The sequence below is a fragment of the Pygocentrus nattereri genome, chromosome 20 (assembly GCF_015220715.1).
Source record: "Pygocentrus nattereri isolate fPygNat1 chromosome 20, fPygNat1.pri, whole genome shotgun sequence".
Lineage (NCBI taxonomy): Eukaryota > Metazoa > Chordata > Actinopteri > Characiformes > Serrasalmidae > Pygocentrus > Pygocentrus nattereri.
In genome coordinates, this window is record NC_051230.1 from 11,907,839 (window position 1) to 12,196,196 (window position 288,358).

At 38.6% G+C, this 288,358-nt stretch overlaps 16 protein-coding genes and 1 long non-coding RNA gene across 35 annotated transcripts in view; 10 read left to right on the forward strand and 7 right to left on the reverse strand.

Moving 5' to 3' along the window:
- Window positions 1–269: 269 nt before the first annotated feature.
- gpsm1a (G protein signaling modulator 1a) lies at window positions 270–6,305 on the reverse strand. The gene is made up of 3 exons (XM_017690994.2): window positions 6,145–6,305; window positions 4,372–4,750; window positions 270–2,930 (listed from the first exon to the last, which is right to left on the reverse strand). The coding sequence occupies exons 2-3, from the start codon at window positions 4,681–4,683 to the stop codon at window positions 2,742–2,744; spliced, it is 501 nt and encodes a 166-aa protein (XP_017546483.1). The 5' UTR covers window positions 4,684–4,750; window positions 6,145–6,305; the 3' UTR covers window positions 270–2,741.
- Window positions 6,306–10,339: 4,034 nt separating this feature from the next.
- On the forward strand, window positions 10,340–21,940 carry LOC108423561. Its single transcript, XM_017690955.2, has 8 exons — window positions 10,340–10,440; window positions 14,420–14,499; window positions 14,598–14,974; window positions 15,142–15,267; window positions 15,429–15,542; window positions 17,582–18,027; window positions 19,813–19,916; window positions 21,582–21,940. Exons 2-8 carry the CDS (start codon window positions 14,474–14,476, stop codon window positions 21,934–21,936), a joined length of 1,548 nt encoding a protein of 515 aa, XP_017546444.2. The 5' UTR covers window positions 10,340–10,440; window positions 14,420–14,473; the 3' UTR covers window positions 21,937–21,940.
- A 6,917-nt stretch (window positions 21,941–28,857) lies between these two features.
- On the forward strand, window positions 28,858–42,230 carry LOC108423594 (centrosome-associated protein 350). Its single transcript, XM_037531424.1, has 11 exons — window positions 28,858–29,086; window positions 30,515–30,596; window positions 31,137–31,316; window positions 31,539–31,618; window positions 32,718–32,992; window positions 35,019–36,766; window positions 38,010–38,189; window positions 38,290–38,535; window positions 38,642–38,782; window positions 41,211–41,336; window positions 41,452–42,230. Exons 6-11 carry the CDS (start codon window positions 35,432–35,434, stop codon window positions 41,602–41,604), a joined length of 2,181 nt encoding a protein of 726 aa, XP_037387321.1. The 5' UTR covers window positions 28,858–29,086; window positions 30,515–30,596; window positions 31,137–31,316; window positions 31,539–31,618; window positions 32,718–32,992; window positions 35,019–35,431; the 3' UTR covers window positions 41,605–42,230.
- Window positions 42,231–43,171: 941 nt separating this feature from the next.
- qsox2 (quiescin Q6 sulfhydryl oxidase 2) lies at window positions 43,172–57,487 on the forward strand. The gene is made up of 12 exons (XM_017691169.2): window positions 43,172–43,454; window positions 48,790–48,890; window positions 49,613–49,661; window positions 49,769–49,874; window positions 50,089–50,179; window positions 50,363–50,508; window positions 51,371–51,514; window positions 51,992–52,121; window positions 52,215–52,337; window positions 53,514–53,664; window positions 54,021–54,209; window positions 54,720–57,487. Exons 1-12 carry the CDS (start codon window positions 43,172–43,174, stop codon window positions 55,220–55,222), a joined length of 2,016 nt encoding a protein of 671 aa, XP_017546658.1. The 3' UTR covers window positions 55,223–57,487.
- Window positions 57,488–58,641: 1,154 nt separating this feature from the next.
- LOC108423593 (nucleus accumbens-associated protein 2) lies at window positions 58,642–62,942 on the forward strand. Of its 3 annotated transcripts, none has more exons than XM_017690987.2 (6): window positions 58,642–58,752; window positions 59,710–60,569; window positions 60,675–60,851; window positions 60,992–61,097; window positions 61,319–61,416; window positions 61,621–62,942. In XM_017690987.2, exons 1-6 carry the CDS (start codon window positions 58,748–58,750, stop codon window positions 62,163–62,165), a joined length of 1,791 nt encoding a protein of 596 aa, XP_017546476.1. In that variant the 5' UTR covers window positions 58,642–58,747; the 3' UTR covers window positions 62,166–62,942. The 3 variants fall into 3 exon arrangements, with proteins under 3 accessions (XP_017546476.1, XP_017546479.1, XP_037387269.1); XM_017690990.2 differs by lacking the exon at window positions 58,642–58,752 and adding an exon at window positions 59,133–59,358 and having other exon boundaries at window positions 61,621–62,940; XM_037531372.1 differs by lacking the exon at window positions 58,642–58,752 and adding an exon at window positions 59,452–59,537 and having other exon boundaries at window positions 61,621–62,941.
- LOC119261866 (xenotropic and polytropic retrovirus receptor 1 homolog) lies at window positions 62,824–66,501 on the reverse strand. Its single transcript, XM_037531879.1, has 4 exons — window positions 66,358–66,501; window positions 63,953–64,089; window positions 63,514–63,732; window positions 62,824–63,174 (listed from the first exon to the last, which is right to left on the reverse strand). The coding sequence occupies exons 1-4, from the start codon at window positions 66,499–66,501 to the stop codon at window positions 63,108–63,110; spliced, it is 567 nt and encodes a 188-aa protein (XP_037387776.1). The 3' UTR covers window positions 62,824–63,107.
- Window positions 66,502–67,790: 1,289 nt separating this feature from the next.
- Window positions 67,791–70,425, reverse strand: LOC108423560 (xenotropic and polytropic retrovirus receptor 1-like). Its single transcript, XM_037531880.1, has 7 exons — window positions 70,411–70,425; window positions 70,232–70,312; window positions 69,855–69,936; window positions 69,530–69,714; window positions 69,242–69,421; window positions 68,396–68,546; window positions 67,791–68,002 (listed from the first exon to the last, which is right to left on the reverse strand). The coding sequence occupies exons 1-7, from the start codon at window positions 70,423–70,425 to the stop codon at window positions 67,791–67,793; spliced, it is 906 nt and encodes a 301-aa protein (XP_037387777.1).
- A 5,348-nt stretch (window positions 70,426–75,773) lies between these two features.
- On the reverse strand, window positions 75,774–79,920 carry fam78aa (family with sequence similarity 78 member Aa). The gene is made up of 2 exons (XM_017690986.2): window positions 78,862–79,920; window positions 75,774–77,785 (listed from the first exon to the last, which is right to left on the reverse strand). Exons 1-2 carry the CDS (start codon window positions 79,119–79,121, stop codon window positions 77,257–77,259), a joined length of 789 nt encoding a protein of 262 aa, XP_017546475.1. The 5' UTR covers window positions 79,122–79,920; the 3' UTR covers window positions 75,774–77,256.
- Window positions 79,921–82,844: 2,924 nt separating this feature from the next.
- On the forward strand, window positions 82,845–87,332 carry plpp7a (phospholipid phosphatase 7a (inactive)). Its single transcript, XM_017691168.2, has 2 exons — window positions 82,845–83,470; window positions 86,175–87,332. Exons 1-2 carry the CDS (start codon window positions 82,987–82,989, stop codon window positions 86,561–86,563), a joined length of 873 nt encoding a protein of 290 aa, XP_017546657.1. The 5' UTR covers window positions 82,845–82,986; the 3' UTR covers window positions 86,564–87,332.
- Window positions 87,333–90,719: 3,387 nt separating this feature from the next.
- On the forward strand, window positions 90,720–93,021 carry edf1 (endothelial differentiation-related factor 1). Its single transcript, XM_017690985.2, has 5 exons — window positions 90,720–90,975; window positions 91,261–91,312; window positions 91,425–91,585; window positions 92,612–92,705; window positions 92,833–93,021. Exons 1-5 carry the CDS (start codon window positions 90,901–90,903, stop codon window positions 92,892–92,894), a joined length of 444 nt encoding a protein of 147 aa, XP_017546474.1. The 5' UTR covers window positions 90,720–90,900; the 3' UTR covers window positions 92,895–93,021.
- A 791-nt stretch (window positions 93,022–93,812) lies between these two features.
- Window positions 93,813–95,882, forward strand: LOC119261765 (putative uncharacterized protein BRD3OS). The gene has a single exon (XM_037531425.1). The coding sequence runs from the start codon at window positions 94,580–94,582 to the stop codon at window positions 94,826–94,828; it is 249 nt and encodes an 82-aa protein (XP_037387322.1). The 5' UTR covers window positions 93,813–94,579; the 3' UTR covers window positions 94,829–95,882.
- Window positions 95,883–97,169: 1,287 nt separating this feature from the next.
- brd3b (bromodomain containing 3b) lies at window positions 97,170–111,781 on the reverse strand. 9 transcript variants are annotated; one of them, XM_037531743.1, is made up of 13 exons: window positions 111,648–111,781; window positions 109,615–109,949; window positions 109,356–109,493; window positions 109,062–109,206; window positions 107,373–107,551; window positions 106,462–106,830; window positions 106,173–106,301; window positions 104,536–104,724; window positions 104,015–104,083; window positions 101,993–102,225; window positions 100,941–101,230; window positions 100,232–100,356; window positions 97,170–99,667 (listed from the first exon to the last, which is right to left on the reverse strand). In XM_037531743.1, exons 2-13 carry the CDS (start codon window positions 109,813–109,815, stop codon window positions 99,494–99,496), a joined length of 2,241 nt encoding a protein of 746 aa, XP_037387640.1. In that variant the 5' UTR covers window positions 109,816–109,949; window positions 111,648–111,781; the 3' UTR covers window positions 97,170–99,493. The 9 variants fall into 9 exon arrangements, with proteins under 9 accessions (XP_037387640.1, XP_017546643.1, XP_017546641.1 ...); XM_017691154.2 differs by having other exon boundaries at window positions 97,170–99,662; window positions 100,231–100,356; window positions 106,462–106,833; XM_017691152.2 differs by having other exon boundaries at window positions 97,170–99,665; window positions 100,231–100,356; window positions 106,462–106,833.
- On the forward strand, window positions 110,965–120,667 carry LOC108423687 (WD repeat-containing protein 5-like). Of its 6 annotated transcripts, none has more exons than XM_017691164.2 (15): window positions 110,966–111,152; window positions 113,463–113,529; window positions 114,355–114,447; window positions 114,549–114,657; window positions 114,750–114,823; window positions 115,920–116,009; window positions 116,234–116,323; window positions 116,411–116,494; window positions 116,582–116,637; window positions 116,732–116,778; window positions 118,161–118,236; window positions 118,381–118,414; window positions 118,519–118,593; window positions 118,697–118,784; window positions 119,593–120,667. In XM_017691164.2, the coding sequence occupies exons 3-15, from the start codon at window positions 114,376–114,378 to the stop codon at window positions 119,691–119,693; spliced, it is 996 nt and encodes a 331-aa protein (XP_017546653.1). In that variant the 5' UTR covers window positions 110,966–111,152; window positions 113,463–113,529; window positions 114,355–114,375; the 3' UTR covers window positions 119,694–120,667. The 6 variants fall into 6 exon arrangements, with proteins under 6 accessions (XP_037387646.1, XP_017546653.1, XP_017546654.1 ...); XM_017691165.2 differs by lacking the exon at window positions 110,966–111,152 and adding an exon at window positions 111,609–111,627; XM_017691163.2 differs by lacking the exon at window positions 110,966–111,152 and adding an exon at window positions 113,075–113,212.
- rxrab (retinoid x receptor, alpha b) lies at window positions 120,394–192,651 on the reverse strand. 3 transcript variants are annotated; one of them, XM_017691160.2, is made up of 11 exons: window positions 192,443–192,651; window positions 167,634–167,747; window positions 148,677–148,921; window positions 138,726–138,876; window positions 135,940–136,119; window positions 132,710–132,879; window positions 128,660–128,789; window positions 126,276–126,408; window positions 124,148–124,239; window positions 123,448–123,553; window positions 120,394–123,095 (listed from the first exon to the last, which is right to left on the reverse strand). In XM_017691160.2, exons 1-11 carry the CDS (start codon window positions 192,468–192,470, stop codon window positions 122,948–122,950), a joined length of 1,497 nt encoding a protein of 498 aa, XP_017546649.2. In that variant the 5' UTR covers window positions 192,471–192,651; the 3' UTR covers window positions 120,394–122,947. The 3 variants fall into 3 exon arrangements, with proteins under 3 accessions (XP_017546649.2, XP_037387644.1, XP_037387645.1); XM_037531747.1 differs by lacking the exon at window positions 167,634–167,747; XM_037531748.1 differs by lacking the exons at window positions 167,634–167,747; window positions 192,443–192,651 and having other exon boundaries at window positions 138,726–138,847; window positions 148,677–148,810.
- Window positions 191,724–195,511, forward strand: LOC108423688. Its single transcript, XR_001857576.2, has 3 exons — window positions 191,724–191,946; window positions 193,078–193,282; window positions 195,154–195,511. It is a non-coding gene; the product is annotated as an uncharacterized LOC108423688 (long non-coding RNA).
- A 32,298-nt stretch (window positions 195,512–227,809) lies between these two features.
- LOC119261886 lies at window positions 227,810–236,283 on the reverse strand. The gene is made up of 3 exons (XM_037531918.1): window positions 236,131–236,283; window positions 234,087–234,227; window positions 227,810–229,309 (listed from the first exon to the last, which is right to left on the reverse strand). Exons 1-3 carry the CDS (start codon window positions 236,207–236,209, stop codon window positions 229,119–229,121), a joined length of 411 nt encoding a protein of 136 aa, XP_037387815.1. The 5' UTR covers window positions 236,210–236,283; the 3' UTR covers window positions 227,810–229,118.
- A 39,408-nt stretch (window positions 236,284–275,691) lies between these two features.
- olfm1a (olfactomedin 1a) overlaps window positions 275,692–288,358 on the forward strand; it is a 20,630-nt gene continuing 7,963 nt past the window's right edge. The window contains exons 1-4 of one of the 2 annotated variants that reach the window (XM_017691151.2): window positions 275,692–276,162; window positions 282,052–282,201; window positions 282,909–283,064; window positions 284,615–284,834. In XM_017691151.2, coding sequence (XP_017546640.1) covers window positions 276,097–276,162; window positions 282,052–282,201; window positions 282,909–283,064; window positions 284,615–284,834 — 592 coding nt within the window. In that variant the 5' untranslated portion in view covers window positions 275,692–276,096. Of the gene's footprint in view, window positions 276,163–279,116; window positions 279,520–282,051; window positions 282,202–282,908; window positions 283,065–284,614; window positions 284,835–288,358 lie in introns of those variants that run through there. The other variant, XM_017691150.2, reaches the window with a different exon arrangement.

Consider the following 288,358-nt stretch of genomic DNA (forward strand, 5'->3'; position numbering starts at 1 on the left):
TGTGTGTATGTATATATATATACATATATATATATATATATATATATATATATATATATATATATATAGCTGTGACAGCTGGGATAGGCTCTAGCCCCTCCCCTCCGTGACCCTGAGGTTTGGTTTGTACTCCTGTCTTTGTTGCTATATATATATATATATATATATATATATATATATATATATAGCAACAAAGACAGGAGTACAAACCAAACTGTGTGTGTGTGTGTGTGTGTGTGTGTTTGCATGATGACTCTGATAACCTGAGGGTGATGCCTATAATCAACACTTGCTGTTTGCACTCATGCTGATGGAAAAGAGAGTCATGAACCTGGCTCAGTCTACTATGAGTAAGCGTGTGAAAACCATACCAGCTGCTCTGGCCAAATGTGATAAGTTATTGAACATTTATGAGTTAGGCTGTGATTATGCAATCTTGTGTCTTTTTTTAGAGAAAATAATGAACAGCCATACTAAAAACACTCATTTTATTCATTGAAACTTAAAAAAGGTTATATAGTGATTTAAAAGAATAATCTATTGATATGTTTTACTAAGCAAAAATGTATGCAAAAACTTTATTTAAACTTTACTGAAAATCACTGTTCCAGCCTGTGCTAATCAGGTCAGCTGGGAGTATACCTTCTTTAGTTGTTTTTATTAGTTTGTTTTATTTTTCTTACTTATCTAAAGAATCAGCCTATTGAAACCAGAGGTGTCCCATGCCATATATCAAATACAACACATCCCATCTGCCAGGAATCAACAGCTTCATATTCAGTGCGTTTTGTAACATTTTTTTTCCACTTAAACGTAAACATATCTGCTTGCAAATTATGAGCGACAGCTGTTGTGACACTGATCTAGGTTGTTTTGTGTGACAGCAGTTAGTTCCATTACCCTTAAAAAAATCATCAATATGTTAATAATTTTCCATAGTGCTGTTGACTTGGAATTTGAACAAACACGTTCACAGTGCAACTGTTGGCAGAAGAACAGATGAATTGCTCTGTTCCCTCAGACATTAAAGTCTCCCTCAACTCCGTCTTTTGTCCTAACATATCAGTCTAGGCCAGTTTTCCTGCTGTGGTCCTCAAGTGCCCCTGCTATATATTGGAGTGTTTAACTTGCTCGAATGCACCTGTATTAACCTCAAGAAGATGAATGCTTTAGAACATGAGGGTGGAGTTGGGCAATATTAATTTTTAATAATTGGCGGAATTTTATTTTAATATCCTGGTACACAAAACTATCATTCGTGTTAGAGAACATGCTCAGTGTGAAAAATCTGTAGTCTATAAGGATGAGATCTCTAGTACTCAGTTAATCTTTTGAGGTGCCAATATATATGAAAAAATCAGAAAAAATATATAGAAATATACAGGCCAGCGATTCAAAGCGCCACTAAGTTCTAACTGATGGGATAGTTTTACTCATCTTTTTCATTCAAGTATGTAAGTTAAATTACGTCATACTTTACTTCTATAAAACACGAGTATACTATATAAAGCTGACCTGAAATTAAAATGGACTTTTTGTACCTTGTAAATTCATGTCCTTGGTCGCATTGATTCATGTCCTTGAATTGTGATCCATTATATATTTTAAAAGACAAATTATTGCTTTCCTGTAATCTGAAATGTCACTGCGCAAGAAAGCATAATATTCATCAATAATAGCTTTCATCTCCCTTTCCCACCCCTCCCCAACATCACCTGAAAGTGCTCAGCTAGCTCAGCAAGCCTCACTGATACCCTGTTTGTGATGTCTGATTCCCCTTGACAGTAAAGGTGTGATGGATAAGTCAGTACCTAGGCTAACTACTCCAGCTAGCATTAACAGAAGAGACAAATACATTTCTCTGTTCTCAGTGTACCTCAACAAACTAATATGCTGGCACATCATTCACTGAGAAGAAAAGTGTCTTGTGTAGGAGCTCACAAGTCTAAGGCTGTGCTGGTTAGCTCCAGGGTTGGCATTGGCTCGTTAGTTTATCTGAAGCATTATTCAAGACTTGTCTTACATGAAAATATTAGCATTTTGACCCACAGTGACCAAAAGATCTCCCTTAGCTATGTTTGTTTTCTGCTGTTTTCTGCTAAGTATTCCTTCATGTTACCAAATGCTTTAGCCTGCTACCTCCAATGCACCGACCCTGTTTGTGTATTATAAGTAAGATCTATGACATATTAATGTGCTATAATTCCTTTTTCTTCTTCTTCCTTGTGGTTAATGAAATATCCGGTCACTACCTCTTGGGGATAGTCAAATATCAAAATTAATCTGAATGCACATCCCTAGTCATCTACATTGCTAATTTGGCGGTGCAAAACAACTGTGCAAAAACTAGCTACTTGTGTCTCTTTTATGCATTCTATTAATCTCAGACTCATTTGTTGTGCACTTCGGCGCTTTTAGCAAAAATTCCAAGATTTGATATTTGTATCTTTTGAGTCTGACTTGTGATTTGTTTCAAACCACCACAGAATAATTCTGCTGTGGTATTGTGATGATATCATCAAATCATCCCAAGCATACATGAGGTGGAGTCAAAATATGCAGTGCGGGAGCACCAGAGGACCACAGTTGGGAAAGAATGGTCTAGACTTTATGCAGCAAAGCTGAGGCAAGTAGCCAAGAGGTCTACCAATTCCAGCAACAACTGCAATGTTTCTCTCTCAGAAATGTGCTCCAGGATGTTGTCAGTGCTTAATGAGGGCAGTGAAGTGCAGCAGCAGTCTCTAACTGGAGTCTTCTTCAGAAGGCTTGGACTTGGGCTCAGAGTCTGTGTCATCCTTCTCATCCAGATGAAATGAGACTCGCTGTTCATCCATACGTTTAGCCTGCACTCTCTGAATGAGACTGAAAAAGTCTTCATCCGGATCTGGAGCTGGAGGCAGGGAGCACCTCTGGTCATTAATCCTGGTGGACTGGAGGAAGAAGTACAGTGGAATAAATTGAAGAAGAGATTCAATTCCTCATTCCATTTTTAGGTAAGACATTTTTCACTCAATTGCTTTCCTTTCCCACCCAGAAGACCTTCTAAACTAAGTTATGAGGAAAATGAGTGTTGTGAGTAGGGCTGCATGATATGGGTGAAAGATTAGCATTGCAAATATATTAGATTGCTGTCATATTGTGCAGCTTTAGTTATGAAAACAGACCACAATGGGTTCAATAAAAAATTATGTAAAAAGACTACATGGGTATAATGTACAATACTGTCAGAGACCACCCTTATTTGATTTCCAGTCAAAATGGCCATTAAGTACAAGTTATTATTATTTTTTGAGTGCCAGGAAAAAACAGAATATTACACAGAAGCCTCTGCAACTTTGAAGAAATCAGCAAGAATATTTCCCCATGTTTCTTGTAAAGACCTCCAAAGCTTAGTCTTAGTAGTTGCTTGTATTTTCTGGCTCTCGTGATCCAATTTAGACTCATCAGTCAATAAAACCTTATTCCACATTGCTGATGCCCACTTGTCTTCCCACAGTGGAAGGGTGGAGTCTGAAGCAAGAGTGGAGCTTAATTTTCTACTCTCTCCCTTAATTCTTTAAGTACTGTATATCTAATGGCAACAGATTTAGTGGCCTACATGGTCTTGTTATACAGTTGTTAGGAGTTAGATTTTATCTATATCTTTGAACTTTAGTTTTGGAAATTTTGACTTTCCTCTTCCTTTTGCAAGTGGCTTATCTTTTTATTATCTTATCTTTTTTTTAGTAATATCTATGTATAAACAGCATGTACGTAATAGCTATTTTGACTGGAAATTGAATAGGTTGGCCTCTGAACTGTGCATTGTACTGTATGATCTGTTGATTATAATACAAGATGATTCAACAAGATTCATCTGATTTCAATGCGCCATATTTTTACAATGGTGAGGCGTCTAGGAACCAATCACTTGCAAATTGAAAGAGGTGGTAATAGAGTTGTTGACTGTTACCAGAAAATGGCTCCCTTCAGTCTGCAAGGAGATGGCGACCACTGAGCAGAAAGCGTTTTGCGTTCTCCACTTCAATAAAAGTGAATCAGTCATAACTGTGCCGTGTGATTTTCATCAGCAATGAACCTCCAACAGGTCAGAGCATTCATTATTTGTTCCACAACACTGGATGATCTACAAAATCGCTCTGAAAGAGGCATGAGTACAGTGACATCTGACATGCTCAACTGAGTATGGGATGAATTTGACTATCACGTTGATGTTGTCCGATCAGCTGGAGGAGGTTCATATTGAGCAGTTGTAAAATTACATAATAAATTTTATGCTCACTTAAACCGGTAACGTCATTATTTTGTAATGATTTATAAGTGAAATCTTTTTGAATCACCCTGTATAATACTCAGGCCATTTGACATTACCTGATATTTTATGAGCATATTGAAGAATTCATCACTAGGCTCCTGTGGATTGCAGGCTTCACAAAGATGGCCAACATTGTTCTGGGTTATCGTGATGCCCAGTCGATCTCCTATACTGGCCCGCTGGTCGTCCAGCCTGCGGCTCTGTGAGCTGGCTATCAGGTCAAATAGCTCTTCTGTCTGTGTGAGGGAGATGAGGGAGGTGGCTCCAGAGAGCAGTGGAGACTGACGCCCAGGTGACTGGGCTCCAGGCAAGGCCTCTCGCGGTTGGCCGTTGTGCTGTGGAGTGTGCTGACCACGCCGGTCCGCCATACGGCCTCTTGTAGACTCGCAGAGGCCCGCAATGAGGCAGTCCTCATTAGAAGAGCCCTGGCTCTGGCTTTAGAGAGAAAGAATATGGTAAGTAAAGTGAGAACTAGAAAGGACTGTGGGTCTTAGTGGAACTAATTGGGCTGGGGTTTTCTACAGTATAAGGAAAAACACTGTATCCTAGCAAATCAAAAGAAAAGTAAGAGATGTACTGTTCACACATTGGGCCAGATTCCTAGACCAGACAAAACCTAAACTAAATCATATTGTAATGATGAAACACCATTGGCATTGCAGTTTAGTTCCAGATAAGATTTAGACACTGCCTGATGAATCGTTCCACTGCCTCAGTGTGCAGTATGCACCTGCTGAAGTTTCTAAAGACATTGGTTCTGATCCCTAGACCCAGATTAAGCCAGCATATAGACAAAATTGGTGGTGAACCACCATTGGCATTGCCGTTTAGTCGCAAAATGGCTATAGAGAACGAGTCCATTGCTTCAGTGTGCAGTACGCACCTGCTAAAATTTCCATATACTGGCCTAGTGAATCAAGGAGAGTATCTATTACCTCTAATGGAACCTTGTGTTACAGTAGCTCCTGTATTAAACTACAGCATGTTTTCAGGTTAACATTTGTGTCAAAGGCCTTATTTCTCAGTTGATGAGCTACCAAATGGCCAAATACTACATTCAATGGATTGGAATAACGGAATGATACATAAACATGAACATGTAATGAAGTTTTATTGGATGAATTTGACATTCACACAATAGGTTCAGATTAAAACATAAAAACCATCTACTGACATGCTGATGTTGACAAAGTTTTATTTTCTTTAAATACCCTGGAAATATACTTCTCTAAAGGAGAGAATATTTGTTAGTAAAGCTGTGCCAGTGTCATTAGTAAGACTGTACAAGCACTTTATTATACTAAATCATACCTACATTCAGGATAATGTTATAGTATCTTTCAACAGAGCTAGTACAAAGATTCGTACATAGACAATGAGATTCCTCTTAGTTATTCAGTCAAAGGCCTGAAAAGTTGTTCACACCGCTAACACCAAAACTAGGTCAGAGAGAATAACCTAGTTAGAGTTGGCAAGATGCACGAAAAAAAGTCTGACAAACTTTGAACAAGTGAAACAATTAAAAATGAAAGCAGATTTTATACCAGCTTGCATTTACTTACAAAACAGCACACTTAATTTTGTTAATGTGACCAGAATAATTAATAAAGTTTCAAAAACAAAGGTCAAACACAAAAATATAAGACTAATAATGTTTCCACTTACAGAATATATACAAACTTCCTTTTTATGAAAATATAAACTTTAGAGGTTTGCAGAAGCAAGGGCTGCACTGGGCTGCGTTCAGCCCAGAATAGCCTCAGAAGCTGCAGCCCAATCAGTGAACTGAACTGAATTCCTAGGTAGACATTGCGCACACACACACACACCTTTCTTGCCCGTGTTTTGTTATTGACCAGAGGTTTCCAGCTTGCTAATCTTCTTCCGCAGTGCGAGAAAGGAAAAACGAATAAATGCTTTATAATCCAGCAAAACGTGGTGCACTTCCCATTCTACCTCACCCAGCCTTTCCTGTGAGTGGGCTTGTGTCTCTTTTAGAGGGGGAGAGAGGAAGAGAAAGGGAGAGAAAAGGGGGGAGGGGGTAGAGGGGGAGAGGCGGGGGGCGACGGGGTGCAGTTGCCCCTCTCGGCTTACATCACGGTTGCTATAGGAACTGGAAATCGGCTCCCAAATCTCGCTCCTGTGCAGTCACACACACACACAAATAGGCACAACCAGAAGTGCACACACACACACAGGTGCACACAGATATGGACCACTCTGACTGGAATTCCTGCATTGCCACGTTCTATTCATCACTTCTCAGAGGATCAGCTGGTTTTCCTATTCTGACCACAATCATAACAGATGCATCTCAATTGTGCTAAGGCCGAGACTTCCATTTCATCTTCTTCCACTGCTGTGATCAATGAAAACATGAGTCGTTGCTGCAAGAATGGGGCAGGGGGTGGGCTAGGGGGGTGATGTGGTGGGGGGGGGTGGCTTGCAATAACGATTGAATCCAGGGAAACCAAAGCAGCACAGTGTAGCCTGGGGCCCTGCCTGCTCTGAATGGATGAATGCCAGTGCGATCAGAATGCCCGAGGGAGGAATAGAGCACTTTCTCTCTCTCTCTCTCTCTCTCTCTCTCTCTCTCTCTCTCTCTCTCTCTCTCTCTCTCTCTCTCTCTCTCTCTTTCTGTCTCTCTCTCTCTCTCTCTCTCTCCTGCCCCCACTCTCTTGCGGGATTCCCCCCAGTCCAGCTCTCTGCATGCCAGCCAGCAGCCAGCTGCCACTGCAAGATTCAATACTCAATTTGTGCTTGTCTCAGACCCACCACTGTCCGTCCAGCTCTGCTGCACTTACTCCTACAGCTGTTTCTCACCTCTCCATCTCTGCAGCCATCATATACCACTGCACTGTGGACCAGATGCACTTGTGTCTATGTGCATGTGACCGGACTTAATGGCCACAGTGCAATTGATGCATGGACATGCACCACTGTCTGCTTAATGGAGCAGAAGAGGACTATCTTCTTGTTTGATTGTTTTGTTTGACTACGCTAAGAAAAACAGATTTGGATTTACAAACCAGAAAAAATGGGACAGATTGCGAATTGAAGATAAAAGCCAAAAGCAGTGACAATATATGTAATGTTTTACTTTATCAACTTAAATGTTTTTTTTTATAAGCACATCCTCATTTTAAAAAGGCTGGGACAGGGCTAATTTAAGACTAAAAGCATCTAAAGTGATTGTTCTTAGGTATAAAGGATGCACAGGAAGGGCCTAGTTATTTATGAGCAAGGATGGGTCTGTAACATGGAGCAATGAGGCGGACGCATATGCGGAGATAGGCGAGTTTTATTTTGGGCAAATCCAGGGTCATAGTAATAACAGTCCAGGTTCATACAGCCAACACGGTGAGATTGTGGGACAGACATGACGAACAGAACACAGGATGCAATCAAAGACTAGAAAGTCAAACATCAAATAAACAAAACATCCAGCAAACAAAGACCAACAAACACAAGGGGCAAATACAGGGCTTAAATACAAAACAAGGATAACGAGGGACAGGCGGATAACAGGTGGCAATGATCAGCGGTGGAGTCAAACAACAAGGGGGCAGGACTTAGACTCAAAACAAAGAAGCACGTGGATGATAAAAAGTAAACAAAAAGCACATGGAGGAGACAGAGAAGCCAACCGTAACAGGGTCAAGGTGCCAGTTTAGGATCCGTTTTCTCCAGCAAGTGATTGCAAGGCTATTAGGTATTTCATCCTGTACAGTGCTTACTATCATCAAAAGATCTAAAGCCATGTACAATTGTTAATCTCTTACAAAGCCAAGTTTAATACACTATTAGCTATAACCTAAGAAAAGCTCCATTAGTTTGCACTGAAGTCCCAGTAGTTACTGAATAATAGGCCTTGGTATGTAATAAGCCTGGAATGTTAAGGGTTAAGTGATGTTAAAAGGAAAGGTGATGTAACACAGTTAAATAAATAAATACTATGTATTTTCCATTTTTTGTCACTCAGTTTTACAGTCCTTAATAGCTGTTGTAACTCAGCTACAGCAAATCAATATGTTGTCGGAGATACATATATAAATATGAAACTGGATGCTCCCTTTTCTCTTTTTTTTCTTTTTTCTTTCCTGCCTGATCTCCTGCAATGAAGCACTGTTCTAAACAAGTGTCTGAATCTGTACTCTCACTGATCCCCTCTGAGCTTTCCGGTGCCTTCAGATGATTCATCAAAGCGAGCGAAGCCTTCACTCTTACCCCTTATCAACAAGCACAGCAAAGCTCTGTTCAGCACTCCACTTAGTAAGTGATCTGACTGCAAGGAAAAGCATCTGCCGTTGTTAACTTTACATGGCCATGTTTTTATTCAGGTGTCACTCAGCTTATGAAACTGTAAAGGATCTGGCCAAATGGGCTGCACTGTCATCTTGTATCGGAGGAGGTAGCATTTATGGGTGGGCGAGTGTCTTCACAGTACACAATATTTAAAAATTGTGAGGATGGTTATTACTACAACTACTTTTAATACCAGAGGAATTTTCTATAGGATGTCAGACTTTTATATTGGAGCACTTGCTATATTATCACACAGTTCCATTTAGTTCCAACAATACATAGACAGAAACCACAGTAGTGAGCGGGAAAGATTCAGAGTTGTTTCAAAATGTCTGCATAATTTAGTAGTTGAGATATAAAAAAAGTCATTCATAGTGGTTTGATGTGAAATGGCACATTGACAAGAAGCTGTAATGCAAAACTAAAGCCAATTTTTGACATCAAACGTGTCTGAACCTATTGAATATTTAGGATGAGGGAAAACTGTGGATGTGATTGTTTTTACAGAACTGTTGCTTTAAAGGATATGCATCTGTACTTCTTATAGTACATTAACAAAGGGTAAACTAAGCGTATACATAGTGATGTGGTGGGTAATGAATGAAGCTCTCTTTACTGCTGTACACTGCTAGATTCTGTGCTCTCTCACTCTCTCAATGGGCGGTCTGTGAAACGGGAGGAAACCCTGCTGCTGCCAGAACACAGCCACACTTGTTGAAGCACATGGCCTGGTAGCAAACAGGGCGTCTGCACCTGGGTGCACTTGCAGGCTTTCCAGAAATCCGATGGCCTTGACTTCTAGACCTCATATGCCTGTACACTTATGTCATTTGTTTATTTAAAAGATGCTTCATGTAGGCATGTCAATTTGATGTTGTTTTTATGAACAAGGTTAAAGCACACAGTGGAGGCCTAGGCTCAAACTAGCTTTGGGATTGTGAATGGGGGTGAAATCAGCATGACAGCATGTTATTTTTAGACCATTCTACTCTTCACTATGGAATGCTTAGGAGAAGTACTTGGAACATAACTCCTGTTTTCTTGTTAGGATTACTCATTTTAACAGAAGTAAAAAGTAAGATCACACATTTAAATATGAAAACGCTTTCCATTTTTTGACATGAGGTAAACATAAAAACATCCCAGTCATGTTTGGAACAAGACAAAATGTAGTAAAAAAAAAAATATATATATATATATATATATATATATATATATATATATACACACAGTACTGCGTGAAAGTCTTAGACACCCAAGATGCATTTTCAAAATGGTTTTGTGTAGTGTGTTTATTTGCTGAGAAAAGTGTTAATATTTGAATAAACAAAATTAATAGAATATGAATTAATAATGGTTTATATATAATATATATATATATATATATATATATATATATATATATATATATATATATATATATATATATATAAATATACTGTAGTTAAAAATCAACTCCTGGTATGATCAATCAGTGCTTCATTATATTGTGTTTTTATGTTTATTTGAATTATTATTAATGATCTTTATTCTAATGTATATGGTGATAAACTCACTGCTGAGATAAGAGTCTGAATCTATAGTGTGCTAGCCTGAACTGAACTGACCTGAGCTACAGTCTGTTTGTTAGACAGTTGGACTTGTTGAGCCCTCAGTGTTACTAGGAGATTGAGCACGTCAACAAAACCAGTGCTGGTGAGTTGTGAATTTTCACCAGATCACCATTTACTGAAGCAACGTAGGCAGCAAGGTCAACACTGTTTTTGAGGTTTATATATTTGTTCACTTTTTAAAACATCAACGCTTTGGTTGCCTGAAAGGTATGTTTCTATCTATCTATCTATCTATCTATCTATCTATCTATCTATCTATCTATCTATCTATCTATCTATCTATCTATCTATCTATTTATCTATCTATCTATTTATCTATCTATCTGCCTAGTCTATCTATCTACTTACCTACCTACTAGTTTGAAGTCATTGTTTTCAATTATATAAAACAAACTGTTAGTATAAAATTATCCTAGTGAGCAAGTCAGACAGTTATTAGGGCACTGGTGTAAATAAAGATTAAGAGAGGTTAGATTTGTCTAGAAAGTTGAACAGAGCTGTAGAAGATTATAAAGTGACTGAGGAAGCTGTATAATGAAGGTATAATAAAATAAATGTTCACATTTTATCATACAGTTGTGATAAAATTTATTCAACCCCCACTGAAATAAAGTGTTTTGGCCAGTTTGACATTGATTTTGATCATTTCAGTCATCTTATTTACATTTATATCAAAGAGGCACTTATAAATTAGACAAATATAACATAACATTTATGATGAAATAACCACAAATGTCTTTTCTGTGCTCACATCATTATCAGTTTTATTCAACCCCCTAGTGACATTATTTTTTAGTACTTAGTACAACATCCTTTTCCAGTTATGACATCTTTCAAGCATGAAACACAGCTTGACACAAGTGTCTTGCAGCGACCTATGGGTATCTTAGCCCATTCTTCATGGGCAAAAGCCTCCAGTTCAGTCACATTCTTAGGCTTGCACGCTGCAACTGCCTTCTTTAGGTCCCACCAGAGGTTCTCAATTGGATTTAAGTCTGGTGACTGCGATGGCCACTCTAGAATGTTCCAGCCTTTGATCTTCAACCATGTTCTAGTGGACTTGGATGTGTGCTTCGGATCATTGTCCTGTTAGAAGGTCCAACGTCTCCCAAGCCGCAGGTTTGTGACTGACGCCATCACATTTTCCTCCAAGATCTCCTGGTACTGAAGGGAATTCATGGTACCCTGCACACGTTGAAGCTTTCCTGTACCATTAGAAGCAAAACAGCCCCAAAGCATAATTGACCCCCCATGCTTCACAGTAGGCAAGGTGTTCTTTTGTTCATAAGCCTGGTTCTTCCTCCTCCAAACATAGCGCTGGTCCATTGGCCCAAACAGTTCTAATTTAGTTTCATCTGACCACAGTACACTGTCCCAAAACTTTTGTGGCTTGTCCACATGACTTTTGGCATACTGCAGTCGACTTTTCTTATTCTTATTCAGCAAGGGGGTGCGCCTGGGAGTTCTGACATGGAGGTCTTCGTTATGCAGTGCGCGCCTTATTGTCTGAGCTGAAACTTTGGTGCCCACGTCTGACAGGTCTTTTTTCAGTTCCTTAGCAGTCATGCGGGGATTTTTCACTCCACATTACGCTTCAGGTAGCGCACAGCAGTCGCGGTCAGGATCTTCTTTCTGCCTCGACCAGGTAGCGTTTCCACTGTGCCCTTTAAATTGAACTTGCGAATGATACTTCCGATAGTGTCTCTTGGAATATTTAACAACATCTTATATCCATTGGCATTCTTGTGATGAGAAATAACCTCTTCTCGTGTGTTCTGGGACCATTCTCTTGCCTTCACCATGCTTGTAAACACACCAGTAGATGTCTAGAAGGAGCTGAGTATCACAGTCCTTTTAAATTTGCCTAATTGGTGCTTATTATGCTTGATTGCTGCTCGTTGACATCCACAGGTGGTTTTAATACACTGGAATGAACCTCTGTTCTTAAGAGTGGTAGTCGTAAAGGGGTTGAATAATTGTGTCAATGAAGAAATCACAAAAAGGCCATTTAATACTTTATGACAAAAACAATTGATGCTATTTTAGTTGCATTTAGTTCTTTAACAAGTCCTTGTAAGATTTAATTATGAACGCAATTACAAATGTGCACTGAATACCATAAAACCCTTCACAGCATTGGGGGTTGAATAAATTTGATCACAACTGTATTTCAAAAGTGTAGATGAAATCTCAAAGCAGATAACTTGGATCGAAAAAAAAATAATCTAAAAATATATTTTGATAAATTGTTTGTAAAATTTGAGCCTCATACAGTTTTTTGCAAAGGTTTGAACACCCCATTCAAATGATATATTTTGTTGATGTTCTAACTGAAAATACATTAACTCATCTTCTACACAGAGGAAACATAAATATGGCACTTGTCAGCAAATTGTAGCACACAACTTCTATTTATCTGCTGAGTTTAACATGTTGGGGAAACAAATAAAAGATAACAGGTGCCACAACTTTTGCACAGGTTACATTTTACATTTCATTTTTTCTCAGTACATTAAATTCAGCAAATAAAGAGTAACTATGCCTTAAAATAGGCAGAAGCTTGTTCTAGGATGTCTTCATATTTTCACTTAGAAAATCAACTAAACATAGGTTTAGTTCATCAACCAGGTGCACCCAAACTTTTGTACATGACTGTGAGGTATAATTGCATATTAAATAAGAAAGTTGTTCATATGGCAGGTAATTGCAAACTTTTGAATGGCAGTAGATATCCAAAAGTATCCAGACACCTCTATCTGTCTATTCAAATAAATGCTGTCTGGTTTTCCTGGGAAATAAAGTGAACTCATTGCTGACACAATTGTATATCTTGTATAATCTCCATAGAAAAACATTGCCAATAAAATGGGACATTCTGGAGCCTATGCCTGATGGCAAGCATCAGTTAGAGGGGTATAAAGCCCAAGCATTGGCCTGTGGAACAGTGGGACTGTGTCCTCTATATCAACAGAGCTCTGTCCAATACCTATGGGATGAGATATAGCTGTATTTATGATCCAGAACTAATCATCCAACATCAGTATATGCCCTCACTAATGCTCTTGTGGCTGGATGCAATCAAATCCTCACAGCAGTGTTCCAACATCTAGTTTAAAGTCTTCTCAGAACAGTAACTCCCTATTAATACCCTTAATTTCAGAAGAGCAAGTGTCTGCATACTTGAAGTCAGAAAGCAGTAAAGATGGCAAAACTGAAAACTCTTAGAAGCAGAAAAACTGGTCTGCCCATAGGAGTTACAAATAATGAGCCATCTGTGACTCTGCTGATAGGCAAATGAATGGGAACTGGGAAAACTGGCATAACTTGTCAACTGGAAAAATGCACAACCGAACACCAAACCCATTTTATAGGTTTAGACCAAAGCCATGTATCAGGCTACACAGCTGAGGGATTTAGAGGGATTTATTTTTTCTTTTTCGATTTATGATGTGTCACAGCTCATGAGCATAAGCTTGTATATATACAGCTTTAATCCACCTTTCCCTTTGCTGTTATTTCATATAATCTCAGTTTCAGAGACTGCAGAGGAAACTTGGGGTTGACTTACTTGAATTGAAGCCATATTTATATAATGCCTCGTGCGCATGTATAACTTGGTGTAAACACTTATTACAGGTCATGTTGTGGCCTAGAACACCTTTTGAAGTAATATGTTTAATTTATGTGATTCAAATGCATTTAAATTACTTGAAAAATTAAAAATACATTTTAAAACAACACATTTATTGCAAAAGTAAGTAAATTGAAAGGCAAATTAATTGTGTTGTGTGTAAAATATTAAATTTATGTGTGAACAATGTACACATTGGACTCTGTGGGAGCACTGTGGGTGGGGTTGGGGGAGGTTATTTAAATATATGGACATTATATATGAACTCACCATAACAAGCGTTTACTTATTTGCATATTCAAATAAGCCATCAAATAAGTGAATGTTACACGTTCCCAGGCTTTTATTTTTATATGTTAAGCACCTCATGGACCAGTGAAGATTTAGGACATGGAAATGAACACAGGGATGACACTTTATGTCCTTGTTTGTTCATAACAATATTAAATGTTTTCTCTTTGTTAAACTCTGATTAAATATACTTCTCTGGCTGAACAAGTATCGTCCAATATGTGGGAAACACAGGAAAGCTCAATTGTTTCCAAATGTTTTCAGGTCATCAATGAGGACAGCATCAAATTAACTTACATAGTGACTCAAAGTACTAACATGGATGATTCAAGGGTCTGTTCCAGGTAAGCTTTTAGTTTATTTCTTCTAACACATCCTGAAAGATCACGAGTTCTGTCAGTATTTGGATATTTGACCAATTAACCATTGTTTTTAAACACAGGAATATGTTGTTCGTGAGGAAACCTGTTAAAACCCATTCATCCAGCACTTTCCTAGTAGATACCACACTTTTAAAAAATCCTACAGAACTTAAACCCGAACATGAACCTCCACCAAAAGGCTTGAGACGAGATGTATCAGAAGCCACTTCTCTCCACTTTCCAGTTTCTCCACTAGGTGGGGATTTGTCCCCCAGCTCACCTACAATGGTCCACCGTATGGAGCTTCTGAAAAAGGGTTCCCCAAAGTCTAAGGCCTTAGAAAGTTTAAGAGCAAAGATTCAGCAGCAGAAGCTTGAGAGGATATCTGGAAGACCTGTCACTGAGTTGATGCATCAATGCCATGTCGTCAGGAAAGTCTGCAGGGTGACCAGCAAAGGTCTGTACTGTCTCTGTGCATTATTCCAAATGAGCAATGACATTAGCCAGGCCTGTATAAAATAGATATAGAAGCACTGGGATGACACAAAAAGGAGATTGAACCGTGTGAGACTCTGTTAAATTAAGTTATACTGTAATATAGTGTAATAAAATTTCTTTGGCCAGGGGCAAGAATAGTACCAGGTACAGCTGGAGTAATGGGATTGTGTGTAAGGAAAGCCTATCTAAGCCCTTCCGCAAGCACAGCCAGCCACTTGAAACCAGACTCCAAAGGTGCTGCTCTCAGGAACAGTAAGAAATGACTTAATGGGATGTTTCCTGCCTCAAAATTGAATAAAAGGTTTATCTTACTGGCTTATCACCAGCATATCCTGCTTGGCATCTTGTGCAAGAAATGTATAACTAACTTTTTGACAAAACTTTCTATTTTCATCCCAATGAAAACACAAAAGAAGAAGCACATTCTACTTACATATCCGCTTGGAGAGAAGCGCAGAAGCTTGTGAAGGAAGTTTTGGACCCCCAGACCATTAGTGCCTCAGAGACTCAGAAGGACAATACCAAGGGTACAGTGCTCTTACAGTGAAATCATATGAACAGATCATGGACCAAAGCAATGGTGGGCAACGTGGAAGATAATCATGATTCTCTTAAATAAACAATTTCTATCACAATATTTAGGACTGTGAAGAAATTGAAACAGAAAAAAATGCTCCAACCTTTGAAAAAAATATCCAAGACAGAACAAGAGGAGCGAGGCCACAGGCATCTGTGTCTTGGCAGTGGTGGACAGTAACTAAGTAAATGTAATTCGTTACTGTACTTAAGTAGTTTTTTCATGTATCTGTACTTTACTTAAGTATTTCCATTTTGGGTGACTTTTTACTTTCACTTCACTACATTTCAAAGTCAAATATCTTACTTTTTACTCCACTACATTTTAAGAAATCTGTCGTTCCTTTTGGTTCTTGTGTGTATAAAAATGTAACATGTCAAAACAAAATAACCACAAAGCATCATACAGACCCAGTGCAGCACAAGGTTCAACATCAGTGTAGCAGTGCAAAAATTTGGGAGCACAAATGTCTACCTAAATGATGAACTAACCTAACTTTGCGTAAATAGACCACAATATAGAATTATGTACAAATATGCAGTCGTGACTGACATGTTTCTTTTTTTCTGAATTCATACAAACACTTTCATTTTATAGTAAATTAGTTTCGGTTAGTTTATGTTTATGAACAGAGACCAACAGATCAATATAGTAATATTCAATATAGTATTCAAGGAAAAATTTATTGTTTGTGATCCTGAGTTTAAAGCAAGTTTTTATTCAACTTGTAACTAAATTACAAAGTAATCTTAAACTGAAACTTTGCTTGTGTGTAAAAAGTGATTTCAGAGCCATTCGGTTCTCCCTGATGGAAACTGTTCGCCTTCAGTGTTTTGTGCTTATGATCATTTTAATAGACGTCAGCATCACTAATTAATGACGTTCTATTAAAAGACTGGTTTATCAAGAGAGACACTGGAGGATTTTCACCTAAACTGAGTTCATGAAACGAGTCTTGTTACAAAAATGATAACAGGACACCAGAGCCATAATTAATCTTTTAGTACTTTTACTTTCGATACTTAAGTACATTTGAAGGCAAATACTTTTGTACTTTTACTCAAGTTGAGGTCTAGAGTAAGGACTTCTACTTTTACTGGAGTAATATTTTACCTTGGGTATCTCTACTTTAACTCAAGTACATGATTTGTGTACTTCGTCCACCTCTTGTTTCTGGGAATCTAAAACAACATAATTGGGTTTTCTCTCTCTAGGTCAGTAGGATGGGGATGGTCCTTCTTCTCCCCCATTATCCATCATGGTAGCCAAAGTGGGCGTCTCTTAGCTAACAACAGACTTGGCAGTTATTGTCCTCCTCCAGGCATGTTGAGCTATCCAATGATTTTGCAATTGGAGCGCTTCAAATGTCTTTGAGGAAACACATAAGAGCCTTAATTTATTCAGCTTAGTAGCATCGTGTGACATAGCTAACAGGTAGAATTAGACATGACTAAATTTGGGAGAAAATTGGGTAAACATCCACCACTCCCCCCAAACAAATTTATTTACTGACATAATTGACTGACATCCAGTTACTATGCTTATTTAGTGAGTTGTCCTAAATCTGTCTTTGTATCATACTTGCAAATGTTCAGTGTTTTATACATACTGAAGATACCAAAGATACAGGCATATGCAACGATTTGGGTGCCCTTGGACAAATGACATGTTCAGCAGATTTTCAATAAATAAATAGATGAGATTGCTGAATTTAACATGCTGAGGAAAAGATAAACTAAACACAACACAAATGCACAAATAGTACACTACAGTTTGCAGAAAAATGCCAGATTTGAGTTTGTTCTCTGTGCAAGATGTGTAAGTTGACTTGCGTGTTCAAATTTTGCATTTGACTGTATACTCTGAAATGTGTATTTATTATGAGACTGATATCGTGTTGCCCACCCCTACACCAAACACACAGTCAATGGCTTTTAACTTGCTGAATTGATTTACAGTGTGTCCTCAAGCTGTGCATTTACTTCACAGGTCATAAGAAGACTCAACAGAAGGAACAACTGAAAGTTCGGAATCAATCAAAACAAAGTTCTGATCATTCCACTGAAAAGAATCTTTTAAGCCACTGTAGGAAATCCTCTCCTGCCAGTAAACCTTTCACACTGGCCAACAGAAACTGTCAGGCCTCAACAGACTCCTCTGGTAGCCATGTTAAACACATCACAACTCAGCCATCGTCTCTACAAAGAAAAGAGAACATAAGCCCTACTGAACAAAGTACAAGACAGAAACAAAATGCACAGGAGCTGCATGAATACATGCATCGTCAGGCCCTCGAGAGGAGAAGGAAGGAACGACAGATGAAGAGAAAAGCAGAACTCGAGAAGGAGAAGAGGAGAATGAGTGTGCATGAAGTGTTGAAGAAGCAGAAAGAAGCCCTCCAGAGGGTCAGAAAACAGCAGATACAAGAGCCTGTGGTGAGTGGTCAGATGTGTCTGGAATTAATGTTCTGGCAGCTGATTTAACCTATTGTACATTTGAGTGGATGAAATTTTACTCAAGCCTGCAGATTAAGGCTGCATGTTGTAAACAAAACAGCATATCATGACTACATTGCTACATAATATGATTACTCTTTTTATTATATAGTGCTTCATAAAATTCAATATCACATAATTTTCCAAATATGTCATAATATCAAATGATATTTAAGCTATTAAACCAAAGCTATGGAAAAAGAATGTCTGACATTTTAACTGTTCTTTTAAAACAATCTGAGTGAAGCAATCTGAATCAAAATTTCTGCATAATTCTGTCACTGAGATGTAAACAGAGTCATTCAGACTGGTTTGATGTGAAGTGGTGCATCGTAGAGAAACTTACAAACTGTTTTCTTTGCAGTGGCAGTGATAGGAACCTGGCATCATGATCTCTAACAGTGCAAATACAGCCATTTTGATTACTATGCAAAATCATAGTGAACATGTGTTTTTAGATGTAATGTTTATAATGGTAAAGTTTTCTTTGGGGACTATTTTGCCTTGCATGTACCTCTCCGCCCTGAATTTCTTTTAAAATTGCATTTGAAACTATTTGAAAAGTGTTATAAAACATCTAACTCCTCAAACATGCAGACAATTCTGAGAATGTTTCTATAGAACATAACATGACGTGATAATGGGTGGGCGGGCAGGCGGCAAGCAGGCAGGCAGGCAAGCATACAAAAATGTAGTTGTGCATACCACTAACCACCAATATTTATGGATGTGTAAACAAAGTGGCAGTGCAATATGCAATATGTATTGATGTACAAACCATGAATGTCTTAACTGTTGAATTATGCACAATTAAAACAAAAAAAGTAGAATTTAGCTTGAACTGAGCTCTTGTATAATTACATGAATTATTGTATTAATATAGCTGAAATTAAAAATCACTACTGTTGCATGATATCAGTACTGGCATTCTGGTATAGACAATAGATATTGCTCAGCTGTACATTAAAAACACATTAGTGTGCTCATTTGCAGCCTTCTGCAATATCCGTCTTTGAAAGGCCTACACGGCCATAATAATTTACACATTATGTATTGTGTAGCCCTCCTGTCTCGGAAGTCATAGCCATCAGTTCGCACAACTCAATCAGCTGTCAGAGTGATCAGGATAAAATAACCACTCATCTGCCGCAAAGTTTGAACTTCAAAGCGTGACCCAAACATGTCAAATTCTCAGCATGACCCAAACATCCCAAAGATGTGGATGTTTTCCAATGGATAGATAGAACAAAGTGCTGAGTTGTGAACTGCACACTGATCCAACAAATACCAGAACATCTAATTATTCACAATTCCAAGAGGAATAGTGTATAGAATTTACACATACGATAAATTGATAATGAATGCATCTGTATGTAATGACATATGCATTTATGTGAGGCCAGTTAAAATAGTGTCTGAATAAAAATATTGTACATTCTTGAACGGTAAACTTATGATTCAGGTATTGATGTTGGGATTATTTGTTTACTATAAAGTTTTCAGTAACTACTATATAATTTCCAGTAACTACTGTGAAACTCATATGTAATTTTTGTAGTTATGAGAGTGAGGACTTGATGTGTGGGTCCACGTGTAGACCTTTGCAGTTTAAGAGGTCAATAAATGTGCGATATGTGCAATAGGCTTGTTTTCTGTTTGAAAAAATGGGTTTGATTGCTGTAAATAACACAACATGCATATTTTTCATGACTTTTTATTTTTTAGAAAAGCACAACTGCTGAAAGGAAGAGTGGAAATGTTCTCCTGGAGAGTAAGCCAACTGCTACCAACAGCAGCATGGCTCTTAGATGGGCCCAGTGTGATGCAGGGTGAGCTGAATGTACAACATGCTCTTATAACCAGGGGAGGGCAGCATTCACCAGCATTAGATTTAAGCACAGCTTATTCGTTTTTCCCGTCTGTCTATTTACTCACATAATCATAGACTGTTATATAGACTGGTATAGAGGAAAATTATAACTATTAATCATGCTGGATTGAACATACACTGACTTTACATTTCACCTACCTTGTACCTACAATCACTTGTCATTTTATTAGGTACATCATATGCACTTTGAAGGTTTACAGTTACTGGCCACGCTCTGTCCCATCCATTAATGGAAAGGGGCTGTTATAGGACCACTGACCAAATTTTATGTGTGTAATGGATCGTTCTCAGCTAAGCACTGATAACGTTTGAGGGCGTCTGACAAACCGGCGATTTGCAAATTTATGTCTCTATATGTTACTTTCTCAGTCAAGAGAGCGAGCAACTTCAACAAAACTCCAGTAAATTAGTTTGAATTATTAGACTAAGAAATGGTGGGAATGTATATTGCCTGACATGCTATCCTGACCATCTAGAGGTTGGTGTGGTGTTAGTTTCATTCCTGAATTTGAAACATTTTGGGATTAATCTATGTGAAAGACCAAACTCACAGCTCAATAGAAAAACTATTAACTATTAACTGAACAAGCAGCTCTGAGGTGCCTGCTGAAAAAAAAAGCCTGAATGAGCATGCATTCCATGCTGGTCTAGTCTGCTTCTGGTTTATCTGGTGACCCAACATGACAATGCTGGTTGACAAGCGTACCTGTATCCAAAACACAACATATACTGATTTTGCTGCTAATTAGCCTAATAATGTCCATTTCTGCTGACCAGTATCTAAAGCATAACATTTGCTGGTTTAGCTGGTGGCCAGCCATGCTGATTAACAAACACTTTAATAAGACAGTTTAAAAAAACAATGTGTCTCATTAAATATTTTCATAAACTTGTTGTTGAGAATGAGTTTGTCAGGTTCAAGACTTCAGACTGTTAAATTGAAGAAGTTCACATCTTTGTGCTCTTGAGCATGCACAGATTCTCTTCTTACCTAAGAACTAATCTCATATAAGGAAACATTGGTGAATGTCAGAATCTTTGTGAAAACTGCGTAAGTGGGCTAGTAGGTATATTGTATAAAATTGGGTCCACTGTGTAAAGATAAACAACGCACTTGTCCATCTTCCATCCATTTGTATTGTTTCATGAAAGTTTGCTAAAAAACCTTGTGTAAAAGATGACCTGTCATCTAACAGAGCTCTTATTAGCTTGTTAGCTCACCTGAGGTAGCTTCTGTTGCTAAAACTAAACTAAATATCCACTCTGTTGCTAAAATTAAACACAAAAAGCTACCACTTTCACATCATTTTGAATGAAAACTGTTTCAAAAGTACTCCTCCGCCCCTAAATTTTCTTTTGTCCCACTGAACATTTTAGTTAATTTGTCTATCAGTATAGTGTTTTACAGATACTACCAGGGAGCCTGTACTGAAAATATGACAGATTTTGGGCTACAGAAATTGGGCTACAGGCAGTAACTGTATACCTAGTTTGGAGGTGTTTCTGACAAAATGATCAATAACTGTAGGTATAAGGTACCTAACAAACTGACAGCTCACAAGTGCACATCTGAGACTGTTGGTTTGATTGTGTGCTGCAACAGAACTGGGCAGACAGAGTGTTTCTCTGAGGCCAGCAACCCTGCTGATTTGAACAGATCCCAGATCAGCCTGGCAGAGACTCAAAAACACAGAGTGGAGGTTATCAGAAAGATGATGGTCTCTCTGGATGCACGTGTGGAGAATGAGGCTGCCCAGCTGGTGATCATGGGTCTGAAAGGAACCCTGGCGGTAAACGCTGGTAAACAGAATGAAGCTGCAGACAGAAACAAGGAGAAAGAGTCTGTATCCACTGATGGAAATGCACCCAAGAAGAAAGAGATCAAAATCAGCATGGGTATGTGGATAACTAGCTGCTCAGACGGTAGGATGCTGTCACCACGTAGACTGGCCCACTGAAAAAAACAATAATGCTTTGAGTTCACTTGATTCAAATGTGTACCTCATTTCCACATGAACAAAATATATTAAAGCTATTGGCAAAAGTAAGTAAACTGCAAGACAACATCATGTTGATGCAATAGATTTTATTCATGTGGAAATAATCACGTTATTTCAGTGCATCTATTTTTTCAACTGAATTGACTTAAATCAAATGTGTACATAATTACCACCTCTCCTTGGATCACCACCTTATCGTGGTGGAGGGGTTTGCGTGCTTGAGTGATCTTAGGAGCTATGTTGTCTGGAGCAAAAGCTCCTGGTAGGGTCTCCCATGGCAAACTGGTCCTAGGTGACAGGTCAGACAAAGTGTGATCCATAATAACCCCTATGAAGACAGAAAAACAGGACTTGTGTACCCTGCCCGGAACAGGGTTACCGGGGCCCCACCCTGGAGCTAGGCCTGGGGGAGGGGCTCGCCAGCGAGCGTCTGGTGGCCGGGCATTTACTCATGGTGCCCGGCCGGGCCCAGCCCAAAGGAGTTACATGAGTCCCCCCTCCCATCGACCCACCACCAATGGGAGGGGCAGTAGTAGGGGTTCGGTGCGTTGTGGATCGGGCAGTGTCCGAAGGCGTGGGCCTTGGCGTTCTGATCCTCGGTTGCTGAAACTGGCTTTTGGAACTTGGAACGTTACCTCACTGGCGGGGAAGGAGCCTGAGTTGGTGCGCGAGGTTGAGAGATACCGGCTAGATATAGTCGGGCTCACCTCAACACACAGCTTGGGCTCTGGGTCCAATCTCCTTGAGAGGGGCTGGACTTTATTCTTTTCTGGAGTTGCCCATGGTGAGAGGCGGCGGGCAGGTGTGGGCTTTCTCATAGCCCCTCGACTCGGTGCCTGTATGTTGGGGTTTTCTCCGGTGGACGAGAGGGTAGCTTCCCTACGCCTTCGGGTTGGGGAACGGGTCCTGACTGTTGTCTGTGCTTATGCACCGAACAGCAGTTCAGAGTACCCAGCCTTCTTAGAGTCCTTGGGAAGGGTGCTTGAAAGTGCTCCTCCTGGAGACTCTATTGTCCTACTGGGGGACTTCAACGCTCACGTGGGCAATGACAGTGAGACCTGGAGTGGTGTGATTGGGAGGAATGGCCTCTCTGATCTGAACCCGAGTGGTGTTCAGTTTTTGGACTTCTGTGCAAACCACAGTTTGTCCATCACGAACACCATGTTTGAACACAAGGATGTCCATAAGTGCACATGGCACCAGGACACCCTAGGCCGCAGTTCAATGATTGACTTTGTAGTTGTGTCATCGGACTTGCGGCCATGTGTTTTGGACACTCGGGTAAAGAGAGGAGCTGAGCTGTCAACTGATCACCACCTGGTGGTGAGTTGGATCAGGTGGTGGGGGAAGATGCCGGTCAGACCAGGCAAGCCCAAACGCATAGTGAGGGTTTGCTGGGAACGTCTAGCAGAAGAACCTGTCAGATTGATCTTCAACTCACACCTCCGTCAGAACTTTGACCAGATATCGGGGGAGGTGGGGGACATTGACTCAGAATGGGCCATGTTCCGTTCCTCCATTGCTGAAGCGGCTGACTGTAGCTGTGGCCGTAAGGTAGTTGGTGCCTGTCGGGGCGGTAATCCTCGAACCCGGTGGTGGACACCCCAGGTGAGAGATGCCGTCAAGCTGAAGAAGGAGTCCTACCGGGCATGGTTGGCCTGTGGGACACCAGAGGCAGCTGGCAGGTATCGACAGGCCAAGCGATCTGCGGCTTCAGTTGTTGCCAAGGCAAAAACCCGTGTATGGGAGGAGTTTGGTGAGGCCTTGGAAACTGACTTTAAGTCGGCTCCGAAAAGATTCTGGCAAACTGTCAGGCGACTCAGAAGGGGAAAGCAGTGTGCCACTAGCACTGTATATAGTGGAGATGGTGTGCTGCTGACTTCAACTGAAGACGTCATTGGGCGGTGGAAGGAATACTTTGAGGACCTTCTCAATCCCACCGACACGTTCTCCAGTGAGGAGGCTGAGTCTGGGGACATGGGAATAGGCTTGTCCATTACTGAGGCCGAAGTCGCTAAGGTAGTTAAGAAGCTCCTTGGTGGCAAGGCTCCAGGGGTGGATGAGATCCGCCCTGAGTTCCTCAAGGCTCTGGATGTTGTGGGGCTGTCTTGGCTGACATGTCTTTTCAACATTGCGTGGACATCGGGGGTGGTGCCACTGGCTTGGCAGACTGGGGTGGTGGTGCCTCTTTTTAAAAAAGGGGACCGGAGGGTGTGTTCCAACTACAGGGGAATCACACTCCTCAGCCTCCCTGGCAAGGTCTATGCAGGGGTACTGGAGAAGAGAGTCCGGCTTATAGTCGAACCTCGGATCCAGGAGGAACAGTGCGGGTTCCGCCCTGGTCGTGGAACACTGGACCAACTCTTCACCCTCTCCAGGATTCTGGAGGGTTCATGGGAGTTTGCCCAACCAGTCCACATGTGCTTTGTGGATCTGGAGAAGGCATTCGACTGTGTTCCCCGGGGTATTCTGTGGGAGGTGCTTCGGGAGTACGGGGTACATGGCTCTTTGCTACGAGCCATTCAGGCCCTGTACAAACAAAGCTGGAGTTTGGTTCGCATAGCCGGCAGTAAGTCAGACTCGTTCCCAGTGAGAGTTGGACTCCGTCAGGGCTGCCCTTTGTCACCGATTCTATTCATAATTTTTATGGATAGAATTTCTAGGCGCAGTCAAGGGATGGAGGGTGTCCGGTTTGGTGACCTCAGGGTCACATCACTGCTGTTTGCAGATGATGTGGTCCTATTGGGGACATCAGGCCGCGAACTTCAGCTTTCGCTGGATCGGTTTGCAGCCGAGTGTGAAGCGGCTGGGATGAGAATCAGTACCTCTAAATCCGAGACCATGGTTCTCAGGCGGAAAAGGGTGGAGAGCCCTCTCTGGGTCGGGGATAGGCTCTTGCCTCAAGTGGAGGAGTTCAAGTATCTCGGGGTCTTGTTCACGAGTGATGGTACAAGGGAGCGGGAGATTGACAGGCGGATTGGTGCTGGGTCAGCAGTGATGCGGGCTCTTTACCGGTCTGTTGTGGTAAAGAAAGAGCTGAGCCATAAGGCAAGGCTCTCGATTTACCGGTCGATCTACGTTCCCACCCTCACCTATGGTCATGAGCTTTGGGTAATGACCGAAAGAATAAGATCGCGAATACAAGCGGCCGAAATGAGTTTCCTCCGCAGGGTGTCTGGACTCTCCCTTAGAGATAGGGTGAGAAGTTCAGTCATCCGGGAAGGACTCGGAGTAGAGCCGCTGCTTCTTCACGTCGAGAGGAGCCAGCTGAGGTGGTTCGGGCATCTGGTTAGGATGCCTCCTGGACGCCTCCCTCGGGAGGTGTCACAGGCGAGTCCACCTGGGAGGAGACCCCGGGGAAGACCCAGGACACGCTGGCGCGACTATATCGCCCAGCTGGCCTGGGAGCGCCTCGGAATCCCCCTTGGAGAGCTGGTGGAAGTGGCTGGGGAAAGGGAGGTCTGGGCTAGATAATGGATGGATGGACATAATTACCATATTAATGAAATATACTGTAGTACATCAACACAATTATTGTTGAAAAGTAGGTAGACTGTGGAAAACAGATCTTTTAAATCACTGTAAAGGGCCCATATTCTACATTTTTTGTACATGGTCTTTTGTTTTACAACTTTTCTCTGAGATACATTATTACTTTCATGTTCTTTTCTAATAATTCATTTGGATGTGATCATTTTTCAACCTCTCTTTATTCCTTAGAATTAAACAGACTGTTACTGTACATTTAAGTAGGATATATGTATATAAACAGTGGGTTGATGCCCTGTATTGTGCCTTTGGCTGAGAGATTAATCATTTTATTGAAACTACAATTTGAAAGAGTGCAATTTTAAAATTGCAAATGCCACTATTTTAATTATAGCCAACATTTTCAACAATACTGCCTTAACACTTTTAAGCTTGGGACATTTAACCTAATAACCTAGACCTTGGAAACCACCTGTGGATGAATTAGATCAGTCAGATATAAATCTGACACAGTACATTGCATATTCAGTCCTCAAGCCAGAAGAAGTAGAAATGCTAGAGCTCTGGACCTTAATTTATAGAAAATGTTCATTTTGATATTGGTCAGACTGTAATTACATATTTTACCCGAACCATTCAGCCCTAATTCTGCCTCATTCAAAAGCAGTCCAAGCAGCAGTCTTTATGTCTTCAGACTGAATTGGCAGGCCAAACTGCTGCAGATTGAATAGCCAGATATGTGTAAATGTGTTCATTTTTGTGACTTCACAAAAGAAAGAATAAAAACGCTATTTTTGCAACTTAGTTGCCTCAAGTGGAGGAGTTCAAGTATCTCGGGGTCTTGTTCACGAGTGATGGTACAAGGGAGCGGGAGATTGACAGGCGGATTGGTGCTGGGTCAGCAGTGATGCGGGCTCTTTACCGGTCTGTTGTGGTAAAGAAAGAGCTGAGCCACAAGGCAAGGCAAGCTCTCGATTTTCCGGTCGATCTACGTTCCCACCCTCACCTATGGTCATGAGCTTTGGGTAATGACCGAAAGAATAAGATTGCGAATACAAGCGGCCGAAATAAGTGTCCTCCGCAGGGTGTCTGGACTCTCCCTTAGAGATAGGGTGAGAAGTTCGGTCATCCGGGAGGGACTCCGAGTAGAGCCGCTGCTTCTTCACGTCGAGAGGAGCCAGCTGAGGTGGTTCAGGCATCTGGTTAGGATGCCTCCTGGACGCCTCCCTCGGGAGGTGTCACATGCAAGTCCACCTGGGAGGAGACCCCGGGGAAGACCCAGGACACGCTGGCGTGACTATATTGCCCAGCTGGCCTGGGAGCGCCTTGGAATCCCCCTTGGAGTGCTAGTGGAAGTGGCTGGGGAAAGGGAGGTCTGGGCCTCATTGCTTGATGCTGCCCCTGTAACCCGAACCCCGGAGAAGCAGAAGATAATGGATGGATGGGTGGAGTTGCCAATAGTTGCCAATTTTCTATCTTTACATTTTATTTTTGGCGGTCTATTGGTGATCATTAAAAAAACACAATTTGAAATGACAAAAAGATAATAAATGAAGACAGTATGAAACTGTAAATGTATTGTAGATCAGTGGGCATGTCCAGCTGCGGAGACGTGTACTATACAGCGTGAACAGGCCACAATTCAGGGCACATCAGCGAAGAGTGACTACAGTGAAAGCACTGACTCAACCAGTAAGGTAACACTATCATTACACTGTAATGGAGGATGCCAGACCTATTTATTACATTATATATGTTGCTCTGCAATAACAGGTATACCATACGGTCTTAAAGTAGTCAGCTCTATAATTATTGGCCCCCTTGGTAGAACAAACATGTTTGTTAGACAAATTCTGAATAGGAACTTGATTAACGGGTTCTTTATAAACACTGAACTTCCTGCTAAAGCCTGAGTAGCCTGAAAAATCAATGTGATGATCAGTTATTAATCTCAGTGTTACACAGCGCTGCTAAAGCCTGAGTAGACTGATAAATCACTGTGATGATCAATAATTAATCTTAGCATTACTGAGCTCTGCTAAAGCTTGAGTTGACTGATAAATCAATGCGATGAGGCAAATATTTACCTCAGCACTACTGAGATCTTTATGAGAATGATCAAACTGACAATCTCCTCAGTAGTTGACATATTTACGAGTGCTTGGGAGATTATGCGAATCGCAGTGGACTGAAGCAGGCAGTGAGAATAAAGTTGAGAATTTTGTAATCATTTAAAATGCAATAAGTAACTTTTCAGAAGAAAATATTAACAGAATAATTGCACGAGAAGAATGGTCATACAGAAAATAACTTCATCCCCATTTCATTCCCAAAGATTGAGGAGGGATTTGTGATGGTTTGGGGCTGTTATTCCTCCAAAGGCCAAAGGAGAAACCTAGAATATACCACAGTCTCCAAGAAGTACCAGGACATTTGAAAATAATTGGCTGTGTCTGCCGGGAAGTTAAAACTGGGTCATGATTGGATCCTCCAGCCGGACAATATACCCCCAGATCTGCACAACAATGGTTCCATGACCATAGAATCAAGCTTTGGCCATCCCATTCCCCTCAGCTAAACTCCATTAAAAACCTATGTGATGGTATTTTTTAGTCTCATTAAGTGCTATAGGATGAAAGTCATTGCTGCTGTGCTGTCAAAGGGAGGTAGCAGAAAGTAATATAAAATTAACAAAGCTGTCACGATTGGCCCTCCCATTCCTGTCCATGTGTTCGTGTTTGTGTTTTGGTCTAGTCCACGTGTTTTCTGTTTTGATCCCCAGTCCGGCCCCTTGTTTTGTGACTGCGCTCCTGATTGTTCCCACCTGTGTTTCCGCCTGTCCCTCATTAACCCTGTTTGTATTTAAGCCCTGTGTTTGCCCCTTGTGTTGGCTGGTCTTTGTTTGATGTATGTGCTGTTTGATTTGTTTGAATGTTCTGTTGGAAGTGTTTGGATTTGTGTTCCGTGGTTGTATTCTGTCATGTCTGTCCCCCATTCGGCCCGTGTTGGCCGTGTTCTGACTACTCGCTTTACTCAGCACATGCGTCCACCTCCTCACTCCTCGTTACAAAAGCCATGTGCCAATAATCATGAGATGGGTTTTTTTTTCACTGCTTACCCATCTTTACCAAGGGTCCCAAAAATAATGGAGCTGACTCTATATAAATCAAATCTCTTTCCAACATCATTATGCTTAATGTCTTATAAAATATGTATGCACACTAAAAACAGCAGGGTGTGGGGTACAACGGTCATCACAATGAATACAAATTTTACCTTAAATAAGAGAGTTTGTAAGGTAGTTCATAGTCTGTTTATAGTATGAGTGGATAGAAATTGCAGATGAGCATCAGAGCTTGTGAGAGTCAAGTGCATTTGAGTGTGTGTGACGCACCTTGCTGTCTCTTTCGTGCATTACTGGCCGTGTGCAGTGGAGTGAGCTGAGTGAGGCGTACAGTCAGAGTCAGCTCCAGCGCCACCTCTCACTGGCCCAGAGCCAGCAGTTCCTCCGGGAAGAGGAGCTGAGAGCCCGCCAGCATAGCGCTCTCTTCAGGCTTCGAGAGAAAGCACTGTGGGAGAGGACACAGGCTGAGCTGGCATGGCTGGAGCACTGCAAGAAGTGAGTATGTTACAATAACATGCATTAAAAGGCCTATTAATACAGTAGAGAGCAAAGAATGCATTAGAATAAGAATGAAAGTAGAATAAAAGAGTTCAGTCCATTAGAAAATTGACCAAATCCTTTCATTTAATAGCTTAAACTCTAAGGAACCTGTATGTAGGTCACAGTCCAATTCTTCACTTTCATAACTCATATAACTCATCTTTTAATATTAGATTCATAGCAGCTGCCAAAAAAATCTAATACACATAGTCCTTTATTATTATTCACCAATCTTAACACATTCATTTACTACTACAGATTATTCTGTAGCTACAACTAACATAAACTTCAGCCATCATATTAAAACCATCTCGTTGTTTTTACACTCAGTGTCTATTTTATCAGCTCCACTTACCATATAAGTGCACTTTATAGTTCTACTGATGTGATGGTGGCAAGTCAGTGTGTGTTGCACTGGTATGTGTGGATTAGACACCACCCAATAGTACCTGCTCTGTGTTGGTCCTGTGAGGGTCCATCATATGTAACATATTTCATATTTATCTTTTTATATGAATTTTGTGACAAATACACCTACAGTATATTTAACATATATAGGGGCCTTTGATTAAATTGAGGGCAAGTTTGTTTCACTTAATGTTAGAAAATGGACAGAATTCTTTCCTTTAACCTTTAAAGAATCCATATGTGTGTTAATACAGTTCATCAGCCCCTCACTCTAATAACTATATAACTTATGTAATAGTTTTATTGCAGTGAAAAAATATTCATAGTTGTTACTGAATAAGTAGTAAGTATTTGTAAGTATAAATTCTAACATTACTGAATAAAGAGGTTAAGTGTACAATCCTAAATATGTGGAAATCACATGTACAGTCTTATGTGAACGTTTCGGTACTCCTGGCCAAATTATATATTTTGTTGATTTTTGAAGTGCAAAGACGTGAACACAACAATTTGCAGTACACTATTTAAAACAATATTTAGTAGAATAATAACAAGTGGAACAATTTGGACAATCTTAAATCAATAAAAGTCTCAAAACTTTTTGAGAACCTGTTAGGATTGTTATTAATAATTGACAGCTAATGGCAATTCACAGTGTAATAAATTAGACTCTTAGACTTCATAATAATAAGTTTAAGACTAATAACTGAATAAAAAGCCTGGGGTTTAAGGGATTAAATATATAATGTTAAGCATGTGTGCATTTTACATGTTAAGCTGACAAAACTTGCCCCATGCCAGTATGTCTCAAGCATTGTTAACTAATTCAACCAACTTAGAGGACAATTCAAACGCAATCTATGCAGAAGGAAACTCCTACAAGCCATAATGTGTAATGCTTTAAGTGCAACTGACCAACTACTTCAGGTTTGCAATAATATTATTACATAATATGGTCTATTGCTTCTCTATCAGGCAGGTTTCATCAGAGGACAACTCACTTGCTGAAATCAAGCGGAAGCAGGAGGAAGTAGTGAGCAGGCTGAGACAGGAGCAGGTGAAAGCAACATGCTTGGCAGCATTAAGAGTTATGCATTGTTGATGATTTCATAAGTTTTGTTTATTTTATATTCCACTGACATAAGTCAAATAGCAACATGCCTTTTAAAGCATTAACTTTATAGGTGAAAGAAAAGCTCTGTTAATGTAATTTTTGAACAATATATCGCTGTTGTCGGAACAAAACCTTGTATCTCCAAAATGTAAATTTACAGGAGAAGGAAAAAAACATACTTTACTTTTAATGTAAGTCAATGGAACTAGACGTCTTTCCAAGTTATTCTAGATCATTTATTTTGGTCGATTCATCATGACATTTATAAACAGTGTAAAAGGCAACGTACATTTTCAAATTATGTCAAAAACTGAAAAAGGAGGTAACTGAGATACGAGGTTTTGTTCTGACAGCAGCAATATATTGGTCCATTGTACATGAAATGATTGAACTATGGTGTACATGGGTGTAAAAAAAAAAATAAAAGCATTTTTTATGACAGCAGTGATACACAACAGTTATCACCATCTCTGTAATTACCAGGCAGAAATCCACCACTGGCGTAATGTATATAAATGTGGACGGCAGCAGCGCCGGCTGCTGCTTTGCCATCAGAGGGACATCCTGAACATCAAGAAGTCGGCTACTCACTTTAGAGAAGTGCTGCAGAAGCAGGCTGAGGCAGAGACTGACACTAGGCCCGTGGACGCAGCTCCGGCTCTGGTAACTACTCTCCAGCAACTGCCATCACTCTGCCTTCCACTGACATCCTGCCCCGCAGCTAGTGCCTGTCTTAATGAAGGTCACCACACAACTGGCCTTAAGTGCTGTCACTGTACTGGGGTGAAGGACTGGGGCAGGACAGCTGGATTGTCCAGGTGCTGCGCTGAGATGTACTTACATCTTACAGAACCATGTTGTGTTATTGCTTCTTATTTTCCACAGGAGGCAAAGAGTTTTATCACCAAGCCTGGGATTATACATGCTGCCGGAAGCAGAGATAAGTCGCCTGGAAAGCAGGGGAGGCAAGTCTGCGACAATTCACTTCTATTGTCATGCTTTAAACACTTGAGAGTTATTTACCATTTATCGCTGATATACAGGACCCATTGATGCCAGCTCTGGTGTATTTTTATGTGCACCAGCTTAGGGATTTAGGAAATACTGCAGTGCAGCATTTAGCATATGCCAAGGCTGCAGAGTATGACACACAGCATGTTTTCTTTTTTTCTGAGCCATGAGGTTGCAGTACAGTACAGGATGCGAATATCATAGGCTTGTTGTCTGTCTTTGGCGTGCACTGTACTCTATCATTGTTACAATGCAGCACTCAGAGTAATTACCCTGAAAGATAGATAGAGAGAGAGAGAGAGAGAGAGAGAGAGAGAGAGACAGAGGGGGGGGGAGTGAGATATGGAGGGAAGCTTAGAGAGAGAGAGGACGGAGGGGGGCTGTATGGGAAAGGGAGGCAGAGCGATTGGACACAGGGAGAGAGACAGAGAGCGAGCAAGAGAGAGACCCAGAGAGAAAGAGGGGGGAGCGAGCCAGAGGAGAGGATATTGAAAGGGAAAAGAGGGCACAGCTGTAGAGAGGGATGCAGGCTGTTTCGCTTGCTCTCTCTCTGCTCACACATCACTCAGATGGGACTGCGAGTGAAGATTTAGTGGGGAGTGGCTGCAAGGACCTGAAGGAGGACAGTCTACTGTACCTCCGCCTGTTTGCTTCTTCTGTGGCTCTGCTGGCACTGTGATGCCACTATGCCAGCCATGAACAGGCCAGGGTAGGTGGAAGACATTTCTCTCTCTTTCTGTCTGTACACATCTCTCTCTCTCTTCCTGTCTACCTCACACTCTCTACTTCACATGCATGGCCTTCTTTCTGAGAGTGTGTCTACATTACATAATGAGGACTTAGCAGGGGGAAAAAGACCCCAGGGATTCCACCAGAGCACAGGGCATTTCTCGAGATCAATGCCGTCTTTCATGTGGGATGATGAAGCCGTTCTAAGTAGCACTCGTCTCGATAATCTGATCCCATCCCGCCACAACGTGAAGCCGCTGGGATAAGGCCCGGGCTGATCCTGATTCAGCAGAGCAAGCACTAACTTTTGTTTTGTTTCTGCAGATTTTTGACTAAAGCAGGTCTGAGGAGGCTCCTGACGTCAGATGAAGTATGGAGCTTTGGAAGGAAGAGAAGTTCAGGAGAACAAATCCAAACAGAGCAAGAAACTCTACAACAGACAGCAGGTTCCAAAGAGTCATGTGACCCCAAGCGCTTCTTAGCATACAGTCATCGAAGTCAGCCTCTTCATCATGCTGAGAGAAAAGTGAAAAGTGAAGATGGAAAGCCTTCACATCAGCATGAACCATCGAAGGAAGATTCTAAAGCTCATGCTTATGGTGAGTGAAGTATTTAAAGGGGAATCTAACATGTTTTTTTTCACAAATTTCTATAAAATTAAATGGTCAAATGTCAGTCAGAGTGGTTTGATGTGAAGCTCTCCAATCGAGAGAAACTTACCAAGTCAGAATTGTTCAGAGAGGTGGCAACAGGAACCAGGCACAGAATTTAATGCTACCTCGCATAAATACTTATGGCATGAAGTGGAAGTAACAAATATGCTGCCTAATGCCTAATACATTGGGCCTCATTTGCCAGTTGTTCTTACGAAAGAAATTTCTTCTTAAAACCCACTTAATCAGTTCACTGTTTGCTTTCAATGTTTTACCATTAACAACATTATATATAATATTATATATAATGACATGAAATAACTAGAAGGTATGGAAGTCACTGTTTTCCGATTTGAATAGCAAATACAATGACTATACGGCAAATACAACAAGTAGTCTGTAAATTTCCCTGCAGTGCACCTTTTAACATCAAACTTGATGTGGAATGTGGAAGTGGAAAGTCCTACACCAATTAAACAGCTGTCACTACTATGGTTAAATGGATGTTTCACAGTGGTTAATATTATATCAAAAAAAGTAACAATGTCTTTTTTTCTATTTTAACTGAGGAGTAGCCACACTGCACTGTTGATTTCCATTTGAAAATTTGACAACCTTTCCCAAGTTATTGTTGACAGGGCCATAGTTCATTGTGAGTGCTGATTTACTGCCTACATCCAGCATTTTTGCTGACTCATACTATGAGTTGAATGATTCAGTCCTCTCACTGTACTAGGCTGACTTGCTTTATCTACACAAAGAACAGCAACACAACCTGTAATGTAGCCAAATTTGACCACGATATTTAAGAAATCTTCCTCTTCAAATGACCCCTCATTTACTTAATTCCCAGCCAACACAGCCAAGTACAAGTTTCAGGATGTTTTCAAGATATTTTTCGGATAACCCCATCTAAGGAAGAAAAAAGTCATATAAATATACCTGAAAAAAACAGACGTTTCTAAATCTGCAGTCCAAAAAATTATTGTAAGATAAAGAGAAAGTGGAACAAATGTGACCTGTGTAAACCACCAAAACTGTCACCATGAGATAAACAGCACTCAGAGCTTTCATCTTTGTGCGGAAATCAAGCTCCACTCTTACTTCAGATGTGAAAAAATCCACAGATCCATCCTTCCACTATGAGAAGACAACAACTCAAGACTATCAGCCTGAACGTGGAGATGTCAAGGAGCCCTTACTGATAAAATGGAATAGGCAAAAAAGAATCTGTAACACTTTATTAGGAGTGGTCCTTTGTAGATGATTAATAAACTCTTAACAGACTATCAGTAACACATCAACAACATACCAGTGAAGTAGCAATAATGAAGCATCTGAATACATATAAATAAATATCTTGTAGATGTTTTGTTGATACATTACTTACATTAAGTAGATGTACTGTTATTATGTTACTTCCATTACTCAAAACCTAACCTTACCAAACCTAACCCTCACCCTGGCCCTAATCCTAACCTTAACCTCAACCCAAAACCTAATCCTAACTCTCATATGTTTTCACATATTACTGATAGTACGTTGAGCGTTTGTTTAATCTAAAAGGGCCACTCAAAATATAGTGCCACAAAAAATCAAACAAAGAAGCCAGTGGTGTTTTCAGAACAATGGACTGGCCAACCCAGAGTCCAGACCTCAACATCACTGAATGTGCTTGAGATTATTTGGAATGTGAGAAACAGAAAATGCAACCAACTTCTAAGGCTGAACTTTGGAGGTGTGGAAAATATCCCTGCAGATTTCTTTGAAAAATTGAAAGCAGAAAAATTGAAAGAATGGAAAAACACTAAATACTTTTTTTTTCCTGGCACTGAGAAATACAGAAGTGTTTGACTGGAAATTATGTAAATGAAAGGTGGTCTCTGACTTTTCTACAGTACTGTATATTTGAATTTTCCATTTTAATGATGACACACTTGTAATTTTTACTTATTAAAGTTTGTCCTTCCAGAGCATGAGCCTGAGAAGAGCATCCAAAGCCCTTTGCATAAAGGGCAACATCATGAGAAAGTGACCCCACCCAAAAGCAGTGAAGTATACTCAGGGGAAAGAATACAATACCCAACTGAAGTCACTTGGAAGCCTATCAAGAATGTGCAGCATTTCACCTCAGGACAACACAACCAAACTAGTTGTGGACTCACTGATAGGGCTCCTATTGTGTCCAGTTTGTCATCTGACATAGAGGAAGACCTACCCTATGATTATGAAGATAGCCATCAAAAACCCAGAGAACAGAGAGAAATTAAGCTTCAAGAGGCTTTGAAGACATATTCCGCCTCAGATGATACAGACTGTGGTCAAGTAATAACCGATAATTCGACTGTCAATGTGGAGAACAACCAACGGTCACAAACTGTATTGATGTTCAACAATAACCAAGAGATTTGCAGTGAGACAAAGAAGCGTGAATCAAATACAGCTTACACACCAATATGGCACAATACAAAAGAGTCATTCACAGATAAACCACTCATTGCTAATTTGGTCCAGGCTCTAAGCAGCAATATGAAAAGAGGTGAGGAGAGCCCATCTTGTGATGATAGCCTTTCTGAGGCAGAAGATAGATCAGAACCCTTTTCACTCCAGAGTGAAGCACTGGCCTGGTCTGAAGAAGAGAGAGATGGTTTTAATGATGAGAAAACTGAAGCAAGCACATGCTCCTTGGTCTTCGCTGAAAAGTTCATTGTGGTCTCAGAACCATCATTTTACCATCAGTCCAGCAATGAGGTGGGTTGCCATGATATCCCTTATTATGAGAGGGAAATGACCACAGAGTGCACCCTCTCAGAGATTCTTTCTCCAGTAGATGAGGTTTTGTCATATGGAAGTGCTGAGCTCCCTCCTTTGGTTAAAGGAGGTGGTGGTTCAGGACCAAATAGTAACAGTTTACAACCTCCTCCACCCGCCTTTGAGATCATCACATGGACTAGTGAGGAAGAGCTTCCAGCTCCTCCTGACTTTATTGAAGATGCTTCCATCAACAGTGAAAACTTGCCTAACCTTCCTGTGGACTTGTCTTTAAGTAGAAGAGAGACTAGAAGTCTAGGCTCAAGGAGTCTGGGGGAAAGTGAGGTAAATAATGATGCTATGATTGGAGATGGATGTAAAATCCTTTCTCCTAAACTGGCCACAGGGCAGGATGAACAGGACGAGTGCTCAGAGTACACCAGCTCTCTTCCTGTGGATGACAGTAATGAAACTGAAGATCCTTTATCCTCCTTTCACATTGGAGACAGGGTTCTTGTCTGCAACTCAAGACCAGGCATGCTGAAGTATAAGGGATCCACTGCATTTGCCGGGGGTTTCTGGGCTGGCGTGGCACTGGATACCCCCAGTGGAAACCACAATGGCACTTTCAGGGGTGTGAAGTACTTTACATGTGAAAAGAACCATGGGGTCCTGGTCAGAGCAGAAGATGTTACTCATTTGCATAGAGATCAATCCAGTGGTTTGAATACTCATGTGGATGAAGATACCTTCTCAGATGAGGACCCCCCAAAAGGCCAAGATAGGAAAAGCGGGAATAGACCATCTGAGAATGGAAAAGGGAGGCACAAGGACAGCAAAAGCTGTGGATGTGATCTGTCAGTTCCAAAACAGACAGTCCAGCAGGAACCGTGTGAAAATGATCCCACCAGAGACACATCCAATGAGTTATCAAGTGGTTCAAGATCCAGTGAAAAATCTCCATTAAAGGTGAGCGACTCTTATTGTGAAACAAATATGCATAACCTGTCAAAGGTTTGGGGACAACTTGCCTAGTTTTGTATTATGAATTTTCACATTGTTACTTCTACTAATGATGAGGATGAAAATAAGATGGGAATGAGATGGGGAATATTCTGACCACAATTTAGTAAGACATGAGAATGAGATAATTAAGCTCTGATAGTTAAGTCGTAGCCACAGTTTAGTAAGGCATGAGAATAAGATAATTAAGCGCTGATAGTTAAGTTGTTGTCACAATTTAGTAAGGCATGCGAATATGATAATTAAGTTCTGATAGTTAAGTCGTAGCCACAATTTAGTAAGGCATGAGAATGAGATCATTAAGCTCTGATAGTTAAGTCGTAGCCACAATTTAGTAAGGCATGAGAATATGATAATTAATTTCTGATAGTTAAATCGTAGCCACAATTTAGTAAGGCATGAGAATGAGATCATTAAGCTCTGATAGTTAAGTCGTAGCCACAATTTAGTAAGGCATGCGAATATGATAATTAAGTTCTGATAGTTAAGTCGTAGCCACAATTTAGTAAGGCATGAGAATGGGATCATTAAGTTCTGATGTCATGGTCACTACTTAGTTCTGAGAGTCATAGCCATGACTTAGAAAGGCATACAAGATAATTTATTAATTCCCACACCTTGCTAAGCGTGATCACAATTTAACAATCTTGTTTCCACGCCTTACTAACTTGTGGCCTCACATTGGGGTCCTGGGTTTAGTGAGTTGTGGCCATGCATTATTTTTATTAAGAAGGGATGTCACTAGCAAGGCTCTATAAATTCTATAAAATCTATAACATTTCAACATTAATTGGGTAAAATTAAAACAGATGATTGGCAGATTGCTGATTGTGTATTTTGAGGAAAAACTGACTGATCCTGATCCTGGCAGGTTACGATTTAGAACCTCTAGTTTGAGAAGTGATATCACAACAAGGGAATCAAATATTTTGGCTTTGCCATTATTGCCTATGTTGCACTATCACAAATATTCTCATAAATACGTATGTGTGATATAATTTTCTTCACAATAGACATAGCCATTAATATGTTTACTTATTACAAAGCAACCAGGAAAACATATTTACATCTTTTGCAGTTATAAAAATTGAATGGACTGTGTATATCTGCAAAACTGTTGAAGTACCTAATGTTGTGAATGCGCACAATGTATTTTACATTTTATAAAACTGAATTCATTCTACTTTAGGTCAATCATAAGCTTGTCTGTTACAATGAGGAGAGAAAGCATCATGTTGAGGAGACTGATGTTCTGATAGAGAGATTAACCGAGGAGATTTTTGCGGATGCTTTGAAGAGTGTACAGGAGACCTGGAAGAGACATAGACAGATAATCAAATCTAAGCATGACAGTAAATCTATTGATTCTGTAAGTAACCCAATTCATGGCTTCATAGAATATTAAATTAGCTGTGCATTTTGTCAGAATTACATTTATTTTCTCACAGATCTGAACATTTTTTCCTCAGGGTTTTAGGAAAAGGGAAAACAGCAACTTTGCAACTAACAAGCCATGTCTCATGGATCAGTGGCATCAGGTGCCTCCAGAAACATCCCCACAAATACGGGTCCAGCCTCACGAGCACAGCATTGTGTACAGACTGGTAGATGCCATGGTTGAGACTCTCTGCGGCCAAGCAGATGAAGCTGCACTTGATGCTTGTGAAACACCAAGCTACTTAGTTGATGATAAAAGCCGCAAAGGCTACAGGCAGGTTAGTACTTTCTACTTTCTAGGGATGGGAATTGTTATTAATGTATGGCTTGCATGTGTATATCACTATTTATTCAGAGGTAAATGACACCCTGCTCTCATTTCAGGTCCTGTTCCACTTAGCATCTGATATACTACATGAGGTTTGTGCCAATATATTGGAAACAAGTAATTCTGCCCAGAAAACAAAGGCAACGTCAGTGATGTCAGCTCTGCAGAAAGGGAAAATTTCAGTGGCCTATTTAAAGGTAAGGTCAGACAAGAAATCAAGTACATACTATTTAGAAATCCTTGAAATATTATAATAGTATTAGTGGCAATCAGAAAGAACCACACCATTCTTTAACTTTCATGATTACTTCACATTGCTTATAAGTGAAGTAATTGTTCATGTATGTTATTTAGACCCAGTTTTGCAGACCCATATTAGACCTAAGCCTAAACTAAAAAGGATTTCCAGTAGCAGATCACCACTGGCTTTGCAGTTTGTCCCAAGAATAGGCTTAGTCTGAGAAAGAGGCTCCTAGTGTCAGCTTGCCAAGTTAACCTAAAATGAATTTTAAAAGGGAATTCAACCAATTTTTCAAATTTCTGTATAATAAAATGTAATAACCCTTCACTCTATAGAAACTTTCCAAGTCAGAATATTCACAGTAGTGGTGATAGGACCCAGGTGACTGAGGAGTTTAATGACTGTACAATCTCCCTCACAGAAAGATGTTACATGAAATGATTGAGTACGCTAGGTGATGGCCATTGTTTTAAAATTAGTTTTGAGATGTTTTTTGGGCTAAAATATATATTTTTAAATGCACTTGAGTCAGAGAGGTACATAGAGGGAATTCTAAGGCAAAATAGTCCATAACAAAAACGTATTTTTTAAGATTGCATACATAGTGCAAGCTTAAGGCAGTCGTGGGCTGGAGGTTGGGGAACTGACCCTGTGACCGGAAGGTTGCCGGTTCAATTCCTAGCCCAGACAGTCCATGACTGATGTGTCCTTGAGCAAGACACCTAACCCCCAATTGCTCCTCGGGCGCCATGGATAGGGCTGCCCACCGCTCCGGGCAAGTGTGCTCACTGCCCCGTAGTGTGTCTGTGTGCTCACTAGTGTGTGTATGTGGTGTTTCACTTCACGGATGGGTTAAATACGGAGGTGAAATTTCCCTGTTTGTGGAATTAAAAAGTGTCACTTAATCTTAATACGATTACATCAGAAGACATGTAGGTTCATTGGTACTTTTGAATAGGAAATAAAATGGCTATTTTTGTTGTAGACATTTATTTCTCTACTATAAACCCTTTCACATCTAACCACTCTGAATGAGTTTGTTTACATCTAAGCAGTCTGTCGAGCTCTCCTTTAAAACCAGTAGTGAATCAGCTTTTGCTTCCACATCACTGTGAAAGCTCCTCATGCAGCACAGCCACTGAAGCCACTGATAGATAATAAGACTAACCTGCCATGCTCTTATAAAGATTATAAATATATCTCCACATGTTTTCCAACATAGCTCCCAGCTCTCAGTGACATTTTGATCTAGTCGTCCCAGCCATATCATCAGTTGAATTTCCTCCACTCCAAACCACTTAAATCACTTGATGAGTGGTGTGGCGTCTTGCATTGTCTCAAAATATCCAGTTATCTTAAATGGTTTTCCTCCTTTAATTGAGCAGTTGCTGTACATCAGTGTATTCCATAAGGGCACATGAGCAGTTGTTTTTACTGGGAGTGTTTATTATCGCAAACACTTGGTGGAGCTGAAGTCATATAGAAGTTGTTAGCAAAATTAAAGGAAAGGAAATGAAGTGAAATGTAAATAAAGTACAGTGCAAAAGTCAGAGACCACCATTTATGTATTTGGCTAATTTGAAAATTAAAATGTCCATTAAGTTCAGGTTAGTAGTTATCCATCATCAGGAAAAAAGCAGAAATCATTTTATAACAGACAATAACACAGAAGCCACAACAACTCTATAGTAAAAAATTATGTTAATAACATTACTAAAATGCACAGTATTTAGTTTCCAATCCTTGGTGCAGCTCCCCTTCTTTTTGTTAGGCTTGTTTTCATTTCTGAAAGAAATCTGTTGGAACATTTTTCACACCTCCAAAGTTCAGTCTTAGAAGTTGGTTGCATTTTCTGCTTCTCATAATCCAAGTAATTCCCTACATTCAGTACATTAAATAATTTTGAGGTCTTATCTTTGGAGAGGCCAGTCCATTTTTCAGTATGGCTCCTTGATGCCTACATAACCTTTCGGACCCATAGCGTTGAGTTGTCTTCTCACAATGGAGGTATGAACAGAAACACTATTTATTCAGATCTGAAGCAAAAACTTGATTTTCTCCTCTCTATAAGATAAAAGCTTTTACTAATTATCTGATGGTGGTCTACCAGGTTATGCATGGTTGTCCCATTTTCTCTATATATTTGTAATGATATTTTAATAAAACCTAGTTTTAGAGAGTCTTGTTTTTAACTTATTTTCTTCGACTTCCTCTTTCCTTATGTAAGTGGATTATCTTGTATCTAATCTCCTCAGAAATGTCTCCTGTGAGACATGAATAACTTTTACTTAATGGCTATTTTGAATAGATATTAAATAAACAAAGGGTTATTTCTGACTTTTGCACAGTACTATATATATGTGCAAATATTTATTTTAATCCAGGCTGCAGTGAAAAGGGAAATGCAGAAAGTGCTTAATCTGGAGCGCACTGATCAACAAATGGCAGAGATGCTGCAAACACTGTGCAAATACTGGTATGCAAAGAGGGACAGAGTTGACTACATCTTGGTTTGTACAAAGATTTTTATGTTAAAACTTTTAAATGAATAACAGTTAGTAGTATTGATATAGTTACAAGTATCTATACTGTAATTATTCATGTTTTCATTTGATCCCTTTGTAGATTCAGGAGCTTCACAGCGAGGAGAGGCAGTGGGTGGATTACAGCGCTGACCAGACCACTGTGAAAATACGATTGGCTGAGGAAATCTTCAAGCTACTTCTGGATGACACTATATCAGTTCTTAACCACATTTATATATCAGACAACAAGTGATACAAAATTTAGCACTTTTGCATTATTTTTCTCTGTGCAATTTTAGCTAGAATCTAAATTAAATAAACGTGTGTTTGTAGACTGTGTGTTGTAATTCAGTTTTAACATTGAAAACTTGGGTTTTAGTATGGCCCAGCAGGTCAAATGGCACTGCACAATGACATGGTTTCTCAACTGTCCCAAATCTGGACCTAAGTGGTTGCTAAAATGTGATTTTTCTCCTCATAGAGTAAAAAAGTTACATGTTTGAGACTTTCAAATGGTCTTAATCGCCTTCTTCGGCCTCACAGTAATTTTTGACATTTGGCAAATTTTAAAAAGGCCTTAAAGTTAACTTTAAAGTTAACCTATGCACAAGATTTTAGAAGCTAATGTAAGTAAGGCCTCTCATAATTATGGCATAATAACTTGATCACAATTGTTTAAGCAGACCACAATTATTTTTCACAGTTAAAGGAAAAAAGACTATTAAATTGTTAATTGCAATTATTTGTATGGCATTTAATCATCAGCTACAATTTCACGATCCTGACAGGCCTAAGTGTAAGCTAGCAATTGTGTGTGCTGGAAACTGAGGTATAAATACTGGAAGTGAACACAGGGCAATCCTAAAGAGGCCTGTAACATGGGGGTTGTAACATGTAACATTATTAAAAATAATTGAATAATATATTTCAACCATTAGTCTAGGCTTGGTTGAGATACACAGCAAGTAAACATTCAAATCGTATGTACTTTTTTTTCTTTATTAATAATTAATTCAAGGAAATTACCATATCAGCGAGGAGGGTTTACATGGGAAACCATATAATCATAGTTACCATTGATAGACACTTTTTTCTCTTTGGTCTCTTTTGTAAAAAAGCTGAAGCTAGATAGTGAGAGGTGTGGCCAACTGCAACAGAACAAACAGAACAGATGATGCCACCAACATAATATTTAGAAAGTATTATATATCATACATTAAAAAGGAATTTGAAACTGAATGTTAATGATTAAAATGTAACAAAAAAGTAAACTCCTTTGCATTCAAATAGAATTGTTAGAAGTAAAGGTCGTTTAAGTTTATTTAAAGACACATAACTGAGTAAATATCACCAGTTATAAACTACATCTGATCATACTGAGTATATAAAAATCTGTTTTTTTTCTGTCACCCACAGTTGAAAACTTTAAAAATTACAATTTCAATACAAGGCATCATAATATTATCCAAAAACTTACTCTGGTTGATTTTCTGCTGTAATTTTATAAGTGTATAAACTTGTTGCTTGTTGTTTTATTGTTAATAAATAAAATAAATCACACATTGCTGTATCGCCAGACAAATCTGTGGGTGATACAGCAGTAATGACTGCACATTTGAATTCGGTATGTAAAAATATGAATGAAATTCATATCAAAAAGGCATCTTTACCAGCGTTACTGACAGGGCTCACAAAGATGCACCAATCAGACGCAGGCAAGAGGCGGGTCCCATGCGCCGAATCAGCGCCGCTATGATGTCCTCGAAGGCATCTTTGGTCACAAGCGTAGCCCACAGATCCAGAGCGAAGAGACGCAGCTAATGGAGCTGGCAGTGTGTTGCTCAGGCTGTATTACCTTTAATTCATTCCGAATGGCAGTCCCGTTTTACTTCAAAATAATTATTTTAGCGGCCGTATTTCAGTATGGCCAGACTGCTCGGTTATACACTGAGGAGGACCCGGTGGTTATCCTAACCAGTGACACTCTGAAGCAGACCTTGTTCAACTCTTCCTCAGCCTGGCTGCTTCAGTTCTACTCTTCGTGGTGTGGACACTGTATCCAGTACTCACCCACATGGAAAGCCCTGGCAGGCGACGTGAAAGGTAGGAACGGATGAATAGGATCGAGATCGGGTCGTTTTCCTCCTTCTTTAACCTACATGTATAGCTAGTTAGCCATCGCTGAATTTCCCCCTGCACGTAGCAGTAGGTTTGCTAGTTTCGATGCTGAAGTTAGCTTCTTATTCGAATTATGAATTCCACCTTAAATGGAGCAGCAGTTACGTTATGTTTCGGCACCTTGACGGCCGACGGACACCAGAATGGAATTGATGCATCATTTAAGGTGGAATGGGAAAAAAGAGGCTTTGCGCAGTAGTTTGGGAAGCTATATAAGCTAACAAGCTAGCTGTGTGTTTTGAAAAAAAAATGGGACAAAAGGGGCGAGTCTAACATTAATAACACTTCAAAATTCAGTGATTTAATATGTTTAGCTTCGTGTTTCTCCGGGTTTAGACTAAACATCCTGTCTGCGTCCTAAACCTCACGCTACCACGCAGAATAATGGTTACACTACCATTAGTGTTGTCATGGTACAGTATATATGTAGAAGTAGCGTTATGTGGTGTTGGACGTAGCCAGTGTCTTGTCGATCACGTGTTGGTGAATTTCGTTGTAGTTGCCCTTCGTGGTGGAAACACGTCGACGTGTTTAATCTTTTCAGCACCTGTAAGCACGTACGCGAATCCTGGTGATAAGACCTGGATTGTTTACCCAGCTGCTGCGTTTTTCCAAGATTGACCATGTACTGTACCCCGGAGTAACAGTCTCGGATTATTCAAATATATTATCAGCCTCTATTTTCCAAGAAATAGCCAGTTTTGTCTGGCAATGTCTCGTCTAAGTCGAATCTGATCTCTGATGTGAAGCAGCTGGACGGAGCACTTCAAAAATGACATTTTGATAACAACTTAAACATAGTGCCTGCATGTGAAGTGTCAGCTGTTTTATTAGGGTAATGGTGACATTCATTCACATCTTCTTATATTTAGTTAATACATATTGATTTATTACATTTATAAAAACTTATTTCCATTATGGGTCGTGTGCTGATACCATATTTAATAGCCTTGGGCTTTTAATGGATATTAATAGGATATTAATAAGGACATATGTTATGATTACAATGCTTTTTTTAATCATTCTTATTGCCCAGTCATGCACTTATAAAGTTAGTTCAAACACACAATAGAATAGATTGTATTGAAGTATATGCTACAAAGAGAACATCAGCAACTAAATAACTACTTAGGTACTTTGAATCACCCTTGAAAAGGTTATAATATAGATATTCAGTCTGGCAAAGAATGCAAATAACATGAGACCAAAACAGGAGATCTACTTTCAGAGAGTGAAGAGGACAAACTTGTAATTACATGGTAAATATATTACTATATGTCAATAGAAGGTAGGGTAATGTACACGTGTGGTACTTTGTAACTGAGTTGGTATAACAAGGATTTCATTTATTGTGATATTACTGCAGATGATAATCATTTTTCCAACATTATATTGTCCAACAGTCTGTTTTTCTTTAACCTTTGTTTTTCACTAAGTGGCTGATTTTGTCCAGCAGTATGTTTTCTGAATCCTATAATTGCACTGAACCATAGTCTGATCCCTGGACTATATAATCACCTTTGTGAGATACTGTGGAAATATTGGTTTATCAACTGATGGCTGCTGAGTTTCAGAGTTTCCCAGGAACCCAGAGTGAAGCTTGTGGATGTGGCTTGCCCTCCAGGCACGAATGTGTGGAAACCTTAGTGCTCCCTTTGTTTGCGGGTTTACCCAATGATTACTGAGATGATTGCCTGAAGAAGAGTGGCTTCAATAAGTAGCTTGGAGACAGCAGAGGAAGGAGAAAGCCCACCTTTGGACATGCTGAGGTCTGCTGAATGTCCTCCCCTGGATGAGTAATTGGATTAACAGCCTGACCCCCTCTGTGCTCATCAGACTGCCTTACAGGCCTGGGACTGTACTGATTAATGCAGAGTTGGATTGTGCCATGTGTTAGTGTAGTACTGTGTGAACAGGCCAGGCTGATTTGCCCTGGGAAAGCATCTTATGTTGGGTGCAGCCGAGGGTAATGATGCTGAAAAGGTCTCCAGTTTAACACGTTTGGCCTAAAAGTGGATGAATCTATTAGCGACATGTCTTGCCGTTGCTAAAAGTAAGCTACACGCTGAATATAAAATCTATCTGCTTCCTTGCAGATATTTTCTGCCTCGTGGGAGATTACCTCAACAGTGAATGCTTTCAGGAAGTTGTCTGATTAGAAGCCAGAGTGCATTTGACTCACAAACACATGCCTGGGTGAGAGCAGGAAATAATGCTATATTTTACGGGACAGTTTTTGCCCTGGCTCTGATTCAGGGACATTTTATACATACACAAATATATAGGGCACATTTTTCCAGTCCCAGATTAAGCTTAAATCTAGACTAAAAACACTTTCCAACAGTAATTCTCTGCTGACACTGAAATGTACTCCAACATTTGGCTTAATGAGTACATTTCATTTGGCTCATTTGGATGGTTTCCATGTTTAGGAGACCAGTACTTAAAGTAACATGTAATAACATTTAGGGATGCAATTTTTGCAGATTCTTTTCATCATCATTAGTCTTCCAGATTTAAAGGGGACTGGCTGAACCATTTTCAGAGTCCCTGTAAAATACTTAATGTACTTATATATGCACACTTATGCGCAGACACCTCAACTAAATTCAGTATTCTATGTAGGGAACATAGTACTGTTATTGGGCACAAGCATAATTGTGTATATGATATAAGGACCCCAAAACCATATTAAACATACTGCACATAAGACCTCAGTATTGTTGAACTGAGTGGCTGAGAACTACACTATATGGACAAAGGCATTGGGACACACTTCTTAATTACTGAATTCAGGTATTTCATTCAGCCCTGTTGCTATGGGTGTATAAAATCAAGTATGTAGCCATGCAGTCTGCCTTTACAAGCATTTGTGGAAAAATGGGTCGTTTTAAGAGCTCACTGAATTTGAGCGTGGTACTGTAATAAGTATCATTGCAACAAGTCAGTTTGCAAAATTTCTTCCCTCCTAGATATCACACGATCAACTGTGAATTTTATTACTGATAAGAGGAAGTGATTAGAAACCACAGCAACTCAAAGTTTGAAGTTACAGAGTGGGTCGCCGAGTTTTGAAGCGGATGGTGCATAGAAGCACTCTGTCAGCACTCTGCTGATTTAGAGTTCCAAACCCTCTCTGTATAACATCAGTAACATCAGCCAAAAACTGCACCAGGAGCTTCACAGCATGGGTTTCCATGGCCGAGCAGCTGCATGCAAGCTTTACATCCCCAACCACCAGGCGTTGGATGGAGTGGCGCATAGCACAATGCCACTGGACTCTGGAACAGTGGAAATGTATTCTGTGGAGTGACAAATCACACTTCTCTGTCTGGCAGTCTGATGGGCGGGTCTAGGTTTGCCAAATGCCAGGGGAGCGTTACCTGCCTGACTGCTTTGTGCCAACTGTAAAGTTTGATGGAGGAGGGATAATGTTATGGGGTTGTTTTTCAGGGGTTGTCCTAGGCCTCTTAGTTCCAGTGAAGGAAAATCTCAATGCTTTAGCAAACCAAGACATTTTGGGCAATTTTGTGCTTCTAACTTTGTGGGAACAGTTTAGGGAAACCTGACTGTGACCCAGTGCACAAAGCCAGGTCCATAAAGGCATGGCTGGGTGAGTTTGGTGTGGAAGAACTTGCCTGGATTGCACAGAGCCCTTCACAAATGCTCTTCTGGATGAATGGGAGAAAATTCCCACAGATACACTCCAAAATCTTGCAGAAAGCTTCCCAGAAGAGTGGAAGATGTTAGAGCTGCAAAGGTGGGATCAACTCCATATTAATGCTTGTGGATTTAGAAAGGGATGTCATAAAAGCTTCTGTAGGTGTAATGTGTAATTGTCCCAATACTTTTGTCTATACAGTATATGTTCATAATTATATCACCAGAAGTTAAAACATTATGAAATAAAGATGGACTGCTGAAAGCTCAAAGTTCTACAGTTATATTTACCACTCATTATTAGCCCAAATTAAAATGAAAACAATGCCATGACAGGGGCTGCTTTAGCTCAGTATATGTCAGTGTAACTCTTGAATGCAGTCACTACCCACCACTTTTTTCCATAGTGTTATGCATCCATGAACATGGAGAAATGTCTTATTGCTTATGGGTGTTCACTTTTAATATTATTGTCTGTGCTATCATCTTCTTGAAAAGTGATCCTGAATTATTTTTTTTTTCCGTGAATTCCACTTAATTTCTTAGTAGACATATCAGGCAGAAGCAATTGCCTTCATATATACAATTCAAAACCGTTCCTCAACTTGAATGATAAACCCATCTGTTCAAAAAGGAACAGCTGTTTATTGGAAACGAAAGAAAATTAAATTAAGATTTTAACTGATAGCACTGGTCAAACAGTTTTAAGTTAATCAGCTAATCATTTACAGGCAATAACTTTAGATATGAGCGCAGTTTTGCTCTTTGGACATCTTTTTTCTGATGCTGGTTTGTGTTATATTTAAGGAATAATGAGTGTTGGAATGTAGACTTAGCACAATTCTTCAAGAACAAGAAACAGAAGACAGGCTGGATGTGGCCATTTGGGCGATGCAGCCATGTGTGCTGCTGAATACGTTAAGTCTAGCTTTGTTGGCACAAGCTGTCGGCTGGGTGGCTCGTGAGTGGCCGCCTACCAGCTGTTACCCTCACAATAGGGGTCGCATGGTCTCATTGTCCCAGCCGACCCTGGTGTGCATTCCCTCACAAGACCAGAAACACACTGAGACCCCTTCAGCAGGTGAAGAATAAACCCTAGGGGATAGGGAGGGGTGGGTGGATCCTAGATACTGATGATGCCCTCTGGCTAGCCCCCCCCCCAGCCCCCTTTTCTTCAAAAGCCAGGATTTCACACAAACCACCCACTGCCACTGTTCTTTCCCAAGGATTCGTCTCTCCACAGCCCATCTGCTCATTTTAACTTTTTTATTGCATATTTTTCTGTGTGTTTTAAGCCACATGTTAGTTCAGCGCTACGTTCTGTGTTTAACAATGACACAGAAGTTGGAACATATAGATGGAACCTGTTATTATGACTGGGTTTATGCTCAGCAGATGCACTGTGATTAAACACTATGATTAGCTTCAGTTTCTGCTGAGGCCTGTTCTTAAGAGGCAAAGATGTAGCCTATACTTTGTCATGCAAAAATGCATTTAAGTGAACTTGGGAAATGTCTGTGCAATGATGCCTTTAGGAGGGCAAGATAAGAAGGATTTTGAACGGTCTAGCTAGTCAATCCTGTATTCTCTTGTACCACAGACTGGTCCCAGGCCATCCGCATCGGAGTTCTGGACTGTGCACACGAGAAGAACTTTGACATATGTAAAGAGTTTAGCATCCACTTCTACCCCACATTTCGGGTATGTTATAGTGCACGTTTAATTAGACCTCTTTAATAATTCACTGTGTCAGATTAAAATTGCTGTGTTAAATTCTCTGTTGTATTAGAAAAAATGAAACCATAAAACTGGGGCATGTTTGCCAAAAGCCATGTAACAGAAAGCCTGTTGTGAACTACCCTACTAGTTTATAACCAGGACTAATATTAACTACCCTTCCATTTTATAACCGGAACTAATTTTGGCTTTCTGTTAAGATAAACTTACAGTACATTTTCAAAACTTGATTAAACTAGGTATTGATATTGCTCTTTACATTTCATAGTGCCTACTGCCATTTACATTGTTTTAACATTTCATGGTGAATAGACCAATAGAATTGATCTAAACTTATATATATATATATATATATACATTACACTATACATATATACACTACATTACACTAACTTACTCTTACTGTAAGTTTTTCTTTTCTTGTAAATTTCACAGATGTGCGGTTTTGTGCTGATGTTAATGTCCTTATTATATTGTTGCTGCCCAAAAAAGCATGTATCTCCAATTTTTTCCTACATTTTCTCCAAAATGACTGGAAATAAAGAGCATTTATATGAGCGTTTTTGTAGTCTCCCATAAAGTTTTAATTTTTAGAAGTACTTATTTTCTTTTGGACAGCAACAAGGCTAATGACTACTTAATAACTATGTAATAACTACATAATAGCATTCCTTCTTGTTCCACAGTACTTCAAAGCACACGTCACTACACCTGATATCGGAAGGACATACAGAGGTGTGGCTGAATTTCATTTCCTATGAATTTAGCTTTTCATTTCAGGTATTTCTGTAGTGAAACTGTTGCTAATTTGCTTAACTTTAGTTTGTGTTGGTGGTTGCTAGGTGCTGATCGAGAGCTTCAGACAGTAAGACAGCTGATGGTAAACTTTCTGCAAAACCACACCAGGCAAGACTGGCCTGTTAGCTGCCCCCCACTAGAACCTGCCAGGTTTGTTCACAAGCACACTGAGCAAAACACAAAAATACTAAAATATTTATGAACAGTTCTGCCCCTCTGCTTCGCTGACTTATGCCTGGATATGTGGAGGTTTTTGGGTCCCCTCCTCTGCCTCTGTATACTGCAGTTTTTACATTCAGCACATTACTTCAAGCAACAAAAAGAGACTGCAATCCATTATTGTTCCTCGCTGGGCTTTTCACAGGACTGAGGACATTCTGTCCTTGATGGGCCAGAAATCAGAGCACTATACTGCAGTTATCGTAGAGGATGGAGACTCCTACATGGGAAGAGAGGTATGGGCAAGGCTTCTTTTCATACCATCAGAAGAAGGATTAAAACAATAGGTATTTTAGCTTATGTTGAAAGCAGAAGAAAATAATAGGTTCATCATGTCTAGAGTAAATGATGAATTCAGTGCTTTCAGAAGTAATCAGTGCAGCACAATTGGTATATTTTTGATGTTTCCTTTGATGTAGGTAATGTTGGACCTCATGCCGTATCAGGGTGTGGTAGTGAAGAGGGCCCTGAACTCAGAAAAGCTGCTTATGGAGAAGCTAGGCATCATCACAGTCCCTACAGCCTACCTCTTCCACCCCAATGGAACACATGCAGTCATGGAAGTGTAAGTAATTCCACTCCCTCCACACTGACTGTCCAAATTTATTTTGAGGGTCTGTGATGCCAGTGTGCTGACCGTATAAATAATGCTCTAGATCATTGTATGTGGCTTAGCTATAATTTGCATTTTGCTACATGTCTTTTATGTTATATGTATTAAAGCAGCATTGATGTATCTGTGCAAAGTAACACTGTGCTTACACAGGAGTGTTTTGATTACCTCTGCCTTAGGGAATTACTTTGTAAATGCATACTGTACACGCATACATATATATATATATATTCCAATGTGTCATGCATAACTATGCTGTGGTATTTTGGTACTTGTGTAGAAGCACCATTTAAAATATAGCTTACATTATGTGTGTCATAAAATTGCAGATCTCCCAAAATAAAAATATTAAATTGGCTGATTGCCGATTTTGGGTTTCGAAGCAAAAATCTGCCAGTTCTGTTATTGGCTGATTCCTTTTGTGCATCCCTATTTATCATGATAAAATTGTGTCACTATATGTGTTCATGAATATCATCGATACTTATTCATCAGAGCACCGAATAACTGCTTGTTTCAGCAAGAACATAATAAGTCCTGTTCAGCTGAATTTAGTGCAGTACAGTATGTGAAATATTGAATAAAAATCCATTGTATTCATAGTTTTTAATAATATTTTTAAAATGTGGCATTACTGGTTTGTTTTTGTCTGTTCCAACCTGACAAACCTCAGAAAGATGGAATTCCACAACTTATATTGTCTGTTGTGGTATTCCTATAAGTGTGGTTATGTTATATTTTTGCCATATCGTCTGCCCCTTAAATGTAGCGTATGCAGCCCTAAGCAGTTTAATTTCTCCTGATGTTTTCACAGGCAGAAGAGACTGCGCTTTTTCTACTCCTCCTTCCTTAAACTGCTTCCTGGAGTACATAGGAAGCAGTCCACTTCAGTTCAGCACCTTGAGCAGGCAGCCAATAAAGGCCATAGCTCAAGTGAGGTGTTGAAAGAGTTTGACAAGTAAGTGAGATTCTTTTGTAGTATTGTGTTTGAGGGAAAAGGATCAAATGTTCTTTTTCACATGATAACTTTTAAGATCACAGCAGCGTGTAGAGTAGCAGGTTGGTGAATGTCACAGGATAACTGAGCTCTAATTATGATCGACATGCGTTGTGTGTCCTTGAAGGAAATCACGCAGAATTATCCAGCCGCCCCAACTGCAAGTCACTCTTTACACTTGAAAGCATTTGTTTTGGGGTATGAAAAAGGGTAAAACTGGGAATATATATTCAGTTACCACATCACAAAAGAAGGCAGGTAAACGAGGGCTTGTGGGGGATCCTGATGCAGTTTTAGTTACGCATAGTAATTTCTCATGTTTGAGCTATTCAACAATTCATCAAATTAAATTCAAATTTTCAAAAACTGGCCAGATACATTTTTGGAAAATTCATTCTGGTTAATGTCTTCTGAAATTTTGTCTTTTTTTCTCTTTAGGTCTAAAGTGTATATGATGGACCTAGAGTCTGGCTTGCATTACCTATTGAGAGTGGAGCTGGCAACGCACAAGACCTTGGAGGGAGAGGAGCTGAAAACCTTCAAAGACTTTGTCACTGTAGTGGCTAAGGTAAACCTATAAATGCCCAGATCTAAGGTCATTGTCCATTTTGGGATTTACTAGCATGTCTACTCATTGTATACCATGTTCTTTTTACCTCAGTTGTTTCCTGGGCGCCAATCTGTGGTAAAGCTTTTGGAGACTCTGCTGGAGTGGCTGGTTAGTTTACCACTGGAAAAGATCCCTTACAATGCCATTCTGGATCTTGCCAACAATAATATGCGGGTGAGACATTAATATTTACAACACTCATCAAAAATTTTTCCCATGTGATCTGTCAGTTTTTTCACAGATATTTGCATGATATAACTTGGTTATGAGGAGTAGGTTTTGCAAAGTATTTTCTTTTTGTTACAGACATTTTGTCTCTGAATAACACTGGATACTCTGAAGTTGTTAAAGAGCTGCAATGCAAATTCAGACTAACACTGCTGCGCACTGAACTGACAGTGTAAGACTGGCAACCTTACCAAACTACCTCATGAAGGCAGCTGTCTTTGTGAAATATGGTAGTTGAGTTGCTTTAGCAATAGCAGACTACAGTTTAAGCAGATAGTTATGTTCTATAATAGTGTTTAAGTTTAATAGTAGACTTACTTGCATGCAACGTCATTTCAATATACAGTGTTTACCCTGTGTTCACACTGGTAGCAACGTAGTGCGACAAAACGGCCGGAGGTTATTCATTTTCAGTGAGAGCTGGCAATTACTAATAGGAATTGAGAGTTGAGCAGCACTGTACGGGCTTTATCTCCACCATTGTGAAACAGTGCGTTCCTTTTTTTGGTTCCTAGATAGGAGGTATAGTGGCAGTGCTTTCTCCACAAACAGACAGTCACACAGCCAAACTGTTTTCTGTTTTCTATACATACTGACTGCAGTGATGCACTACAATGAAATAAAAATAAACAGACTAGCAAGTTCTCTCCAGTTTTTTATTTTTAGTCAGAATGCATCTGATTAGTGCTTGGTGTCAGTGAAACCATGGCAACCAACTGACACAGTTTAGTTTTCCTGATATGGGGCACTGGCGACATAATGAAGCCAGACTTTAGGGATCAAGTGCAAACTGACAAGTCTTGCAAACATACTCATTTGTATCAAAACATTTTGTAAACATAAGTGTCCCCAAACTTATGATGAGCTGCTTGAGGTGTTGAAAAATGTTACATAGAAATTTATTAGGCATTTTCCAGTGTTTTAAATTTCAGCTCAAAAATCTTCCTTAATCCTGAAGATTTGTCTGCATAATCAGCTTCTTACTTACTATTATATTAATAAAAGTACCTGGTATGTTTTAGTTTTAGGACTTAACTGTACCAATAATTCAGTCAGTTGTTTTGCTGGAAAAAACATTTGTAGGCGTTTTTGTAACCGTTGTACTATTCTGTTTCGTGTCAGATCTCTGGGCTGTACCTGAGTGAGCATGTGCAGTGGGTGGGCTGCCAGGGCAGCAGCGTGGCTCTGAGAGGATATCCCTGCTCCCTCTGGACTCTGTTCCACGTGCTCACCGTGCAAGCTGCCAGCCAACCAGACGCTCTTGCCAACACTGGTACCAACAGCCAAATGCTTTCAGCTTTTTCTTCAACAAGTGGCTAGAAAAGCATGTGTGTTTTTTTTTTTTTTTAATTAAGCAGTACAGTTTTCTCTGCATGATGTGAAGCAGCTGGTTTGTAGATGTTTAAGGAAGAATATTTGTTTCTTTTTGTAGGTTTGAGATCACATGATTGTAAATCCACCCCTTTTTATGGTTTCTGCTTCTGCTTTCTACTCCTCTGTAGTAATTTACTGACTCAGCTGTTCTGTAGAATGGTGCATATTTAAAGGGGAATTTAGGGGATCGTGCTTGGATTGTATTACGCCAAAGCTCTAATTTCCCACTTAGTGAACCTTCCCTCTATCTCTTAGCACTGGAGGATGATCCATTGGCAGTGCTTCAAACAATGCGCCGCTACATTGGAACTTTTTTCGGCTGCCGTGAGTGTGGCAAGCACTTTGAGCAGATGGCACAGGAGTCTATGAGCCAGGTGAAGACACTGGATGAGGCAGTGCTCTGGCTGTGGAGGAGGCATAACCAGGTTAATGTGAGACTAGCAGGTAAGATGCAACAATAGAACACATGCTGGAGCAATTAAATCTTTTGCATGTTTGGAGATTTGCAACATTAAGCCTCTTTGGAATTTTAATAGGAATTATCAGATCACTCTTCATTTATTGCTAAATTTAGTTACCCAATTACCTACTTAAGAGTAATATGTTTTTTGGTTGTTTTTTAAAGCCAAACAATAAAATGGGCTTAACTGAAAAATAGGTAAAAACTGTGTTTTTTACTTTCACTTCCCACACAGTGATTTCACTTTGTGCATGGCAGAGAATCCTTTAACCGAGTCTTATTGGAGGGGCCTGTTAGCCTATTAGCTGTCTGACGGGCTGTTTACTTCACTTACACTTTTGTAATATCAAACATTTAATTTGACTTCTTCAGCTCCTTCTGGTGTGGATTACTAATTGTGACAGTCCTAATTGTAATCAATATTAATACGCTATTTGATGTTTACATGTGGGATAGTATAAAAATGTACAGTAATCATTGTTTGTTCTGCCTAGGCTCATTGAGTGAAGACCCTATGTTTCCTAAAACGCAGTGGCCTACTCCTGACCTGTGTCCTGCCTGTCATGAAGAGCAAGATGGGCTTCATGTGTGGAATGAAGACATGGTACTCACCTTTCTCAAACAACACTATGGTGCTGCCAACATTTCCCCCAAATACATCAGTGACAGCCATCCAAAGCCAGGCCTTCCTGCTCCTAACAAAGCCATAGCTGCAACCCTGTTCAACGTTCATGTAAAAGGACTGAAGCCATCTGCTGAAAGTGCTCCTAAATATCAGAAGCAGTCTGACCTCAATGGAGCAGGTGACGGGGGCTCCGGTGTCCAAAAGGAACTGGGGCCGAGTGTCTCCTTCCTGGGGCTGGGCTTCTCCAGCGTGGACATGAGCCTCTGTGTACTGCTCTATGCCTTCTCCTGTGTGTTTCTCATGCTCATGTTCTTCTTCTTCCGCGTCCGCTCCAAAAGGTGGAAGATCAAAAGCCATCGGCCCTTCGTATAGCAGACAAACTCTTTTTAGAAACCTGACTGTAATATAGAAACCTGCCAGAGTTGAAGGAAACTTTAATTTATTCATTTATTGTAGTATGTGCTGTTTTGTGATGTTTGCTGTGAAGAGACGATCTCATGCCAAACTTGATTTATGACCGACTCGAAACTCAACCCCATGTGTCAGGCCTGGTTGTAAGGTTGAAGCCTTGTAAGTGGAGGTTTTTCCCTCTTATTACAAGTGGATGAAATATTGGAAAGGTAAAAATATTTTATTAATCAAAATACATCTGACTACTAAGGTCAAAGAAGTCTATTTTTATGAAAATACTATGTATGACAAGGTTATTTATAGAGATTTTTAATGAAGCCAAGTGTGCCCCCTGATTTGTCAGTGGACTAACACGCTCAAAGTAACACTGACCAGATATTTGTATGAGATATTTGTACACACAACTTTACCCCATCAAATAAACATTGCCAGCTTAGCTATTAAACCTTAAATCACTGCCTTTCAAAGCCCTGTAATTACACTACAAAAGGAGAAATTTTGTTTATGACTTATCTCTTAAACAGTTCTGATGGGTATTCTCACCTACTTGGACCATTGCATTGATGTCTTGGTTAAAATCCTGCAGTGGACATGATCCTCCAGTTAATTATGTTTACATAGTGAAACGTGATGTGATTCTCAGATCTGTGCCACACTGGACCTTCCAGTAGATATGAGTATAATGTGTGAGCGTTCTGTTTTGTTTTTTTTTTTAAATTGATATCGCACCTTGAGTGGTTTAGTCACATCGTGTCCTTGCATTAATCGTTATTTCCTCAGGCACTCTCGGTTGAAGCATTTTTTGAACACTGACACAGTTCACAGTGATTGATTTTGGTTTCTGTGCCCTAATGTTTCCCACCAGGGCATTTAGAGACATCATTGCTTGTGGTGTTTTAACATTTTTTTTTTTTTTAGCTCTGTCACAGCTACTGTGCAGCTCCTAGTATAGAGATAAGCTTGTAAAATGTTGATATATGAAATGATACGCTATTTCACTGAGAGCACACGTTAAATTATTGATATGGTAATGGATTGTCTCTTAATGTGTCTCGTAAGGATCGAGGCTGATAAAATTTGTTCTTTTTCTCTTGAAGCGACTGGTAAACAAGATTCGAGCTGTTTTTTTTTTGTTTGTTTAAATGATATGATGTAGTGATGTGCATTTAGTGTGTTTTAGTGTGATAATACAGTATCAAAAATCTTTCTTTTAATATTTTCAGTGAGTCCAGGATTCCAAGCCATTTAACTTGATACATGGAATTTACTACATCTGTCCGCTATGAAGAATATACTTTTTTTGTGCAGAATAAACTGGAAGTTTCTTTATAAATATCACAAATTTCTCAACATTTCTGCCTAATTTGACTGTTTAAATGTGAACAGAGTTATTGAGAGTGGTTTGATGTGAAATGCTCAATTCTGGAGAAACTTGCTGAGTAAAGACTGTTCACAGTGGTGGTGACAGGAACCAGGTGAGGAGCTTATACCTTGAAAATACCCTGGGAGAAAGGTATTATGTGAAATGGTTGAGCATGTGCTTCGTAATATTTTTTTTTTTTCAGATTTACTACTATTTTCCCAACACTACATACAAAACCTTAGAGTTGGTGGTTGTTTTGGATAGTAAATTTGAATTGTATAGATCACACCTCCTGGTTCCTGTCACCACCACTGTAAAGAAAATCTGAGTCACTAAGTTTATCTACAGTGAACCTTTTCGCATCCAACTGCTCTGAATGTTTACAGCTCAGTGATTGACAGTTTGACAAATTGGTGGAATTGCTCTTCACTACTGTTGACAGCATTCAACATGTTTTCATGTGTTTATCTGTATAAATGTGAACTTGTTTGGTTTACCTGTTTTTTTTTTGTTTGTTTTTGTTTTTGTTTTTTGGCTGTTAAAGCAGCTCTGTGATGAAATGTACTCATTTCGATGAAAAGCCTTATTAATTCCTGCTTTTGTGTCAGAAAAAGGCATGATCGTAATGGCACAGAAAAGTGGCCTTTTCAGCTGCTCCAAAATGACATTGTACCCTTTTTTTAAATTGTTATATGTTTTCAATGGTTTAAGGACAGACTATTTTTACGTGAAGAGTATTTTCTGGGCTCGTCCTGTACATATGTAGCTGTTCTCGTCCTCAGAGAGGAACTGTGGCATTTTTGTATGACCAATAATGTAACTCGTCTTTGAAAATAAAAATGTACATTGGTATCAGCCTTGAACGTGTGACTGACAAAAGAGAGTCTTTCCTTGAGCTTCTAAAAATGTTCTAGTGCCTGTGAGGAAGCAGCCCAATAATCATTCCCCTCAAATCTTCTGCTCAGGACGTTTCACTGCGGCAAGGCTGCGTCTGTCCTCCAGTGGGCAGTGTGGAGCCGCCTCCTCTCCTCCACAGCCCAGACCGCAGTCTCTCCTCTCTAGGGACGTCATACATGTGACCATGCAATTCCTCCATCTACTGCTCGCATCCCAGCTGTCAGCCAAACAGATGTTGATTCCAGGATAAAATAATGCATCAGTGTTCTGCACTTTGGGTTAGAGATTTGCCTCAAAGCAAGAATTATTGATTTGGGATCTTGGAAAAGTTCTCAGCAGAACTTCATGGCAGAAAGTGAACATCAGACTGAACTGAGCGTGAATGAAAAGTTTCTAGTGTCTAGCTTTTGTTGAAACTTCGGCTGACACAGTTTCACAGCTTTTTTTTTTCTTTCAAAAGACCAGACAGTCGGGTGAGCTCAGCTCCTGCAGTATTTACAAGGGCGTATGTCTGCCATACATTATTTATATATTCTAATTTTTTTTCCCTCTAATCTCGGACGGCAGAGTATTACTGATGTTTTCACGTTTCTTCTTAAATAGTGCTGACTCATGCTCTATCGGCGTCTTAGCCTTAAAAGGCAATGAGTCAAAGGCAGAGCCCCAGTGCCTTTCTCTCTCCCCCCCCCCCCGTCCCCCCCCCCCCCCCCCCCCATCCACTGTGCTGAGTGATGCTGCTTTACCACCCTAGTGCTCCATATAGCCTCCCTCTCACTGCAGTGCTTCGCCTGTGTGCCTCACGAATCATGACAAACTCACATAAACGCCCTGCTAAAAGCCTAAAAGCCTGCTGTCTGCTTATTTTCTATATAGACGTGACGGCAGAAGCAGGTTGAGGGCTGAGTCTGCCTGTGTTTTTCTTTCTTTTTCTTTTTTTCCCCCCTCCTGTCTGGCTGTTATCTGTCTGATGCCGTGTTGGCACATCTGATTGGGTATGCAGACTCTGTACTGAGCATGCCAGCCTGTGACAGGGACTGCATTGCAGCGTTGCTCTCTCCTGGCACACTCCATTTGTCTGCCCTTAATGTAAATAATCCTGCCGAGCATGGCAGAGAGAGAGAGAGAGAGAGAAGGAGAGGGAGAGAAGGGGGGGAAAGAGAGGGAAAGAGAGAGCTCCTGATGGATTATGTGACTGCGCCTGTTTCGGTCTCGCCGAGGAGGTTGACATGAGGTGAATTCGCTCATTTCTCCCCTCTTTCTTTTTTTCTCTTTCCCCCTCATCTTTTCTTTTTTGATGCTCTAATAAAAGTGAGCCATTTCTGTGCCTCTGCCTGTCTTTTGTCTCTATCGCACATGCATGCGTTTAACTCTGCAGGGCAATTATCCGCATCAGGCTCTCTCTCTCTCTCTCTCTCTCTCTCTCTCTCTCTCTCTCTCTCTCTCACACACACACACACACGCACACACTATGTTCTTTCTTGCTCTCTCTCTCTCTCCCTCGCTCTCTCCCCCCTCTCTCTCTCCATGTGTCCTTAAATGACTTTCTCTCAGTCTCCCTCCCCCCCCCCTCTCTCCCCCGTCTCTGTGTCTGTGCCTATAGCCTCTCTCTCCCTCTCTGTGACATACAGTAGATGGTGCATCGATTGCACACAGACGCTTGCTTTCCCCTCTCTCGCTAGGAAGTCCTGTGCAGGGAGGAGAGGACGGATTGAGACACATCTCTCTCTCCCACACTCTCTCTCTCACTCTCTCTTTCTCGCTCTCCTTCGTTCTGCCAAGCTAATGTGAGGAAGCTGTCTGCCTTCTCTCTCCCGTCTCGGAGGATTCTGCTGTAGAGGTCAGGTAGTGGGGTGGTGGGACAGAGGAGGGAGGGCAGGGTTGGTGGGTCAGTTTGCAGTTTCTTCTGCTTCTTCTGCCAAGCTTTGCAAGTCAGAGTTACCAAACATGTAGACTGTGCTAATGCTAGGGGGGAGTGTTTGGTAGGGCAGCTGCTGCTGTTCAGCATTTCTCCTCCAGGTTTCTTTGCTTTCTTTTCCCTGTTGTCCTCTGTGCTTCTGAGAGCTAACGTTCTTACTTTTGGGGAATGGGGTTAATTCCTGTCATCTCCTTCTGGGAGTCCCAACTTTTTCCTCCTCACGTTTTCCTACTTTGCATTAATGTTCTTTCTGTGTGGACCCTCCTTTTGCAGATGCCCACCTGGAAAGTCCTCTCTCTACGTCCTGTGGAGATCTGAAGCCAACGTGATGTCTCAGCTCCTGCACATGGAGATCCCCAACTTTGGCAGCGCGGTGCTGGACAGCCTAAACGAACAACGGCTGCTGGGCCAACACTGCGATGTGGCCATCATGGTCAATGGTCAGGCCTTCAAGGCCCACCGGGCCGTGCTGGCCGCCAGCAGCCTCTACTTCCGTGACCTCTTCAGTGACAGCAGTCAGGCCCTGTTTGAGCTGCCCTCTTCTGTGGCGCCGTCTTGCTTCCAGCAGATCCTGTCCTTCTGCTACACGGGCAGGATGACGGTGACAGCCAGCGACCAGCTGATGGTCATGTACACGGCGGGTTACCTTCAGATCCAAAACATCGTGGAGCGTGGCATGGACCTGATGTTCAAGGCCAATGCTCCATTCTGCGACTCGCAGACGTCTGCGGCGGATGATCCCCCCAGCCCGAACAACAACAACAACAACTCCGCTCTGTTGCTAGGCGACCAGCCCACGGCCGTCTGCAAAATCAAGGAAGAGAAGCTGGAGACCCCGGTGTGTGCTCAGAGCGGGGAGCTCAAGCAACCCGAGGACGACGTCAAGGGACTCAGGAGCAGGTCTTCCAGGGGCAGCACGCTTTTCTACACCAGCGGGGTGGGGAACGGGACCCTGAGCATGGTCCACCCATACGAGCACTCGTCCAGAGACCACTCCAGCCCTGGGGCGTCCAGCCTGCCCACCACTGACAGCCCCACATCCCATCAGAACGAGGAGGAGGACTTTGAAGATGACTCATACGACAACCTCACCAGTGGGAAGATCTACAGTGTCTCGGCTGGTCTCTATGGCAGTAAATGTCATTGTGGATTGTGTACTAAAATAGACTTGTCTGAACATTTGGGATTAAACACCCCCCTGACTTTTTTCTGTGTATGTGTCTCTCCTCTCCTCCTAGTGCACGAGAAGATGGAGGTGTCCTCCCTGCCTCCGTCCCTGGAGAGCCGTTTCTGTGTGCTGCTCGGAGGGGACAGGGAGGCTTTGCCTGCCGGACTTATCAGCCAGATCGGCTACCGCTGCCACCCAGCACTATACACAGAGGGAGATCCAGGAGAGAGACTGGAGCTGATTGCAGGTAAGGCCTTTCTTCCACAGTGCCACCCTGAGAAATCTGAGAAAGGGCTGATTAAGTGAATAAGTAGGCTAACATGCTTCATGGTGATTTGTTTAAAGAGCTGGTGCTTCACTGTTTCTCTGTTGTTGATGTTGTGAAAGGATCTGGTGTATTTATGACACGTGGGCAGCTGATGAATTGCCACTTGTGCGCCGGGGTCAAGCACAAAGTCCTGCTCCGGCGCCTCCTTGCTGCATTTTTTGACAGGTCTGTAGAAGTGACAGTCCTTATGTGCAAACCATGTATGCCTGTTATTTGATTACATAAACACCTTTGAAAATACTGTGCCAGTTATTTTTAAATGTGCAGACAGTATCTGCAAATTAGACTTTCAAAGAAACAGTGTGGTGTATGCGATGAATGCTGCTGTTGTGGAAATATTTAGTGCTTGTGCCCCCCCGTGGCTGACTGTAGTATCACGACTGCAGGAACACACTGGCAGACAGCTGTGGAACAGGCATCCGCTCTTCCAACTGTGATCCAAATCGCAAACCACTGGATAGCCGCATACTGAACACAGTCAAACGTGAGTCAGCTTCAGCCTTCTGTGAATATAGTAACTGTGCATAGTAATTCCACTTTTTTTCACAGTCAAAATGGTATATTCACATACTGCAGGTAAACTGCTGCACGTTCTGCTGTAGTCTACCCTGCGTGCTTCACATTTTAATTCAGCTGCCTATTAAAAATAAATATTCCTTTTCTGTCTTATTTCTGTCCACCTTTCAAGTCTACTGTCAGAACTTTGCCCCCAACTTCAAGGAGAGTGAAATGAACGTGATTGCCGCAGATATGTGCACCAACGCCCGAAGGGTCCGTAAGCGCTGGCTGCCCAAGATCAAGTCCATGCTCCCTGAGGCTATTGAGGCATACCGGGGCTCTGTGGTGCTTGGCCAGGTGGACGGAGTGGCCCAGCCAAGCCCTTCCTTCCCCTTTGAGTCTGACTTCAAACACCTGGCCCAGTCCAACCTGACTCTGGAGCAGCATCTCTATGGAGACTGCAGAGAGACACTGAGAAATGGTCACTTCCCTGGAGCAGCCATAGAGGATAGAGCCAGCACGGAGACGGGCAAAGCTGCTGACCCGCTGCGAGCACGGCCTGTGGACAGCCCAGAGGACATGCCGGCGAGGCATGTGGAGGGCTCAGAGAGAGCGGGAACTGTTCTCACCCTCAACCCGGCCAGCAAGAGAGCGGAAGGGGACGGAGCATGCAGCAGCCCCAAAAGCCAGCCAGAAGAACACAGCGGAGAGAGACCCCTGGTAGAAGACCAGTGAGTCAGGCCACTTTAAAGTGGTCTACTCTTCAAACAGGACCACTACCACTAATTCCATGGATTACACCACCTAAATATCAATACCATGTCGAACGCTGCACGACCTAGGGGAGGGGGGAGGGAGTGGGGATACGGACATACAATAGTTTCCCTGGATATATCAAAAGACCTTCAATGCCCAATACACCAAGTCTGCATAGAGCTGTAAGAGATAAAGCGGTCATTTATCATAAATAATATTCTCTATCTCTTACATACAGACACAAACAAACACATATACTACTACATACACATGCTAACATCCTACAGGCTGGGTTGTTATGGATATGATGCTCAGCATTTTACTGACTAATCTTCCACAGAGTTACACAGACCATACAAATGGTTCATGGAACACTGCATGGCAAGGTTAAAAAAACAAGCAAAAGATAATGCACCTGTTCATTAACATATACATGCTTCAGATATCAAAGCTATACTGCTGGATGTGGACTATAACAGGAGGAGAGCAGAGAGCTGCTTTAGTGAAAAAGAGCTGACTATGGGACTGCTGACGTGAACACAGAGTAGGAAGCAGAACAGAGAACAACAGTCCTCTGGAGAGAGAAATGCTGGACTCTCACTTTCTCCTCCCATGCTCTTTTTTCTTTTTTTTTTTCTTCTCTATTTGCTCGGGCTCAAGCTGCTGTATAGTACATGCTTGCCTGATTTTTGCATATCAGCTGGTCTGGAAAATTGAAATACTGATGGTTTTAGAAGTGAAATAAAGGAAAGCATTATTTTGAGGGACATCTTGGTCTTGGTCCTTATATGTTTGAACGTCACAATCTTAACAAAAAGCAATATGTGACCGGCCAGTACAGTTAGAATGTATTAACTGTTGGGAAGTTCAGCTCTCATCAATGTCTCTTATGTTATCTACATGCATGCACATCTTTCCACTTCATGGAAATGGTGCTGGCTCCATCTTTGGGCTCTGTATGGGTAAGTTTGTCTCCTCAACGGCTGGTCTGCAAAAAGAGAAAGATCTTGCTTGAAAAAGAATCTGTTACCAGCTAGTTCTTACATATTGTCACTGTCAAAAAAAGTGTCTCAGTTTCTTGTGATTTTCAGTTCTCTGCAGAATTTGAACTCGGCAGCTGCCAATTACATTATGTGAAAATTTTATGATCAATGGACCAATATAAATGCTACTATTTTTGCCCTTTCCTGTAAAATTACCATTTTGGAGACACTTGCTTTTCTTTGAACAGTGACGATATATTCTATCACCTTACAGTCGCTCAAACAATCTAGTATGGGAGTAGCTTTTACATGTTAAGCAAATACATATTAATCCAGATGATCACCTTAAATATCTGAATGGTAAACAAGTTGGTTTATGATGTGAGGTACTGGTGTTGGGTTCAGTGTTATCTAGCTCATCCTGGTCCATCAGCTTCTCTTGGAGGAACTGCTCTGGCATGTTTACTGTCCTGCTAGGGAACTCAAAATCACGAACAGCTCGACACTGTTCACAGTTTTTTAGGTGCTCATTCTCCAGCCGAAAGAGGTTCCACATAGAACGCCTGCAAAAGAAGTAAAGCTGAAATAAAATGGTCCTACTCTCTAAATGTACTGAAGTTATCCTGAGAAACTGCATTACAGGTAAATAAAGAAAAAACATGGTATAAGAGTCAGAAATCTTCCACTTACAGCAATGGCAGATTTGCTCTGAGCATCTTTATTAAGAATCAATACGCTCTTAGTGGTTTGGCAGTCTTTTCACTTCAGAAAGGCATATCTAACCTGAGGACCTCCAGCAGAGCCAGTACAGCACTAGCAGTAGAAGCAGCAGCTGAATCCTTCATCTGAGCTAGGAGGATATTTATAGCCCAGGAGATCCGCAGTAGCACATCTGCTAACATGGCTGCATAGTAGTACACCTGGAAGAGACTTAAACATTAAAATCCAAAATAATCTGCAGAGGTTGCAGAAATATAACAAGACAATAAAAAACAGAAGGACAGGGTCAAAGTGAGATCAAGTTGAATGCTATGTTATAAACATCTATTAGTAGTTGTATGCATTTATATTCTATTTTAGCCCAGTCACACTAACTCATACTCTTCTTTAACCAGATAAATATGTAGTAGTGTGTTCAAGGCCGGTTTTCCAGATCCAGATTAAGCCTAAAGCTAGACTGAATAAAATTTCAGCTTTGGCATTGAAACTAAGTCCAAGACAATGTGCAAAGGAAATATAATTTCACATTTTCCAAATATGTGTCCAATTTATAATATAAACTGTGTTAATTTATCTATTTATCTGCTCTGTAAGCATTTATTTGCTGAAGAAACACAAATTTCAAAATGAATTAAAATACTAATACAATAAATTGTGATTTTTACGTTGTGTGTTTGTTTAACCATTTACAAACTTCTGCTTGTGAAAGCCCAGTATTAAATGTAGTTATCATCCGATACCTAAAGTTTGGCTGATCAGATTACGTTGAATCAAATATGCTGGTGACGCACCTGAACAAATCCATGTGATGACTGGGAGCAATCTGGAACAAAACTTTATTAATCAAACTGGCTTACAAGATATCAACATCAACAAAATCTTGCTACTTTTATTGTATTTATGTACATATCTGCATACAAGCATGTATTTTAATATATTTGCATATATCTGCATATACTGGCATATGTTTAAGCACCTTGGGTCAAATTACAGAAACTTCTTAAGTCTGAAATCTTATTTGTTTAGTTACTATGCCAACTTCAGTTAGGACTGAATTTAGGACAGAAGCTATTACAGAAGAACAGTTCATAAGTTTCTTATCCTAACTGCAGATAAGAAAACAATATTACAGAATCATCCTAAAAAGACAAAATTTCCTAAATACTGTCCTAACTTTGACAAGCCCAGAGCTAGGTAGGCAGCATGGTTTACTATAACTATATAATAATGATGTTAGCTAGCTAGCTACATTTATGAAAACGATGCTTTCGTTTATGACATGAAGATTATGAATTTTCTAACAGCATTTTAAAAACCCAGGACACTGCAGACACGATCTCCACCGCCCACTCCTATTATCTTTGTGTTAATGTTGATGAAAACTCATCAGATAAAACATTCCTGCGATGGTGTTGAATATTGACGAGACAGAGCTAAATGAGTATCTGTTAGGCGGAACAACGTTGCAGTCGGCTAAAGTGTTTGGGAAACTGAAACTGGGTAAAACTCCAAAAACACTCCAAAACAGCACAAAATGCTTTCACAATATTTTTAACTAAGAGTTTTTCACACTTTAGCTTTGTTCTGACAGTATTTACATCAGTAAAGTTAACTAACGTTAGCTGTCTGGCTAACTAACTTGACTACTTTGATTGCGTGTTGGTTGGCTGCTAGGTAACAGACATGCCAGTTGATTGTCAAGTGGGTTAAGATTTCCTAACTGGAGATAAGATGAGATGCTGTAAAATAAGATAAGATTCTAAATTAACATAGGATTTGATTCCGTAATACGAATTTATGAAAAAAACCTTATCTTGCCTGTCAGATCAAAGGCAAAAGTCTGACGAAAAAGACAAAAAGATAGGAAGATTCTATAATACGCTCCCTGGAACATCCATTTTAACACAGCATATATATTACATTTATTTTTAATGTGGGTAATTGTCTGTAGACATATTTTCAGCATAATCCATGTCCAGAAAACTGGCCCATACTCTACTTGTGATGAAAATAATCTCGTGTTTATTTTCATTCTGTTCTGTTGCTTCAGCACCTGGACTGCTTTTTTGTTCTCACGTCTCACCTTTGAGCTTTAGCATTTCATTTTAGAATAAAAAGGTCCCAAAAAGAGAAAAGTAGCAACTAACAAGCTTTGCTTAATACATCAATACATGGTGCATGGCCTAAAACTTTCCATTGCTTTGTGATACTGTTTTACTCTTAAATTGCTGTTTGCTAGGCTTTACTTTTATTTAAGTCAATATTACAACAAAGTAACAACATTTATATCTGTGTATATGTGTAGGCTACTCTACATGCCTCTAAGTCTACAATGCCATTTACATTTATCCTTCTACATCCTCACATATTCCATTTCATTCCATAGCACAATCATATGGTTCAACACATGTCAATTTAACGTTTCATGTTTGTAGACATATAAGACATAGATCATGGGCATAATTTACTTCTCTTGAGTAGACAAGCTCTTCTTTCAGGAGGCCATTCCCTTGTAGCAGTCCCCAGTCCATCCTTAGGTCCCAGCTGATAGTCACTAACACACTCAAACAGGTAGCCACAGCCCACAGATACAGATACGCATTGACCTCCATGGGGGGAGCAGCCCTCTCTAAACACACACAAACCATATTCATCAACCTGCACATTTCAGTTTGACTTTTTTTCTGAATAAAGTCACCATGATAACAGCAATCAGTAAGACCTGAATGAGGACACACACTTCAAATGGTCACTTTCATAATAACCAGATATTTTATAATCAATAATTGAATAATAAAGCTGTTTAAATTAAAGTAACTTTAACTTAAAGTATTATTGGTACCTAATACATTGGGGAGTGCAGGAGCACAACCTATCACAGATTAAAATGTAGCCCAGACTGTTTTTGTGGTCAACCCCTTAAATGGCCAGGAACCACCTGCAGACCCAAAGTTTTATTACACACTTCTACAACCTAAGAATAGCTCAGGCAGTTTGCACTGAAGTCTCTGTACTTACTGAATAATAAAACTTAGCGTGTGATTAGTCTGAGACTAAAGGGTTAAACAAGTTCAAGTGAAATGATCTCATATGTCCACATCATCGTCATCTGTTGATTTTCACAGTAATTGGATATATATTTACTCAGATTTGCTATACAAATTTATACCATGAATGTCTCTTGGGTTTGCACCTGTTTTATCTTATCTTATCTTCATGGGGCCTAAAATATAGTAATACAGTGGTTTTGAAAATTTTTCACACTAGGACCTATATGTACAGGTTATGTTTGGCCTGAGAACCACCAAATATTTTGTGAAAAACACCACATAAACTCATTATACTGATTAAAGTCCACCTTTACTCAGTGTACTCTTGTTTGTACTATATCATATTGGCACACATGCAAAATTCTAAATATTTCTTTAGCACTTCAATATAAAAAAACATATCTTTGCATTAAAATTATTTAGGTTAACCATGGTTAGCTTACTGTTAGCCTACTGTGTGCTGTATCATTCAACATAAAATAGCAACAGCACAAATTAGGCTAAAGCAATCTTGTTTTATTCAGATGTGACACGATATGGCAGCCAAGCTGAACACTTCTGTGATGCTGATTATGAGTAATAAATCAAAATGTAGAAAAATAGCCTAGAAGTTTTGAGTGCGATAACTGCGTGTCCTCTCCATAGTCATTCATGCAATGCTCAATGCAGAAAGCATATCTATCAAAACGTAATAAAGATGTCATGTCAATAAAATATAAAAAAATCTGTTTATATATATATATATATATATATATATATATATATATATATATATATATATATATATATATATATATATATATATATATATATATATATATATCCCTACAGTAGCATCACATTCTTTAGTGTTAAGCAGAGATCACTCTACCTTTTGCTATGTTGTAGAGGCCAGCGAAGGTGACCATGAGAAAAACAGTAGAGTATTTTCCAGCGTTTAGAAGGTGCAGTGTACGACCACTGTCCCAGAAACATCTCAGACACTGAGTGAACCTCAGCCATGGAGGGAAGCACTGAATCAGACATGGGACTACTTTACTCTGCTTCTCCCAGTCCAGGCTCTCTGGTGCACACAAAAAGACAAAGCACAGATAAGACACATTAGATTGAAAATCAGTCTTAGTCTGGTACTGAACCTAGAACCTCAGTAACATTGTTTCAGCAGTAACAACACTCCTTGTAACTTTAGCACGAATAGATAGGTAAAACTGCTGTAAGCCAAACATATGTATGTTTATATTTAGAATGGACTGTTCTTGCAGCTTTGTTTCTGGTTATGAACCATATGGACTGGGTAGTAAGTTTTCCACTTTAACAGTATTTACATAGTACAGCAAACTCTTTTATTTGATATGATTTTTCTTATGTCATTATCAGGTGAGATAACACAGAGCACCATGCAGCTATTTGGGTTGGAGTGGTCTGGAGTCTCCCCCACCTGTATACAGAAAGTTACCATCCTGCAGATCTTTCCAGCCTATTTGAGCAGTGTAGAAGCACAGCATCTCCCACAGGCTCAGGATGAGGGGGCTTAGACTGTTAAGCTGGTCAGCTAACCAGCACTCTGCAAACCCAACAGGCCGGAAAGCTGCTGTCAAGACATTCCACTGTGGATGAACAAGAGTAGAAGTTGTGTTACAAGAACATAGCACTTACATTAAAAATGTTGCTGGTAGCTTTTCGGCTTTTCATTAAGGAAACTATATTTGTATGTTATTTACCAAGGCAGACCAGAGCTGATTCTCACATGAGTGTCATAAAGCTAATATCCACATTTATAGAGGATGCAGAAATAAAAATGTTACATTGACAGTTATCATTGTGGGGTAGATTGATCCACATACACATTGTCTCAGACTCTTTAAGTCTAAAGAACATGCAAAAAAGACAAAAAAGTGTGACCAACCCCAGTGTTCTCTATATGTAATTAAATCATGTTTTAACACAGAAAGCATTACTAAAAGGGGGAAGTCTATGAATAAACTTTAAGTTGGCCTGAGAAAGCTGTTACTGTGAAATCCCAGGTGTTGCTAAGGTGTTACTAGGCCATTGCTAAGATATCCCAGGTGGTCGCTAAGGTGTTGCTAGGCTGTTACTATGATATCCCAGGTGGTTGCTAAGGTGTTGCTAGGCTGTTGCTATGTTATCCCAGGTATAAAATAATACTACCAAGAACAGTTAATTGGTTTTATCAAGCCAACTTAATGAGTGAAGGGAAGTTAACTATAGATCTGGAATGTATTCAGAAGCATTCATTTTTGCTATTATCCCAAAGCCCTGCATCTGGAATGTCATGTCTCACCATCACAGTCAGGAGCCAGCGACGAGAACGAGAGTGACATGTTGGGGTGGGGTTTAACAGCAGGAGCAACAGCAGACTGTGGAAGAAAAGGGGGTGGAGCTGCTGTGGGACTGACAAGAGCGAGGAATGTAGAGATGCCAGCACACTAGCACACCAACATACAGCCAAGCATCCTGCCACCTACAGTGAATTCAGAAACACAAGAAAAGGAACATTAACGTGCCGAGGTCGCTTTCAAGACAATGGCAGTACTGATATGGATGAAGGAAGCGATTCTGTGCTCATCACCTCTAAAACATGTAGATGTGATAAGTGTTGTCTGGGATCCAGCTCAAAGATGAGGACTTGATTGATCCCAGATTTCCCCCAGCAACACATGCTCAGTCCCATGAAGAACAGGAACTCAATCAGCAGAAAGCTGCCTCTGTAGAGCTGGAGTGCCTTCAGATGCTCTAGGTGCGGTTCATTCCACACTTGTACACACAGATGAGCATTAGCCAGCCATTGAAGGATGAAAATGAAAAAGATGTGAGCTTTTCAAGTGTGGTTTAAATTTTAAATAACTGTACAGAGCTGTTTGGGGTCAAAGTGGAATTAACATGGTCCTACTAACCTTTAAAAGCAATTAACGTTAGCAGAGCTATCACAAGGCCACAGGTGACACCAATCCGGAAGGTTATCCACTGACCAGCTGTCTTTGCATGAATAAAAATACACAGAGCGGTTTGATGAGAAATGGTTTATTGTAGAGAAACTTTATATAATGATTTAATTTACAATAGTGGTGATAGAAACCAGGGGTCACAGAGCTCTCTATAACACAGTGGTCAATATCTATCTACAACCACCAGTGAACCCACACATTTTTTAGTTTTTAAATGTAATGTTGATCGTGGTGAAATATGGTGAAATAGTGAAAAATATGTTGCTTTCATTATTTATTTTGTCTCACAATGCAAAAATCTCACAGTCAAAAGATCTAGTTCTTACCTGTTCCATTCCCCTCGGTGGGACCTGTAGCCTTCTCAAAGCTTTCTGTTTATTGCCACCCTCAAGCTGAAGCATGAAAGTCTATGGGGTTAAATTGATGAGAACAATTAAATACTAAATGTTTTTTTTTTTTAATTAAAATAACAATATATGAGACAGCCAATCAGTAGTATTCTCACCTCCAGTCTGACCATCATCTGACCACAGCGAGTCCTTTCTGTGTAAATGAAGGAAGTGTCCAGTTTTTCAGTCCTCCATTGTAGGCCATACTCACATGCAAATTTTGCATCATATTTTTTGGTGATCTTACAGAAACCTCTGTAGTTCAGTTCCTGTGGTCACAAAAAATAAGGTTATTGAGAATAGCTACTACATAACATTAAAGAATCACATTGTGATGAGATTAGACTTCTACCTGGTAGCTTTGTAGAAAGACCAGACCCAGATAAAGTTCCCCTACAGCCATTTTGAGTTTACACAGTTCAGTCTTTTTCCTCTGCGTACGTTTGTAGGCCTTTGAGTTGGCTGTGACACATCCATCTCCTCCTTGCCCTTGTCCAGAACCATCCAGAGCAATGAGACCAAATGAGGCCAGCCTTCTGTTCGCCTCTGTTAACTTTTCTGAGAAGAAACAGATAAATCATGTTACAATTTAACATTATTATGGCCCTAAAACTAAAAAGCCTAATATGAACAGTTGAGAGGCCTACCTGAATAGAAGTTGTTCACCTTTATCAGCTCTTTGTCACATCTCTTGAAGAACTCCCGATGCTCTAGCCTTACCTGCTTTTGACTACTGTAGCCTGCAGGTAATTCACCAATTTTAATGTAAGAAAAATAACAAAACTGTAAATAATTAGCTCCATTCTCCAATCTCCACTCTCTTCTCTAATAGGGATTACTTTTATAAGTTCATTAATCATTTATTTATCCTGTATTGCCTTTGGTATTGAGAGAATGTGCCATGCAATGATAAGTTCTATGAGGTATTTTGTTACACTGAGAATAATTTATGAGATTATTGCACTGTCTTTTTAAAGGACCATAAATCGCACTTTGACAGCTTTGCAATAGGGAACATGCTTTAGCCCATAACTTCATTTCGGAAACTTCCATTTATTTTTCAAAATATCAGTATGATTGAATGATTATGATATAAACAAAGACATTCAGAATGGTTTGGTGTAAAATGCTCCATTCTAGAGAAAGCTGCCAAGTCGAAAACTGTTCACAGTGGTGATGATAGGAACCAGACGTCATGCATCTAAAAGCTTCCTCAGGGAAATGTATTGTGTGAAATAGTTATGCCTGATGCCTGAGACATTGTTTCACTGTAGGTAAAACTTTGGACCAAAACCTATTTTTAAAAAACTTTAAAGGCAGAGATAGAGGTAGAGTCCATGGAGAAAATGTACCTTTTCAGATTTACAACTATTTCATCAACAATCAACATTACAAATAAAAATTCACAGGTTTACTGGTGGTTTTGGATAGTAGATCAAATTTACATTGTAGACAACGAAACTCCTGGTTCCAGCCACCACCACTGTAAAGAAATCCAAGTCAGCAAGTTTCTCTACAGTGCACCATTTCACATCAAAACACTTTGAATAACCTTATTTACATCTGAATGACAAAATTATGCAGAACTTTTGAAGAAACGATGGAATTCCACTTTAAACTAAGCTCTGCATTACATATTATTACATTGCACATTATCATGCATTTGAATGTTTATTATATTTTCTGTTATAAGCATTTGCTGCATAATGAGTGCATAATATTACATACAGTACAGTTCTACCATTTTGTGAAATGATGCACTCATTAATATTACTTACTATTGTATAAGCCGTTCTGTGTGTCTTCTTTGCTAAGTATGGAATTCAGGGTCTGGAATGAATATATTTATCTTGTTTATGGGGAGAATGCATACTTAAGCAACCAAAAAGCCAAAAGGATGTTTGATAATTGGTAAATCTAAGAACATATTCAGATGTTTTTCAAAACATGCAACATAATGACTAAATGACAGCTTACCTCATAGGAAATGTATTGCTTCTTCCACTCTGGAATCGTCTGTGCAGTCAAATGTTCTGAAAAGCTTATATGAGTTACAGACATTTTAGCAAACAGTTAGTTTAGCAAAGTTGGTCTGTTTAATAACAACAGAGTGAGAGCACGACAGGTAAGGAGTGCAGAAAGAGAGAGAGAGAGAGAGAGAGAGAGAGAGAGAGAGAAAAGGAGGTGAGCACAAAAGCTGTTACAGTGCAAGAGCACAAAGAATTACTACCCTCATCTATAATTTAGCAGGCCATCTCAGCATTTAAACAACCTCAGTCAACTAACTGTAGCTCACTCTGTCACCACACTCTTAAAAATAAAGGGTTCCTAAAATGTTCTGGACACACTGTTCTAATGAAAACCTTTAATTGGTATGGATAGAACCTTCTTTAAACTTTAAATTGGTTCGTTACACTTCATCTACAAAAATGCTTCATGAAAGAATCACCTACTGAAATGTCCTTTAGGGAATCCAAAGTGGTTCTTCTACGATGTCACTTCAGAGAGACCTTGTGATGCCTTTATTTTTAGAAGTGTATGTGCAGATTTATACATAAATTTAAAAAAAAACTTTCCTCTTAAAGGGCCCATATTTATGGAAAGCCTAATTTTGATGTAATGTAATGTAAACATTGTTAAAATTTCAAAACATACCACTTACTTCACAGTCCATGTAGTTAATGTGTATAGAAACCAAGCTGCAAAAGTAATCCATTATAAACTTGTTTTTGTGATGTCACAAAAACGTATCTGTTCATAATTATGCAGCTATTCAGCCTACAGCAGTTTAGCCCAGCCCAAGTGTTTCAGCACAGAATGCCTCTTGAATGAGGCAAAATGCTTAGCACTCAACCAGAAGAGTGGTCATTTACATATATCATATATAAAGACACAGTAACAAACACAGCCTGTTTAGTTCTAAGGGGTAAAGAAAGGTTGGAAAATTGTCGAATAAAAATTAAATATGACGTTTTTTAATAATAAAAAACACAAATGTCATAAATGGAATAAAGAAGAAAAACAAAAAAAATGTAGAACATGGGCTTTAATTCTTTTTCTTTTCTTTTTTCCTGAATGCCAGAATCATGACAGTAAGCCATAAGCTCATTATGAACTCAGCCCTCTCTAACATGCCATGAACGAATTATTCCCATAATAACTCATATCAAGCCTTTCTTGTTTAACCTAAAAGTAAACATCCATCAGGCATAACATTATGACCACCTCCTTTTTCTACGCTCATTTTCCATTTTATCAGGTCCGCTTGCCTTATATAGGTTCACTTTGTAGTTCTACAATTACAGACTGTAGTCCACCTATTTCTCTACATACTTCTCCCTTTTACTCTGTTCTTCAGTGGTTAGGACCCCATGGACCCTTACAGAGCAGGTACTATTTGGGTTTTGGATCATTCTCAGCACTGCAGTAACACTGACGTGGTGGTGGTGTGTTAGTGTGTGTTGTGCTGGTCTGAGTGGATCAGACACAGCAGTGCTGCTGGAGTTTTTAAACACCTCAGTGTCACTGATGGACTGAGAATATTCCACCAACCAAAAATATACAGCCAACAGCGTCCTGTGGACAGTATCCTCTGGGCAGCATCCTGTGACCACTGATAAAAGATGGAGGATGACCAACACAAAATGAACAGCAGCAGGTGAGCTATTGCCTCTGACTTTACATCTACAAGGTGGACTGATAGTTAGGAGTGTCTAATAGAGTGGACAGTCAGTTGACACAGTGTTTAAGAACTCCAGCAGCACTGCTGTGTCTGATCCACTCATACCTAACCTCTAACACACCATCATCACGCCAGTGTTACTAGATTGCTGAGAATGATCCACCGCCCGAATAGTACCTGCTCTGTGAGGGTTAATGGGGGTCCTGACCACTGAGAACAGGGTAAAAGGGGGCTAACAAAGTATGGAGAGAAACAGATGGACTGCAGTCTGTAACTGTAGAACTACAAAGTGCACCTATATAGTAAGTGGAGCTGAACAATTGGACAATGAGCATAGAAATAAGGAGGTGGCCATTATGTTATGCCTGATCAGTGTGGTAGAATGCATAACGTCATCACTGGAGCAAAACCATCTCCATTTTCTTCTTTGTACTGCACTCCTTTACAACTTAGACACTATACATTCCTAAATATAAATGCCTAGGCTTCTCTTCATACTGTTAATTTTTCTGTTTAATTTTTTTAGCCGTATAAAGCATGAGTGAGTGATACAGTAAGGCCTTTTCAACAATCCTTCTCAAATTATCATGGCAACATAAATATTTGTAGGTAATTAACTCACTGAATGAACTCATTATGCTTTATACTTATTGCCTGTTCTATTCATTCATCTTTTGATCACAAGCAAAAATCATATACAAATGGAAAAAAAGTATCAGATGACAAAATATTCTCTGCTTTCTGACACCATAGATACAAAACTGATTTAAAATAATTCTTGAGAGTAAAAAATTGGGGCAGCTGTGGGTATTTTGAAACCAGGTCACTAAGTCCCCATTGAGATGATGCTCTTACCCTGCGACCATCACCACGAGTACAGATTCATGTGCATGGGAGTAATCATGATCTACCACAGGATGTGGACAATCAAGAGTTTTTAGATAGTGTAGAAGATTTAGATGGTGGCTGAATCTGGGCAAAAACTTTCAAAAGTAAAGGGGGAGTTTTCAGGTTGTAAAGTTCATCCATAAAAAGTAACGATGGTAAAAAGGTTTCTTTGGAGCAATGCCACTGAACCACTTTTGGTTCCCTAAACCAGCAGTTCTCAAAACCGGGGGCTGCAGGGCAGTCCTAAGGGGCCTTGAAAAATCTCAGACGTTGTGTCTCTACTTGGTTTATTAAATGTGATAAAAAACCAGGTTTCACTTTATTTGGATCATCCACTATAGTCCCCTATAGATTATCTACAGATGTTCAAATTGTTAACAAACTATCTGTTGAAACCTTTAGGTTAGGATTTTGACCAGGGGTAGGGATAGGACCAGGGTGAGGGTTGGGTTTAGGTTTTGGGTTGAGGTTGAGGTTAAGTTTAGGGTTTGGATTAGAGCCGATTTTAGAGCTAAAGACAATTATGGTCAATTTTGTAGATATTTAGTTGAATGTAACTTGAAAGAAAATTAAGTATATACAAGCATTTAAAGTGGACTATCCAAGTAAAGTGTTACCCACTAAGTGTTTTTCTATGAAACATTCTGGACATTGATTTTTGATATAACTTCTCAATTATGGAATCACCTGTAGCTGAGTTCCTCATCAAAAATGCCTTCATAAATTGTCAGAAACCTGTAGAATATAAGTATCATAATAAAATAATTTTATACATGTATCTGCTGCTAAATTGGTTTTATATTTTTGACAACCGAACTGATTAAAAGCTGCTTCATTGTTACAGTTTCCAAAAGGATAAACAGACAAACATTAAAAAAATTAAAAATTGTAATTATTGTTTATTTGAATCATTCACCCATCTTGATGACTACCTGCCCTGAAAAAAAAACATGATGAAGTACCTGAGCACATTTTGTGAGATGCTCACCAAAATGAAAATGCTTCATATCATATCACCACATACTTATAAATAAAATAAAACAAATAAAAGACAAGTTAGCACCTTCTCAGCTCAAAATTAGGCCACTCCTAGTTCCAACTAATAAAACATAACACATGTTCTTCTGCACCACACCAGTGTAAACTGAACAGGAAATTTCACATTATACTATTCGTTCTGTCCTACGGAATTCAACATCACATGCACAAAATGACTGCATACCAAAAAAATGCTTCATTATTGAACATAAGGCAAAACATCAATGCAGAGTGAGGTTCATCTAAGGCCATGATATGTGTGATTGCTGCACATATTTTTGTTTGAGAATACTGCTTAATGGCTTAACATTTACACATTAAATCCAAATATTTAAGGTCTGAACACTTTTCTGGGGCACTTTTTAAACACATCACAGTGTGTAGTTGAGCTGTTCCACTTTTTGAAAACAAATACAAATCAAATACACACCTCTGTTAAAAGATGACAGTTCCATATGTAATCATAATCATTATTGTTGTTCAGGTATTAAACACGAATGTTTACCTGCTCGTACAGCTATGAAGCTATGAGGAGGTGAATTACTATGATTTTATGTCAAGGAAGGGGTGTTATTACTCTCTGACACATGATACAAATCACTGTACTGCATGCCAAGTGGCTTATTGCTTTTTAAAAGTGACAACAATATAAGTGATATAATTAAAATAATAATATAATATACGTGATATAATTCATATAATATAATATAAGTGGCAACAATATAATAAAGATACATAACGTTTTAAGCTTTTTAAAAGTTTTGTTATTATTTTTATTATTTTGCCGTAAGCAAAAAACACAGAAATTTGAAGCATGTATGATATTCAGATAGCATATTCTTCACTTTTTTATAATCTTTAAGTAAACCCCTCAATTTATAGCCTAACACTGAATAATAATGCAGCGGTGGATTAACCTGTTAGCTATCTTTTAGCCTGTTTAGCCTCCTACATTTTATATTAGCTGTTAAGAAAATAAGTGGTCAGCCCTTTATTTTAACCAAACCATATTCTTACTTCATCTATCAATATAACCTATAGCAGGATAACAGTCCATTCACAGCACAATATTTAGTATTCATATAGATGTTAATTAGCGATCATAAATGTGTGGATATAGAGCATTTTGCAACAGCTTCAAAAGCGGATCAGCCAATCAGATTTTAGGAGTGATGCTATCTGTTTTACAGCAGTTCAGCTAAACACTGGGATGTGTTTAAAGACAGTGACAGAAGTGTTTAAAACATTTTAATTTGTGGTGTAAATCAGTGACTCTTTTCAGTTTTAAAACAATCCATTCTTAAACATTCATGTGCAATCTAGTGATCTTTGTACACTTCCATGACCATCTGAGTCAAGACTTAGGTTGGATAACCACAACAGGCTCCCCTTTTTTAGGCCTCCAAATTAACACCTGAGCATCATTGGCATTGGGCTTGACCAAGGCATTAGATGGGATGGGCTCATTCTTGGCCAGGATCTCTGGCTGTTCCTGAGTGAGAGGCTCCAGCAGACGGGCTCTCTGACCGAGAGGCTTCTGTGAATCCACCTCGATAGCGAGCCGCATCCTCCAGTGAATGGTCCTGAGCAGCACCATCTCGGCCGTCGTTTCATTCATGGCCACTAGCCAGGTGGTGAAGCGTTGGTCCCTCTGGATGGAGCTGAGGAGCGGGGGGCTGCTGGTGGTACCTGTGGGGACACTCCAGGTCACGCTGGGACTGAAGTTGTCATTCATGCTGACGGTGAGGGTGGTGCTCCTCTTGGTGGGCCCCACAATGGTGTACATCTCAGTAGTGCAGCCATACCATGGGTAGTTCACACCGTCTGAGTCACTGATGGCCTGGATGCGTCCATCTCTCAGCTCAGGAAGCTCCCAGCTTGATCTATGGAAGCACAGCTTGCTTAGATAAGTGGAACCCGTAAAGAGCAACCTTCAACAATCTTCTTCAAGGACACAACTCCTTCATGCATTGTTCTTATCCTTCTTTTTCATTTCTGCTTCACTTATTCTATGAAGTGGCTAGCATCTCTACCAGACTCAATCAAATATATGTAATCATATACATGATGGCTATGAACATAATAAAATTAAAAAAAAGAGACACTCTGTGCATAAATACAAAACCTTGGACAAAGGTCATCTATTGTGAAGGCCAATCTGGTAATCAAGGAAAAGATGAATGAACACATTTGGCTGGAACAAAAACAGGGATATTTCCTTCAACGCTGATGCTAGAAAAGACAGACTTTTTGTCCTACTTGGGGTGTGCTCAACTTCTCTGCCATTAAGGAAACAATCCCAGGAAATTGGAGCATAAACATCACTAACATCCTGAGTGACCAGTCTTGTGAAAATCCCTTAAAGCTATGAGCTGCATGAAACCCCGCTGGAGAGAGCATTGTTTAACAGACGGCCCTATTTCTATAGAATTTTATTACTTGAAGAGCATGCTTTAAGAAATGTACTTGGTCCTTTTCATTTATTATTAACTTCTAACGAGAGATGGTTTGCGTTTTAGGTTTAATCTTCATCCTTACTAACAGATTAAATTGTGGATATTTGTCTTTATCAGAGGTTTACTACATTAACTACAAGCTAATAATTTCTCAGGAGATTACAAATAAAATAATCTGTTTGCATATGGAAGGGAAAGTCAACAGAAAATATGTGAAAAAACAGGAGCTTCCGTAAGTAAAAAAATATTAAAAGATAAAAGAGAAAATAGGACTCCTAACAACCAGCCATGACTTGGTAGATCACCAAATCTTACCATCACATAAATGCATCAGCTGGAAAAGGAAAAAGTGCTATTGGGACATTAAAAAATTCATACTTGTTATTAATAGAACATCAAAAAGGCATACTTACTATTATAAGAATATATTATTATACTTTTATTATGTATACTTCTTAATACTAGTATTATATTCTTCAGTCAGTCTCACTTTTAATACTCACATTCCTTCCTGGCCATAGTAATTGAAGAAATCCATTTGGTTGCATGCCTGGACCCAGCCCACAGTCCAGATCTCTTTGCAGACCACTGGTGGCACCTGCACCTGTGCGGTAGCTCTAAAGTAGGGTGTGCGGTAACGCAGCACCACACTGGACGACTCATCGATGACAGTGGGGTTAGAGTCAATAGAGGTGTTCAGGTCAAGGACTGTGAAGTTTTCATAAAATTTCGGCCTTGGTCGCACACTCTGTATGCAGCCCATGGTGGTGGTGATGGTCAAAACTATAAGCACCCATCAGTCTTAAAATGAAGCAGCTTCCACGCTAACATAAAACATAATACTCTTTGCCATGTGATTAACCAAATGTGGAAGGTGTTTATGCAGTACCAAGAGTACCAAGTGCACTAGATTGGCGCTATAGAGTGTGCTACACACGAGGTAGGCTACAATTCAGTGGATCTTGACAGTTAAGGTATAAAGAAAGCCAAATGCAATGACACTTGTGTTGCAGTACTAAAGCTTAGCAGTCTCATGGTCAATATCCCATATCTACACTCCAAAGACCAAAATAGCATATATGCAAGTACTACACGCCAGCTTCCACAAATCTACATACTTAATAAATATGCAATTATAACAACAGGAGCAGAAAAGACGGTGTCAGCTCATATGTGCATCTAGTAAATAATAAATGACATACATGTAAATGCCCAAGTAACACCTGTTACACGGGCTCCAGTAGTAAGGCATAACGGCCAATAACTGCAGCACGGGTATTCTGCTCTACTCAACACGCACAAGGCATTGAATTCCGCTGTTCTCCAGCTGAAAGTCCGCAAATACGGCGATGACGGATGATAAAGTCAGTATCGCGCTGTAAAATGTACATCCATGCACTTTATTCCCAGCTCGACATCTGCGCTTTATCTTCTGGCTGGTGAGAAAGTGAGTTTCTTGCATGAATAAATTTTCTAGGGTGAATAAATTTTCTCCTCCTTTCTCGTCATGTCTGAGGGATTTACAATCCGAGACTAGTCGTGGTACCTTGGCTCGCCCTAGTCCTATTATAGGCGTGTAATGCAATACTTCAGCTGCTGGGTTTTATTTTTTCTCTCCAAGCGGCTTAGAATTAGACTTCCCCTCTTGGGGCCCCATTGCATCTTGGGTAGTGTAGTTCTGAGGCGACGCTCCAGAATGTCGAGCGTCTCAACTAGTTAAAGCTGAATTCCACCTATTTTTTCCAACTTTATGTGTAATTTAGCTGTTAGGATGTAAACAAAGTAATTCAGAGTTGTTTGATGTGAAATGCTCTGCTCTTGAGACGCTTTCCGAATAAAATTTTTTCACAGTTGTGGTGATAAGATGTCAGAAGTAACTGATGCCTCTAAAAGCTACAGAACAAAAAAAATACTACACGAAATAGCTGTAAAGACACCGCTTGATGTCTGGGGGAGTGCTTCATGATGGTTTTGAGAAAAGCTTTTGGCCTAAAACCCATTTATGGCAAAGAGGTATATGTGCAGGGCATTGTAAGGCAAAATGGCAACTAAAGAGAAGTTTCTCAGGTGAATTCCTGCTTTCCATAATCAACATTATTTATAAAAGTTGAGAAGATGTAGGTTTGAGCATGTAGGTTCACTGGTGGTTTTTGATAGTAAATTAAATGGCTACATTTGTGTTTTAGACATGACACCTGGTTCCTATCACCACCATTCTAAAGAAATCTTGGTGTGTAAGTGTCTCTACAGTGAACTACTTCACATCAAACCACTCAGAATGGCTTTGTTTACATCTCAACCACTGAATTATGCAAAAATTTAGAAAAATTGGTGGAATTCCCCTTTCAAGACCACGCCACCCACTACCACCTAATGATAATAGAAATGTTTGTGCTGCACTACCTATTTAAGATTTTACAAGTATAAATAATAAGTACATATCATTTTGCAGGCTGTGAAGGGCCTGTTTGAAGAGCTGCATTATGAATAAAAGGGATATAAATCAACATCAGGTCTTTCTGCATAGTGTTGGTGGAAGCTAGCTGGTAAGATATGTTGTGTGGAAATTGAATCTTTCTGTGAGTCATGTGTGAACAATTGTGTTGGCATCTATATGAGGGATATACTAAAGGTTTTAGAGGGGTCTGTTCGCCACAGTCCCCCCTGCTCCAGCAGATAGTTAGCTACCCCCTGACTAAAACATAAAACTCTACTGAAGTGCTGAAGTGCTGAATTCTTATTCTAGTCACAAGCTAAGCTTCGTTTTATAAAACAGGTACACAGTGTACTCAGCAGGTGGCCAGAAAAGTCTGCTAGTGTAGAATTTTGATTTATGCATCATGAACATGGATTTTTACATTGCTCTGGATAGCAGGACATCCTGCGTGCAGTCTACATCGGCAAATTATTCAGTAACTGCATGAAATAAATGTACATTTTTAAAAGTATTTTATTTTAAAAGCTCCCCTCAAATTAACAAAAAATGTGTTTTATGACCACATATTGTATGTTTACAATTTACTGCTGAAAGCCAAAAATCTTGGACGCTCTTTGTATTATTTTCTAAAAACAATATTTATAGAGCAAATCACTGAAGAGACGCCATCAGTTTATAGTTTATAGCCCAGATTTATGGATAAATGGGTCGACTTTCAGTAGAGTTCAACTTCTTCTATTATAAGGGTTTTAAATTACATTGCCCATCTATTTGGCTGGACAGAAGACAGTTACATCCTCACACGACACCCACTTTCTGAATGTAGCTTATGAAATATGAAAGTTATGAAGAATATGACAAAGTGCAGTTTGGACCCAAGGAGTTTAAGAGGATAATGTACTGTGAAAAGTTAAACAAACATACAAATAAATGAATGTATTTGGATCATTCTACCAAACTGGTTCAGAGTCACAGCTCAAAACATATTTCCAACTTTTAACTGACAGAGACTTTAGATCAAAACCCTTTTGCTCTGAGTGACCCTATTCCTTAAATATGTTCATTTAATTCAAATAAATGATTAAACAGCCCATTTTGTCACTACCAAAACAATCAAAACACTACTGGAACTTTTCTGTTTTGGTGTTGATTTTTTTGTTACTGACAATTTTCACTAATTTTGTGCAACTCAAAAAGCTGGTATGTGACCAGCAAACTCTGCTTTGAACAGCTGTACACACAATAAATCATCTTTTAATAGAATACAAAAAAAAAAGAGTGACAGGGATGGAGTCTCACATCCTGCTCTAAAATGCAGGGGTGTGGCTAAATAGTGGCATGAAAACATTTAGTTTTTTATTATTTAAAAAGTAAACTCAGGATGAATCGAAAAAATAAACACAAATCACTTTAAAACAAAAGATCTTAAAAGAAAACACAAGTATGAAGTAGATGGTATTATTTTCCAAGTCAAAATTTAGGGGTTAGGGTTTGGCACAGACACGTCCCAATAAAAAGAACCCCATAAATGATGATTTCGTATTTATTTATCTCATTACCATCTTTATTATCTCTGTGACTGTCTTGTGTTTAAATTGGTCACAACACACTCCTTGCACTCCTTGTATATATATATATATACATACACAAGGAGTGTATTATGAACATATATATATATATATACATACACAAGGAGTGTGTTATGAACACTTAATTATACATAAATACTCAAACGTCTGAATACTTAATTGTTATTTAGATATTATTAAATAGAATGGTTCATACTGGAAAAGAGCTTTTTATATGTTACACTGCGTTTTATCCGACTTACCCATTAAATCGTGTCATTTCAATGCATGTGTTTTTGATGTTAACCTGCCAGCTCCTGCTTTTCTAGCAAAGCTGCACAGAGCAGTAAGAGTATGTCTTTACAGCCCATGAAGAAAAAACTTTCTCTGGCTGGCGCAGCATTAAACAGCCATGTGGTCGCTCTTCATAAAGCCAGTCAGTTGCCGTGTCTACGTCTATTTATAGACTGGAACTGGAATAGAAACTCGCAAGAGTTACAACAGGGCAATACGTGACCTGGGAACGGACATGGTGGAGCGCTCACTGCCACCGCGCGCCAAGAACAAAAGAGAGGGACAGCGAATTCAGGTAAAGAGTGGACGACGAGTTTTAGAGAGCCACCATGCCCACGAGTCGAGCGAGGGCGAGGAACGTGCTGAACAGGCCCGAGTTCATGTCCCTACACCACCAGCCTGTGCGGAGCGCGGGCGCTGAGGCTCGCGCTGGTGCGCGCAGGCCGTCTTACAAAGCCCAGCAGCAGCAGCAGCAGCCGCAGCAGCACGCGGGCCAGAGCAGCGACCACGCGCAGCAGCCGGACGCGGTCGAGAACGGCAGGGAGCGGAGGGAGTTCCCGGAGGAGGACTGCATGCAGCTCAACCCGTCCTTCAAGGGCATCGCCATGAACTCCCTGCTGGCCATCGACATCAGCGTGTCCAAGCGGCTCGGCGTGTGCGCGCACACCACGTCGTCGTGGGGTAACATGCGCGCCATAGTCAAGCTGCTCGCGCTCACCGGCCACGGCATCCCGTGGATTTTGGGCACGCTCGTATGCCTCACGAGAAGCAACACGCTGGCCGGACAGGAGGTCCTCGTGAACTTGCTGCTGGGTGAGTTCTTTGCCCTTTTGAGCATAACGCAGCAGAATCCAACACTTTGGGGTTCACTCGCAAGAGTGTTTATTTGGGTCAGTAAGCTGGACGCTGGGTGTTCCAGCACGAGAGGAGAGCATTAGACAGCAGTGGGGCGGAGCGAGGCGATACTCTGAGATATTTTGCGATATTGTCCGATTTTGAGGTCAAGATTCGTCCAAATTATCGACATTCTGCGTGTTAAACATTGTTTCTCCAGGTCTTTAAGTATATTTTGCACCCACTGGTTTTAAGAGCAAAAACAAAAGATTGCAAAATAGCTTTTATTTGTGATAAAAGAAACTGGGGTTGGGTTGGGCGATATGGAATACATGTAATATCACAATATACGATAGTCACAAAATGTTTTTACGTGATAAGTATTACAGTGTTTTGTTTTGAGATTTGATAAGTAGGAGTACAGAAAAAAAGAAGAAAGTAGTGCCAGTTTTAAAGTGTCAAAAACCATGAAGGCATTTTTTTTAGAATTTCATATACAGCACTAAATCGAATTAAACAAGGCTTATTATGCTTTATTTGCAATGACATGCAGTCGCTCGCTGTTCTTTAAGTAACGACTTCCACGGTGTGCTTAGAAAAGCTCATTTTGACATAATTTATCACAGTAATGATTAATAGTGTCATATCGCTCACTCTTAACAGGGATCATGTCATATTATATTATTAAATAGCTATAAACAATACAAAATAGATAGGATGCTACCAAATATCTACTTTTGATCAGTGATGCTGATTTCCATGAAGGACGACAAATAAGAAACACTGTGGAGAGTAGACATGCCAATAGAGTGATACACTCTATTGTTCCTTTTTCAGTTTTTTGATACTGAATGGAAAATGTTAGGCATTTACCCAGCTGTTCCAACTTGTCCAAAACTTGCAACTAAAACCCCTCTCTGTGAACTTTACAGCTCCTATAGGAGAGCTTATGGTATTTGTCTCGATTAGAAAATTCTTGCTACGTATTTAAAAAACAAGATATTAATCAGAAATATATGTTAATATATTAAGCTGCTGCTTTCATGTGCAGCAGCTGTAAATGAATTTGCTATTAAAGTGACCAATAACTAAGCACTGGACATTGGGCATCATCAATAACCTGGAGTAAGGGTGTCTTGGTGTTTTGGTAGTGTGTGGTCAAAATGTTAAGATGTGTTCTTATTGTACGCTCACAGAAGAGTTTTTTTCTGGCTAGCAGAATGCTGCTAGGTTTGTAGGTCAGTAGCTGAGGGAATACAGGAGGATTCATTTGGTGTTATCTGACTGATACATGTGAAACTTTCTTGCACTAATTAGCTTGGTTGCCAAATATTTGCAAGTCCAACAATTTGAGTTTTATCTGTTTTTGTTTCATTTTACTTATCGTAGTTATTGTCATTTCCCTGCTAGAGCTGCCACATAACATACATTTTAATACCAGTTAAATTTTACATCCTGGACAAGACTTTTTAGGAATATTTCGGAATGAAACGTATAATTTCTTTAATGGTCCTATAACACATTTTCTGTTTGTTTTTAATTGCTCCATCTACCGTCAAGTTATGACGTCTGGTTTTATTTACCAAAAACCATTATTACATGAACATCCAGCCTCTCCTGAATTAAACTGGATGTTTTCGTTATCTTGATTGATCGATATATGTAAATGACATCTGTTCTGATTGGCTCACCTTTTTTGGGCCTCATGTTAAAACACAGTTTAGGCTGAAACAGCCCATTGAAACATTAACATGAATGGTCAGAGCTGAAGTGCTGTATGATGAATATGACGGTATATGGAAACAAATTGGTTCCCCAAACTGTTCCCACAACTTAGGAAGCATATAGTTGTCTAAAACATCTTTGTAGGCTGTAACATTAACATTATCTTTCACTTCAACTAAGTGTCTGAGCCCAAACCCTGAAAAACAGCCTCAGACCATTAACCCTCCCCCGCCAAACTTTACTGTTGATACTATGCGTTACTTAGGCTTGTGTCCAGTTACACGGAAACCCATTTGCTGAAACTCATTAGGCACAGTTCATGTGCTGATGTTGCTTCCAGAGGCAGTATGAATTCTGTAGTGAGTGATGCAACAGAGGATAGGCAATATTCATGTGCTTTATCACGCTGCAGCCCTGCTCTGTAAGTTTGCATGGCCTATCCCTTTGTAGATGAGCTGCTGTTGCTCCTAGACACTTTCATTTTACAATAATAGCTCTTACAGTTGACCAGGGCAGATCTAGCAGGGCAGAAATTGCACAAATTCACCAGTGATAAAAGTAGCATCCTATGGCAGTGCCACATTTAAAGTCACAGAGCTATTCAGTTTGACCCATTCGACTGCCAGTGTGTGTCTATGGAGATTGCATGGCTATGTCCTTGATTTTATACACCTGTTCGCAATGGGTGTGGCTGAAACACTTGAACTCAATATTTAGGAGTGGTGTCCACATACTTTTGTGGACTTTTGTGTGCCATGTAGTTTACATATTGACATTCTGAAACTTCAGCATTGTTTACATCAAAGTCTTATTTAAATAATTGTTAGCAAAAACTTTTCCATGATTTGGGTCGATTAATGAGTTTCGCCTCCACTTTTTACCTTCTGTGTGAAAATTAGACTCTCATGTCTCGTTTGTGATGATGAACGCACAGGAAAACCTCTCTTTTTACTTGCAGCTCTCTTATTGGACGTGATGACTGTGGCGGGCATGCAGAAGTTGGTGAAGCGCAAAGGGCCCTGGGAGATGTCCCCAAGTTTCTTGGACTACTTGGCCATGGACGTCTACTCCTTCCCATCAGCCCACGCGAGCCGGGCAGTCATGGTGGCCAAGTTCTTGTTGGCGCACTTGGTGCTGGCAGTTCCCCTGCGCATTCTGCTGGTGCTGTGGGCTTTTCTGGTGGGCATGTCGCGTGTAATGCTGGGCCGCCACCACCTCACAGATGTAGGATGTGGCGTCGCTTTGGGATTTCTCCATTACAGTCTGGTGGAGATGGTGTGGTTGTCTTCCAGCACTTGTCAGACTCTTATCTCCATCGGCACGCTCAACTGGAGCCCCTTCTATTGATCAATGTGTGATACCTGCAGTCTCCAGAACTTTTGAATCAGGATAAAATCCCTCTGCTCACACTGTGTAATTAAAGTGGAAAATGCATATGCACCTATTCCGAGAGAAACTGAAGGTCTTAGGTAGTTTTAAAGCTTGAATTGGACATTTTCTTTCATTTCTGCCAAAGCTGTATAACATGAAAGAGGCATCTGAGAAGCACACAGTGTGGACATTTGCTATTTGCCAAATAGCAATGCCCATGCAAAGAATTTCACTATTGCACATTGTTAAAAGCCAAAAAATGGTCTATGTACAATGTAGATAAGCTGATTTGATTTGCATTTGTTTTTAAGTGCTGTGGGTGAGCGAACGTTGCTCAGGGATTTTTGTAACAGCAACATACTGTTTCATGAAATAGCTTGTTTTGTTTTGAAAATGAATATCCTTTTGGAAAAATAAACAAACGCGCCGGATATTGATGCTAAGTCAAAAAAAAAAAGAAAAAAATGATAGAAACTTTCAGAAGGCCTGCAGCTGAGTTTAACTTCTATTCTCTTTTTATTTTTTGCCATATACAACACATACTGATTTAATGTTCCTAAGATTTACTCATGACATTTAAAGCACTTTGATAATTGCTCTTAGACACAGTATGTTGTTTAGTTCCAGACATGCCATTTGTACTATGATTGTTTGCTTTAGTTGTGAAAGTAAAGATGTGATGCCTTCAGAGGAAAAAAAAGTCCCTCTAATAAATCTGACACTGATGAAGACTAATCATTATAAATACTGGTACTGTATATATTGTATACTAAGGCTGCACAGCATTGCCTTAGTACAGCATTTGTTGCCGAAGTGTACAGTATGCAGATGAGCCTCTGTCCAGTGACTGATTTGCTTCTTTGTGTTTTGTGAGATGCTCTTTGGGATGAAACATGGCAGTCGCATAATCAAACAAATAGCTTTGGTCAAAAACAGAACAGTCTTTAACTGTGTCACATTAAAGGTTCACTAGTGTGTTTTCAGTATATTGGAAGATCCAACCATTACCCTTCACCATCCAGTAATACAATAAGCTAAATGGTGTTTTGTCCATATAATGCAGCCAAAACCAGAATATTGACCTACTGCCTTAAAAAATCAAAATGTCTGCATAATTACAACATAACAATGTAAAGTCAGTCATAGTTGGATGTGAAATGCTCTATTCTTACCAAGTTAGACACTGTTCACAGTGGTAGTGTTTTGTGCCAGACACCTCAAGAATGCCCCTAAAAGCTCTCTCACAGAAAGTTATTGCTTGAAAAGGCTAAAAATATGATGCCTGATGCCTCAGTCTTTGTTTTACAATAGATTCAAGAAGGTTTTGGTTTTAATACGTTTACATACAGAGTCTTGTTAGACAATAGTGCTTTCATATTTATTTCAGATTTACAGCAATTTTACAATTATTAACATTGCATATAAAACTCAGAAGACACCCGCGGTTTTGCTGGTGGTTTTCGATAGTAAATAAAATGGCTGTATTTATGATTTATGTATTTGTGACCCCTGGTTCCACCACTATGGAATAATCTGAGTCAGTATATGAGTCATACTAAACCACTCCAGATGACTTTGTTTACATCTCAATGAATTACATTATGCAGAAATTCTGAAAATTCTGCAGAATTCCTCTTTTATCCTCCCATAAACACAACCTTTTCATCATTTTTTTGTCTTTAAAGCATTGCTATATTTTGCACAACCTCAAATATCACGGTGTGACTTTTTTGTGAATATTGTTCAGCCCAGTTATATAACAGCACTGAACTGATAAATCAGGCTAAATGTGCTCGTTATGCTGACAATACGGTTGCTTGCAGAAGTTTGGACACTCCTGGTCAAATTACCTTTTGTTGATTTCCTTATTGAAAATAAGTTAACACATCCTGTACAGAGACACACTTCTGCACTGCTTAACACACAATTGTTGTTTATTCACTGAATGTGATGAAATTGTATCAGATATAAACATAAAATGTGGCCTGTGCAAAAGTTATGGCACATTTTATATTTTATGTTTATTTTTTTTTCCCCAATAAGCAAATGGATAGAAAATGTGCATTAAATTTGGCAGAAATATGTCATATTGAAGTTCCCTGTTGAGGATGTGTTAACAGCAGGGGTGCTCAGGCTTTTGCATATGACTGTCTGTCTCCAGAGTTACGAGATGTGAGTTCTAGAGGCTTTATACTGAGTAAGATAATTGTGTGTCTGTATGTGAGAAAGAGAAAGAACATGTGAGAATGATACAGAGAGAGAGAGAGAGAGAGGGAGACTTTTCTTTAAATTCTTTATCTAGCAAACTGATTTAAAGCTAAATGAATCATGCTTTAAGGTGAGATTAGAGAACATGAGCTAAAAAGGTTAAAAAAGTGCAAAACATGAGCAAATGAGGGCTGAATGTGAATAAAGTCAGGTACCAAACCATCAGTTATGCTGTAACGTCATCTTACTTGCCGCTTGTATTTGTCACTTTGCCTTGTCAAAGCCTGTCATTAGGAAAGGAAGATTTATTGGCACAAACATTTACTTAAAACGTTTATTGTGCATCACCTCTGACATCTTCATAACTCAGCAATACCGTTTACGTCAAAGTCCTTGAAAGTAACACAAAACTTCAGATCATGTGCAGCAAGACTCAAAGGCAGAGAAACGTCTGCTTAGCCGTAGTGCTGCACATTCCCCCAGCTGTCTTTGTCAGTCTCTGCCCCCCTCTCTTTACAGCAGTGATCAGATAACCCTGCCGGCGCGAGCCCCTGACTCAGCAGGCTATAAATACAAAAAGTCGGGCAGTGGGGCCATACCATGCTCTTTTGGAGCTTGATCTTCTGGTCACCACGACCTCAGTGAACAGTCCTCAGTACTACCCCAACTCATCAGAGGTAGGGAGGATCAATACTGAAGTATCAGTACTTATGATCCTGTTTCCTAATAAGAATCAATCCTTCCATAAAATACTGATACTAAGTGATTTATTTAATCATGAATCTGAATATGTGGATTTTTAATTAAAGTGAATGTAAAAAGAAACTATTTTCAGACTATTGATTATGGTGCAGTGGGTAGTGCCGTCACCTAACAGGAAGAAAGGCCTGTGTTCGATTCCCTCTCTGCGTGATCAGGGCCCTTTCTGAGTGGAGTTTGCATGTTCTCCCTGTGTCTGTGTTTCCTCTGGGTACTCTGGTTTCCTCCCACTGTCCAAAGACATGCAGTCAGGCTAACTGTATATGTTGAAATTGCCCCTAGGTATGAGTGTGTATGTCTGTGTGTCTGCCCTGAGGTGAACTGGCAACATGTTCATGACGTTTTCGGCTTTCTGCCTAATGACTACGGGACCCGTAACCCAGGAGGATAAGGGGTTTAGATAATGTGTGTGATAATGGTACTGGGATCGAGATATTATTCTTGATATTGAAAAGAAATTTATTCTTGATCCATACAATGGTCATTGCATGAATTGCGCACCATTGGAGACCGCAGTATTGGATGCTTTGCATAAGAGACATACATCTGCTATTCAGAGTTTATCAAACTTCAATATAACTGTATATATATATATATATATATATATAAGGTCATAACTAACATAGTGTATTTTGTATGTATTATAGATACAGTCACCAAAGTACATATCCAAAATTCAACCTAAAAACATTTATTGTTTTTAAATGTGTTAAAATGTAGTTAAAAATTTATTAATGTATGTATCTTTTTTTTGCTTTCCACCTTGTCACACCAGCTTGTTTACATATTTTACATTTTTTAGCATTGATAATTTGTTTTTTTCTCTGCCCATTAAGCATAACACCCACTCCATCAGACAAAATAAACAGGAAAAAAATCGCATTTATTATTATTATTATTATTATTATTGTTGTTGTTGTTATTTTGCCACATTCACAAAAAAAGTCATAAAAAATCATTACGAAAAAATGTTAACATTTGCACAAAAATATAATATTTGTTTGGGGTAAGACTAATATCTCATTTGAAACAAAATAGGGAGAACAAAAAAACATGAAAAAAATCCATGAAAAAAATGAAAAACAAAACCGCATACCGCCTTGCTTAAACAGCACGTTAAATAGTGCACCGCCATTACAAGTGCATTCGCTAGAACTGTAGGTGTAGTGTAGTAGTGTGCAGTTTGAACGCAGCCAGCGCCTCCCTCTACTGACACATACAGTCTAGCTTGACGTCTACTCAAACACACACGCTCGGGGACGTACAGTTTTCTCAAGTGCAACGCTCTTCCATCCTGTTTATCTGGGATACACAATCTGTTGTTAAGCCAAAGAGACTTCGAAAACATGGCAGAGAGTGACTGGGATACAGTGACTGTGCTGAGGAAGAAGGGATCCGCGGCTCAGTCCAAGTCCAAACAGGTTGATAGCTAACCTAGCTACAGCTAGCAAGTTTATTTTGCCAGCTAGCCATGTACCACATGTAGGTTAGCCATTTCTCTCATTTTTTGGCAGCTGCTAGGCATTTGCAGATGTTTATTTAATGTTTAATAGCTAATGTCTGTTAGTTCTGCTAAGTTTGCTTGTAATATTTAGCTACAGCCCACCGAATTTTCTAGTAACTACGCACGAGTCCGCTGTGTAGTTACGTTAGCTAACGCTAACCAAGCTAGCTCACTAAACATCTGATGAAATGTGCCCTCGCAGGCTGTAATTGCTGCCCAGAGACGAGGGGAAGATGTTGAGACTACGAAGAAGTGTAAGACACGTGATTTTTTATTTTTTATGTGATTGCTGTAAAGTAAAAATATAGTTATAGTGCTCAATCTCTTGCCACCCTTTTGTCGTATTAAAGCCTGAGCTCTTTACAGGGGCTGCTGGGCAGAATAAGCAGCATGTTGTAACCAAGAACACAGCCAAACTGGACAGAGAAACAGAGGAACTCCACCATGAACGAGTAACTCTGGAAGTGGGTAAAGTCATTCAGAAGGGTCGGCAGGACAAAGGCTTAACTCAGAAGGATCTGGCCACGGTAAGCATTCATATAGGATAGCTTGTGTAAATAAGCGTGAGATTCACTACGGAGGGCCAGATTGGCCATGAGGTGGTTATAATTTATAGAAGTTGTGAGGATAACAAAAGTTGTTTTCTTGAGATTACAATTTATTAGTGTTGCGTTCAAGAAAACAAATTTTGTCTTGAGGTCACTCGTTTAAATAAGCTGTGATCTTGAGAAAAGACCTATCTTGACATCACTAGATAAATAAGTCTTGATCTCAAGATAGCAGTCCAGAAAATTCTAACTACCCCATGGCTTCTCTAGATTTCTGTAGTTCTCTGATAAATGATGATTATAATTTTTTGATGTGTTCAGTCATTTCCTGGGATATGAATTCATGGTTGTAATGGGTTGATATTGATAAAACACCACAGTATTTTCTAAATATATCACACAGTGTTGAAGTTTGCATTCAGAAATGTAATGATCCTCTGCTTCTGGCTACTCTATATTAAAACGCTGTCTTACAAACCGGACATAGCTTGTTTTGTCTGTTTTCTTCTGTTCTGCTTCTCTCAACACCAAAGGAACCTTACACAGCAATATACATGTTATCCTCATATCCAGAAAGGAATTGTACTATTCTTGTCATTTTTATCAGATTTAAACTGTTATTTCAAAACAGTCTGAAGCATTCAGCAAATTACATACATGAAATTAAAAAAAAAATAAAAACAGACCACTTGGTAACACAAACGGCAGCTGTATAAAGATTAATAGTCATGGATATAATGCTATATATTGTGTGAAATACATCTGTAACTTACAAAAATTGAAACGCAATTTCACAATATATTGGTATAGACAATATGTCGCTCAGCACTCAATGCATTGGACCTTACAATGGTACCTTAGATGTGCAAGGCTGGTGGAAGTTTCAAACATATCAGTGACTGACTAAAGAAACTAAAGATACTCTCAGGCATTTTCAAAGCACCTCACCCAATAAATACATTGGTATGTTTGATGGGCATATGAATGTAAATTTGTTTTCTTCAGAAAATTAATGAGAAGCCTCAAGTAATCGCAGATTATGAAGCTGGGAAGGCCATCCCCAACAATCAAGTAATGGGAAAGATTGAGAGGGCCATTGGTGAGATTTCATCCTTTATTCTTTGGGCAGATTTTTTTTTTTTTTTAGCTGTGAAATATTGCTCCACATTTTGGTGTATATTGTATGTCTGGTTGTTCATTGTCCAATGTTTTGTGGCAAATTGCAGGACTTAAACTGCGAGGAAAGGACATTGGCTTGCCTCTTGATCCAGTGCCCAAGAAGAAATGAGCAAAAAATCCTCGAAATCCACCACTTAGCCTACAGAATCCCTTCACTTTTCAGGCCTTGTAGTCAGTCTTCACATTTGCTGCTCATTATTCCCTTCCTCCTAACAGTAATAAAACTGAACTTTCCAGTGGTGGACCAAATGTCACTATATTGACAATATAAGAATGAAAATCATGTTTTATTTTGCATAGTCTTATGAAGTACTGCATCACTTGAGAACACTGCTTTTTTAGTCTTTGAAGACTGAACTGAACTGTTGTGTTCTTTACATTTTCATGATTTTGTGCTTGCTCTCAACTTGAAATAAAACTGATTTTTTGCAGTTGACCTGAGTGCAGAGGTTTGTAGTCCTTAAAGAGTCTGTTAGATTTAAAGCTAGATGTCATTTTACTGACATTTGCATCAAGTAGAAAATAGGAAATGCTCATTTAAAAACATTTTGAGAAATCCTTGTTTTTTTTTCCAAACAAAAATACAGGATTTTTTTTGTTATACATGTATTACATATAAATATTTCACAGCTATTCCTCTGGCTTATTGAAATACAGTAATTTTGTTGTACGTAGACCAAAACTGCTGTTTTGATGAATAAGAGAATACTTCTGTATTTTTGTCATTTCACAGATTGGCTTATTGAATTTTAATGCATTTAAAACAACCATATATTAGTAAAATTGTTACTAAATGTAAGAATAGAATTTTTGCAAGAACTAAATGTCAATTTTTTACAAGGATTGATTCAAGTAACAATGAGAACATGTCAGAATGCATTTTTCACTTGTGAAACACGTTACGTGTTCTAGTTTAATTTCTGCTAGTAACATTTGGAAGCTAAAACGTTTTTCCACAATCAGCTCTGAGTGAGAAATGTTCACACTCCCGGAACCAAGAATCAGCTCCTTAACCCGGACGGACGGTCCGAGGGGCGCGCTGTTGCCACAGGCAGCGCTTGGCGTTGTTGTGCTGCGCGCCTGTAGCTGCTTTTAGCGCTCAGCTCTTCAGTCCAAACACAGCCGTACAGAAAAGCAGGAGCGTCGGGCTTCTAAAACCCTGCATTGCCAACCGCTTCTTTAGGAGCCATGCCTCGAAGACGTTTTCTGTTTACAACTACAGCTCGCTGGCGTAATAAGGTTAACACGTCTGACGAGTTAGCTGCCGTTAGCTAGCGGGAATGGAAGGAATTTCTTCGAGAGGTTTGTTCTGCTCCCTGTGCGAGTCCATCTGTTTCGAGGATCGACTGAGTGTACAAGAGGAAAGAAACCTTATGAAGCAGCGGTCTTGGAGTAAATCACTGTTATATTGTTGACTTTTTTGCACTGGGGGTTCACGCAACCCTCTTTTAATGAAGAGCAAACTCTATGAAAGACAAATCCGTTGAGGAACTAGGCCAAGCTGGATTTGAGTCTCGCACAAACGATCCGGTTGAAATAACGGGGCAAAACTAACGCACAGCACACTCTTGAGAGGACAATCGATAAAAGTTCTCCTCACACCTGTAGCTATTTATCTGAGCTACAAAGAAAGGGCAACACACATCTACAGTTATTTAGGACCCACTGAACGTTTCTGGTAGCCAAAACAGTGAAACTGGTTGTAAACACAATGTCGTGATCGAGCCTCAGAGGACTTTCTGACATGTTTGACCAAGAAGAGGACTGCAGCTGTTTCGCCACCGAGGGTCTATAATGACGGAGAGATGTCCTTTAGCCGAGAAGGCGATGTCAGAGGGCTTTGCTCGGCTCAGGTTCAGAGACACTTCGCTGCTGATCTGGCAGCAGCAGCAGCTGGAGCTCGAAAAGGCGCCGCCGTCCAACTACCTGAGCCGCAGCCAAAGCACTTGGTACAGCCGCTACGGCAACCAGGCCGTTGTGGTCCGGGACAGAAACACGCTTAGAGACCCCGAAGCTGGCTCCCGAGTTTGCTCTGTTATGTAACAACATTACTGATTATTTTATTGCATTAATTCCCGTCTAGATTCTGATCTGTGCTTATAGGGTTGCCTCATATTTTGTAGATAGTGAGCAAGCTCGCCTGGCGGATCCCTTAAAGGTGGAGCGATACACTTTCAATGTCGAGACAATTTTCACTTCTGAGGTCAATTTTTAAAGTTTTTAATGTATATATAGTGTGTGTGTGTGGTAAAAAATGACCTTTTACGTACTGTATGGAAATTGTTACAAACTGAGTACCCCAGGTATTAAAGGGGAATTCAATCACGATGGTACATTATAGAGAAACTCAATGAATTGCTTTACAATGGTGATAGTTATAATGTGGTGTAGCTCATTAGCCATGTTTGGTGTCCAAATCTTCCTCTTTTAGTTTTAAGATGGAGCTATGAGGCCCACAAATGCTCAACGTTGCTAACAGAAGTAAATAGTCCCCCAAATCTTTTATGTAAATACAACCCTGATGCTCCTGTCCACCTACTCCAACTACCTTCAAGTCTTCAGTAGGGTTGCTCAGAATTGTCGATGTGGTTTAGGAGACAGTGTGACTTAGCTACTGTATAAAAATGAGCAAATCTAAAAATGTCTGTGCCCGCTTTCAGCTACACAGTGAAGGTTTAAGTCACAGTATGCCGTAAACAACATCGAGAAATATGCGTGGCCTTCACAAAGAGGTTGACGAGCCTTGAGAGATGTACTGGGGATGTATTTACTGAAAAGATTTGACTTACTGTGAATTATAAATGAACAAACCTTCACCATGTTCAGTGAACATAGCAGGGACCCATATCGCAGGTCTGCTCATTTTTCCCACTTCAACAAAGCAGCCATAATGATGACCTGGATGCTGTTTGAACAAGCTGAGAGAGATTCTAGGGACATATTTACAAAAAGGTTACAGTGACTACCAACTTCTAGTGTTTGTGTGTCAGAGCTGATGTGTGACAGAAGGATAGCAGCAAGAGTGAAAGGGAAGGTTTACAAGACAGTAGTGCATCCTGCTATGATGTATGGTTTGGAGACTGTGGCTCTGTCTAAAAGAAAGGAGGCTGAGCTGGAGGTGGCGGAGATGAAGATGCTGAGATTTTCGTTGGGAGTGACAAGGATGGACAAGATTAGAAATGAGCAGATCAGAGGGGGCGGCACGGTGGCATGGTGAGTAGCGCTGTCGCCTCACAGCGAGGAGGGCCTGGGTTTTGATTCCCCGGCCGGGTGACCGGGGTCCTCTCTGTGTGGAGTTTGCATGTTCTCCCCGTGTCTGTGTGGGTTTCCTCCGGGTTCTCCGGTTTCCACCCACAGTCCAAAGACATGCAGTCAGGCCAATTGGACATGCTACACTGCCCCTAGGTGTGAGTGTCTGTCTGTCTGTCTGTCTGCCCTGCGATGGACTGGCGACCTGTCCAGGGTGTATCCTGCCTTCCGCCTGAAGACTGCTGGGACTCCAGCACCCCCCCGCGACCCTGACGGAGAAGCGGCTTAGAAGATGGATGGATGGATGGATGGACAGATCAGAGGGACAATGGAGGTGGAGCAGTTTAGAGATAAAGCCAGAGAGGCCAGGTTGAGATGGTTTGGACAGGTGTTGAGGAGGAATAGTGGATATATTGATCAAAGAATGTTGGAGATGGAGCTGCTGGGTAGAAGGAGAAGAGGTAGACCTCAGAGAAGGTTTATGGATGTAGTGAAGGTGGACATGGAGATGGTTGGTGTAAAAGTAGAGGAGGCAGTAGATAGGGCAAGATGGAGGCAGATGATCTGCTGTGGCGACCCCTAAAGGGAGCAGCCGAAAGAAGAAGTTAGCCTCGCAGCTCCTAAACTAAAGCTAAATTTGGACACCAAACATATCTTGGCTGAACAACTACATTCTGGGGCAAGAAGAAAACTGCCAAACCAATACTTTGAACGTTTCAGACATCTGGTTCCTATCACCACCACTGTGCACAAATCTTACTGTGTATTTTTGTTTGTACCAGTTTCACATCAGACATTTCTGAATGACTTTATTTACTTCTTAACCATTTAATTACGCACACATTTTCCAAAATCAGTGGATTTTCCGTTTGAAGTTCCTTCAGGTATGACATTTTGACAGGTTGTTTGCACTTATTGTAGTGCTGTAAGATCCTGGTTTAAGAGCTGGCTTCATAGTCCAAATAATGAACTTTAGCTTGAAATGAAAGAGAAATTTAGAGACATCAGCGGTACTTTTTGGCAGCTGTGCTTCATTACTTTACTGCAGTATTTCACACAATATTCATAACTCTTAAGTATTGGACACCCTCAATATATGAAATAAAAGTATCTAGTGAGTGAACAGACACCATGGTGGATTTTTGTGATTTATTTACGAAAAAACAAGGGGGCTCAGAGTCCAAATTCCGAATTAGCTTATACATCAGTTTATCTGTACGCCTAAGTCTGTCTGAAAACCAAGCTACAAAGTCCATTAACTCGCTGCACTTATATGGAGCTCTACTAAGATTGACGTTTTACTTCAAAGAATGACATTTACATGTTATAAACAGCTCAAAAAGGTTTAAGAAAGATACTGTAAATCAGCATGCAATACACAAAGGTTTTCGCTCTCATAAAAAAGAACTAAAATATTTAGACTCAAGACGTGTTAACGAATAAGTAATGAATATACATTTATATCTGTAATTATATAGCCTATATATTTATATTTCAGTCTTTTTAACTTTGCTGACATCACACAAGAAAACCCTTTTTTTCTTTTAGCAGACTGGAGGAGTTGTTTAAAAAAAATACGGAAAAGGAAAAAAAAAAACTTTCTGAAAGACATTATCTGTCTGATGAACTGATCGGCCAAATTGGATTTCAGTCTCACACAAAGAGATAACGACTTAACATTTAACAATCCGATGGAAATAATGGAAGAGAAGCAACACACATTCTACTACTGAGAGGAAAACCTACGAAAAATTCACTTTACAAGTCTTGACATCTGTTTCAATGTTATCTGAGCTACGAAAGGAACAACAAAAAAGGTAAACAAGCCTGACATACAGGTTCCAACTCAAATCTACAATTGTTTAGAGCAGACCCAGTTATTTTAGTGTGCCAACTAAACTTAAGGCAACAAGTACACATCCACTGTATTTGGGACACAAGGTGGGGTTCAAAGCATCGAAAATGTATGTATGTAACCCATGCCAATGCCAATGCCAACACCAGGGTGGCATCCCTACTGCAAAAAGAAGGAAATGACCTCTACTACATTCATTATGTTATAGAGTTTACCAGTCAGTTGACCAATTCAGGGACATGGTGAGAAAATACTCCAGCACGTTCTGTGAAGCATTTAAGTACCACTCAAAGCATTTAATACAGTATTCCAAAAGAGATGAAGTCATTAAAAAGATATTAATAAAATAGAGAAAATACATTAGCTGTAATACTTTGGAAATCGCTAAACATAAGCTTCTGTTTTTTTTTAATTAATGCCTAGTACTGCTGATTGAAGCATTAATAGGAGAACATCATCTTTCTTCGACTAGCAGACTGCAGAAGGCCAGAGAGTTGTAGTCTGAGGTTCGTCAGAGCCAGACGAGAGCCAATTACGCTATTATAAATAATACATTTTAGTCACCACTGTCTTTGATTGTTCATTGATTGGACTTGAGAAAGATGACATGTTCTAGAACAAGGCTTATAACATGGGCATATACCATAATGAACTATATCATTAGTGACATAAAAAAGGTTGAGTACTCAAAGACAAATCAAATATAAAAACAAACTCATTTGAACGCATAATATAGTTTAAAAACAATATGTGACAAAATTATACATCAAATACTAACAATGAGAGACAAGCACGGAAGAAAAAAAATTACAGCGCTGAAGTAACCGAAACTACTGTGGATTACACATGGGCCTCTCAAAGTACGGGTTCCAACACTACACTGACACTTAGGGAGACAGACGCAGCCCGCGGTTCGGCATCTTCCGCTCAGTCCGCTTAGTCTTGATGTAGCAAATTTCGATAGAGAATTCAACTGACGTCTTGATACAGCTGTAAGTCAAAAACAGTGGGAAAAAACCAAGAGCTGTGCCTCACTAGATGAAAAATAAATAAGTCTTCTTTTAAAATGGTAACAATAGGTATCATTACCTGTAAAATAAATCTGGAATGAGCTGAAATGTCATGCTAACATGACCACCACCACACCAGAAAAAGTTAGTTGCTTGTTCCTTCAGACTTTGAGACTTGATGAAGCTACTCACTGATACAGAGCCAAGCATTTTACCAGTTTGTCCATTAATATTTTTCATTTGGCTCTAAAGAGCAACCACCTGGAAAAACAAACGGAACTCCTATACACAACTGTTTTGATCTCCACAACTGACATGTTTGAAAACAAAAAATATATATATATCTTTTTTTTTTTTTAACTTTTTTTTTTGTTTTTAACTGGTGATACCAGGTGTTTCCCTTTGAGGGCCAGCAAAATAAACCTCGACACTGTTCCACCATCAGCTAACTTTTTCCACTCTTTTCTTTGTCCGAGCCAAGGGCGTTCTACAACAGATTCTTTTAAAATATCCTCTTGTCTTTAGCGATGCTTCTAACTCTTTTATGTAACAGGTCTTCGAGTAAGACACTATCATGACAGCACACACTACTCATTAAAAAAATGCAGGAGGCTGAAGTAAGAGGGGACAGGCTGACCGAAAGCTCAGTCTGAGTCGCTGCTCTCGGAGCTGGAACCGCTGGAGCTGCTGCTGCCCGAGTCGGAAGAACTGCTGCTGCCACTCAGCCGAGATGGCCCACCCCCTGGCGCTGACCCCGCCTTCTCTGCTGGACACAAGAGGCAGAGATTAGCACAACAGAGACAGCATGGAAAACTCGTATCCCAGTTTTATATTCATGTTCACTGAAAATAAAAAGTACTTAAAATTAGTGATTTTAGGTCCCTCAAGAAGCACCATTAAGCCCTGTTCCCTTGCCCACCCACGTGATTGTATGTTAAGACAGAATAGACATGCACACAGAGCAAAGCATTAATCATGACAGAACAGAACAAACAGTATGGCGCGCCCTTCAAGCAGCCAGAGACACTGAGTCAGTACGAGTTGCATCAAGACACATACAGGCCACACTCATCCAGGCTGTTGGCTGCTCTAAACTTCTCTTCTATCTCTTGTCCTGTCTAATCTTACTGTCCCTTTAGGAATTGGCAAATCAGTAATATTTGGAATCAGTAAGCAAGGGGTCGACTATAGCCCTCAAGTTATAACATAAACCCAGTTATACATAAAGAATTAAAGGAACGCAGAAAAAAATCCTGCCGTCTATCCTCCTGCCTGACCTGCCCGTTTCCGAGCACTTGCCCACTTCTATCCGCACACTGCCACACAGGTACCTTTTTTGGGCGGTTTCTTGTTGTTGTTCAGTTGTCCGCTCACGTCCTGCAGCCTCTTTTCTAACTCTTTCTTCTTTTCCTGAACCAGTTCCTCTTTAGTCTTGGCACTCTTTTTCCCAGTGCCCGCTGCAGGAGACACACAGCGGCGACCAGTGAGTCCCAGGTCAGCCTCGCACTCCGCCGCCGTGGCAACAAGCAGCAAAAAGCACTCTGCTACTCTGTAACTGTGTTATTCATCTACTGAATTGCATCTAATCTCTAGGTTATCAATCAATGAACTAATGCATACTAGTATTTTAACTATGACGTAACTCATTCTACACAACAGGCTAATAATTGGCAGCCTAATAAAAGGCCAATAAATCTTTTCTTTGAGGTTAGTTCAAATAAATGTAAGAAAACATTTACTAAACACTGATGCTTTAATTAAACCAGTGGTGGTTCGTACGAGGGGGAAAGGGTGTTAATCTAAATAAAAAGTGGAGAGGTAATCCACCAAAGACCCATGCAACACAGCGGAAAGGGGAGTGCTCCCAGCACAGGAGTGGGAATACTGCGGGCCAAATTAGCTTTCAGAGCACTGTCAGCAGCCAGACAGGAGAGTTTTGTCTGCAGCAGAAAACTGAGCTCAGGTCAGAGAGAGAGAGAGAGAGGAAGAGGGAGAGAGAGAGACAACACACAATCTGAGCGAGACCCAAGGTGGAACTTACGTAAAGGTTTGCGTTGCTTCTTCTGTAAACAGGACTTGACGTATCGCTCCAGCTCGCGCAGCGTGGAAGGCTTGAGCGTCTCGAAATCTATCTCGATCTCGTCGGGGTTGGAGTCTCGCAGTGACGGTTCGCGTGACTGGATAATGTGCACCACCCGACCCAGTTTTTCGCCCGGCAGTCGGTTGATGTCCAGGCTGAGCTGCCTTTTTTCGTCATACGACATGGGAAGAGCCTCCTCTTCATCGGACTCATAGTTTGCTGCTCCCGGTTTGCCACCCTTTTTCGGCTGCCTGTGGGATTAAATATTCAGTTGAGCTTTGTCGCTGAAGTATTGCAACCGAAAAACATCATTTTAGTTTAAGAGAAAGGGAAAACGTGTGCAGTATGCAGCGGTCAGCAGTCAAATTAAGATGCTAAATAAAAATTTAACAAATTAACTAACCCTTAAACTCTAAGGTTGTTATTCACCTTGTTACTGACCTTTAAAGGGACCTCCAGCCAAAAAATTTAGCCCTTTTAATTGTATTTGTAGTGAACATGCCTATTTGCCTCCTACAGTGGAGCCACAGTAATATTGAAAGCAGTGAAAAATCTTCCAGTTTAAATACTAATAAAATCTCTTATGACAATATCTTGAAGGTCGGAGGAACTCCAAAAAACACTACACTTTTTTTTCAGCCAGCTGGCTAAAGCAGAAGAAACGTTCTGCTAGAATGCTGAATATCAAGTCTGTGTATATTATTAGTAGCCAGAAGTTCTTGATCAGTGTGGTGGAGATTCCCAATGGTTGTTTCACGTATTATGAAATATACATGCTCGGTACTTTTATGAGAGAAACTCTCTCTTATTACACAGGCTTATTACACAATAACTACTATAAATTAAACTTTCATGACATGAACATGTACTCTGTAGCTACGAGAGTAAGGAACTGAAGTATGAGTGAACACACAGACTCTTAGAGTTGAACAAAAATCACCAAATAAGAAAAGTATAAAATAAGGGCCTGACTTATCAAAGTCCATGCAATCTTCCTCTGTGCTCCACCTTACCTGGTAGTGGATGTGCTGTTGGGTTTCCTGGCTGAACTCTTTTTCTGCTGAGTCGGCTTGTTCTGCTGTGACAACTTGGGTTTCTTCTCCTCCTCCACCTTGGCCTTGCTTTTATCTTTGTCCTTCTCTTTGTCTTTCTTCTTCTTCTCCTTTTCTTTCTTCTCTTTCTTCTTCTTTGGCTTGCTGACGGGGCCCTGTGACAGAGCGGCCAGCTGTTCGTGAACAGCCTTCAGCTGGGGAGAGAGGGGAACGGGGCAAGTTAGCTAGCGGGAGGACAGGAGCCGACTGCACTGCTGCTACAGACTGGAAGGAGGATTTTAGCTGTGCAGGGATTGATGGCAAGACCAAGTGATGAGGGAAGTAGCCATTTAAAGAAAATGAATGACATTTAACTTTACCATATATTTAATTTTTCTACAGTATTACTGGCCCAAAGCAACAAGGATGAAGTATGAAGAAGTCTGCATTCTTATGCAGCAGTTAAAGTGATGCTCCAATGTTTTTCAGCCAAATAAAAACTTCAGTTTCCCGTTTCAGTTTTGTAAACAACATGTTTAAGTCACTCTTTTTGTAAAATACGTGCTTCTGAAGTAATACATGACTTCCCACAGGCTTCTGCCAGGCACAGAGCAAAGCAGCAAAACTGCTACTAGAAACTCCAATGATTTCCGTCTTATGGTAAAGCGTGACAAGAGAGTGATGCATTTTTAAATGCCATGCTTTACAGTCGTCCCAGTTAAGCCTAAGTGATACTAAACTACTTTTAAAATCTCACAATTGCTATACTGGCCACACTACACAACACTGATTGCTTGCAATCTGCAAGGGATTACAGATAAGGCTCACACACTACATCATCCTTCACCTGGTCAGACTCGTGATGACCTTAAATCTCACTGTCTCCTGAAAATGAAATTTTGTCAAATAATATTAAGTGCCAAACTGAAGCTTCAGAAACTTGATGTAGTCGTTTCTATACTAAACAAAAGAAGCAAACAAAAAACCTATTTTTAATCATTTTCAAACAAGTGCTCTTTCCACAGACCTATAGCCCCCTGGATTCATACAGCAAGCAGCTGTGAATATGCACTCAGAAGAATCTGTACTTGAATCCTTGGGCAAAATTTGCAGCTTTTGTCTTTAACACACTGGTACACATTGGGTACTGCCCCTCACTGTTCCAATTACTTGTCATAGAGAAGTTCACACTACATCATTTACTGCTAAGTATTTCAAACATGCTTAAAAATCATGTTGCTGAACTGGTCACGTTACACAAGCAGTTGTCACAGTTGCCTTCACCAATTTGCCTGTAACTGGAAAACTGAGGGGGAAAATGCCATGATGGGCACTCGTCTTTAGGTGTAAGATCATAGGTAACAAACAGAATATTATCTATTTAGCTACTGGGTCAACAAAGATGTAAGAACGTCCAAGAATGTCGGTACCCTATTCATGCGAATAAGCCCCTTTCAGTTGTATCACTGAAAAATCATTTCATTGGATGTAGTTATACTCCCCATGGAAGCCTGTGGGAGGTCACTTTTGTACCAAATCATACTTTACAAGATTATTTTAAAAAATTATAATAATAGTGAACACAAAAAAACTGAAAATGTAGTGGACCAAACAGTTTTTTGAGGAAACACACTGGACTATATCTTTAACTGGCAACACTCAGTTCTTTCTCCCACTCATATATTAACTGGCTGCCCATCCCTTATCTAAACACCACAAAAAATAGCTTTCAACTGTGAATCGTGATACTCTTCAAAGTAAAAGAAAAAAAAACACCACCCCAGAAAACATGCCAATCAATGTCATTCAGCAGATCGTAGAGCAGAGCAGGAAGCAGAACGAAAAGGCAAGCTGAGTAGCAAAGCAGGCTCACTGAGGGAGATGACTGCCCAGCTCAATTATAGGTACGATCTTAACCCTCTACCGCTCACTTAACCAGGTGCTAACAAAAAAATGGAGGGGTTAGTGGGGAGGTGGGGACGGGGAAGTAAAAACATAAATCACCTGAAAACGTTTGGCACACCCGTTTTTTTCCCCTGCCCTGTTACCCTTCGGGTGCTCCTTAGTGATTTGCTGGTACAAAAAAAAAAAAAAAAAGCCAAAGTGGGACAAAAAAAATAGTCATTCTCAAAAATATACATGTATTTTTTTTTTTTAATGTTAGAATATTATAACAACAAAATACTTCAAGACCAGAAAAAAAGCATACAACTAAGAACAGCTACTGATTTGGAAAAAATCAGTGTGATATTGTAATGCATGCAACCCAATGTACCAAGATGCCAACAATTAATGCAGAGGCGGTAGAGGGTTAAACTACCAGTCCTGGGTCAATATGGGCAGTTTAAAAAACTCTGACATAAAAAAAAAAAAAGAAAAAAAGAAACAAACTGTCCAATGGCACACAGTGAGTTGGGGGTGGGTAAGTAGAGGGTAAGACTGGGTGGGTGGGACTTCAGCCTGTCCCTCCACCCCTGCTGTGGATCTTGGTCGTGAGTGGTGGCACCCACCTGCGGGACACTCACCTGTTCCTGCAGTTCGGCAAGGCGGGTGGCGCGCTCCTCTTCCGAGTCGGAGCTGGAGCTGGATGAGTCAGCGCTGCTCTCGCTGCTGCCTGTGCTCTTGCTCACAACCGCTGTGGCCGAGCCTGCTCCGGGGGACGACGGCTCAGCGGGCTCGTCCGGCATCTTAGCAAAGCGCATCTCAAACACATCCTGTCAAGAGAGCAATGGAGTGGTTAGATTAGGGGTGTCAAAACTCAACCACTAAAAGGGTCATGTTAAAAAAAAATCTCAGGAGGAGAGTTGGAGCGCAGTGCAGTGCATGCTGAGGACTGTAGTGCAGTGCATTGTGAAACGAACTAATGTTAATACACAATTAAAATGCTTTTGTGGGTTGGATAGGATTGTGTCACATCAGGCTTGGGGGCCTTGTGTTTGACACATGGGGGTTAGATGAACACTTTTTAGGGTCAGTAAGAGGAACTGAAACAGCAGACAGTTATTACTGTCAATGTGTGTAGTTACTGTAAAATAAATCTTCATATAACACGTGGTTGCATCTAAGCAGAGCAGCACATGAAACTATTTTATTCAACAAATCAGTGTTGTCAATTGTAATGCTATAGCACAATAAATTAATTATCATATTTTCCTATTTTTACCCTTCCAGTAATTCTCAGTTTCAGGCTGAAGCCCGTGCTGCCTGTCCAGTGTAACTTGCTATGACTGACTCCATGACTGTTGCACTCTCATGGAAATACCAGCCTTATATAAATGGCAAATTACTCAAGTCACTAATGACTCTCTTGATAAAAGTTATTTCCAACAACCGTGACACATTATGCCATCGTGACTTCTCAGTATATCATGGATATAGTCAGTATTCAAACAACACTGACCAACTACATGTTTTATTTCAGAGCATACTATGTCATTTTCGATTGGATTTTACTGCAGTGCAGTGTCTGAAACACTGAATGAACATCACTGTAGTTTTTGATGGCAGTTTTTAAAAGTGTCTGTGTGTCAAAATATCATAATACATCTTGTACCATGAAAATATCTTTAAGTACAGTGATGTGATATTTTTGACCATATTGCCCAACCCTAACTGTCATGCTGATAATTTATTGTTCACTAAAGAACAACAATTCTAAAGCATCTTTTACATGAAAAAACAATTATGCCAGTAATTTCAATAACATTACCAACTGAGAACTATAACAGTTGCATACTGTATACTACACTGTGTATGCGAGAGAACTATTGATAAGATGTTAAAGTGCAAAGTCTCCATTAAGAATTCATGAGCGGTATAAGAACAAGAGGGCTACAATCAGCTGCCGGTGTAGCTCTCATTAGACGTCAGTGAAGAAAGGTGCGCGTGAAGAAAGGCGTGCTGACTCTACTCAAATTTACATGGTACAAGTTGCGACTCTGGCGACTACTAGTATGCTACACATGCCTAAGATATAGCTATCAGGCATAGACCACTTCTGATGCAAGCTGCACACCATAAACCAAGAGTTAAACTTTCTGGATTCTCTTTTCTTTATTCATAACAATATAGATTTTTTCATCATTGGGAAATATACACTGAATTAAAAAATGCGAATATCTGAAAAGCAAAAATAATTTAAGTGCCCATTGCTACTTCTCACCTGAAGCTTCCTCGCCATGGCAACGACTTCGTGATCAGGCGGATTGTATTTGTAGCAATTTGAGAACATTAACCGGACATCAGCCGCAAAGCTCTGGGCATCAGGGTACTCTCTGCCATCCATCTTTTTCTGAAAGAGTACATAGCATGTCAGTCAACTTCTAAAATCCCTGTAATTATTACTACTGTAAAACTGCTAGACATCTAAACGTCTGCCTGTTTAAAGGAAATTGAAATTGCTATTCAATCAGAATAGACAGGTTTGCTGATGATGAACGTGTGAGCCGTACTTTGACTGTGCTGAGATCCATGGGTTGCTTGATGATTTCATGGTAGTCATGCAGCTCCAGAGCCTCTGCATCCACTGGTTTGTAGAATGGCCAGGCGTATGCCGCATGCTTCTTAGACAGCATCTCTTTTAGGATGGTGTCGCAGTATTTGAGATGGTCGCTGAGCTTGCCCTTCTTGTTGCCCTGCTGGAGCAGCTCATTGTCTTCCAGGTCCTTCTTGGGGGGTTTGATGGGCCGGCCAGTGCTTTCACGCCTGGAGATGACCTTACTGTGTTTGGACTCCAGCATGCCGGTAGGAGATTCACCTCTGCTGGCAGTGATGGCGCAGGTGGTGGGCGTAGTGGTGTCTGCTTTCCGCTTCACCCCCTTCTTCTAGAACCAAACATAACGACACACAAGACATCTCATTATCACAAATTTTATGAATTTGAAACCGCACAAAAAAAGGGCGAAATACTCATAAAAATCTAAAATGTGAACAAAAAATGCCCCTGCACTGGTAAAAACATTTCATATGCTCTGTTTTACACTGTCTATCAGAGGCGACATGTGAAATATGGTTTTAGAGACTGTGTGGACACCAGAGCTGCCTGTGGCTAACAGTGAATACAACATTTTTTAAGAAGACACCGTCATTCAGCAATGTAAATGAATGATGTAAGTAAAATGAATCACTTTGTAATTAGAAGTTAAAGAAAGACCTAAACTCATTTCTAAATCTATTGCAAAAATGCCCTCATAAAAGGTCAAAACTGCTTCTGAAAATCCAGCACAGGGAAAAAAATTGGATAAATTTACCATTTGATAAAATTAATTACACTTCAAATAGTGATTTAAAGCACAGCCAACAGAGGAGCTTCCCGTTACAATGCAAAACATTTCTACTTCCACATCCCTGGTGAAGGTCTTACTTTGACAACAGGCTGTGCGCTCGGGAGCATGGATGCAGCAGGAGGCACAGCTTGGACGTTGGAGGTGATGGTTGGCACAGGGGTGGCTGCTATTACAGGAGTCTGGGGCAGCTGTGGAGGGGAGCTCGGACATGACGAGGACGGGGAAGCAGAGGACATAGCCAAAGCTTGCTGATTTTCTGTCAGAGAGAAAAAAAAATGAGAAGGCGTAATGGCTCCACCAGAACTAGACATGTTGCTCTCGTGTCAAAGTTGGCCGATACTGCAGGCTTCTATAGCGATATCTGTCTCAGTATTAGAAAAGAAAAAAAGCTATCACACCATCTCTCCCCAAAACTAATTATTTTCAGTTGAGTGTGGGTATGGAAAAAAACAGACTTCAGCTAAAAGTAACGCAGTGCTGTAGGCTTAACTTTTGAAAAAAAAACGTTTCATTATTGGAAAACAGCTGAGGGAAATCAGTAGGTTTGCCTTCTGATTGAGTAATAGAAACTGCATCAAATAAGCTACTGAACTACTGCTCAAACCTGATTTCACTACTTGAACAGTGGCAACTGGAATGTTTAAGTGAGTATTTGAGCACTCAAGCACATCCCTTGTAATAATACGTTGTGAAAATGTGACAATGTGCAAAGCGGAGACGGTCGATATTAGTTATGTACTATTAGTTAGTGGAAGCTGAACAGGTGGAAAATATTTCCTAAACTCTGAAATAACTTTATAGTATTTGAATATTATGTATGCAACCCCAATGTGTTTTTAAATCTAAAACAAAAATCTTTTTAGGTTAGTACACAACTAGCGTGTTGGGGGTGCTTTTTTTCTTCTTGTAATTTGTAAGGCAGCTGTGATTTCATTTAGAACCAGGTATTTTATTTTTCCAATGTGCGACCCATGTTCAAAACAACTACAAAGTGTAATAAAAAAGTGATATGTAAAGGTATTGTTATTATTACTGCTACTATTAATTATGCTTCAGATTGCAACTGCTTCACCTGAACATCATATGCCGTAATCTGCCTAATCAGACGATCAAATACAGTCTTCACTTTTCTTTCAATTTTATTCAGAATATTCAGAGAATATCACATTGTGAACCCACATGCACGACCACAATCACTCAAGATCAGAATTGGCATTTTTTCCTCCAAACAAGAACTGCCTAATCAGCCAATATTTTTACTTTGGCAAATCTCTAGTGCAATTTTCTGATGTAAATAAGACGAGCCATATAAGTACACCCACGCTGTTCATTTAAATGCTGCCACACCTTTACAAAAGTGTTGTAACACTGATGCATGACTCACTGTGCTAAACAGCCTCACATTTTCTACGTTCTATTTGAGTCACGTTATGTACATAACATTATTATAGTGAATAATATAATTATGATTTTACAATACCAGTTTGACCTATTATAGATCAAATAACATGACTATTACCTTTGACTAATAAACACGTATAGAAATGTACAATTGCATTTCATGCGTTCATTGAACACACATAGTGTGAGATTTAGGTTTAAATAAAAATAAATAAATAAATAAAAAGGTCTATCAGCCAGAAATCTGACGCAGCTGTAAAATGTCACGATCAGTGCCTCCCCTAGAACTCAGTATCATGAATGGAATAAACAATCCTCTATTATCTACCCCTCTTTCTATCTCCAGAAATCTTTGGGAGGTTTACCTGAGCTAGGGGGTGGCCCAGGCTTGCGTGCTTTGCCTTTTGGAGGTGGTGGCAGTAGTTCCACCTCCTCCTGGGGCATCTGTGCTACCTTCTGGAGGAAAATCTTTTCCAAGGCTTGAGCCATGAGGACAATATCATCCGTAGGCTGAAACAAGAAGTTGAAGACATTTTATAAGTAACAAAGCAGTGAGCACTGTGGAATATTGCATGTTTTCCTGAGAATACACTGATGCGGATGGAACACACTGAGTCTAAACGAGACAAAAAATTAGTAAATGGTCTATTTCCCTTTACCTTGTTATAGATATAACAGTTTGTGAACATAGTGTTGAAATCCTGCATGCATTCACCAGCTGTCCAGTAGTAATTATTCTCAAGTCTCTTCTTGATTGTTCCCATATCCATTGGGTTCTTGATGACTTTATGGTAGTCCTTTATAATAACAAGACATAATTTAGCTCACACATACAAACAATGATAAAAGCAATAGGAAAAACAGTGATTTGAATGGCTTGAAGTAAACAAACAGGATTCAGGTGTAGGTTTAACTTACTGGAAGATTCAACTTAATGGCATCCACAGGTGTGTAGAAGGGCCATGCGAACTGATGCCTCCATAAAGTCTTAACCACCACATTTTGCATGTACTGTAGCTGGTTGGTTTTTCGGCCAGGCTTATTGGGGTTCGTAACTTCAGGCGGAGGGGGGTTGACGATAGGAGGAGGAGCCTGGCTGGGAGACGTGACCGCCGACATTCTGAACAGCGGACAGGAAGAAGTCGCTTGACTGACGTCGGGAGATCTACGAGCTTAGTGATTGTGTTCCTCTTTCTTCTCCTTACTCCCTCCTTGATACGCACATCCCATTTCAGGACCTGAGTGTCAGCACGCTGCCAGAAAACACCAAGAACTCTGTGTTACTGAATGTACTCAATGTGATAAAGCAATACAGTTATATGTACTGACAAAACTCAATATCATGTTTTTTCAATATACTAGGTATCAGATAACATTTAAGTTTGATAAAGTTAATGGTACTCTACGCTGAATGACTTACAAACCTTTCATTTCTCTTGCTTTCTTAAATTTGTACCAATGGGACCCTTACACAGTATTAACCAGACAGAAACCATTTTTTTTTCTTTCCACTATTTATTTAGTGTTTTATGCATTTGGGATGTGCTCAGCAAATAATATACCTTTTGGTTCAAGTTTCTTCTACACATCAATATAACTGCTCAAAAAAAACAGTAATACGGGTATGAATGCCATCATGAAGCACTACCTTCTGATTTTTGTAAATACATGAGTAAAGGAAATAAAAAACCCCAAGTGCCCTGAAGCCTTAACAGCTTTAATTTTTCACCAAGATGCTGATCAATGATAAATCTACCGTTTAGGTGTTTCTAGGCATACCGTAACTTTAGCTCTGGACTACTTTAAAAATCCCTTGAAGTCTAGAATTAGGATCAGCCTTCATACCAGCACATAAAACATAACACTCCGCTAGCCGCTGCTGACCGGTGGGTGTGCCATCAACACAGAATGAGACCCAGATAAACGCCACTTGTTTGTGGGATTGAGCAGCTGGACCGTACTGGTGACCAGTTATCAGTCTGCTATGTTGCAAAACTTGATTTAAAAAAACTGTGTATCTGGAGAATAAAGTTGTCCAGATGTCATAACCGCATTCAGAAGGTTGATCAGAGACTTCACAGAACTGATTCGTGTACTTGCACAGCAGCAGACGAAGCAAAAAGTCAGCTTCTTGATCGATTTTTCCCGTTCCACCTTAAACGGTGCAGCTACATGTAGCGTAACTGAGGCACCATTTAAGGTGGAACGGGAAAATTCGCACAAGAATCTGGCGGATAGAGAGCCAACTTTAGCCTCGTCAGTAACAGCTCATCACAAGAAAAACGCCCAAGTTAAAAAAAACAACTAACAACAAAACGCTCTCGGTAAACAGTAAAGCCACGTGAAGCTGACTGGCTTACGGAGAATAAACCGAGATCGCGGACATCTGGGAGCATTTTTAATCAAAATTCACCACATCGAAACGACCTCGACTACAAGCGAAGGAAGCAACCGAGGTGAACTTCTTTAAAAAAAGATGGCGGGCTACGGTAAAGATGTGCATCGAGCGTGGAAACGCCGTGGATCCCTCCTCAGAGCTCTCGGAGCTAGCGCGCTGTGGCTAACCGGAGCCTCCATATCGTTTTTCCACAACGATAGCCATTGTGTGCATGCCGTGCAACCAGCTAGCTAGTTAGCGGGCCAATTTGAAAATCTACCGATCGTACTGCATACTCGACAAACAGAGACCAAACCCGCGGGGTTAGATACGCCTTCTAATCCGATCTACATTTCCGAAACGGAAAAACGACGAGAGAGCAAAATAGAGCCCGCTTTGTTATATTGTTGTAGAGCGCGGTGCATCAGCTCCACTGTGTGAGAGGAGGCGAGCTCTGGTGGCTACACTCAGCTGTGTATTCCCGAAAAAAAGAATCAATATGCGCTGAAAATAAACTTCAATCGAAAAGATCGAAAACCGCTAATCGTAAATAGGTATGTTACACTTTTATTACTTTCACTCCAAGCAGCTCCGGCAGCGTTTTCCTTGCAGATTTTCGGGTAGCTTTTATTGCAGCGAAGGAGCATAATAGACGGCTGGGGTCGACACTAGTTGGTTAGTGTTTTGCCCATGCGCACTATCGCACTGTATTGTGGTCCTGACTGGTAGGGCTTTGCTTGTGATGAGCGCGGAGGACGACAGGGGGCGCCCTGATACAACAACACAGGCTCTTCCAATGAACAGATGTATTTACCTATTCATTATTATATTTATTTTAATATAACTTTATATGATGTATACAATATTATAGTCGATTACAACTATATTAAATATTAATTCAAAGCATAAATTGTCGACAACAAAAAGTAAACAAAAACAACAAACGTTGAGAACCCATTTTTTTCAGTCTTCTATTAAACTTAAATCTTTAAGATACATCCTGAAGGCGAAGGAAATAGTTTTTTTCTTTCTTAGACAGTTAAGACACTCAATACATTTGTTACATTTTTATACCTATTCTGTATCTAGATTCAAAATAATCTGACATATCTTTCCAAAACTCTTAATAATAAAATAATAATATACATGGTCCACTTTTTCTGGGTCGTTTGTGCAAAACGAGCAATTCTGTTCTACATCTGTAAATATGGAAATATTACAATTGCACTGTTCAAGGTTTTTGAATGTACTTCTCAAATTTTATTAGAAATGCAAACACTATAATGAAGACACCAAGCTTTGTTTCAATCCTCAATAAAACAAGAATCCCAAAATGATGCCTGCTGAGACATACTTTTCCTTTGTTACAACAAAAACTTCCCTTAAACGTTTATTAGAGCAGTTTGTACTACTGGTGTCCAGACCATTAATATAAAGGAAAAGTTTACACTTAGAAACAATAAGATGTCTTTACTATGACGCAAAGGCTAATAAAGGTCATGATATTAGACTCCCTAGAAGTAATATTAGCTATATGGCTTCCTCTTTCAAGACAAAAATAATCCAAATAGTCCCTCTTCAAGCACTGCGGGGGTTGCCTATATTAGTCTTTCAACCAGAAAATCTAGCTCTAGAGACTCATGTGGGACCACTATAGAACAATAGGCATGTTTACAACAGACAAAATGATTGCTTCACCATCATTTTCACCTAAGTGTCATTTTTAAAACCCTCGGTTTTTGTTTACTTCACTGTGTTTTGAATGCGCATCTGAACGTGTACATCTCAGGATCATCTATAAGAAGTTGAAGAAATCTAGACCCTTATATTTGACTCTGCCCCCCGTCTTGCCCCTGAATATGTGCTTCCTCGATCCTACATCGGCTCTTATCAAGAGTTGTAGTATCACATTTGTGTGCTGTCCGTTGTTTTTCGTCCGATAGCTGAGGAAATAAGGAGAAACATGTAGGCCTGTTTACAGTCTGAACGCCGCCGCTGACTGCTCCGGTTACCGCGCATGCGCCGAGCAGACTTCAAACGTAGTCGTTAGATATGCTTTGAAACTTAAAGAGTGTTTTCTACGTAGTTTTGACTTAAAATATTTTCCCTAAAACATGCGGATTTAAGTTAGAATTTAAAGTAAGTACAAGTATCTCCTTCGCAGTCACCTGCTTTAATGCGCTGCTTAGGAAATTTGACTGTAAAACGGAAGTACGGCAGGCTTGTCAGCGGCTAATGTTATTAGCCGCGCTAGCAAAGTGGGCTACAGTGCTGAGGCTACAATAACAGCTCTAATGAAAGCTGGAACATTAGCGAGTCTGGCGAAGGCGGAATGATGGGGTAACTGCTTATCTTTAACTTATGAATGTCCACTGTGTGTGACTCGCAGGTGGCTCCCACTCTTCGGCCAGGTGGAATAGTTGGCACGGCTCGCACCAAAACAACCAGCTGTCCAAGTGAGTGTGGACATAGCTAGACCGCCTTAACCTGCCTTACCCCTTCACCCCAGTACTGCCCTGCACACATACATACTTAGAGTAGCACAATTATGTCAAATATATCAAAGAAGTTAGATAAGTCTGCAAAAATGTCCATCTACACCGTATGTCTAAAGATTACATTGCACGTACACAGCGTGTATAATCTCCATAGACACTGGAGCTAAACAGGAGTCTAAAGTCACCATGCCCAGTGCCACGCGTCAGTTACAGTGATATAAAACCCCTCAGCATTGAGCTCTGGAGCAGTGGAACTATGTTTTATGGAGTGATGGATCACCATTCAATACTTTTGGGTTGAGGTGGGGTCAAATTTGTGGTCCAGAACTAATCCAACGTCAGTACTGGACCTTACTAATGCTCCTGTGGTTGAATGCAGTCAAACCCTTACAGCAACGTTTCAACATCTGGTGTAAAGCCTTCCCAGAAGAGAGTATAATGAAAGGGGGAAGCTGTTATTAATACCCTTGGTTTCAGAAGAAACATAAGATGATACGTAGTGCATCTACCTATCTGTCTGTCTGCCTATCTGCCTGCCTGTCCATCTGCGTATCTATCTCCTTAAACTGGGCTGGACAACACAAGCCTCTTTTCCCAAATCAATTGATCATCCTAGATATCTAAAAACAAAGCATTTGAAAGGGCAGTGAAGACCTTCCAGTAACATTAAATACAGCAAAATCACGCAGTGTTAAATTGCTTTCCAATACTTCACTGCTAGTCTGGGCTGCTTCTGTGTGACTTGCATTTCTTTGTCATTGTCATTGCATTTCTTTGTCACAGCGTGTTTGATGAGTTGCAGTCATGGCAACAGAAGAAAAGAAAGCAGACACTGAGGCAAATAAAACACATTCATCATCAGCACCAGCCACAAAGGTACGAACTCGAGACCTCAGATCTCATAAACATACATACAAGCTAGTTTTCTTTTTTAACACATTCATCTAAAAATAGTAATTCACCTCTTTTTTTTCTAGTCTGCTCCAGTCAAGCCAAACTATGCCCTGAAGTTCACACTTGCAGGACACACAAAAGCAATATCGTCTGTCAAATTCAGCCCGAATGGTGAATGGTTGGCCAGTTCATGTAAGAGTGGCTTCATTTGTTATGTATAGGCTGATTTTGTCAAGTCACTCTATATGATTACAGACCATCATCATTAATATGCTGTTTTTCAGCGGCTGATAAACTAGTCAAAATATGGGGAGCATATGATGGAAAATTTGAAAAGTCTCTCTGTGGACATAAACTTGTAAGTGTTCTCTGTCATTGTAGTCTTAAGTGTTGTTTCATTTTGTGTAATGCTGATCTTGTAAAGCAGGCAATGTTGATCTCTGTTAGGGTCCCTAGATGCCTTGTTGACAGTGATTTCCACAAAAGATAATATGAAAGACCCATAGAGGGGGAAGGGCTTATGTTATGCAGGCCCACTCAAATGCCTGTTTTTTTTTGTTTTTTTTTTGGGGAGTGAATTTTAGGGGTTGTGATTTGTGTTTGTTATTATTTAGAGGGAAGCGAGGAAGTTCTGTTGGAGAACTTTTATTTGTCTGAGCCAAACCAATCTGTGTAGTATGTATTCAGAGCTCTCTGGAATAATTTTTGAGTAATTATTAATTCATTAATATTTTCAACACACAAAATGTTAGAAATAGTTTTTTTTAAACCTTAGAATTGAAAACTGTTCTGAACCTGGGAATATTTGCATCGTTATGCCTTTAGTGTGCATGCATGTCAAATGTTTGCATGGTGCACATTAAGTGTATCAGTTGTATTAACATTAACATATGAACGCAACTTACAAATTCAGGTACTTTTTGCAAAAAAATTATTAATGAGACACCACTGCATTGTATCGAATCAAACTTTAAATTTTGTTTATCATTGCATCTTGCGTAAATACCTAGTAATTAAACTATTTATAACCATAAAAACAACACTGCCACTTATTATTTCTTGGAGTATTAACTGCTTTTTATTCTTAATATATATGTAGTATTATTCATATACATAGATATCAAGAATATAAAAATATTTTTCATGCGATTCACAATACTGACAGACACAGTGACCCAAAACAGGACCAGAGCTGTCTATCTCAATAAGAAAACAGTCCCTGATTGGTCAGAAGCTTGCAATCTTTGATCCAAGTGTTGTGTTACATGAACTGCAATCTTAAACTTAACCTGCCATGGAGCAGGTTAGGCAAAAAGAAAAAGCTGCCATGGTGACGTCAGTAAAAAGTGATCAAGGTTAAATTAAACTACGTTTAAAGTTATTTTTCTACGCAGGAATTACTGCTTTGTGCTTGTTATTCTTGTGTGTTTGTCTTATCCCTTTTCTCTTATTAGGGTATATCAGATGTGGCATGGTCCTCAGACTCAAATCTTTTGGTGTCAGCATCAGATGACAAGACACTGAAAATTTGGGACATGGGTTCAGTAAGTGGCTGTGTTAACAGCATCTCTGGTTTGATGTTCTTACTGTTAATATCACACGGTTTTATTGGTAGTATAAATAGAAACGCTCAGAATATTTAAAGGAGCACATTTAAATTAGTCAACAAATACAGCTCATCTTGGTCTCTCGTTGCTGGGTATCTACTGATGGATTGTAGCATAATACCATGTTTAATCTGACTCATGTTTTAATTGTATAATTTAAGGGTAAATGCCTGAAGACACTGAAAGGCCACAGTAACTATGTGTTTTGTTGTAACTTCAACCCTCAATCAAATCTGGTGGTGTCTGGATCGGTGAGTACTGACAGATATGCCTTGAGTATTTCAGGTAATTCCTTTGCATTTGTGCAAATTGAAATATGACGTTATGTGTCCTGTCAGTTCGATGAGAGTGTGCGGATTTGGGATGTCAAGACTGGCAAGTGTCTAAAGACCCTCCCAGCTCACTCTGACCCTGTCTCTGCTGTAAGTAGCAGGCAAAGTAAGTTTCCTACTGAAATAATCACACTCTTATGATAAAATCAGTCAAAATTTCTGTGTTGTGTTCTCCAGGTTCACTTTAATAGAGATGGCTCTTTGATAGTGTCCAGTAGCTACGATGGCCTCTGGTAAGTTTTCCCCATTCACTAGATGGAACAATGATCTTAATTTTCTTTGTTAATAGTTTCATGCTTTATGTGAACTTTCACATTTGGTTTTCAGCCGAATGTGGGACTCTACTTCAGGACAGTGTCTGAAGACTCTTATTGGTATGTGATTGCACTCCATGAACTTGGGTTCACAATACAAAAAATGTTCCAACAAGAAAGGCTTGTGAGATACCTTTAAAGGGTCCATTTTAGCACCCCCGAGGTCCACTCATGACACTTTTTTTGGTTTATTGACCCAAAAGTAATAATTTAGTTTCATTCCATTTCCACTAAAAGTTTTTTTTTGTTAATCTGCCTTCCAAGATATAAATATATATAAATATTATAAACGTATTTATATTTATATATATATATATATATATATATATATATTTACAGTCTTATTGGTTGCCTTCGTTCAAAAAGCTGTCTGAGCTGAAACATTTCTTATAATTTCAATCTGAATAGGTGGGCTATACACTACAAGTCAAAGGTTTGTAAGCAAACTTGTTTTTTGTGATGTTAAAAAATCTAAAAGAATCTAAAATACATACTAGTTCATATAATCTCAAATAGGTATTAGAAGTTAGTTCCATGTGTGTGTCACGCATTCTTCTCGTCATTCGGACTTGAACTCCCCCAGAATGCACTGGGAGATCATGTGTGATTGTGCTCCTATCAGCGCTCTCAATCTCCTGAGTTCTAACTGCTTACACCTGTGTTTTATCATTAGCCTAGAGTATATAAGCCCGGGCTTTAGGCAGTATCAGTGCGAGGTATTGTTTCCCTGAAACTATTGAATGGTCGCGTTGTACGATTATTATTGCTTGACCATGTTATGACCCTTTTGCTTCTTTGTTTTTATTACGTCTTTTTTGCCTTCCCCTTTTGGTGCTTCTGCTTTTTGTTTTGACCTGTGTTTTGACCTGTGTTTTGACCTTTTGCCTGAACGCTTTGTGTTTTGTCCCTTTTGGCTTTGGTTGTTTAGTTTTTCATTAAACCATAATTTCTCTCTTTCACAAGCGTCTGATTTTCTGTCAGCATGTTACGGAGTGTCATTACATAGTTTTCATGTATTTATTATTCTAAAATGTGGAAAGTAGTAAAAATAGGGAACGCTGTTTTATGAGTGTGTTCAAACTTTTGATTGGTAGTGTATGCTAAGGCATTGGTTTTGTGATGTCACAAAAACATTGAAAACTAAACAGGCTGTTTTTGCAACCTAGTTTCCATATACGGGTTGTGTGGGCCGAGAAGTGAATGATACCTTTTGAAACTTGTTTGAAAACCATCAGTGTCTACATACTTCATTACATTATTAAAAAAATGAGAGAAAATCAGTGTACCATGATAAACACCGCACCCTTACTAGCTATAGATCTCTATTACAAATTACAATATTACAGATATTACAAAATGACTAGTTTTGTATGTCAGTTGATCTTGATCTAATTGAGTGAATTGTTTGGATAGGACTAATGCTGATTTTTCCTGGGCTTTAGATGATGACAACCCCCCTGTCTCGTTTGTCAAGTTTTCACCCAATGGCAAATACATACTGGCTGCAACACTGGATAAGTAAGTGACTGCCTTCCCTCAAACCATGTGTCTGTGCTTGATGGCCTCTGCTATGTTCTGGACCACATCATGGTTAGAGTACAGTAAGGTAACATACACAAACATTCACTTTCTGTTTTTCCATATACTCTCTGTGTCTTGCAGTACTTTGAAACTTTGGGACTACAGTAAAGGAAAGGTAGGGTGATTTTCTTGTGTTTAGAAATTACAGGCTTATAACCATTCAGCAAATCGTGCAGTCATGAAACAGTTATCTGACTCAGATGACCCATGTATTTGCAGTGTCTGAAGACTTACACCGGACATAAGAATGAGAAGTACTGCGTGTTTGCCAATTTCTCTGTCACTGGAGGCAAGGTATGTAGCGTTGTAAAAGCCTTTATTACATTGATTGTAGCTTTTGGACATAGTCAAAGTTAGTTCTACTGTAAGTAACTTGAGCCTTCTTACTTCCATCCAGTGGATTGTCTCAGGCTCTGAAGACCACATGGTGTACATCTGGAACCTGCAGACCAAAGAAATAGTGCAGAAATTACAGGGACATGCAGGTATGATACCAAACACTGCTCATATAATTTGTATTACTGGCAGGATATCCTACATATATTACTCATAAAAGGAAATGTGCCAAGAAGGGTTCTTTGGAGTGATGCCATAGAAGTAACACTTCTAGTTCCTTTAACAACTTTTCAGTGGATAAACCATTGTTCGAAATGAGATGTGCATGTGAATGTGAGTGTGAAGGTCTTTTTTAAAGGGATTTTTTGCATATCATGCAAAACCCCTTTTTAAAATAGATGATGTAGTATATAAATAGGGTTACAGTTTCAAAACATACCAGTTCATATAATGAAGCCGAGCTGCAAAAACGGCCTGTTTTGAATTCAGATTTTTTGTGATATCTTGAAAATCAACAACTCTGCAGCAGTTAAGCTCCGTTCATTCATGCTGAATTTATAAGAAATATTTCAGTCCAGAACTGCACAATACGGGGCAACTCATTAGAACAGCAGCCATTTACATATATGAGTCTTAAAGATACAGTCAGAAAAACAGCAAGTTTGATTTATTTAAAAGGATAAACAGAAATTGAATGATCATGTATAAATGGTCATGTATAATTGAATTGTGACTGTTTTTGTTACATAAACCTACATAAATGTCATAAGTGTGGGTAACTGGCTCTTGATAAAATGTATATAGCCTTCACATAATGTAAAGGGTCTATACTAGTTAAAGGTTTTTCCTAGAACATTTCATCCAAGCTATTAGAACCATTTAAGGACTTTCTAATTATAAGATTACATGCAAGGTTGTGGTTGAACCATTGTGAACTGCTTTGTGCTTTTTTGCTAGATGTGGTGATTGCAACAGCATGTCATCCTACACAGAACATCATAGCATCTGCGGCTCTGGAGAACGACAAGACCATCAAACTGTGGAAGAGTGATTGCTAAAGTAGAGGACTTTTTAGAGACGTCTGACGTTTGAGGAGTTATGTGGGATGTATGCTGTGTTCTTTATATTGGTTTGGACAGTTTAATAGTGCAGGTTAACTGCTGGCCCAGTCTGCTCAGAAAATTGACAATCTCCCCAATGCACTGTTCCCTCTTTATAAGGTATTTTTATATGGTAAATCGTCTTTACAGTCTTTACTTTTATGGATTCGTTGATGATACACTGTTGGTATCTATTGAGTGAGGTATCAAATCAGGGAGCATTCAGCTACTGAGATGATCTTAATATGAACTGGCTTTAGTGCTTTACAATGCTTACAATATTTGTGGAAAAAAGTAAAAAGAAGAAAATGTGGATGGAGGTAAACATTCGATTTTTATGGTTTGCAATTTTGTTGGAACAGGTTCAACATGAGGGACTGCATATTCATTTATCCTCCCTCTTTAGTATTGAATAGCTAACTGAATTGTTAATGAACTGTTCTGTTAGGCTCCTATAGGGTGAAGTGTGCCCTGACTCTGCTTTTAGGACCTTGTGCTTGTAAGCCTTATGCACTTACCAAATAGAATGTGGAAATTAACTAGTATCTTAATTTAATTCACTCACATGCTGATATCAGATATCAGCATTGCAATACGACCATATTACTTTCAGTTTTCACTGCACTGTAAAGGTAGTTGGTCAGGTTTTTTTTACTTGTTTTCCTTTGCAGTCCTTTTGAGTTTAAGCTTATTTCAGTATTCTGCCTACCATATCTAGCTTGTGTGAGAAGCTATGGAATAGATGTACAATTGTAGTGGACTTTAAAATGTATTTATGTGAAGTTTCCTTTTATTTTGTTTGTACTTATGTAATATATAGAGAAATCTAATGACTCATTCTATTGAACTTTAAGGAAGACAACACAATGTTGTTCAGAATTGAGAATTTAATAGTCCTTTTAACAATAAACATTGTATGATAGGGCAACACACAATTCACTCTCATTTTCTAATATATAAAAAAGTTTTCCGCAATTTCCAGGTGAAGCCCAATGACACAAAAGTAGCAAAATAACTGGGGAAAAATTTAAATGGCAGCCTCTCTCTTAGTCCTGTTCTTAGGGCATGCTCCCCTCCATTTTAAAAATCAACATTTACACCAATAATGTATGCAACATTCAACAGAATTAAAGACAGCTGCAATGGAATAAAAGGTTAAAATTACAATTGTACAAAAATAGATTTTTTCTTTAAATCCATCTCTTATTATTTGCTAACACGATGACCTGGATTTTCTTGGGGAAAGCCCATCAAACACAGAGTAGCTGCAGCAGGATGCTATGAGCTGTCTCAGTTGGTCTAGTAAACCCTGTATGACTTGCCCGCCAGGTTTTCATCCACTACCCAGGACTTTTCCAGAGTCAGACTTTTAGACTATTGGGCTGGAATTACAAGAAGAGGTGTTATGTTCTTCTTATCTGTTCGCTGGTATGGTGCAGTTTAAAGCCCAAAGAATTTAAAATGATTTGATACCGAGGGGCTTTAGGCAAAGATTTTGGGCTAAAACAAAATCTGGTAAAAACATTTCACTCTGGGCAACATATGAGCAGATTCCTTTATTAATAACTCTTTTTTTGTTTTCTTGTGTGAAGAAAATGTATAAGAGCCTGAGTGGTAGCCTCTACTTTCACTGAGTTAAAAATGTGACTATTGATACTGGTGATTGATCAGCCACTCTGCACTGTCCAACTTCAATATCATCATTTTTTGTCATTAGAACACTGTTTTAGTTAAGCTTGGCTCAGCCGGCAATTTTAGAGGTTCCTTTGCAGAGTGGCTTTCGGCAAACATCACAATTCACTGTTCTTTTGTTCCTTATCTTACGCAAAAGTCATTGCACAACAGGACTAATATTACTACATACAAAATTTGTTTCAGCACGTTTCATACTATTGCATCAACCTGAGGTCTGAAAATGGTCATTTTGCAATGCTGGCCAAATCTGACAAACAATGCTTTTTTTTTATTTTGAAATTCAAAACGATTCACTGTTAAAAGTTTAGACAATGATTCACTGTCTAAGCTGTACCGTCACCTCTTAAACACTAGGGGGCATACTAAGCTCTTCCCAAACCTTACATATCCCTGAGGCCAGACCATCATCTGGATTCTCTTAACTAATTGCATATTTTCATAGCACAAATGCTGCCTTGCTGGGAATCATCAGATGATATATAAACGCATTGAAAATCTTTGGAAATGCTTGATATATAATTGAGATGAATTATAGAGGCAAAACAATTGAGAAATCGAACGTCTTCTAAATATTTTACACAACTCTAACAATGAATCATTGTTTTTTTTCTAGAATAAAACTTGAGTCGGGCCAAGAGCACACCTGCTTCTTATTCTTGCTAGACCATTCTGTCATTTATATACCTCTTCCAAAAAGAGAAGTACTTTCTACTACGGCCAAACAACACTGCAGTTTCCTCCTTCTGGGGACTGACTTCTGGCAGCCTTGCTAATGTCAACACTGTTTGACAAAAAAAAAAAAAAAAAAAACAGTTAAGTGCTGGAAATACAACCATTCATTTCTCTTGTATCTACCTCCAGAATTCCAGATACCAAATTAAAAATTTGCAAATTACATACGATTAACACTGAATATTACGCACATACAGTACAGTCCATAACCGAAAGGCAGTGATGAGGTGTCGGAAAAAGGAGTCACATGGTACCGAGAGGCATATAAGAGGTAATGCGAGTGTTTTGCATTCTTTCATCAAACCTACACACGCTGACATGAATGTGTACAAAGATGAAACTGTTTGACCATGAAAAGAATGGAATGCAGAGGTAGGCCTCCATGAGGCAGAATAAACAAGAAATCATTAGACCTTAGGAGTTCTTATCTTCTAAAAATCCATAGAACCAACTTTGTGTAACCTCCCAAGCATGAACTCATGCATACCAGCAATGACTCTCTTAATCTGTCTTCCCTATAAATTATTCCATAGGTAAAGGTCTTTTATGCAATTAATTTGATTTAGAAATTCCAAAGGTGAAGCACCAAAGCAGAACTGCTTGTAGTTCTCATGTCTCTTGGACTGTTAGGTAAGCTGTTCCTCAGACTAGATAAAGCAGGCTTCACTGAGATGCATCCTGTCATGGCCTCTCGAGGTGGTCTGTGCATAAGGCTGCACATGCGTCGTCATTCTGTAGAGAGATTCTGCGAAACATTGTCAAGGGTGATCTGAGGCACTCTTCCATTATGTCATTTGGTGTGGCGCTTCTAGCATTTCCATCAGAAAAGTGTCGATGGGTGTGTCTCCAATTAATTTGAAGAAAAACAGATGCTCCAGACACTTCAGGCCGATGGATCGCAGAGCAGGCAGTCGAAGTAACAGTTTGGCAAATCTGCTCAAAGCATGAGAAGAAACACAGAATTTATTATAAACACAATTTAGAAAGCATTTATGATTAACTTTTCAGCACACTAGTTAAGACTGGGAGGTAATGGCCTTTTTTCAAGGATTTTACATGTTGTATTCCTCGAGGATCAATAGCATAACCACTAAATTTCGAATTCATACGAATAGTATTCATTAAGTGTACCCTACAGAACTACATATTCAGTCCAAGTGTTTTTCCTTCTCCTGCAAAGTTATCATTTTGGACCTACGAGCTTTTGTTCTGATGGCAGCGATATACTTATATCTGACACATGAATGGGATAATTAGCATAAAGGTTTGCATAATGTATATATACCTTCCGGGTTGGTCTGGATATTTCTGTTTGCAGTAGGACTCCAGTGAAGCGTAGACTCTCTCTCTAAGTGCCTCCACCTCTGCTGGGTTGGACAGGCCCTTAGAGTCTAAATGTGCAGAGGGAAATATTTTATAACCTGTTAGAACATATTTCAGTACCAGTTAAATCTAGACTGATATTAAAAGACTGAACCTGCTATAGTGTATGTTTTTACATCATATGATGACAATTTTTATTCTGTATGTGGCACTAAATTTCACTGTACATTTGAGGGCAATGAAACTCTTGTGTTATGTTTAACAATGTTGGCTTGGATGAAACTGCTGGAGGCTACATATAAAGCTAATTTAGAACAGCACATTCATTTTCCAATACTGAATAAACATTGACATTAAAGCTTTCAGCCTTTTCCAGGAATATTCCTCACATAACTTCCAATGGATGCATAACTGGCCAGCTTAAGAAATATGGCTACAGTATTTCCATTTTACAGGGTGTGGCAGCTTAAAAGATTACCATTTACCTCATCATATTTACTTTTCTCAGACCACAAGCAGTAACTGTGCTTTGTTCTATTGCTCTACATGTACTGTACCATATTCAAGACTCAAGATTGTGGGTGAAGCATTTCCAATTACTTGAAGCAGGTAATTTCCAGTGGTTGTGTAAATGTATGCATGTGGTGTGTGCGTTCCTGTACCTGGATTGAAAAGAACAATTGCTCGCAGGCATCCAAGCTCAGACTTGTCCATCTGCATGTCTCGCATCTTAGACACCAACTCTGTCAGCACTCTGTCCCAATAAAAAAGCAACTGACTGTAACCCTCAGTAGTAACCTTTCCAGTTTGACTGCTATATAAGTCACTTATATTATTCAGCACTGGGTAATGCCCAGTGCTGAATAATATCATGCTGTACAGGCAAGATGACTCATCAGTTCTCAATCATTTTTAGTTTTATATTGACTCAGGACTCAAAACTATTAGGGCACATAAGACAGGTTTGCCTTTGCTGTAGTCACCCTCTATTTCATTAATGAGGACACTGACAGATTTCATATGGCGAGTGAAACATTATCGCACAGCTACATAAAACTTCCGTGCAGCTTAATGTAAAAGTGCAATTAATAATGTAAAGGCGAGTGCGACAGAGGACACTTCCACACTGAAACATCTTAGGGGGGTCATTTTTGAAAACTCAGAGGCATGATCTATAACATTACTTGCCCTCAATTCTTAGAGGAGCATAAGTCCTCCATGACCTGAACTGATGCCTATTTCTTCTTTCTAACTTCTAACTTAACCCCTAAGTCTCACAGCAAGAAAGGCCTGGGTTTGATTCCCCGGCTCGGTGACCAGGGTCCTCTCTGTGTGGAATTTGCATGTTGTCCCCGTGTCTGCGTGGGTTTCCTCCCACAGTCTGAAGACATGCAGTCAGGCCAACTGGACATGTTACATTGCTCCTGGGTGTGAGTGTGTGAGTGATTGTGTGTCTGTCTGTCTGCCCTGCGATGGACTGGTGACCTGTCCAGGGTGTATACTGGATAGGCTCCAGCACCCTCCTGCGACCCTGAGGGAGAAGTGACTTAGAAAATGTGTGTGTGTGTGTGTGTGTGTGTGTGTGTGTTAGCAAGAAGGTCAATATGAGAACAGTGCATGTCTAAATGTGCAGAAGGAAAATATTTATGACCTGTTATATTTCAGTAACTATTAAATCTAGACTAATATTAAAAGGACTGAATCTGTTACACTCTTTATATGTGATGACAATTTTTATTCTGTATGTGGCACTATATTTCACTGTATATTTGAGGACACCAAAACATTGGTCTTATGTTTGACAGTGTTTGCTCAGATGAAACTGCTGGAGCCTACATATACAACTAATTTCGAACGCATTGTTTTTCCAATACTGAATAAACATGGAGATAAAAGCCTTTAGCCTTTTCCTAAGAATACTCCTCACATAATCCGAATGGATGCACAATCGTGTTTTCAGAGGCCGAGTGAGGTCCTTGACTTCAAAATGAGAACAGTGCATTATGTAGTTTATGTAGAATAAAACCGTTTGTCATGTTGTTTGAAGGAACTGCTGGCTGAATAAATGTGTTGAAGTGGAATTTAAACGTTTCAGACTAGGGCCCAACCGATATGAGCATTTTATGGCTGATACCAATTTTCAGGGGTTAAAGATTCTGATAAGTGTTAATACAGGCCAATGTAATTTTACTTTACTGATATGACTGTTAAATAAACAAAAGAAATTTCAGATAGTGAGTCTGAATTGCGGTGATGCCATGACTATAAGGAAGCTGACAATTATTGGCACGTTATCTGGAAAATGTTTGCTCACACCAATATCGATTCAGCGAAATTGGCCAGTAAGCCGAAATACTGGTTGGGGTCTATTTTGTACAGTTAGAATTATGCTATTCATTTTTTTACATTTTGTTAACTGATGATCTGATGATGACTGTCATTGTTGCTATACTAAAAGTTAACTTAGCAGGCTATCATTAAACCAACTTTGTTGGTTTCATGTGGAATTCAGATTCAAATCCTGGCACTTCTGTTTGGGTCTAGAGAGAAATGTGTCATGGTATATTCAAGGCTGGACAGCAATGTCAATCCTGTTTAAAACCCTGTCCTGAAACTCTAAAGGCCTATATGGGGCCTGTATAGTGGCCAGTTCAGTTCCTCACTCTCATAACTGTATAACTTACAAATTTGTTTCATAATAGTTGCTGCATAATTTATAACAGTGACTAAATCGCAAGTCTTGAGGTTAATAACTGGAAAAACAAGCCTAAGAAGGCTACAGACACTTACCTGTCAAAAATGGCGCCTACTCCTGCACTGTGTGCACTGTTTCTATGGACATGGAGGCCTGTTGCTAACAATATGCCATCTTTCACACTTATAGAGCGGTGCGAGAAAGAAGCTATGAGGAGCTCATTCCACCCTGTGAGAGATAAAGAAAAAGACAGAGAGGCGGGTTTCAGCGGAGGCCTCAGAACAAACAAAAACACAAGAAAGGCAGCAAAAAAGACCCCTTGAGGACGTGCTGAGCCGACCAGATGAGGTAACCAGATGAGGTAAACAATAACGCTTTTGTACGAAGACAGTATACAAAAGAGCTTCAGTCATAGTGAGAACTGCTTTGTCTGCTCTCAATGTGTCAAACAGTGATCAGGCCTAAATACACTCCAACAAGGCCAAAAACATTTTAATTTTTTTTCTCCATTTCAAAATAATGCTGGGACAAATACAGGGATGGTGGGTGTCCTCAGGCCTCAGGCTACATTAGGCCTGTGGAATACACACAGCATGTGAACTAAGAGTACAAATAAACCTCTCATTCTGAAGTGAATGTATCACTTCATGTATCACCTCAACAGAAGAACTCATTCTGAGATACAGAATGAGATGGAAGTCTCATATTCATCATACATAAACCTACTGAAAACACAATAAAATTATATAATGAATTACAATAAAAAATCCAGTGTGATACAGAAATCGTGCTATATAAAGCGTGCTTATTTAATTATCCAGTACTGCAAACAAAGATCTCAGAGTGTAAAAAAATGTGTCATATTATACTGTAGTTGTCATAAAAAACACATCTACACAATGCTGTCTTTATAGGTGAAAGAAAAACTTTTTTTAATGTACATTGTCATTTTAGACCATTTTTATTGTTCTATTCATCAATAAATATTCACACAGTGTAAAGGGAGGCTAGCATTTTTCACATGATTAAAAAAAAACAACTAAGATGAGATTTTGATTCTGCTACTAGTTTGCAGACAGTAGTACTTAGAAGTTATTAAGCATGATTTCATCATAAGACCCTGAATGGCTTTTAATCATGAAAGTTGCAAATTTGATCAACATTATATTTTCATCTGTACGATGAGACTCACTCATCATCATGATCTATTACACTCAAATGTGTTACTCAAATTCACACTGATGGTACTAAACCAATTATTTCAACAGCACAGACTGCTAAGAAATTTGATGTCATTCAGTACAAAACTTTGACTCCTAACTAGTCAATCTTATCAGCATCAGCATGCTGGTTCCATCATCTAGAATTTTTATGTAGTTAACAGTGATTTATCACATTTATCATCATATTTCCTCAAATTTAGAGAAGTAGTGTATTTCATCATAGTTATATGAGCAAGCAAAATCTGTTTCGTTAGGAATTTATTCATTATTTTCAATAATTTCACAACAGTATTTTCATTAAGTAAATGAAGGGTTTACAAGAATCTGAACATGAAATTTTCTATAGGTTGAATGGAAATTCCAATTCTTATCACTGGCATCCAGTAGCAGCAACTGTGGCTGCATGTTCAGACCAATAACTATACAGCTGTATGCAAACGTTTGAATAGCCCCAGTCAAATTACATGTTTTGTTGGTTTTCTACATGAAAACAAGCTAAAACAACCTTTACAGAGAACTTAAAACAGCATGTCTCTGCAAATTTCAGTGTACAATTTCTACTTATTTGTGGAGTTTAACATTACTATTTTTATAGTAATAAGCTGGTCCATATGACTCCAAATAATCAATTAGTTGGGAAACAAGGTATTAGTCTGGCAGTAATGTTTCATTTAGAGACATCAGCGTTATTCTTCCTGTTCTCTTGCTCTCGCTCTCATTCATACAGCTTGTGGATTCTTGTTACAGTGGAGGCTCTCAACGGGAACTGTAGTTTTCCACTGTGCAGCTCGTTGATTTATCCGTAGATATCCCATGAGCTCTGTCCAGTGTAGCCTGATGAACATGCTGAAGATTGCTTAAAAACCATTTTAAAGATGCAATTTGAACCAGAAGGCTGCAACTGTGGATTCTATCATAACACATCATGTGCAACACACTGGGCTTCAGACAACACTACTTTGAATAGCTTAAAGGGTAAAACCAGGAAAATTGTTCTTAATGCATATGCATTAATGCACAATTCTTTTTGATAGCCCTAATGTTACATATACTTTCTTGCCTTTAAAAGAATGTAAGAGAAAAGTACCATTCAGGAATTATTATAAAAGTCAATATATCAGTATTTAGTATATGCAGTCTCATGAATCCAGACAAGAATCCAGACTAGTTCATACATCATTCTACATCATTGAACTCTGATGAAGAGCTATAGAACAAAATATATATATACCCAAACACACACACACATAATGTACCTGCTCGTAAGAGGATGACTTGGTCGTCTAGAGGGAGTTCAGAAAAGTGTGGTATCCTTTTGGCCCACTCCACTAACGTAAAGAGCTGTTTATCTGCAGCTTGGCAGATATTTGTGACAGGGTCGTTGGGCTGCAGGGTGGGACATGGAGAGAAAAAAAAGGAACTTTATATTAACAAAGAAACAAAGATGATGCTCAACATTGAAGCACTGTGGAAAGACTCAAATTGCTGGTACAGTTAAAATAATTTTCTGTCTGGTTTGTACCAAAAAAGCAATCTATAATTGTGCTAGTTTTGGTCAGAATGCCTGTCCAGCACTGGTCATTTTGAAGCATGTAAGGACTGTGAATGAATATTTGGATTGCTGCAGTGTACCTGACTGATGATAGGACAATACGACAGAAAGTATGTAAGGAAAAACAAAAGTGAGGCTGGAAGCACATAGCTAGAAGAATACAAAACAGGTAGGGGGAAGGCAAAGCAACAGAGGATTTCATTTCAGTCCGATCCTATGACACACACACAGGAGGAATCTTCAAGGATCTGCACTTTAAATAAAGTTTCCTTTTGAAGATGAGACGTTAGATTTATCTCTCTGACAGCTTTCAAACTGGAGATGCCTGTTCTTTCAGCTTCTTGAAACAAAGGTATGGAACCAAAGTCTCTTTGTGTGTAGGCCTCTCTCTCTCTCTCTCTCTCTCTCTCTCTCTCTCTCTCTCTCTCTCTCTCTTGCTCGCTCTCTCTCTCTCTCTCTCTCTCTCTCTCTCTGTGTCTCTCTCTCTCCCTACAAGCAATGAGACTGTTACCCATTTTAATCATGTATCGTGGTATAATCGTAATATTGTAAAACATGTAATAATGATTTAAATAATTACAATTATCATTTTCAAAAGTCATGGTGAAAGTAAACTGCCTACTATGACAGTCTCTCTGCAAAGCACGCACCAGAACAAAGCATTTTTATACTGTTATTATCTGAACAGTAGTGCTATACAATAAATTGTATTTTCATCGTTATTGCAATATGAGATTCCGTGATAAAAACATTGTTACAGCAGTGATGACAGAACATCAGAACATCACATTACCTCATACACAGCGCCAAAAAGATGTCATTACATTGCCTGCACAAACTGTCAGAAATCTAATGAGTGCTTCTCTGCACTGGTATACAATCCTGCTCTGTCACACAGGAGACGAGTAACCTAACCATTCGACTAAACAGACAATTTCAAAACATACATGTGCACAGCTCAAAAACTCCTCCATCCTGAACTACAAGCCTGTGAAAAAACGCAGCAAACATTAAGAAAATGTGCTTGTAGTTCTGATGCAGTAGCTGATTGTATTTAATTTCTTTTTATTTTGCACAAGTTAATTCTTTTGTAATTTTGTATTTTGCTATTTGCTTAAGGAGAGAATGGTTAGATTTCTGCTTGCACATACAAAAAAAATCTGTACTTGCATCACATCCAGTGAGAGGCACTCTATTTTATTAATAATTTATCACTTCTCTTAACAACATCGTCATATCCGACAGCTTTACTGAACATCGCATTTTATGTAGATATTGTACAGCCCTACTGAACAATACATAGCAGTAGCACTGCTAAGCACTACTGATTTTTCTCCATCAATTTTCTTCCCAATTTAGTCATGCTTAATTCTACCTTTAGCTAGGTTTTGCTCATGCTTTACATTAAGTAAATCTATTTCATTAAAACTAAAATAAAACACAAGGGCCTTAATGTGAGTGTGGGATGAAGTACATAATGCTTAGGACTGGAAAGTAAAAGCCAGACATAGTGTGACATAATGGTTCATTAGCTAGAACCAAAACAATAAAAAGTTCTTTCTCTGTTTTCCATGTTATATTGGAAAACAAACATTGGGCACATCATTCCCAGATAAGAAAAACTTCAGAAGACGACAAGCCATCTGCTGCTGCAATGGTCACTTCTAGTGTTAGCATTAGTTCATTAACTCAGCTGAAGGGGCAGTCTCAAACACATTCTGAATAAGGAATATTTCCAAATGTTCAGCTCTGCTACATTTTTCACACAGCCAGAACCAGTGCACCAGTTTCATGTTTATGATGTTTTCTACTCCCAGTGGTCTGTTCTTGAGCTATTCTGGATACTGGAATATCAAAATTACTCAGAATACACACCACTTGTAAATGTATTTTTGTAGTTATAAAGTAATACAAAGGTTTGATCAAAAACTCTATCAATATAATACCTGATACCAGTGGTGAAATGATTGAGTATTAGTATTAGAGCTATAGTGAGTATTAGAGCTATATATTTGTGTATATTTTAATAATAATACTTCAATAGTATCAAAAACGATCAGTCTTGTAACTCGCTACGTATGTGCTGTGTGTGAGAGAGAGAAAGAGGTAGAGCACGGCAAGAAACTTGCAGCAGACACAGAGAAATTAAGGTGAAGACTTGCTTCACTTGCTTCAGCTGAAGCTTATTATTAATGCTTGTTTAACAACCACTCTGGGGTACTACCAGAGAAAGAAACTTACTTGTGCTTCACTGACCCTGACCATGAAGCCGCTGCTCTGAATTATTACTAATAGACTATCTGATCAATCACTTCCTGTGCCTCAAAAACTCCTAATCACCTTTTCTCCAACAAAACCACAAACAATCGCCCACAGCCATAGTTTTGGGGATCCCTCCTGATTCTAAATGACATTTATTCTGGCACATTCTAATTCACACTCAACGTAATATCAGAGACAATGTCTCGATCACATTTCTAGCAGGATTCTCAATAAGATTTCAATCATGCCGAGAGGAGCACAAACTCATTAGGGCTATGTTTCATTCAGCAGGACCTACTCAAAGCGCAAGGACAAACGTAAGAACCTGTACTGAAAGTAAATAGTTTTGAGAATCCCCAGAAGACCAAACACAACATGTACAGCTTCCACTCCAGTTGTGCTGGAAGGTCCATCACAAGCATAGAGGCACAGAGAGACACTAGCCTACTAGTTACACAATAAAAAATCCAACATTTTTTTTTGTACATACTATTCCACAGCACAGAATTGGCTTAGGCCACATTATGCTGAAGTGTACAACTCCAGTGCTATACAAATGGAGGAAAACTGCTGATTTCCTATCTCCTGCTATGATAATCCAGGGTGGTCTTCAGTGCCAGAGTGCATTACTATGTAGCTGTGGATGGCCAGTCCACAGGGAGCCGCTTCCTGTCAGAGTCCAGCAAGCACCGTTCCATCCATTTAAAAATAGCCATTCCCATTTGCTCACATTACACCTCTACCTCCAGAAACCTGAATCCTAAGCCATCTAGGAAACAAAAAAATAAAATCTCCGTTCAGCCTGCCAGACTCACTGGGATGGGATCTCAAGGAAATTTACATCTCACAATAAAACGTTCTAGTCAGTGTAGCCTGGAAAGAAATGCTGCCTTATCAAATATTCTGAGTGAGTGAGAGTATGTGAGAGACAGGGTGTGATTTAGAGAGAAAGTGTGATAATGGATAGGGTTGATTAATTTTATTTGTAAGGGATTTAACTATCCAGTCATGCTGGATAAAGTATCTGTAATCATGTAGCCAAACTGACTGATTAAAACATGATAGCCTGGATGCAACATATTAAACCACAAGCTTTATTTGTTGGAACGCAAATAAATGTTGTTTAGCGTTGGTCAAATATTAGCAGGACAACCCTCTACAATACTGTTGTTGTTGGCAACCAACGTAACACTGCTGATTGACTACAATGCAGTAATTTCTAAAGACCCAGGAGCATACATTCAGAACAAAATTCAAATCCTTAACAACTTATTTTAAATGTTTAGAAACATGTTCAAAGAGAGTAAAATGAAGTATGTTCCAATGCACTGTTTTGCTCAAAACAGAAAGTTCATGACAAAGTGAATTAATAAGCAATGTACTCTAAAAGCCAGAATTTTACATTTTGTTAAGGAGATAAACAGGACTAAAGAGAGAGAGAGAGAGAGAGAGAGGGAGAGAGGGAGGAAGAAACACGGAGATACGGGCTTACAGAGTTGGCTGGAGCACAAAGGTTGCCCTCCACATAGGTTTCAGTTTTAGGCTCCACTGCCAGCTCAGCTTCCAGAATCTTCTCCACCGGCATGTCCTCACTAGAGCAGCCGGCCAGCTCTAGCTCAGCCTCGCTTCTTTCTTTCGCCCGTTGACGTTCCTCCTGGACAGCTATTGATATATACATGCACGTGCAAACATAATCACACATATATGAATTCAAATAGATAGGTAACTGAATTCATAACAATACAGTATGTATGTGTATATGTGTATGTGTAACTGCATACATCGAGATATAATATAACATGCACACACACACACACACACACAGCTGCTTTCAGTTTGCTCCTTGGCTACACATCTCCACAGCAACGGCACAGTCTGGTTTTAATGGAATAGAGTACGTTATTCACAGACATGAGAGACAGCGAACGAGCTAAAACCAGCTCTGCCATAATTACAAAAGTTCAGCAGGTCAATTCCAACTTCTCTGCATGGTTTGCAAGACTATATATTTTTTGGCCACAAGCCAATACAAATATGATTCAGTAAATTGAGTGGGCCTCCATTTTGCCAATAAAGCCTATGTAATGGACAATAAAACTGTCCTTTCTACTTTCAGTCAGTTGATTAATTTGACAGTCATGCCCTGCAATGAAAGGGTCAGCAAAGTCTGTGTGCATGTGTGTGTCCGCTGTGGCCCGGACAAGGTGGAAAAGAATGCAGTCTACGTTCGTTTTTAGGAACATTTCACTCTCCTCTACTACTGTGTGTTAAAGACTTTTTATGACTCCTCTTTTCCACTGTTTGTCTAACGTCTCCATAGTGTGTCAGTTTTCATTCACATTCAGAATTCCCAGGGTTTGAAATGAAGACCTCAGTGGCTTTTTGTTCTTTCTGTCCATCAAATCAAGTATCGATTTTTTCTTTTACATTCCAGTGTGTGTCTATAAACAACACAAGCCCCATTCTGTAAAAGCACCATAAGAGTCTCTTTTCTCTTACTACCTCGGAATGGTTTGTTAAATGAGATAGAATTCCATGATGAAAACAAAATACTATTATACTATTCATGCATGTTGTGATTACAATATGCTTTGCAATTTAACATTGCTGTCATATTGAAATCTTGTAACTTGTAACCTTGTAAACTTAAAAAAAAAATGGCTGCTGCTCTTTTCATTGTGTGAACATGATGAGAAATTAAAAATCAAAAATGACTTGGAACAGAATTGCATTAAATTTAACAGTGTTTTTTTTTTACTTCTATAAAATGACCATTTTAAAGTAAAAAAAATGGTAGAGTAGTAGGCAAAATGCTAATAAAGCAAAGCAGTAATTTAAAGATATAGTTATTTAATTGAAGATTATTTATTGCATTTTATTTTATTATTAAAAAGATTATTTATTGCATATTTTATATTTGATGCCTGCAACACAGGTTGCTTCCAAAAATGTTGGGACACGGCAATGTAAGACTGGGAAGTTTGTGAAACAAACAAAAACACCTGTTTTGTAACTTTCCAGAGGTAAATGGGTGAACAGGCAACAGGTGATGCTGTCATGATTGGCTCAGGACAAAATGCCCAGTCGCCACTTTCTCAGTGCACAATTAGAAAGAAATTATGGAATTTGTTTCAACGCCTAGGGTCCATAACACTATTAAAAGATTCAGAAAATCAGGAGAAATATCTGTGCATAAAGGACAAGGCCAAAAACAATACTGAATGCCCTCAGATGCCTCAAAGAGCACTGCATTAAAAACTGACATGCTTCTATAATGAATGTAACTACTTGGGTTTGGGAATACTTCAGAAAACCCTTGTCAGTAAACCCTTGACAGTTTGTCGCTGCATTGACAAATGCAAGTTTAAACTGTACTACGCAAAGCAAAACAAGCAAAACTCCTTGAACAATACCCAGAAATGCTGACAACCCTCAGGGCTAAAGCTCATTTGAGATGAACTGACACAAAGTGGAAATGTGTACAGTCGTCTGATGAGTCCCCATTTAAATTTTTTATGGAAAAATGGATGTCATTTTCTCTGAAAGAGGTCTGCAGTCCAGACCTGTCTCCCATTGAAATTGTGTGACATATTTTAAATGTATACGACAACAGAGACCAAAGACTGTTGAACAGCTGAAGTTTTATATCAAGCAAGAATGGGAAAAACACCAGTTTCACAACTACAAAACTGTTGTCTTCAGTTCACAAATGATTACTGAACGTTGTTAAAAGGAAAGGCGATGGAACACAGTGGTAAACATGCCCCTGTCCTAACTTTTTTGGACACATGTTGTAATCATCAAATTTAGAACAAGCATATATAGCCAAAAGAATAAAGGTAATTAGGTGAAACATTAACTACATTATTTTCAACTGAATACAGATCAAAAAGGATTTGCTGTTTTAATTAAAAATCTTCCTACGGTTCCAACTATTACAATTTTGACAAACAGTTACATTTGTTCAATTGTTCTTTCCGGCTGTACAACATAAGCATAAAATGCAATGGTCATTAAAGTTGTTGAACACTGTAATGACGAGATAAGAAGAGAAAAATAATTACTAAAATACTTCTTCTTACTGAGTGTGCAATAAGCACACTTCATTTTTTCTGTGTGAATTTAAATTTACTAACCTCTTCTTTAAGTGAACATTAAAATATGCTAAATTACAAAACAATTCATTATTGTGCAATAACACAATTTTAACAGATAATTACACCATAATTGCAAACACATACATATGTCTACAAAAAGTAATATCATTTCTTAGAAAGTTCACAATGGTGATGCAGGTTTGTTGTGATAGTAGCCATTACTGCTTCATATATTTTACACAGTTTAGATTGAGATAATCATCAAGCTGAAAGTATTACATGTTAGTTATTCAGTTATAGATGTGCATGTCTGCATGTGCTTTGAGATTGGCTCTGCTGTATGTAATGTTATTTGATCTATTCTGTCCTTGGCCCCTTACTGTTATGTTTTTAGGAATCACAATAATGATAACATATGATAACAATATGAATAATCACATAGCCCCAATGCTTTGATTCATTCAAACACCCAAAGAAACCCACCTGGGACATGTGAGAATAGGTCAGGATGGTGGAAGACACTATTGCAAAGGCCAATATTCTGATACCATTTAACAAACGGTATACCTTACAACTGCAGTTCACACACACAGCAAAAAATGTGTAAAATAAGCAAAAAAAGCACCTTCTCTCTTCATTCCCATGGCCAGGCATTTCTGGTAGCGGCAGTACTGACAGCGGTTGCGCTGGCGCTTGTCTATCAGACAGTTCTTGTCGTCCCGGCAGGTGTACGTCAGGTCTTTCCTCACCGTCCGCTTGAAGAAGCCTTTGCAGCCTTCACAGCTGTACACCCCATAGTGTTTACCTGCAAGAGCCATTCATCCTTTACCATTCTTCCCTACAGGAGCCACTTTTAATTGGCATTATGTGATCAATAATTCAGCACCACCAAAATCACACAGCTGTTAGAGTCTCTGCCAGGTGATGTACTGCATTACAAGTCGTGGCAGGCTCCAAAAGTGGAAAAGTCTGATGGACCTTAAGTGGTACAGAAGAATATTTTATGTTCTCCCAGCCCAATTTTGCCTTTAAATTACACAATTTACTTCTTACCCCAAATGTAGTCAAGACATGTCCAGACCTGAAGTTTGCTTTTTTAGTTTTGCACTTAGGCTACAAGGATAATATAGCTGAGAAGTAAAGGAAGCTTAAAGCTGCTGGGTTAGCATTATTCACCTCAAACTGCATCAATTTGTTATGTAATCTTGAATGCTTATGTGGTTTGTGACAATACTGGGCCAAAGTACACACGCAATTTTTGCATAATTAAATCTTTAATATGTAAACAAAGATATTCAAAGTGGCATAATATGAAATAAAGAAATATTCCTTATGGAATATTCCACATCACAGCAAGTTATTATATTAAATTGTTGCACAACAGAAAATACACTGCCTGTTTTATGATAGTTTTACAAAGATTTTGGGCCAAGACATTTTACAACCATTTATAGTGGAGTGGTACATACAGGGTATTGTACGACAAAACAATACCTGAAGAAAAAGCCCCCCCCTCAGATTTATCACTTACCATCTTACCACAGTAAAATGCAATCTCTGGTTCCTATCAACAACACTGTAGAGAATGCAGTGCACCATTTCACATCAAGCCACACTGAATCACTCTGTCTACATCTCAACAATTGAATTTTAGATAAGATAACAGCATTATCATACAGTGTCATTTAGAAATCCTTGTCCACCTTTATCCCTAATGTAAATGATAAAGAAAGAATAGGATTTCTCATCAAACATTCACTTCAATATGCACTCACTGAGCACTTTATTAAAAACACCTGTACACCTCCTCATTCATGCAATTATCTAATCAGCCGTTCATGTGTCATCAGTGCGGTACATAAAATCATGCAGATGCGGGCCAGCAGCTTCAGGTAATGTTACAGACATGACTGATGGTGCCAGATGGGCTGGTTTGAGTATTTCTATAACTGCTGATCACATCGGGCTCCACTTTCTGTCAGCCAAGAACACAAAGCTGAGGCTGCAGTGCACAAAGGCTCATCATACATGAACAGTTGAAGACTGGAAAAACATATCCTGGTCTGATGAATCTCAATTTCTACTGAGGCACACAGATGGTAGGGTCAGAATTGGGTGCCAACAGCATTGACCCAACGAGCTTTGTGACATCAGTCCGGGCTAGTGGAGGTGGTGTAATGGTGTGGGAAATGTTGTTTTGGCACACATTGGGCTTGTTAATACCAATCAATGATCGTTTGAATGCCACAGCCTATTTAAGTATTGTCACCGACCTTGTGCATCCTGTCATTGCCATCATTTATACATCTTCTAATGGCTACTTTCAGCATGACAATGCACCACGTCACAAAGCAAAAGTTGTTTCAAGCTGATTTCATGGATTACAACAAGTCGTCCAGGTCCTGCAGAAGCAAAGCAGCCCCAGACCATCACACTACCACCACCATGTTTGACTGCTGGTATTGCTCTTATGGTGGAATGCGGTGTTAGCTTTACATCAGGTGTAACAGGACCCATGTCATCTAAAAAGTTCCACCTTTGCCTGATCAGTCCACAGCCTAGAACCCCAAAGTCTGGGGTGGCATCTAGATGTTTTTGGCAAATGTGAGATGCACCCTTGTGTTCTTTTTGGTCAGCAGTGCTTTGCAGCTTGCAACTCTCTCATGAATGCTATTTTTTTTATTGTGGAATTGTGTAAATTGACCTTATCTGAGGCAAGTGAGGCTTGCAGCTCTTTAGATGTTTGTCTAGGTTCTTTTGTGACCTCCTGGATGAGTCGTTGCTCTTGGTGAAATTTTGGTAGGCCGGCCTCTCCTGGGAAGATTCATTACTGTTCCAAGTTTTCTCTATTTGTTTAAAGGCTCTCACTGTGGTTTTCTGGAGTCCCAGAGCCTTAGCAATGGCTTTGCATCCCTTTCCAGACTGGTAGATTCTAATGACTTTGTTTTACATCTGTTTAGAAAGGGGCATCATGTGCTGTTTTATGACACCTTCTAGCCCACTTCACACTGCCAGACAGGTTCTATTTACATGATGTTTAGATTCAACAGATCTACCAGTAATCATGCCTGGGTGTGGAACTGAACGCAATAGTCAATTGAATGTGGTTAACTGGTTGATTTAGCAGCAATTACTTTTTCACACAGATATAGGTAGAGTTGAACAGCATCTTTCCTTCAATAGATTAAAATATTAAAATATAGCATTTTCTGTTTATTTAGGTCATCTTTGTCTAATATTAAAAGGAGGTAGATGATCTTTCAAGTGTGACAAATATTCAAAAATAGAAGAATCCCGGAAGGGGGCAAATACTGTAAGTATTAATTGTAAATATCAGTGTTTCACGTCAGTTATCATTTACTGTGTTTATCTCCTATACTGTCTCTGTGTATGGGTATGCATGTGTCTCACCTGAGGAGCGGTCTCCGCAGATGGCGCAGATGTGTTTGGTGAGAGACAGTGAGGTGCCGGTTGGTTGGGCTGGAACCTTCATGACCCCGTTCAGACCCAGAGGAGGTTTAATGTCTTCTAGGCTGCTGACAGAAGTCATGGGGGAGCTTAGCTGAAAGCGGATGAAAAAGAAGTAACTACAGTCACAAATCCACATGTCAAGTTCATACCATTCGAAGTAAAACCCAAGAGAGACCAAAAGCCCATTTACACTCTGGTAAAAAAATAAAATAAAATACACATTCTAATCCTCACACTAGCTCACATCTCTTCTCACATCTTACGCAAAACATTTCACATAGGATTGAACGACTGCAAATCATCCTTTACTGGAGTAACTCTTTTCCTACTGAAATGGTCCAAAAACATGGGATAAAACACTGTCATACTCCTAAAATGCCAGATATTCTTCTGATTGGTCTAAAGTGATGAAATTTTGTATAGTTATACAAAAGTGCATGAAGATCTAACTACTCCTTTGATTTTATATTACATTTACATACCTTTAGTCACAACACAATCAAATTTGATAATAAAAAGTCATGGTTTAATTTTGTCTTTAATAATGTCAGGTATAGACATTAAAAATTCACATTTTCACATCTCCTATATAGTTACTGTTTCACTATATAAGGTTCTGTTATGCAAACAATATGTAATGATAAAAGATCATGACTCTTAGGAGCAGCCTCTAATTTCCATAATGTAAAAATACGTCCCACATGAAGCTAGCTGTTGAAAGCAGCTGTAGCCTCCACACTCCATTCATCTCTAACTGCCCATAGGCTCAGTCATCCATTCACCGCAATGACAGATGAAGCTATATGAGCACCTGGGAAGGGACGTCACACTCACCCACAGGAAACGCTCAGGCAAAAAAACAAACATTTCTTTCTGTTTACCTTTCACAAACCTCAAAATACACACATTAAGAGTCCCTTTTTGTTAGAAGACCAAAACAATGAATCGGATTCCACTGAAATGTTTCTTGCTCATTTGTACTTTAATATGTATTATGTTTTGCAGGAAAATGAATGCTCATTCTGTCAAAATACATGTAAAAATAAATATAAGATGGTTTCATTCACACTCTCACTCATTCACTCCCTTACATCTCTCACTCTCCCTCACTCTTCAGTCATTCACTCTCCCTCACTCACATCTCTCATCACTCACTCACTCTCCCTCACTCATTCACTCCCTCACTCACATACATTCTAACTCACATCACTCATTCACGCTCGACTGACTCCCTCCCTCCCTCCCTCCCTCACTCACTCCCTCACTCACTCCCTCACATCTCTCACTCATATCTCTCACTCTCCCTCACTCATCACTCACTCACTCCCCCTTACTCACATGCATTCTTATTCACATCACTCTCTCTCTAACTCACATCACTCATTCACTCACTCGACTGACTCCCTCACTCACTCATTCACTCACTCACATCTCTCACTCCTCTCACTCTCCCTCATTCATTCACTCCCTCACTCATATCTCTCACTCTCCCTCCCTCACTCATCACTCTTCCTCACTCACATACATTCTTACTCACATCACTCACTCTCCCTAACTCACATCACTCATTCACTCACTCGACTGACTCCCTCATTCACTCATTCACTCCCTCACATCTCTCACTCTCCCTCACTTATCACTCACTCACTCTCCTTCACTGATTCATTCCCTCACTCTCTCACTCATCACTCATTCACTTTCCCTCACTCATTCACTAATTCCCTCACATCTCTCACTCTCATACATTCTTACTCACATCACTCATTCACTCACTCACTCGACAGACTCTCTCACTCATTCACCCTCTCGCTCACTCCCCCACTTCACATACTCACTCATTCATTGACTTATTCACTCACTCCCCTACTTCACATGCTCAGTTACTAACTCAGTAATTCACTCGCTTACTCACTCCCTCACTCATTCACCTGCCCCCAACTTCACATGCTCAGTTACTAATTTATTCACTCGCTAACTCACTCACTCATTCAATCACTCTCACTCATTCACACACTGACTCCCTCACTCATGCACTCCCTCACTGTTACTCACCCCGCCCACTTCTTTTGCTGAGTTATTCATTCATTCACTCACTCACTCATTCATTCACTTGCTCATCACTCATTCCTTATAGCTTTTCTATCATCCCTCAATCACTTGCTCATTCCCTCACTCTTTGACTCAGTCCATCACTCATTCATTCACTCCTTCATTCACTCTCTCTCCCTCCTTCACTAATTTGCTCCTTCACTCCCTCACTATCTCACTTGCATAGACATTTACTCTCTCTTTCCTGTCCTCACTCATTGACTCTGTCTCTCTTTCTCCTTCAGACCCTTTCTCCCCTTTTCAGTCATTCACTGACTTCATCACTCAGTCACTCCCTCATTTGCTTATTCCCCCCCTCCCTCGCTCACTCGCTCTGTGGTAGAGACTGTCAACACCCATTTAAGCTCTAATGTATATAGGGCTACATACCCACACAGAGACCACAGTATGTGTTATGTTATTACAAGACAAGCCCGAGTTGTTTTTCCCCCTGCAGGTACTACTGAACAAACACTAAACATGACTAAAATCTCTTTGATGTGAGTTTAATATGCCTCACTTCCGAGAATCAAAGAAGATCTGATACAGAGAAAGGAACCAAACCCTTCACAACCTAGCTAAACGCAAATGCAGCTAAATGTACAGTGTTTAGTGGTCTAGTGGCAACAGGACACAGGAAAAGTGCTGAACAGAGATGGAAAAGGGAGCTACAGTAAAACTAATGTAAATGTGCTCCTCAAAGCAATGTGCTACACAGATATATTTAACTATTAGATGCATGAACTCATATAAACAAAGACACATGCATTTTTTCATGTAAACTGCCCTACCTGTATGCCTGTCTACTTCTATTCTAATGCAGACTTGGCTGTTTTCCATTTGCCCTGTCCTGTCTGCTGGTTACCACTTGCTGGACACACACAAACACATACAGTGGACACACACAAACACATACAGTAGACACACTGCATCCCTTCTGCCTATTTTGGGTAAACCTGCAACTCAATCTGCATTCAAGTACTCTCTGTGCCAACAGCAGGAACAGTTAGACTCCACATTTAGACAGAGTAGATGAGGAGATATTAAAGGGCCTTGACCTGAATTACTGTTTCCCTGAATGATGAACCTCTACATCAACAATCAAAGCCCTGTTTCAATACTGTTTTGAACAAACCAGCGATATGTTGAAAGTGTGCCATACCCACGCTGGCCACTTAAAACACAACAAGAGGAAAAGAGATTAAGAATGTATATTTAACAGCTAACTATAGGACCTCCCCATAGCCTCCGCAAACTATCTCCCTCCAATTGGCAGCAAGCTTGAGAAAAGCTAAGGTAGTGAAACTGGAAAGCACAGCCTGAAAACAGCTATAATAGTGAAACTACATTTAACAGTCTGAAAACAGTAAGGATTTGAACATGCAGGGGCACTGTGACAACCAGAAAAACTATGCTATGGTTTCTGCATTTGCTTATTTGACTTGCTGGTACTTTCCCCCAAACGGCTGAAGTGTGGCATGTTGGTCTTCTATGGCAGGCGAGAGCACCAGTACAGCATAAGCTTTAGCTTAATCTAGCCGCATTATTGTGTTTTTCATTATGATTTTGTTTTCACAATGGCAATTTGAATGATTTTAGAGCATATTTTTAAGGACATATGTCTAATTTAATATATTTTCCTGTTATGATCTGGTCACTATTAGTAGAGACGACAGTGTAAAGTGATTGTCTTCTTTGCTATCTGCTGTTTCTTTTGGTAGTAAATTATATGACTAAAGTCATCAAGGTTGACCAGTAAATACATGTTGAAAACTCTGGGTGAAACTACATTTTAATTATTTTGGTTAAATAAACAAGTGAAAATATGTTAACGCATCCTCTACAGAGAACAAATTTAAATAATAACATTTGTCTGCATTTTTGTCCATAACTTCTATTTATTTGTTGAGTTTAACATATTGGAAAAACATTAAACATATAATATAAAATGTGTCAAACTTTTGCACAGGCCACATTTTATGTTAAAATCAAAAAAGATGGAAAGAATATACAGAGGGCTTCTATAAAAAAGATGTCAACTGCCAAGATACTGTTGTTGATGTTGGCTACACAAAAGAACCTTTTGTACTAGAATATGGTGTTAGATCACTGCCAAAGAAGAAAGCCACAAGAATCAATAACATTGCAACCGAAATATTAAAAAAATTTCAAGAAGATTCGGATAGGGACTGACCAAATAATGCCAACAAATCTGAAAAACAGTTTAATAGCCAGCAGACTGGAAAGGGTCATTTTATTTCCCTAGTATCATATGCCAGTTAAATTATGTTTAAGATCTTTCAATGCAGACTAGAGCCTTACCTTGAAGATGAACTGCAAGAAACACTACACAGATTGGCATTCAGCAGAACAAGGCTGAAGGAGCTTAAATAGATTCAAATACAATGATTTGTCCATATAAACAAAGATCAGAACTGTCCAGGCTATGGGCTTCTCTACTTCTTTACTGGATGTGAAAGGTGGACAATAAACAAGCAAGACAAGAATAAATATCTACATGTGGTGAAGACTTTTGAGAGCACCCTGGAAAGGAAACAAATGGATCCTCGAACAAATCAAGCCTCACCTCTGCTAAACAAAATAAATCTAGTTTTGGACATATACTGACCATTATGCTTGCAAGAATGTAAGGTAAAAGAGGAAGAGGCAGATCAAGACAGATGGATACGATTAGAGAACTCATAATCCAGCCATTCAGAATATATGAAGACCCAAACAGATGACTGGATATTCTGCAGAAACACTATCCATATGGTCCCAATACGTTACATACATAAAATAAACAGCAATTCTGCATTAAAAGGTGCAGAATGTTCTCTGTAGGGGATGTGTTTCCTTAATTTCACTGAGAAAATCAACAATATATGTAATTTGACCAGGGGCGCTCAAATATGTCCCTAATGTTACGCCCCGCCCTAAGCTAGGTAGGCTATCCTCACTGAGCTGGCAACACAAACTTTGCAATGTGAAACATATTTTGAGATGCTTTTTTGAGTCTTAACATTTTAACATACCTAAAATTTGTTGAATAATTGCTTTATATGGCTACAAGATTTGCTTTGAAACCATGGTTTTGCCTGGCTGTGTAGCCGTTAGCTGACTAATTAGCAAGCTAGTTAGTCAGCATAAATAATGAACAGTCATGTATAGAAAATGGAGCTCTTTACTACCTAAAGCCCAGGTTAAACACAACAAACAGAAAGTCAGTTTTGAGGTATCCTTGGCTTATAAACAGCTTTATCCACCATTTTTCTGGGGATTTAAAAAGTAATTGCATCAGATAACAATGATTTCTGCTGCTGAAGTCAACGGTTCTGCTGACTGGATCCCTCGTCCCTCCAAGCGCTAATCTAATAAACCTCACTTGAGCTGAAATAGTAACGTAATGGCCCTTAAGACAGCGTCGGGAATTGCCCCAAAGGGAAATGTCGAGGCCAAGCAGACGAGAGCATGTTAAAAAAGTACCAAAACAAAAGTGTAGATTTAAAAGTGTAGTTTTTCAAATAAGCTGATTTATACATAATTACATCTCATCCATGGACATTGCTTTAAAGAACAATTATGCAATTCATCAGCTGTCATTTCTCTTATGAAAAAATAAGCACATACAGTCCCTTTTCTCACAAGCTTTCAACACATCATGCATTTTATATGAAGAGACTGTCATGTTGCAGCAGCAGCTCTTGGAGAAAACAGTCCTTGAAAAAGTCTTACACATGTCTTCTTGGGGAAAAAAGCCGTGCGGTTATTGCGTCTATGAAGCAAAGCCATGTGAAAACACCAGGTTCTCTGTGACATCCAAATGAAAACAGGTACCATTTCCAGCTACTGGACTGAGGCGGTGATGAACAGAAGTGAAGCCTTTGAAGTTTTTATAATCATGTCTAAAACATCACCCCTTTAAAGAACCCAAAGGAACTATTATCTTAGGAACAGTAGATCTGAACATGGAAAGGCTTTCTCTGGGATCGCAGCCACCGACAGCTTAATGTGTATTACATATAGACCCTCACTTCATACCCACTGTTTCATATGAACCTCTATTTGAAGCGGTGTCTGTCCATTTGGAATGGATTACGCTCTATAGTTAAACATATAAGACATAACACACTAGTCTTCTATATAACATACTACACTCAAAGTCCTTAAACATTCTCTGTATATTGCAATATGGTCCAAATATTTCTTTAAGAGTTGTATAAACATTTATCTTTTCCCACAGATGAACAATGAAGTCTGAGCAGATGCACTGGACATTTGGCCTTATATGCTTAATGGAACCCACACTGCCCAAATCTTTACAACTGCTCAGATAAAGCAGAGTGGAACACAGTGCTAATGCTTTCTTACACTAAAAGCTGTCTCAAACTATCTGCATCATAGTTTGTGTTTAATACTGTCCCTTGAAAAGAATTCTTTACATTCCAGGCAATGAAGACACCAAATGCATTTCGGCTATCTACAGGACACAGAAGCCGTGCACATCCACATGTGCATTTTTGTAATTCCCTACCCAAAAATACCCTGAGCTTGCAGAAGACATACAGAAAAGTGTAGCCCAATGAAGTGTTTGTTTTATTTTTAAGTTTATTTAAGTCTGTTTCATTTTCTGAGGTTAAGGTTAGGTTTAGGATTAGCCTTAGCAAATTCTTATTACAGAAACAAGCAATTACAAATATAACACATAGCAGGACTTTACTACAACATAAAGGAAAATAAAAATGTTCAAATATAAAAAAAAAATTCAGTATTTAGTGTGTCCTCCCTTTTCCTTTACTATAGCTTCCAATCTTTTCAGGAGACTTAAGTGTGTTTCTTTAAAATCTGCAGGGATGTTTTTCTAAAGTTCAGTTTTAGAAGTTGGTTGTATTTTCTGCTTCTAGTGCAAATTTCCTTTCTGCATTTTTTTGTCTATTTCCATTTCTCAGTAATGGCTCTGCCCAGGCATCTGCTAGGTCACTGCTGAGTTCTTTCATATGGCTACACATCCTTTCGGTCTGAAAGCATAGCACTGAGCTGTCTCCTAACAGTGGAAGGATGGACAGAAACATCTGTGGATATTTTAAGATCTGAAGTAAGAGTGGAGGTTGATTTTCTCCTCTCTCTCTCTCTTTCTCTATCTCTCTCTCTCTCTCTCTCACTCTCTCTCTCTCTCACTCTCTCTCTCTCTCTCTCTCAAAGATGAAAGCTCTAGTAAAGTACTGTTTGTCTGATCTGAACTGTCTTGACAGTTTTGGTGGTCTATCAGGTCTTGCACGGTTGTTAGGAGACCCACTTTCTCTGTATCTTAAATCATTTTTGGGACTCTACTTTTGAAAACTCCTGGGTTTTGTCTTATCTTTTTTAAACATGGAGACATATTATTACTACATATAGCAAATTACACACATACACACACATAGATAATACCTATACAAAACACATAAAGGACATATTATTATTACATATAGGTATAGTATATATGTAATACATATATATTTTTTAAATATATAAAAATTACATTTTTATTTAGTTAACAAATATTTTCTCTCTTCTAGGTTTTGTTTTGTAGTAGTTTTAGTTTTAGCTATAATAACCCTGGTGAGGAGTGGGTTCAACTTGGTGGTAAAGAGCTCCATTCTGACACAAACCACATTGGCTGAGCTGTAGACTTTAAGCAGGCCACTCATTTCCCATTAGCCCCAGTTCTACCCACAGGGCCTCTGCTAAGCTCTATCAGCCGGCCAATAAAGCACACAGCATCCATGTGGACTCTAAGAACACAGGTGACACGGGCCGGTCACAGATCAAGCACTCTGATGAGGCTAATGAGGATGAAAGAAGGGAGCTAGACCTTTCACCACAACCCCCTACCCTTTTTGCTAACTATTAAATCCCAAATGGCAATGGCTAGAGTTTTTAATATGCAGACCCCCTTGGATTTAGTGGCCAATTTAGAGCTCTCTGAAGGGAAACCTGTGTGGTGAGCTGAAAAAAGCACCTCATTGTTTTCATGCCAGTTAGAATGTGTTGGAGCTTCAATGCACTAATGGTTTAGTTTCCCCGTCATCGCTGGAAGGGCTTTGCTTAATGAGAGAAAATGTTTTCTGAGAAAGTTTTTGACAATAACTGCATAACAACCAGTGCATTATATTGTTAGCCTTGTTAGTTTGAAATACAATACAGTTCTACAGCAATGAAAAAGCTTCTCCCTTCACATCTGGTGTAAGTGTGCTGATCATATTTCATTTCATCTAGAGAGCACACAAGTTGCACAGGCTGAGTCGTAATATGATACACTACACAACTATATCACGAACAAAACAAAACACATGCATTCAAACACTCAGCCAAGAAGAAGTATAATCCAAAACAAAAGTCAAGTGGAATTGCAGACAAATTGAGGCAAAAAGAAACCTGAACGTTCCAGATTTGTGAGTTATTATGAAACAATGCTTTACACACAAACATGAGATACTATCCAGTGCCAACTGAACTCATTTGGTTGGTTGGTTGTTTATATATTTCACAAAATCTAACCAAGACATGATTTATTCATTCTGCCACTGGCAAAACACCACCATACAGAATGATTCTTTTATTCCGCCAAGCAGTATCTCAATTTGACTGGCGCATGATTACTATTCATATTAGCGGTCTATACGTTTGGCTACAGAACTATGCAAAGTAAATGTTTCCTGGAAACCAAACAAAGATCATAGTAATAAAATGAAAAAAGCAGAATTACATCACCGGGAAACTTCAATATTTCTTGTATGATGTGTCATAAAAATCCTTCTCCTATTCAAAGCCATTTCTGACACTAATCCAATAATGCCACAAAATTTTACAAGCACTAGCATTTTCCATGGTTGAAATAAGACACAAGAGGCAAGTTTCCAGAGCTGTGCGTAATGAAATAAAAGTACACAGGCCTGAGAAAGCATCATGTGGGATTTGCACACACCAGAATGAAACTCAGCACTCTTTAGTAGATTGTGTGGTGATAAAAACCTCCACAGCTTTGAAACACAGTGATGATGGCAAGATATCAGAGTAAGTTACATTTCTCTGACATCGTTCTCTCTGACAGGATGCAGTGCTCTTTGGACACTGAGAAATCAGAGCTCATCGTTTGAGATATAAATGCAATAGCTCATAACACTCAACAAGACTTGTGTTACAGAAATAATGGCCTTCAGTAAAAAAGAACCAATTGCTTTGATGGTAAGCGCAAAGAATCCCCCCTTGTGGACATGCATAGTAGCCAGGACAAGCCTAAAAATACTTTTTCATGCATTATTTGAGCCAAAAAACACTAATAATGTGTGCAATTCCTGTCATGTTTTACCAGTAATTTCAAATTTCCTTTTGAAACATTAGCCTGACTATCAGTTTCAGCTTTATTCAGCTTTAAGTTTCTACTCATTCTAGAAGTCTTGTATGACTGAAAATAACTGCCTGAGGGCATCTCTATGATCGCTGCTCAATAAACAGATTTGGTGATAATTACAGACTTTTCTAAAAGGACAAGAATTTGTGATCACCTACACTTGCACAGCTGAAATGCTCTGTATGTATCCATTTCTGTCAGAATGATGAAAATGATAAGACCTTATGACCTTTAAATCATTTGTTGACATTTAAATAGATGGATTTGAAATTGTGAATACAGAATATACATCAAAAGTAAATCCAATTCATTACGTAACACTGTAATTAATTATGTAATTACATGTAAAAACTATGTACAGCAAAACAACAAACATCTAAAGGTTTAACAAGAAGTCACCAGGTGCTTACCTGCGGACTAAGATTGGGTCCGAAGGCCATACTGGTGGATGAGGGCCCAGTCATGGAGGGGTGACCCATGGGAGAGCTGATGACAGGAAAAGGAGAAGCCAGGCCATTAATGGGCGAGTGAAGCTGACCTGGGGTGGAACCTATGGAGGATGGGGTGAGCAGGGACGGATGTAGAGGGTGGGGGCCCATGGCCCGGTGACCCGTTGGAGAGCTAAGAGGAGAGGAGGAGAGCTGGCCTGATGAGTCTGAGGGAAAGAGAGAGAAACAAAGAGAGAGAAAAGGTAAAGAACAAGAAATAACTGATACAGCAGAGGTCTGGTGTTCTATTGACTACTTGGCAATTAAAGGAATATTCCTATGTTTTTCAACCGCATCTGATCTATGAGCCACACCTGTAGTGTACGGTCAATTACCATGCATAATAGTTTTGCCATGTCTTGAAACTGCCATTGGGCAGATGTTGAATTCCGTTTTTTATATTTTATTTTTTCTGTTTTTTAAATTAAGCTGTAACTCTTGTAATCTGTCCTTTCAAGTATGGAATTAGTTTTCCAGATGGAAGTATTTATGGTAATCCATTTTTAACATAGTGACATAGTAATGGATTTCCATAAATACTTCCCACTGGAAAAGTTTTCACAGGCTCCACCCTGATCACAGTGAATTTCAGTGTAATGTCTGTATATTCAAATTTGTGTTATTTAGTCACATTATCACATATTTCAACTGTTTATTCACAAAATTCAACAACTTTGCCACAGTTTCAACTGTGAGTTAGGAGAGAAGTTGTGAGATCCTTTCTAAGTACAGGGGAACATGTTGAAATTTCTGTCAATGCTTAGTGATGGTACAATATAGATGTGGTAAACACACAGTACTGTGCAAAAGTCCAGAACTTCAAAACCTAAAAAAAAAAGAAGATTAAAAATGGAAAATTTTACTAATAACCACCAAAGACCACCAAAACTGAAACCACCAGATAAACAGTAATTAAAGCTTTCATCTCCTAGAGATAAGGAGAAAATCAGAAAAAAAATCTGTTTCTGTCCATCCTTCCTCTGCAAGAAGATAACTCAATGCTATGGCTCTCAAAGGATGTGTAGCTGTCAAGAAGTCTTCATTGAGAACAGAAAGCAGACAAAAAGAAAAAAAAATTGCAAATCAAGCAATGAAACTGTTGGTGTTCTCAGAACAACGGACTGGCCACTCCAGAGCCCAGTCTTCAACATCACTGAATGTACTTGGGATTAATTGTATTATGAGAAGCAGAACATTCACCCAACTTCTGAACTTTAGAGGTGAAAAACTGAAAACTGAAAAACTAAAAGCAAGTCTGACAAGAATGGACGCTGTAATAAAGGCAACAAACTAAATATTGAAAAAGTGATAATATATTATGATTGAAGCTTCTGTAAAACTTTCTGTTAAATATCTTGTCTCCTTTTTTTCTGATTTTTTTGTTGAAAATTAATAACGTGTACTTAATGGCCATTTCAGCTGGAAATTAAATACATGAAGAGTCATTTCTGATTTTTGCACAGTACTGTAGATTAGATTTAAAAAAGGCTTATCTTTGAGTAATGTGTGTGTGTGTGTGTGTGTGTGTGTGTGTGTGTGTGTGTGTGTGTGTGTGTGTGTGTGTGCATGTGTGTGTGCGCGGTGTGTACCCAATTGTCTTCATACATGCACAGCTGTACTGTACAGAGCATGGTCCTATTGATTATTTGATATTTGATAACAGTGTGGACTTCAGACAGAACATGATTTTTGTACTGCATTATGACACTATACAGCTGCTGTCATTTTCAGTGCAAATGCAGTTATTTGACAAATAATCTGTTGATTCTTTGACAATCATATTTTCCAGTTACTCATTATAAGCAAGGGAAAAGAACTCAACGTGGAAAATATGTTAACTCTCCTTACATGCCAACAAAGCAATGCACAGCACAAACTTTGCTTTCAAAGGGTGAGGTCAAAATCCAGATGGTATAGCTTCGTAATGGTTTTCCCCTCCCCTTATTGTTATATTGTTTAAAAGAGGGGAGGAAAAACACTGGCATGGACTGCATGATGTAGGATTGCAACATTGAGCTGAGTGATATAAGTAGGTTGTGAAAACTAGATTAACTACAATAACATTTTAGATAATGAATCATATTCTTTGTGTGACTTATAATCAATTCACCCACGTTCTGTGACTGAACTCAACTCACATAACACCACAGTATATAAAGAGTCATCAGAAGTATGAAACACAGTTAGAGCCTGCACAGACTGATACTTTATACACTATTAATGTCAGGTTGGACAGCTGCCAAGTGCAGTTGCTGCCAACTGAAAAATCCCCGCCGACTGTCTTCCAGCCTTTCTGTGAGAAAGTGTGTGAATATGCAAAACATGTTTGAGCACCACACCGAACACACACACACACACACACACACACACACACACACTACCACTACAGGCCAAAATTATAGTTTGTAGTAAGTTTCAAAAACACTTCACTACTAAATCATTTTACTAATAAGCAATGCAATGTGTTTATGTGCCGTCTACTTTATTGAAAGCAGACTTTCCAAAATATTTCTCTGGTTTGTAGTTAAACGATTCAGAAAACCTTCAATAACATCTGAAAGTGTCAATCAGGTGGACATGATTAGAGCTCCTCCAATAAAATATAGCCAGAACAAAACAAATGAAGAACATGAATGCAATGTTTTTCATTAGTGATGTCTTGACTCAATATACTGACTCAGTACTAGCACTGACACTGACCTTAAGCAGAACATTTATGGACAGACACAACAAATACACATCTGATACTGTTATTTTAGTTATGGTTGTTATAAAACTGTAAAGAGTGTATCACATGGTAAGTAACTATCACAAGTCTCACTTTCATTTTCAAAGCAACACAGCCAGATTGTCAAAGAGTACGACAAGTGAGTGTGACCCCAAGAAACCATAGCACAAGATCTCAATACAAGCACATGCCCGCCTACCTCTGAGTTGAAAAGTTTCTGCTTTTGTAGATGCAATGCAAGGATCTGCATCATCCAGTCAACGGAATTACAGTCTTAGCTAAAGCTGGGTATATACTACATGACTTTCAATACTGAATGCTTGTTGCCTGTGTTCCACAAGCAGCTCCTCTGTCTCTGCTCTCTGGTCCATAGGCAGTATGCATGCACATAACTTTGTTTTTTTATTCCTATTTTTCATGTGCTTAAAATAGTGCTGCAGTACACACTGCGAGCGAGGTGAGAAGCAGTTTGTTGCTTGCTGGTTAAAGTAATTTGCAGGGACCAATTTTTACATACATATTCTTGTATTTTATTGTTTACACTGAGATCCCCTTATGACATTTATGGTTTATGTGCCAAAAACGTGATTATTTTTATCTCTAAGACTGACACATGTAAATTATTGTTATTCTAAATTGGCCTCTCTGTATTCTGCCTTGCTCAAAAAGCAGGTTAGTTTGAGACATTTCATTCAACTTGGGGCTAAAGTACTGTAGGCTTAATTGGCAGATAAACAGTGATGTGACAGAACAATAGATTCAAAATAGGCTGCAACTCAGCTTAGTTTCTATGCATGGACTGTATAGATTGGAGAATATACAGTACATTTTGAAAATTTTGCATTCTGCATCTACTACATTTAACTCGTATTATCAAAAAAGCAAGGAAACATCAGTTTTGGGATGGTACCAGTGGTATGAGCCATTTAAAAATATACACAGCCACAAAACAATTGCTGTATCTTCACTATGGTACATCAGCTATGGATGTATACTTACGAATTTTTGCTCTGTGCATCTTTGAAAAGTTCCTTAATCCCTTAACGCTGATGGCAAAAATGCCTGTTTCTACCATTTAATAGGCTTTTCTCTAATAATAATGTGATTTCTGCTGTTGTATTTATCTGATATCTAAAGAATATGATCTATCCAAGCTCAGTACTCAGTTTAGGCAGAACCACTGAGCTCAGATGTCAGTATCTGGAAGGAAAACATTATATCCCTAATGTTTATTATGTTTGTGTACTCTTCACATACTCTGAATGGCTGTGTATGGTGTGTGCTGCCTACATCAACTCCTGAGCATGAGGTCAAAGCCCTTGTTGCTGTCAACGCTAGTCAAACAGCGCGGAAAGTTTTTAAACTCTCAGACAAGCACAGAACTTTGAGAGCCTGTCCTGGCATCGACCCATTACTTGGCCATCAGCCAAGTCTTCACTTTGCTCCAGCTTTACACGTCTTGCGGGTACAGGTAGCTCCACACAAACGTGTGCATTCACACAGATGGGGAATATAAACAGTCACCGTCACGCAGCTCTGGAACTCTTCTATATCATAAACAAGAAGTGGAGAAGAAGCTCATCACCCTCCACATACTCTGTATAAAGTGAACAACCTTCTACCCATGCACTGACAAAAATAATGAATAGGGCTGGGCAATATTGTGAAATGTTATTGTTATCATGATAAATTACATCATGAATCACTTCCTGACCATATCTTGGGTACAGTCAGCACTTGTGGACTAACAACTGCGCAATGATTCATACTCTACTCACAAATGTGTTCTAAAATACTAACAGTTGCAAAAATGGAGAAGCCTCACATAACATTCACAAAAATCTCATTTAACTAAATGGATTAAGATTAGAGTTTAACATTTAGTTTCCAGTTTAAAATACTACCCTACCGAGTTGGACTATGTTGTCATAGCTAATAGAATCTAGACAAGCATGACATTTTCTACCTGATGCCATTTGCTTGATTATATGACCAAAAAAAAACTAAATCTGATCTGTCCTAAGAGCAGCTGCATTTCCAACTTGCTGCACAAACTGCAAACGATAAAATTAATATGCGTTTAAAAATGTACGACTTTTGCTGCCCACCCACTTGTTCCCATCAAACTTTTAGTAGTAAGTATTGATTTTAAGGAACACATCTTGGGTGTGTATTAAGATCTTGTTCTTTGTTCCATAAAGCCTAAATTAGACACTTCTAAATACTTTTTTTTCACTATACATTAAGCTTTTATACTGTATTAGTATATAATTGGAGATCTGTACAAAATCTCTGAAAATGTACTTATTAGCTAATAATAATGCACAATAAGGATTTTGTTAAAACTTTGTTATACACAATTTTATGAGGCATTCATGTCTTCACTAATTAAAGTCTAAAGAAGGGCTAAACAAGTTCTGAATAAAGCAATTTATGTCCCATATTCAAAAGAAAGATCATTTGACAGGTTTGATACATAAAATGCTGCTAATTCTAAACTATCCATCCATCCATCCATTTTCTAAGCCGCTTCTCCGTCAGGGTCGCGGGGGGGTGCTGGAGCCTATCCCAGCAGTCTTCGGGCGGAAGGCAGCATACACCCTGGATAGGTCGCCAGTCCATCGCAGGGCAGACAGACACAGACAGTCACTCACACACAGGGGCAATTTTAGCACATCCAATTGGCCTGACTGCATGTCTTTGGACTGTGGGAGGAAACCGGAGAACCCAGAGGAAACCCACGCAGACACAGGTCTTTTTAAGGTATTATATTCATTATAAATTAATAATGAACTTTTGCCAGCATTTTATAATGCTTGACAAACCTTGCAACAGTTGCTTCAAAAGAATGCATTTGTGGGCAGAGCATGGAGCAATTACAGCAAGCGCTTAAACAGCAAGCATTGTCCAATACAGCAAAATGCACTGTAAATGCACTGGGTTTTTTTGTGCAAACACTAACCTAAAAACTTACTGTTTTGCTTATACATTTTCTGTGTTCAAACTTGCAAATATCTTGTTACACATGTATCAATCTGTATTGTGAAAATGCCTTAAAGTACTGTGATGAGATACTTTTTGCTATATTGCCCACCCATACATATAGGATTCAGTGGAGTTAAACTGAGCTGTGGAAACTGTTCTTTCTCCATTAAATGACCACATGTTGACAGCATGTTCTGTAGTTCAAACCCTCCTCCACAAACCAAAAAACAATTAAGGTTTGTACAGAAACTTTATTCGCCTGTGGGGCCGTTGAGCACCCTAGAGAGCTTCCTTATCCACAGTACTCATTACTGTAATGTCGCACATCAAAACAAAGGCTTTAAAACACTCAGATAACTGCTGCTCCAATTAGCTTAACAGCATAAATAATGTCTCAGCTCTGTCTGCAGTCAGCCAGGAGAGGCTAAGCATCAATAAAGTGAAAATGATCTCCCTTTGCTGTATAAACATCACAATCTAAACTTGACCGCTGTATAAATATGGTGATGTGAAGTGTTTACCTAATCACCCACAAACACCTACTGAAATGTAAATAATAGGTAAACATAACTACATACGGGAAGGTATTTCTATTCCATACATATAATAGATTACTCCTAAAGACTGTCAGTGTTAGCTTCAGTAAGATGGCAGTGATAGTAGGGGAGGCCTTAGTGGAGTTTAGGTGAAGTGTTCAGTTAGAGTGGATCTGGAGAAAGACAGATTTGAGAGATAAGACTAAGCAGACAGGTTCTTTGCCATGATATCGAACTCTGCAACCTAGCACAATCTTTACTCCCAGTAGCAAAATAAACTTAAATCAGAGTTACATTGTTAATGGATTTAATTCATTAACCTCAAGTTTTAGTTGCTTGACACCCCTAGTTTGATTAGAATGGTGAAGACTGGCACATCATCACTGTAGCAACAAAACCTTGTATCTCTAAAAGAGTAACTTTGCAGGAGAAGGAAAAACATCAGCATGTGTTCATGTAACAGGATTTCATTCTGTGTAATTTCTGATTATTTCTATTGGTCAATTTTTATGAACATTTAGCACAGTACAAAGGTCAGATGCCATTTTTGAAGTGTATAAAACATGAAAAACAACAAAAACCAAATAGAAGGCTATGTTTTGACAACGACAATATACTACTAAGATATAGTTATATATAGTGATGGGGTGAAAGGATAGACATTTTTTTTCAAGAGGTCAACATGTGATTTGGTTATATGTGATTTTCAATAACAACGCACTAAACACAACCACAAGAATGAATAAGCAAAGAAAGCAAGAAAAAGCCCAGTCGTTTGAGTGTGAGTACATACACAGAATATCCCTGTCCCTTCCCTGCTACTCTGAAAAGATGCACCCAGATGGCTAGTTTTGGTCATTGACAGTGGTTTCCACGAAAGACACATAATGAGAGACACTCTGAAGAAACGAGGGGCGTATTGACAATACAGTTTAAAATTTCGCTACTGAACTGTTACACCATTAGCCTGTGATAATGAAATGTAAAAAGATCTCAATTCTACTCTCTAATGAGGCACTGAAGGAATACTTTAGTGTTTTCTATACCCAACCTAAAAACCTGAAACAACTGCCCATTGGCTTCCATGTGCATTTCAAGCCAATGGGTTTTCTGTTCTTTTGCTAGTTTAGTACAACAAAACGTTTTAAATCGACTGTCTGTGATGATCACCTGTATGATAAAGATGCAGCAGACAGACCTCAGGTTGAGAAACTCCTTCAAAAGTCTTTTAATTTTATAGTATTTTATATCATAAATCACTTGAGCAATATGCACATGCAAGGCCGTGTGTCGTTACTGTGCTGTGCCCTATTTTAATACATTATGTGCTGTGCAGTGGTGCAGACTGTGTTAAATATGCAGGAGGCAAATGAGTCAATCCAGCTGAGGGTAGTTTTCTATGGTTTCCAGATCTACTCTACATTTTGTATTCTTAACTAATCAATAGCAGGTGATGAAAGGCAAATTAGCCTTTTGTTTAGTAATAGAGACCTTGAGCAAATCATTAAAGACAATGGACTCTCATCATTCTTGAGAGAAGCATTTAGTACAAGCTACTACAAGCTGTCCTATTTTGCACAGTAAGATTTTAACAAAATTACATTTGAAAGAGAAAGAATAAAAATTAAAAGAAACAAATAACATTTTAAACGGAAACAGAATAACATTTCAGAAAGCCACACACACATCCACACACAGGCCTTACCTACTCATCCACCCACACACATACACACACATTTTTTGCTATAAGACAATCCACTTACATAAAGCAGGAGGAAAGTCAAAAGAAAATACCACCTGAACTGTCACCATTAGATAAACAGTGCTTTAACTCTTTGAGAGAGAGAGGAGAAAATCAAGCTCCAATTTGCTTCAGATCTGAAAAAATCCACAGGTGTTTCTGTCAATTCTTCCAATGTGAGAAGACAACTCAACACTATGAGTCTGAAAGGATGTGTAGCTGTCAATAATTCCTCATTGAGAAAGGGAAATTGACAAAAAAGAAATCAACTGCTGGTGTTCTCAGAACAATGAAAGTTTCTTTGAAAGTTCTCATCCCAAAAGTCCAGAATTCAACATTACTGAATGTGTTTGGGATAATTTGGATTATTGTAAAAATTGTAAAAAGCAGAAAATACAACCAAACTAATAAGACTAAACTTAAGCGTGAACAATTTGCAAGACGCCTTTAAAAAACTGAAAGCAAGCCTCTCAAAAAGAACAGAAGCTGTAATAAAGGCAAAGAGTGGACACACTAATTACTGAAAACTGATATTATATTTAGCTGTTGAGGCTTCTGTTAACTATACAGCTTCTGTTTTCTTCCTGATTTTGAGAAATGAATTACATGTGAATATTGAATAAAATGAAAAATAAATGCCAGTTTCAGATGAATGTAATAAGTGAAAGGTGGTCTCTGACATTTGCACACTGTTGTACATACAAACCCCCAACACATTTACAACACACAGCTGAAACATTGCCCCCACACTGGCTTGGGATCCATCTTTCGTTATCAAGTCCTGGAGGCTATGCGACTGAGTAATGAGAAGGGACACCCGTTCAGCACTGCACATATTATGTACACACGCACACACATGCATACACACAGAACAGACAAAACACTGGAGTTTCTACCATCCCACCCACTGAGATCTAATTACGCCGCCAATTAGGTCACAAGACAGCTCTCTCACTCCCACTCTCCCCAAATGCTTACACACACACACATGCCTGCTAGCACTCAGACCTGACCACATTTAGAGAATTAGGCCAATTTAACTATTCAGACATAAGTATTCTGGCTATGCTGTATACAGACATGTTACAGTAGAAGTGTAACATACTAACCATAAACTAGGAGTGTTGTGCATATTATTATTCATTCTTCAACAGTAGTCTCAAACTTTCTTATCCCTTTTGATCCCTTGTGAGGCAGAGGTGTTGAAACAGTTCAAAATGCACATTCTCAGCAGCATCGCATATACAATTTGCACCAATTAGAATTACTTTCTACCACTTCTGGATACAATAATACGGCCAAGATGTGTCTTATTCTTGTGCACGATTGACAGTCACATTGTGCTGAATGGAATTCTATGCATTTTATACAGAGACAAAAAAATGAATGTTGTAGACAGAAACTTAAAGGGTCCATGGCCTTATTTTTATTTGAAAAGTACTCTGGGATGAAGCAAACGGACACAGCTAAAAGGCTGTAGGCTGAATAGGCAGTTATGAAAATAATTATTTTAAAATTACTAAGTTCTGCATATGGATTGATCTGGACTGGGCAGTGAATGACATGTTTTGAAACCAGCAATATTAACAAATTACACCAAATGCTATGTTGTCTGTATTGAAGATTGAAGCAATAGATTCATTTAACTTCAACAGTTTCAATGATTAAGCATTTCTTCCTTTGGATATGGGGCTTTTGTGGCAATAGGCCATGTAAATCAAATACAGTTTTATTTTTGTCCACCTCAGTGGAAATCTAGCCAATAATTTACTGCAGATTAACATGTTTTGGGTCATGGCGTCTGTAGACACAAAATCACTATCTTCCAATGACAGGGCAAAACCTTTGACAGTCACTGAACCAAGTATGAGAGACTCCTTATCTAAAAATATCACTGTAGTACAGGCTGAAATGGTAAATTTAAACGCAAGGTTCAATCATGATTAAAAGACATCTAAAATGTATCTTGCACAAAAACAAATCTGTTCTATCAAAGGAACTGATGAGAAATAAGAAAAATAAGACATAATTAACAGAAAGCAAAACTTGAATTTATAGGTAGTCCTGGCCCAGTACTACAATACTTACATCATTTTTGACTGTGAGTTTCTGTTGTTTATTTGAGATTAAGAAACAGGATCTTTGAGAACATTGTTATATTTCAGAATTTGCAATTAAGAACTGACAGGCATGTCAGTCTAAGCAATCATATTAGTGGTATCTAACTAAAACTATTCAAGCATTAAATTTAAATTTAAAGTATATATCTAAAGTTATATTGGCTCATACTGCTTATCAGAATATTCGATTTTATTAGACATTTTAGATATTAGATATTCGATATCAGAATGTTTAGCTCTCTAATATTGATATCGGCCATAAAATTTCCATACTGGTCGGTCCTTAATTTAAATGAATTTCTCTTAGAAGAAAATTAGTTTATGTTAATTATACATTCACCAGACACTGCAGACTTGTTTTGGCAACTGGACTTAAAATACAGCACTTTTTACTTATTCATGGAAAATGTATTGTATTACTGTGCAAAGCCACAACACATACAATACTGTCAAATTTAGCTTGTCAAATCGCCTTGATCTGGAAGGCCCAAAAACAAATCACACCTGCAAGACTGCATTTGTGCATTTGTGCAGTGTATGAGAGTTCACATTCATTCACACTGACTTCCAAAGTAAAAATATATATATATTTTTTTACAAACCACCTGAAACATACAAACCCCATTTCTAATCTTAACCCATTGGGTGAAAATCAGACTACACCAATTCTTGAGCAGCTGCACCAGGAGGTATTGGATCAGAATGTCCGGAAGTAGAGAGACACTAACCCGTTCAGGGTTAATCTCCATCCGAGCACACAATCCACTTAATCCATGGCGCGCTGCAATTATATCACTGCAGATTATCCTGATAAGATTACTTTGATATAAAGTCCAGATAAATTGGACAAACAATTTTGGGCATGGAAAAATGCTTTTTCCATCATGATGTGCTGAACACAACAGTGTTCTTATTTTTATCTTTGGCTTGCAACCACAGAAAGCCAGTGAAGATATGAAATATTAATGATTCTCAATTCCCTCATGGGTTTCCTTTGAAAACATACACCAGAATGCTTCAGTCTTTAACTTGGGGAGAATTATTTTCACATAAATGACATCTGGAGCTGAAAGACAGCTTATACTGTATTAGCATATGGCCAAATGGTCCTAAAAATATGCTAGACTAAGCCGTATTAGATACACTGCAGATTTTATCAGCGGTGACGATGCAAGACCATTTGAACAAGTGACTGAACTCTGCAGTTCATGTCGAGTCTAGACGGTCTAAGAGCAGCTAAACTGCATATCCTTACACGACCCACTTCAACCACCACAAGTCATAAACTATCATCGTGCACCTGTTATGCTGTGATGCCTATTTCTGTAGTCAGTAAGTCAAAGCATCTACAAGCCTCATATTGATGGGATGTCAGGAGACACAGTTATTTCTGCGGTAGGGAACATGCATTCCCTACATGTTATCATGTCGTAAAGGAGTCCAGGGGCAAGTGTCCAAAAGCAGTAAAATATACTGTAAGTAGTATCACTTACAGATAACAGAGGTATAAATCTCTAACCTCCTAACAGTTTAGTATGATGACTATTCTTTACTGAATGATTCAATACATTCTAATATCTCAAATTTCACCACAAATGTACTGCTTAATATTTATATATTAGGACAATATTGATATTAAAAATAATACACAAACTTTTACGTTCTCAACATTTAAAAAATAAAAGTGCAGTGAAAAAGGCTGCTCTGATCTTCAAATGAATCATTCAATGACTGAAATAAAATGAAACGATTCAAATGTGTCATTGGGTTGCACATGCATAAAATCAGGGATGCACCAATATGAGAACTGTAGACAAATACTGATATCCAATATTTTTTAAGTAAATATATGCTGGTGCTGATTAAAAAAAAATTAAAATGTGGACTACATCTACCTGGTTTAGAATCATAGAGAAATACAGCATTACATTTCATGAGATAGTATGTAATATTTCTGCAGGGTAATACAAATAAATTTTAAGTATTTCAGCAGAGCAGCCCAGCGTTTAATAAATGTTCTGTTCTTCTGGAATAAAATAAATACCTCATCAAATATCGGTTTAAAATATGGGCCAATCGATTTTAACATTCCAAACAATTAATAATGATTCAGTTTTACCCCCTTACTGATAACAGCTTTGCAATAATTTCATAATTTTGCTCTGTTTTCCCATATATTTAGTAAGTGATGCACAGTAGGATGCAGGCATATAATGGAGCATACAGGGGTACTGATGACTTGGATGCTTTTGGGCAAACTGGGTCCAGAGCAGTACTATAAATGTCTATAAAGTGATTGTGGGTATGACTGAAGCAACATCCACTCCCTCTGCTAGACCAGAGTAAAGAAGTCAATCAGATAAGTGGGTTTCTACAACAAAGAGACAGTGCCCTCACTACGTAAGACAGCTGTGTGCTGTGGCCTGTGCTATCTGACACCGTGTGTGCACAGATCTCACAGAGAGGTGGATAGATAGCGATAGACTCTGTAGATAAACAGAGAATTACACCTGCTAGACTGCTGGCAGGAGTGTATGCACTGCACATAGAGAGATATCTGTATGTATGGATTTGATCTTAAATTGACTGTACGCAAACACCAATGCTGAAGTAATGATCTATAAAATGAGGATTTGTCATATAAATGTACATAAAATGACACATAGTTCCAACCTAACAAACAACACGCATGCCTACAAGAATCAAATCAATTCTACAGATGACAGATGACTTCTCCATTTGCCATGGCATCAATTTATAAAGGTCATGCAAAATTGAAATAGTTCAAATTAAGTTTGATTGGAGCTGTTTTCTCTTTTTTCCTTTTAAAAACTGAACAAATACTGCAAGCGCTGCAAATATTACTGCACTAAGAACCTTTATTAGATCCTTTTTTATTTGCTTCTTAACAAAATAATAGCACATAGACTGCTATCATTTACTCAAACCCCTTTCAGTATATGTATACTTTGTGTGTTTGTATGCTTTATACTGTTATATGTTTTATACACACACACACACACATCCATCCATCCATTTTCTAAACCGCTTCTCCGTCAGGGTCGCGGGGGGATGCTGGAGCCTATCCCAGCAGTCTTAGGGCGAAAGGCAGGATACACCCTGGACAGGTCGCCAATCCATCGCAGGGCAGACAGACAGAGACCGTCACTCACACCAAGGGGCAATTTAGCATGTCTGACTGCATGTCTTTGGACTGTGGGAGGAAACCAGAGAACCCGGAGGAAACCCACACAGACACGGGGAGAACATGCAAACTCCACACAGAGAGGACCCCGGTCATTCGGCCGAGGAATCGAACCCAGGCCCTCCTTGCTGGCAACAGCGCTACCCACCACGCCACCGTGCTGCCCACACAAACATACACACACACACACACACACACACACACACACACACACACACACACACACACACACGCACACATGCACACATATACATACATTTGAGTGTTTCTTGCTAGAAACATTCATATGCAAATCAGTGAAATCAAGGCATTCCTTTACAGCTGTTTCATTCATGTGGAAATGCTGAGAACTATTCTTAAAAGCATATTCAGTGAAATTGAAATTCAAGTATGTCTTTTTCGTTTTATAAATAAAGCTCCATCTTGATAAAAACATGATGCTAAATGATGTCACAAAGATGCTAAATGTTTTCATTTCATGGACACATTCAATGCAAGCTCTCCACAGCTTCTAGGACCAACAAGTCTGAGAGAAATTAGCCAATGAGCTGAAAGAGACTTTCTGGAATGATGAGTCATCGAGGACTGAGCAAACACAGCCATGCATATGCATGGCTGGCCCTAGGAAAGGAGCAGAGGGAGCGCTAATGTGGCTGTTTTGGTCAATGCACTTATTCCTACAACATCATTTGAACAGAGAACAGAGACAAAAATACCAAAAAAAGACCAGAGCCTGAGCTTTGCTCAAGAGAATTAAAATAAAAGACAAAAACCTGTTATAATCAAGTCAGAAATATGATTTGACATCAGCTGGAGATTAAAAGCTAGGATTTGTCCTGTACAGTTTGACAGCGGCCATTCATCTGCAGACCCCTCTTTATCCTCTCAGTCTCCCTGCTTTATACAGAACAGTGGATATCCTGCCATGCTTACGCTGTGGATCCCTGTGGTGAGATTGCAGGCTGCCCCATTTTTAGAGCGCTAACACATACACACAAATTCAGAGAGAGAGAGAGAGAGAGAGAGAGAGAGAGAGAGAGAGAGAGAGAGAGAAATACATGCTTGCACCATTGGGTGGGCCAGAAGTCTCGTTTGATTGCTTCAGTAACACAAGTCTGAGCAGCAAACAGGCAACAGCTGTATTTTTAGGCGACTGAGGAGGGGTCACTTAATTTCAACTTAATGTCATCATCTTCCTCTGCAACAGCCAACAGCTGTTATCAGTAACTTTTATTGCTTTCACTATCAATTATGATGGACAACTGGATATTAATAACCAGGTAATGAACTCATAATGATTCATGTCAATTAATTGAGAACAATTTTAAAAAGCCTAAACAATAAATATGGACTTAACAATAAAGCATGAATAGCCTTTCAACAAGTACACATCTTCAACAGGGAACAAACTTCCATATGGCAAAAAAGTACAATATAAACATATGAATTCAAACAATGCTTTTAGATGGCATTATGAACAGAATGCAGCTCATATCCCTATGTCCACCATACACATAAAAATAATTATATAATATAAATAGCTTGTTTACACGCCATTGTAATGTCTCAAACAAGCTGGCGTTCTCAAGGAACACTGCTCCATCCCTCCACGCTCCATGTTAGCATCTAACAGTAATTTAAATGTTTATTTTAGACTATTTATTTAACATTTTAAAATGATAAAGGATGATTGTAGTTGTGAAGGACCTGTTTGAAATCAGGGTTGTCTGTGTGGTGTTTGTGGAGACTAACTGGTGAGATTCGTAGTTAAGAAACTGGATCTTTCTGTGACTCATGGGTGAACAATGTGTTCATCTAAATTCACCTAATCTACATTAGGGGTCCAATAAAAATTTTAGTGGGCGTAGTTGCTCCAGGTTCCACCTGTACCGTGTGACTGTTCTCCCTCCTCCTCAGCAGTCATGCCACTGTCGCACTGTCACATTTTTTGCCTTGCAATGCATGGTGTCACAACATATTGTTCCATCCCTACACATTTAATGAAACTTGCCAAACTCCCATTCGAGTCATATCTCAATTGTGGACCTAACCTTCAATATTTTGTTCTTGGTGAACATGGTTAAAAGAGCTTAAAATATAGTGGTCAAAGACTAATATAGGTAAATGTCAGATGCTAGCACAAACGGCACTGAATTTTCTACGCAAAGATGAAAGGAAATGCCAACAAATTATGCCGCAAAAGATGTGTTTTACCTCTAAGGCATCTGTCACTTGAATTCCACCAACACATACCATATGTGAGCTCCGCTGGGCCTTGCACAGCCCTTCAGACTGTTTTATAGAGACGGCGACTGCAATCATCAGGAAAAAATTAGCTCAACGCTAAGCAACACGATCCTATTGGTTGCCTGCGCTGTCTGCTCTATTTGAGGTCAGCCCAGACATTCCAGTGGATAATCTTTTCCATTCCACAACTCTTTCTCTCTCTCAAAGAAACTACAAGACTACAGCACAAATACTGCTTTGTACAGCCTCTTCGCTAGATTTTCTTTGCATTCATGCTACACATTTCAAGCTAACTGCTTAAACATGACAGGATGCATGAATACACAAACAAAGCATAAGAGCTTTGCACACATAGCTGGCCTTAATCTGCTGCAAACTGAACGCTGGACTTTTCTCAGTGCTTTCCAGCAAATCTATTTTCTATATCAAGCTAGTAATATAACACGGCTGAATTAGGGCCCTGGCCACATCAGAGAAGGAACAGGAGTTCAGACAAGTTGAGCTATGTTTGCCCTCTGGAGGTTCGCCCACTTTTCCCAGCATCCTCTGCTTTGTTCTGCTTCTCCGTCTCTCTGAACTCACAACAAAAGGCTGTAATTGTGGTGGGTGCTAACCAGAGAGAAACGGAGATAATATGGCATTCTCTCACACTTCAAATGCGGTCACTTGGATTTATGGGAACATATTGGGAATTAGAGTCCAGAAATGACAGACACTGCAAAGAGAGGGACAATGGTCATTTCGTTGTAAACCATACCACTCCTCATTTGCGAACCACATGATTTATATAACTCACAAATACAACTGTTAAATTATTATGATGTGCGAAAAGCAGCAAATCACCAAAGCATTACAGGCTAAACCAATTAAGAAAATGACAACAAAAGCACTTCAAATATAAATAATTACTAATTACTTTGCAAAAGCAGAGCATAAAATACCAAGGTTTAATGTGCCCATATCACAGAAAAACATATTTATCGATTTTTCCAAAAAAAAAAAGCTTGTATACAATGTATAATGTTCCACATATGGAAACTAGGCTAAAGTTTCCTAAAGCTAAAAACTAGGCTACTAGCCCCACCCATTTATGTTATACAGAGTGTTCCAGCCATGACTGCTAGGAAACTCTGCAGAGTACAGGGCAGCCTATCAGAACAGAGGTCATTTATATATGTCATCCTTAAAGGCAAAGTACCAAAAACTTCAAAAAATTTTGAAATATAAATGTTAACTGTTTTTATTATGTAACACCAAATGTCATAGTAACCAGTCGTACGCAAAAGTTTGGGCGCCACAAATTACATGTTGTGTTGATTTTATTGCACAATTATTGTTCATTTGATGAACTTAACATCCATCCATCCATTTTCCAAGCTGCTTCTCCGTCAGGGTCGCAGGGTGAACTTAACATATGGAAAATAAAACATAAAATGTGCCTTGTGCAAAAGTTGGCATATTTCATATTTTTTTCAATATGTTAAACTAAGTAAACAAATAGTTTTTGTTAAAACTGTGTCATTTTCACTAAGAAATTTACAAAATGGAATATGCCTAGGACAGTATAAACTTTTCATACCACCTGCAGAATGTTGGCTCTAAGATAAAAGTTTATCTGTTCTCACAATAACTACATCTATGGAGGACAGTGTTACAGCAAACTCTCTTCCCCACTTGAGCTACCAGAAATAACATCAATAGAAGAGTTCAATTTAAGAAGAGGCAGTGAGATCCTGGGCTTTGTTGCAACATGTTTGTAATGGAAAGTATTCAACATAGTGAAACTGTTCTTTGTGTTCCCATACCTACAAAGATCTAACATGACACGCTATCTTATACTGCGAACGCACACTTCCCCTGCGCTGCCCTGCAACGGGGGGTCGTCTCTGTCAGTGATTTATGAGGACAGGCACGGTAATTGTTATAACATGCAAGGAGTCGTTTTGAGGAAAGAAGGAGGTATAAATCATAACTGTTTTTGACATGCCTAATTACCGGTGAAGTGTTCTTTAAAAGAAGTTTAGGTGGGTACTAAAAAAAACGAAAAAAGCAGCCAGTACAATAGGCTTTATACTTTATGGCAGATGTATGAGGTATAGTCCTAAAAGAGCTAGTCTACTTACTGTGCATGCATTTACACCAAACTCTTTGAAGTGTAAATCTCACTTCACAATTATTTGATTTATTTAAGAAATGATTCAACACATAAGGGAATCTCATGATTTAAAATGTGTTTTCTGTGATTCAATTCAATCATTTTAGTAAGATACAGACTTATTAAAAAAAAAACTGAATATACACATGTGAGGAACTATTTAAACAGTGCTGGAATATCAACAATGAACATAAATAAAAAAATACTAGTCGAAACCAAAATTCAAAAAACAATTCAACCATTCAAGGCTGAAGAAACTGACAATACATAAACTGTTTAACGTACTAAAGTTTTTACAGTACGTGTTATGCCCTCAACAGCAAAGAATGGCCATTCAAGGCAATAAATGCCATTGTTTTTTAGGTTATAATTTCCACTTTCATCAATTAAAAACTATGGCAACAGTCACATACCTTATGCTCAGGCACTCTCTGTTTCAGAGTGGCACAGAGTAAAATCCATACTGGCTCACAAATACAAGTGCAATCGTAACAGTTAACAGCCCTCTTAGAACAGAAAAGCAGCATTTCATTGAATTGCTAGCCTCTCTGTTTTCTCCATCTTTCTGTGATGAAACAGAAAGAGCACCAGAACAGTGATCTCAGTATTCGAACACTGGCCTCTCAAACAGTTAACTGAGCATGCGAACACTTGCACATATCCCTAATCAATACATCACATAATACTGACTATAACTAAATATTATATTATACTTAGACAGACTTTATTGTCATTCAAATGAACACCGTACAGTGTGCATTAGAACAAAATTTCGTTGCCTTGGCTCAGAGTAGATTGATAATACAAGTAATACAATGTGGAGCAAAGTACAATGTAGTGCAAAGTGTAGTGCATATGTAAACATATGTATGTCGGCAGATAAATAATTTTTAAATAAATATATGTACATGAGTATACTGCACTGGTGGTCCTGACTGCATGTAAAACTAAATAACATTGAATATTACTGCTGAAGTCATAATCACATACTCATTATCATTTGACAATCCAAAATCCATGTAGTTGATGCAGCTGTCTATTGTATCAAACTCCTCTATGTGTACCCTGCAGATGTTCAGCCGTCTATCAGTTCTCACTTAAGTCTGCTGGTGCACACAGATGTGTGTGTGTGTGTTTTAGAGTGTGTGTCTGTGTGTTGTACCTGTGGATATCCTGCGCTGGTGCAGCGGGCACACGCCCGTGAAGCAGGAGCAGCCAGTGGGGGAGCTGCCCCGCAGACAGGGTGGCGCTGCAGAGCACGGGGTTTTCAGGAGCCCTGGGTGTGTGACACAAGAGGAAGTGGGTGAGAGTCACACACTTCCATACAACGTCAATCATGAACATTTGGAACGCGCAGCATTGGGGTGCCATAATATTATAGTCTCAGCCTCAGGTGCTCTGCACACAGAGGTACACGGTTAACATTCACTGTCCCTTTTTCCCCTCAAATAATGGTACCAAAAAAAGTTCTTTGGAATGATTAAACAAAAAAGGCTTTTGTTTCCCTAAAGAGCATTTCAGTGGATGGTTTTTAAAAGAGACATATTTGTAAAGGAGTTATGCCAGTGTGAAGGACCTTTTTAAAGGGCCCATAACATGGAAGAAAACTAAGAAGCAATAGGTAAACATTATTAGTTTCAAAAAGCACCATTCACCACCCAGTCTATAAAGTACGGTTTCTATATGGAATCTAAAGTCATGGATACACTACAAAACTTTCCTAACAAGTCTAAACACATAATAAAAAGATTTTAAGGCAACTAAAATATTGGGGATCACACACTACACAACTTTTAATTTGTTGCTGAACTGAACCGAGCCCACCAAACTTGCACAAACACCACTCCGGCTCTGCTACTAGAAGCAAATAAAGAAATGTGGAGCAGCAATTTTCTGGTGCTGTTTTTGCTGCTGTTTCGGTGAAAGTCATGGATGTAAAGATGTTTTCAGTGTCGTGGTTTTTAGAGTTTTTAATGTACACACACTCATTTGTGCTCATGCCTTAAACACCATACATTACAAAATTTTGCTATACACGTTTATGTCTATTCGCTCTATTTTCCTTTATTTTTATTTGCTGTATTTGTATTTGCTGTATTTCATTATATTTCAGCTGGTCAGAAACACGATCAGGCGGCAAAACATTGTGCCAAAAATTGGCAGACTTTGCCAGACTGACACTAAAGTAAGGGTAAAAGCCGGATAGCTCAACCCCACTGGTTGTTTCTGTGATGTTATGAGAGCCAACACGTACATAATCAACCTATTTGCTTTTTGAATAAAGCACAATATAGGGCAGCCAATCAGAACAAAGCTTATTTATCTTATCAGTTTTAAAAGCACTGTAGCAAAAGTAGCTGTTTAATTCTAAGGGATAAAGAGAGGTGGGGAAATGGTAAAAGTGAATAAAAAAAAAAGTATTTTTTTGGTACACAATGTAAAGGCTTTACATCAAATAAATGCTTTTGCTAAAACTGTACATCCAAGCCAGAAACCATTTAGCAACCTTTATTTTCAATAGTGATCATCATAGCAAACTAAGTAAATCAAATCATCATGACATTAAAGATTTCTGAGATGTGTAAGTGTGAAGAACATTTTTAAAGTATAAAGAACCTCCGCATAACGAATTAAAGTTTGAAGTTTTCCTAGAACCATATTTCCAAGCCATGAAACCCAAAGGAATGTCTTTACTTAAGGGCGCACATGGCATTTACAAACAGCAGTCTGTGACTGGTCACTTTGTATGTGAGTTAAACTGCCCCTTACTTTCAAAGTCAGTGGATGGCCATGCTGAGTGACAAAACCCCTCACACACAGCTGGAACCGAGAGCAGAAGTGAACTCACACTGATAGAGAAAGAATCTGAAAAAAGGCTCTCCATTTCTATGTGTGTGGCCATCCAGAGGTTAAACATCTCTGATTTACATGGAAAGCACAACCGTGCAATGCATTATTCGTAAGCTAATAAAATAACAAGCATCCCTGCTTTATCTTCTCCTTAAATATGAACACTCAATCACCTCATGATGTCTCTAACTGCAGAGCCTGTTCTACAACCAGAGATCCAACCCACCTCCAACACTCATATACACACACAATGAAAAAGATCTGGAGGCTCCCTTTATGAGACTTTAGGATGCTTGGCCCCCTTTAAAGCCCTCATTTACAAGACTTTCACTAGAAGCCACACTAAAGACAGAACCCTTCTTTTCCAGCTTCCCCATCTCGTTTCCAAGGCAATCAAACTCAAGGTCAAAGATCAAGACTGCAATTCAATACATCAGGAATGTCATAAAAATCTGTTCTTCAAGAGCTCTTGATTAGGGCCTTTAGAGTCCAGCTTGGGACAGACCTACAGCGACGGCAGCCATTGTTGCCTGGGCCATGTGACTACACAGTAACGCCTAATGTGGCCTTCGAGGGTTTATAAGCAATGAGGAAAGGGACAGCTCAATGGCACTTCACTTTGACAAGACACTTGCCTCCTGCTGATTAATTAGATTAACATGAGGAGCATTTCTGATGACTTCTGGCTGCTGTGGTGATGCTATTGCAGTTTGGATGGAGATACTGACAGTAGGCAAAAGGTGAAATTTTCTGCAACCAATTAGTAGTAAAGATGCAAATCCCTAACATCATCATGGCTTAATTCGTCCAAATAATTTTGCTTAAAGATAAAGGTCCTAAACGGTTCTTGGTTTGGAAGTATGGTTCTAGGAAAAATCTTTAAATGGTATAAAATAAGTATAAACGTTTTTCCACACACATACATCTTATTAACAAATAGTTCTTTAACAAACAACTGAAAGATTCTTTAAAGGGGCACTAAATGGTTACAATGAAAAATGTGGCTGGAACTGGTGTAAACATGCCTTCTTGTCTTTTACAGTGATGCCAAAAGTAGGAATAACCAGTTTAAAAATTAGGACAAGCCCCTTCTGGTGATGTATCATGAAGAAAGGAGGAATTTCGGAACTTTGAAAAACTGTTTTCCCCCCTACTAGCTGGCTAATGCATAAGGAAACTAGAAAACTAATGATACTGCAAACTGAATAGCACATTTGTATTATTAGCCCCTCTGTATCAGTATATTTCTTTTCCGCTGTGGGGGGGATTCCCAAGGGATGTACATCATATTTATGCAATGCATGTTGGGCACTATAATGAGAGAACACTAATGGAGGAAAGCAAAGAAAGCATATAAAATTGTGAATTCTGTCCAACAGATCAGGCTGAGAAATGCAATGCTATGTTAAGGAACACTGCATAATGTGAAAAAAAAACATTTTAAATGCTAATCTTAGGCCAAAATTATTCAAAGTGGTTCTTTAACGGTATCCCTCCACAGAGCCCAAGGAATCTTTATTTTTAAGTTTTTTTTGTTTTTTATTTCTTCTTATTTTTTTTTAAATATGCTAGACACACAAATGCATGCAAATTATAATATCCTAATACTTTTATTTTGGCCAAAAAGATGCCACCTCCATGCATTTTACAACTCTACTCTGATGCCATATGGACAAATAGGCAAATAGGTAAATTTCATTCTTTTATGCCAGAAAAAGACGTTTGCATCTATATTGAAACTTCTACCAGACAACTGATGATCTTAAATGGATATGTGGTAAGTGGCCAGCGAATGTTTCGCATGGCTTGGCTTTCCCACATGAACGGACTGTGTTCTGCCCAGTGGATAAAAACAGAGCGGCTCCCCTGGCACAGTAATTGAAATAGTTTGGAGCGCTAGCTAGAACACAAAGCCCCAATCCATAACCTCAAATCATTTGATGCCAATGCAGTCCTGGAGCACAACACCATTTATCAGAGGAGAAATCTGATCCTTTACTCAGCTGACAGCAAACATACAGAGAGAGATAGAGAGAGAGAGAGAGAGAGAGAGAGAGAGAGAGAGAGAGAGAGAGAGAGAGAGAGAGAGACGGGCTAAACAGGCTAAACTCCAACAGCTTTCACAGATTCTTAAAATAGTTGCGGAATTCCAACTCAGCCCCCCAACTGTACCTCCGCACACTAAATAGTTGGAAAAGCTGTAGGGGAGAGGTCCACAGTGCTAAAGAGAGAGAGCGAGAGTGAGACAAAGAAGCTAAGAAAGCGAGAGAGCGAGACAGAAGAGGTAGAATGTACACTCTGCAAATTAGAGGTTCCTAAATGGTTCTTGGCTTAGCTGAACATAAATAAACTGCCATATAACATTAACGTGATATGAAGTTTGTTTAAACTTTTAAAATGTTCTCCTCACTTGAACATCTCATTACCAAAATCCCTAAAGAACCATGCATTGGCAGGTTCTTTAAAGCCAGAGCACACTTACCCAACAAAACCAAATGCCATGACATGTGGGGGTTGTCAGGAGACTCTAGCATGTTTTCCACATTCATACTGTTCTAGATAGTTCTGCTTATTCACACTGTCCTAGAATATTCTCTTTAATCACACTGTTCTAGATTATTCTCTCTTTATTTACATTGGTCAAGAATGTTTCCAAATCACACTGTTCTAGAACGTTCTCTCCCGTTCACACTGTTCTAGATTGCTTGTGCACATCCACACCATCCTAGAATGTTCTCATCACTCACATTGTACAGGCATTTCCTCCCCTTTCAGATTGTTCATGAATGTTCTCTGTTCACAGTTTAGAATGTTTTCCATTTTCCTCTCACACTATTTTGAAGCATTCGCCCAAGTCAGTTGATCTGAAATGTTCTCCTCCTTTCACTATTTTTGAATGTTCTCTCTTGTTCTCATTCACTTTTATTGGATTGAATTCTCCTCCATTCTATTTGGAAATGTTCTCCCCATTAAAAGTGCTCTGAAGTATGAAGAAGGAGAAGATTTCAGTTACGTTTTCAAAAAATCCAAAACACCTGACAGTGTGAGAATGTTGCTGTTTGCTGGGTTGGTGTGCTCTGGCCTTTAGGGAACCAAAAGAGGTTCTCATATTGCATTCCTCCAAAGAACCCTATTTACTGCCTGAAGGGTGTAGTAGCGCAGCAGCGGATAAGAGGTTATCCAGGGCTGAGAGGAACTCCTGACCCTGAGTTCAACTTCACGGCCACAGTTCATTCCTTTCACTTTCCCAATCAGCGTCACTCCATCCAGCCCTTCTCCCTCTCCCTCCTTCTCTCCCGCCCTCCCTTTGCTGGAGTCTCCACGCTCCACTTTGTACACCCCACCCCCTTCTCTCTCGCTTTTATAATGACTCAATAACTCTCCAACTAACCAATTAATCGGAATACTTCCAAGCCATATATCATAACCATAATGTTACTTTCCTTCACCCCGCTTCATAATTCATCACCAAAAACAAGTAAAAGTATTCCAAATTAACCAAAATAATTCTTCCCCTTCTCATAATTAATATCCACTATTGTGGATGAGCCAAATAGTTTCTAAAATTTATTCCCAATGAAGTTCACATAGTTTCCGAATGAAGTCAGCTTATGGTCTCTTTCTGTTAGATGCCTGAGGAATATGGAGTGCACATTTTTCATATCAATGCCAGCCCAGATATACAACCCCAATTCCAATGAAGTTAGGACGCTGTGTAAAACATAAATATAAACAGAATACGATGATTTGCAAATCCTTTTCAACCTCTATTCAATTGAATACACTACAAAGACAAGATATTTAATGTTCAAACGGATAAACTTTATAGTTTTTTGCAAAAATTCACTCATTTTGAATTTGATGCCTGCAACACGTTCCAAAGAAGGTGGGACAGGGGCAACAAAAGACTGGGAAAGTTGAGGAATGCAAACGTTTGGAACATTCCACAGGTGAACAGGTTAATTGGAAACAGGTGAGTGTCATGATTGGGTATTAAGTGAGCATCCCTGAAAGGCTCAGTCATTCACAAGCAAGGATGGGGCGAGGTTCTCCACTTTGTGAACAACTGTGTGAGCAAATAGTCCAACAGTTTAAGAACAACATTTCTCAACGTGCAATTGCAAGGAATTTAGGGATTTCATCATCTACGCTCCATAATATCATCAAAAGATTCAGAGAATCTGGAGAAATCTCTGCAAGTAAGCGGCAAGGCATAAAACCAACATTGAATGCCCGTGTCCTTCGATCCCTCAGGCAGCACTGCATTAAAAACCCACATCATTCTGTAATGGATATTACCACATGGACTCAGGAACACTTCAGAAAACCACTGTCAGTGAACACAGTTTGTCACTCCATCTACAAGTGCAAGTTAAAACTCTGCCATGCAAAGTGAAAGCCATGTATCAACAACACCCAGAAATGCAGCCGGCTTCTCTGGGCCTGAGCTCATCTGAGATGGACTGACTCAAAGTGGAAAAGTGTCCTGTGGTCTGACGAGTCCAAATTTCAAATTGTTTTTGGAAATTATGGACCTGTGTAACACAGTGGTAAACATGCCCCTGTCCCAACTTTGGAACGTGTTGCAGGCATCAAATTCAAAATGAGTGAATTTTTGCAAAAAACAATAAAGTTTATCTATTTGAACATTAAATATCTTGTCTTTGTAATGTATTCAATTGAATATAGGTTGAAAAGGATTTGCAAATCATCATAATCTGTTTTTATTTATGTTTTACACAATGTCCCAACTTCATTGGAATTGGGGTTGCACAATCTGAATAAAGTTACAGCATGCAAATGGTATAGACTGTGGCAAGCATTAACACTCAGAGAGAAAGAAAAAGGAAATTACAGACTGAATCTTGGGCTTGGTGAAAGCAAAGATCCCCACATACAGCAAAGAAGAAAAATGACATGATTAACACTCCTGATGTGTATGGATGGCACTCCCCCCCTCAGAGATGGATATATGGAGAGATTAATGGAGGGGACATGGAAGATGAAGTCTGGTGGCAATAAACATTCAGTACTGTTCCTTCCTTGGGAGAAAAAAAAAGATATTTCAGAGATTTCCTTTTAGATTTGAGGGAGTTTCTGCCATCAATGTAGAAAGAAAAAAAAAAACTTTGTACCACCCGTCTTCCCTGCCTTGCCTTGTAATTGGATTTGTGTGATCATTTTAACAGAAATGTAGCAGAGAATGAGCTCCTTCTGACAAATAATGCTGTAAGGCCACGTTTAAAGTACAGTGTCGGTTTGTCCATGCGTCCTTCACTGTCCTCATCTATGTGAGGCAAATCCAGCCAAAAAAGAAATTAAAATTAAAACAATAAAATGTAAATGCAAACCTCTTTTTGCCATTTCTTTGTCCAAACATCTGAGCAAATATCCTGCCACTATTTAAAATGAAATTAAATACCTACATTTGCAATTTGGGGCAGTCGTGGGCTGGAGGTTAGGGATCTGGCCCTGTGACCAGAAGGTTGCCGGTTTGATCCCCAGGGCCGACAGTCCATGACTGAGGTGTCCTTGAGCAAGACACCTAACCCCCAACTGCTCCCCGGGCGCCGTGGATAGGGCTGCACACCGCCAAGTGTGCTCACTGCCCCCTAGTGTGTGTGTTCACTAGTGTGTATGTGGTGTTTCACTTCACGGATGGGTTAAATGCAAAGGTGGAATTTCTCCGGTTGTGGGATCAAAAAAGTATCACTTAACTTAATTTCATTTTTCACATGAGCATGATTCATTTGTGACAAAAATAAAAATAAATTTAAAACAGATATTTGTCATTTTATTTTAGTCCTTATTCTGGTACTTCATGGCCAAATCTAAAATGAAAAAGCTAACAGAGGAAATAAAATTCAAACTTCACTTTAGCTTTGGCTGTTCTTCATGAAATGCAGAATACGTGCCAAAACTAAAATCAAAATGCAATGTTTATGTTCTTATTTCTTTTTCATAGCGATAGGCTGCATATCTGACAAAATGGAAAGGAAAAATGATCATCGGCGCCACCAGCTGGGGATTTACTTTTCATTTGCCGCTTTGCGTTTTCGTTTTCAAACTGACCAACATGCAAATATATATTAATTAGCACTAGGCGGGGCTACGGGGTACATCCTCAGCCGACCGCATCAGAATCGGCATCATTCCTAAAGCTAAATGACTTCCGAGTCTCGAGAAAAAACACAGTCATTACTCAGATCTGGTGACCAAATGCTTCAGAAAAAAACTGAAAATGTTATACTGGCATTTATATCGAGATACACATTAGTTTTCTAAGTTATATGTACCAGTATATGCTCGACTAGGCTTGGGTTTCATCTTCATTTTCTTTTAGGCCGTTTGGTCTGACGGCATTTGGTCTGATGTTCAGTTTCACTAGATCTGAGTCATGACGGTGTTTTTTTTCTTAATATCTTATAATATTCTTAATAATAATCAAGGAACAAATAAAAATTCCTTTTCACTAATTACAATTTACAGGTCACCAGGGCCGTATCCTAGGTTTTTAGTTTCAATAATGTTTTCTAGTAAAATAATAATTGTTGGAGATTTTAATATCCACTTTGACAATCCTCAAGATGCACTAAGTAAGGCATTTATATCTATCATAGACTCTGTAGTTTTCACCCAAATTATAAAGTGGCCCACACACTACCACAACCACACTCTAGACTTAATTCTGACCTTTGGTGTAGACATAGATAACTTAGCCATTCTCCCCAAGAGCACAGCAGTCTCATATCATCACTTAATCTCATACCAAATTCATTTTAGTGTTAATGTGTGTTCATCACCACGTTATCAAGTTAAGTGGACTATAACCTCCTCCACAGCTGGCAGCTTTATCAGAAACCTTCCTCAATTATCAGCTTCTGTCAGCTGTCCATCTAATCCTACCTAGTTAGATATTATGACCAAGTTCTAGAGTATACTTTTCTATCTACTCTAGTGATAAAATTGAAAAAAATTAGGCAGAAAATTCAAATTACACGTTTAAACTCTATAAATCTGCTGCCTTATAATACCAGTCTAAATATTGAGAATATCATTATCGCTGCAAGGAGAAAGAAAATGAACTACTTAAAATTGTTTCTTCCACAAAATCTTCTACTTGCATGTTAGATCCGATTCCTACAGGTTTACTCAAGGAAATTTTGCCAGAAATAACCAAGCCTATTCTGTCAATAATAAACTCCTCTTTTAACCTTGGATACATCCCAAAAACCCTCAAACTAGCAGTAATTCGACCATGATTTAGAAAGCTAACCTCGATCCCTATAAACTATTAAATTATAGACCTTTCTCAAATTTCCCCTTTATATCTGAGATCTTGGAAAAAGTAGTAGCAAACAATTAAAGTTCTATTTGTATAGGAATCATATACATGAGAAATTTCAGTTTGGTTTTAGGCCGCATCATAGTACAGAGACAGCAAAGAAAATGTGTCTGCTAGTCCTCCTCGATCTTAGTGCAGCATTTGACACAATACACCACACTATATTACTAGATAGACTAGAAAACCTTGCAGGGGTAACAGGAACAGCTCTTTCCTGGTTCAGGTCCTACCTCACTGATCGCTATCAGTTTGTTAATGTAAACGGTGAATCATCTGCCCTTGTAAAAGTAAAATATGGTGTTCCACAAGGCTCTGTTTTAGGACCTATATTATTCACAGTACACACACACACACACACACACACACACGCATATATATATATATAAAAAAAAAAATATATATATATATATATATATATATTTTTTTTTTTTTTTTTTTTTTTTTTTTTTTTTACGCCTGATGAGCACTGGGACAAGTTTACTAAGCCTTAACAAGCTTCAGCTAGTCCAGAACGCTGAGTTCTCACAACCAGAAAGTTTGACCATATCAGCCCAGTTTTATCAACCCTACACTGGTTACCAGTTAAATTTCGCATGGATAATAAAATTCTATTACTGGCATATAACGCTCTAAACAGACTCGCCCCTCAGTACCTGAGTGAACTTCTCTCCTACTATGAACCATCACGCCTTAGATCACAAGGTGCTGGCTTACTACTGGTACCTAGAATTAATAAAGCTACATCAGGGGGGAGAGCCTTCTCATACAAAGCCCCCCAGCTTTGGACTAATCTTCCTGTTAATGTTCAGGACTCAGACACAGCCTCAGTCTTTAAGTCTAGGCTAAAATCTTACTTGTATAGTCAAGTCTTTGGTAATTAGTTTTCCCTGTCAGATCTAGACCTGCCGGAGTCTCTGCCACTCTGTTAATACAGTAATCTGTGATCAGTCACTCATTACAGAACAAACCCTGTAACTCTTTTTCCTTTCTTTGCCAAGTTGAACTGCTGCCCATTCTGTGCGTTTGATGCTGTTGCCTCTTCTGCCTTGATTGGGTGCCACTGCTTGACCACCACTGAGCTTCCTGCTGTACAACGCTGTGCAGTCTTCACTCTCAGATGCTGCGGCTGCTGCATAATCATAAACTAATCAAATTAATCACTGTCCATCTTTTTTTCCCTCTTTGTACTATAATACTGTAATACTTTATACTAACAATGTTTGCTATCCAGTGTTGACCAGAGGAGGATGAGTCTTGGTTCCTCTCAAAGTTTCTTCCTCTTGCCCTTAGGGAGTTTTTCTTGCCACTGTCACCAGTGGCTTGCTCATGCGGGCTTGGACCCGGATTTTCTTCCTGTAATACTGATTGTTCACTAAAGCTGCTTTATGACAACACCTGTTGTAAAAAGCGCTATATAAATAAATTTTGCTTGCTTGCTTGCTGTTGCAAGGATGGACAGGCTTTACACAACACTGGCAAAAATCCCATTTTACCTTTCATTTTAAAAGCTCAATTTTGTGAAAAATACCAAAAAAATGACAGTGGACTAGTCATCAGAAACAGTATTTAATTTGTAGACATTGTCAGAACAGATCTAGACTGCTGTTGCACAAGTCTGTACATAAGTTTGAGCACAAAGTCTTTATTAAGTCCTGAGTTAGTTAGTTTCATACTATCCTTTTACTAAAATTGGTGGCACCACAAATCTGTAAGTCATGTCCTAACAAGTAACTAATAACTAATGTTTACGTCACTTTAACTTGATGTCAATGTTTGAATTGATCTATTAAGTCACTGTCATAGAAAGGCGATGGCAGCTTACTCTGACTTTTTCAATGAAAAAATATTCAGCCAAGAAGAGAATGACGTGTACATGTTAAATTGAATAATTATCTATCGCCATTGTCTGTTCATTCTTCAATGCTTCCTTGAGACAACCATATTTTTTTAAACAATGGTTTCTGGTTAACCAACATAACAACAGCCTCAGTATTGACATCTGGGCAGCTGCTGAGTCTCACTGAGGTGGAGCTATGGGTGAGAGTTTACTTGGAGTTAAAACCAGGGCGATGATTAAAATCACAGGATACAGCATACGTACATTTAGAATTTTTATCTTAGTTAAGCAGAAATGTCATGTTTCTGCATCCTTTTTGTGCTTTCTGATGGTTTCCCCAAAACTTACACTTGCTGAGGGGGAGGTGTAAATATTTAGTAACTACTAAGCTCAATGTTAAAACTAGTTTGTGTGGTGCAACCTGTGTTAAGTAATGCAGTAATTTGAATTTAGCAAACATGTATGTTACATCTAGCCTATGTTTGAACGTATGCACAGCTGGTAATAAAAAATCCATGTAAAAAAGCTAACATTAGCATAGTAGCAATGTATAGTCATTTCCAACCTGCCTAATTTCAATTAGTATCAAGTATCAAATTAGTAACAATCCAGCTCTGTAAAGCAGCATTTTAAAGCGGAAACTGATCATTATGCAGATAATCTAAAAGACATGCGAAATTCATTAAGTATAATGGGAATTTTGCCAGTGTTCTGTGAAGCCTGTCCAATCTCACAAAAATTGCTACAAAAAACATAAATGTGAGTGCAGCATTATTGTTAATGTAGTCTTTAAAACAGATAATCTATGTTTATGAACAACTGTTCAGCAGACCAATAATTTATCATGATAAATATGTAATAATACCTTTTTGAATCAAACTTTGATGTATATTATCATATTATCATATTCCATTTTGACATTATTTTACAAATATACATTGCTTCTGCCTAACAATCATCCCCATCATGCCTAATACATCCCTTAACTATGGAAAATTCAGTGTAACATACACCTCGAGTGCCTTATTGCTTTACAAGCCTCTTAGATTGATAATGAGCCATTCTGGAACACAGCCTGCATCCTTTATATGTTCTGATTTCCACAATCTCACTTTGCAGGCTTCTTAACTGAGTTTGAGAGACATGCATCACTGAGATTACATCAGCACTGACCTTCTCTTGAACAAAACAAATATTATTTTGCTTTATGCTGCTTTTCTTTTGTATTATAAACATCCTTCACATTACATAGGTTATTGCCATAAAAAAACATTCCAAAAAGGGTTACAAAATGATGATAAATTTACTGAGAATCTGTGCAATTTTTCTGTGTACATTTTTCTCAAAACAGTCATCAAGTGTAGCTCCATTCTCATTAGGTGGTCTGTCTAATCACAAACTAGAACTACAGATATAATGCTGGGTTTAACAGGTTAATTAGATAAAAAGCATGGAATTCTAAGTGTTCCAGCATTAATTATTTCCAGCAGAAATAATTACTGTAAATCAGAGATTACAAAGAGATCATTTGCACTGTACCAGAATGAAAACAAAGCTACAAAAACATGCTCACACAGACGCACACACATATACACATGGTTTATTCTAGTTATGACTTGTAATAGGGTTCCAGCCCACTGCATTAATTACAGTGTGTTTACACATGCCTAACCACACAGAAGCTGAATGAAAATGCATGACTGTAACAGGTAAACAGCCCTCCTACACAGAGCGCACACACACACACACAGCTCCTGCATCCTGTTCTTCACCTCCTCATTGTTCTCCTATGACTTCCTGCTGGGTTGTATCACTCACACACTCCCTAGTATAAACAATGCTCAGGAAAAATGAAAACATGAGGAGAAAAAAAGGGCATCTGAGCAAACACTATGCGTCAGTCATTCGGCACAACAATCCATGCGATATCAGCAAATAGGACAGCAGTAAATGAGTTGCACAATGAATAATATACCCTTCATAAGAGCTCCAGTCACTGGAATATACACACATGGGCTGATTTTTTTGAGATCTAAGTTCAATGTTTCAGACTAATATTGCAATTGTGATACAAGCTACAATTATTTCCTACAAAGTAAGCTCCAGGCCTGTCTCGATAGTCTAATATAACTGATAGATAACTGACTGATATACGCTGTAATTATTTTCTACATTTTAAGCTCCAAGCGTGTATCGCTCTATATACAGTACAACAGTCAGAGACCACTCATCATTTATTAAATTTCCAGTCAAAACAGCCATTATGCACAAGTTATTTGTATCAAAAATGATAGTTTTTAGTGTATCCAACTGCCTTTATTACAGCGTCCATTCTTTTTTGGAGACTTGCTTTCCAAAGAAATCTGCAAGGACATTTTTCCACACCTCCAAAGTTGAATCAGAAGTTCCACTTTCTCTTTCTCATGATCCCAGTAACCCCAAACTCATTAAGTGATATTGAGGTCTCTGGGGTGGTCACTCCACTGTTAAATCAATTTTACTCTGTTTCTTCTTCTTTTTTTTTTCAATAATGTGTTACTTATGTTTCTGCACATCCTTTCAGACCTATAGCGCTGAGCTCTCTTCTCAGAGTGGAAGGATAGACAGAAACACCTGTGGCTTTTTTCACATCTGAAGCAAGAGAGGAGTTTAATTTTCTCCTATCTCTTAAAGACTACTTTAAGTACTGTTTATTTGATGGTGACAGTTTTGGTGGTCTATTAGGTCTTGCAAGGCTCTATTTTTTTGCCACTTATTTTCTTTTGCCTTTCCCTTTCCTCGTGCACATTATCCTATATCCAATCTCTTCAGAAATAAAAATTAATAACTTGAGCTTGAATCGCTGTTTTGACCATAAATTAAAGAACTGAAGGGTGGTATCAATGAATCATCTAACAAACATAATCCTAAACTTACCTTATTCCTACACTAGCACATAAAACATTGAAAAGCAAACTGAATCTTGACCGAAGAATCACTAACTGTATCAAACTTAAATACATGTATCATTACACCTCTACTACTGATTCTGGCATTCCATGATGTTTTACAAAAGCTTCTATTTCATGGCAAAACTCAATTGATTTTTCAGCCCTAATACACATCAGTATTCTTAAAAACAACAATCTTACGCACATTTGGAGCCTTGGAAAATGCTCTGAGCAGTAGAAAGTGAAGGTCATAAGGATCAGTCAAAGCCTAACATGCTTTAAAGTGCAGCTCGGCTGAACACTACCCCAGAGACACCTCAATCAGGCTAAAAGGAAACATATCCACATAAAGGAACTGAATGGAATGTATAACACAATTCAGCTGGTGTCTTATCTCTCAAACTGAGACAAAGAACAACCATCCACAACACTCTTCTCACACAAAAGCTTCTGAATAGACAAGAAAATAAAGAAAGCACATATATGACTGGAGGCAAAGCAACATTTTAATGGGGCATACTGTACATTTTTCATGAACCTTTTTTACTGCTTGTAAAGTTTTTGTAGGCTTATGCACCCAAAACAATCATAATTCATTTTTAAATGACATTTTCCCACTGTCACTTTATCTTTTTTGCATTAAACAGGCTGTGCCTTTATGACTGTTATGAAGTGGTCCAAATGTTTCGTCTGTATTGTGCTTCATTCAAAAAATCATATATAAAAGGCAGTGATACACTGCTGTATAGGAAAATATAAATATGTGATCATCTTTGTGAAATGTAAAACAATTAATAATTCAAATAACAATAGACTGATTTTACAATTTAGTGTCCATATACAGCCTGTACTGACATTTTTAAACTTTATTAATGATTACATACTACATCAAGCTTTTATTTCAAAAAGGGAGGACAATTAAATGAGTTTCCAGGATGCGACCCCTTTGAACCTCAAATATTTGTCTTCCAGAACAATGAGTACTAAAATCAGAGTCTAGCAAATACTCTGGCACTTTCTGTCCTTAATCAAAGGTGTTGACATGTGCAGCATATCCTTAAATGGAAAAAATAACAAAAGAAGTTTCTTATGAAAGAAACTATGGGACATCTGAAATATCTGCTTTAATTTGAGGTCATGAAAGCAAAATGGATGGTTCTGTTTACGGTGTGGCATTAGGTCATTCTGAACAGGCCCATTCTACTGCCCACATGTCAGTATTACTGCTCTGCTATTAATTAACCAGCAGAGCTGTGCGTTAGCCTCCAGGAAAACACACATACAACCTGCAAACAGCGTATGTCACATCAAAATTATGACATATTCATCAAAGGAATGTACCCTGTGTGAAATGAGGTAAACAGTTTTTTTGTCATGAAAGAAACTGCACTCTGTTCCACGCCTGTCACATCAATCATCAGAGAAAGATTTGATTAGAGAAAACTGATTCTCTTTTTCATTTACCTTACCACATTAGATCACTGGAGGACATCTGACTATAAATACACTCCATAACATCTCAAAACGACCTCATTTTAATTTGAATGTTTTTTTTACTACAATAACATGGACGGAAAAATGGGTTTCATTAATTTTTTTATTGGATCTTCAAAACCCATTGGAACAATCCTGACACACACATCAAGAATCATAATTAGGTTATTATACACAGAATGGAGCCAGTTCATTTACAACAATCAACATGTGAAATTACCACAGTGGACCAGAAATGGCTAGAAAGAGTGCTTCGTAATTAAAAACTTCCAGTAGTGAGTCATTCTTCAATTTATTTTTGTATTCAGGTTGTTAAGTGGGACAGAACATTGTTCACATTTGTCTGTCTGAGCATTTAAATAGACATTTTTAGATTCTTTTGTATACTGGTATGATGATATAATGATTTCACTGCACATTGAATAGCGACATGCACACGTACATGGCTATCAGTATTCAAATATTCAGATCAGTATTGTTTTACTCCTCACATTTCATCAAGGGAAAACTGAGTGACTGTCGTAACAGTCTGCAGTGGCAGTAAAAACTTTTCACCAGTTTAAAAAACATAGTCCATTTATTGCTCTACTTTATGCAGACCACAGTAAGACAGTTATTTCCACATGCAAACCTAACTGGGTGATGAGATCTCCTACATTAATATCACATTTATTATACTTATCATTGATCAGCTTGTTCTACACTCAAAGCTGCACTGTGTGTGTGTGTGTGTGTGTGTGTGTGTGTGTGTGTGTGTGTGTGTGTGTGTGTATGTATGGCTTTACACAATGTAAAGAAATATCAACGATAAATTATGATTAATACTGTCTGTCTTAGAAAAGCAAAAATGTGTTTTCCAACACACGTCAGCTATTACTCACTATATCCAAAATTGATACAAAAAGGTACACAGCTTTTTGTAATAAAACTCATTATATACATTATATTTTGCTTTTTGGGTTTGCTATTAGCACAGCCAGCTTTTTGGCGCAGCTTTTCCACTAACTAGGCTAAGTATTCTAATTGATGTTAGCTAAGCCCAGAAACAGTGAAAATGTTATCCTCTGAGGAAGTAGCACGTTGCCACATCGTTCAATGAGGAGAAAAGATCTCATGTAGAAATATGTCCACAGCAGCATTCAACGTTGTATCAGTTAGTATTAGTGTGTCAGCTTATCTGCACAGGCAGGCTGTTTTACTCAATTAACATGGAAACCTGCCAATTTCTCTGGCTATTTCTGCATTCTGATTTTCACAAGACTAGTATCAAGAAATTACATATACACACACATATATATATATATATATATATATATATATATATATATATATATATTGCGATAAAGCGTGGCCACAATTACCCCCAAAAGAATAAAAATGGTACGCCTTATGGGTAGTGTAGGGGGAGCAGCTAGACGCTGAAAAAAAAAGAGCAGGAGTAGAGAAGTTCGTTTTAACACGTCACCTTTTATTTTGCCACAACAGTGTATTTACAAGCGTGCTTCTAAAACAAACACGACCTCAATCAACAGAGGTAATTAAACTGTGACTGCAAAGTCACATAAGTCTAGTCACGCAAATAACCCTTACAAACACGTGTAGCCTAGCACTGCTACCATAAGGGAAGAAGAACCCCAAACTGTGGTTACAGAGCCATATATGTACAGGTAGCTCCTCCAGCAAGCTATTCCAATCCCCCCACAGGTAGGAAAATAAACCATACATTTCCTATTTACACGCTGAAATGAATATGGCACAATATTATATGTGGCCATCAAAATACAAGGCCATAGAAACAGTAATCAATCATCATTATTTACAATGTTCACACAATTCACATTTCTCTTTGTATTTACAGGTTCTCACTCTCCTCCTCTACTACAGAGGGTGGACTCTGGGCCCAGGTAAGTAAAAGCCCAGGAGTCACAATCAGTACTCTTTTAGGACCTGAAGGTGAGTATGAGCAGTGCATGTTAAAACAGGTAAGTATGTATACAGTCATTTATAGTGGTAAAGTGCTAAGGGGTACCTTGCATCATTACATATATATATATAAATTTATTATTCAAATTTAAAACTGTATGGCCGATTTGTCCTTCAGTCTCTTCAAAAGGTCTTTCACTTAACGTCTTTTGTGGAAACCAATGCCAATAAAAGCGGAGATATGTTAGACAAGGTTTTTGTACAAGGTAGTTAAGGTCTTTTCAACATCACTGAAGCACAACAGCTGTTCTTTCCATTGTGTGAAAATTTCATAATGTGTGAACCAACAGAAATGGTCCCAAAGTGCTTGAAATAAAATCTTTTCACGTTAACTTACATTACATAAAGAACATTTTTGCTCTCTACCGTAAAGTTTTTGACCAGCAAGTAAGCAAGTAAGACCATGTTCCTGATACTACAAAAGGTCAAGAAATGCAAGCTCAGAATGACAAATGTAAAACAGTATCTCAGTGAAACACAAACCAACTAAAAGACAAGTACTTTTCATACTACTGACATTTATTTGTATTACTTAACATTTCCCTAAAAACATTATCAAGAGGGCCATCTTGTCTGTGCAGTTTCGACAATGGAATGTTCCTGCACATGAGACGCTGACAAGATGAGCTACTGTTGCACCCACAAGTGAAAATCTAAGTTTTTTCAGCTGCACAGCTACCACTTCACTTTCAAAGCAGTCTGAAACGTCTTTCAGATTCTTCACTCAGTAAACAGTGATTCAGCAGGAAACCGTGTCTGCGGACAGTCTTCAGTTCTGAAAGTACTCTGGGTAAAATAATAGAAATACATTTACAGAAAAAACCCACTGACTGGCAATGAACATGACTAGGGTCACCGTAACAAAGACAGCCATTTAAACAGTCTATCCAGTCTGACTGAACTTTCTTATTTTTGTAGTTACAAATAGCTGAAAATGGCTCTTATAAATATAGAGCATTGTGCAAATGTTTTAGGCAGCCATAAAAATTGTTTACAAAAATGTCTTTTTGGTAGTAACTGTGCTCTTGCCAATAAAAACAGATATAAATAAATATAGTAAAATCACTATATAGCATTTAAGTAAGCACAAATGAACAGAAATGCAGCTAAGCGTAACAAGGATTGTTTATTTTTTAAGTTATTGATATGATGCTTAGAAGAATACAGTTAGAACACAAGTTGGCTTCGTGTGGATTTGCTAATTTCCAACAGTAGCACACTTCATTTCATTTTATGAAGATTAACTAAGATTAACTGCTTAGATTAACTAAGCAGGCTTGTCACAATTATTATGTAATAGCCTAATCACAATTATTTAAGCTAGCCAACAATAATTTCCCATAATTATTAGCTTTCTTTTTCTTTAAAGAACCTTTCGATTGATTTAATCGATTTTGGTAAATGAGGTGTTTTGAATGTGAATTTTAGAATTAGAATAGAATTTAGAAACATTAGCACACCGTGGAATTAGACCTCCACATTTAACCCATCCGTGGAGCGAAACATCCACATGCATGCACACACTAGAGGGCTGTGAGCACACTTGCCCGGAGCAGTGGGCAGCCCTATCCACAGCACCTGAGGAGCAATTGAGGGTTATGTGCCTTGCTCAAGGGCACTTCAGTCATGGACTGTCAGCCGAGGGTATCAAACCAGCGTCCTTCTGGTCATAGGGCTGGTTCCCTAACCTGCAGCCCACGAGTGTGAAGGATATAAAGAACCTTTTAAAAGTTTGAAGACCTTCCTTGTAATATAAATGTACCAGAAGATCCCTTAATGTGGTAAGGAACCTTCTACATTCTTTGAAGGTTCTCTGACCCATTAAAAGGCTCTTCACACTCACACACAGATCTCATTTAGGAAACCAAAAGTGGTTCTTCTTTTGCTTGCAATAAATTCACATTATGTACATTTGAATTTCAGAACACTTTTCCTTCTGCTCTAAAGTTCCCATTTCAGAGATTACAAAGCAACAATACACTTGCGCGTGTTTCAGCACCTGGATGCGGACTCAGTGCAGATCAGACGCGACTGAAAACATGTTTAATGCATCCAGTCACTACCTTCTTTCTTTAGAAACCCCTGAGCCCTCTCTTTAATCAAATCCTTTTGTTCCATATGCTGTAACTGTAGCAGATCACACCTGTTCACATATCACATGAACAGTAGTTTGAGGGGCCCTTTACTGCATTAGAAGTTTGCTGGTGTGTCTAATTTGCTGCTCTCACGGGGAACGGGATGTATGGCTTTAAGGACATCAAAAATGCCAGGAGATCTTATCTCAACAACTAACTGCCCTATTTTCAGCCACTAACACATCCTGCAACACAGGCCGAACATGTGCACAAGTGGACCAGGAGGAGGGGCAATGGAGCTTTCAAATGCAGAAGACTCAAGTTTTTAATGGAGAGATCCCATTGACTGTGCAATGTAACTTAAGACTATGTTTAATATAACTCTTAAAGTATAGGTCTTGAGATCAGATGGTTTAAACGAAACCCTCAAACTGTAACAGCCAACATGTGGGCTAATGCTTCAGTTCCTCACTCTCCTAACTACACAGCTTACATAAAAGCTTCATAGTAGGTATTGAATAATTTATAGTAGTTACTAAATAATAAGTCTTAAAGGAACAGTTTACTGAAAAATGTAAAATTTTGCTTTTACACCCAGACCTAGTGGACTGTCCAAGACACATTTGGTGACTAAAATTTACTTCTTTAGTTTTAGTTTTATAATGGAGCTACAAGGCTATGTTACCCATATATATATAGTCCTATGCTAAGGTTTGGATACCCCTTGTCAAATTACATGGTTTGTTGTAAAAACACATCCTCTATAGTAAATATACTTAAATATGGCAATTTTCTGCCAAGCCTTGAGCCTAGTCTTGGACTACACAGTATTTTGAATGCAAATTATCCATTACAGCAAAATGTAGCCCATGAATAGGCTTAATCCCTTAATCCCAAGGATTAATCCTAGGTTTGTCTAAACTGCAATGTCAATAGTGTTTCATTTAAGTCCAGGCATACTCTTAATCTGGGTCTGGGAAACTGACCCAATATTTCCTAAACTGTGTTATGAACACACCCAAGAGGTTACGTCTTTAAAAACTATGAAGAATTTAACCTTATGAGTTTGTACCTGGTAATTAGACAGCTGCCCCTTTCATTAACGCCACTCAAATATAGACACAGACATAAACATATTAGGCCATTACACTGGCCATGACCCAATGCACTACAGACAAAGCACAGAGCAGAGCCAGGACAGTAAAGACAGAAGCCTCTTCAGAGTGGCCACACACACACACACACACACACACACACACACACACACGACAGAGTGTTTACTCTGACATAAAGTCAGACGGAGCAGATGAGAGTGACGAGGTACATTCTGTCAGTCTGTCTCAAAGCCAGGCTCCAAATGCCAAATCCATTAGCTCAAAGTGAATTACAGAGCGGAGATCAGATATGAATAATCCCCTTTACAGGACCAGTGGAAATGGGAAAAGACCAGCCTAAAAATGACATTTTAAGGCTGTTCTGTTACAGTCTGCCACTGCAGAACTAATTTAGAGTTTATAGACTTTGTATAGTGCTTGGTGAGATATTGATTATACCAGTATATTGGACTGGATTTCTGACAGATAACAAAGCAGTGTGATACATTACAAAAACATAGCTTACTGCAATGTATGGGAAAGTGTGTGCTTTATATATATATATATATATATATATATATATATATATATATAACTGGGATGCATAAAGGCATAAGAATCATATCAGAATTGGCAGATGATCACGTTAACAAAATGAATGGTATCAAACAGATGTTTACATCAGAACAATATTTGATGACATATTTATTGTAATCCCGGAGAGCAGAATGTGTAGGTGACACTGGGCAACTGTGCTAAAATAGCTGCATTTTATTCCTCTTACTGCATTTGTAACACTAAAAAAAGCATGAAATTTCTCCACAATGTAAATCCAGGTAGATGTGATCTTAATGTCTACATATTATTAATGTATACGAATCACCAAAAGCACCAGTATATATACACATATGTTCCAGCTGATGCAATGAAAAGAGTGCACTTAATTCAGATGTGTATATCTTTTCAACATAAATACGTTATCGATATGATTTAGTCTTTCAGCAGGTCAATGCAATGTGTCACCTCAATAAGTGTAATACATTTCCTTTCTAGAAATCAGATGTCGGTCTGGTTAATGTTTATAATACTGTGTAAGATGTAAGAGAAACAGAGCAGAATCAAACTGCCCAAACACAACAAGCAATAATACTATGAAAATCAAAGTCCGACCTTTATTTATTTAATCTCCAGTCAAAATGGCCATTAAGTACAATTTATTCATTTTTCAGCATGTGTAAAAGCAGAAAGTATATATTTAAATATTTAAATAAAATTACACAGAAGCCTCAACAGCTAAATATAATATCACAACTTTCAGTATTTAGTGTGTTCGTCCTTTGCCTTTCTTACTGCTTCAATACCTGTTGAGAGGCTTGCTTTCAGTTTTTCAAAAAAATCCGTATGAATATTTTTCCACACCTCCAAAATTCACACAATCAAAGTCTATTGTTTTGAGAACAACAGTAGCTTCTTTGTTTCATTTCAAATTTTTTTTCTCAAAAACAGCACAGTTACACATCCTTTTAGATCCGTAGTGTTGATGTCTACTCTCAGCAGAAGGATGGACAGAAACACCTGGGGACTTTTCAGATCTAAACCAAGAGTGGAGCTTGATTTACTCCTCTCTCAAAGATGAAGGCCTTTAATGTTGTTTTTCTCATGGTGACAGTATTGGAGTCCCATTTTCTCTGTATCTTTTAATATCTAATATGTATATTATTTTACATTTTTCTTTGCGGTCCTTCTTTCTCATGCTATACCTAACCTCCCTAAAAATATTTCTTAAAAATGAATCACTTGTAGTTAATGGCAGTCTTGACTAGAAATTAAATATATGAATAGTGCTCTCTGACATTTCCGCACTGCTGTATGTCAGGTTTGCAATACACTCCTTTATCACAGAGTAGCAGCGCAGGAAATTCATGAACTTAATTAAGGCAATTTTAAACATCACCTGATACTGCGACACATTTGTAAAATATCATGATATTTAATTTTAGCTACACCGCCCAGCACTAATTCTGGATCACACAAGGTTGTACTTTTAGCAATGCTTTGCAACTGCTCTGTAACAGGCCTAGGAGAGAACAACAGTCCATAGTACAAGGGGCAACTTCAGTGTTATCAATGAATCAGTGCATACAGTTGCAAAGGAGCAAATCATTAACAAAAAAGCTTTTCAGCATATCACAGATAACCTCTTCAATCCTTTATGTGGGCTATTGCGTTATATTCAAAAGCCTTCAAGTACAGGTTCTTGAGCAGCAACAGTTTGAGCAAGAGTGAAACGAGAGACGACTCAAGCTCATACCCTCTCCTAAATGTGTGTGTGAGTCTATGTGTGTGCATGCGTGTGTGTGTGTGTGTGTTAAGTGTCACTTTAAACCAACTTTCTCAAGTGCAGTTTGGCCCGTCTGTGCGGCCCTGTCTAGGAGGAGCCCACGCACCCTTTGATACAGAGCCAGACAGTGGCTTCAGGGGTGTCTGAGAGACGCTGTCACTTTAAGCAATTAACTTTCCCTTTAAAGGCTCCCTAATAAAACTGACAGCTGCAGACTTTCACAAAGGGACCAATCACCTCCTCTGCAGCGCCGTAAACCAGGCTGGTCCTCTTTTATTGGGGTGGTCCTGAACACCACCGAGCTTACAATGAGAGCTTATACTTCCCACTGACGCCCATGGACTTGGATCTCTCCGAAGAATGGGCCAGCTCCACACTCAGAACAGTCATATGCGAATATGAGGATATATGATATATGATACCATAATACTTCAGGAAGTTGTCATGATACATAATATGTTACAATATTTCTTTTCTTCACATATGATAAGTCAGAACAGACAAAACAGCGCCACATTTAAAAACAGTACCAAAAACTGTGAATAAAATTGCACTAAACCCAATTAAACAGGATTAATTATACTCTTTGTTATCAAATATGCAGTTGAGACAGGTGTTATACCAATGATATCCACAATATACTGCAAAAAGCATTTAGCCTATTATAACATGATTCATCACCATAATGATATATATTGCCATGTTGCCCAGCCTTATGATAACATTATAAGAAATGTGTAATAAACTGTCATTGACATTGCTTTTTTATTATTATTTTAAAAGCATCAGCTGCCCTGTATGTTGTATGAGCATGTCATGACCGATGGAAATGGCCAAAATGACTTGGACATACATTAAGAGTTAATCCTCTTATTGTCTTCTCCTGTAAAGTTTCTGTAATTTCTGAAATACAAGGTCTGGTCAATTACAAAAGGGACAAAACGCTAGCAAAGCTGATCTGACTCAGTGCTTTGGCCACAGAGATTAATGACCAATGCCATTTTTGAATATAAATCACTACACTTTTACTGGTAGAGTATAAGAAAATGAGAAAAAGCACTTTCTAAATCTAACTGCAGTTCATTTAAAACCTGTCCAGACCACGCTGTAAAGCAAACTATGGAGCATTTGTCCAATTCATTACCAAAATTTGAACCGCTTTACTGATTACAAGCACACCGTATTACTGACAATGACTGAAAGTCTCGATCCACTCCTTTGAAGCAGCTGGCGTTTGTTCAACGGTTATTACCACAGCCAGGCCTGCTGATGATCGCTGGAGAACACAGTGTTACAGCTGAAAACTCTCACTCAGCTCGGAGGACTGGAGGAGGTTTTACTCTTCACCACCAACCAGCTCAGTACACAGTGACGTTACAGTAGCTCGGACGTTCTGGAGCAGAGATGAAGGGAAAAGGTTTTGGAGGAATGGAGTGACAAATCTTGAGAGAAGAGTAACTAGGTTAGCTACAAATCTCACATAGAGACATCGCCAAGTTACCAAGCAACATCAAACCAAGAATGAGGTGAGTCAAAAAAGCCTAATAAAACAACAACAACAATAAGAAGAACAATAACAACAACGTTTTCGTCACACGAAGCTGAAGTCAGCTTCTCATTCGCCAGCTTCTCGTTCGAATTTTCCCGTTCCGCCTTAAATGCTGCAGCGCTTACATTCTAGCGCCCGTAACTGCTGAACCATTTAAGGTGGAACGGGAAATTTCCCACAAGAAGCTGGCGAATAAGATGAGTTCAGACTCGTTTTAGACACTGACTAAAAGTAAAATGAAAGGGTATAATAAGAGTATGGAAATGTGAACGTAGAGACAAACGTCAACAGTTAACGTTAGCACAAACTGCTTTAAAGAATACGACAAGTCTCGCAACGTCCTCAGAGCTCATGTAGCACTTCTCTGCAACAAACCGAGCCAAACTGGAGTGTTTGGGGGTCCAGCCTCCTGCATGACATATACTGTGCAGATATCGTTAATGGAAACCACATTTCCCGAGAGCCAAACTTACCTAGAGACAAGAAAGGTTTGGTTTCCATGTTAGCTCATGCCAGCTAGCGTTCCGAGCAGATAGTAACACGCTCCTCACGAGACTTGACTGACGAAGAGTTGAATCCAGCAGGAACCACCGCAAGCCTTGAATTCCGCTGTCAAAACGCGCTTACTAGCAGGGCTGAAGTCTCCACTTCACTCAGCTCCATCCAGTCTGCTGCCAGTGCGCTCAGTCCGACCCACTAACTACCGCGCTGAGGAGCCGGGGCCCCTTTCAGGGGGAACGCCGAGCAGCGCCCGCGCATGCGCAGTGAACGAACGGCTACAAATCCTACTATTCTGGGGCGAGACAGACACCCCTTCTTTACATGTGCTTTTTCTTAACTGCTTGCTTGGAAAGTCTGTAAAAGTGTAAAGTTTGTAAAAAGCACCCTGTAATTTTGCCCCGTACTACAAATATTAAAAAAAAACGTGCAAAAAATGCCATTCTTTAATAATCCTAACCTTAATCTGACATTAGCCTTAAGGTCTATCAATTTTTTATGGAAAGAAAAACAAGTTTTGAAAACAAAGATAATTCATATTATCTTGCATGCGAAGTATGAAACTGATGAGCATTTGTAATCACAGACTGCTTGATTTTCTCTGTTACAGATGCACTAAAAGTCAGGCTGACCAATCCAACCAGAGCTTTGTTGTCATGGTTGCAGCTCAAACAAGCACGGATCAACATGTCGAAGTGGCTTAGCAGAGCATAAAAGCTAATAATGATAAGACGAGCTATTACAATCTGTCTATAAAAATTCAGAGGTTCAAGAAACTAAATGGCAGCCCACAGCTGAAAGGCTGAAGAATAGCGGTGAGTACACAGTAGCAACTCTGTAAAGTCGTTTTTCAGTTTATCTACGTGTATCCTAGTCTGGTCATTTCCATGAAGAACTGCGAAACATGTGCTTTCCTCACTGATCAATGATCCTGTTTAATAAGAGGAGCAACAAGCAGAAGCAGAACCCCAAATTCCCGCAAACATAAGAAAATACCTTTAGAATCGGTCACCATACAGCTTGTATGAAGTGGATCTCCCAGAGTTGGTGTCTTAAAAGTAATTAATGAATCCTCGCTGCCACTTTCTTCCCACATCTTCAGAGAGTGTAGACAAACCAACTTAGACTACGTTAAAAAACGCATCTGTTTTTTTTGTCCAGAAAATGGAGTGAACAGGCCTTTAGACTGTAAGAGTTAACAAGGTGAGCCACCAGAACTGTAACATAGAATGAGTTTCACTAAACATCATTTCACTAAACGTAGCCAAGGAGCAGTTACTCCACCATCACTTCTGTTCTTGTTTGTTTTTCTCAATTTTGCTGTCACTAAGTGTTAAGCAAATTCAATTCAATAACAGGTTAATACAAATACATTTGGATTCAAATTCAAAATGTATCTGACGGTGTTTTTGACGTAACTGAACAGTTTAAGAAATTTAGCATAATGTGGATAGGTCACACTATAAACCAACCTCTAGCCTCCATATAAAAATGAGTTTCTCAAGAGAACATTTAAAAACTTGTTAAGAAGTTTTCTTTTTTTTTTTTTTTGAAAATTGCATTTAAGAACACTATTAATTGATTTTATCTTAAGATCCTTTGTATGTGTTTCACTTGGGAAAGTTTTGTGGATCTGGCCCCTGCACTGTATCATTGTGCCTTCAAAAAGGAGCAATTCTTCATTCTGCTATCAGGACAAAACCTGGCATCTACAATTTTGTCATTTTTTGTTTTTATTACATAATTTGGTAACACCTGCTGCCCGTTACACTGTTTTAAAATTTCACAATGAATGGCCCAGTAGAAATACTTCAAAATTACATGGAAATATTCATCTCATATTGACCATTTTGAGTAAGGGAGGTTTTGTCCCATCTCCTGAAATGTTGCCATGGTTGGTAAGTGTTCTTCTAAAACTATAAAAAGGAACTGTATTCTGAAAATTGCCATTACAAAATGTAACTTGGACTGAGTAAAACTGTGTAACTAGAAGAACTATGTTCAGAATAACTGTGCTCTGATGTATTTTCAATATTTGTATTCCATCATATCCTAACCCTGTGTTCACATAACTAGTTTAAAGCCTAGAGCAGAAGCTGTTACTGCAGCAAAGAGAGGATCATCTTAATAGTAAAACATATGAGAAACACTGGATGAGCAGGTGTTTATTCATTTTTGGACATACAGATTATGCAAATAGAAAAAGACCTTTTTAAAATTTGTTTATTTGGGACTTCATGAAATTCCTTAAAAGTTTCCTTAAACAAATTCCACTATGTTACTTGTGACTTTATGTCTTTTTAATATTTTTTGTCACAGGCTTTTAGTTTCATATTGTATTGATCTCTTTTGTACTGTATATATAATAATTCTACATATATATATATATATGTACATATTGTCATTATTAACTCTTGGAGCTGTATATGGGTTCACGCAGCAATTCCTATTGTAATTACTTAGAATAATTTCATAGCAGTTATTCAACAATAAGTCACAGTATGGTCAGTAAGGGTTTGATATCTCAGAGGGTCTACATAAAGGCATGCAAAACAATGGAAAATAAACAAAAGGTGTGCTGACATAAGCACTGTTTTGTTGAAAATGCCAGCACAGCAAAGTATCAGTAGGGTTAGCTTTTGTGCCTTCTGAAAAATAATAATGCATTTATCCATTTTCTTTATAGGTCCATCGAAAGTGAGATGGGTCTTCAGCGATGTGCTTGTCCCACATATGGTTCTGCTGCGCTCTTAGAGGCCTATAAAAAACTGCATGTGCTTTTTCCTTTTTTTTGCTGAGTGCGTGAGCATATAGCTACAATATGCTGCATGAAATTCATAATTAATTAATGCTCGCTACACATTGAAGATCAAAAAACAGTCATGGGCAGTGAACATTGAAGTGAATTTAAATACGTGAGTGTTCAGTGGATGTGCTGATTTTGCATGTGAGCATTCACAGGGGAGGGGTGGCATGCTTGAAAATTCTATTTGCATTTTATATAGGAAGTAATAAAGAATTCCAAAAATGTTTTATTCAGGCCATAAAGTAGTAGTGGGTTTTGTGCCTAGTAATGCAAATTTTGCCTCTATGATAATCACTATGATGAAGTGTACGTTTATACTTGTGGCTTGTACGGCCGCAGCGTCATGAACAGACAGATACAGCATAGCTATAGCAAAGAAGAGTAAGAGAGACAGGCAGACAGAGGAATAAAGAGAGAGAGAGAGAGAGAGAGAAGAGAGTACTTGAAACCCACAAGACTGTCTCCTTGCAGAATACCAATGAGCCTAGGGATATGTCTCGCTACGGCACACGCTTTCTTATGCGCTGTCACATGCTCTCCTCACACAGCTACATGTGCTCCTTAACAATGTGTGCACTATAAAACGGAGAGGAGCAATTAGCTCCACTCAAGCTGCCATTATCTTATTAATAGCCCTGTCATATCTTCAGGAAATTAGGTCAGGATCATCTTGCACTCTCTTTGCATGCTTAAGATGCAGGCGGCCTTCATGTGCTTCTTCAGCGATTGAGGAGTCACTTGACATTGAGAGAATTCGCCCTGTGCTACAGCTGTGCAGCTAGAGTTAAAACAAGATTTGAATCTAATTGTGCCCTGTTTCTATAGAATAATGCTGTACAAGAACCACTTTAGGTTCCTCAAAGAAACTTTTAGTGGGTTCATCTGACAAACCTTTCTTGATATTAAATATGTGATTGTGAAGAACCTTTTTAATATTCAAAGAACACATATAGTGTAAGGGTCTGCGCCAATTCGAGACTCTCTTAGAACAACCAAAGCAAGAAATGTTGAGGAACCTTTGTTTTTAAGTGTGTTGTGAAGGGATGTTTTTTTTTTTTTAATCCATTTTCAAAGCAAAACAAGCCTTAAAAACAAAGCTGTCAAATTAAGTTCTTTGGAGGCATTCCATAGAGGAACCTTGGGTTCCTTAAAAACTATTTAATATAAGGACTAAAAAAGTGTGATGTAATGGTTCTATACCTTTAAAATGTGCCTGCTAGAACCATATGTACAAGCCAAGAACCATTCAGGAACCTTTATTTGAAAGAGTGTAATAAGAGATGTGGTTCTTCATTTCTAAACCTACATCAAACTCTTAAAAATACAAAATTCATAAAGTTCTTTAGAGTGATGCCGAAGAAGAACTACTTTTGGTTCCCAAAAAAAAAACAACTTTTAACGGATGGATATTTAAAGAACCACCTTTGTAAATGACATGCAAGTGTAGGGAACCTTTTAAAAGAACATCCACATAGTTTAAAAGTTCTACACTCTTCAAAATAAAGCATTCTTTAGGATTCATTACATGATGCCATAGAAGAACTACTTTTGGGTCCATATAGAACCTTTAAATGTGTGGTTCTTTAGATAACCATTTTTGTAACTGAGGTGTGCAAGCATGAAGAAGCTGTTATAGTTTAAAGAACATCCACATAATATAAAGGTTCTAGGAAGAAGCTTTAATTTGGTAAAGAACCTTTACATTTTGTGATGATTCCTTAAACCTGCAAAAGGTTCCTCACACTCGTAACTCTCTGTAAAATGTATTCTGATTCTGAACCATTTAGTAGCCTTTATTTTTATAAGTGTACATTCTAGCTTAAAGATTATTATTTAGGGGTACGCCTTTTTGGAAAAGGTTCTATATAGCACCAAATAGAGTTCTTCTATTGTTGCAAGCTTGATATAACAATAGAAGAACTCTATTTGGTGCTACATAGAACCCTTTTCATAAAGATTCTACATAGAACCATATACAACACAGTCTACATCAATCTGGAGGACCATTTCACCATGCAAAGAAACATTTTCTCATGTAAATGTTCCTTTGACTGTTCATAGTTCTATAAAGAACCATTGTCTTTACTAAAAAAAAAAACGGAAGAACCGTCTTTTTTAAGAGTACATTTATGTTTGGGTGTTATCCTCCCTTTCAAACCCAGTGCTCTTAAAAATAAAGGTGCTAAAAGGTTTCTTTAGAGTGATGCCACAGAAGAACCAACCACTGCAGAATGTAAGAAGTTCCACACCAATTGAAGGTTCCTAACATTCAAGTGGTGTGGAACCACTACATTCTACAGTGGTTGTTTAACCTTTAATAGGTTCCTCACACTTGGTTCTCACACATATTATTTATAAAACTGCTCCTTAGAATGTCCAGCCATTGAAAAGTCTCGAACTGAAGAACAAAAGAACCATTTAATGTATTTGTGGTCTCACTCTAAAAGGCTGAAATGATCCCCTCCCTGGTAACACATGTTCAAACAAAGTACAGTAATATAAGAGGCTGAACAGCCTTTTTCTAATGTTTAATGTACAGATCACTTCAGAGCTCCACAGCGTTGGGCAGCCTGTTGTGACCAGGCAGGCATGGCTGGGAAAATGAATGAGAAGAGAGTCAGAGGTTACAACAACAGCCTGCAAGGCTCTGAGCCCAGCCTCACTTTTCAAACGATATCCTCTGAGGAAAACGCCCCACCAAGAATGACTACAAGTTCTGCTCAGATCGAACCTCCTCTCCCAAAAGGCAAGTAGGTTCAGCCCATTCCCTCAAATACGATGTGCTTCCTCAGATCACAATGTGGTCTGCGGAAGTCATAACTAGTTTTTTAGCTCAATCTAGTTGTGATTTATAGGCTATTTCATCCTCTTCATTAAGATTAATGACTGATTCTGAACCCTGTAACATTTTACATCTGAATCTAATAAGCCTTAGTTTCTATTTGTCCAAATGTAAATGTTTATCTGTAACATACACGTCAAGAAGGTATAGGCAAAACTGGTGCATGGAAAAATGAATGGCATACTGTCTGTGTTGTGAGAAACTTTGTATCTCTTTAAGAAACTTGAAAAAACGATCTTAATTTTAATGTGCCCCCTTAGAAAAGGTGGTTCTTCAAGCATTCTTTATTAAACAAAATAAACATTGAACAGTCAAAGAATCTAAACTCCAAGAAACTACAGTGTATTGTGAAGGGTTGTTTAGAGTGATGGAGAATGTGTTGTATATGGTTCTTCCCAAAATGGGTTCTTCTGTTATTGATGTCAAGCTTGTTTCAATAGAAAACCCCTTATTGGTGCTATGAAGAATCTTTCTGAAAAAGTTTCTATATAGAACCATCTACAGCACTTTCTCCATCAATGGGAAGAACTCATTCACAATACAATAAACCATGGGTCTTTATAGAATCATTTTCTTTACTAAAGAAATCTTGAAGAACCATCTTTTTGAAGTGTGAACATTATTGTAATGGGGATTTACTTCACGTTTTGGGCAAGGCTGAATTTGGCTTTTTCGGTTCAGTCTTTACTGGTGGAACATTTAAGGTGGAACAGAAAAATCAAAACAAAACAAAAAAGAGTTGGGGAATAAGAAGCCAATTTCAGCCTTCTGTCTTTTCCTCCACTCATCATAATATATTCACGCAATGTAAAGGGCGGGTATGATTTCCAAACAGTGTTAGGAAAACAGCAAAAAATGGAAAAACAGTGACACAATTTTGGTATGAGAGCAACAGTATGCTGGTCTACTATGTATATAAACAGATCTGAGTTTGCACAGTTAATGTCCACATTCCTCAGCAGGGATCAGGAACCACCAGCGGCCCTGAGGTCAACCTTCTGTTAACTCATACACTGTGGGAGGGGGGTTATGAAGAGGAAGAGGGAGAAATGGAAAGTATAGACAGACAGTTTCATATTGACTTTGACCACTGAAAATCTGCTGATAAGTACAATTCACAGTTAAGTATTGTTGAAAGAAACTAAATGATTTACAAATTACATGTATATATACAACAGAAACCAAAGGTCTGAGAGCACTAGTGAATATTCTTCTACTAACTACTTCTACTAAATAATACATTTAGCATAACAACCTAAGTGAAAAGTAGAATCTTTTAATGTTTACATGAATTTCAGAATTCACAACTATGTGTCCCATAGTATTTGCACACAAGCAAACTCTGATCACTAACAGTAACAAAAGACTTTGATGAGCAGATCAAATCCAGCTGAGAGTTGTCTGAACCTGAGCTTCACTGGAAGGAAAAAGACACAAAATACCTGTTTCATTTAAAAATTTGCTTGAATTGTGGAAATAATGCAGAATCTTGAATATTTATTCATTTTACTGGTTGTGTCTTTTCTTTGTTTAAAAAAAGTTCTGTTGTTTATTTGTGGGATTAATTGAAAACGATCATAGTTTTTTAAATGGTTTTGGGCTTTTGGACCCCACAGTACATATGCAAAAACATTTTATATTAAGTGATGTTGCAGATGAGTGAAGCAATAGCTTGGCAAAAAAATCAATAATGCTAAGCAAGCTAACAAATAATGGAGGCTTATAGGAAGATCAATTAGCATCATGTAAGCTGCATCTATGCATCAAGTAGTCCAAGAAGAATTTCACTGATTTTTAAAAATCATTGCCTAATTTAATTGTTCAGATGTAAACAAAGACATTTAGAGTGGTTTGATGTGAGTGAATGCATTTTAGAGAAACTCAGCCACTCGTTTAGCAGTGGTGGTGATAGGAGCCTGGGGCTCAATGCAAATATAGACATATTATTAACTATACCAATATATAACTTACATTTGAGTATTTAATTATGTGTACATTTTGAAAAATGAATGGATAATGGATTTTCCCTTTGTATAATCTCATAAAGACTTGTACATGGTGTCTCATACTGTATGTATATGTCTTAAATCCTGACTAGTGTCCATAATTTTCCCATTACTTGTGAGCTACATTGGCCTCATAGCTGCAATCACAGTGCAAAACTTAAGATTTGCTGCCTTTAAACTTGTGATGAGAAATATTTTACTTTCTTTTTCCTTCCATGTAATTTTAAATACTTTAAACCATATAACGTTATGCTATTCTGTTCACATTCTTCATAAAAGGCAAAATCTCTCACAGTTATAACTTTAATCCTGATCAAACACAGAGTGAAGGGCTGCCATCAAAGCCGAGTGTCCAGCAGGTGATAAAGTGGAGCTCAGCCACGACTGCAGGGCAGCATGTTCACAACAGACAAATTGAGATATGGCTTTCTGACTGATCTCTCAGGGATCAACGCCAAGTGCAGGGGGACAGGGGCCGTGATTTAGTGCATCTCTCTCGCTCTCCTTCTCCACTGGTCAGCCACCGTGGAGGAAAGAGAGGGGCAATCAGTCTCACCATAAATCTCCACACTTCCTTCTACTTCAAGGGAATGCCCCCCAGTGCACAGCTCATTAAACCTGTTTTCCACTGGACACACACACAGTCTCAACAGAGAGGTCACTGTTTTAAGGCAGGCTTTTGTTTCTTTTAGGCTTCTATGTGAAAAAGGTGGGATGCTTTTGAACACTGAAAAATTAAAAATTGATCAGATTATCAACATCAAATCATTTCTGTCATATCTAAACCCAGTAACTCCATTTGAATAAATACCTTTACATTCTATGAACATTTCATAATGAACAAATCAAAAGAAATGGCCTAGAATAGATTTTTTTTTCTTGGGATACAAGATTTGTGTCACAAAACTAAAAGGCAAAACAAGCAAGCTGTTCATCAATGTGGCTCAAAAGCAAAATGTTAATCAGTTCAAGAATGTGAAATAAAACCATGAAGACATTTAGGCTGTAAAGAAGAGTTTTTACAATATTTACTCTTATATATCTGTAAATTTTATTGAGCCCTAAATCCACATCTAGCAGATATGCTGTACTACATTTATGTCATGATGTCACTGGTAAACATTACATTTCATTCTCTTATTACATTTACTTTTTAGACTGTTTGAAAATGCCGGTTATATTGCTTGAACATTTTTGGCGTGTGAACCAACTTGGTCCAAAAAATGAACTCTTCATATATTACCTTAAAATAAAAAAGAATGCTTTATTTGTACTATTCACCATTGTTGAAGCTACAGACAGTGACAAATCCGGCTTGGCTGTAGATCAGTTTCTGATCACTCCAGTAAGTTTTGGGGGCCAAGCACTACAGCATTTTCTACAGAGCAGCAGAGCGTGATGAGTGTGTAATGATGGAGTGAAGCGTGTCTGACTTCTCCACAGCCCCGGATAGCTGGCACACGCTCTCCATGTTTGCATCTCCATTGCCTTGTCCAGATGGTCAACTCGCTGTGAACTCCCCGGGCTAGCAGCAGCGAGCAGCATGCCTGTTATTTCACTGCTGCCCCTATCAGACGCTGAGAGATGGAGAGCAACCAGCGGTGAGGAGACGAGAGCGCTGAGGAGACAACACTCTCTCACACACACACACACACACACACACACACACACACACACACACACACACACACACACACACACACACACACAAAAAAAACCACAGGGTCCAGCTCTGACCACAAACTCTTGATGGCACATCTGCTTTTCATTAACCTCTCTCTCTCTCTCTCTCTCTCTCTCTCTCTCTCTCTCTCTCACTCTCCCTTTTTCACTTACACATACACACACCCACACTACACACTCACAGCAACAGTCTGCTTCTGCTCAAAGTGCTGTCAACAACCAGGACTGTCACAGGACGTCAACACACACAAGAAAGAGATAGAGAGAGAGAGAGAGAGAGGGAGAGAGAGAGAGAGAGGGGAGAGAGAGGAGAGAGGGTACAAACAGACAAATAGTGTGAGAATGAGAGTAGACAGAAATAGATATACAGTGTAAAGAAAGAAAGAGAGAGAGAAAGGAGAGAGGAGGGAGAGAGGAGAGAGGGTACAAACAGACAAAAAGTGTGAGAATGAGAGTAGACAGAAATAGGTTTACAGTGTAAATACAGAGAGAGAAAGAAAAACAGAATAGATAGAATAGAAAAGTAGAATAGATAGAAAGAAAGGCAGAAAGACAGAGATTAGAGAGAGAGAGAAAATATAGAGAAAGAATAGAGAGAATAGAGAAGAAAAAAGAGAGTAGAGACACAAGGAGTGTAGTGAGTGGGGTAAACAAAAGGGTGCCATATGGAATGGGTGTTCAGAAAGCCACCTGGCTCTACGATGTTGAAGCCAAGACTGGAGTGTGAACTAGCTGCCTTTAAGTAGACAGAGCACAAATGAGACAAACTGGACTTTACTGTCATCACTATCTGACCTAATGCAGACATGATACATTGGGAGATGTACATTCATTAGAGACATTGATCCAGTGTTTTTAAGCTCAGCAATTAGATATCAAGAGTTGTTTCACCATACAGTTGTTTTACTACACTATTCATATGTAATTACACAAATGTATGATTAATAACAAAGTTAATTACATTTATGAAGTACACTAAGTAAAAGACTAATATAATATAATATAGTATAACATAACATAATATAATCAAGATTAACATCAACAAGCAAACTGACAAACATGTATATTCTTGCTGGTTAAATCTTTGTTATTATCGCTTTTGTTCTATACTCTTTGAATGTAATCACATAATTACAATATTGATTAAATACTAGTAAAGCAATACATTTATACAAAATTTACAATCTGTATCAACATGTTAAGCTTTTCCCAATTTGTTTTGAATGTCAGCAAATAGGAAACACATATGTGGTCAAGAAACTAGATCTCTCTAGGAATTGTGTCAGGGGTCCAATAAAGATTTTAGTGCCATGGGCCCCCAGTGTGGTTGCCCCCTTGCACCCCCAATAGTTACGCCAAAGGGTGTGAAATAAAAAATATCACATTACAACATGCTTTTCCTATTAAAGATAGCTTAAGGCTTATACAACATGCTTAGACTTTATGCATTAATCTTAAGACTTCATTAAGATTATTCTTTAACTATAATAAATTGTTTGGTAGCTACTATAAAGCTAGTTTATAAGTTATGAGAGTAATGGCTTGTATGGGGCATATACAGGCTCTATAATTCTTGCTTTGTCCAAGATTGAACTGCTGTTTGATAAACACCATTGAAACCCTTCTGTGTTTACTATCTTTTCACATGCTGTATTTAAAGACATCCCAGCCTTACAGCGGCTTCATCAGAGCTTTACAGTCTGTCGTTCCTCACAGGCTCCTCTGGAGGGCCCCTTTGCTGAGATTCTGCCATTTTGTAATACTTTGGAGAGAGCACAGTCAGGCGAACTTCACCCGAGAGTGGGTCAGAGTCAGGTCAGTTCATAGGCACCCCACTGCCGTCAGGCCAAGAGACCACGCTGCCCCTCACCTTCTATTACTCCATACAGTGAGCGTTATCACAGAGACAGGGATTCATACAGAACACAACAGTGGTGCTTTAGCACAATCACTGGGATAAGAGCCGCACTGCTTTAACTGACCGCATCAGAACTCACTGCCAATGATTAGTGCATCAGGGTAAAGTGATGATAAAGAAGTGCTCAGTCTTTCTTTCTTTCTTTCTTTCTTTCTTTCTTTCTTTCTTTCTTTCTTTCTTTCTTTCTTTCTTTCTTTCTTTCTTTCCATGGTTTTCTATCTATCTATCTATCTATCTATCTATCTATCTATCTATCTATCTATCTATCTATCTATCTATCTATCTATCTATCTAAATGCCTGTCTGTCTGCCCCTCTGTCTGCCCCTCTGTCAGTATGTTAGTCTGTCTATCACAGTTATGCTCAAATATTGCACAGAAATATGAACAGTGAAAGTAACACATTGTACAGATGATCCCAATGAAACACTGAACAGAGGAAAGTAAACTGCCTACATGTCTTTTTTTTCCCGAGCTCTCAATAATGGGGCTGATGAAGGACGAAAGAAACATAATCCGGCTATTGCATTTCAAGTGTTTTTCTCATGGCTATTTTCATTCAATTGTCTCAGCATTTAAGAGCACTTTCTGAAGCCACAAAGATATCAGTTGTTTTTTAGGTTTTAAATAAAAGATGTAGATGTTTTCAATGACTGCAAAAGTGCAAGAATAAGAAAATATCTGTGATTAAAAGACAAAAAACATGTGGATGACAACTTTGTGACATTTTCATGTGATGTGCTTGTAGCTGGAAAAGCATGAGCACTGCCCGAGGGGAAATAAAAGTAGTGAGAATAGGCTGAGGTGCCCTTTGGAGAATAAAGATTCTGCACTTTCTCCAGCACCTCTGTTATTTCCTCTGGAGATAAAGTGTGGTGCCACAGAAGCTTTTTTTCCCCTCAGAAACACACTCAGAAAGGCACTGTGAATTGGTTTGCCCTTCGATCTTTCTTTATCTTTCTTTCTCTCTACTCCTCTTGCACTCGTCCTCTCTGCTGCGCTCATATGAATTTTTCTCTGTGATAAATGATCAGAGGCACAGACCGTGTGGTTGTGGCTTTGCCAGGAATCCCCAGGGACGGAGAACAAAGTCACCCCTAAAAACCAGAAAAATGCTGCACCTGCACCTGCATTTTGCAAACTGGTCATTTCGGACACTTTTATCTCCATAGTTGTACCTCTAATCTACAGGTTCTGAAATATGAACAACAAAATGGGGAAATATCTGAATGATACAAGTTGAGATCAACAATGTGACTAACTATATGCTATAGCATTGTTATGGTACTGTAAAAAAGTCAGTTGAACTTTAAAACATCAGGTTAACTTAAAAGTGAAAGGCAACTTATTACTCAACTTTTCTTAATTTAACTCAACTTGAAGACATCACATTTTTTCTTAGTTTAGTCAGTCAGTTATATTGTTTGTAGTGAATCTCAGATAGGTAACCAATAGAGATATTTTCTACCTACCTACCCACCAGCTGGGACTCCTTCCATCAAACAGTCCCACCCAGACATATGTATGGCTGGGGCATCGCAGGGGTCCAAGCTCATAATTTCCTGATGCAGACTTTAGATAGTTGTGTAATTCCTTGCTCCTGAAGTACCTTAACTCTAGAATGCATGACCCCAGAAGACTCCACAAATACCAAAATGTGGGCCAAAATGGCCTGTATTGCAGTCAGTGGTTTAAACATGTGATGACATACAGATGTTTCAGTCATGTTTATTTGATCATGTTTATTTGATACAAAAAGTGTTCTCAAAATTTGTGACCTATAAAAATAGAAGTGACATTTCTCCCAAACAAGATTTTTGAGGAATACATGGAATATTATGGAATTAAATGTTTTAATGAGGAGATATCTCACCTCATTAGGTCAATTTAACCCCTTATGAATTTTAGGGTTACATTACTGTATCCAAAAAATAATTAAAAACCACAAAAAGTTGTTTTAACTTAATAACTTAATAACACAGGCATAAGCACTGAACAACAAATTCATGAAGCAGTATTTTAGTATTTATGACCAGCTTAGGCTAGTAACCACAAGAACATGAGATGTTGGTTGTAGTAAATGACAATGCATCGTCATAAGGGACCTTTAACTAAAGTGATGGATCATTGTTCCATTTGTAACACTGTTATGAAGCATCATTCCCAAGTAAAGAAACTTAGAAGATGTTCTAATTCAGAGGTTTATATTAGTTCTATGTAGTTCTACAGTTAAAGTACACAACCTATTTGTCAGTACAATGTCATTTACTTCAGCTCATGGCATCTTGTGATTATGGGCATAAGCTGTTTACAAATACTACAAGTACTGCTTTTTAAATACATTTTTCATTGCTTATGCATATGTTATGACATCCTTATGTAGACTGCCTTTAAATAAAGTGTTTCAAATAAAGCACATTGTGTATTTTGACTACTGAGGCAGATTGTGTAGAACTGAAATTAACATTTAAGCTCAACAATGTCAAATTGATTTTAAGGAATTGATTTCCTTATTCAGGAAACAAAACTGCAAGTACAGATTTAAGTTGAAGATTTAGTGTGGTAAAATGTCAGAAAGATTTGACTGTAATTGTGTGCTGAGGTCAGCGTCTGATGACCAAAGGAACATTCTGTATAAATTCACAAGGAAAATCAAAAGAAAAAAGTCCAAAGGAATTAATCCTGAACTCCACAGACAATCCGTAGCTAAATAGACTATCGAATAGACTATTTGAAATCACTGGTCAGTATTTTTTTTGGCATAAAGAAAATAATACTACAATTTCTTTTAGTCTTGTAGTTGTCTCATAGTTAAATAATATTTTTAAAACTATTTTGGCATTAAGAGTGTTTTTTTTCAGTAATATTCTACATAACATTACAATAAATAAAATGTTTAATATTAATATTTTGGTTAGATGTATGTCATTTTCTCAGTAGTCACCTCAGTTTGATTCCACAACTCTCATATTGAACAGACACACACTCACCTGTTTTGTCATTCATCCCCCTATCCCAAAGTAACCAATCTTTCCAGCCACATCGGAAATGCTGGCTAAACTTCTCACCTAATTTCACTATTATGAACTGTGTGCACAGCTCCCTCAGGTAGAGATAAGCAACAGAAAGAAAACGAAGTTTTAGTGTCAAAGCAGAGTCTTACATTATACCGTCTGGCATAATTCAGTCCTCAGTCATCCATCCATATGGCAAGCTGTCACTTTATGACAAGCTGAAAACAATCTGATGAGCCAGGCTGCCTGCTGAGCTTATAACCTGTGCACTGGCATGCCTGACTACCCTGCTGCATTCATTCAGTTTATTAAGCAAGTCTTGATTTTCCCCCATCAATAAAGATTTCTAAACATACTTTATCCCTGTTGGATTTTGTTTTTGAGAGTGGAATGTGTGAAGACAGTTGATCTCTATTATCACATCGACCACTGAAAATATTTGCCAAATGCAATACTGTGCAAAAGTCTTCAGCAGCCAAGAAACAATTTTAAAACTATTTATTTTGGCAGTAGGTGTGTTTTTGCAAAAGTCAGAGTCTACCATTCATTTGTTTACATTTTTCACATTTTCATTTTTCTAATAGACACACACACACACACACACACACACACACATATATATATATATATATATATATATATATATGTGTGTGTGTGTGTGTGTGTGTGTGTGTTTGTGTGTGTGTAGACCCATGTCAAATTTCTACTTAGGTTACTTGGATACTTGAAACCTCTTGGATTGATGATCTAAGCATGGAAATACAACCAATTTCTGAGACTGAACTTCATGAATAACAGTACTAATTAAATTCATATTTGATTAAAAATTCTGGAAATGAACAGTGGTCTCTGATGTCCAACCTCTACTGTAGCCACAATAAAATATAACAGATTCTTTTATGTTTAAAAAGTCATTCGTATGTTCAGACGCTGTATGAACTTGTTAAATTCCATCAGCAGCACATGATTCAATTTAAAGAAGGGTCAATTATCTGAAGCAGGTATGTGGATGGTAACTGTAAATACTAGTCTTCCTCAAGGAGATCTTTGGAAATGATAAAGCTTACATACTGATGCATCAAATCACAATTTGTATTTTCTATTAGTATTTTACAGCTATATTCTCTTATCATGAAAAATACAGAAAAAGACTATTTATTTACATTTTTACAGTGTACTGTTATGTTTGTTCTAATGTCTAAGACAGACTGTAAACCTTGGTACAGTACTGTACATTTCTCCAACATTATGTGTGATACAGATGAAAGTATATGACCTTGTTAGATGCCTGCTTTATCCTATAGACAGTGATTACTTATCAGCCGCATAACAGAAATTCAGTTGGGACATAGGACTGAAAATTCAGAGCATATATTCCCTGACGTAAAGGAAAAATGGTTCTCTCAACAAGAGCAATACGAACACAGAGCGTGCACTAATGTGCCATTTCTTCTTCCTCTAATAACTCTCTCCACACATCAATTCTCCAGGCGTTACACGTCATTATTTTCACAAAAGAACAAATAGCACTGGTGTGCAACTGGAGTCAAAGAACTACCTTTTCCTGATTTCCTTTTTCAGATTCCTGAGCAAATGTTTAAGTCCAATAAGAATACACAAGCACTAGACGTGCAATATGTATGGTTACATTGCACTTTCCAACCACCCTAAATGGAAATGGACAGAATTATTATTATTATGTTGCTTGATTTGTATAAAGAAGTGATTTTACAGTGATGGATGTACAATCAGACAGAAAAAAAAATACAAGCTACTTTTTTTTTCAAAGAAAGCAACATATAATATCATTACAATATAATAGAATAGCCAGCTGCTTAAATGATTTTATATTTGTTAAAGGATGCATCCCAGTAAAAGGGAAAATGATACAGTTCTCCCAAAAAATCTGCTTAGACATTGTTTTACAATAGCTTTGACACAAAGTTTTGGCCTAAAACTAAAAAGTTCATTCATGGCAGAGAGATACATGCAGGGCATTGCAAGGCAAATTAGTCCACAAACAAGACTTGTTTTTTTTTCTTTAGATTTAGCACTATTTTACCATTATCAACATTACATAAAGCAAGTCAGTGTAGGCTCACTAGTTATTTTGGATGAAAAATAAAATAGCTATATTAGCATTTTAGATATTGCAACTATGGTTATTTCTTTTTTAAATGTGTAGGATGTGATACACATATGTAATTCAAGGCTTCTTTAGTAAATGCAATGGTCATATATGAAACTATGACAACTCAAAAAAGCATTTGAATTAAATGCTAGATTAATGAAGAGTTTATAGAAGTGTTTATAGAATATGTCTGGACTAGGTTTTCTATAGCAAACAAAAGGGTTCCCTATAGAACCGTGTCATTTTGATAAATAATGATAAAATACCTGTATTAACATTGTAGAAATTGCAATCTTCGGCTCCCATCACCACCGCTGTGAATAAAACTGAGTTTCTCTGCAGTACATCATTTCATAAATCTCAGCAATAGTATTATATAGAAATGTTCAAAAAAGAAAGGAATTCCTTTCAAGACATGTTAAAATATTCTTGCATGAGAAGGAAGCATTGTGAACTAATTAAAATGCACTTTACTGGCTCATGCTTGACACACACTTAAAGAACAGAACTGAGCACTTGATGGTTAGCCACAGACCTAGAAATGTGAGGGGACTTGATGGGGTGTAACCAAACCTGCCAGACTCCTGCTGACAGTACACATGAACAAACACAGGCCAGAGTAGAACATATACCAGCATGGGCAAACAGAAAATGCATGCTTTTTGCAACAGTTATAACCAGAATAACTCAGATCAAGGTGGTGCTAATGAGCAGAACACTACTCAGGCTCAGCAAGTTCACTTTCAACAACTGCAGAACTGGCTTGCTTTGTACATAAACTAATTTTAAAGCTTTGAGTTTGAAGTTACCAATTACTGCCAGTTCATAACCAGTTTGGTGTTCTGCATTTATAGATTTAAATGCCAGTAAATGCATAGTGTGTATACAGTCACCACAGCTTTTTCAACCAATGTATTGTCGCTGTCCAAAGAAAAGCAAGAATCTCCAACATAGTAAGTTTACAGGAAAGGGCAACAAACCTCTTTGCTTTTAATTTAAGCTAATGGAAAGAGTTTTTGTTCTAAGCAATTTTAGAGCATTTGTATGGGTCCAATGATCATGACATTTTCACACAATATGAAGAACAGATGCTGTACTCAAATGATGCAGAAAAGATGCTGGTTTTTCATTGGACAATGACAATATATTCAGGGGAGAACACTAAATAACCTACACTCACCTTACCCAGAAAGTTGTCCTTTAGATGGGGGAGTAGCTAAGTACTACTACTTTACTAAAAGTAGTACACTACTTTTTGTAGTTAGCTACAAATATTTGTAGCTAGTAGCCACTACAGTTTTATGAAATGTAGCTACTAGCTGTAGCACCTACAAATTTTTGTGTAGCTATAGTGAAGATTTTTGCTACAATTTTGCTACAGGCTTCAGTCAAATTGTGCAAAATGAACCACAGAACGTGGTCGTTCACTAGGCTGGTAGCCACGGACGCTTTGAGCAAATGGGCACTCACTTGGCCCATGCACTGATCTCCCCTAACGAGTAGGCTTAACTCAGGAGTTGCAATCGAAATGTTAACAAGAGCCATTTTGTCCTTTCAGCAAAAATCTAACCACCTTGGGAGGCACAACACTTTATGTCCATTTTACCCTCTTGGCTGTAAGTATATCTTAGTATGTGCTGATATTCAGGCTGAAAATATAAACACAAACTCAAACTCACTTTGCTCTGCATTAACCTTTAGCTCAGCTGTAGCCACTTTTCTTGCTTCTCAGGAAACTTTTCTGCGAGTTTCTTGTAAAATGTCTCTCAATGTTTGACTATTTATGAGGTTGATGTTGCTTTTCATTCTCCAGCCTCTTGTTTAAATTGTCCCGTTCAACCTTAATTGGTGCCTGAGGTGCCAAATCGTTCTGCTGCGCTATTTAAGGAGGAATGGGAGAATTCGAAAGAGAAGCAGGAGAAAGAGAAGCTGACTTAAGTTTCATGAGTTGCTGTAGATTAAATGTATCAGCAAACCAGAATGAATTATAAATGTAAATAAGTCAATTTATTTCCAAATTATCGATGTTCATCTCAAATCTCTGTCTTTGCCGTTTTGTTATCTGTGTTGCTGTGTGTCCAACAGTCTGCACCTCAGTCTTCAGACTTCAGTCTTCAGAGTCAATGATGACGATTTTGAGGTTATAGTGTTGCTGAAGTTTAATAAAGACTCTGAATGTCATGTCTGTTTGTACACTGATCAGGAACATCAGGCATAACATTATGACCACCTCCTTGTAGCCACTACTCTTTCTGGAAAAGTAACTAAATTGAAGCTAGCTACAACTTTTGGGAAAGTAGCTACCAAGTAGTTGACTACTAAATTGTCAGTAGTGATCCCAAGCTTGCCTTTAGCCTACTGTCCTTTGCTATCAATGATGTAAGTCAAACTGAAGAGCATTGTGAAGACTGGAGGACAATGTAGTGGCATCTCAAACCAAAATCACGTTTTGTAGCTGACTAACATTCTATTTTGATATCTCTGCAACACTATAAATAAGATGAGTAGTCATCCCTACGGAGGAGAATGAGATGTCATTGCACTTATTGTGTCACTCCTGGCCCGTGGGTGAAAATGTTGCTGAAGGCAGCACTTCCACTTCCCATTCACATGCCAGATTTACCAAGACAGCTCACTCAAAAGCTGTGGCATTTTTGCATGACATTTCATTATATACCACATGGAGTTATGTTCTGACTTGTATGATATGGCGGGGAATCCAAGAATTATTGGAAATGGCACTATTGAAAATGGCACTCATGAGAAAAAAGCCTTTGACAAACAACCCCTACGCTTAATATCACACTTTGGAGAAGTGCTGCTGTCTAATGAGTGCATAACTGGGAAGCGTTCAACAAAATACATCTATTGAACTATCTGTGGTCTATACTGTACATCAGCAACAGTTTTCCAGTTCATGTTGCAGCCAGGCTGTCAGATCATATCAGTGCTATTAGCGCCTGAATGCGTTAACTTGGGATTAAATCAATGTGTCATTGGACTGGATATGCAGCTGTTTCAGTCACCAACCTAATAAGTACCTGCTACTCTCACTCATAGCCCCTTCTCTCTCACACGCTCATTTGTTTTTATAGAACACCAGGACATGAGAGTCATGCGTCACCCCCACTGTACATGAAAGGGATCTATACACTCGTAAAAACGATGGTTCTTAAAGGGTTCTTTAGTAAAGAAAACAGTTTTTTAACTTGACATCATAACAATAGATAACTATAGAACCCTTTTCCAAAAGATTCTATGTATAACCATCTACAGCACATTCTCCATCAATCAGAAGAACCATTTCTCTATGCAAATAACCTTCAATCATGCCAAGGGTTCTTTGAGTGTTCATGGTTCTATATAGAACCATTTTCCTTAACAAAGAACATTTGCAAGAGCTTTTCAAATGTGTAGGATATGATGATTTAAGGGTTCTTTAGTGAAGGCAATGGTCATATATAGAACCATGACAACTCAAAAAAGCATTTAAATACTTAAATGGTTCTTGCATGTTAAATGCTTCTTTCTCATGAAAGAGAACTTACTGCATATAGTTTTTTAAAGAACCTTTTTGGAAATGGTTTTATATTGCACTCAAAATTGTTCCACATAGAGCTCTTTTGCTAAGAATGTAGCTACCCACACCTTAAAAATAGGTAAAAATGAAGATTCCTTGTAGATTCTTTAGTTATTGAAATGGTTATATGTAGAACCATGACAACAAAAGAAATATTTGAATGAATGGTTAAATGGTTGGTCTATATGGAGAACCTGCTAGATATGGTTCTTTAAGGTTTTTAAAAATGGCTCTACACTCTTAAATATGATGGTTCTTCAAGGGTTCTTTAGTAAAGAAAATGGCTCTATATAGAACCATGAACATTCAAAGAAACCTTTGCATGGTCAAAAACGTTTTTAGGATCATGAAAGTGTTCTTCAGATTGATGGAAAATGTGCATGAATGTACTGTAGATGGTGCTGTATAGAACCTTTATGAGAAGGGTTCTATATAGCACACAAAAGGGTTCTTCTTTTGTTACAAGCTTGATGTCTCAACAATAGAAGAGCCCTTTTCTGTGCTATTTAGAACCAAGGTTCTATATGGAACCATCTACAGAACATTCTACTTCAATCTAAAGACCCATTTCATTATACAAAGAAACCTTTAATCATGCAAAACGTTCTTTGAGTGTTCATGGTTTGAAAAAGAACTGAATTTTGGTTACTAAAGAACTCTTGAAGAGCCATCATTTTTAGAAAGTATAATGCACCCAAAAGGGCTTAAGCCATAGAATCATAACAGGAATTTAAAGTTACCTCCGTATATCCGTACATAATATAAAACTGTTTTGACCTTTTCAGTTTTAAAAATGAAATGTGAAGCTTTTGTAAAGATGCACTTTTCAATCATAGAAACAAGTTTGGTATGTGGAACCAAAATGTCCTGTAGATGAACCTCTTAACAGAAGGCTTCTTTTAAAGAACCACTTTTGTAAATGAGATATGCAGGTATACAGAATATTTTCAAAACTTAAAGAGTCTCCACATAATGTAAAGCTTTTGCACCAATTAAAAGCTTTCCAGACAAAGAACCATTTACGTGTACCAAGTTAGAACCATGCTGTTGGCCCTGGCATTTTACACCTTTGAAAGAAAGGTTCTTCACAGCTTAGATAGTAAATGTGATGGATCTATACTGAACTATTCCAACTCAAATGATCATTTGGATGCTTAAATGCTCTTTACATGACTGAATGGTTGTTCTTCATGATGGAGACCTTGTTGTATATGGATCTTTGAAAAACCCTTTGGTTCTGTTTAGCACTGGAAATGGTTACTCTATTGTTATGAGTCATAGAGCCTTTTTTACTGCACAGAAATGGAACCTTCATGTTTTTCTTGGTAGTGTTTAGCACCTGGTACTTCACATTGTGGCTAAACCAGCGTTTGCTAGCTTCAGCCACACTGGGCTGTAATTCATGGCATGTCAACAAAACGCATTGTGTCATAAGACTTAACTGTCTCTTATTTTCATCTTTCCTTCAATTTACAACATTGAAAAGCTGATCTCATCTCCCACTGCACGTGACTGGGCCAAAGGCAAAGGCAGTTTGAAGTCATTTGTCATCATTCATGAACAGAGTGACAGAGCCTGGTGGAGACACAAAGAAAATATGTGGTGGAAATAAAGAGCAAGTGCATTTATGGAAAGTAAGTGCACGGTCAAGTCACAAATGGCAAATTACCTCATACATGAATCACAGTTAAATTTACGGGGAACCGACACTGAAGGTCACCATTATTTTATATATATATATATAAACATTTATGTTTATAGCTCTTTCTGTATAATTCTACACAGTGTTCTCTATAAATTTACTTGCACTCTTAAAATAAAGATACAGAAAGGGTTCTTCAGAGTGATGCCATAGAACAACCACTTTTGTTTCCTAAAGAACTTTTTGTAAACAAGATGTGTGAGTGTGTAGAACCTGCATATAAATTTCAGTAGCACTGTGATTTTTTCCCATAACTGTATGTCCAAAAATCTTTTAGGAACTTTTAGACACTTAGCAAATAGGGATCTATGACTGGTAACAAAGGTGGAACCCTGATGTCTTACAGATACAGTTTTTCAAAAGACTCATTGGAGTGAAGGACCATTTTACCATGAAAAGAACCAATTATGCATTCAAATGGTTCTTTGTGTTGACACAATTCTATTTTGCTTTTACTAAAGAACCCTTTACGAAGCACTTGTTGCAAGACTGTACTTAAAACATGCTAAATAAGGTAAAGTCAGTGTGATAAACCTTTTCAAAGTTTATGGAACCACATATTAAAAAAGGTGTCATCAAGAATTCTTTGAGCAATGTCACAGAAAAACCATGTATGGTTCCCTAAAGAACCATGAGTAAAAACAAGTTTTGTCAGTGCAAAGAACATTTTAGAGGTCTGAGGGACTTTCGTGCAATATCAAGGATTCTATACCAGTTTAGGGGCCCTTCCAAGAAACTTTTTAAAGAACACACTTAAGGCAGTAATTCTGTTGATGTAATACATTTTATTCATGTTCAAATGATCTATGTGTTCAATTCAATGCTTTTAATCTGTGATTAATTTGATGCTTGCGCACTTCAACTGTTGCCCAAATGACCTGACTATGAATCCTTACTTTAAGCTGTCATATCTGTGAACTCTTATTTTCTTAAGCAGTTTTATATTCCAGACCAAAGTGAACATGACTCACTCCTGATTCTTCTGGGGGGATGTTGTCATGCCTCTGGACGACCGGATTGCATACAGCGCTACCAAATACCATCCTTCTTGCGTCACTGGCGGAATCACACAGCAGCTCCCTCTCTTTGATAGAAATGTGTACACTACAGAAACCAGACATTAGCCATGATCCTATATTACTTCCTCCCCTAATAACTTCCTGCATCAACAGCCCCAGGCCCAATTGGGACTTAATCCAAAACAGAAGACAAACGGCCTCAGTGATGAGTTAGAGTAATGCAGGAGGAGGCTAAAAGCCTGGACTTGCTAATCTTAGTCCACACGTCATCACCATGACCAATGTGCTGGATTCTAAAAGTCCTGCTCTGTTCTGGAACACAGAACATTCACATGAAAGAATTATGGAACACTGAGTTAATGGACTTATCATTCATGTATTTAAGGCTTGTCAAAGCAGTCTCTCAGCTTAAGTAGTTCTGTGAAGTTTCAGATAAAGATGTGTGAGAAGAAAGCAGAGGTTAAGCCTAAGAACGTTAGCAGGCACGAAAGGTACAACCTTAATAGTGCAAACTAAGCTTTCTCTTCTTGAGCTCTGCTATTATCAGAATATTACATTGTTTATTGGTGGAAACCTCTGCCCAGAATACTCCCTTGTCTTTTTTTCTCAATGTAACATGCATAACAATATTTTTCAAGACCTCATTCATGTATTGATACATAGAAGGCCGTAGCCAATATAGATAATTCGTCTGGAACTCTAGGGGCTGCTAGGTCACGTGTAGGTCACACCAAAAAAAATGTAATTAATTCCAGCAAGAAAGCAATGGTTGCAATTATTAAATTGTAGCTTTAGCTTGATTTCTTCATTGAAAATCATGATGTTGCCTACCAGGCCTGATGCTCTTGAAACTAAATGTGTCAAATGACACCAAAAAGGGTTCTTTAAAGCAACACTATAGAAGAACCAACTTTTCCCCTAAGGAAGATTAAGATGTTTGAGAAGAAAATACAGCCCAAGTCTAAGATGGTTCACAAGTATGGAAGCCAGTTCAATGGAAGACCTCAAAGGTGGAACTTTTTTATATGCTACAATTCAGTCTATAATATTGTCCTTCTTTGATGGAAACTTGCTTTTGTCTTGCTCATCTCCTTGTTTCCAACCACTTTCCAAAAACTCATCTAAAATAGTCCTTTGTAGGCCATAGCCAATATGGCTTATTTACCTGGAGCTCACCATTGGGCTTGGCAGGCAACTAGATGGACTTCCATTTGAAAATTCAAGCAAAAGCCTTTATTTAATTTATACAATTATTTTTGCAATAAGTAATTTGTAGTTTTTGTTTTAATTTCAAAACCATGATGTGAGCTGGCAGGCCTTGCACTGGAGCAACACCTTAGATTTAGCACTTTTAGTTGCCCAAAGAACCTTCCAGTGGAGGGTGTATAAAGAAGTTTCAGACAAAGATGTGTAGGCACAGGGTCAAGAAGGTTCATAGGTATAGAAGCCAGCTCAATGGAAGACATCAATGGTGGAAGCTGTTTCATCTGCTATAACTCACACACACACACATATAAACCACTTCTCCTTTTGGGTTACAGGGGGTGCTGGAGCCAATCCCAGCGGTCATCTGGCGGAAGGCAGGATACACCCTGGACAGGTCGTCAGTCCTGCTATAACTCAGTCTATTATATTTTCTTTCTTTGGTGGAAAGTTGTTTTTTCTTCTCGCTTCATCTGCCCACAAAATTCTTTAGAGTTTAAGCCAAGTATCTGTCTGTGACTTTACTCTTGCACTAAACAGAAGAATTTCTCAGAGACAACATTAGACAGAAATATGGTGCATTATTTCTGCCCATATTTCTCACCATGCTGTCTTGGTAATGGCCCTAAATGGTTTTCCTTTGGGCTTTTGAAACTTTCATGGATAGGATTGACTCTAGCAGGACTCACAAATTTATGGATGTCTGCATAAAGCTTTGGGAAAAATATTACCCAACAGAAAAGCCAAATCTGAAATGTACTTCACAGTGACTTCTTAACAACTAAGTCATATGGGTTTTTCATAAACTGTACAGTTTTTAGCACCTTCAGTGCACCGTGAGTAATGTGATCCTGGCCTCAGAGCTTTCCAGAATCTCTAGAGCCATGGAAGTTGCCTGCGGTCCATATGTATATTTCAGAGATGGAATGGAGGATGTGGTTGGTTATGGTGACCAATGATTTTTGTCCAGAACTTTGCCAGGAACTCTCAAAATGTGTCATTTTCATATAAACGGGAGTGGAACCATGTTTTCTCCTTCTTATTTTACAATTTTCATCTCCAAATTATGGGTTTGTCCCATCATGAAAATTCAAAAGAGCAAATATCTAACCTTCTATTACAGAATCTATGTTGGAAGAGAGTTTTTATTGTGGTAAATGATTTTTTTCCAGTTATCTGCCGACCCATGCTTTTCTGTCACCACAATAAGTAACTTATAATCTCAAGGTCCTGTTTCACAATACATTGTGCAGTGGTAGGCCAAGTAAAAGAGCTATTTTGTAATAATAATCATTAAACATAATAGAGTTTGACTGACATCTCATTTTTAATGATCATTTGTAAAAATCCTTCAGTTCCTGAATGCATTAAGCATCTGCCTATACTGTATGCGGTTCACCGCTGTATAGCTCACTGTGGTTGGTGCAGTCATGTATAATGGCTTCATGGAATGCAGGAGAGGGGCCTGGTGTATTGTACGGATCTCGGTGTCTCGACTGAGTAACCCAATACAGAGATCAGGATTACTAAACAGAATGGATGTCTGACTTCTGCCTGATCCTCTGCCTTAACAGTCTCTCTGAAATGCAACATTAACTGTAAAGCAGTTTACATTCAGTCAATGAATCATACAGCTCAGCAGTGTGGTATGCACCAGTGCTAGTCAATAATCAGACTCTCAAGGGAATATAATACCCTTTTCAAAATAGGCTCTGTGTTGTGGTGGAGGTTACACCCAACAGATTAATGAAGTGATTAAGAGAATCAGTACACTCTCTTGTCTTTCATGCTGAATGAAACATGAATGAAGCTGCTGGGATTCTCAAAAACCACCCACAAATGCATTATATTATTGCTACCTGTATGACGTTGGACATGCTGGCAAAAATCACACTAAACCTAACAAGAAATTGTAGCATAAAAGCAAAAACTGTTCATTTCAAGGATCTTTTTTTTCAAATGTGACAATACTAGGGTACATTGAGTGTGGTTTTTCTATGTAACTGAGTGAATATTAGCACCATGGCAAATTCATATGCCATGCTTGTTTTTTGCTAGTTTTGAGCAGCTAAAACAACAGCATGGTGCTTTAGCAGTTCCTAGAAGCCCAACATGTATCAACACAAAACAAACAAAAGTTACATTTACATCCGAAGTATTTATTACAACTTTTTTGCTCATGTTGGCAGTTGGAAATTGTCTGTAATATTTCATGAACTTTAGCAGATACATTGCTGATCAATACCTGGAATATTTCAAAAACCTACACTGGAATGTTTTTTTTTTTTTTCGGGAAATGATCCATTTACTCATACAGATTTGCCTCAAAACAAACTAATCAGCACAAAAAGCACGCTGAAGTGGTAGAATTGCTGATGAGCTGAGTTGGTGATGAGCAGTTTCAAAAGGAATGCTGCCTCTTTTCAGCACTTACAGAGACAGAAGGCTAAATAAGACTTCAGCCTTTCTATAGTTTCTATATACAATGCTTTTTATCAATAACCCGAAGCTTTCATTGGAATGTTTGATGGAAACATAGCTAATGTAGCAGTTTGATTTGAATAATTTACATGTTTGGACCAAAACTGATTTGTGTGCTACAGTTTCTTATTAAGTCTCAGGAGATCTTTTTAGTAGTTATTGCCAATATTCTATTCTGGGCAAAGCATGCATAGGCTGATAGACCTATTTGTGGATGTATAGAGGATGTATCATCATTTTGTACTGACTCATAATTCAGAGAATCTTGTGACATTTGGGCTGAAGGGGGGCAAATGTAGGACAAAGGTTATTGGCATTGAAACATTTTTGAAAATCGCTCAGAGTTCAATGAGAATAGAACTTTGAAAGGCAACAATAGGCCAACAATAACCAGTGAATTTTGCCAATTCTGATCACATTATAATAGATCTTTTTTTCATGGTTGCTAACTCAAACATGGCAAAGCAACTATCAAAGCTAATAACTGTTATTATTATCAGACTATTAAGTCCTTTGATATTCAATATACAGTGGATCTTAATTGTTTTCTTTATCATGTCAAACTGGCTCTGTCTTTGATCTTTAGATAACAAACAAAAGAGAACGTGTGAGAATCAACCGCTGAGACAGAAGAGAGGTATAAGTTAGATTAAGTAAGAGATCAACACTGAAATTTTTAAGAGGACCTTGAAAAAAGCAAGAGTGAAAATAGAATAGAGAAAAGAGATGTGTCTTGATATACACTCAAACACTGACGCACTCTGACAGCTCCTGTCTCTTGTCTGTGGTTGTGTCTGCCCCGGGGAGCTGATTATCTCCCACCATGTTAGGCAACCATCTTCCTTGTATTGCGATTCCACTATCCTCGTGTCTGAGCTAAAAGACTGGCCTCACCTCAATGCATCCAAATCCGGAATCTCAGTGCAGTCCCACACAACTGCATGTTTGTGTCATTGCAAAATGCATCATTTGCTCTTAAGTCCATACAACCCTTATACATACGTGTGTCTGAACAACCCAATGAAATTACATGTATTGATTTACTAAGTGAAATAAGTTAGCACATCCTCTACAGAGAACAAACTTAAATATGACATTTGTCTGTAATTTTTTTTGTGCACAAGTTTTTTTTATTTGGGAAAAACAAACACATAAAATATAACATGCTCTTACTTAGGCAACATTTTGTGTTAACATGTGAAATTCAGCAAATAAACAGTAACTGTAGATAAAAATGGGCTAAAGTGTGTTCTCTGTAGGGGATGTATTTACTTGTTTACACTTAGAAAATCAGCAAAATATGTAATTCAAACTTTTGCATGGAACCTGAGCTGCAAAACCAGACAGTTTTCGATAAATTATATTTGTGCTGTGACAAAACCAGATTGAGCCATTTTGTGGTCATAGGCTATGAAGATTGTAAGCAGTTTTAAACAAGTAATGACGCAGCTCAAGTGGCACACTTCAAGCCCCCAAGTGCTGCATAAGAGAAGAGAATTATTAGTCAAAGTTCTTATATTATCTTCCAATGGATAATTTGCAAATATCTTTTTTGCCTGTCAGATAAGTGTAAACATTTGTTGCCACTTTAAAATTGTCCAAGAAAGTCTTCCATATAAGGGGACATACATTTTTGAGAATATATGCATCAGTAGCTGAACTAAGGACCTTTGTACAGGCTAAGGTGGGATGAAGAAGTATCAGAGTGATAGAATGAGCCTTGCACTCCAGCTTTCTGAAACTGAAAAGTCATGCATCCTCCTTCTCAGCACTCTACAATAAGTCTTAACCCTTATGTGGTGTTCAGGTCTGTGGGACCCATTTTTAATGTTTACCAAAAGAAAAAATAAAGTGACTTATTATTTCAAATCCTGATTCCTTGTTCAACACATTTTCAGCAACTTCACATGGTGTTGGGGCGAACCTGAGGGGAATAAAAGTGTGGAGGTGCTGTGTCCCTCCGCTCTGTTCTCCTCCTACATGGCCTGCTGTAAATGTGTGTGTATGTGTTTGCATATATATATATATATATATATATATATATATGTGTGTGTGTGTGAGGGTGGAAAACATGGACAGGCTGCTGACTGGCTACAGCTGCTAAAGGTGAACCCTACACTGGCCACGTGTGATATTTTAAATATCTGATATTTTTACATAAATTGTTATGACTGTATTGATTTTAAAAACAGTAATGCGGTGGATCCCCTATAGACCCACTGAATAAGAAAAAAACACAAGGGTTCATTCAATACTCGCTCAGTTTGATTTCTTCTGAGCATGTAGATTTACTCTCTAATCACCACCCAAAGATTTCTTTACATAGTGTGAAAGTTTGTGGATTGTATGCGTTTACATTTATTTGTCTATTTAGCCTATTAGAGCAGTGTAGCCCCACCCATTAACACTGAATATATAAAAATGTTTCAGGTTATGGAAACATGCTGGAGCATGGTCATATGAAATGCATCATGACTGTTTTTCTGTACATAAAACCACACAAATGTTATTGGTGAACCTCAGGGAAAGAAATATAATACCAGAAAAATGCAGGACCCTCTAAAATGGAATACTGCTAGAAAACCACATCTAAATTAAAAAACATTTTTTAACCAATGTAGTCCAAGCTGAAGCTTTGCATGTCACTAAAGGCAGAGAAATCATCAACAGATCATCGGTCAGTGACATTTACATGAAGAGTTTTTTAACATTTGAATATCACATGAGTATAGTTTCATTTTAGCAATCTACAAATAAGCACATGCAATAGTATGATTTATGGATTCTAGTGTCATTCATGACAATATGATTATAAACTAGATAAACTATGCAGAGGCTTCATGATGAAAAAGTTCTGAGCCTACTTGTGCAGCGACTAAATCCAAAGCATGGTGGGACTTGTGAAAAATGCTCTTGGTAATCCTTTCTCTTTCCTTACCTTCCCAGCCTCAAAACCGATAATCCCACAAAACTGTAAGTTATGAGAATGGCGCCTAAGAGCACATCTGAATATCATAAGAAGGCCTTACTGTGATGTTCACAGCTCAATATTCAGAGTGATGTAGAGACATGCTGGGTGTAGTATTTGTGAAATAACTGTAATTACAGCGATAACCCTGGGTACAATAGCTTAAAATCCTCAAGTGATCCTCAGCTTAGAACCTTTAGACAAAATACTGTTACCTCAATAAAATCATGACCTCAATAAATCATTGGAAGCAAACATTTATAAAAATACTCAATTACTAAGTTATAGTAGTGGCTTTCAATCACAGTACTAGAAACAATCATCTGCCAAGTGACACCGGATCCACCCTGTGAAGGGTTTGTTATTGCATTCCTCATTCATTGAATTCCTGAAACTGTGCAACTAAAATGGCAATGAGCAAAAATGATTTCTATGTTTAAGTGTGTTGTTACAACATTTTTTTCTCAATAATTGTACCTTTACAGGAGAAAGAAAAACAGACTCATTTTTCAATGCAAGGTTATTTAAAGAGAGTTTACTCCAAGATGTGGACCACTTATAGCGGTTCATTCATCATACCATATTCACACAGTGTAAAGGGCAGCTGGGGTCTTAAAATTATGTCAAAAAACACATTTTGTTCTGACAGTTATTTAAGTGCAAGTAATGTTTTACTCTTTGAAATCCCTGAAGAGTGCAAATCCATCCAAAGTTATCTTGCAGGTCTATTTCTGAATGATGGGGGCCTTAAGCAGTTCCCTACTTGGAGATCCCAAACCCCAATCATAATTGTCGGCATGCAACAATAGAACAAGAATGAATATTAATTTATTTTGATAATGAAACAATGCAGGAAATAAAACAAAACAAAACACAGCACTGTGCAAAAGTAAGAGGCCACCTTTCATTTATTTAACCTTTGGTCAAAACCAAAACAAGCCATTATGTACAAATGATTGATTTTTGATGTCATGAGAAACAAACAGGATTAATCAGAAAACAACACTGAAGCCTCAACAACTAAATATAACATTTTTCAATATTTAATGCATCCATCCATGCTAGTATTTTTTCAGAGAAATCTGGGGCCAGATTCTTCAGTGTTTTAAGACAGAGAATCTGTGTTTTTTAAATTCATTCTTAAGAAAAATGTTACAAAAAATGTTATGTTCTTCAAGAATGACCTTATTTTTGTTTCTTAAGTGTTTTCTTAAGAAAGGTTATAGGAACAAGTGGTATTCTTGAAAATATTATGTTCTTAAATGTTTTCTTAACCTCAAGATTGCCTCACACTTGACTTAGGCTGCAAGAGATGACAAGATGAGAATGTAAATGTATCAGTTTATCTACTCTTGCCCATCCTTGTCTCTTGCTGTGTCACCCCACAACTACTGTTTTTTCCAAGGAATATTTTTTCTTACTGGCTATTCTTCCACCATAGTTCTTGTTTGCTATTTTTTTAAACACTTGGTTTGATGTTTTTCCAGCTCTAAGCGGGAAACTAATAACAAAAATAACAGTGAATACAAATTCCAAATAAATCTTGTGTCATTTATGGCACATGGTAAAATGCAATGTGGCATGAAGAAAACAATGAAGATTTTCTTAAGTAAAACTTTCTAACTTCCCTTTCTTTTTTTAAAAAATTGCATTTTGTAACGGGGAGCGAGGTAGCGGACGCATGTGCAGAGGTAAGCGACTTTTATTGAGGGCAAATCCAAAATCAGGGACATAACGGTCCAGGGTCAATGAGCCAATACGTACAGAATGTGGGGTAGACATGACATAAACCAGAATTCAACTTAAACACAGACAGGGATTCAAACAACAGTACGTACAACTACAAAGACCCACGCATCCAACAAAGACCGATACAATCAAACTGGGCAATTACAAAGACCGATACAAAGACAAAGTGCAAACAGGGCTTAAGTAACAAAGGGACAATGAGGGACAGGTGAAAACAATCAGGGGCGGAGTCACGAAACGAGGGGGCCGGAATATAAAAACCAAAACAAAAACGCACATGGAAAAGCCTGGGAGGGGCCAATCGTGACACATTTAAGAACATTCTTATGAACTTCTTAGTGTTTGTCTTAAGAATCTTTGCAAGTTTTTTTCCTGAGAAAGTTTTCATGAATGTGGCCCCTGCAGGGATATTTTTCCACACCAAAGTTTTAGTACAGTCTTAGTAGATGGTTACATTTTCTGCTTTGCACAATCCAAATAATCTCAAAATCATTCAGTGATGTTAAAGTCTGGATTGTGGGGTGGCCAGTCAACCACTAGCTTATTTGTTTGATTTGCAACTTTTTTACTTTTTGTCTATTTCCTACACATCCTTTCAGATCCATAGTGTTGAGTCTCACAGTGGAAGAAAGAACAGATCTGAAGCCAGAATGGAGTTCGACTTACTACTCTCTCTCAAATGTGAAAGCTTTAAAGACTGTTTATCTGACAGTTTTAATGGCCTACCAGCTCTTGCATGGCTATTAAGAGTTCCATTTTCTTCCAAGTTTCAAATTTTGGAAATCTTTAGTTTTTGACATTGACTTTCCCCTTCCTTATGTAAGTGAGTTATCTTATACCTAATCTCTTCATAAGCATCTCCACTCAGATCAATAACTTATACTTGATTGAAAACATAACTGGACATTTAATGAAGACTCATCTCTGATATTTGCACAATTCTCTACATACTCAGGTCCCACTGGCTCAGGGTCCTTAAGCTACTGCTTTGAGTGCATGCAATTGTACTCACCTCTGTGGCTCAGTAACTGCTACAAATATCTTTAGGTTAGCAGGGTCACTGTAGCTGAGCTTACTGTGCAGGCCATATCTTTATACATGTCTGTTTCCTACAAAACCCTGAATGATTCTTCATTTTTATTACTGTGCTGGTTTTGTTTGTTTTATTGAAAAGATTATCCTACGTAATTCATGATTGATCCTTCTGAAGACATGTTGCTGCTCGTTAGCTCTGTTTCAGCTTTGATGGTTTGCCAAAAAAGCCAGTTTGCTTTAGTATTTCATAAGGCCTCTCGCTACCTTGTCAGATTGCTGCCTCAGCAGTTTCTCTCGCCTCATTTCTGTATGAATCATGAGGCGAGCTTGAAGATGAAACGGGCCCCTTGTCTTGAAGAGGATGAGGGATGTGTGGGGGGTCTCAGCCTGCTTTTGCTCATAGATTGGGCCTTAAACTAATCAAAGCAAAGCAGAGCTTTTCTGCTGCAGATCATTTTTAATCTGTATTCAGGAATAGGCCAGCGTGTAGCCTGGTACAGCTGCAAAATGTATCGCTCCTTAATTGTTATCGCAATAATGGCCTTTCTCCCTGCCATGCAGCCCTGCCTTGGAGCCCATTTTAAAAACTATTAAGCAACATCTGCAATGAAAAATATTAATGATTGCTTGTTAAAGGGACTAATCAAGAACAACTTGGTTAAACAGACTGACTGAGTGTTTTCTCTAAGTGGGGCACCGAAAGCTGCACTCATAGAGGGAGAAATGCTGCCACCTTCTGTCTCCTTTCTTTAGGGGCAGGCTGATGATCGAGCTCACACTCACTGAGCTCTTTATACTCATTAGGTACACCTATTTGGGTGGAGGATAATTCTCAGCACTGCAGCGACACTGACATTGTTCTGATGTGTTAGAGTGCACTGGTATGAGTGGATCAGACACAGCAGTGCTGCTGGAGCTTTAAACACTGTCCATTTACTGTCCACTTTATTAGACATACCTACCTTGTTGTAAAATCTGAAACAGTAGCTCACCTTTTGCTGCCCAAGTTGTGTTGCTCGTCCTCTAATCCATCGTCAGTGGTCACAGGATGCTGCACACGGGCCTCTGTTAGTGGATATTTTTACAATCCAGCAGTGACACTGAGGTATTTAAAAACAGCAGCATTGCTGTGTCTGATCCTCTCATACCCACACAACACGTATAAACACACTGAGAGTCACTGAAGTGCTGAGAATGACTCACCACCCAAAAAATACCTGCTCTGTGGGGGTCCTGAACATTGAAGAACAAGGAAAAAGAAGGCTAACATATTATGGAAAGAAACAGGGGGACTATAGTCTGTAGGACTACAAAATGCACCTGTACAAAAAGTGAAGCTGATAAAAGGGACAATGAGTGTAGATACAAGGTAGGTGTTCCTGGTAAAGTTCTCAGTGAGCATATATGCTATCACTTTTTAAAGTCACATGACAGTTTACTTTTTATGCTCAAGGCTCAGCTCTTAGTTAATCTCAGATGATTTGCTGACAGATGTTTGGTATCTATTGCATGAATAACTGGCCACAGATACTGATATTTTGGAGCGAGATCTAATAGATGAACTAAAAAAAATGTCAAGTTCAGAGCAACACAAAGTAAATGGTTTTTGACTAAAGTCAATGGGAATAAGAACTTATAATACCTGTCCATGACCAAAACGCTAAAATAGGATTAAAAGAGTTGTCATGTTTTCTGTCATCATCCCTGTTATGCTTAAGCCCTGTGTTTGCCCCTTGTGTTCGCTGTTCTTTGTTTGATTTGTTTGTGCTGTTTGAAGTGTTTTGTATGCTAGTGTGTTGTTTTGTTATTCTGGCCTCCTTTGTGTGTTTCAGTCTGTGTTTATTTCATGTCTGTCCCTCCTGCTCTCTGTGTTGGCTCATTGAACTTGGACTGTCTTGACCATTACCCTGGATTTGCCCTGAATAAATCTCGCTTATCTTCACATATGCATCCGCCTCCTCATTTCTCCATGATGTTACAATGCTCTGGGCCATTGTGATTCAGACAGTAGCATTGTCGTCTCACATCTTAGCTCATATAACATCCAGAGCTAGAATAGATGCAGTTTTTCTCATTTATAATGAAAATGATTATGCTCAATAATAAGAAGGCCTGGTCTTTGCATTTATATTGAACTTACGTTCCATATCAAATCCTTTTAAGTATGTGCCCAGTATACATGCTGCTTTTGAATATGTATGATCCTTTTTTAAGGATGCATACGGCTGTTTAATGTATGCATACTACTTTTTAAAGTACATATACTTTTAAGAATGCACATGGCATCCATACTACTTTGAAAGTATGCCTATGTCTTACTTTTTAAACATGCATGCTACTTTTAAAGTGTACATACTCCTTTTTGAGAATGCATACTATTTTTCAAAGTATGTAAATTACATTTGTGCATATTAGTATGCATATTAGTATGCATCATACTTTTAAAGTAAGCAAAGTATACATATGCAGAATATGCATATTATATACTTTAAAATTTCATCCAGAAAATGAGAGCTATTGTCGTCTAAATGATTAAAGTTCCTCTCAACAGCATGCATTTGAGCCAATACTGTAAATTTACACTTGCATGGAAGGTGGAAAAATCCACAAAAAACTGGGCGCTGCTAGCAGTGCAAACTTTAGTAAGTCAAAATCAATTTGTAATCAGATTAACTTTCAGCATCTCCACTTATCTTCTGTGCAACCACATCATATTTTGCATGATCTCCTTTAAATGCATTTTTATAAGAGAGAAAAATGTTTAGCATTTTTTTATGCACATGACCCATAAACTTTATGAACTTACTACCTTTTTTTAAGTATGAATACTAATTTTCTGAAGTGAGTTTCCATTAGTGTGCATACATTTTTAAGATATGCACACATTATTCATACTACTTGTAAAATCATGTATACTATCCTTTTATATAACCACAGTATACATAGTAATTTTCATAATATGTACAGTACTCTATAAAGTATGCCTTCAACTTAATTTTTTAAAGAATGTTTTACATTTCCTTTTTCCTTTTTTAATCATATTCCCTGTCTTATTATTATTATTATTATTACTACTAATATAAAACACTATTATTATTGTTGCAGCCTAAACTTGTAACTCTTATGACATGTGATTTTATAGCAAACAAATTTTGAGTTCCCCTGGTAACAGATTTCAAGCTGAGAATGTTGTCCAAAGTTCATTCATGTAGCCTTTATTAATGACCAAAGTGTGACTGATGTTGACATTTTGAAATGACAAAAATTATTGTTCATATTTAGCTTTCATACATTGTTGTAATTAAAATGAAGCATAGCTGCTCCAAGAGCAGCACGCGGCTGAACCTCTGATATCTGATTTCAGTCTTAACTCAGAAATTGCAGTTGTGATATTTTGCCTTTAGATGGCAGTATATTAGTAATCATTTTAGATTTATGGTGGCAATGGTGTCATAGGGCAGCGTCCTAAGTAAAGTCTGGACAGGTAGAGGGCATTAGATGTGGTGCCTACAGGGGACTTTGGCTCAGGATAAAGTTAAAAGGTTAAGAAATGCCACTGAGAATACTGGCTAAGCTAAAAGGTAAATGACATTTTTATGTTAAAACTGGACTAATGCTTTTCTTACTGACTCACACAGATCCAGCCAACTTCTCACAACCTTACATTTACAATGTTCTGAGAACAGAAAATTGATAAACTGATCTGCATTTTGAGCTGAATTCCACAAAAATTCGACATAATTCACTAATAACATTGTAAGCATTCAAAATGTTTTGATGAAACGCTGTTCTAGAGAAGTGCTCCAATTGGTGGTGATAGGAACCAGATTTTCAAAAAGTTAATGCCTCTAAAAGCTCCCTCTCAGGAAGTTATTACACAAAATGGTGATGAATGCGCTTGGTGTAGGAGATGCTTGATAGATTTGTCAGGAGGGCAGGAGTTTTTAATTAAAACATGATTTTAAAATCCATTCAGTGTGAAGAGGTTCATGCAGACCATTGTATGTCAAAAAGGCATCCAAAGAAAACTCACCAAACTTACCAATATTTTACCATGACAGTAAACAAAATGCACGTTTGCATTCCGACTCCTGATTTCTATCACCACCACTGTAAATAATTCAGAGTACTTATCACTGCAGTGCACCTTTTCAAATAAGTTCTTTCTGAATGATGTTGCTTACATATTAAAAACTGACTTATTTTGGCTGGTGTTAAAACTGGTGTTATTCCCATTCAAGTGCAGCTAAGTAGCCTGCATTGTCAACAGGCAATCACATACAATGTATCATTCATTCAAAACCAGATATGGCCGAAAATATAAACATATGCTGTTGATTGTGCAGCAGATTTGCTGAGTCTTTCCATACTGAATTAAAAATTGTGGACTTGGTATGAAACAGTGTGTCGGTAATATCACAGATGCAGTGTCTATCCACTGATTTATTCCACAAGTACTGGAAATAAGGACATCTGCTCTGTCTGGAAGAAAAAGTTTGAATTTGCTCTGCTGACTTCACAGCTGTATCCACAGGACTGCCAAAGAGACCATCAGTGAACACAGTGCCTGCAATGAGGATGTGTGCAATGAGGAGGTGCTGTTGCACAGGTCCGAATCGCAGCAGTGTATCCTTACTCCCGGGAGCTCCTCTGTGTGGCAGTGTCGTGATGTGGCACATCCACTGGTCAGCATGATGCCTAATGTAACTGAGCCAACACAAACACAGAGAGGTTATCAGTCAAACCACTCGCATAAAGGCAGAGGAAATTATTTGCATTCTGTTTTTTGTGCTATTCTGTTTGAAAGAGTCTACATTCTTCATTTTCTTCTATCTTGTTTTATTGTTTTTCGCTGAAGTCCACTTATTGACGTTTGTGTGGGTCATGCACCAAGCAGAGCTGAAAATCTCTTTATCCTTTAGAACTAAACAGACCTTGTTTGTTATTGGGCCTATAAGCCTAATGTCTGTAAGTTATGTCTTTTCTGATTGGCTGTTCTATATTGTGCCTCTTTCAAAGAGTTGAATGCTCATATTACTTCGGTATGACTTGCAGATTACACTACTGTAGATTGAAATGATGAACATACTGTTTATCTGAGCAGTAAGTGTTTATTTGCTCAGAAGAGCACTAATTTTAAAATAAAAACTAAAAAAATAAACAAATTCAATAAGTAGTGATTTTATATATGTTACCATGTTTGCTTAATGACTTTCAAATCTCTCCTCCAGGGATCCTAGTATTATTTATATACCATCATCCAGTACCTGATTTAGCCAGCCAGTACTGTGAGAAGCAATACAATAAAATGAAGAACTGTGTCTACGTGTATCTAAAACTGTTTTGTTTCACATAAGCAAGGAAAATTCTTTAAAGTTCTAAGTCTGTTGCAAATTACTGTGTATTATGAACTAGTGTGTTAAAGAAGACATATTTCTTACATATGCAAGCATCCAGATTCTGAATCTGAATAAAACCATGCAGTGTACAGTGAGAAGCAGAAATGCTGGGTTAGTGAGGTGACAGAAGTTTCTAACTGCCCAGTGGTTCCATGTTTGTGTACATAGAACAGCTGGCCATGGGCAGGAGTGGTTGTACCCTTGGACAAGGTAAAATGTATTAACCAAGATGCAAAGTAGAGAACTTAGTGTTGCAAAAGCAAGGCACAAAGATCAGATTAAGGCAAACACCAGCTAGAACCATTTCCCAGCAATAAACGTTTGTCGAATCAGTGGAGATTGAAAAGTGTGGAGGAGGAAAGGAAATGTAAGCACAAAAAGGAGTGTCATCGGTCAGGCCTGCATGGCTGCCTCTGGGAATGCCTCTCTGGTGATTATTGATGAATTAAGGCAATACTGTAGCAGCAGAATTCATTTAAAAGTGTGCAAACACTTTTTGCCTTCTTGTGTAGACCACAGAAAAATACCTCTAAATGCACTGGACAGGAAGTCATAATGACACCGAGGTCGTCAATCCAATGTGGTGCACATTTAGTTGAGGAATTTGTCAGAAAGAAAGGTCTAAATTGTTTCATCTCCTAGTTTGAACATAAATGAGCTGCACTTCATCTGCTCAAGGGGAAACTTAAGGGATAAACACTATATAACAAGCAACAGCTGAAACAGACTGCCATTCAGATTTGATGTTCTCAAAAGACGAAGAGAATGTTTAATAATTTTATTATTATTTTCGCAAGTTGTGTGTTTTTTTTTAGGTCATGTGACCTTATAAGACCAGCTCGATTACATGCATTCAAAAGCAATACACTTGAATAGTTGGAGGTCTAGGCTGATTTGAGTAGGCTGAGTAGGCTACTGGCTCAGGATATGGTCATGTGTCCAGCATGCTGGCCCTGTGACACTGTGCAGGACTATAGCAACAGAGTTGGCTAACACTCTGACAGAGCAGTCTGTGTGAAAGTGGATGAGCCTTGCCAAATGTAGGATTACTGCTCACTACTGATCCAGCCTAAGAGAGAGCAATCCCCCCAAGAGGGTTTCCTAAACGCTCCATAGGGGTCCAGTCACTCTCACAATCTGCACGCCACTGAGCCGATTCGAGGGGCTGTCACCTGTTTTACAGTCAGCCTGCCCTCTTTCTGTCATCGTTTTCAGGTTTATAGTGTTGAAAGGCATGAAAATTGCTCATATGTAAAGTGTCATGTTGAACTATTTTTGCACAGGAAGTGTCAAGCCTGTCATTTGTTACATGGAAAGTTCATTTACTATGCTTAACGTTGAAACGCATGCACATGTTCTGAAATGATGTGGGATGCATATATTTCACTTTTTCTCTCTATTTTATTACCTGAACTCAGCACATTGACTAATTTCAAGTATTGAACTGATAGCAGTGTGGTATTATTCTTCAGTTTATAATGTTTACATATTGCCATGCATGCATGGTCATTTCTGATCTGTATATGTGGGAATTGAGATCATTATTCTATACCGAGGTTATCAAGAACCTGCAACTCTACATCTCTTAACTTTAAAAGCTAAAACAATAACAAATATAAACGTTAAATAAGAAGACAAGAATCAAATGCAGTGTATGACAAAGAAGGCACTGTGTTTGAATGCTCTGTATACAGGGACCTGCATAACACATGCATAAGCACTGAAGAACATACTTAAAAAGCATTACTTGAGTATTTATAATGACTTATGTCAGCAGTCATGAGTTTTTCTATGAAGCAATACATGTCAGTATGAATGGCATGTGAGTCACTGACAAAAAAGGTTTTTAAAAATTCTATTAAAAAGGACATGATGTGGATTTTTATATCTGCGTATATACATTAATATTTATTAATTATACATTAATGTTTATATAAATTAAACAGGCAACTGCTTAGACACCCATAGAAACCTTTGTCCTTAACCTTGAGTTCATTCTTGCATTGTTAATAATAACATTATTATAGTGATTACACATTTTCATGGTTTTCTTTATGATGCAATACCCTGGCCCTCTTTTGAAAAAGCATTAAAAAGCATTTAAGTCCTTTGTTTTTGGTTGCGGTGGCCAGAATTTTAATAAGGATGAGCTTATGGACAAATGTTTTTCAATGAGTCGAGTACTTTCAAAGTTGCCTTTTTTTGCAACATGGTTTTTATTTTAAAGTTTTCAAAGATAAAAACATGCCAAACTAGTTTATTTATAATCTTATCTAACTACCTTACATTTTTTGATAGTTTATGTAATCAACATATATGGTTAGACAGCAGCAGTGCCAGACATTTTTAGACTTTTGGAGACAAAATTAGCTTAAAATAAATGGATGCAATGGAAATTGTTTTACATAAAAAGGTATTGTTGAATAACTTGATATATGCCATGTATTTTTTAAATTTCCAAAAAATATAACAAACTTGGTCTATAAATGCACCATGTCAGCGACACATATGAGTTTTTGTGAAACTTAAGTAATATGGGAAAGTGCGTTTCTTTATCTAGAGGACAACAAAATAATTCATAGAACTAATATACCTCTGCTATCAGAAAAAAAAAACTTTTTTTACACAATCTGGAAGTGCCTTTTATACTGTGTCAAAATTTTATGATTAACGGACTGATAGAAATGGTCTAAAATTACTTATAAAACTACTAATCAAAACTCATTTTATTTACACACATTGAAATATAATGATGTTTTTCCTTCTCCTGAAAAGTTTTGTTCCAGGAGTCAGTATTGGTGCTAATACCAATCTTGTAAATCTGACCAGTGTATCCAAGTTAAACTGACATTGAGCCTGAGATTGAGATTATCATGCAGGTCTAGGTTTTGCTTTTCACAGTAAATAAGGGGTTTAGAGTGTGGATATGGAGGTTAATGCAGGTTAATTGGGGGGCGGGGAACGTGGTGATTAGCAGAGAGACGGCGAGTTCACACACACTCCATTCTAAGGCGTGATCATCCCTTGCTAATGCATCTCACACTGCCAGTGTTGTGACACTTGCACTTAGACGGGGCTGGACAGGGAATTAAAGAGTCACTTCGGGATTCTGTGCTCAGCGGACTGTGCTGTGCTGTTTCCTCAAGGGGTCTAATGTTCTGTCAAATGTGGCAGTTAATCCACAGCAGTTAAATGTATTCTTTTGCACTCACTCTTTTGCAAGTGATCTGGGAATGTAAAGGTTGCTATAAGGTGATGATATTATTTATTTGAGCTAGCAATGCACTAATCCCATATACTAATATTAGTGTTGGTACACTGATATTGTTGATATCGATCGTTAAACACTGAAACACTGTTGATAAAAAATTGTATTGTTCATTGGTAGGCAGATGTGAGATTTATTAATGTGAATAATTGTGCAACAATGGAGGATGGACATGTTTGATTTTATATTTTAGTTTATTTTGTTCTTTATTTACATTATCAAAAAAAAAAAAAACATGTTTTGGGCCCGGAGAAAAAAAACTTACTGGCTCCTGAGTTGCATCGATTTTTATAGTTGTTTTAGAAAAATACACAAGAATTTGATTACCACTGTAAGTGTACATCACAGTGTTCCACATGACTGTGAAGTTGCAGTAAACAGTTGCTGTTTTATTGTTATTTGCTGTTAATATGGTACAGTAAATTACTGTAAATGTCTTTTTCAATGTTTTTATAGTGTGGTCTGTCAGTATTGACCAAAGCCCTGAGTTCAGACATCAGAATCACTGCAAAAAAGCTAGACCAGTACATGTCTAGTTTGAACCAAAAGTCTGTCATGCATTTGTTGCCTTTTGGACTCCTCTTGCCCATGTGCTTGCATTCTGTGTACTGTTTGTATATTTAATTGCACACCTCTGTCCCTGCACTGACTAAAAGATGGCTGTCGAAGGCAACATCAGCACCATGAACAGAATTGTAATTTTGCGTTTTGTCCAGGAGGTAGCACCATTCTGTCAGGGCCCTAGATAATGTCATCGAGGGTGAATCTCTGTTGTTATGTATTGAATGAGGCCCTGCGGTCATCTGCATGTACTCACTGCTCTCTGTTCTGATGCAGAAGCGCTGCTTGAAGCCTTTGTGGGAATGGGAGCAGGTGATGACCTCAGGGCTGGAACACCCTACGTCCACATACCTCTGACCCTGGACGATGTTACAGGCATAACACTGCAGCCCGTCAGCTACAGAACACATACAGGCACACAGACATCATTACCAGTGCTTTCCTCATTTGGGGTTTTCATATGACAGTGATATTTGAATGAATATTCATGAACAGCTTATGGCATTAATCACAAGATGCCACAGGATGTTTTATGTAGTAAATATAGTGAGCCTGACATTTTAAGGGGTTGACTTTTGTAACATCTTAAAAATAAACCTTTGTACTTATAAATATATACAACTGATATAGCATTTTTATTTAGGCATCTGCATAGCCTTGTATAAGCTCCATCATTTGAGAAGAACATAGTTATAGCAGTGTTATAAATGAAACAAATGGTCCATCACTTTAGTTTCAGATTCAGGTAAAAATGTAAGTCGAAAAAATGGAAACAGCAGATATGATTCCCATTCTTGTTTCTTTAATGTTTAAAATGAAAAGGCAATTCCACCACCTTAGATTCTAGGAAGAAGACATGAAATCAGAAATTGTAAAATATGTTAGCAGTGTAGCATCTGATGCTTACAACCCATGTCCAAAAGCTTATACATTAGATAAGGTTTGACTGGATTCAGTTTTTGCCCTCCTGTGGCGTGGCACTAGATGCACTGTGCCACCAGCTAATCTTAACAGTAGGATGTTTAGTTAATGTAGTGCCGTTCTTGTGTAATGTACTGTAGAATGTGCATTACATCAAGTGTTGTGCCGAAGATGTTTGCTAATAGCATACAACCAAGATTTTTTCATTGATATGAATTTTTGATGGAGTTCAATCCAAGGCGCTAATCTCCTTGACGATTTTATGCAATATTAATTCAGCCCTCTGTGCCACAGGCAGCATGGCCAACCATTCCAGCGAAGGGCTACACTGCTATACAGTGGCACTTGGCAGGTTATTGTTCCGCTCTTGTATGAATAACAATGATTGTTACTGTCTTAGTCAGAGGTCTTCATGTCCTTTTCAAAGGGCAAAGTGTATGTGGTGGCAGTGGCATGCTTTACATAAGGATCTCACTGAAACATGGCTAATATGAGAGTTTTTTTTCTCTCTTGTTTGTTTGCTTTTATGCATGTAAGATTAGAGGTGAGTAATTTTAAGCTGAATGAGCCCAAGTAAGCCTTGGGAGGTGACACAGAGAAGACTGGAAGACTAATGTGAAACATGTCATATGCAACAGATCTCTCACTAAATTATACATACACGTCTATATATAAAATATTTTATTAATATTCAAGGCGAAATTTGGGTTCTACAGTAGCAACAACACTAGACTGTATGTACATAAAAAATACAACATAATTTCACATATTTATGCATTGAAAAAATGACAACAGTGCAAGACAGAAGACTGTATCATACATGCATTGTAATGAACATATATGTATATATATATATATATATATAGATTGTACACATATTACTATGTAAATATGTATGCATTGTACATACAAGATAATGTAAACATGTACATATTGTACAAGCATTATAATGTAAATGTGTATACATCATACATGCATTATAATGTAAACATGTCTGCATTGTACAAATATTGTAATATAAATACATTCTATACTGCATGCATACTATAACATCAACATGAGCTGTCAATGCATAATAGATTCAATGGAAAACTACTTCACATGATGCACAGAATGATTAATTGGTAAAGCTCAGGGGTGTAATATAAGGAAGTATAGTTTAACTGCATGGAAATACACCCCCTCCCCCCAAACTCTTGTCTCATCATATGAAAGTCATCGAGCAACCTAAAGCTATTGTTGGCACTGGACAAAAGCATGGCTAGATGAGTCAAACAACTGTGGCATGCAATATGCTTACATAGAACAGTTATCATGTGGTGCACATATACAGCACACAGTAAACACAAATAGACTCATACTTTCACACACACACTCACCTGGTGAGATGAAGAGTGGCAGCAGAGTGAAGCAGTAGCAGAGTGTGAACCCGTGCAGCAGAGGGGCGCAGGGCGACATGAGTGCAGCTGGAGCAGCGTTCACCCCACACTGAGCCCTCACACTCACTGCTAGTGACAATAATCCCCGTGAGAGAAGCGCTCAGACTGCAATGAGCACAACAGCACACTTATGTTAAACGACACACACACACGCTCGCACACACACAAAACACTCCAATGGGTCACTCCAGAGGGTAGAGGAGAAATTTAGAAAAAGAAAGAAAAGCAAAAAAGAACATAAAATAATGAAAGGAAAAATGATTAAACAATGCAATAAGTAAATCATTACAGCATAACATTATGCTGCAAAAAAATACTATGCATTAACAACAATGTAATTGATATCATAAATAAATAAATAAATAAATATCCAAGAAGGGGCTTCAAATGTTATTAAGCATTCTGCTTGAACCGTAGAGAGGGGGTGTGAGGAAGGGAGATAGAGAACACTGAAAGAGTAAAAGAGAGAGAGCGAGAGTACAATGAAAGAGAATGAGAGGAAAATAGAGAAAAAGAAAGGAGAGGGGAAGAGAGAGATGAACAGAGAGAGAGGGACAGAGAGAAAAGGAGAGAGATGGACAGAGAGAGAGGGAGAGAGAGCAAGAGAGAGGGAGAGAGAGAGAGAGAGAGAGAGAGAGAGAGAGAGAGAGAGAGAGTTTGTGCACTGACCATCAGTCTGAGATGAACTCTGTTCCTCTGGTCTCAGTCCTACAGTCCTCTCTCATTCTACTCTCCTCCTCTACAGCCCTGTGGCACTGTTCCTCTTCCAGATAATGAAGATTTAAGCAGTAAATCCTGTCTTAGAGACTAATACTGGACAAGGCAAGGAATACACACACTCACACTCACACACACTACCATGATCACACATACTGACCATGATCTTTGATCTGTAATAGGCCCAATCAGTCATATACATTCAGAACTGATTACACGTGGTTTAGAAAATCACCCTGTATTTTTCACTATTCTCTCTCTCTCTCGCTCTATCTCTCTCTCTCTCTCTCTCTCTCTCTCTCTCTCTCTCTCTCTCTCTCTCTCTCTCTCCTCCTCCCTCCTATTTCCTCCTCTCTGGTTGTCATGACAAACAGCAGAGTGGCGTATGTATGTAAGTGTATGATAAGTAGTGCTGGGTCTAATTGGAGCGCTGATGGAACTGCAATTAACATTCACATCAGGACGCGGATGTTTTTTTTTATAGTGTGAATGTTAATTAAACAAACTAGAAAAATAGTGTTCACTGCAACATTTCCAAATATATTTCTTGTTAAGCATTAAAGCATTTCAGCTTTAATTACACTTCAACACACAATGATGCATGAAAGCGACTGCATGCTTGGAAACGTGCTGAAGTGGCTTCCCCAAAAACCTTTCAGTCGATGTTTCTTTAGGAATCATTTTTTGTAAATACTTGATAAAACTTGTGAGGATGTGTTATTTGGCCCACTGTAATGTCAAGTCTGGTCCTAAACCAGTGCCTAGAAACATCCCTTGATGAACACATGATAAAATCACTGTAATACATGTCCTCTCAGGGCTTATGACTAATAAAAAATCAATATGAAATCTACCTTCCGTTTTAATTTGTACATTGATCTGCCTTTTTTTTACAGAGATTTTTCAAGATTTCCTTAACTTTACCATGAATACGTATGCACTGTAGAGGGTGAAATACCTAAAATCCTTGCAGTTACTCATTGAGGAACTTTGTTCACCAACAGTTCCTAAGAAATATCTTCTCAAAACCCACCCAGTTTTTAATGAAGATTCTGACATTCACTAATGTTTTCTTATTTGGGATTAGTTCTTAAATAAGCGCAGAATCTACACACACTCAAGAGCACAAAGAAGCGAACAATTCCGTGCTTTAAGAACATGTCATGAATCTGACCTAGATTTTTTCTTGAGACCTTTCTCAAAAACAAATTTAAGAAAACACTTAGAAAAACATTGGTGAATGAGGCCCATTATTCTTAAACTGTTGTGTTTTTTTGCTGATGGGTGAGCCTAGGACAATACGGATGTAAAATGGACGTATACGCTGAGATAAGCGACTTTTATTAAGGGCAAATCCAGGGTCATGGTCAAAACAGTCCAGGGTCAGATGGCCAGTACGGAGAGCAGGAGGGACAGACATGACGAAATGAACACAGAACTCCAAACAGACCAGAAATAAACAAAACTCTTCAAACAATACATACACTTCGAACAGTACATCCAACAAACATCAAACAGTACAAACATATCAAACAAAATCAAACAAACCTAACCAGGGCAAAATCAACCCAGACCAGAGCAAACATAGGGCTTATTTAACAGAGGCAAGACGAGGGACAGGTGGGAAACAGGTGGTAACAATCAGGGGTAGAGTCAGACAACAAGGGGGTTGAACTGAACCAAAACAAATGCACATGGAAGATCAAAAGGTAAACAAAAAGCACATGGGGGAGTGGGAGGAGCCAAGCGTGACAAATAATCTAGTCTAAAATTGCTCATCCCACATTTACTTGGAATATGTTCCAGGCATCAGACTGAACGTATCGTTGCTGTCCAATGAAAAATCTCCAAAATATGAACATTACAGGAGAGAACAAAAACACTGCTACTTTTCAATGTAAGTTAATGTAAAGAAATTTGGTTCCAAGTGATTTTAGAACATTTGTATTGGTCCAATAATCGTGACATTTGTGCACAACATAAATGATAGCTGGTGTGTTGAAATGATGCAGAAAACTAAAAGTCAACAAAAATGGAGATACATGGTTTTCGTTGGACAGTGACGGTATACACTGGCCACTTTATTAGGTTCAATTGCTTGTTAACACAAATAGCTAATCAGCCAATCACATGGCTCCAACTCAATGCATTTAGGCATGTAGAGGTGGTCAAGACAACTTGCTGAAGTGCAGACCGAGAATCAGAATAGGGAAGAAAGGGGATTTAAGTGACTTTGAACGTGGCATGATTGTTGGTGCCAGATGGGCTGGTCTGAGTATTTCAGAAACTGCTGATCTACTGGGATTTTCACGCACAGCCATCTCTAGGTTTTACAGAGAACGGTCCGAAAAAGAGAAAATATCCAGTGAGCGGCAGTTGTGTGGACGAAAATGCCTTGTTGATGTGAGAGGTCAGAGGGGAATGGGCAGACTGGTTTGAGATGATAGAAAGGCAACAGGAACTCAAATAACCAACCAAAATCTCAGAGGAACGTTCCCAACACCTTGTTGAAAGTATGCCATGAAGAATTAAGGCAGTTCTGAAGGCAAAAGGGGGTCCAACCTTTTACTAGCAAGGTGTACCTAATAAAGTGGCTAGTGAGTGTATGTACAAAAGCTGTGAAGTTGAAAAGGAAAAAACATTATACATATTGACTTTGCACTTTATTAGCTCAACTACAGGTCAAAGTACATTTATAAATCAGTGCTTTACCTACTGTTTCTAACTTTTTTGGAATTTGAGTTGTAGCTAAAATATTAAAGGAAGCAAACAATTTGCCAAAATTCTCTTAGTCTGCTTTGCTCTACTCTGCATTCACACTCCCACACTCTGCTGCATGGCCTGGGGTGCACACACACCCACCCACCCACACACACACACACACACACACACACACACACACACACACACACTGTAAGTGAGAAATTAGTCTCTCAGATAATGAAGCTCTCAGTTAGCTGTGATTTCTTTGCTTTCTTGTGGCTGGAAACAAAAGCTTATCTACATGTTGCACAGCTCTCTGCCTGAGGTCTGAAAACGCCTCTGCATAGCATGTTTTATGTTGCTGAGCTCGTGATGAACGATGCACAGACAAAAGCAAAAAAAAAAAAAAAAAGAAAACACATGAGGATAAAATGGACATGTCACTCTGAGGCTCCTCTTAGTCTGAGTGATGACGACACATTTACTGTTTAAACTTTTTACACAGCATATACTGTGCCTCTAAAGCACTGCTTACAAGAGATCATATGTCAGGACTCAAGACATACTAAACTCAACATAATTAGATATCTATTTCTTGAACTCTGGTGATAATGTACATCTAGACTAGCCATTATCATCTGCAGAATTATTGTGAATCTATCTATCTATCTATCTATCTATCTATCTATCTATCTATCTATCTATCTACCTATCTATCTATCTATCTATCTATCTATCTATCTATCTATCTATCTATCTATCTATCTATCTATCTCTTCATCTATCTATCTATCTGTTGCACTCAACACTGGAAAATGATGTCTCAACTGTATATATGTTCTAATACAAACTACTCAGAATGGTTCTCCATTCATATACAATCATTTTACATATGTATTTAGGTTTAACTGACTTTATTTGATTACATAATATTAAATTGAAAAAAAATACAACAGTCAGGGAGAAATTTAATAAAGATGCTAGGAGATATCAGAGCCTTGGCTGTAGATGAATAAAACATAATGAGACAGGCAGCTTCTTATGTGTCTTTTGCGTACAGTGTGAGGAGATGTGGATTTAAAGAAAGGCAGCCCCGAGGCAGGCCATGTAGAGCTGAACCCTGGTGACTCAGCCCACAGAGCAGGCCTGCACGCTCACACTCATCCAGCTCAAAATACTTCTCAACAAAGTAGCACACGTCTTTGCTCAGATACTACAATACATTGAACATTCTCTATCTGTATTCTTGTGTTTAGTGTCAGTAATTGTACAAGTGGTTGGATGGATGTGACCTTGAAAATTAGAAAACGTTGAATGTGAATATGCAGACTTCATTACAGGTGCAGGACAAAAGCATTTCTGCTTCTCTTCTTGATCTTTATGCTTTTTATTGAATTATTCATATTAAAGGCAGGCTACTCTATGATTTTTAAAGGATGTAGTTCACTTCAGTGGTCTTAGAATGGTGTTCCTCAATAGTGGCTGATTTTGTGCCTTTGCGATCAAAGATCTATCCAAACTGTGAACACCTTGAGGATAGGGAAGTTGACAAGCACAGTTCAAAGGTTTGAAATCAGTATTTTTAATAATATAAAGCTGATTTGTTGTATAAACTGATTAAAATATGATGCCAATGTTCTACAAGTTTCAAACGATTAGTAGGAAGCTGTTAAAGCCAAGAAATCTTCAGTGATATGCAGAGCGGTTGATGACTCCATAATAAATTAGAAAACTGTATAGCATTGAGAATGAGCTTCTAATAACATCTACATTCACAATGCCTCATTTGGAAAGTGGTGACCAGATCATGCAGGATTATATAGATATTGACACAAATTTTGTGATGAGAAGTTACTATAAACAGATAAGCATCTTAGAAAATATGCACCTAAAAAGCAACCAATGGATGGTTGTGTGGGATGAGGCACAATTCATGCCCAAGCTACAAACTGTTGACAGCAATACCAAAAATATGTGATAATGTGCCTTTTTTATTCCACTTTTTTAATGCATTCCATTGTGACTATTATGCACAGGGCTTGTTTCAGTTTACGTGACCCCATTTGTTATAAGAGAAATGTGATGAAGTATGAGCCTGAAAAGAAGCAGGATGAATATACGAGTTAGTTTTATTGCAATCCATGGAAGCAGCAGTAGAAAAATGCAGGCAATAAACAAACAAACACAAGAAGGAGATAATAAGCTACCAGAGCAAGCACAAACTAAGAACAATAACCAGCCGACAGGGCTGCAGAGAAGAAAAAAAACGCAAGTATGGAGCGAAACAAAGACAAGTGGTCTATATACAGTGGAAAATGAATGTGAAACACCTGGGAACAATTACAGAGTTACAGAGCTACAGACAAGACACAGGTAATCGGCATGATAAAAGGGTGAGGCAAGGGAGAAGCAGGAAAACCAAAAACAAGAATGGCCGACAGAAGGTAAACAAGTATGTGAAGCAGACAACAACAAGTGCAAAGCAAGGCAGGACATTACAAACCGGAAGGTAATTTTCTTGTTTCGCAGACCTGTAGACCTTTCCTCAATTGTAGACTTACCTCCAGAGAAATGTATATATTTTTTTCCCCTATAATCTGACTTGCAGCGCTCATGAACAGAACTAATGTCGCAGAGTCTGCCACAGAACGTAGCCAAGATTTTACTGGCAGCCTCTCAAGCAATGTGACATTCAGTAAATGTAGAAGTTGAAACACAGTTTACAGCAGGCTAAGACTTTTATTTAGTAACTAATATGTGAGATACGTAGTTATGAAAGTTATCAAACCAGAGGGAAATAAGTTTTAGAGCATAAATGTTTCATTATCTTTTAATACATTTGATACTGTTGAACCTGAAGTAGTTGAACTAAAACAGGCCTGATTTTGCTTTATAACAGTGGCACGCCCACATATTACATTGCTTCTTCAGATGACCACCTCATGTCACGCACAGGAAAATTACTCACACGGAAAAGATTAAACGTCACCGGTGTCACAGCGGGTATGTGCCTTGCTACATGCTTTGTTGGGCTTCATTCAAGTATACCTGAAGATGCCTGTGGGACAGCATGCCATCTGTCCTTCTAGGACACCACAGACCAAACCTCACTCTCTGTGCACAGAAGCAACACTCTCACTCTTTCACTTTAAATATTCTCAAAGGCACATGGAGCTTGTGGCTATAAGCAGGATTCTTATGATTTTTTTAAGTTCTCAAGCTTATAAATGCTGACAAAGACCGGCAATAGACTATTACAGAAAGCAGCTCAGATCCTGAAGCTTTTTAACATCACAGCTGAACACTTGGCATATTTGACACTAGTCATTTTCAAGGGCAAATCTTTCTTAATACTCACTCTCTCCTTGATGTAGTTCCTCATAAGAGCAGGAACATTTTCAAAAGATCAATAAAACTTTAAACATGTACAAACCAGAGGGACAGAATAGTCTGGCCTATGGATCAATTTGACTGGCACATTCAAAGACTTTTGAAGCTTACGGTAATCTGCGGAGTGCAAATAAGCCTTACAGTAAGTGCCAATAAGCGGCTAACTGGTAACCTAAGTCCAGATATCTGAGAGCATGCTCTTAAGAGTAAGTAGGGATTGAAAGCCTGGGCTGCTTTTGTTACATTGTGGTGTGGTGCTAAGTGACCACCAGAGGGAAGAGTAGGCCACTTGTGTTCTGTTGAGTTCATTCCACTCACTTCAACTGCAAGGAATGGGCACTTAGGTTTTAAATGTTTAATGTAGTTTTATTCAGCTTAATTGAATGTAGTTCATGTGAAACTAATTGAATTGAATGTATCAACAATTAATACATTCAATTTTAAAATTTGCTCTGAATCTTTCAAAAATACTATAGGCTAAGAAGACTGTCTCCACTCCTGGAGCTACATTACAGCACTACACTACTGTTGACATTATGCCATTATCTGAGCTGGAACAATATGTACATGTGCAAACATTCATGAAAAATATCTTAATATAAAATCACTGTTGCAGTGTAATATTAATATCATGGTCGTAGTATAATATTCCTATAGTACTGTCATGTACTTCTCTATAATACTTCCATGGTGTTTTCTAGTAAACTAAAGTAATTGCCTGAATTTTCTATACAGTTCTTACAGGAGTCTTGTACACATTCCTCTACTATTACTATAGATCTTTTTTCATAAGGGTGATATTTATTCACACATACATTTCATTAAGAACCACTTCAATCTAAGTCATATGTAAATGTAGTACACATTGTTTATATATAAATATAAGTACACAATAGTAAAGTCTATTAACACTCCTATATTACAGCACTATAATACTGTTGTTATTCTACCATGATCTCTACACACATAAACATTGGTAAAAATATATTTGGTAATATTTTAGGAAGCAGTGTCTGTTGTACTGTATACAATTTTTATAATAACCTGTAATATGATTGCTTCTGTATAATATTCCTTTTGTACAGTTATAATCTTATGTGTAATACTTGTATAGTGTGCGCTAGTAAACTAAAGCAGTTGTCTGAATTGTTTATACAGCTGATACAGGAGTCGTGAAGACATTTCTGTACTGTTAAATTAGTACTATTTATCTTCATATAGTATAAAAGACATATCTTTATATATCTTATATTGCATATGAACACATATCTTTGTATCTTTATAGTACATTTTTGTAGTACTACACATCTTTGTTCATAATATTTATTCACACATAGATTTCACTAAGGACTACCTCTCTCTAAATCATATGTAAATTTAATACACATTGTTCATATGTAAATATAAGCATGCTGTAGTAAAGTCTATCATCGTTCCTATATTACAGCACTGTTATTGTTCTGCCATTATCTCTACACATGTAAACATCTGTAAAATATTTTTAGTAATATTTTAAGAAATAGTGTCTATAGTGCTGTGTAATATTTACATAATAAACTATAACTTTACTTCCTCTGTATACTATTCCTATAGTACTGTCATTTACTTCTTTATAATACATGCATAGTGTTCTCTAGTAAACCTAAGTAACTGTTTGCTAGATCTATCTATCTATCTATCTATCTATCTATCTATCTATCTATCTATCTATCTATCTATCTATCTATCTATCTATCTATCTAACATTTGCATCATTTCCAGGCAAAGAGGTCTTGAAGTATAAATTAAAAAAAGAAAACCCAGATTTAAGAGAAATCTAATCTAGATCTAACATGCTTTATGCTAGTTATTTTGACTGGATATATACCACACCAAGATGAAAGAAGACAAATCTATCAAATGTATGAAAACTATATTAATTGCTCAGCTTTCTTTTCAAAATGCTAATAAATAACGGTGCTACTGCTGCACCTCCAGTATATTTCCACCAGGGGGCACATTGGTTGTACCTACACCTCGCTGTCATCTGCAGCCTAAACCTTGAGTGCTTTGGTCACTGAACAGATGGAACATATTATCATGAGAGCAAAAATGTAGGTATAAATTTTAGCAATACAGAATCTATGAAGGCATTGATTTATCCTGGTGTTGCCAGCAGCAACAGACGGCAATTAATTTTTTCATCTCCCTAGAGTCTACCTTAAATTTCAATTACATTACAGTGAAAAATCCCACATGACAGAAACTATCAAACTGTGACTAAAAGTGAAAACTTCTGGCAGCTGTGTGTGTGAAAAAGAGTTAAACATGTGTTGGTCAGAGTAACGCTGCGTTTGACATTTTCATTTTATTATTCAGACCAATCAATATATTTATGGCAGACCCATGACACTGACCTCTAAATCAGGCTGTTTAATTATGCCTTTAATGACTTTCTCCAACTTAATCACACCTCTGCCTGGCAGTTACAGTGATAGAAAAGGTCAAATGATTGGCCAAAGACAAGCTTATCTCAATTAGACATGCAGCCTTGTGGTTTGTTATCAGGCTTTAATTAGCGCACAGGCCTCATCCAAAGACCAACAGCTTCCCTCTGGAGATGGCAATGCATTCCTTTTGGTCTTCTTTTCTGGTATAAGTGACAGTCCATGCCAACTCACCTCTAATCACGTCACGATTTTCCACGAAAAAAGGAAAAACTTCAATGTAATTCATTCAGTCCTAGAAAATATCAAAGTTGTGCTCTAATTCATTTTTTGGTTATTATTTTTGTTTAGTTTGCCCCATCAGGTTTTACGTAACATCTTGAATATTAATTGTAACCATACACAGAAGGACCAAATACAGCTGAAAAATAAATAAATAAATATTATATTATAAAAAATAAATATAACTACAACAATAAGCATGATATGTAATATTAAATCAATTGTTTTCATGTTAATTAATGTGCAGGTTTTAGGATACAGCTTTATATCTGCAATATTTCATCTTTGCTTTTTTTGTTATGCTTGTGATATCGATAGGGACAGATCTGCTTAACATATAAAAACATTGGTAACACTTTACAATAAGGGTACATGAAATGGCATTAATTCATGCATTATTTCATGAATCATTAACTTATACATGTAATACATCATGAATCCTCATGAATATGCATAAAGTAAGCATGTCTCATGCATGCTTTAATGCATGAGCAATATATTAATTCATGTAGTTATAAATATCATCAGGTGACATGAGTTATTCATGATGTTCATACAGGTTTTCATTCATCATGGAAACTGTGATAAAAACATAACAGTTAGCCAACACTTCACAGAACAAGAATGTTAAGCATTGCTAAATCGTTACTTCTTCATGAGTTCATGATGTTTGTGGCCCTCAAAGGAAAGCGATGAAATATTCCTTCTTTAACTCTGTTGTGCTGATGATAAAATGACAGAGGAACTAAGCCATTAATTAAGAAAGAAATCTTTATTATTTTGAATAGTGTACTTAGAGGAACTGGCGTCACATACCAAAGCTCTCAAAATAATAAAAGAAAAACAAACAAACAAAAAAAGGGTAATAAAACAAACTGCTGAATAAACATATTTGACAGTAACATTTCAGGCATTTCAGACATACATTACCTGTACTGGTTACATAAACTGAACACAATCAAACTAAATGAGATCGGTAATGCCTCTGTAAAATACCATAAGAAAAACACAGCTTTGCTGATTAACTCTTATAAATATCCAGCAAGGATCCATCTTTTTTTTTTTTTTTTTGAGAATTACAGAACTACATCAGCTGCAATCAATGTACTGTTCATGATCACATCATTTTTGAACACAAGATATTTGGAGCACACAAGACCAAATGAACACATAGTAAAACTGTAAATAGAACAACACTAGATCTCCATAATAACCTCTATGATGCTTTGGAAAGTCTCTATACCTGCTATTCTGCTATTTCTTGTTTTTAGGGGGAGCAATCATGCACAAAATATCTTTCAGAGACACTCAGGTTTCTCCTGATGTTCTCATAAACTCGCAAGGTCTTTCCTGCAGGTGGAATGGCTGTAAATCATTTTGATGGCTAGCAAGGAAGGATGCCTTTTGGATACCTCTGAGCATAACAGATTCCTCAACATCAATAAATGAAAGAGCATACAGTCATATAGCAAAAGTTTTGGCGACCCTGGTGAAATGATGTTTTATAGATTTTCTAAGTGAGAATAAGCAAAAAGTTCTGAACATTTTAATGCACTATTACTGTTTATTTGCTGAATTATACATATTAACAAATAAACAGCAGAATGTGACCTGTGTAAAAGTTGTGGGAGTAAATAAAAGTATATAAAGCATTAAACTAAAATGGAATATGCTGTTTTTGTGTTCACAGGGTACACACTCTTTCTTTATAATCTTACATCTGTTCTGTAAAATATCTTTTGCTTACAAAATAAATAAATGATGAATTAAATCTGTATTTTTTAACTGTTAGTCATACATAACTGTTTTTATTCAGGACAAACTTTGAAGAAAAAAAGTATCAGTCTCTTTTGAAAATATGTTGCCTTACAAAGTGGATCTTCAGTTGTGCAGGCTTTTTGAAGTCATGCTGCAGCCTCAAATTTTATGCAGAAATCAATCATTCTGTGAGGATTCAGCGGATCATGGTTGTGATCATTAAAACGCGCAAACATAAGCAAAAGAGTCATTTGAAAACAAGGTTAGTACACAAACAGAGTAGTCCAAAGCACAAAACCAAAAAACACATAACCAGAATCCAAAGGACAAGGCAAAAATCCAGGCCAAATGTCATACACAAACAAGTAAACATGTAAACAGATGCACATGAAAGACTGAGAGGGGCCAATCTTGACACATTCATTGGCAGGAAATATAGGAATACTGCATAAAACCTAACTTTTACAAAAATACTTTTGAAAACCGACTGAATAGATTACAGAAAATATTGGCAATCTGATACCAAAAGTACATCATTCAATAAATTAACCCACTGTATGAAGTTGTTCACATGTGTCATGGTTGGCTCCTCCCACTACTCCATGTGCTCTTTTGTTTTGGTTTGTCCATGTGCGTTTGTTTTGGTTTAAGTCCTGCCCCCTGTTTGGTTGCTCCGCCCCTGATTGTGTTCACCTGTCCCTTGTTACCCTTTGTTATTTAAGCCCTGTGTTTGCCCTTAGTGTTTGCCTGTCTTTGTTTGATGTATCAGTCGTTGTCCTTGCCTTGTATGCTGTATTGGTCTATGTTTGTTTGCTTGAGTCTGTTTATAGATTGTTTGTCATGTCTGACTCACGATCTATCCCTATTGGCTTAATGACCCTGGACCGTGATGCCCCTGATTTTGGATTTGCCCTCAATAAAACCTCCGCACATGCGTCCACTACCTCACTGCTTGTTACAACATGGAACCAGATTTAAAGTAAAACATTTTTCTTAATGCTTTATTTATACCCATTTATACCATCAGTTCAGTCTTTCATTAGTTAAACTCAATATTTATTATGTAATATAAAAGCTAATGGGGTGAGCTTCAAAAAATCACAACTAAAAACTTGTTGGCATACAGCCTTAAAAGTTTGCGTGGTTGTATTAATTACAAAGTTTTTTCTGGAACATTTCATGGAAATCCATGACATGACCAGAAGGGCCTTATTGAGTTGGCATTGAACGGCCCATAACCATTATTAATGTACATCTAAATGTATGTTTTATAGCAATTCATTTCTTATTGATTTCCTCCCCTTTTCTGTCACTGTGTCAGCATTTCTGCAGATGTGTAGGCCAGATGGGTTGTGTAGATTTTTATCCAGTGCTGTTGCAGTAAAACTCAGCTTATCAGGTCAGTGGTTTGTGACCCTGGAGTTTGTGAAGTGAGACGTTCTTGTTAATGCAAGCGGAGGCCGAAAGAGTGTGCACTCCAAGCGCTGTTATTTATGTAACTGTGCTATGTGGCACCTTGTTTTTTTCTTTATTGACTGGAAGAAATCAATAGCAGGCACCGGCCAAGCATACTGAATTGTACCTGCTCAGCGCCTTCATCATCGGATAAAAATCCCTCTACTACATGGAGCTGTTCTAAAATTTATAGAGCAATAAACTGTGTGCTGCTGACTAACTGTTGTTTTGATGTTTGTGTAGAGTTATGATTAGACATTTTCTATTCTGTTTGTTCAGATCTATGATCAAAGTGCTTTTATTGTCCAAACGTTGTCCAATTTACAATCAGACACCTTCTAGTCTTTCATCCCATGATCCTGCTTTGTCTATGAATTGATGAGCTGCATTGTTGGACAGTTAAGAATCGTTTCTCTAGGCAACGCTTTGCAAAACAATTATCCCTTCAGTTAGATGCTCTAATTGCTGTAGTCACTTTTTCTTGTAGCAACATAGAAAATCATTTGGCGGTTATTAGAGAGAAAGGCCTATCCAGGACTTTGAAACATATTGGCCACGGGACCTCTTCACGATAAAACCTAATGTACCATCTCCAGATAAAATTAACACAGCAGAAAAACAGCATCCAACTGAGCTGGCAAGAAGATGGAGTCATTTTCCTGATTTTCAGACAAAATATAACCACGGGTTTGAGCAAAATGCATGTTCGTGCATGCACAGACCATGGCAGACTTCATCTCTTCACTTCAAATACCTCTTCTATAATCTCCATTTAGGAAATGGCCCTGAGAAGCCATGAAAGAGGAGAGGAAATCAATATGTCTTTCAATCCTCTCACAGACAGGTTCTGAAGAGCAACTTTAAGGGCAGCGATGGAGGAAGTGGGCGGGGGGGGGAACATATGTGGAGCTTAAAAGAGGTTCTTGGAAGAGGATGGTTTTCTCATGCTCAAAGAGGTCATGATGTTGAACACTGCTGCAATGTCTTCCTGAATTCCTTTGTTGGTTAGCTCTCATATGCAATCTGTCAAAGCTTGGTTTCCACTCACTTTCTTTGTCATAAACCGCCAAAGAAAACAAGTTCTCACCTAAAAAAGGACATTTTCTGCATTTTTTCATTCATTTATTGCACCACTTATGGTGCTCATGTGGAGTCATGTATCAAGTAATTCATTAACAACAGCATAACGTCTGTAAATCTCGTAAAATGAAACAGGCTGTTTTGTTACTGTACCTCTAATACTGTTTATATGTTCTAATTGGCTGCCCTGTATTGTGCCATATTCAAAAAGCAATCCAAGCTGTAACACTTCTAACTTCAGCATGAATTGGAAAAATTACACAGCTGCTGTGTGTCCATGTATGGTCTGTATGGACTGTGAGGTGCTCAATACATTTAGAAACGCTAACAGTGTTTAAATCCTACACCCAACTCAATTTTCTGTTAAAAACATTGGTAAGACTTTATAATAATAATAATAGTTTAGAAGACATCAAGTTGCTCTTATTTTAAAATGAATTAATCATGAACTCACTAACTAATAATATGAAATATTTAGAGTTATTCTTTATTAATTTATGTTCACATTACTTTATCATAAACATATATACTACTTCACAATGAAGTGATGAGCTTCTACTTCAAAATTAATACATTTAATAATTTGTACTAATAATGTGCTAACCAGGACGTTATACATGCTATAAACATCTACAAACAGTGATTTCCTTGGTTGTGTTTATAAATGAAATTAGAAAGTGCATAAAGATTGCTTGTCCTCTGTTACATCACTCACTACATGTCCTCGGCCACATCACCTTCAAACTGCCTCTGGAAGCAACATCAACACAAGAATTTTGCATCAGGAACTTTGTGAAATGGGTTTCCATGGGGGAGCAGCTGTACACAGCCTATGTTTTACATGTATTACACTATGTGCAATGCCAAGCGTTGGCTGGAGCGGTGTAAAGCATGTCGTCGCTGGACTCTGTGGAAACGTGTTCTACTACCTACCAGAATGCACAGAGCTGACAGTAAAGTTTAGTGGAGGAGGAAGAATGGTCTGTGGCTGTTTTTCAGGGTGTGGGCACAGACCCTTAGTTCCAGTGGAAAGTGGTGTATATATATGTATACAGCGCCCTCCACAATTATTGGCAGCCCTCATTAAGATGTGTTAAAAGCATTAAAATAAATTAAATGTTTATTTCAGAAGCATAATCTCACACTGAAAATTGTAGGAAAATGTAACCTTTAACTCAAATGAATAAAAAAAATCCCTCACTAAGAAATCATTATTTTTCATAAAATCACCTGATCCACAATTATTGGCACCCCTAACAATTCCTAGAAAATAAATGTAATTGAAGCATTTCTGTCATTTCTACTGTAGTTTATAAAGTTGATCAGAGTATCTAGGAACCTTTATTTAGTAATTCATTGCTTCCTGTTTACCTGGGGTATAAATATGATGTGACACAGAGGCCTATTTCTCTTATCCACTCTTCAACATGGGAAAGACAAGAGAATACACTATTCAAGTAAGGCAGATGTGTGTCGACCTTCATAAGTCAGGCAATGGCTACAAGAAAATAGCCACTCGCCTACACTTGCCCATATCTACAGTCAGAGGAAGCATCAAAAAGTTTAAAACAACTGTAACAGTGGCAAACAAACCTGGACGAGGACGTAAGTTTATCTTGCCACCACGCACAGGGAGGAGGACGGTAAGAGAAGTAAAAAGTTCTCCAAAGCTCACTGTTAGAGAATTGCATCAAAGAGTAGTATCTTGGGGTCACAAAGTCTGCATAACAACCATCAGGCGCTATCTACATGCCAACAAGCTGTTTGGGAGGCACACATGGAAAAAGCCTTTTCTCACTTACAAGCATAAACGTAAACGTCTGGAGTTCGCTAAGCGGTACCGGGACTTCAACTGGGACCGTGTACTTTGGTCAGATGAGACCAAGATAGAGCTTTTTGGCAACAAACACTCTAAGTGGGTCTGGCATAACACAAAAGTTGAGTATGCGGAAAAGCACCTCATGCCCACTGTGAAGTATGGGGGAGGATCGGTGATGCTGTGGGCCTGTTTCTTTTCCAAAGTCCCTGGGAACCTTGTTAGGGTGCATGGCATCATGAACTTTTTGAAATACCAGGACATTTTAAATCAAAATCTGGTGTCCTCTGCCCAAAAGCTAAAGATGGGTCATCTATGGGTCTTTCAGCAAGATAATGACCCTAAACATGTGGATAAATCTACACAAAAATGGTTCACCAGACACAGATTATTAGAAGCCTAAGAACACACCTTAACGCGGGTTGCCAATAATTGTGGAGGGTGCTGTATATGTCTGTGTGATGTGTACGTATGTGTGCGTAAGATGGCCACATACTTTTGGTCACATAGTGTATATTAATTAATTATGAATAACTCTAAATACCTCATTAGTGCATTATTAGTTAATTATGAAATGACAGCTAACAGATATCTTCTGAAATATGATTATTATAAAGTGTTACCAAAACATTAGTTGTTCTTGGCCGCTTTTAATATGTGCCGATGCATTTGCTCTCATATTAGTGAGTCAGACAAAGCTAAAATATTTTTGAAATACATGCAGCAATATTGCCTTCATTAGGGCAGCTGACATGTACAGAATATGCCTTGCTTATCATTTTAATTGGGATTAAATCTTCACTGTCCTTGGTGTCAGTTCTGAGAATTGCTTTATGTTGTCTATGATGCTCTAATGAAACTATAAATTTGGGGGCGATGAAAGCTTTACAGCCCAGCTGGAGCATCAAAACAACGATATATCAATTCATTTTTGCCTGTGCTATACGTTTATGGCCTCTGGCGGACGGGGTTGCCGTAGCCTACTGTGAATCTTTATTCTGCTCTTTCTCAAATGTGTGTTTGTTAAGCTGAAATGCACACAGGACGTGTGTATCATCAGTCGATGATGGACATCTTGTTTGTACTCTCTGAGATCTTTCCGCCTCAAACAGCATTCATTATGCATGCTCAGTCAACAGCAGCCGCTGCAAGCGAGCATTTCCAAAGGCTAATTGTTGCAGTCAATGGCTGGGAGTCAGTGTGTGGTGAGCTCCTGCGCTGTGAAGAGGACAGATGGTGGACAAATTGAAACCCTCAATTCATCCTGGAGCTTTTTTGCATATCCGCATTGGTAGCTGGAGTGGAGCAACATATAAAGTTAGTCAAATGACAGTGTTTTACTTCACTGTATGAAACACACATGAATAGTTCTTACAGATTTTGTCATCTGAGTTTTGCCTGCAAAATGTTTGCATACAGAATTATACATGAATACAGAACAAGGTGACATGCCATTTATACAACTGCTAGCAATGTGTGAGCATATTCTCATGAAGGTGAGAGGGAGAGAGAATGAGAGAGAAAAAGACAGAAGGTGAGACAAAGAGGCAGAAGAGTGGAGAGAAAGAAAAGAGAGAGAAGCATTGAGTAGAAGAGAGAGAGAAAGAGGGGGGCATAAGGACAGCAGGTAAAGAGACAGGTAGAGAGAGAAAGACAGGAAAAGAGACAAGAGAAAAGAGAGGTGTGGAAAGAAAGGTAACAGAAAAAAGAAGGACAGAGAACGAAAGAAAGAGAGACAATAACAGAAGGGCAAAGAGAGAACAAGAGAAAGAGAGAGAGATGGAGCGAGAGAGATATAGAGGCTGCAAGAAAGTGAGAGAAAAAAAGGAATATGGGATAGAAGAGACAGAGCAAGACCGTTAGAAAGGAGAAAGAGAGAGAGACACAAATATAAAGTGAGGGAAAGGGAAAGAGAGATAGAGGAAAGACAAACAAAAGAGAGAGAGGGAGATGAGGTAAAAGACATGAAAGACAGAAAGAAAGAGATGGAAGAGGAGAAAAGAATAAGAAAGAAAGAAAGAAAGAAAGAAAGAAAGAAAGAAAGAAAGAAAGATAGAGTAAGAAAAGCAGGAAAAAGAAAAAGAGACAGTAAGATAGTGAATGAGGAGAGAGAGGGAGACAGAGAGAAAGAAAGATAAAAGAATGAAAAAGAATGAGACAGAGAGAGAGAGGAGGAGAGAGAAGGAGAGAGAATGAGAGGGTGGGAAAGAGAAAGGGGAAGAAACAGACAGAGTGAAAATAGCTAGGAAGAAAGAAAAAGGAAGACAGGGAAAAAATGGAGGAGGGAGAGTTGATAGAAGAGAGGGAGAAAGAGAGGAATACAGAAAGAGACACAAAGAGAGACAGAAAGTGTGTGAAAACAGAGAAGCAGAAGCAGAGAGTAGAAGAGAGTGAGAGAAAGAAGTAATAAGAAAGAAAAAAGGTATAGTGAGAAAGAGAAGCAGTGGAAGAGAGAGACATGCTGTAGAAGAGAAAGAGAGAGAGAGAGAGAGAGAGAGAGACGAAGAGGGAAAAGACAGATGAAGAAAGGGAAAGGGAAAAGAGAGAGGAGAAAGAGACAGAAAAGGAGAGAGAGATAAAATAGAAGACATAGGAGAGATAGAAAAGGAGACAGGGATTGCGATAGAGGAAAAGAATAAGAAAGAGAAGGAAAAAGGGATAAAAGTCAGAATGGGGAGAGACAAAAAGAGGAGGAGAGAGATTGAGAGAGAGAATGAGAGTTAAAGAGAGAGACAGAGAGCGAGACAGTGTAAAGAGGAGAGAGTAAGAGAGACAGAAGGGTTGAGGAGAGATATAAAGAGAGAGATAGAAGAGAGGAGGGGAGAGAGTAAGAGAATGTGAGGAGAGAGAGAGAGAGAGAGAGAGAGAGAGAGAGAGAGAGATGAAGAGGGAAAAGACAGATGAAGAAAGGGAAAGGGAAAAGAGAGAGGAGAAAGAGACAGAATAGGAGAGATAAAATAGAAGACAAAGGAGAGATAGAAAAGGAGACAGGGATCGCGATAGAGGAAAAGAATAAGAAAGAGAGAAGGAAAAAGGGATAAAAGTCAGAATGGGGAGAGACAAAAAGAGGAGGAGAGAGATTGAGAGAGAGAATGAGAGTTAAAGAGAGAGACAGAGAGCGAGACAGTGTAAAGAGGAGAGAGTAAGAGAGACAGAAGGGTCGAGGAGAGATATAAAGAGAGAGATAGAAGAGAGGAGGGGAGAGAGTAAGAGAATGTGAGGAGAGAGAGAGAGAGAGAGAGAGAGAGAGAGAGAGAGAGAGAGAGAGAGAGAGAGAGAGAGAGAGGGGGAAGTAATGATAGTTCATAACCCACTAATAAGCATGATTACGTAATTTAGTGTTATTCAGTGAAAATAGTAAAGCAGCACTCATTACAGTAACTTCACTAATTACTGAGAAATAAACTTTTCAATATGGATACAGTTTCAAATTAAAATGTGAAATAAAAGAATTAAATGATTTTCTGAAAGAACAGTAAACACCATCACCAGGGCGGATCAAAATATCAATGACTATCAAACTTTAACATAAAAAATAACATAAGAAAAGATACAATTCTGTATCTTTAATCTTTCCATCAATATTTAAAGAAAATATTCAAACAGAATTGTTGGTGAATTATTCACGTGGATAAACAATGGTTCGCACACACACAGCTTTTGTTTTCATCTCACTTTGGCTTGGGAAAAAGAGAACATTGCTCAAGAGGATGCTGAAAGATCACTTGGATCATGTTGCCATGACAACGGGGGAGTGTAGGGTGTGAGAGCGATTTTCAGAGATGGTGTAGGACCACGTTTAGAGCCACTCAATATACACAGTGAGGGTGAGTGGAGAAAGGGAACTGGTGATTTATCCGTTCGGACAGCAAAGTGGGCCAGGCTGGTCTAAAAATGAACTCATAAGCCTCTTCTGATGCTCATAGTCATAACTTCTTATCTGATGTTTTTGGTCCTCTTAATAGCTTTAAAGTAGAACCAGTGAGCACATAAGGATCACATAAATCAAATTTTATGTATATGCCTTGCTGAATGGAAAGAAAAGGAGCACATAATAAAGTGCACTTGCAGTTCAGTGGAATGTGTACCCAGTTCAACAGGCAAAGAAATCAGCATATTGGTTCAGGAAGAACTTGCTGATCTCTGGGACCGGAAAGCTATGGAGCCTACCAAAACATACACCCACGCTATAGCCTCCCAGACTGGTACCATCTGCTAACATGCAGAGGGGAAGAGGAGGAAAAGAGAATGACACACCCAGTAAGGGATAGAGATTGAGATTTTTGTAGTGGTCAACCATCAGCAGGGGCCAATTTACATGTTTTGTTGATGAAGTCAATCTAACAAATCCTCCACAGAGAAAAAAAAATTGAATTTGGAATTTCCAGCTAATTGTAATGCAGCAAAAGTTCTAGGGTTAAATTTGATGTATTATTTATGTTATAATTTGACCAGGGGTACCCACACTTTTGCATACAACTGTATATTCCTGTGTAAGCCACTTTGAGACTTTCTAACTAAAATGACAAGTGCATAATATATATATATATATATATATATATATATATATATATATTATTGTTACTTAAATAAAATAAAAACACTTAAATGAGAAACACTGGTGATGATAATCAATAAAAAATTAAATAATTAATTTAAATTTAAGTTAAAATAATGCAATAATGCACAGGGCTGGAACTGGACTTAAGTCAGTGGTGCAAGGCTGCTTTTCCCAGCTCTGCAGACACATACAGGAATATATCGGATTGTTCTGCTCTCCAGTAAAAGCTTTCTTTCACTCTCAGGCTCCATTAGACCTGTGCTAGGTGTGTCAGATAACTCAAATGTTCATGTATTATTCAGATATGGTGGAGATGCAGTCAATAGCTTAATAAAAATAAGATTTCCAATGAAAAAAGACTACAAACCACATTTGCATTGATTTTACATTTCCAGGCCATCAAGTTTTGCTCCAGTGGTTTTGCTGTGACTCTTCACGCCAATAGCATCAGCGCCATTGCAGCAGGTTATTTCAGGTGGGCCTTAGAAGCAGTTCAGTGTTCACCCCATCAGTAATGCATTTAGCCCAGGTCTTGCAGGTGAAACACATCACAATTAGAAAGCCCTGTCTTTCCAGCTCCCATTTCATCTGTGATGCAATGCAGCTGGCAGCTGTGGCTGACTCAAAACACCGCCACTTTCCATTATGCGTGAGCGGGCTGCATTAACACTGGGGAAAATGACAGCTCAATCCATAATGGAGCATGCTGGCCTAGCGTCCTACATTAATGATCAGACTTTAACTCAGGCTTGGGCCAGAAGCGAAACGGCGCCCAGCATAAAATCATGGAAACAGTGTTGTCCTGGGATGCAGATTGCCTCTGGTAGGACCGGGTGTAAATACGCGCTCATAGTGTGAGTGATGGACAGTCTGGTGCTTGTGAGTTGTTGGTGATGATTTATGCATGATGTCTTGGACAAAGATCATTCAAATGTTGCTCCAAAGAAGTTGCTTCCCTGGCGAATGCTCAATTATACTCTTAAAAATTAATGGTTCTTTGCCCTTAAAGGACCTCTAATGGTACCATGAAGAGTTTTTTTAGTGGAGGGTGTTTAAAGAATAATTTTTTAAACAAGAAACTTAAAAAAAAAACCTTCCTATGATGTACAGGTTTGACACCTTACATGGCCAAGGTCCACCAGTGGGCCCAATGTTTTATTACACACTTCTATAATCTAAGGATAGCTCAACTGGGTTGCACTGAAGTGCCTATATTTAATAAATAATGAGCCTTAGTATGTAATAAGTCTGGACTTTTAAGGGTTTAAGGTTTAGGCTGATTTTATTAGAATGCAGCCCCTTTAATTTCAGCTGCCTTTAACAGATAGAATATGACATTAAGATATACTAAACTGCAGCAAAGCATCTACAGTGGACGATATTGTGTGACCCATGTTTTAAATGGTTCTTCAATGAACTCTGGAGACATGTTGTCATGAAGCCATTTTACTTTTTGAAAAAAATAGTCCACACACTAAATACTACAAAGCCCTGCTGGTGACATCCCATATATTTAAAGTTAATGCATGGCCATGACTTAGTAAGGTGTGGTGACAATATATAATGCGTGGCCACAACTTAGTAAGGAGTAGGAATAATATAATTACAACCTAATTAGCCATGATGTCATTCCGACACCTTTCTAAGTCAAGGCCATGCACTAGGATCTTGTTCCCACGCATTAATACAGCATGGTCACCTGTTATTTTTATTTATACAGAGTGTCACCAGCTGGGCTTCAGAAAATACTGAAAAAAATCATATCATGTGCAGTTATTTTGTGTAATTTCCTGTTAAAAATACTTTTTGATTTTTTTTTTCACTGATGCTAGAAAATCAAGTCAATTCAAAGTTTATTTATGTAGTGCTTTTTACAACAGGTGTTATCCCAAAGCAGCATTACAGAAAAATCTGGGTCCGAGCCCCCATGAGCAAGTCAGCGGTGACAATGGAAAGAAAAAACTCTTTAAGAGCAAGTGGAAGAAACCTTGAGAGGAACCAATGCTCAGAAGGAGAACCCATCCTCCTCTAGTCAACACCAGATAGCAAACAGTAACACAAGAGCAAGATGAACAGAGAATAAGGTTTATTAAGGTAACACTAATATAAAAAACAAAAACAGGGAAAAACAGGTAAAGCAATGGTTATAATTAGTTCAGCCGCAGCAGCAGCAGCTTTATGCTAATAAATGACTTAATATCTATTTTGACTGTAATCAGATACATAAAGAGTGCTCTCTGACTTTTGAGCAGTATTCTCCATCATAGTGAAGAACCTGTTAACCATGCAAAGAACGATTTATGTACCCACATGGTTCTTTGAATTGTCAGAGTTCTATATATAATCATTGCTTTTACTAAATAGCCCTTGAAGAAAGAATGTTTTGGAGTGTACAATTTAAAGATAGTATATAATGTTATTATTACTGAAGATGGACTTTTTCTTCTTGAATAATCCAAATAGTAGATCTGAAACTTCTGAACCTTCTAGTTCTTTTCATTTTGTCAGAGTGCATCAAGGGCTTTTAAAACTGTGAGCTGTCCTGCACTTCCTCCATACTTCCACAGAACAGAATCCATCAAAGTGAGGGTGAACATGCCTCCTTGAAATGAACAGCCGCAGCACAAAAGCTTTGCCAATTATCTACAAAGCTCTGGCCGTTTGATGCACAGCACTCAGATAACCACCTGGGTTCAAACAGCTGTCTCAGAAATGCTTCTTCACATCAAATACATCCTCCCCTCAGACAGGACAGAGGGAGAATATCGAACTAAAGGCTGGAGCTTTACACTTGACTTATGAGAGAGGTGTGAAGGCTTCCTATCCTTCAATATCTAATCAATTCATTGGACGGTTTTTAGCTTATCCAGACGGTGACCTTCTTAGCTTAATGTTTGGAACCTTTCATGTCAACCAAATGTTGAGTGGCAAATGGGTTCTTTGGCGCAAAAAGTCATAGAAGAACCACTTTTAGTTCCTTAAAGAACCTTTCAGTAGATAGTTTGCTGTTGTAAATTTGACCCTATGTTCCTCATACTCACATATCTCAGTTATAAAAATGGTTCTCGAAAGATCTACTGAAAGGTTCTTTAGGGGACCAAAAGTGGTTCCTCTATGACATCATACAACGAACCCTTTCTGGCACCTATATTTTTGAGTGAACATCATGAAGAACCATTTAATCATGAAAAAAAGCATTTAAGCATTTAAAATTCTTTGAGATGTCATGGTTCTATATATAAACATTATCTTTGCTAAAGAGGTGTCAAAGAACCCAACAAGCCCAACTTTAGCCTAAACTTAATCATTACGCTCCCCACAATAAAGATGGATCTTAGGAACGAGATTCCAGAGAGAATCACTTTCCTAAAGAACGTTTTGGATGAGATAGTTTTAGTTCACAAAGTTTATAGAACCTCCACATAATTCTATGAACTATAAATCTATAATTGGTATAGAACCTTTACATTATGTGTACATTCTTTCACCTGTTAAAAGGTTCTTCACAGTCACACATCATTGAAATGTTAAGGGATCCACAAGAATAGTTCCCTAAAGAACTTACCATCGGATGAGATGTGCCAGTTGTGAATAGCCACGTTGACAGAACCTCCACATAAACTGAAGATTTTAGGAACTAGAATTGGTATAGAACATTTACAGTATGTGTTCATTCTTTAACCTTTATAAAGGTTTGGGAACATCCACATAACCTAGAGATTCTAGGAGCTAGAACTCTATAATTGGTATAGAACTTTTACAGTATGTCTACTTTCTTAAAACTTTAGAAAGGATAAGGAATGTTCACATACCTTAGAGATTCTAGGAACTAGAACTCTATATAATCTATTTGAGAGTGTAATTGTGCTTGTAAAAGTGGTTGGACTGCGATTTGTTGGCTGTATAAAAATAGCCTGTTAGCCTCCCTCCGAAGTGATATTGCTGGCTTTCTTGCAGGATGCTGCGAAGTGTAGGTGTGGTGTCAACAACATTTTGAGCTCTCATTTGTTTGCCATATCCTTTGACACTGTGCTTCATCTCTGCCATTCTGGCTTTTCCATGCACAGCTAAAGTCTCAAATGCTGAAAATTCAGTTAGCTTCCTGTAATTACTTCTCATCACCCGTTATAAAGCTGTGATAGTGTGTCCTCTGTTGCTCACACTGTTTTTTCTGTCATTCTCATCACTTTTTTCTCATCTGCAGCGCTCATTCTCTCCTGTGAGCTAGCAGGATCTGTATCTCCAGCTGCTGTGGTTAGCTTGTGTAACAGCTTCAAGGCTTACTGCATTCCGGTTGGCTGTCACTGCGATGACAGATGGAGAGGCTTGTTCATGCCATCCATTATTATCAGCTCGGAGACGAGGAGAGCGAAAGCGCTAGCTCAAACACTACCTGTGACACGGGCCTGATCTATCACCTTCCCCACCCTCCACATGGCTGACAGAGTCATTCCGCAGACAAAGCCAGGTTTTAGCTATTAACCTCATCATGAAGCTCAGGTCGTACTGTAGCCTGTATCTGACTAGCGTATGAATACGACCAGCTATTACCTCTGCATTATGTGCATGACAGAAAAAAATTGACCCACCACCTCTGAGAGGAACTTAAACATCTTATTAGAATTGCTAAAATGCTGTCAAGTCCATCTGTTCATTAACAGCACCTTCATGCAACTAATCTTCCACTGCCTCAGCGAGTTTATCCCCGCCATACTCTTATTCTCAGAGCTTTATAATTTCAGCCTTGCAAAATAAAACTTGGAAAATCTCCAAAGTTTATGTAGTTTATGGGGGTCCACACTTTCATTTCTCAGCCTCACACAGAGTCTAAACTTCATTTTGTTCAGTTTGCTTCAGTTTTGGAAAGCTCCAGTTTCCTATGTATCCTTATATCCCCTCAGAAATATCTTTTGAGAAATTAGTAACCATTGATTAGATGTTAAATAAATGAAGAGAGGTCTCTGAATATAGCACAATGTTGGGCATAACTCATAGGTTAGTTTTATGGTACACTATAAAAAAATAAATGGCTCTTGGCTTGGACATACAGTTTTATGAAAAGCCTTTAACTGGCACCAAATCTTAGTACAATGTTGTGGTTCTTTAAAAAAGACTCATTACCTTCTTATATCTTATTTACAAAAATGGTTCCTTAAAGAAACATCCATGAACGGATTCTTTAGGGAAACGAAACAGTGGAACCTTTATGGCATCACACCAAAGAACTCATTTGGTTTCGATAACACAGTGTATATTAGTCACTGAGTAATATGTCTTAATACTTCTAACGGAATATTAAGCCCAGAGTTCAAAGGGTTAAGCAGTAGTTTGTCAAGGAAGAAAAGTCAGTTAGAACTGACACATACAATATATCAAGTTCATATTAACTGAAGGTCATTTGAAGGTCATGAATTAACCAATGAGTTTGGCTTTAAACTCAGAGCAATTACTTCTAAAGGCAGGTAACATGCTAGATATTCAATAGACTTCTCAAAATGTGTTAAAACCTTGTCAAAGTCTTCTGTCAAACACTCAGCACTGTGAAAGTGTGCAGAAGATCTTCCACGGAATATAGAGGATCCTTTCAGTGTTGATCTTTCTGTAAATAATGTGTGTTACTTGCAGCAACCTTGGAATCAAGTTTGCATTCATTTCAGTTAGCCTGAATTCCTTGTCACCCGCTGCTGTTGAAGCTCTTAGAAAACATATCTCAAGCTTTTTCACTGCCCTCACCAGAAACCAGGACATTTTAAAGGTATGAGTTACAGTTCACTGGACAAAAATATGACCACCACAATAATAGTAGTGATATTCCTGATCATGTGTGTGTGTTGGGTGAGGAAAGAAACAGAAGAAAAGATAACAAAGGAAAAGTATGAAGATACAAGATAAACAATGGGAAAATCTATTGCTTTGAGAGAGTAAATTATTCATCAGATTGCAGGGGAAAATAAAGATCAGTTTTTCAGTTTGATTTCTGGTTTCTTTTTTGCTGATGATTTTGAACAGAGTTTCTCAACTATTGGACAGCAAACCACAAGTAGGCACACTCTGGTGGTCCTTTGGCCAGTATTGAAAAGAAGCAAGTGGTTGATAGTGGGTCAGTGTTGGTACTTTGTCATAAAATCAGCAAAAAAAAAGAACAATTACATGAAAGAAATATAAAATGTTCTCAAATTGATAAAAATATTAATACATAAATGTACCAAACCCCCCCCCTCTGATCCAAAAAAAGAACAAATATTTTTAATACTACATACAGTTGTCAAGATTGGGTCCTCCCACTCCTCCATGTGCTTTTCTGTTTACTTTTTATCGTCCATGTGCTTCTTTGTTTGGTTTCCTCCCAGTTCCGCCCCTTGTTTCTTGTCTCTGCCCTTGATTGTTTCCACCTGTTTTCCACCTATGTCTTGTGAACCCTCGTTAGCCCTCTTGTATTTAAGCCCTGTGTTTTCTTTAGTCTAGTGCTGGTCTTTGTGGGATTGATGTTTGAATTGTTGTTTGATTATTCTGTTGGAAGTGTTTGGTTTCGTGGTTGTATTTCATCATGTCTGTCCCCCATTTGATCCGTGCTGGCTATATGAACCTGGACCATTTTGACCATGACCCTGGATTTGCCCATAATACAAGTCGCTTATCTCAGCACGTGCGTCCACCTCATCGCTCCCCACCATTACAACAGTACTGCGCAAAGGTCAGAAGCAACCCTTTAGTTATTTAATTTCCAGATAAAGCAGCCATTAAGTATTAATATTTCAGTATAAAAAAGCACAAAGCATAACCTCAAATGGAAAATCACACAGAAGCTTCAACAGCTCAATATAATATTAATCTGTTGAATACAGCTTCCATTCTTTTTAGGATACTCTATTTCAGTTTTCCCAGAGAAATCTGCAGGGACATCTTTCCACACATCCAAAGTTCAGTCTCAGAAGTTACTTGTAGTTTTTGCTTCCATGATCCAAGCAGCCCAAACACATTCATTGACGTTGAGGTCTGAACTCTGGGATGGTCAGTCCATTGTTTTGACAACAGCAATAGCTTCTTTGTTGATTTGCAGATGTTTTTCATTTTTGTGTAATAGTGCTGAGTTGTCAGTTCTCTCTATGTCTTTTAATTATTTTTTGAACTCCACTTTTGGTAATGATTTTTTCATTTTCCTTTGATTTTCTCCTTTATGCAATATACTCTGCTCATAAGTATGCCTTGATAAAAGAATAGATAATGCTCTTAATGGCAATTTTTGACTAGAAATTAAATTAATTATGGTTGATATCTGACTTATGAAAATGTATTTTTCTTTTTAAATTGTATTGCATGTGTTATTTAGTGTCAAAATATTGCATAACTTCATAAAATACTCTTTTGAAAGCTTATTTGAAACTTATTTGCCTTCTTTATTTGCACACTGCTTTGTCTTTTTGGCCCTTGCCTTGGCCCACCGCAAACGTGCCATTTTGGTTCCCAAGATAAAATGCTTGGGCACCCTTGCAATACAAGAACCGTTTTGCATCCTAAAGATCCTGTTAATGGATGGTTCTTCAAAGCACACTCCATTGAAAGGTTCTTTAAGTAACCAAATCTCTGGAATTGCTCCAAAGTGCCCTTTTTGCAGAGTGGCAGGCAGAGGGACGAAGTGGATTCAGGTCTGCATTCATTTCGGTCAGCCTGAGTTCTTGATCATCCGCTGCTAATGAATATGCTCTTTGAAGGCATAACCCAAGCTATTTCTCTAGCCTCGACACAAACAATACTCCGTCCTTTGGGAAAGATTTCAATAAGCTGCTCTTTAGCTCGTTGCCAATGCCACCTTCTCCTCCGCAACAGTGCACTGTGGGTAAGAAGAGGCACAAGGGAGAGGGGGGCTTGTTTTGTCCACGAAGTGATGAGGGAGACAGATGGTGCCCACAGCCAGAGATTCCATCTCCATCCTCTTCGACTTGGCAGCTAAACATGACAGTCTATGACTCAAGTCCACACACTGCTTCCTGGAACCACACATATCCATGTTCCACACGTTTCCACACAGACGTATGACTAATTGAGATTTGAATTTGAAATCCGAAGGACTGCGGAGGAGCAATCCTCACAGACTTCAGGACTCACTAATCGCTTGAGGACCCGAGACTTTGAGAACAAGTTGTCGTTCTTGTCTCGGCATGTTAAGAGCATAAAATCAAGAGCATATGGTGGTGTTCTCCCTGTTGTCTAGTTTTTTTCTCTTTCAGCTAGAACATAAAGCTGCCTTAGGTCTAACAGCTTTCTAAATCTTGTTATGAAATCTCTTCTCCACAGAGAGCAGGGGCAATAAGTTTGATGAGGGGGGATACGATGGCTGCCTTTGATCTTGGGTGAAGTTTGCCGACTTTGATTCTTATTCTGTTTGAACAAGCACTTTGAAACGATATCAGAAGGTGTCAAAAATGTACAACACCTCTTGAGAAAATAATTCACCTGGAGTTAGTCATAAAATTTCTTAGAATGCACATCTTCAATTGTTAGATATGATAAACATTAACTTATTCAGCAGTTCCTTCTAAAAAATACCACTGATTAAGATGACTATTTGCATTCATCTACTGCATGATACAAGAAACCTTGCATTGCTCCTGTAACATTGTCTCTGCAGCTGAAATGGCCTACAGCAGCACATCACTCCTGATACAGTGCTATTCCGAGCCACATGTATAATGTACAGCCTCTCACAGCCCATAGCATATTAACTGAGAGAACTTACTACGTCTGTGGGGGTTTGTAAAAGCATTATTACAGCCCATCAGTGGATGTGAAATGGCCTCTCCTATTTCTAATGCTAAAAGAATGTCTTTGTTGTGGCTAACTGTCTCTCAGAGGGAAACAGTAGGAGATGCCTAATGGTATTTGGGGGCTGCGTTCATTCATGCTAGATGTTCTGCACCAGTCTGGGTGATATGAGTGGAAGACTTTCAAACAGTGATGCCATAATCTCTGCACCATGATGATAGCCTACATGTAATCCTAAAATCAGAAATGTGTCAAATATGTGCCTGAAAATAGAAGCTCATAAGTGGTTCTTAGCTTGGATGTTTCTAGGAAAATGCTGTAATTGGTATAAAACCACAACACTGTACATCTAAAACAAAAGTAGCTTTTTTATTGCAGCAACATCTCTCATTGACAGTAAATCGTCTGCATATTCTAACTATACAAAAACCATGTACAAGTGAAACAGACAAGTAGTCAAACCATGTCATTTAGTGAGGAGGATGTGAATGCTGGAGCTACTTAAGCACATTGACTACATTGAGTTATTTAATAAATAATGACAGTTATACACCAACTTTTCAGCTAACCAGACATAAAAACAGCTTTACTGACCTTAAAAATTACCACATAGTGCTATACAAACTGTAATCTAACCTGCTGTAAACACAGCCATATTAATCTTTAAAATAATCCCATAGATTTATACCAACTTGACAAAGTCACTTCCAGTTTCAAAAGATCAGATATAGACACAGAAAGTGGAAAAAAAGGTCATTGTAGGTAATTGGACCAAACTTTTACATACAATTATAAATATTTACCTAATGTGTCTAATATTTGAACCTTTGGAATGCATGAATAAATGTATAAATTATAGAATCCGTAAAGGTCCATGGAATTTTCTTTACACTGAAATGGATCCTTGGCTGTAAATGAGTTGAGAACCCCTTCTTTAGAGAGCCGATCATTGAATGATTCTCTGCTGTATAGGATAAAAGGATAAGCTGGCTTTCGGGGCTAAATGACCAAGCTGATTTGCAGGTTCGATTCATCTAGCATGCTCTCTGTCCAATAAAAAGAGCTAGTTTTTAATCTAGCATTTTAGGCTGCAGGAAGCCAAATGTGATACAGCATCCTAATCATGTCTGCAAAAAAAAAAAAAGCAGCAAACGCAGGAATTAGGAGTTCAGTCATAAGAAGTGAATGGTCTAGTGTCTAGAGACAACCTTGGATGAAGCCCTGAGGGCATCTCTTTCATCATCTTTATTTGCTCAGCAAAAGCTACATGCCCTTTGAGCAGAGGTCAGTTCCTGCTACCATAGAGCAGGTCCTAGACCACCATCACATAGTTTTATGCCACCTGTCCCAATAATCAGACCTAAACACAGCTATATTAATCTCCAGAACAATAACATAATTCTTACTGCCCCAGTAAACCTACCAAATCTAAACACATCTCCAAATAATCCAGTAGCTCTATACCAGCTTTCCAGCTAGTCAGACCTGAAACAGCCTTAATCTCAAAGACCACCACAAAGTTATATACCAACTGTCCATCTAACCAGATGTAAACAGATACATATTATTCTCTAAAATAATACCATTGTTTATACCAACTTGACAACGTATACTATGTGCACAAACTACAAATCCTTAGGTTTTGGTTTTCTTCCCTCACTTCTATTTCAACAGATGAGATACAGATACAGATAGTGGAACTGTGTCACACAAATGAACATGATGGCACTGGTGCAAAAGATTGAACACATTCAGTCAAGTGACATGTTTTATTATTGTTGATTAGTTAAAATTGTGAAAATTAGTGAAAATTAGTTAACCTGTCCTTAAAATGCAAAGAAATAGTATGCCATTTTTCTGCAAATTTTAGTGCACAATGTGTATTTATTTGCTGAGTTTAACATATTGAAAAAAGTAAAACATAGAATATTAAAATGTGCCATGTTATGTTATGTTAAAATAAAATAATAAAACAAATTAAGTGCAGAAGAGTGGTCTCTGAAGAGCTTTTTTTACTGTAATCTGACCAAACTGTACATAATTGCCTAATGTGTCTAATATTTGAACCTTTTGAATGAATAAATGAATAAAATATAAAATTTGTGAAGGTCCGTGGAAGCTTCTTCACACTGAAATGGGCCCTTGGCTGTAAATAATTTGAGAAGCCCTGCTTTAAACAACTTCAAAGAAGCCTATTTGGCATCTTCATTTTTAAGAATGCAGTAAGAGAAACATGGCCTGTTCCCAGTATACTCCCAATGCTCATGATTCAACACCAAATGTTGAGTTAACAGAATGGGATGCGGAGAGGTGTTATATTAGGACTTTCTCACTTTTGCTTCATAACATTGGTGTAATTTACAGATGGTGCCTTTTAAAGATCCATTCTTGGTGTTGAGGCTTCAGCAGGGTTCTTCACGATCTGACGAACAATGCCAATGCGGCACTGAATACAATGATATTTACAGAATTATAAAAGCCATTGTACAATCTGAGGGAGTACAGTAGTAGAGTGACTTGCATCATTGTCATTAAGTCATTAAGTCATGTCATTAAGTACTGTGTCGTAAAGAGGTGATACTAAAATGTTTCTGTGTGGATTAAAAGGTTGTGTGTGATTTAGTGACACTTATTACAATTAACCTTAATCCTAACCTGATATCCATCCATCCATTTTCTAAGCCGCTTCTCCCTCAGGGTCACGGGGCCTAACCTGATATATGAATAGATAATGTGTTCTAAGCAGATACGCAAAAGCAACTTTATTCGTTTTATTTAACAGTGAAGGTCACTCTAAAATTTTTTAACCAGTAGGAAGAAACTGCTTTTTTAGCATAACAGGAAGCCTGAAGATACAAGCTCTGCTTTCATATATCTGCCATTCGATCAGGCCTTTTCTCTGGCATCCTATCTCCTGATCTCTGTGCCACTACCTAGACACAAAGGCAGCCTTAGAAATCTTAAAATAATCCCATAAATCTATACCAACCATCCTGCTAATCAGACAGACAGTGGCATTGCATTACACCAATTTTATATGTAAATATTTTTTATGATACAAATGAGTCACCAGCTACCACAAGTTAAAAGACTAGAGAATTTTTCTACATGGAACCTTAATACAGAAGTCATGATTGAAGAGAAACTAAAGTATAGTCTGCATATTCTCATGCAGAGAAACATGAAGCTTCAAACCCATTATTAACAGAAAGCTGGAGGGCATAAGTTATATAACTGTTTTAACTTTCAGCTTTCAAACCATCAACTCATAACGCTGTACATAGTTGACAAGCATACACAAACAAAGCTCATGTCGAGACACAAAGAGTTTCAGGATGTGTCAGGAATGTGTCTAACTTCCTAAAAAGAAAAGAGCGTGCGTGGGGTGAGACAGACCTAGCCTCTTGTCACGACGTTGCTTAAAAAAGTGTCGTGTTGCTTTGCGCTGTTTGTGAATGATGCGTTGAAACAGTAAAGACTGTGTTTACCTGTTATCTAGTGAAGAACATGCTTTTGAGATTCACAGCTTCATAGTGTGAAAGAATGATTATTTATCTATTCTTGTCTATTCTGACTGTTATCTGTTCGGACTGCTTAGTGACTGGCATCACCAAACTGAGAAGTTTCTCTAGCTCTTTACTTCTACTTCTATTTGTATTTCCTCTAGACTAGGTGGTGCAATACTTCACAAAAGTGAACTGACTGCACAGTATACTGTGCACTGTAGGACAAATACATGACACACACACTGGCCACTTATAGTGTAGAGACTGCTGCCATGGGCAAATTGTGCAGCCTTACATCAATGGTCAGATTCTAACCACTCTACATATAGGATTCTGTGGGTGCATTTTCTTGGAATCTGCCAAACCCAGATTTATAATAGAAGGCTGGCAGATAGTGATTCATCACTCCAGAGAACACATTTTCACTGCTGCTCTAGATTTCAGTAGCACACTCCAGCCGACACTTGGCATTGCGTGAACTTAAGCTTGTGTGCATCTGCATAGCAATGGAAACACCCTTTATGAACCTCCCGATGCACAGTTCTTTTGCTGCTGTAGCTTCCATACACACACACACACACACACACACGTATATAATCGGTGTTGAGGAGGACATGTCTTGCATGACTTTTTTATGAATTTTCACATACATACAAAATAAATACCTTAACCCTAAACTGATATATGAGCAGGTAATGTATTCTAAGCAGATACACATAGACAGCACTAGTTGAGCTTTCTTTAACAGTAAATGTCAACATGAATGTTTTGAACTATAGGAAAAAACTCACAACCTGCCTCTTTTTATCGCATCAGGAAGCCAGAAGACACCACCAGCTCTACTGTTTACCTACATCTGTCCTTTGATCAGAAACTTTCTTCAGTATCTCCTGAGCTCTATATGTATACATGTATGCATACCGATGTTTCATTGTTCCAAGGACTTTAACTTACAAAAAAATTATCTCTCAAATTGTTAAATACTACTGGGATTAAAATGTTCTTCCTCCGTGCTCATCTCTGGAGCATTTCTGGTAGAAATATAGGTGGAGTGAGCCAGTGAGTGGAAAAAAGAGGGAGAACAGAAGCTTTCCTGTTACATACATACAAAATAAATATCATTTGAAATCATTAACAAACTCGAAACTTAGATATTTGTAGGTAAAGCTTCTCCAGCCTTTCAACACTAGTTTCAAAAGTTTGAGAGGGCATAGTAAGATTTATCATTGGCTTTAACTCCACAGGCTAACTACAAATCCATTTATACTTTCCGTGAACTTTAGTTGAAGCATGAGCAGTTCATTGTTGTAATGGATCCAGCTCCTCAATATGGAAGCCATTACAGAATGAAGATGTTCCAAACACCCACTGCCAGTTGTGGATGAGCATGTAAAGTGCTAAAGAAAAAAACATAACACTCCTGCAGACGCCAGCCTTTAAACCTGTTCGCATTAGATTCATGCATTTTATTGATGGAAACCCCATATCAGAAGGTTGCAGAGTCCAGAGCATAGCACTGGCAGTGTTCTGCCGAGCGTTTCTTCTAATGAGGCTATAAAGCAAGGCTGCTGCTGTTGGATGCTGGTGAGGCTGACTGCTGAATGCTGTTGATTAGGATAATTGAGATAAATGTGTGTCTTTTTCATTCATATCACAGCACGTTTCTGCCTTGCTTCCATTCGTAGTGATCACTTGGGGGCTCGAGTTGCTATTGTTACTATGTCACTGCTGAATTGCTTCACATTTCACGAAAGCAATAACATCTTACTATTTCAGTCATAAAATATTTGAATGAAATGGGGAATGGTGCACTCCTGAGACAATTACATGCTCACATGAACAGGGACATTTTTCTGTGATGGTCTACAGTATGGAGACTTCATTATGTGACATGAAACAGCAAATAGATGGGTTATGAGACAGGTGGCCTTGATACTGCAGACTCTAATTGAAAAAATCCCATGTGAGCAGGTGCCTCTCCCATGAAGCATCAATCAAACCTGATTTTTTTAGAATATATGTCCTTGTATAGTGTGATTTATCTCTAGATCTTACATAAACAAAAAACTATTGACCTTTTTATTGCTATTCTGTTTGTAATTAAAAGGACATTAAAGACAATACTGAAGCCTGGTGTAATTGTAAAAATGCCATATTTATTAGGTTACGGCTCAGAGGGTCTCAGTGTTGGAAACAATTAAACGGTGCACACACCCGGCATTGTTTTCTTCCACTAATCTCAGAATCAAAAAGCAGGCAAGAGACTGCGAGAGAAAGTGGGGCATGCTTGTCTTGCTTTACTCAAGGGCTTCATTTTGGCTAAGCGTACCACATTGCTTATGCATTCATTAGAAAACTGGAAAAATACGCAATTCCTTTGACACATAGTGCAATACTATATCTATATCTTAGCATAATATTGGCTTACCTGCTGCCAAAATATAACTAGACTGTGAACAAACACAGGTCAACTCCAATAAAATGAAGTCCATATAAAAATCTGGTAACTCAAATTTATGAATTAATTACTACAACCCAATTCGAATGAAGTTGGGACGTTGTGTAAAACAAATAAAAACAGAATACTCTTCTTCTTTCGGCTGCTCCCTTTAGGGGTCGCCACAGCGGATCATCTGCCTCCATCTTGCCCTATCCACTGTCTCCTCTACTTTTACACCAACCATGTCCATGTCTCCATGTCCACCTTTACTACATCCATAAACCTTCTCTGAGGTCTACCTCTTCTCCTTCTCCCCGGCAGCAAATAAAAACAGAATACAATGATTTGCAAATCCTTTTCAACCTTTATTCAATTGAATACACTACAAAGACAAGATATTTAATGTTCAAACAGATAAACTTTATTGTTTTTTTTTTGCAAATATTCACTCATTTTGAATTTGATGTCTGCTCCACATTCCAAAGAAGTTGGGATAGGTGCATGTTTACCACTGTGTTACATCACCTTTCCTTTTAACAACACTCAATAAGTGTTTGGGAAATGAGGACACTAATTGTTGAAGCTTTGTGGTGGAATTCTTTCCCATTCTTGCTTGATGTACAACTTCAGTTGCTCAACAGTCCGGGGTCTCCGTTGTCCTATTTTACGCCTCATAATGCGCCACACATTTTCAATGGGAGACAGATCTGGACTGCAGGCAGGCCAGTCTAGTACCCGCACTCTTTTACTACGTAGCCATGCTTGTTGTAGCACGTGCAGAATGTGGCTTGGCATTGTCTTCCTGAAATAAGCAGGACGTCCCTGAAAAAGACGTTGCTTGGATGGCAGCATATGTTGCTCCAAAACCTGTATGTACCTTTCAGCATTAATGGTGCCTTCACAGATGTGCAAGTTACCCATGCAATGGGCACTAACACACCCCCACACCATCAGAGATGCTGGCTTTTGCGCTGATAACAATCCGGACAGTCCTTTTCCTCTTTGGCCCGGAGGACACGAGGTCCATGATTTCCAAAAACAATTTGAAATGTGGACTCGTCAGACCACAGGACACTTTTCCACTTTGTATCAGTCCATCTCAGAGGAGCTCGGGCCCAGAGAAGCCGACGGTGTTTCTGGGTGTTGTTGATACATGGCTTTCGCTTTGCATGGCAGAGTTTTAACTTGCACTTGTAGATGCAGCAATGAACTGTGTTCACTGACAGTGGTTTTCTGAAGTGTTCCCGAGCCCATGTGGTAATATCCATTACAGAATAATGACAGTTTTTAAAGCAGTGCTGTCTGAGAGATCGAAGGTCACGGGCATTCATTGTTGGTTTTCTGCCTTTCTGGAGAAATTTCTAAAGATTTTCTGAATCTTTTGATGATATTATGGAGTGTAGATGATGAAATCCCTAAATTCCTTGCAATTACATGTTGAGAAACATTGTGCTTAAACTGTTGCCCCTGTTCCAACTTCTTTGGAACGTGTTGCAGGCATCAAATTCAAAATGAGTGAATATTTTCAAAAAACAATAAAGTTTATCTGTTTGAACATTAAATATCTTGTCTTTGTGTGTATTCAATTGAATATAGGTTGAAAAGGATTTGCAAATCATCTGACTTAATTGGAATTGGGGTTGTAATTTCCAACCAATATCACACTCTAAATTGAAGTATTCTGACATTAACTGAGTTGTGTGTTACAATTTCCCATTAGGTTGAATGGGATTTTTGCAATAGATCTGCATCTTGGTGTAACAGTGGCTCACCTGCTGCCAAAATATAATTAGATTGTGAATGACTCAGATAAGAAACATGGCCCCAGTTTTCCCCTTTTGTTTCTTTTTCTACACCATTTGAAATTGACAGCCATCCATTTTATGATGTTATAGGGTTTTCGTATGACAGCAGCAACACTGAGACAACTTGTTGCATGGTAAGTTTCCCTTACAAAAACCTACAATATATGACACCGACCTTTTCTGTTATATATAACTTCACACAGATGTTCCATTCAGTCATGTGTTTGTCTTAGAAATATAAGTGTTTAAAAATAAAGAAGCACCATGCAACCTTTAAGGCCAGTGGCTTGCACTGTGAGCAGGGTGGCACATAATATCCATAGTTTGTGTGCTGGTGTGTCTTGAGCTTCCATAGTGACTGCATTTAGTGCTCTAATAGAACAGTTCATTACAGTCAGCAAGTGAAGAACGGTTCTGCTCTAATGACAGCATGTGAGGATATTCAGGGTCAATAAATGATGCTTTGGAGCATCAAACACCAGAAAGAGACGGCTCTTCAGTGGTCAAGATTTCTAACAAAAATGCAAGGATGCTTTCAGATGTACAGACACAGGGCTCATTTCTATTTGGTACACGTAGGTGATGTCCATGGTCTGGAATACATAAACTGAAATGTAGTAAACAGGAGCTGCGTTACTTAATTACAGTCTAAACTCTCTCTCACCCCCCCCTTCCCTCTTCCTCTCTCTTTTTCTCTGATACTCTTTTTGTTTCCCTCTTCTTCTCTCATTCTCTCCTCGATTCCCCATTTTCTTTTTTCTCTCCTTTTCTGTTTCTCTGTTTCCATCTTTACTTCTTTTCTCCCACTCTTTCCTTTTTTTCTTTGTTTATTTATTTTCTTTTGTCCTCTCTCTCTCAATCTCTCCTCTTTTATCTTTCCTTGTCTCTATTTCTCCTTTTTCCTGTTTCTATCTCTCTCTCTATCTCTCTTACCCCTTTTCCTCTCTGTTTCTCTCTGATTCCCTCTTTTTCTCACTTTCCCTCCGATATTCCCTATTTCCTTTTTTTCTCAACTTTTTCTCACACGCTCCACATTTTGTTTTTTCCTGTCGTCTTTCTGTCTTTGTTTCTTTCTTTTTCTCCTTCTCACTCTCTCCTCATTTTCACTTTTCCCATTTCCCTCTTTTGCTCTCACTCTTTCCCTCTTTGTTTCCTCTTTGCCTGTTTTGTTCTCTCTGTCCTTTCTGATTTCTGTCCTGTTTCCCTCTTTTTCTCTCCTTTTTCCTCTTTCCCTCTTCCCCCTTGCTTTTCTCTTTCCTTTTCTACCTCCTCTCCATCTCTATTTGTTTCCATCTTTCCACCCCCCCCCCCCAAATGTCTTTCTGCAACTGTTTCATCCTGATGACCCATTAGACCTGCTCGAAGCTCGCCAAACAACGAAACCACTTTATCTCTCACAAATCAAGAACTGACTAAGGGGGGATGGGGGTGGAGTTGCAGGGAGGCAGTCACCATAGCAACCAGTCGTTCTTTGTGTCACATTTCACAGATTCACTTTGCTTGGACCTCAAAGCCCCCAACCAGAGGCTTGTAGTAACTAGGTACATGTATTCTGTTGCTTTTTTGATGGATTTAAACTTTGCTGAGTTTTTTTTTTACTTCTATCCATGTATATTTGTAACAAGTCTACTTTCCACGCAGTTCTCGTCTAGTGATTTAGACATAATGACTAATTCCTACTATGACAACATCTGTCCTGTTTAATTTGACCAAAAGGATCCCACACAAGAGAAGAGCCTAACAAAATTCAGCTCTATGCAAATAAGTGTTCCCCTGGTTCCGCTGCAGTGATACACATTCCTAGTACTTTTGGACTTTTACTCAAGCTCAGTAACAATGCAATAATAGTATGTTTCACTGAGACTGGGTTCAGGCTACACTTAAAAAGTGGTTCTTCAAAGGGTTCTTCAGTAAAGAACCATGAAAAGTCAAAGAACCCTTTGAATGGTTAAAGGGTTCTTTGCATCATGAAAGTGTTCTTGAGACCAATGGATAATGTTCTGTAAATAGTTCTATAGAATATTTTTGAAGAGAAGTCTACATAGAACCTGAAAGGGTTCTTCTATTGTTACAATGTCAAGCCTGTAACAATAGAAGAACAGTTTTTGTTTTGTGTATAGCTTCAGTACAGAACCATATAAAAATCATTCTCCATTAATCTGAAGAGCACATTTATGATCCAAGGGACCTTAATCATGCAAAGGGTTCTTTGTGTGTTCATGGCTCTATATAGAACCATTGTCTTTCCTAAAGAGCCCAAGCAAAGTGGCTCTTCAGCCCACCTCTGCCCCCACCAATCTGATCTCTTCTGCCCACCTGTACCCCTATCAAACTGATCTCAACCCACCTGTACCCCCACCAAACTGATACTTATCTCCTCAGCCCACCTCTGCCCCCACCAATCTGATCTCTTCTGCCCACCTGTACCCCTATCAAACTGATCTCAACCCACCTGTACCCCCACCAAACTGATACTTATCTCCTCAGCCCACCTCTGCCCCCACCAATCTGATCTCTTCTGCCCACCTGTACCCCTCACAAACTGATCTCAACCCACCTGTACCCCCACCAAACTGATACTTATCTCCTCAGCCCACCTGTACCCCCACCAAACCGATCTCCTCAGCTCACCTCTGACCCGAACAAACTGATCTCTTCTGCAAACTGATGGTCATCTTCTTTTTAGATGCTAATTTATGATGAGGGAGAGAGTGGCTCTGGCTCTGGTGGGCTCCCGCTGCGCTCCTTCCCCCCCTCCCAGACCCTTCTTGAATTTCCCACGCCTGCTCGTGTCATATCCGGTTCAGCATCACAGCTAGCAGCTCGCGTCTCAAATCTGCTTCCCCACACCTCCGTTCTTGCATTAAGAAGCCAACTTTTGATAGTGATGAAGTGATTTTTTCCCCTTGTGGTCCAGCCTCCGTTCTCGCTCTTGCCCTTCTTTCATCTTCAAAGAGAGAGGCTAGCAAAAAAGAGAGGGGGGTCGCGGATAGCGTCGACAAAACGAGGCGCAGTAAATATGCTAAAAGACGCCGAGCTGATTTCATCTTTTCCTTTATTTTGATACCGAAATCTGCGAGAAAGAACCGAGACGGGGGTCTAAAAGATAAAGAGAACGAGAAAGATCAAAGAGAGGCGGACCATCGTGGCCAAAGTCAACCTGCATGTGATAGCCCCGGATCAGGTGGCGGACGGCGGCGGAAGATGCAGCCTGCAAGCAAGCTCCTGAGTCTCACCCTCCTCGTTCTGATGGGCACTGAACTCACCCAAGTAGGTTTATAAACGCCATTTTCTTCCCCAGCCAAGCACCGCAAGCCTAATTAGTCAGATCTGCACGGAGGAAGCAGCGCTGCCACTGCAAATCCCGTATTGTAATAGGGTAGATTATGCTTTTAAGCCAGCTGTAGTAATGTGCTTAAGCCTGTTTCAGAGGAATAATCACTGCAGGGGGGACCACCTCCTCTTAGACCACATAGATAGACAGAACGTTTCGGCTGAACTTTGCAACTGAAGAAAAACACTACAGAATACATATAATAACAGATTAACAGCTTTACCATCAGATAGTAATGCCATCAAAAGCACATTCATAATTCATCACTGATCTCCACTAAGCACCACTGTTTCACCACTATGGCTTGAGAGACAGCAAAGCTATGAGTGCCCTATCAGAAATGCAGATCTGAATAGCTTTGATCTTTCTCAAGCCATAATTGTGAATCAGTGAAATAGTGGTGCTTAATGGTGAGAAGCGCAGGTTAGTAAAGTGCTGTTTTTTTGGGGGGCAATAATCATTTTCCTGGCTTGGGGTAAATCTTGACTGGCCATGCATAGTGCCTTTAGGTCTGCACTTCTGCGGAAAACAGTTATCAGAAAGTACTCCTTCAGCAACTTGTTCACTGGGCTAATTTCATTAGAATATATATACACACACACACACACACACACACACACACACACACACATATATATATATATATATATATATATATATATATATATATATATATATATATATATATATATGTTTGAAATTACTGCAACAAAAGTGGCCATGTTCTGTTTCTTTCCTTTCCACATTAAAAAAGAAAAGATTAAATATGATTCTCTTTTCTTATTACAAATGAAAATAAGCATCGGACAACTGCTGATAGTTCCGCAGTTGAATATGGAGCCAAACATCAAGATTCTTATCAGCTGTATCTTGTGCCACTCTGAACTTATGATCTTTCTCAAGCCATAACTGAAAACTGTTGGTGCTTAATGGAGAGTAGTGCGTGTTGGAAAAGAGCTATTTTTTGAAAAGTGAGCGCAATAATCAGCATCATGGTTTAGAGCTTGAGAAACTACTCCTTCAGCAACTTGTCCAATGGGGTAAGCATGTATGTATACATATATATATATATATATATATATATATATGGATAGATTGATATATATATATATTCAATGCTCTCCGTTGGACAGTGGTAAATTAGCCATACCAAAAATGAAATGAAATGAAAATTTTCTTTCTACATCAAAAAGAAAAGCTAGCATTATTATCTTTTATTTTGAACAACATTGAACAACTACTGGTAATTCAGCATATGTATCAATAGTCAAGTCAATAATTAAAGTTCCTCCTGATTTAGTTTGAAATTCTTAGCGAGAGGAGAAAAAAATTGTCTTGAGGGATGATTTTAACAGTATTTTCTCACTATAAACCAACATTATTCATTGCATCAATTAACACTTCAAAGCTGTTCCCCACACCAGAGGTGTTGGAACATACTTTTGAGCGGCAGAAAAGAAAGTTTCCACGAAAAGAAATATATGACAATTTCAGAAGAATCTGTGCTTTTGTGTAGTTCTTATCAGCCACTTTGAAATGCTACCACTGAAATGTCACTTAAAGCTTCTGTGAAAAGTAAAAAAGCGCTCTCTGTACCACTGGCTGATATATGCATATATATACATTAATGAAGTTAGATTCGTTTTAGATCATGATGAATTTTTTTAAATACATGAATATGAAAAGGATGTGAGTCTAGATTATGACATTGTATCTGAATTTAAATACACTGTCTTTCATTTCTGCTCTCTCATTACTTGTTCTCTAATGAGTAGCCGGTTTAGGCGTTTGCAAGGCATTAAAATCTAGATACATGTGGTCAAATAAGCCAAATAGAAGACGGTTAGACATGTGCTCATGTAACAGCACATATCACCCTGTGCAAACTGCTTAAAAAAGGAAAGGAGACTGAGGACTGAAGATAACTGTGCCTAAGCACATGTGTGAATGTTTTTGAAATTAGCAGAGGGCAACCTCTGAATGTTTTTGGATGTTGTGTGGAAATCCAGGTGATAAATGATGCTCAAACAAACACTGTCATGAGCAGCACAGAAGGTCAGTAGCCAGGAGGATAAAGAAACCTGCACTGCCCCCTGTTGGCTAGTGCGAGTGTTGTCACCCTGAGGAATGATAATTTAGCAACAAATGTGAAAATGGTATTTTAGTATAGCATTTTTTCATCATCCAAAAATATAAAAAAAGCTCTAAAAATAATAAAATGACCAATCATTAGTCCAGACCTCCTTGACTGTAATATTTAAGCTCTTCGTAAAATAGTTATACTTGGTGGAGGATCCACTTCTGAATCATTGGAAACATTTTTAGCGCTAAAGATGGATCAAAATCACTCTTGTTTTATCATTTATCTTGAATAACAAAAGCATAACACAGCACAAAACAGTCATATAAGAGCAGCTATGGCTGCACTGCTAAAGGTAATGCAACTGTAAAAGTTCATTGATTCAAATGTACGGCATTTTTAATCAATTTAATCAATCAAATATTTTACACCAATAAAGTTATTGTCAGGTCTAAGTAAGTTGACAGAGAAACTTCATGGACTGTGTTTTGTTCATGTGCAAATTATGCCCACATTTAAAGCAAGCAAATTCAGTGCCTCTTTTTTCGTATCTAAAATCCTGTGTAATAGTCCTTTTTCATGCACTCTTGCGGTTTTTCTAACCCTGCCCCCAAACGGGTGACCTTACCGCGCAAATAACCTTAAGACCCTCCGCGGTTGGTGTGCAGTATTGCGATACTGGACTCTCCGTTTGGAAATCGTGAGTCAAACGAGTCGGGGAAAAAAAAAGGAGTGGAGCGTTTCATGAATATTTAATGAAGTGGGCGTGTCCAACGGGCCAATGAGGCGCCTCGCCGAGTCTCCGCGGTTTGCATTACTCGAATGCAGGCGTAGAGACCTGACGGCGCTCGGCAGCTCTTCCTCGTCCTCCTCATCCTCACCTCGGCGCTGTGATACAGAACAGAGACAGAGAGGAGAGTCATCATGTCCCGCACGAGCGTGTGTGTACGGGTCTCCCCGCCGCGAGGCCACTCTTCCTCCGGCCAGCCCGGCCGTCTGAACCCCTCTTCCCCGCTGGCGCGCGCACAATGAAGGATTTAGAGCAGCGGACGCGAGCGCAGAGATGTCGGTGCCTTTGCTGAAGATTGGAGTCGTGCTCAGCACCATGGCCATGATCACCAACTGGATGTCGCAGACGCTGCCCTCTTTGGTGGGGCTCAACACCACGAAGCTCGCGGCGGCTCCTCCAGGAGTCCCGGACAGGAGCACGGGAGTGAGTGAGAGAGAGAGAGAGAGAGAGAGAGAGAGAGAGAGAGAGAGAGAGATGCACTGAGACTGTAGAACCTAAAATGAACGCAGAATGCTTATTACTGAGGCAAACTAATTGGTGAAGTTCTTAAATGCCTTATTAGGCAATTACTATTACCATTATTATTAATATTTTGTGAACACAGTGTTTGAGGAGCTTCTTATTATTAATATTATATAAATAGATGGTTGTTAAGGTTCTTAAATGCCTTGCTATGGTGCTATTTTACTACCATTATTAATATTTTATAAATAGAGTGGCTGGTGAGGTTCATAAATGTCTTATCAAGCTGTTATTTTTATATTTATTATTATTTTTGTAGAAGCAGAGGAGTTGGCACGGTTCTTAAATGACTGATTAAGCTATTATTATTATTTTATTTATTTATTTAAATCTGAAACTAGCCTGTCATTATAGTGATCAGGCTCTCATCATAATGATGCACTTTAACTAGTAATAACAGTTGTAGTGTTAGTAACGTGGCCTTTTTCATCACTTTTTAATTAACTGTAAAGCTGGCAGGCAGAAGTTCTTAATATATCACAAATATCGTGGTGAGATTTTTATCTCTGCCTGTTCTTGTAGACAAGCTGCAACACCATTTGGAGAAGGTGTCACATTTTCAAGCTTCTTTTAATTATAATCACATAAGGCATTAACCTGGCTAGAAATGCAGCCTCAAGGGATCTAATACTGCCTTCTTTGTCTTTCTACAAAGCTAAGCGTGAAACCGCTGTCAAACAGAATTACGTGATCCTGCACAGACATGTTTGTGCAACTTGTGAAAACAATAATTAGCCATTTGTGTCTTTTCTTTCCCCCACTGTGAAATTGCTGCTGTGCTCTGAGCTCTAATCATGAGAGCTGGTCTAACCTGAGAGAAAATATTTACCTGATTGGATTTTCTGAATACAAAAACTCTCAAATATGCAGAAAGCTGTCTGCAAACAGTGCCATGCAGCAGAAAAAGAACGTGTTTCAGCAAACGGATAACTGCTTGGAGCGCTTTAACAGAACTGCTGTTCTGTGCTCATCAATCCATGCTTTCCTGACAGAATTCCTTCTTGATAGCTCCATTTCTAAAAGCAGCTACAACAATGTGTGAGTGTGAGTGAAAATGGGAGGGGTTCTTTTAAAGATCTGCCTGAGCAATCTGTCTAAATTGTTCTCTGTGTCTGAAATGCTTTTCTCTGCATAGTCATTTATTTGAATAGCTGCAGATTGTACAATACCACATTTCAAACCTTCTAAACCTTCTTAGATTTGAGATTATGGTTCAGTGGATAATCCCAACATAAAGTACCACAATTGCAGTCGATTTACAAAGACGTGCCTTCAATTTGGTAAAATCTCCTCACTGGAATTAGAATATGGAGAATCCATCTAAGAATTGGAGATTAGATTGATACATATCAGAAGGTTTCTACATCCCACAAATCCAGATGTCTCTCTCACATCAATCCGTGTGATCATAGTTATGCAAAATCCCCTTTTGAGGAAAAAAGCAGCATACGACTGGAGTTCAGTATGACATATGAAAGGTCCTAGTATTTAGCTGGGAGCTGTGTACAATTGAGACCCCTTTATTTGGACATGCAGGTCCTGAGGCTGGAAGATCCAGCAGATCTTTGAACTTGTGTGGATGTGTCATCAGGTGCATAGGGCTTAAATCCAGCTGGATGTAATAAATGAAACGTCTTGCTGTGCTCAAGGAGCCGAAGGAACCACAGAACTGAAAAATACAAGAATTAAGAGCAACACCATAAAAGGACCACATTTGGTTCCCTAAAGAACATTGACTGGCCTTAGTTGACTTTGAAGCCCTTAAATGGCCAGGGCCCACTGATGGGCCCAACAGTTCATTACACAATTCTATAACCTAAGAATATCTCAATTAGTTTGCACGGCATCCCCGTAGTTGCTGAATAATAAGCCTTAGTGTGTAAAAAGTCTGGAATTTTAAAGGGTTTTAAAGAACTATGCTTTGAAAGCTTCACTCCTCAAAAAATGGTTCTTTACTAAATGCAATGATAGTATATAGACTGATGACAACTTAAAGAACAAGTGGTTCTCAAACCAGTCCTCAGGGCCACTGTGATAGTTGACATTTTTGCCCTAACTAACCCAAGGACCTGTTTGAAAACCACTGCTTTAAACAACAACTGCTACAACTGCTAGTGTTCTTTAGGAATCCAGTGTGGCTTGTCTCGTCTATGCCATTACTCCTGAGAACCCATTCTCCCACCTTTATTTTTAAGAGTGAAGTCATGTGCTCAGTATATTTATTTTTATTCCAACTCCCAGCAGAACTGTTCCAGGTAATCAAGGGGTGAAGAATGCTGATTTTCTGGGTCATGTATTTGGGACTGTGAATTGAATTGTAATGTGGACCAGCCAGGGATACTTACAATTGGGTTGGGATCTTCTAGTGTGACCTGTCTCTTTAGGCTCTCTCTCTCTGACCTCGTTTGTCTGTGTGTGACGCGCTTTGGACAGGTGCTGCCTGCGAACCCAGAGGAGTCCTGGCAGGTGTACAGCTCAGCACAGGACAGCGAGGGCCGCTGCGTGTGCACTGTGGTGGCTCCACAGCAGACCATGTGCTCACGGGATGCCAGGACCAAACAGCTACGACAGCTTCTGGAAAAAGTAACCTTTCCTTTATTTTCACAAACGGGGCAAATTCACACAGTCACTAATATTCACTGCAATTTCTAAAAAGATTGTCTATCCATATGTTTATCTATCTATCTATCTATCTATCTATCTATCTATGTCTGTCTGTCTGTCTGTCACACAAAACATTGCATGGATTTGTCTTGTAACTCAGTCAGTCAGTAATGTTTAGCAGGCTGAGGATTTTCCACAAGGGGGCATCATTACCACTACCATAGTAGTTTCCCATTAATGACACTGTGTGCTTTTTAACACGTCTGAACACAAGGCAGTGATTCAGACTTTTTACTCAAATATATGATCACATGTTAACCATAAGAAGATGAATTACTGCTATATTAATTAATATTACATTTTTATATAGTGTTATATGGTATATACAGTATGTTACTTGATACTATGTTAATACTATCTTAATTTCACCATTTTTAGATATAATCACATAATGTCATGTTTAATTACAAAGTAAGCTAGCCAATAAATTATGTTTATCTATGATTTACATTCTGTGTGCATTGGAAACTTATAACATGCTCTTGGCACCAATGGCAAACCTCACTGTAAGGGTTAAAATAGCAATAATACAAAACGTGTATTCCTAATTAACGCAACATTATTTAGATTTTGCAAAACTTGCTAGCCAGAAGCTCATGGTCTGTGCTGTGGCTCCGGCCCTCCAGGTGCAGAACATGACCCAGTCCATCCAGACGTTGGACCAGAGGACACAGAAAGACCTGCAGTACGTCCAGCGGATGGAGGTGCAGCTACGAGGCCTGGAGACCAAATTCAAACAGGTGGAGGAGAGCCACAAGCAGAACATTGCCAAGCAATACAAGGTACGGGCAAATAAAATATCCACCCAATCATTCTGCTTTGTTGGTTCCATTTTAAGTCCAGTTGCTTTTTTCATTTGTAACAACATACAAAATATCCCTTTTACAAAGGCCTGAGTTTATTTACTTTACTGCTTGCCTTTTGAAATATGCCCTTTTGATTGAATGTGTTTGATTATATAGTTTATTACAGAAACAACTGAGACAGGGACAGAAAATGTTTAGTTTTATTATTCTCTTAAGGCGGGTGTAGAGTGTAGCCTGTAGCATTTAATCTGCATGAAAGTCCTATTGGTTTGAATTCACATATCAGCAAGTCATCCTCTGCATGATCCTTAAGGGAATAATCCAGTATTTTTCAATTTATCTTAATCTGTTACAACTTATTTCCAATAGAAGCCAATGGGAAGGCAATGAAGCAACTGTCCACTTCTGCTCATGCATTTTGAGTTGATGGGTTGAGAGATTAGGTGGAAAAACACTGGAGTATTCCTTTAAACCCCAACCTTTACTGTAAAGTCCGTTATTGCATGTTCAGGCATGTGCAAACATGGGCTTTCAGCCACACGATGAATTCATAAAGAGCTGTGCTGACAGGAGCAAAGCATGGAGGAACTAGGGCTTTTGATGGTTTGTATGGGAGTAATTTGGCATTTCAAGAAGTCCTCTGTGTCGTCGGGGCTTTACAGCAGTGATTTATGAATTCTAAATGAGGCTGTAATGCCTACATAACAGCAATATATTTATAGCTTTACTGGATATAAAAGTTTGAATATTATAAAAGTTTGAATATCATATATTTATTACAATTATTTGCACAAACACAAATAATGTTAACTGTATGTGTCCTTGCATGTTGCATCCTTCACCCACTTCTGCGTGAAACGTAATGTGTCATTCTATGCCTTAACCTGCATTTGGGGACAGTGTATGTGTATAATTCAGACAGGCTAGTGAGTTAGCTATTCAACAGTATCTCATCTTCTTGCTTGCAGGGCTAACATTATGAATTATATCAAAGCTGCAGAGACTGAAGAGCAAGTTCAAATCCCATTGTAATCCCGAGCTGGTCTACTGAACATTTTGGCACCATTTAGTTTACTTTTGAACCGATAAGCACCTTTAAGGCTCCATGTTCAGCTCTCTTTCTGTGCATGCCACTGTAGAAGCATTCCATGAGAAGACATTTATTTATGTTATGGTGATATCTCTTCCATGTCTTTCCTCATTCAAGCTTGTTTAATGCACATTTTGTTACCAAGGGGGAAAAAAAGTAACAAGTAAACAATGTTGTATGTGACGCAAAGCATGTACTCACTTAAAAGACGTTGCATTTTAAACATTGAAAAATAAAAGAGTTTTCCCAATTGTTCTTCGTGTACTGAGGACTTGTTTATCATGTTTATGATATGCCGTATGCTACATATATACGTTAGGCACATATTACACTCATGCTAGGGTAGGCAGAGAGGGCATGGTAGGGTCAGACAGGTGTTTGGACAAAAAACGATTGCACGCATGCCTACTGAACCAAGCCTATTTTAACCTTACAGGCCATAAAAGCGAAAATGGAGGAACTTAGGCCAATGATACCAGTGTTGGAGGAATACAAGGCCGATGCAAAATTGGTATTGCAGTTTAAAGAGGAGGTGAAGAATTTGACGTCAGTGCTAAGCGAGCTGCAGGAGGAGCTGGGAGCCTTTGACTACGAGGAGCTCCACAACAGGGTGTCAAATCTTGAGGAGAGGCTCCGTGCATGCATGCAAAAATTAGGTAGGCGGAGTTTGAGCACTAACACCACCACCCTCTCTGTCCCTGAGAGTGTGGCTCACAATTAGTCAGATATATTCACACCAGTAGATATTATTGAGCTTTTTAACTCACACATTTAGCCCACAGCATGCAAGTACACAAGTAAGCCATAGCACATGTTAAGCTGGGTAATGGAGGCTTTATGATACAGGTAAGTTCACTTCCTTTTCAACAGATCAACACAGAAAATGAGAGTTATTAAGAATAAATAGCTGACATACACTGAATGCAGTGTGAAAGGCTTTACCTTTTAAGAGATCAACACAGAAAGCAAGAATCGTGATGAATACATAGCAGACAAATTGTGTGCAGTAACACAATATGATGAAAGATGTTTCTTTTTTCAAATCAATACAGAAAACAAAGCTACCATGAATAAGTATTGAACTCAAGTTGTTGGCAGTAACATGGTACTATGAAAGGGGCTTTTTTAAACAGATTGACACAAAAAGCTAGAGTAATTATGGATAACTAGCAAGCACAGCTTGTATGCAGTACGATGACACATTACATTTTTTTAACAATACAGAAAATGAATAAATAAATAAACAATGAATAAATAAATGAATAAACAGCAAAGATCATGAATAAGTAGCTAACATACCTTGATGCAATGACTTTATGGTGAAATGTGTTACTTTGTAACAAATCAGACACATGTATAATGAGTAATTATACACTGTGTGAAATAGCATGATCTATGAAAGACTTTTGTAAGAATAGAAAACAAGATTTCATGACAAACACAAATAGTAATGTGAGTGGTCGATAACACTTTACTTGAACAGTGGTACAAAAGAATGACATGTCATAAACATGTCATAAACATGTCATGACAGATGACATATTTCATAACAGATTTTGATCATACTATAACCCTTATAACAGGCAATAACCAGTAATTGTCATTATAAATGCCATAATGTTTGATGTCTTGACAGTTTTTGTCATATGCTAATTTTTGCCAAGCAAACTATAGTTAATCGTCGTGACATCAAACATCTGTCATGACAGTTATCAGTAATGGTAACATGAGACTGTTAGACTACTGGACATAATATGTTATGATAAGAAACATGGACAATGAGTTATCAAGAGCTATTGCTCTTTATGGCAAAATGCTCTTGATTGCTTGTGGCAAAATAGCAAGCACAACATGACTTGTATGCAGAACCATGACTGAAATCAACATAAACAAGAGCATGGATAAACAGCAAACACAAACCGTATGTAGTAACATGGGGCTAACATTGGTAGATGTTCTACCTTGGATATGAGAAGGAATTTCACAGAGGTGTAGAGGCATTTAAAATTGATTGAAGTGTACAGAAGGCTGAATTTCACACATACAAAAAATGTTTTTGCTGAGGCATGAATGCCACCGTCATCCTCAATTTCAGACAGTCTTCGCCTAGACCATGAGCTGTGGAGTCTTTGACACCCAGGCAGAATTGATAGCACTAAAGTGACGTGCCTTGCTCCACCATAATGAATAAAACAAGGTCTGTGGAGACATGACATTAATGTGTGGGGGGGGTTAGACAGAGATAAATCAGATTATCTTTGGTGTCAAAGGCAGCGCACTGAGACGCTGACATGGTCTTTGTTCTGATTTAACACAAGCTGCTCCATGAATGCAAAAAAGCTAATTTCCAGAAAAATGCTGCAAAACATATAAACTGAAGACTCAAAGACAGCCTATACTGCATTCCCTCTTAAAAATAAAGCTGCTACAAAGGGTTCTTTGTAGCAAGACTGTAGAAGAACCACATTAGGTTACATGAAGAGCCTTTTAGAAACATTTTTGTAAATGAGACACTTAAGTGTGAAGAATCGTCACATAATGTAAAGGTTCTTTAGCAGGAAAGGGTTCTATAGCAGTTAAAGGTTCTATTGCAGTTTAGGGTGCTAAGGGTTCTACAGAGTTTTTTCGAAAACCAAATTGGAGCCTTCATTTTTAAGAGTGTAAGGAGGTGGCTGGTGATACATTTGGGTTGTTTCTATTAACTGGAACAACACATTTATCTCCTGCACAGGGTGTAATTTTGGCCTATTTTACATTAGTTTAGAGGAGGCATCATGCTGGGATTTGGCTGTCAACAGTACACACTAAAGTGAGCTACAGGCTTATGCCTCCTTCTGGGCCAAAAACTACGTGCACTGGTAAAGACAATCATCTAAAAATAGAGGCAGGATTTGAGAACAGGAAGATTATTCCTCTTGGTACAGTAATCTCCTGCCTGTATGAACTGCTCACAATACATTATGCAAGAAAGAGGTTAACCATGGCCGGATCTCTTCAGGTTTTTTAAACCAAAGCCCATAGTATGGCCTAAAGGCATAAAATTCACCTCATGACCTGTAGATATGAGATATACAAGATCAATGTCAATGCAAGATCAATCTACAAACACAATACCGATCATGCAATGGTGCATTTTGACTTCTGGTGAAAGTAAGATAGCAACAGCAATAGCAAAACATTGGTTATATGTGTATGTATATGTGTATGTATATGTTGCTGTCTAAATTTCAGCAGAAGATAATGTAAAATCACTCATTCTGGACCGTTTCCATTGGTCATTTCACCATTACTTTAATTTTTTACACAGTGTAAAGGGGAGCTGGCATTATATACATATATATATATCACATTGATCACATGACACTCCAGGTGTAAACATCTCCAGGACACATTGTGATCAGATTACATTCAAATCACTGAAATGTAAATGGAATGCATTTTCGTTATTCATATGAAATTACGTGACCAGAAACATGTCTGCTGAGCACTGACTAGCAGGTGAGAGGATATAGACTGAAACACAAGATGAAAGATATATGAGGCTATAGTTTTCCCTAAGTGTGGGGTGCATAGAGCCTTTACACTGATGAAAGCATTTGGTCAACTGGGGACACATTTTACTGAAAACTGGTCATGGACCTCTACCATCCTCAAAAGTTCAGATAAAACACATCTGGTGCTGATATTCAGATGCCCCTGAAGGTCTTCATTGCCCAAGTCATGTGTGTTAGATTAGCATTGGAGCTAAACTCTACTGGCTGGTAGATTTTCAAGACCAGGATTGGGTTTCCTGATCTATACAGTGCCACAGAGTATTTTATGCATTTGAAGACTGAAATCACAGGTATGGGGCATGAATAAACCTGCTATTTTGAATACTTCATAAATTATATCAGATCCTGGCATTTAACAACCAATTTACATTTGAAAGTGTGTTATGACACTAATAAACCCCTCTCTCTGTGTTATAATACTGCAAAAAAGAGGAATGTGTTTATCTGGACAGTAAGCATTTATTTGCAATACGATTGCTAATATTAGAATGAATACAAATAATGTTATATCTTATTTATAATATTTTATTTATTCCATCCATTATATTCTAGTACTGCATATAGAAATCTCTAATACTTGTTTAATGCCTTCTAGTAAACTAGAATAATATAAAATTCTTATAGGA

What these genes read in the sequence shown, in the direction of transcription:
- gpsm1a (XM_017690994.2), bottom strand. Translation starts at nt 4,683, where the DNA reads ATGGCGGACCGGCGTGGTCAGCACACTCCACAGCACAACGGCCAACCG. An exon ending in ATATGCTCATAAAATATCAG is followed by an intron (nt 2,931 to 4,371) that starts GTAATGTCAAAT and finishes TTCTTCCTCCAG; the next exon opens with TCCACCAGGATTAATGACCA.
- LOC108423561 (XM_017690955.2), top strand. Translation starts at nt 14,474, where the DNA reads ATGGATGATTCAAGGGTCTGTTCCAG. An exon ending in TCAGAAGGACAATACCAAGG is followed by an intron (nt 15,543 to 17,581) that starts GTACAGTGCTCT and finishes TTTACTTCACAG; the next exon opens with GTCATAAGAAGACTCAACAG. An exon ending in TGGGCCCAGTGTGATGCAGG is followed by an intron (nt 19,917 to 21,581) that starts GTGAGCTGAATG and finishes GTGCTGCAACAG; the next exon opens with AACTGGGCAGACAGAGTGTT.
- LOC108423594 (XM_037531424.1), top strand. Translation starts at nt 35,432, where the DNA reads ATGTTCAACAATAACCAAGAGATTTGCAGTGAGACAAAGAAGCGTGAA. An exon ending in ACAGTAAATCTATTGATTCT is followed by an intron (nt 38,190 to 38,289) that starts GTAAGTAACCCA and finishes TTTTTTCCTCAG; the next exon opens with GGTTTTAGGAAAAGGGAAAA. An exon ending in TTTCAGTGGCCTATTTAAAG is followed by an intron (nt 38,783 to 41,210) that starts GTAAGGTCAGAC and finishes ATTTTAATCCAG; the next exon opens with GCTGCAGTGAAAAGGGAAAT.
- qsox2 (XM_017691169.2), top strand. Translation starts at nt 43,172, where the DNA reads ATGGAGCTGGCAGTGTGTTGCTCAGGCTGTATTACCTTTAATTCATTC. An exon ending in ACTCCTACATGGGAAGAGAG is followed by an intron (nt 50,180 to 50,362) that starts GTATGGGCAAGG and finishes CCTTTGATGTAG; the next exon opens with GTAATGTTGGACCTCATGCC. An exon ending in TTGTCACTGTAGTGGCTAAG is followed by an intron (nt 52,122 to 52,214) that starts GTAAACCTATAA and finishes TTTTTACCTCAG; the next exon opens with TTGTTTCCTGGGCGCCAATC.
- LOC108423593 (XM_017690987.2), top strand. An exon ending in CTCGGCTGGTCTCTATGGCA is followed by an intron (nt 60,570 to 60,674) that starts GTAAATGTCATT and finishes CTCTCCTCCTAG; the next exon opens with TGCACGAGAAGATGGAGGTG. An exon ending in CTTGCTGCATTTTTTGACAG is followed by an intron (nt 61,098 to 61,318) that starts GTCTGTAGAAGT and finishes TCACGACTGCAG; the next exon opens with GAACACACTGGCAGACAGCT.
- LOC119261866 (XM_037531879.1), bottom strand. Translation starts at nt 66,501, where the DNA reads ATGGAGGTCAATGCGTATCTGTATCTGTGGGCTGTGGCTACCTGTTTG. An exon ending in AGCTTGTCTACTCAAGAGAA is followed by an intron (nt 64,090 to 66,357) that starts GTAAATTATGCC and finishes AGTCTCTTCCAG; the next exon opens with GTGTACTACTATGCAGCCAT. An exon ending in TTACCATTCAGATATTTAAG is followed by an intron (nt 63,175 to 63,513) that starts GTGATCATCTGG and finishes CTCTTTTTGCAG; the next exon opens with ACCAGCCGTTGAGGAGACAA.
- LOC108423560 (XM_037531880.1), bottom strand. An exon ending in CACCGAGGGGAATGGAACAG is followed by an intron (nt 69,937 to 70,231) that starts GTAAGAACTAGA and finishes ATTCATGCAAAG; the next exon opens with ACAGCTGGTCAGTGGATAAC. An exon ending in CACATCTACATGTTTTAGAG is followed by an intron (nt 69,422 to 69,529) that starts GTGATGAGCACA and finishes AATTCACTGTAG; the next exon opens with GTGGCAGGATGCTTGGCTGT.
- fam78aa (XM_017690986.2), bottom strand. Translation starts at nt 79,121, where the DNA reads ATGGGCTGCATACAGAGTGTGCGACCAAGGCCGAAATTTTATGAAAAC. An exon ending in TACTATGGCCAGGAAGGAAT is followed by an intron (nt 77,786 to 78,861) that starts GTGAGTATTAAA and finishes GTGCTTCCATAG; the next exon opens with ATCAAGCTGGGAGCTTCCTG.
- plpp7a (XM_017691168.2), top strand. Translation starts at nt 82,987, where the DNA reads ATGCCCACGAGTCGAGCGAGGGCGAGGAACGTGCTGAACAGGCCCGAG. An exon ending in CCTCGTGAACTTGCTGCTGG is followed by an intron (nt 83,471 to 86,174) that starts GTGAGTTCTTTG and finishes TTTTACTTGCAG; the next exon opens with CTCTCTTATTGGACGTGATG.
- edf1 (XM_017690985.2), top strand. Translation starts at nt 90,901, where the DNA reads ATGGCAGAGAGTGACTGGGATACAGTGACTGTGCTGAGGAAGAAGGGA. An exon ending in TGTTGAGACTACGAAGAAGT is followed by an intron (nt 91,313 to 91,424) that starts GTAAGACACGTG and finishes AGCTCTTTACAG; the next exon opens with GGGCTGCTGGGCAGAATAAG. An exon ending in CTCAGAAGGATCTGGCCACG is followed by an intron (nt 91,586 to 92,611) that starts GTAAGCATTCAT and finishes TGTTTTCTTCAG; the next exon opens with AAAATTAATGAGAAGCCTCA.
- LOC119261765 (XM_037531425.1), top strand. Translation starts at nt 94,580, where the DNA reads ATGACGGAGAGATGTCCTTTAGCCGAGAAGGCGATGTCAGAGGGCTTT.
- brd3b (XM_037531742.1), bottom strand. Translation starts at nt 109,815, where the DNA reads ATGTCGGCGGTCACGTCTCCCAGCCAGGCTCCTCCTCCTATCGTCAAC. An exon ending in ACTGTTATATCTATAACAAG is followed by an intron (nt 109,207 to 109,355) that starts GTAAAGGGAAAT and finishes TTCTTGTTTCAG; the next exon opens with CCTACGGATGATATTGTCCT. An exon ending in GCGCACAGCCTGTTGTCAAA is followed by an intron (nt 106,834 to 107,372) that starts GTAAGACCTTCA and finishes GTTTGGTTCTAG; the next exon opens with AAGAAGGGGGTGAAGCGGAA.
- LOC108423687 (XM_037531749.1), top strand. Translation starts at nt 114,376, where the DNA reads ATGGCAACAGAAGAAAAGAAAGCAGACACTGAGGCAAATAAAACACAT. An exon ending in ATCTGGTGGTGTCTGGATCG is followed by an intron (nt 116,324 to 116,410) that starts GTGAGTACTGAC and finishes GTGTCCTGTCAG; the next exon opens with TTCGATGAGAGTGTGCGGAT. An exon ending in ACTCTGACCCTGTCTCTGCT is followed by an intron (nt 116,495 to 116,581) that starts GTAAGTAGCAGG and finishes TGTGTTCTCCAG; the next exon opens with GTTCACTTTAATAGAGATGG.
- rxrab (XM_017691160.2), bottom strand. Translation starts at nt 192,470, where the DNA reads ATGGAAACCAAACCTTTCTTGTCTCTAG. An exon ending in CCAGCGCAGGATATCCACAG is followed by an intron (nt 148,922 to 167,633) that starts GTACAACACACA and finishes TCTTTCCCTCAG; the next exon opens with ACTCATCAGGCCAGCTCTCC. An exon ending in AGTCATCCTCTTACGAGCAG is followed by an intron (nt 126,409 to 128,659) that starts GTACATTATGTG and finishes TATCTCTCACAG; the next exon opens with GGTGGAATGAGCTCCTCATA.
- LOC119261886 (XM_037531918.1), bottom strand. Translation starts at nt 236,209, where the DNA reads ATGTCGCCCTGCGCCCCTCTGCTGCACGGGTTCACACTCTGCTACTGC. An exon ending in GCCACTCTTCATCTCACCAG is followed by an intron (nt 234,228 to 236,130) that starts GTGAGTGTGTGT and finishes TGTGTTCTGTAG; the next exon opens with CTGACGGGCTGCAGTGTTAT. An exon ending in CTGCATCAGAACAGAGAGCA is followed by an intron (nt 229,310 to 234,086) that starts GTGAGTACATGC and finishes GTGTTGGCTCAG; the next exon opens with TTACATTAGGCATCATGCTG.